Here is a 243870-nt window from a genome sequence, read left to right on the forward strand (position 1 = left end):
TTTTAACAAACTGATGAAAAAAGAAGGGGCAAAATGAACTCTTTGAGAAAAAAATATTTACACGGCTCATTTTGCCCACTATAGAATCAATCTAATAAAAAAGAAAAAAAAAAAAAACAAATTATTAGTGGTCTATTTTACCCCGTGTCCATCTTACCCATTACTATCTTCATTTCAGTCAATAAAATTATAAATTATTTTAGCGGACTTGTAATTTTGAAAATAAAATAAAAATAAATTTCGTTTGTAAAATATCGGTCATTGGTCACTTTCTACTGATGCCGCAAGCGGTGACTTATCCTAAATTGTTTGCATGTGAAAGTAGCGTGAAAAAAAAAAAACATTAAATTCTCATTAATCACATGACACCATTATAATTATTATTAACTTTTAATCAGAATAATTAAGTTCAATAATAAAAAAAAAAAAAAAAAAATCTGAATGACAGTTGACCCTATAAACCATCTTCAAAATTTCCCGCTTTTTTAACAGAAAAATTGTTATCTTTTTGGGCTCAAAAAACGACTGGACCAAAAATTTGTTTCACTGAAAAAATGCAGTTTTTATTTTTAAAATATTGTGATATCTTTTGAACTAATAAACCGATTTTGACATTTGAGGCTGTACTCAACGCAATTTATTACTCTATTACTTCAAAAAATTTTTTTGAAATGAATGAAACGTTTTTGACTCAATTCAAAAAAACAACTTTTTTGAAAATTTTTCGATAACGATATCTTTTGAACAAATGGTCCAATTTTGATGGTTGAGGTGTCATTTGACGTGGCTTGAAGAGTTCTAGAGCTGTATAGATTTTGGAATCAATTCATAGAGTAAGTTAGAAGTTATCCAAAAAAAACATTTTTCCAAAAATTTTATTTTTGAAATAACTCCGAACATATAGTTAATCTTTTCAGAAGTTATCGTATCTTCATACATACGTACATATGCACATACTCTCGAAATCATCTCGAAATTAGTCAAAATATTTGCCTAGGATCCCAAAACTTTGAGATCTATAAAAAATTGAGATTTCAAAAATCGTACCGAAGCCAATAACTCCTTTGTTTGAAAATTTTAAATTTTCGGCAGAAATTTTAAAATCGTAATGAAATGAATATTTAAAGTGAAGCGAAAATCGAACTGAAATAATTATAATCGCGAATGTAATGAAATATGTGTCACGGATTTAAAAGAGTAATAATTAATTTTTGATAAATTATCGCGACAATTGATTACAGAGATAAAAAATAAATGTATCAGTAGACTAATCAGCTGGATGTGTATTTATTTTAAAAAATGTGTAGCTGATGTGGATGGTGAAGTTGAGTGTAAAATAAAAATAATTTGGTTATCACATGGCAAACATGATGACCTCGATAAAATGAATTATCAGTAGATCGTCTAAATCAGCTCACCTATTATATTATATTGATCGTGAGTCTCAGTTATGATAAGACATTACCTTTATCTTTGCACTTGACAACGATTATGATTTAGGTGGTGGTTTATGTAAAAGCGTTAATCAGACTTGTAACTCGTTCATTGTGCTGAGAACTGCAGAATTTAGTGTATCGTTTATTTTAATTATATTAAGTATACATATATATATATATACTGTTTTTTAAAAATTCAAAAATGGTTACCCGACGGATTAATTTAAGTTCCTTAGTGTTTATAAGTTTCTTTATTGTTTCAAATGTCAATAAAGGTAATTTATTTTATTTATTACTTTTTTTAAGACTGTGATTTTTTTTTTGGTAATTGCAGTTTCGAAAAAAATATGAGACATTTAATGTACTGCAATTACGAAAAAATTTACGTTATTTTTTTATGGAAAAAAATTAAATCTACGATTCAAAATTAATTAGTTGATTAATATATTAATTAATTGGTAAGTTTAATTAAATTATTTTCCATAAATTTGTGTAAAACATATATTTTAATGATAAATATGTGAGAGAAAAAAAATAAGTTAACAGCCGGACAAATTTAATTTAAAAAAATTCGATTGCGAGTTACAAATTTTTACTTTAAATTGACATCAATTTTTCAAATATTGTTCGACATTAAATTTTCCATAATTAAAATTACGTCATGGTTTATTATATTTGTGAAAACAAAGATGACTCAATTTAATAAGTGTATATTTGCTGCCAATAAATTATATATATAATAATTTTTTAGGAATGTCATTGAAATGTTATCAATGTTCATCAGATAGTTCTGGTGATTGTTGGACTAACCCTCCAGATACTTATTTAAAGGACTGTGTTGAAGAAACTTCGACAGTTAATCCTTCAACTGAATCTACGACTTCATCATCTACTGAAACTTCAACTACAACTTCATCAACTACTCCATCAACAACGTCATCAACTACTGCATCAACTACTGCATCAACTACTTCATCAACTACTCCATCAACGACATCATCAACTACTCCATCGACAACGTCATCAACTACTTCATCAACTACTCCATCAACTACTTCATCAACAACTTCATCAACTACTCCATCGACAACGTCATCAACTACTTCATCAACTACTCCATCAACGACATCATCAACTACTACATCAACTACTTCATCAACTACTCCATCAACTACTTCATCAACAACTTCGTCAACTACTCCATCAACAACTTCATCAACAACTTCGTCAACTACTCCATCAACTACTTCATCAACAACTTCGTCAACTACTCCATCAACAACTTCATCAACAACTTCGTCAACTACTTCGTCAACTACTCCATCAACTACTTCATCAACAACTTCGTCAACTGATTCATCAACTACTTCATCAACAACTCCATCATCTACTATTACTTCAACTACTCCATCAAATACTACTACAACAGCAACTGATTCATCGAATGCTGATGAACAAAATCCAGCTGTAAGCAGAATTAGACGTCAAGCGAATCTTCGTGAGGATGATGTTTGGGAATGTTCGAAACAATTTTTCAAAGGTAAAATAAAATAATTACATATTAATTATAAATATATAACTAATACTATATATAGCAAATAAAAAAAAAATAAATACCATAAATTTTTACAGAAAATAATGTGGAAAAGATCAGCAGACAATGTGTGAAAAAAAACCAAAGTTCTTGTAATGGTAAAGAGGAAAATTCATGTTTTCTGTGCAGTGACAAAGATGGTTGCAATTCAGCTTCAAATATTGGAATTCAATTATTATCTATGATATTACCAATAGCTGTTGCACTTTTTTTAGCACGATAATTATACCGCGTTAACGAATGTAATATTTTTATAAAATATAATCTTGTTTCAACATCTAATCAGTTTTTTTTTAATATTTTACAGAACAAGAATTCCATAAGAATTTTTTTTTTTTTTTTTTTTTTTTTTTTTTTGAAAAACAATCAAACAGTTTTATGTAAATAATTTAAAATTATTTTGATTAAATAAAAATTTATAATAATTTAAGTTTGAAATATTTTTAATAAATGTATATTTATTTAAAATGAATTTTTTTTTACTTTCATCGGAAAATGAAAATTTTCAAAAAAAAACTTTTTCTATTACGGTAAAAGTTATTTATAAATCAATTAGTTAATTGTTATATATATATATTTTTTCAACAATTGTGGTCCATTTTATCCCAGTCTAGATTTTAATAAAAAAATTCAGATAACAAAAATTTTTTAAGAAAAAAAAAAAAATTTACTGAAAATTTTACATTGCCCGAAATTTTGTGGACTGATCTAAAAAATGTCCCGTTTTACCCCTGACTTTACAAAAAATATGTTGTGTTTTATTTTGTTTCGATCTCTATTTTTTTTTTTTCAATTATTGCATCGTTATAAATTATGAAAAAAATTCAATTTTTCTGATCAATTTTTGTAAATAAATTCCATGAATAGAAAGAAAAAAAAAATGGTGGCTCAGTCCGGGAATCGAACCCAGGTTTTTCTAAATCACTTCAACTGCTGTAAGTTTTTTGATAAAGTTTGAAAATCTTTTTCTTTTCTTTAAAATCTTTCAATAAAAATTCAAAAATTAAAAATACTGTAGTCGACGTCTAGTAATTTTTGAATAGTTTTCAAAATGATAAATTATAAAAAAAAAAATATTTAAAAAAAATGCACCCTCAGTTTATCAATTTTTCTAGATGTGCATATTTTTAGTTTTTTTTTTTTTTTGCAATTGATTTGTTCGAAAAAAATCAAAAAATTGTTAATTGTCTACTAACCAGGATATTAAAATTCATATCAAAGTTTGAAGACCTGAGTCTCGATTAGTTCATCAAAATGTTGAGGAATTAATTCGAAAAATCGTCAACAGAAAGTGTAATTACTGGTTATTAATAAATTCTCTTTTTTTCTGAGGTCAAAGAGGTCAAAACATATTTTCAATGATATCTTTGAGCTCTATGCTCTCACAGACAAAGGAAAGTTCTAAGACTGGCCCGTATGGGGTCAACCGGTTTTGCATTTTTTACATCTTCTCTATATCTATAGCCATAGAAATTAATATATTTAACATAAACTTTTAAAATGATTAATCAAATATGTGAAAGTGAAATAAATGAGCGTAAATGTATCGGATATCAGACAATTTATAAATTTCAAATAAATAAATTAATTAACATTTCATAAAATTAGACCCGTTAGAATTTTTCATGTTTGTACTTTATTATAATTTGCCCTCATGACAGCCATAAATTTTGAAATATTTTTAAAAAAATTTTTCAGAAAATTATTATATAAACCCTAAAAATCGCGGACTAAATTTGAAGTAAATTCAAAATGAATATGGAGTAAATGCGGATTTGAATCAAATTCACATTACTCCGCCGAAAAAATTTCTATTGACTCCATACGTAAATTTTTTTAAAACTCCAAAACTCGAGTGTCAAATCCAGACAAAAATAGAATTCAAATTCACTCCGACTTAACTCCCGATTTTTTTTTAATTTACTAAAATACTCCAAGCACCATAAAATAAAAAAACAATATAGTTCACACCTTTTTTTTTCAATTTTCATAATTAAATAATTAGAGTCTTATCATGTTATCAACAATAAAAATTAAATTAAATTCTTTCCGTCACTAAATAATTTTACTATTATTATTTATTTTTTTTTTTTTGTTCATTGTTTATCTTTGTCTCAATTATATTATTGTAAAACTTCTACCTACTTGTTTATGAATCGTGAGACATATTTCTACCGTAAATATTTTTCTCACTAATTACACTTTTCAAACAATGCTCATAAACCATAGTCTCGATTCTCATCAACTTATAATCATCTAGTCTGGTGTCAACGTCAATTGTTTCCGTCCTTCCAATTATCTTACTGTCAAGTGTCTTTTCCGCATTATATCAATATATATAGACACAAATATATATACATACATATACACATATATATATATATATATATATATATATATATATATATATATACATACATACAATAGAATAGTAAAATAAAGATGAGTAACGTAATATATATAATGTTGTATTTGTATCGTAACAATACCAACATATATATAAATATATATATTTGAAATGTCAGGTGAAATTTTTGTTGATATTTGCAAGTAAAGGGACCGATACAAGACCTAGAGTGTCATCTCCAGTGCGCAAGAGCATGCTCTGGATTTTACCAGGCCTATTATACACTAGTATATCTGTTCTATCATACAATATATATGTATATATATTGTAGACGTGAAGCTATGAGGCAAGGAGGGTCGTTCCAGCTCCTAGCTCGCGGCTGAATCGTGACGCACAAACGCGGTGTTGCCTCAGTCCTCAGTTCAACTCCATTCACCGTTGAATTAAGACCTGCCCGTTGTTACTCAGTTATTATTTCGACTAAAATAATATATATACTATCTAATAACTGTTATCACTATTTAATAATTTATTAAATTGATATTATTAATTCCAGTGATTATAAAATAAATTTATGAGAAAAAAAAAAAATTAATTATATATATTGTTTTATAAAAATCATATAATTTTGAAAAGTGAATTGTCAAATGGAATTTATTCATGTGAAGTGATTAATTATTTAAGATTTTAATTTGCAATGTACATAAGGTCATAAATCAAATATTTTAAACGCACTGATTAAAGGTAAATGTTTAAAAATTTTTTTTTTGGTTTTTTAATTATCGCGGTATTTAATGAAATTTTATGATCAGTTTCATTGAAAAAATTTTTTTTTATGAGTAAAATAGAAAAAAAAATTTTTTTTTTTTGATTGTTTGTAAATAATTTTCATACTTTTTTTTATGTAAATTTATATCAGAGATAAATTTATTTAATGATACAGTGAATCCTTTCACGATCACGATTTATTGACTCAGCAAAATTTGAATTTATGACATTTAGGTTTAGATCGCAATTATTTAAACCATCGTCTGATTTTAAATTAACACAAAAAAAAATTTCTTGATGCAAGAAATATTTTTTTATTTAAATTTCAATACAAAAATTTTTTTGAGGCGAGTAAAAATTTTTTACGATGCAATAATCAAAAGTATAAATTGTATGAATATTTTTAATTTTTCATGCTAATTAAATCTAGACCAATTAGTATTTTAATTAGCATATAGTTCTAGGACATTGCGATTTTACGGGATTCCATTTTACAAAAATACTTTTACTGGTTACATTGGAATTTATTATGTGAGATTTTTTTTGTTAACTAAACAAATAGATAATACTTAAGTCTATTTATTATCACTTGTACTAGAATACTTAGTGTTTACATTCATAATATTAGTTTTAATTTATTACGCTTTTAATTGGATCAGTTTTAAAGGGAAACTTGTTACCGATGTTACCAGCGGAAGTTTTTGTTAAATTAAATTTCAAAAGTCTTTATTATAAACTTTGGATAGCTCTGAGAGAATGAATAAAAATATTCAATTACTTTTTTAAATCCCGCGAAAAATAATAAAATTTTTAAAAATCTAATTTTTTAAAAAATTAAATTTCAAATTTTTTTGAACCAAAGCTGAAAATAATTTTGGAGTTTTATGAAAAATTCACAAAATTTAAGAAAACTTGAAAGTTGATCAGCTTGGAAATTTTTTTTTGAAAATTTCAAATTAGTTTTTTCCAAACTTAAAAATTCACTCCATTTTTTAAAAAAATCTTCACTAAATTTGAAAAAAATTTCTTCTAATTTTACCTCAGGTTATTTTGAATAATAATTTTAATTTTTTATTAAAAATTTAATGACTTTAAAAAATCTAAACCCAAATTTTGTGAAAGAATTTGACAAAAATTTTTGACATCAATAAATTAAAAAAAAATTGATGTCAAATTTTGAAAACAAATGGTACGAAATTTATGAAAAAAGAATTTGACAAGAATTTTTGACATCAATAAATTTAAAAAAAAATTGATGTCAAATTTTGAAAACAAATGGTACGAAATTTATGAAAAAAGAATTTGACAAGAATTTTTGACATCAATAAATTTAAAAAAAAAATTGATGTCAAATTTTGAAAACAAATGGTACGAAATTTATGAAAAAAGAATTTGACAAGAATTTTTGACATCAATAAATTTAAAAAAAAATTGATGTCAAATTTCGAAAACAAATGGTACGAAATTTATGAAAAAAAAAATATCAAAGTAGCAAACAACAGCAATAAATATATGTATACTTGGTATTTATAATGTATCTAGTTTTTTATTTTCGCAATACCCAAGATAATTAAGGAGCACGATACTTTGGCGGGAATAAAAAATTTATTTTTTATGTATAACATGCGGGCTCTACAAACCGGACGCTATGAAATCATACCGCATTATAGTCATGCATGATCGTGAGATATCTTGAGTACACACAGGATGAGTATAAGAAACAGATCCTGCTAACACGCTATATATTCATTTTTTAAAAAAACTTTATTCTACTCCATTCCTATTTATCTTCATATAAATATTTTTAATTCCACTAAATATTATATTTAAATTCAAAAATGAGACAATAGTAATCAGGAGGCGTTTCTGCAAATATTACATGGCAACTGGATCAGTATGTCACCCACGCTCATAAAAACAAAATGATATGATAATAGCAAGTTTATTACTTGTTATTCATAGCATGAAAAATTTATAAATGCGTTATAGAAACTAATAAATAGAACACTAATTATAAAACTTTAAAAAGTACTGTTAAAAATTTTACTGGAAATTAAAAGGAAATTATTTAGTTATTAAAAATTTCAAATTAGTCATAAATATAAAATATAAATAAACTTATTTAGAAACTCTGTTTTTACATAAAATTTAATTTCTAAGTGATAAATGTCATAAAAATTTAAATTACAATCTACTTTATTTTATTTCATTTAAATAATTGTTTTTTACCGCCCATAAATTAATTTCTAATAATATGAATTTTAAAGCCGGTCATTATTTTAAACCCCCGCATTTTAATTTCAAATTAATTTCAACTTCCCGCCATTAAAATTTAAAATTAAAAAAAAATAAGTTTTTGGTTTCAATCCAATTTTTGAAAGAGTTTTCATCAGATCTCGATAATTTTAGGTCCTAGGAAACTATTCTGACTATTTTTGGATGAACATATGTGTGTGTGTGCGTGTGTGTATGTGCGTAAGCTAATTTTTGTCATACGGTATCTTTGGAACGAATCAAGACTTAAAATCTGATAGATTTTGAAGTCGATCAGTCTAATTATTTATGAATTATATGAAAAATAAAAATTAAAAAATTTTTCTTTTCTTTCGTAAACCACTAGACGGATTTGTTTCAAAATTTAATCAAAGCCAAGTGTCAAAAAAATCCCTGAGCTCGAAAACAGCAGAAAATTTCGGGGTCGGCTTGCGGGATCACTTTTTTTTGAATTTTGTTCTAGGGAAAGGGGGGGAGTTTAAAATGGGCCCTTAAATTTTGGGGACCCTTTTCACCCCAAAATCACTCGAGGCTCTCAAAATTTACGCCCCCCTATTAGGGGAGAGCGGGGCAAAATGGACTGACATTTATATTACATATAAGCCCTCATTTCTTAAGGGGCCCATTTTACCCCCACCCTTCCCCTATTATTCCCAAGTCAACTAATTTCAGAACTGATTAATTTTGAAAACCCGAGTTTTAATTTAAAATTCTTTTTTTTTTGTATAATTAGTTTTTAAATACAAAAAATTCAATACCAAGATTTTAATAAACTCGCAATTATCAAAAAGTGATTAAGGTTTTTAAAAAAAAAAAACAGTACTGTTAAAAATTTTTTGAATTAAAATCCAATTCATTATCTTGATAATTGTATTTTAATTAAAAATTATGCCTTATTTTTTTAATTATATACAAATTGATGTAAGATATTGATGTAAGATAAATAAGTTTTATTAAATTCCCATGACAATTGTCCTTGAAAAAGTAGAAAAATTTTTAACAGTACTATTATATGTAATAATAAATATGTGACCTCTTGATACTATTATTTATTAAACGGGTGTGGTAAAATACATTTTAAAAAATGTTATTCTCACTGTAATCATAATACCCTTGACTCAATAATAGGACTGTCATTGTTGACTCACCTCGACTAAATTTTTATTGTTACCTTTTTTTCCTTAAAAATTGTGGCGTAGATATTAGTATCTCAGGTATGCATACAACACGAATATCATATATAAGAATAAAAAACTTTCTCGACATGCGGGACACAAGGTCAGATAAGAGTTAAAAGTTTAAGCCACAGGACGTCCAAGGTTTGGACCTCTGACTCACATGTCAGGTGCAACAAACCTGAGTTTAGATGAATACAAGAGACCAGACGAGATGAGACTCTATAATATTTAATTTTAAAATTAGTATGAGTTCGTATGTAAAAATTACAAGGATTAAATCCTTGCCTGCAGGCAATAAGCCGGTTCACTGACCGTATCTTCATCTTAACTTTGCTTCTCTTACTTACTTAAATTTTTTTATAATTTTATTTTATTATTATGCTTTACTGCTTACCTGTTTCAAACCATCTTCAAAAGATGAACGGCTTGAAACTTTTTTTTCTTTTTTTTTTTTTACCTTTCGAATGTCTGCGACCTGAACCAAAAATGAATTGGCTGCATGGTAACCCACATTGTAAATATTGTTGGTTATAATTCATCTTTTAATCATCATTTATTTTTATGAGTCATTTTCTTCTTGTTATTTTTTTTTGTTTTTGTTTAAATGCAGACTAGTGTAAGCAATAATTTACTCAAGTCATTTGTATGGAAATAATACTTTCATAATTGTATCGTAAATAATAAATTTTATGTGTACATTCAGTGTATTTTTTTTTTTTTTATGGGAAATTTGAATGAAAATTGTTTATGTGAATTTTTATAAATTTAATTGGTCGTTAATTAATTTTTACTCATTATCATTTATATGAACATTTGAATTTTAATTAATTGTCTGCTATTTTGTAATTGATGGAAAATTTTTGAATAAAAGTCAAATTTTGTACGAACATAGAAGCGAAAGTTATTTTGGGTTTAAAAAATTTGGCGCGAATTTTAATAAAATAAGTGTTAGTAAATTTAAATTTAAAAACTTCATTGTTCTATGACGTGTCAGTTTGGAATTTAAAAAAACGGTTAATCGTCAAAATGACGCAACATAATTTTTTCTCACGATCCAAAATCTCTATAACCATCAAAAAAATTTAAATCAATATTTAGTATTTGAAAATTTTGATTTTTGAATTGCAGATTTTAAATATGAAAAAAATGGCGCGCTTTTCTGCATATGTACTCAATGCAATTTTTTGAAACAATATATTTTAGTATTTACTAAATAAAATATTATACTCAATATACACTAACGTGATGTTTTCATTTTTACAAGTAGAAAGTTGTAATGTATTATATTGACACATGTCTTTTAAACAGTATTCTTATCAATGTATGCGTCAGATGTCATTATAGCTGTTGTTTAAAGTCATGACAATTTTTTTTTTATTCATATATATGTACATATATAAATATATAGACAAACCGAACCTTTTTTATTTTATAACTACCAATTTTACCGTGACGTAAAAGAGAGGAGGCAAAATGGGGTATCCAAAATTTCTTAAATTCAAATTTTTCCAAAAACTCCAAAATCATTTTTGCAAATAAAATTGATCGTTATTAAAATTTTTTTTTGTTAAACTTTCTCAAAAATCGAATTTTTCACTTTTTTGGGAAGTTCACATTTTGCCCGCAAAAATAAAATTTTTTCTTTAACGCGACTGAAAATTTTTTCGATTTCCTTTGAATATCATCATAAAAAAAGCGTGTATTTGAATCCTTAAAAACTTAGTATTCCCTAAGTACCCGTTACCCCCCCCCCCCCCCCCAATATATACATTTACCTGTATATAAATTATTTTTTCATGACGCATTCCAGGTTTCTCATGAAGCAAAACGTTCAATCGTATGGAAAATTTTTTCTTCATAGTTCATAACGATGTTTTCAGTTAGATATTTATATATCTATATATATGTATACAAACTAATACACATATATATTACATTAACGTATAGCATTGACAGTCGTTACCAAGATGTTAAACAACAATTTTCTCACAAACATTCTTGGATCGTATACATCTAAAAATAATAATAATAATAATGACGATGACGACGACGATGAGTCATTGAGTCTTCCAATTAATCAGAGCTCTTATGTGTGTATTGTGTAAAGACTACACTAAGGGGGGGCCTGTTTCATATCCGGTTTAATGTCTCATATCCAGTGTCTCACGTCATGCGAATAAACAAGTTCACGCGGAAGAAACTGCATGGAAAAAAAAAAGTTTTTATAAATCGGGATAATAACATAAAAATCCGCTTACACTTTCAATGAAACATAAAAATAATTGACGACTTATACATAAGTAAAGTTTTTTTTATTGCCTTACTTTTTATATTTTTCCAATTGAATTTATTTATTATTAATTAATATAAATAAAAATTAAATTATGATATACATATATGTACTAATTTAACGGCTGATTAAAGAGTTAAAATTACGCTCATAAAAACAGCATAAAAAAAATTTATAATCGGTTTATAAATCACTGAATATACGACGCAAATACTTGGAAAATAATAATTATGCAAAGATACACACGGAATTACGTCAGAGACACTTTTAAAATATTATTTTTATGCTTCGAGACGATTAAATAATGCAAATATTTAATGTTTACTTTGTTTTCCTCAAGATTTACATTTATTACATGACTGCATTATATTTTTTTAAATTTAAATTTAAAAAAAAAAATAATATTTTAAAACTGAATATAATATTTATAATATTGCTAAGAATGCTATGATGAAGAAGAATAATTATAGAATTCATTATCTTTTGCACACTGATAAAAATCGAATTTTCTTCCGAAATACGCTGCGTACTTGGCCTATTCGCACTTGAGTCAACTGAATTTCAATTGGTTCAAAAATATCGAAATTGAAACAAGTTTATAAGGACCCGGGTCAAAATATCTAGCCTCCATCTACACGGAGAGAAAATTATGGTAACAGTTACAATATATTATGGGAATGGTTCCCATACTGCATGGTAACCGGTTTTTTTGAAATTTTGATTATAGGAACGGCACCCATATATATTATGGTAATCATTCCTATAATTATGGGTATAATTCCCATATGGTATCGGAATAGTTCCTATGGAATTATGGTAATCGTTACTATGTACCTATGGTAATGGTTACTATAATATTATGGGAATAGTTACCATAATATTATGGTAACCATTACTATATACGCTTAGGAACCGTTACAATGTGGTTATAGGATTGGTTCCTATTTGCTTATGGGAACTATTCCTATGAGTATGGTAATCATTACCATGATTCTTTCACATGCGATATGGGAACTGTTACCATAATGATAGGAATCGTTTCCATACTTATGGAAACTTTCCCAGAAAGTATGGGTCTATATCCCATAATCCCAAGTAATCATTACCATAACGATATGGGATGATATTTCATAAACGTACTAGGAACAGTTACTATAATTTTTTCTCCATGTAGCCTTATCGAACCCAAATAAGCCTCAATCCAGCCTCTCTGAGTAAAAAAAGCATTTTAAGCCTCAAATGATGTTCAAAAAGTCTCAAAAGCCTCAAATGAACCTAGTCTCGACTATCTAACTTAAATTCGATTAGAATTATTTGAGGCTCTTTGATCACCATTTGAGGCTTATTGAGGCTTTTTGAATGTCATTTGAGGCTCAAAATGCTTTTTTTTTTCAGTGAGGCTGAATTGAGGCTTACTTGGGTTCGATGAGGCTCGATATTGTGACCCAGGGAGGATTGAATAAAAGACTTTACGGTTTTAGGCTTACTATAGAAATATTTCTGTCAAAAATGATGTATTTGATGAAATTAAATGTGAGATTACAGTAAAAAAAAGAGAGGGAGCTGAAGTTGTCTATGTATGTGATAAAAACAACTATGAATTTGAAAAAAGTACTGTTTTGAGTTAATAGTAATCATTGATTTCATTCATTCAATTTTGTGAATGTTGTTGATTTTATGCAGTTGTCTTAACTAACTTTTCCGACGTCAGCATTTCGGAAATTCCTACTGATAGCAAATATAGCAACAGCAAATAGCAAATATCAAATTTAATGACACTTATTTCAATAATCATAGGAAATAATGCTTTTCATTATTTTTAAATTATTAATCGCTTCAAATAATTAATATCAATAATCATTATGCATTCGTAGGTGACTTTATTTATTGATAATTTTTTATTAGTTTCATAAAATTGTTTAACGATTTAAAATTTTTTACGCGGATTCAAAATTAAATATCGTATCGTTTCGTGATAACAAAAGTTTATGAATAACTTTTATACGATGGAATTATTAAATTTTAATATTCTAGAACCTGGACAAAACTTTTTTCCGATAGCTAATATCAATAATTCATAAAATTATTCATTATTAATTTTTTTTTTATTCAAAAAATCAAATTTAAATTTTAAAAAATTGTTCTCAATAAAAAAAAAAATTTTTTTTTATAAAAATATAGAGTAAGGGAAAAAATTATAGTTCATAGAGATTACTGGGGTAAGTTGATCAGCTGAATAAAAATTTTTTTTTCGTTATCTCAATATTTTAAAAAAATCTGGAAAAAAATTCGTACACTTGTATTTGAATATTGTTTGAAAATATTTTTTGTAAAACACTTGAGTCTTATGATGAATTTAAAAATATTTTTTGATAAATAAATAGAAAAAAAAAAAAAAAAAAAAAAAAAAAAAAAAAAAAACAATTTGATGACGTCAGTCATTGAAATTTTTAATTCATTCATCACGAACATTGACATGGTCAATTAGTTTAATTGCACCCATAGTATCGTTAATGATACCATTAAGATCAGACAGTTGTACACTTGATTACTCACTTAATTAAAGTTAAGGACAAAAAAAAAAAATTTATTTTCGTCACTTTATATTTTATGACTCCTCACAGTTTGTATAATTATTATGATTATTGAAATAAATATTATCTCACTTGGTCACTCTAAAATAATTATTTAAACATTCCACAGAACGAGGTAATAGCTGATAAAAAAATTCTTCCGATGCCTCAGGTCAGGAAAGTCTAATTAACTCGAGCTCCTAGAATACCATAGTATAATATGAGTTTTATCTCTATATATATTTTACTAGGGAGAAAAAAAATTATGAGATCTTAACGTAAGCCAATTAAAACACCGCAATGAGGTCAGTGTACTCGTATATATATATATATATATATATATATATATATATATATATACATATTTATGTACATACTTGACTTGAATTTATTTTCATTGATGTTTTTTAAATAATAGAATAAATTTATAAAGAATTTTCATTCAATAAAAATTTATTGACTATAAGTTCAATAGATTTGTACCAGTAATTAAATTTCAAAGTGATCTAGTAATTTTTTAAAATTAATTGTTTGAGTTTTTTAATTATTTAAGAAAATTTAATTATTTTGACGTTTTTAATAATATAAATAAAAATTGCATGAAATTTCAAAATAAACTGAGAAAATAAATTTACTTTGTCATGAAAAATTTCAATTTTTCAAAAAATATTTTTTTTTCCAGTGAAGAAATTTAAAAAATTTTTTTGGAAATTTTTAGAAGTTACAAAAAAGTATGATTGTTTTTTTTTAAATATCTAAATAAATATTGAATTTATGAAAAATTTATAAGATATCTTTTTTGTAGAGCTTTAAATTCTCTACAAAAAAGATCTCTTACACTTTTTCAAAAAAATCAATATCTACGAAGATATTTCAAGTTTAAAATTCAAATGTAGAAATACAGAGTTCAAAATTTAAAGAATGAAATAAAAAAATTTTATTTCAAAACTTTTTGAGGTTTTTTCAACCTAGAGTACTAAAATAAAATTTTACCTTTCGTCAACGATAAATTTCAAAACTCAATGCTTGAAAAATTAAATAAATATCTTGTAAATGTTTTATAAATTGAACCCAGTATTAAATTACATGTTATTTTCTCAAGTTCGCTCCCTCTTAAAACAAATAAAAATTTATGTAAAGTAATCAAATATATTGGATATACGGATCCAATAAAAGTTTAAGGTGGAGCCGCTGCACTTATAACGCTCGATTAGTCACGAAACCGTGAAATAATTTATTAATCACACAGTGAAAATATAAAGGATAAATTTTATAATTCTTCACAAAGTGATCTACATTATACAGCAAAAAAAAAGGAAAAAAAAATTAAACTAAGCGTGGGAAGAGCATGTCTAGTCTGATTGCCTGAGAAAGAGTGCAAGATCTCGATGTTATATATTTATAAAGTAGAGGCCTTAACTACAATAATATGGCGTATATACATATATATGTATACATACATGCATACATACAAATAATATATATATGTATAGTGAATAGAGGAACCTTATCGTACTTAGAAACAATGCCCAACAACGGCTGCCACTCGACTGGTATTTCATGTCAGAGAATGGACTTCCGGTGGTGAATATATATATCGTATCATGCGACGATGTACTTTCCTCTGTACTTCTCTAGTTACATTCATTACAATCCAAACTGAGTTATCTTGCAATTAATGTGTACTATTTTATATTACCGAAATTAGATAATATTTACAAATCATATGATATGTCAACAGGTTTATTGTTATATACAGTACTACCTTAGTAAGTTACGACGATTTGGGACCGTCGTAATAGTTTAAGGGGCAATAAAAGTATTAGTCTCGATTGACCTGGAGCTAGGAAGGGTATGTAGGTGTGAGGGATCGTTAGTGTCTGTAAATTCAGGCAAAAAAATTTATCAGTAACATTTAATTTTTCATTTCTCGAAATCAATATAAATAATTATTATTTAATTTTACTGGCAATAATGAGTCAAATAAATTTTTTCTTAAATAAATAAATTTTTAACGATTGTTTTATTAGAAAAAAAATAATGATTAAGTAAATAATATTAGAAATTTTAAATATTCATTTGTTTTATGATTAATATTAAATCTGATATTAATTTAAAACTTAAGTAACGGCTGGATGGGTTATCTTAAAGTGTAATAATCTAAATTAACTCAAAATTTATCGATTGTATATTTTTTACAATTTTTGCATGTCCACATTACCCCTTAAAATCTCATGAAATGATCAGCTACTTTATAAAATGCAATAAACATACTCTCACACACACACTATGAAACTTAAATATAATATGAGGGTCTCAGGTAGTTCGAAAATTTTTTTTGGTGGTTTAGGGTTAAGCACGGGTTGTAAAAATGAGAAAATTCGTAATAGTGTAAGGTCGTAACTTACTAAGGTAGTACTGTAAATAAAATATATATTTTATATACTTAGGGGGTGGGTGGGCAAAATAGGCTCACTGAAGAAATAAGGGGCGTGTATTTGAATCTGGGGAATTTTTTTTTACTTCAATTTGAATTCAAATTTCTTGTCATGGAAAAATTTTTTGTCTGGCGCGTAAAATGGACCAGCCTTAAAAAGAGTAATAATGAATTTTTTTTTTATTGGAATAAAAATGAGTTGTAATTGCATATATTAATTCTAAGTGAAAAAAAAAATTTATTTGACAACTAAATGATTTTTGGGCATATTTTCAAATTTTATAAGTTTTGAATTCTAAGTTGGCAACTTTTAAAAATTTTTTTGAACTTTATAAAATTCAAAAAAAAAAATTGGAATGAGATTTATATTTGAATATATATATGTGACATATATATTGTTGGTATTTATATGCATAAAAAAGTAAATTAATATAATAAATAAAAAGATGTATCTATTTATTGATTTCAGTTTCCATACAATGAATAGTGCAACGTACACTTCTTCCTGTCCGACATTGCAGTCAAATCTGTCCCTTCACAGTTCGTCTTACTACAGCGAGTACGGTAACACAACACAACGAAGACGATTGTCATCAACAGGTGAAGCAGACACATCAGCCACGTCAAGTTACGAGGGAAGTGAAGGCAGTTCGGAGAATAACGATGAAAATCGGCTGGAACCAGTCACACAGCTTGAACGAGAACAACTTGAAACTTTCTTCCGTGGATTAAAATCACAGGTAATTATTTATTTATTCTTTGCTCCTTTTGGTCCAAGGGCTCGCTCACAAATATTTACTCGACAAAAACTATATCAATTTATTGCATTTATTTCAGAGAAATAAAAAAAAATAATTCAAGTAAAATTTAAAAAATCTTTTTTTTTAAATTCAAAAATTGGTCACTTTGAGTAACTTCAGTCTACAGGATAATTTGGACCCCGCATTAAAAAAAAAATTAACATTTTTTCTATTTACAAATTGAGTAATTTTGGATTTTATATCTGTGCTGTAAATAATTTACGGTGGAAAAATGGATTAAATTCACAGTGAATGTGGAGCGGATTACTTTTTATTCCAAATCGGAGTGAATACAGAATTAAATAAAATCCAAATCACTTCGCCGGAAAAACAAATTCCCTATTTACCCCTATGCAGAGTGATTTTTTTAAAATTCCATAACTCTGAAGTAAATTTTGATTTAAATAAAATCCGTGTCCACTTCGAATTCACCATTTTTGACAGTAAACTGTCCGGCTCAAAAAATTTGATGGAATTTTAGTCTAATAACTAGACTGTATTTGGGCTAATCGGTGTGTTTTTGAACTAGTTGATCTTTTTCAAAATTTGATCCGTTTTTGATCAAAAACAGGGTCGTAAAATAATAGACAGAAATAGTCTAATTTCGGTTTGGGTAAATGCAAAAATTGGCAGAATATTATGAGGAAAAAATCTGATTTTGATCTAGAGGCAACCAAAGCCAAAATAAAAATTATTGAAAACAAGTCTGAAAGTAATCTATACAAGGAATAGTACGAAAAAAAACTCGATTAAATTTCATGTTAATTAAATACAAATAAAAAGTAAAATTGGATAAAAATAATAAAAAATTTTTATTTTTAAAACAGATCAAATTTTTCAAATGATTACGATTTTTGGAAAAAAAAAAGAAATGGTTTTTAGCTGAACCATATTACCCAGTTTTTTTTATATACGATTTGAATATGAATTGATCAAAAAATTTTTTGTATAATTATTAATTAAAAATCTTACCAATGTAAAAATGATGCATGAAATTTTTTTGAATAAACAAATAATTTTTTTTTGACTTGTAAAAAAAAAATTCCATTGTATTCAAACTCACAAAAGTATGAAATTTCTTCAAACTATATTTTTGATAATTTAATACATATCTAATCTATATCTTATCTTATACATCCTCATATATTTATTTTTTATTCTCATATAAATTTATTTTATAAGAACATTAATTTTCATTTGATAAACTTTAGTGCAATCAATATTCATTTGTATACCAAATTAATTTACTGCTACACAATATCAACTTTCGTTATAAATAACGATTTTTTTTTTTTTACCGAGAACACGTCAATCAAACGGAGTTTCAAGAATTAATCACGTGTAGAATCAAGATCAATATTATTATGATAAAAAAAACATTTATTATCAACAGATATATATCAATGGTGTTAATAAATATCTTTTTTATTAGTAACACCCCCCCCCCCCTAGAGTGACATGAATAAACTTTACAAAATAACCATAGTAGTAACAAAATGATTAAAATGTGTTTTTTTTGTCTTATAGGTATTTGTTTGTGAATCTCTCGCAAATTTATATCTTGGAAGCGCAACTCAAAGTGAGCGATGGGATCTACGGTTTACTGGTATTCCAGTAGTGGTTTTAGATCTGGGTGAAACACGATCTCGTTCTAAACGACGTATACAAATTTTACTCGCTGAAAGAGGTACTTGTTTCACTTTATGGCGTGAAACTATCGACAATTTATCGTCTTACAAGGTAAAGTATTTTCCTCTCACTAAACAAATGTTAAATAATTATTTGTAAAGTGTAGAGTATTAAAAAGTTTTATTGAACTTTAATAGTATATTGTGTGACGAGGGATGAAACAAAATGATTTTAAACCAGGATGAAGTTGGCTGACATCCGAGTCAAAATACAAATCGGATTTAAGTCTCAAAGTTATCACTGAGGTTTTCGAGGATCAATTTTGAATTTTGGGATTGACAACAGTATAGAAAGTTATAGTTTAGTCCTCAAAATAGTAGTTACGACCCATTTTACCACTTTGAGGACTAAACTGAAATAACATAATCTGTATTAGAGCCTAAAAATACTCAAAACATACGAAAATAATTTTATGCCCATTTGAATCTCGAAAGTCATTCGATGTCTTATCTCCCCTCCCTTTTCTATTTAAAATTTTTCAAAGTCCGAAATAGAACTTTTAGTTCATTGAGGATTTGAGGTCTGAGTTATAATTTAAAATTGATAAATTATTCGCATTTAGACCTCATAGTTCTTATTGAGGATTTTGAATACTAGAAGAGTTACTTTTTTGGCGGGAAATAAAACATCAAAGGAATTGAAGCTTTTGAGGATTAAACTAGAATTTGTTTTTCGACTCGGACATCCCCAGTCGAAATCGTGTTTCATCCTGAGTTAGCGATATCAGACTGAAATTAGTTTTTTCGACTGGCTGTAGAGACACAAAAACTGAGAAAATTGCATGCAGTTGGTCAAATTTAGAAACTTTACATGTCGAGATTTTTGGAATCTTTTCGGAAGGATTTTTTTTTTAAAGTAACAGAATGTATAGTTTGATTTAAAATTAACAAACTGTTAAATTTATTTTTCAATAGGTATCTGGACCAGCTTTCCATACCATGTGTTTATCATCCGATCACACACGCTTAGCGGGATTAAGTTACGACAATTCAAAAGCTGCGAATGATCTTTGGCAGCACATCGAACGTCTTGTTTCTTGTCCAGAAAATATAAGTCTTTCAGTGCCCGGCAAAAAGAAAAAGAAACAGCCACCGGCTAAAAAATTTGTTTTACCAGCTAAAAGTAACATCAGTCAGCCTTGTCAGTTTCAACATATAACGAGTGTCGACGCCACTGATCGATCGCGATATTTTTCGCTGCAAACTCTTGTTCCAGCATTAAATCATCTTAAACATTCTATTGAACCGACTATTTAAGTTATTGATTAATTTATTATTAATTATTAATTATTAATTATGAATTACTCACAAGCCCAGAGATTTAATTATGAATTTGAATTTCAAATTTAAATGATAACTTTAAAGTTAAAATTTAAATAAAAAAACGTGCACAGCTTATGAAATATTAACACGTAATGTTATGGTAACAATTACTTGGAATTATGGGACATAACGCAAAATCTGGAAAAAGTTTCCATGGCTATGGGGACAATTCCTATAAATATAGTGAAAACTCTTATATCGTATGGTAATTGAATTCTGGTAATGATTACCGAGGGATGCCCATGGGAATTAACCCCATAGATCATGGTTATCGTTTCCGCAATATAAGTGAAATATTCCTATAATATTATGGTAATCGTTACTATACTGCAATGGTAAATATTACCATATATTATGGCTATGATTCTCATAATATACGGTAATCATTATCATACACTATGGTAATTATTAGTATGCATTATAATTATTACCATACATTATAGTAACTATTACTATACATTATGGGCATAATTATCATAATATTGTGGTAACTATTACCATAAAACTGTGGTAACTATAACCATACATTATGATAACTATAACCATACAATATGGTAACTATTACTATACTTTATGGTAACTATTACGATCCATTATAGTAACTATTACCATACACCATTGTAATTATTACTATACATTATGGTAACTACTACCAGACATTATGGTATCTCTTACTATACACTATGGGCATAATTACCATAATATTGTAGTAATTAATATCATACATTATGGTAACTATTAATATACATTATAGTAAATATTACCATACACCATGGTAACTATTACTATACATTATGGTAACTATTGCCATACATTATAGTAATTATTACCATGCATTATGGTAATTATTACTCGGATCGGTGCCATTCCTATAACCGACATTAAAAAAAGCCTGTTATCATACAACATGGTAATCACTCCCATAATATATTGTAATTGTTACCGTAAATTTTTCTCCGTGTAATTTTTTTACAAATTTATTCTATATGAAACTTGCATTCATTTTTTTGTACTCTTTTATATAAATTTACTTTTGAAATTCATTTTAAAACAGATAAATTTAAATAATATTCTTTGTAACGTAGTCTTCCATAAATTATCGAGTTTTCATTATAATATTTGAAATAATACAATAACATAATTATTGTTAACAGCAGACTCAATCATACGAACTGATTATATAATAAATTTTTTCTATGTTTACAATTTGAATATTTGAAAATAAATTATTAAGTCTGGGTTTTAACGAATTAATAATAATAGTAATTACGATTAAATAACAAGAATTACATTACAAAAACATACATATAAATATATATATTTTTTGTTTTGCGTAATTACGGTGTTATCTTACAAATTACAATTGTAGTGTAATGCTGTGCTTTCATGTGACAAATGTTAGCAATCTAGATATATGTAGTAGTATCTGTAATTAAAAATAATAATAATGCACAACATAATGAGACTATTCGGTAATTATACTCAAGTACTTCATTTATTTTTGGGTGTAAAAAATCAAAATATTAATATTTTTGAATTTTTTTTCTTTTACAGATTAATAAAAAAAAAAAATTGGACTCAAAAATTTGGTTTTTGAATATTTTCATAAAAATTTTTGAAATTATGATTTTTAAATTTTGTTTCTTTTTGTCACCAATTAGATAACGAATGCAACTATTCAGTGTTTCATTTTTAAAACCACAATTTTGAATTTTTCAAATTATCATTTTATAAAAAAAAAAAATTTTTGCTATTTTCTAATTTTGTATTTCAATGATCTAGTAATCAAAATTTGAAATTATAATGCAGTAAAAATTGATTTTTAGAAAATATTTATATTACACTGTAAAAAAAGCGGTGTTCAAAATGGATTTAATTTAACACCGCATGGTGTTAAAATGAAATAACATTGGTGTAAATGGTGTAATTTGGCGGTGTTAACTCGGTGTAAAAAATTTTATCTAGAGAAAATAAAAATTTTTCAACACCAAAAAATATTTTAACACCGGTAATGAATATTTACACTAGCGAGTGTTATTTTAACACCACTTTCAGTGTTCAAATTTAACACCACCGCCTGGACTTAGCCCTTTTTTTACAGTTTAACAATTCATAAAAAAAGTATTTTAAAAATTGAACACCAGGTAGATAATGAATAAAAAATTCGTTATCTAAATTGTAATATTTTCTACACCCAAAAATAGTCAGAGCAGTAAAGTATAATTATCATATTCATAATTAAATATGGTGCAAAATATGTATGTTATTAAAATTTAACTCATACATTTAGCAAGCGAATTGATGAACGTATCTGGGTCTCATATATCTATATATATATATTGGCACACTTGTGCTGTTGAATTGAATTACAGCAGACTGATGATATGTCTATATATTATTGTCTATAATTAATTAATTAATTAATATTACATCTCATTAGTAATTATTGAATATCATTATCATCATGGTCAATAATATTTAATATAATTTATTAACTTTTAAAATATTTATGCAGGAAAATTCATATATATGTATAGAAATATATATATATATATATATATATATATATATATATATATATATATATTTGCTGCGTAATTTTTTCCATTAAAAATAATTGATGACGCATAAAAAAAATAACGTTTTCCATTTATATGAATGAATGTTATTATCCATTAAAATGACATATATCTATAGATATATAAATAAAATATATTTATGATTAAAAATAATAAATTATAAATGTTAGAATGATGAAAAAAAATTTAAAGATTAACAAGTTTCTCTTCTTCACAGTAGATAATTGTTGAGTAATTTGTTCATCTATGACTGTGATATGAATATATTTTTGTCGTTATATTCTGTATGAAATCATACATATAAACATTATAGTAATAATAGTGTATAATCTGTAGATTGTAGTTCTTTAATTAGTTTATTTAATTATAACTTTATTGTTAATCTGTTAAAGTAATAAATAAATATATCAGAATATAATAATCACCCGTTTATTTTTAAAATTATTTTAAAAAATTTCATGAATTTTTATTTTAAATAAATCAAAAATTATTAATTTTTTTATCATGGAAAATTTATTTAGATCTGATGTCTAATCAGATCACCGTAAATTAAAGTTTTTAAATTTAAGATCTCAGTTTGTATCTAATCTCAGTAAAAAAAAAATCATAACTTCCCGAAAAAAAATTTTGAGGACACGCAAAATCCAGGAGCAATAAATTATTTGAATTTCACGCGGGAATTTAAAAAAAAATTTTTAAAAAATGACAAAAGTCGTAAGTGACGATCAAGAACAATTTTGTGTAAAAAAAAATTTTTACCAAATTTTTAGGATGACCCGTTTTACCCTTTCTCCCCTTATATGTATAAAATATTGATTATTTTATTTTAGTATAGCTTATGATACCTGCAAGAAGTATACCTGACAATTATTGATTTAACTAACGTTTAAACACTAGTATTTTGAAGCAGTTGCGTAAAATAATGACAATAATGTGGAAATAATATTAGACTAATGTAAAGTAATAAAAATAAAAATAAAGTGTGTAAATTAAAATATGAAATTATTTGATCGTCTAGCTCATGCACTAGGATTGAAGAAAAAAGAAGTTAATGTTTTAGTTGTCGGACTCAATAATAGTGGTAAGTCAACGGTGATAAATCAATTCAAACGCGAGGACGACAGGTGCATAGACATTGTGCCTACTGTTGGGTTTAATGTGGAAAAATTCGCATGTAAGTTTTGTGTAAAATCGTGTTGAGTGGACGATCTCATCATTGACCCAATTGTTTTCTTCTTTTATTATATTTTATTATACTTTTTTCCCTCTTACTCATTCAAATTAATCTGCGCTTCAGAAGCCCGAGTTCTGTTTTTAGATTTTTCACCCTTTGTTTCAGAAAACAAAAAAATTTAATCATAAAATAAATAATTAAATGTCAAGTACAGAATGAAAAACAAATTTAATTAAATATAAAAAATGTTAGTGGCCGCGGAAAAAAATTAATTTCATTTATTGTTGGCTATTAGATTTAATATAAAATATTTTTTTTTGTTTTCAGTTAAAAATGTCCACTTTACAGCATTCGATATGTCGGGGCATGACCGATATCGATCATTATGGGAGCATTATTACAAAGAATGTCAAGGAATTATTTTTATTATTGATAGTAGCGATAAATTACGACTTGTTGTTGTTAAAGAAGAGCTAGACATGTTACTTCAACATCCAGATATTGTTGGTAATTTATTACATTTTTTTTATTATTTAAATTAACTACACTGTAAAAAAAACCAGGGTAAGTCCAGGCAGTATAGGTGTTAAAATTTTCGGTGTTAAATTTTAACACCAAAAGCGATGCTAAAATAACAATGCCGCCGGTGTAAATATTCTTCACTGGTGTTAAGGAAGTTCGACCGAATCTAATGTAAAAGGGATTTTCCAACTTTAAGATTTGAAACTTAGTAAACATGTAAAGAAGTACTTTATCTATGTATTCTCAAAATTTGAATATGACCCACCGTCTAGTTTTTTAGAAAAAAAGATTTAAAAATGACGTTTTCAAAGTTCTTATACACAGGCTCTTATGGCGGACAAGCTTCCGTCATGACTTGTTCGATTATTTTCATTATTAACCTCCCAAGTTTAAGAAATAAAAAACCACATGCCATAAACTTGAATATTTTTGGAATATGATAAGATTTTAACAATACAGTGTTACCGTTGTAATTATTTAAATAATTCAAATTAAACTTTATTATTTAATCTCGTTCATCGACAGAGATACAAATTATTGAAGGTTTGGCAACGTCACGGAAGCAGCTGAGAGAAAAAACAAAGATAGAAATACATTAATAAGAGAGACGAGATTATAAATAAATTTTTCCCGCTTTAATTTGAATATCGATGTGTAAGAAGTTAGAGCGCGCTGTTGCCAAATCTTTTTATTAAATCATGAGTCAAAAATAACCAAGTCATTTCATTACTTTCTTTAATTAAATAACTAATAAATATTAATTTATGAATTCGTTATGTTATTATAAATTAAAATAATGAATTTTCATAACTATTAGGAGAATTTAGCAAACAAAAAAATTCAAACACTACTTTGACTCACTAGTATCGGTCGAACCTCCTTAAAAACATTTTTTTTTCTGATTTCTATACATGGAATTTTTTTTTATACTGATTACCAATATTTTAACACCGCCTACACTGGTGTTATTTCATTTTAACACCACTTGGTGTTAAAATGAGTCTATTTTTAACACTGCTCTTTTTACAGTGTACCCAATTTTTAATGAAAGTGCGTCAAATAATTTGTGTTTTTTTTTTAGGACGAAAAATTCCAATGTTATTTTTAGCAAACAAAATGGATTTGCCGGATTCATTAACAACTGTTAAACTTGTGGCGGCTCTTGGACTTGACAGAATTCATAATAAACCCTGGCACATACGAGCTACAAATGCCGTTACTGGAGAAGGATTACAATCAGCTATTGAATGGCTTACTGATCAAATTCGTGACATTTATATAAACAAAAAAAGATAATATAATTTGTATCTACTTTTGTAAATAATAATTAGTAAAGTGGAAGTTTGATTTATTAAAATAAATAATATTTGTAAGAATGTATGCCTTTTTTTTCAATCTAATTAATGATCACTATTTTTGAAATAATTTGAAAATAATCGTTAGAAATTTCTTTATATATTAACTCTGCGTGGTTTGCGGGAAATAATGGATTTAAAAAATGCACGAATCTTTATGCGGTCAACAAAATTTTGAACAGAAAGTTGAGCCGCCAAAAAATTATTATGCTGCATTAAAAAAAAAATTATACGCATAAAACTTATTGACAAATTAAGATGAAAATTATTTGTCTAAATTAGGAGTTATATAGTGTACTATAATTCTCCATAGAGAATCAAAAATTTTTAGAGGTTCACAATAATAATTGTAGTACAGCATAATAATCTTTTGATAACCCAACTTCCTGTTTAAAGTTTGGTCAACAGAATAATAAAAATTTGTACTTTTTTTGTCTCCATTTTTCTTCGTGTATAAAGACAGTTAATTCTGATTGATTTAAAAGTGATTTTGAAAATTTTATTAAACATTTATTAGAATAAATTAAAATATATAAGAAGAGGGCGGGTAAAACGAATCATCTAAAAAAACCGTTTAAAATTTTTTTTTAAGGAATTTTTGGAAAAAAATGTCAACAGTATCTACAGGGTCCATTTTGTCCGATTTAAATTTATTCGAAAAATTAAGAGATTTTTTTTTGCACTCTTTCTCTCTACTTCATAATTTTATTTATGATAAATTAAAATCTAATTAATTCGATTAGATCAAAATAGATAAAATTTTTCAAATTTCAGATTGACAACAATATTAACAGATCTATTTTAATTTCAATTAATATTAATAGATTTAGTGAAATTAACGTTAATCTTACGTCTAAAATTTGAAAATTTCTTATTTGTTTACAAAGTTTGACAGATGTAACAAAAAAAATATTCTTGTCATTCAAATATTTCAAATTTTCCCGCCATCAGCAGTAGCGCCTTCAACTCATTTACTGACGTCATATGACGTTAGTATTTACATATGTATAGTACACTTGTAGTCATCAATATCGATTGCAACGTTTTCTGTTGTATACGTGACAAGTGTCAGTCAGGTGGATTTTTTAAAAAAAGTGTACCACAGTTATAATGAGAAAAAAATATTTAAATATTATATTTTACATTACTATAACATTTATCATTGATGATTCACAATGTAATAATGATGAAATTAAAAAATATCCATTACTGATGCCCAATGTTCGGCCAAATGTTGTAAGTTACTTTTTTTAAAAATAATTATTTATATATTTAAATGCAATATTAAAAAATCTTTTTTCCCATAAAATAGATAAATTTTTTTAATCATTTATAGTTTACTTATTGTCATTCAAGTCATAAACTCATAAAATTTATTATATTAAAATATATACATTCGCGGAAAATAGATAAATTATGAAATAGATAAATTTTTGTTGAACTTAGTGGCTTTTATTTCGGTTCAAGGTTTTCAATATCTTTATATTTTACCACAAATATGAGTATAGGAAAATAGTAACATATATTTTATCAAGAACATTAGACTTTTTATTTATGAAGGACAATTTAATATTTAAAAATTATAATCAGCATTAAAATTATTGTTTATTTTTTATTAATTTCAAATTATCCGCAATTTTTTTTTTTTTTTTTTTTTTGCTTAAAAAAAAATAATTGTAGTCTATAAAAAGATCATAATTACATTTAAGTAGATCTTAAATTTTTTTGAAACTTTTTTAAAAAAATTCAAAATTTAAAATTAAATTAATAAATTATTGATATTTAATCTGTAGTAATAAATTTTAATTACGACTAAATTTTATGTGATAAAAATACCATTTAATCATTAATCAATCAATGACTGGTTTTTTATTTTATTTTTTTTTTCAATAAGTCAGTAATTAATTACCGTGTATACGAAACGAATATTTTTTATGATGATTTAAGAATTTATATAAGGATTTTTTTTTTTTGACTAGTATAGAATAATTTTTACGGTGATTAAGCTTGAAAAGAGGGTGAAAGAACCATTAAATTAACCATAAATTTTTTTTAAAATTCAAGACTAGTATTTTTAGTTTAAATAAATTATAATACTATTAGAAACAATAAATTCCCGTATGGGAATCTAGGTACCCAGAATTTTCTATGGGGATATAAACATCCATGGATTCTTATATAAATTCATACTTTCCTATATTGATTCCCATGGGTTCCTATGCAATCCCACACGAATTTTTTTTCATAGAAATGCGACTAAAAGTATCATTTTCATGAATTATAAAAAGTATATTAAGTTACAAGGGATGAAAAAATATAAATGCAGACCAGGGTGGTTATCTGACAGCCGAAGGCGTAATTTAACCATCCATGCCTGCATTCATGTTAAATCCTGCATCACATTTATTATTCATATTTTTCATAAAATCTGCTCGGAACTTTAAGTTTCAATTTCAAGTTTGAGGCCAGTCGGAATAAGTTTATTTTAGTTTAATAGCGTGGGAAGCTGATGACGTATGTTTAAATCACGAAGTACAATGAAGATAAATTTTATGTACTTATGAATAAAGCTGTCAGTTATTTTGACATTTAAAATGTAACTGACAACTCTGAAATTTATAATAAACAATTGACATGCCGATAAGATGGACATAAATATAAATTTATCTTTGGCGGGCTGAAATAAAAATTGCTTTCATCGTGATAATTTATTGAATTCGTGATTTAACATCTATAGTTACAGTTTGTCACGGCATTAGTCTGACATTCATTTATTTCAACTGATTAAACAAGCATTCAAGTTTAAGACTCAGAGCAGAAGTAATGAAAAATAATTTAATGCGATGACGTAATTAAAAGTTTACTACACTGAGAAAATAGTATATTGTGTGGTAAGGGATCGAATAAGACGGTTTCAGACGTGGGAGAAGTTGACTGTCCGAGCTGAAGACAAAAGCTGACATAACCCGAAGTCTAAAATCGTTTTTTTTCCCATGCCGCGCACAATATTTTTTGTATTACCTGAATTGGGAGCTTTAATGCCTAAAGTCAGTCGAAATTAGCTAATTTTCTTTATTGGAACTCGTATTATTTTTTAAATTTTCCGAATGTCTGTTAGTTTGGATGGTTGGTTATTAGAATGATGTAAATTTTTAGATGCTTACAATAAACAAATGGGATTCTGACAAATATGAAATGAAATCAGAAACTGAGTTTCTTTCCTAGAAAAGAAACTGATCAGTAGGGACGAGATTGTTGCCTTAATTTTGACATGAATGTTTCAAATGATAATATTGCAGCAAAAATATCGGTCTTATAGAAAAAATTTTTAAACAAAAGTTGTAGGAAATTTAATTTTCTAGAAAAAATGTCTCTTATAATTTTTTTATACGACCAATATTTTCACTGTAATTCCAAAATTAAGATTCATAATGAATGATTCAAATTTTTGTTAATTATGAAAATCTTAATTTTGAAATTACGGTGAAAATATTGATCGTATAAGAAAATCATAAGAGTCATTTTCTCTGTAAAATTAAATTTCCTACAATTTTTGTTTGAAAAATTTTTTTATACGATCAATATTTTCGTCGTAATATAAAAAATCTCACACCATTTATTAATAATTGTTAATTTAAAGTCAAAACTAAAATCCTGATCCTACTGATCAGTTTTTATTGCTAAATCACGGTCTAAAGTTGGTTTGTTTCGACTGACAAAACAGACATTGAAATTCACAGTTTTAATGCAGGTGGTATGAAAAATAGTGTATTATACACCATGGTAGAAAAGTAGAACATTTCAACCCACGTGTATAATAGTCTACCAGATTGAGACTTCTGACCTTCCTCTGTAGTGCGTATACGATTTTTCACCAGATCGCACCTAAAAGTTAGAATTCATGCCTCTGTTTGTGGAAAAATGGCGCATGCGCTAATTTTCATCTTTTATTATCTCATAAGAGAAAAGTATAACTTTCTACCCGCTATACAAGGCAGGAACAAACTTTCATTGTAAATATGGTGAAAAAATGTATGCATAGAAACTCATCACATTTACTGCTAAATAATAGTATTAAGATCATTGTAAAAATGATTAAAATCCAAATGAAATAAAGAGAGATATACATATGTATTTTTATATATTTCAGCCTGAACTATATCTGTGTACACCAGTGAAAATAAATTCATCCCATACATATTATATCGTTGGCTATGAACCAAATGCAACAATGGAGGTAGCGCATCATATATTAATATATGGCTGTAAAACACCCGGTACGTCAAAAGCCGTATGGAATTGTGGTGAAATGGCAGCGGCATCAAACAATAATGTCGAATTCAGTAACGTAGCAAGTCCCTGTGCTGACGGATCGGAAATTTTATACGCATGGGCACGTGATGCACCAACATTGAGATTACCAGATGGTGTAGGATTTAAAATTGGAAAAGATTCTCAAATAAAGTATTTAGTACTACAAGTACACTATGCCCATATAGATCATTTTAAAGATGGAGTAACTACCGATGATTCAGGTATTATATTACATTATACCTCAAAACCATTGCACAAACTTGCTGGTGTTTATTTACTTGGAACAATGGGAGTTATACCAGCAAAAAGTACTGAGTATATGGAAACAGCTTGTTTATTTATGGAGAATAAAGTATTACATCCATTTGCTTATCGTACGCACACTCACTCACTTGGTAAAGTAGTTGCGGGTTACGTTATCGACCGCGATAACAACTGGATTGAATTGGGAAAACGTGACCCATTAACACCCCAAATGTTTTATCCGATTAAAAATAATGTAACTATTACAAAAGGTGACATACTTGCTGCAAGATGTACTATGTCAAATTACCGTGATAGAGATACGCTTATTGGTGCTACTAATGAAGATGAAATGTGTAATTTTTACCTAATGTATTATGTTGATAATGATCAAACAGTTGACATGAAATGGTGTTTTACCCGTGGGCCACCGAGTTTTTATTGGAAAACGGCTAACCTTAAAAATATACCTGACCGTGAAGCCTCTATGCTATAAATTATTGTATTTTATTATTTATTTATTAATATTTATGCACAAAAACAAAATATTAGAGACTGAATACTGGCATTTTTTTAACAGCAATTACATCTAAATTTTTTAATGTAAATATCTTTATAATTATAAAAATAGTATATTGTGTAACAAGGGATGAAAACGATTTCAAACCAGAGTGAAGTTGGCTGACATCACCCGCAGTCTGAAATTGTGTTACATCTTGTTACACAGTATATTTTTAATGACTACCTGCATTGGAACTTAAAATTTTAGTGTCAGAAACATAATTTAAGATCAATGGTGTTATCAACTATTAGCGTAAGCGTAAATTGTCATTTGCAATTTGTAATTGAGCAGAAACTATGAATACTATTTATTATTTACACGTGTTTTTATAAAACTTAATCACAGTCAAAACTATCACTTACGTAACGAAAATTAATGATCTGAAATTACTATTAAAAAAAATGGCAATATCAGAGTTTAAACGGCGAAAGCCTTTAGTCAGTGGACAGAAGCTTTATTTGCTTGTTCCCGAGGGACAAAACAAATTCATTTCTGCCCGCTGGCAACAGGGATTCGAAATTTACGCGTTTGCTAATATTTATTAGCGGCAATGACCTAAAATTATTGTGTTTCGGATGGCTGTAGAGACACGGAAACTTGAAGTTTCGATGCTGGTATCATGAAAAAGAATTAGTCTATTACGCACCTAGAGAGAAAAATAGAACATTTCAACACGGGCGTGTAATTGCCTGCAATTACGCAGATTGAGACGTTCTATCACTATCCAAAAGTTCCCATAGAATCCACTAGAATGGGTCAAAAGCCGCTTAAAAACCACTACGTCTATAGGATCCTATGTCGCTTTTGATCCATTCTAGTGAATTCTATGAGAACTTTTGAATAGGGATCTTGCCCCGTGGTGTGTGAACTATTTTTCACCATATCTCCACCTAAAATTTTAAATTTTTGCCTTATTTAGAGGGAAGAAAGTCATTCTTTACTTTAATGTGAAAAAAATGATAAAAATGTGCGTATGCGCCATTTTTCCCACAAATAGAGGCAGGAATTTAAACTTCTGGTGCAGGTGAAAAATAGTATACACCACGGGGCAAGATAGGACGTTTCGATCTGTGTTTGCAGGAAATTACACACCCGTGTTGAAATGTCCTATTTTTCTCCCTAGGTGTGTAATATACTATTATTTTTTTTTTCGTATGAATATTAAACATAATTAATTAGCTTCTATTGAATGGTTCTGTGAGTAAGAAAAAGATTATAAATAATTTAAAAGATATTTGCAGTAAAATAATTATTTTGTTTATTTAAAATCTGGCCCTTAAAAAAAATGCTAACTAACGGGCTCTAATTTTAAAAATATGCGTTAATTATATGTGATAATTAATTTAATAACTTTTGGTATTTAAATTAACTATTTTAAACAAATGACCAAATGTACTTAAAATTGAGTACGTCAATATCAGATTGCAAATCATAAGTCAAATTTTTAAAGTTTAATTTAAATTATTGTTTTAATTTTTTTTATGATAAATATTTTAAAAATACCTCATAAAAAATTTTTTTTTTTTTTTTCATGAGTTATATTTATTTTATGCCATAGGAAAGTAAATATATAAGATGAAGGTTACTAATGTTGACGGAAGGAAACGATATGATGGCTAAGGGCGCTCATGGACCTTCCTTAATTTTAAGATAATTTATAAAGTAAATGTTGGTATTACACTAAACAAAAAAATATGTAGCGGTGCTACTTAGTGGTGTTATCCAACCGGTGTTAATGCGGAGTAAATTAACTCCGATTGGAATATGAGTGTGTGAGTATGTGTGTTTCAAGATCTAAAAAAACAGAAAGAGAAATTTGTAAGACGAAATTTTGTCTAAGGGAAAATTGGCGCTTTCTGTAGTGACGGATTTGAAATATAATAGCATATAAAAAGTAACACCCACATTTACTCTATAAAAGCCAAACAAAAAATCTCAGATAATTTACAGATAAGCAAAGTCAGTATTTACTGTTTAAAAATTCTATATGGGAATTCCCATGGACTATTATCGACTCCTATAGGTTCTCATGGATTTCAATCTAAACTTCTATGTAAAGATTTCAACCTAAAACATCTTTTCCATGAATTTTTATGGGATCCCATAGATTTTTATTTAAATCCTATAAACTTTTATAGATTCTAATCTGAACTACTATTTGTAAATGTCAGTATAGTACATTTTTCCATGGATTTTTATAGAATTCTATAGATTTTTATAAAACCCTATAAATTCCCATGGATTTTAATCTAGATTACTATCTGAAGATGTCAATATAGGAAATTTTTTCCATGGAATTTTATAGGATACTATAGATTTTTATAAAACCCCATAGATTCTTATAAATTCTAATGGGATAAATCTAAAATTCTTATGGATTTTAATCTAGATTACTATCCGAAGATGTCAATATAGAAAATTTTATCCATGGGTTTTTATAGGATCCTATAGATTTTTATAAAACCCCATGGATTCCTATACATTCTAATGAGATTAATTTAAAATTTTTATGGATTTTAATCTAGATTACTATTCGAAGCTGTCAATATAGAAAATTTTTTCCATAGGTTTTTATAGGATCCTACAGATTTTTATAAAACCCCATAGATTTTTATATATTCTAATGGGATTAATCTAAAATTCTAATGAATTTTAATCTAGATTACTATCTAAATATATACATAAATCATTTTTCCATGAGTCCTTATGACCCCATAAATTCTTATGGGTTTTCGATTGATTGCCGGCTCAAAAAATTTTTTCATAGATTTCAGTGAATTTTTATGAAATTCATGACTTTTCTTTACAGATTTTCACAGAAATTCATGAAAATTTATGGGCTCCCATGGGATTTTTCAGCCGATTTATAGCAATCCCCATAACGAATTTTTAGATAGTGATCTGTAAGAATGTTTTAACTGGCAATTTTTAATACAAAAATCTATAGCAGACATCCCGTAAAAATGAGTATAATATTCCCATGGGTAACCATAATTTATTTACCATCTGTGTACTATACTCATTTTTACGAAACTAATGACTATTATTTTTATAAAATGATAATAAAAATGTTATTTAAGTTGACAATTTAATATATTTATAAAAAAAAAATCCTTCCATGTTTACTTTAAGATTATAAAAAAATTTAAAAAGATATATGAAATTATGTTGAATATTATAGAATATATTTTTCGTTTGAAAAAAATAAAGAATCATATCTATCACATGAAAGTGGTAATGACAATTACGAAATAATAATAATTTAAAATTGTACTTAGAAAATTATCACGAAAATCGTTATACTATATGTGAATAAGAAGATATATAAAGAAAGCGGGTGAATATTTTTTTGTCTCAAATAATAAATGAAATAAATGAGTTGTATTTTTGTCTGTTCTATCAATCTATATATAAATATATATTGTATTATAATTAAATTAATATAATTATCTTTTCAAAGCAAATTAAATGGGCTATTATTTTTTCTACTTATTATTCATAATTAATTAAGATTCCCATGTAATTAAATAGAAAACTGGAAACTGAAGGTATGTAAAATTTATGATATTAATTTAATGACTATATTTTACTAGAACTCATATTATTATTTATTTAATAATTATGCGATAAAAATAATAATAATAGTGATAATTAATTTAATTATTTAATTGATTAAACAATAGAGACAAGGGGTTCAGGCAAACTGGGCCTTCAAAAAAAAATGTCAGTACTCATGGTGTCCATTTTCCCCCTATAAGGCCATTCAAAAAATATGAACACGTTTATGGGGGGGGGGGGGGTCTAAGAAAATATGAAGTTCGCGCATGATACTGGTTAGCAGACAATTAGCAATTTGCAAATTTTTCTTCTTCAAAAATTAAATTAAAAAAAAAAAATAAAAATATGCACTTATAGAAAATTGAAAAAACTACGTGTGCAATTTTTTAAAATATTTTTTTTTTTTTTAAATTTATCATTTTTAAAAAATTCCAAAGATTAGTAGACGTTAGCTAACTTCAGTATCGTAGAGATACTGGGAGATTTTTGTATATTTTCAGGGCCAAATATTTCATGAAAGAAATAGAGGATGTGAGGGTGAGTTAGACTTAATGAGGCACAAAATAATTATTTGCTTCTACGAAGAGAACAGTAATTTTTGAGCGATTCTATGGTTTAAGTACAATAAAGAAATAATACACGAAAAATAGTCAACCATAAACGTGAGCTCAATTTTTGACTCGAGTCGAAGGCAAAATCAATAACAATAATATTTAATTTACAAAAAAAAATATCCATGCAAAAAATTACTCACCACACCAAGAAATATCCAGAGCAGCAGGCAATTCTTTCAATTACTGTAAAAATAAAAAATAAAAATTAAGTAAACTAGAAAATTCGTCGATTTATTGCAAAATTTTCTCATATATTATTAGTTTTTTTTGTGTAAAAAAAAATTATTCACCTTGGCGGACGTTTTTCTCAACTTTCAGCAGCAGGAACCAGCAGTCCAAGATAATCACATAGAAGAAAAACAGTGCTTTTGTTTCCTTCACACTCTACTGCATTATTTTCGTCAACTGATTGGTATTTCGCTTCAGCTAATAAATATTCAAATAAAATTTTAACAAAAAGTAATTTTAAAGTACTTGAGAAACGTAAATAATTTTTGATACATTTTAGCTTCCGCTCATAAAAAAAGGCATGATCATGAGCTAAGATAATTCTGAACTAAAATTTTAAATGTCTTACCAAGACGGTCTATTCCTCTAGCAATTGATACTCGATAAAAACAATTTATTTATTTTCATCTCCAACAAGTGGTTTTGAATAATTCCATTACTCGAAACCTGTAATATGATAATTTATTTACTTAGATTTATATTTTTAAAAACTCGTCTTTACTTTTTCGCGGCAACATTAAATTAATTTAAAAAGAAAAAAAAATGAATTATAAATATTTGAATATTTCCTTTGATGATAAATGAAAACCAAAATTTTAATTATTTTGATATAGATTTTCGATTTAGTTTAATAAATTTAATTTCTTATATATATATATATATATATTTAAAATTACGGTAATTAAAAATTAGAAAACTAATTATTCACCTTATTTTAATTAAAAAACTAAAGACCTCAATGATATTGTAATTTTCTGATATATAAAACTGATCAGTAAAATCGTTGCTGCTGACAAAATCCATATTTTTTTTTAGAAAAATGATTATTTCCTAGAAGAATTGAGCTAATTGATCAGTTCCTTTCAATTATAGCAAATAATGAACTAAAAAATATAAATAAAAAAATTAATTAGTGATCTTAATTAAGCAATTTGATTTTCTTTACGATTTATTAGTAAAAAAAAATACATACCGAAAATTTTTTCAATGACTTTTTTTCTTCTTGAATTCTTCGATAATTGTGGCGAAAAAAAACTAGATCACAATAAATGTATGGCGCAAGTGCGACAAACTTGAAAATAATTTTTTAAGAGAAGTATGGAGTAGAAGTCACGAAATTTACGAAACTATAAACCGAATCACGCCTGCTTATAAATTATTATTTATGGTTTTTGGGTATTTAAAATACGGATAATTGCAAACGATTGAACTGAGGCCTGAACCCAGATGGAAATAATTTGGGAGTGAATTAACTTTTGGTAAAGATAGACACTTTCAGTTTGAGAGCAAAAAACAAAATTAGAAAATTACATGAGCCCACGACTCGAGTCAAAAGATAGATAAAAAATATTTGTAATTTGATGAAAAATTATATCATGCAGAAAGTCACTCACCACACCGAGAAATATCCAGACCAGCAGACAATTCTTTCAATTTCTATAACAAAAAACAAAATTAATAAGTTTTTTAAATAAAATAAAAAATTTAGATGATTTTTTTCATTGAAATAAAAAAAATTTACCTCGGCGGACGTATTACTGCGCTTCCAGCATCCGGAGTCAGCACAAAAGATTCATGATGATCGGAATCAATAAATTCATTTGACTCCAATTAAGCTCGCACTGAAGTTTATTTTCCTCTCAACGCATTTTTGTATCAACTGAAAATTTCATAAAAAATAAATAATAAGAGACAATTAATTAAATTCTGGTCCTGCTTAAAATTTTATTATCCTGAAGCTAGAAGACAATTAACAATTTTCAGTTTTTTTTTTTTTTCAATAAATAAATTACAAAAAAAAAAATGAATATACATGGATAGAAAGGTCAAAAAGCTATAGGTAGAATTTTTCGAAAAATTTTGTTGTTTATAATTTTTCGTGTTTAAAAAAAATAAAGAAATTATAAGACATTGGCTAACTTGAGTATCATAAAATATTTCGAACCATTGAAAATCATTTTTTTTTCAATTCGCTAGAATGTGATAATGAACATAAAATTTAAATTAATTACCGAAACATCAATGAAGAAAATGATGATGAACAATCGTTCGAGCAAGTAAATACTCAAGATTTCAAAAATATATTTTCAATATCAAATATCCAGTTATTCATATCAATGAATGGAAACAAACAAACTTGATGACTTTATAAATGCGTAAAGACATAAATTATTTACCATATACGTAAATAAACAAAGAAAAATAATTAAATTGTTAGTTTTTTCCTTAGACAAAGGGGTTAACAGTTTCCGTCAACTTCTCAACCGCCTTCTACTTGCGTCCGTTCGTTTAACGGCAACTTTCATAAGCTATGGCGCTGAGATCTAGTTTCACAATTTGAATTATTTTCTCAGCGGCCATTTTTATTACTAACAATTAAGGCTCAGTTACAAATAATCTATGTTTAGATTTTTTAAAAAATATTTCTAAGTAATTTTAGTACCAACGACTTGATAAACAATTATAATTTTTTAATTTATTTAACAAAATCATTATTTTTAAAAATCCAAGATTCATATTCAGTAAATTAAATTTTTTTATTCAAAATTACAAAAAAAATATTAATTCCGTTTTCAATTTATAATTTTGTCTGTCATGTAAATTTGCCTTATATTTGATAATGAGAGAAAATTTTATTACTAAATTTAATTGATTTCGAACAAAAATTATAAAACATCTAAAAAATTTCAAAAACTACTCACTTTGCCGCCATTTTACTGCTTTCTTGTCAGCGATGAGCACTTTCACATATTGATAAAATTTAGCTATAAAATTCACTGAATTCATAAAATTGATGCAACTGATTGATCACAAAACTCAAACTTTCACTCAAAAATAATAATTTTAATTGTTCTTAGACATTTAATTACTTTTATTCTTGCATTTAAATTTCAACAACGAACCTAGCGCACACTGATAAGAAAAAAAGCCAACACTGAATTTAATTAATTTAAAATCTCACATTTACTGACAGTCTTCATTTATTACCTAACATCAAGTTTCGTTCACTAAATAATTTATATAAACTAATTACAGACATAAAAATTGAATATTATCATAAATAAACGAATTAATTTACTGAGATTCAGTCGCGAACAACAACGACGCGATCAGCTCGGACATTGACTGAGCTTTGGGCTTGTGCGCATGTCCGTTCAAACCGACGCCATCGCAGCGTCTTAAACTTAGCGACAAAAATAATTATCTTTAAAAATTCTAAATCGGTATTAAATAAGCTGTATTTTTTTATTCAAACTCGAAAAAATTAATATTAGGTAAACAAATTTATGATAATTAAAGACAATTATTTTTGTTGCTAAGTTTAAGGCGCTGCGATGGCGTCGGTTGGAACGGACATGCGCACAAGCCCAAAGCTCAGTCAATGTCCGGGCTGATCGCGTCGTTGTTGCTCGCGTCTGACTCTCAGTAAATTAATTCGTTTATTTATGATAATATTCAATTCTTATGTCTGTAATTAGTTTATATAAATTATTTAGTGAACGAAACTTGATGTGAGGTAATAAATGAAGACTGTCAGTGAATGTGAGATTTTAAATTAATTAAATTCAGTGTTGGCTTTTTTTCTTATCAGTGTGCGCTAGGTTCGTTATTGAAATTTAAATGCAAGAATAAAAGTAATTAAATGTATAAGAATAATTAAAATTATAATTTTTGAGTGAAAGTTTGAGTTTTGTGGTAAATCAGTTGCATCAATTTTATGAATTCACTGAGTTTTATAGCTAAATTTTATCAATTTGTGAAAGTGCTCATCGCTGACAAGAAAGCAGTAAAATGGCGGCAAAGTGAGTAGTTTTTGAAATTTTTTAGATGTTTTATAATTTTTGTTCGAAATCAATTAAATTTAGTAATAAAATTTTCTCTCATTATCAAATATAAGGCAAATTTACATGACAGACAAAATTATAAATTGAAAACGGAATTAATATTTTTTTTGTAATTTTGAATAAAAAAATTTAATTTACTGAATATGAATCTTGGATTTTTAAAAATAATGATTTTGTTAAATAAATTAAAAAATTATAATTGTTTATCAAGTCGTTGGTACTAAAATTACTTAGAAATATTTTTTAAAAAATCTAAACATAGATTATTTGTAACTGAGCCTTAATTGTTAGTAATAAAAATGGCCGCTGAGAAAATAATTCAAATTGTGAAACTAGATCTCAGCGCCATAGCTTATGAAAGTTGCCGTTAAACGAACGGACGCAAGTAGAAGGCGGTTGAGAAGTTGACGGAAACTGTTAACCCCTTTGTCTTAGGAAAAAACTAACAATTTAATTATTTTTCTTTGTTTATTTACGTATATGGTAAATAATTTACGTCTTTACGCATTTATAAAGTCATCAAGTTTGTTTGTTTCCATTCATTGATATGAATAACTGGATATTTGATATTGAAAATATATTTTTGAAATCTTGAGTATTTACTTGCTCGAACGATTGTTCATCATCATTTTCTTCATTGATGTTTCGGTAATTAATTTAAATTTTATGTTCATTATCACATTCTAGCAAATTGAAAAAAAAAATTATTTTTAATGGTTCGAAATATTTTATGATACTCAAGTTAGCCAATGTCTTATAATTTTTTTATTTTTTTTAAACACGAAAAATTATAAACAACAAAATTTTTCAAAAAAATCTACCTATAGCTTTTTGACCTTTCTTTACATGCATATTTATTTTTTTTTTTGTAATTTATTTATTGAAAAAAAAAAAACTGAAAATTGTTAATTGTCTTCTAGCTTCAGGATAATAAAATTTTAAGCAGGACCAGAATTTAATTAATTGTCTCTTATTATTTATTTTTTATGAAATTTTCAGTTGATACAAAAATGCGTTGAGAGGAAAATAAACTTCAGTGCGAGCTTAATTGGAGTCAAATGAATTTATTGATTCCGATCATCATGAATCTTTTGTGCTGACTCCGGATGCTGGAAGCGCAGTAATACGTCCGCCGAGGTAAATTTTTTTTATTTCAATGAAAAAAATCATCTAAAAATTTTTATTTTATTTAAAAAACGTATTAATTTTGTTTTTTGTTATAGAAATTGAAAGAATTGTCTGCTGGTCTGGATATTTCTCGGTGTGGTGAGTGACTTTCTGCATGATATATTTTTTTTACCTAATTACAAATATTTTTTATTTATCTTTTGACTCGCATCATCGGCTTATATAATTTCCTAAAATAAAAAGAAATAACGATTTACATCATTATTTTTTTTCTTATTATTTATCGTTTGAAACTTGGCAATGGAAGGTACGAAATAACCATTTTCGAGCGTGTTGTGCTCACAATTATATTAACTACAGTACTTTCGAGCTCAAGAGTTCAAAACTAGCGGGAAATTTTAGGACTTTAGTCGGTTTTCCTTTTTTTTTTATCTAAATTGCAATAAATATATCAAATGGTTGTTTTGCAATATAATTATCATTCTGTCCTTCATAAAAATATATATAGTATTGAATAGATAATCCGGAAGTTTAGCAAAAAAATGATCACGACCCACTTGTCACGATGTCAATCGATGGAATGCTGGTCAGTCTTTGAAATTTCTTAGTCTAGTATTGAATCTTATTTTATACATACTCATATCCATCTATATATATATATATATATATACATATATGTATACGACAAATGAAATTGAGCGAAAACCGGTTAAACCTGTCGGTATCTTTGGCTATTCGTTAACAAAAATTATCAGTAGAAGTCACACGTGAATCGATCGTCATTCATATATTTGCACGAAGCAAAACATTTAACCTTAACAAGAATATAATAAATCATGGCGTTTGAAGACACTATATATACATATGTATTAGGGTGTTTCAAAATAAACATTTCTTTTTTTTTTAAAGTCTTATGGTGTTAAAAGTTAGTCGTAGCTATTAGAAAAATCCTCCCATAAGAGTAGCTTGAAAGCTCAATCCTGCTAAGAGCTCAATCAATATTAATTTTCTCATTTGAATTACGTGTAAAAATTTTTTTTGTTTTTTATACATAAAAGTATTTAAAAAAATTTTTTTTGAAAATCAAAGTACGTGGTCTTGTAGCAAATTAAATTCTCTAAAAAAAAGCCCTTGTTTTCTTCGTACAACTAACAGAAAAAAAGTTATGATGCTTGAAAAAATAGTGAATTGAAAAACTTAACGTAAAGATAATTTACGGATTTTATTACATGTACAAGTTTATATGATGAATCTATATGCTATGTATAATCAGTAAGGTTTTAAAAAGATTTCTGAAATCTTACTTATTTTCCGTAATAATTTCGAAAGAAAAATATTTTTTTTAAGAACTAAAAATTTTTTTCTTTCTGTATTTTTAATTTAAAAAAAAATTTCTGTTCTCAAAGTAAGGAAAATTTTTTCCATGTGTTCAAAAAATAAATTGACAGATAACATTAGTTCAGAAGAAAAAAACTAAATTTCTATTTAAAAAACTGTTTAATACAATGGAAACATGAAGTTTTACTATTTAATATAGTTTAAAGCTTCATAACTTTTTTTCTGTTAGCTCTCCGGAGAAAACAATCAGTAGCTTTTTTGTAGAGAATCTAATTTCCTACAGAACTGTGTGCTTCGATTTTCGAAAAAAAAATTTTTTAATACTTTTATTTTTAAAAAACAAAAAAAATTTTTTACATGCGATTTCAATGGGAAAATAAGTGTTCGTTGAGCTCTTAGTAGATTTGAGATTTCGAGCTGCTCTCTTGGGAGGATTTTTTTTCATACTTAAGACTAAATTTTGAGACCATAAGAAAAAATTTTTTTTTTTCTGAAACACCCTAATATGTATATATGTAAATAAACTAAAAAAAAAATGGCATTTATTTTATAAACTTTTGAAACTGTCATTCATAAATTGATAGCGATACTCTACATCGCTGGCGAAAGTAAAATTAGGTTGTATAGTGATTGTTACACTTAGTCGCGTAATCCTACGCGATTTTTAATATCTTTTTATAATTTCTCTTTCGTTCGATTGTATTATTTTTTATTATTAATGGACAAAAATTATTTATAGTTAAATATGTTAGCCATTTTTTAAAAATGTTTATTTGAAAGAAGATTTATTGAGTAAACGCGTCTCATTTTGTTGATACTTATAACTATATTTAAATATAAATTATCATGAGTTACGACTTGTGAGGAAATTATTTTTTTTATATATTTAAGAAAGTAAAAATAACTTTCCATTATTTATGTATGTAATATAATTTAAACACTTAGTGAGAATAATTAATTCTCTCTGTGTAATAGAAATATAATTACGCTGCATATAAATATGAGTAACTAATATTCATTAGTCGTTACAATTAAAATCAATTTTATCAGTAAGTACATTTAAGGTACAGAAAGATAAGTAATTAACCCTTGAATAGTTATTTTAAAAAATGTAAGATAGGGAAGAGGGGGAAAAGGGGTACCCCCTAATTTTTATAGAAAATTTTTTTTTTAAATGTTTTTCAAAAATTCCAAAATTACTTTTGTAAATATAATTGAGCATTATTTTGAATTTTTTTTTTTCACCGTTTTCGAAAAATATTTTTCTGATTCGGTAGCCGTATGAAAAAACAATATATGGTTAAAATATATAAAATCATATATGTTTGCAACAAAAAAATATATGATATATTATATTGTATATTATAAAAAATCAGATAGAGATTTTGGCCGATTTAATATAAAATTATATACAGTAGTAAATATATGTATTCCATATATGTAACATATCTTTTTTATATTAAGCTATATATATTTACATTTACCTTATAATATATTGTATTGATATATTTCCTTTCATATTAAAAAAATATAAAATTTATATATGGAATGAAATATATGGTAGCATATAATTTATATTATATATGGCACCATATATTTTCTTTGTTATATTTAAGCATATATTTTATTCGTATGTATAAATATATGGGTATATTATATATTCGCTTCAAATTAACTAATTTCGAGAATTTTATCTGCAATTTAAAGAGTATATTAAAATTTATATCTAATTTAATTGGAGTTCGTCATACAAATAAGAAACTTTTTTTTCCATACACAATATAAATATATATTTTTATATATGATCAGAATATATGTTTCCTATATGATAGAAATATGTATTTTTATGTATGATAAAAATATAGTTTTCGTATATGACAAGAATATATATTTTCATATATGATAAAAATATATTTTTTTCATATGATTGACATATATATTTTATGTGTGCTAAACATATATTTTTTAATATGTAAAGAAATATATCAGAAAATATAGTTAAATTGGTCACATATATTTTCTTACATTTATCATATATTTTTACATATATTTTGACTATATATGTTATTTTCATACAGTTAGAAAAAGATATTCCACTAAAAATTTCAAATTCGATATAAATGAACTTTTTGAACTAAAGCGTGTTCATATTTAATACTAAATATATAAAAATATTAGAAATTATAAGTTAAAAAAATAGCGAGTCCACATAACTGTATTATTGCCAAAATGTTAATTTTGCTTACTTTCAGCGCAAAGTGTTAAGTGGACTCTACTTTAGCCTAAAAATTTTTCACTCATACGTGTACATTTTTGAGGTATCGGTTGGTTTGGTCTGTACTCAATAATATAATTTACTTAAATCCTCACTCTCTAAACATAAATAAGTAAAATAACTGAATATTCACTTACTCTGAGTGCCAATCGAACCACTTTTTGAAATTAGTTCGGTTTGCACTTGGAGTTAGTGAATATTCACTCATTTTTACTAATTCATATTTAGAGAGTTTGTCACTTGCTCTTAGATCACTGAAGAGTAAAGTCCGATTCTAAATGATTACTTTTGTTCAATGACAATAAATAAAAAGTGTCATTTAGTATTACTAGGTTAGCGAATATTTTTGTCTATTCAAACTTTCTACTCTCTCGACCAAATTCAAGTAATGTCATACGTGCGCCGGTCTAAGAAATTATTTTTCATAGTTATAATCCGATACTTTTTCATGCAATGGATCGTGACCCGCACAATTCAGTTACCGATTATTAATAACGCTCTAGTATGTTCACATTAATATTCTTGGCATTGTTTAAAGTTTTTTTATTGGAAAACGAATATCAAAAATTTTTCCAAATTTCCTAAATATGTTTTTGTAAAAAATTGACGTATAGTTACTTTAAATTACTACTTTCATATTAACGCACAAAAGTGGAGAAAAAAAATATTTTTAATTGAAAATTACCCCACTCACTTCCGGTTCGCGTAACATGTCCCACATATTGTTAAAAAAAAATAATTGTAACAAGTTTGTCACGCACAAATAAATATTTTGTTTAACTTGCGGGGGGTCTGTGTCTTGGTGGTCCATTCCGCTCCATATTCTCATATCATTGTCATACTTTTTTTTTTTAATGAATACTTTAATTGATAAATTATTAAAACAATGTAGAAAATATTGCTGCCATGTTATCAATATTATTATTATTATTATTATTATTATTATTATTATTATTATTTTTATTAGCATTAGTATTAGTATTATTATTATTATTAGCATTAGTATTAGCATTAGTATTAGTATTATTATTAGTATTATTATTATTATTAGTATTAGTTTTATTATTAGTATTATTATTATTATTATTATTATTATTAGTATTAGTATTATTATTATTATTATTATTATTATTATTATTATTATTATTATTATTATTATTATTATTATTATTATTATTATTATTATTATTATTATTATTATTAGCATTAGTATTAGTATTATTATTATTATTATTAGTATTATTATTATTATTATTATTATGAGTAGTATTAGTATTATTATTATTATTAGCATTAGTGTTAGTATTATTATTATTATTATTATTATTATCATTATTATTATTATTATTATTAGTATTAGTATTAGTATTATTATTATTATTATTATTATTATTATTATTATTATTATTATTATTATTAGCATTAGTATTAGTATTATTATTATTATTAGCATTAGTGTTAGTATTATTATTAGTATTATTATTATTATTATTATTATTATTATTATTATTATTATTACTATTATTATTATTATTATTATTATTATTATTATTATTATTATTATTATTAGTATTAGTTTTATTATTATTATTATTATTATTATTAGTATTATTATTATTATTATTATTATTATTATTATTATTATTATTATTATTATTATTATTATTATTATTATTATTATTATTTTAATAGAAATCCTCACTTGAGTTTATAATTTCAAAAAATTCGCGGCAACAATAATTAAAAATCTATATACTCAATATATAAACAATGTAATGAGTTAGTGAACGATATTGGGTCTGCATATTAAAAAAATAATGTCTTTTAGTATAAGAAAACGATAAACAACCGGATGGCTCGAAAGTGAGACCTTGATCACGTACCACAGCCAACTCTCACAGGGTTAGAGGCTTGGCCTAAAACTTATTAAGTATCTTCTGTCATATATATGATTCTATTATTATTACAGTTACTCTTCGACAATTTTAATAGTATTTTAATCATCTTATATCATTACTCTAAATCAAATTTATTTCTCAATATTTCTCTAAATTAACATCCTTTTTGCATTCATGAAAATTTATTTCAGTAATTGAGTAGAATTCGGGGCAAAATGAAACACTTAATTACGGTAAAAAATGGGGTAAATTGGTCAGCCATTATCGGGCTAATTTCAAATTTTTTTTTTCTACAATTAGCTCATATTTGTCAGGATCAAATTTTCCTGATTAATTTCCAAAATTAGTGTAATTTTACCCCAATTGTCTGATGTAATTGTCAGGATTTATTTTTCTATTTATAATTAAAAAAAAAAAAAACATTAATTACAATTTTTTATCATAAGATATCTATTTATTTAAAATAAAATTTTTTTTAAAAAAGAAAACCGGTTGACCGTAATGCGGGTCATTCTTAGAACTTCCTACCACTTGTAAGCTCAAAGAGCTCAAATAAATTATTTGAATAACTTTTAAAACTGGATTGATTAATCACAAATTTTTTTTTTTCACAATTAAAAAATGACTTTTTTTCATTTGATTTAAATTCCCATAAATTTTTTCTATTCCCAAATACTCTAAAAAATTCAGTTAAAAATAGAAACTGCCTGAGTTCTGGGTTTGAAAAAAATTCAAATAAAATTTTTTGAATTTAATTTTTGTATAAAATTTAAAAATTTTCACAAATGTTTAAAAAGTGCATCCAAGTATGTGATGCACACGTGGGATAGAGGAAAGTCGTGATTGGTTGAACCAGCGGTATATCCAATCACCCCAGGCAAAAGGTAAAGAGACTGCAGACTTTATACCTCAGACCTGAGACTACTGAGTCTGTTAAGAAGTAAAGGCACAAATGCCGGCCGGCCGGCAGTTAGTCGTATATTCAGTTAGTTCAGTTCATCTCTGCGCTTTGAGCAACATACAGCAGAGCTTATATTTGCCGATAAATATATATATATACATATATACAATAAAATAATAACGATATCGTAAACCGCGTCGTTAATCGTCAGCAATTGGCATTCGTTTCGGTTACGTTTTTTATTCATATAATTCGTTTATTTATTTTATTACGTTATTTTATTTGCAATAATAAATCACTCATCTTTAAACCCATTGACCTAATACTACTCTTACTTCAATGAGTCAACATGACTTCACTTGAAATTTCACTTGAGAATTAAAGTTTTTTATTTATTGTTGTTTATTGTTTTATTACAAGCTACAGGAATATTTATCAGGTAAGTTTACATATTTATATATATATTTTTTTATTAATAATTATAACAAATTTTCTGTCATATATAATTTTTATTTAAAAAGGATTTTTTGGCGCAAAAATTTGTGCTTGTGTCAAGAATTTTTTTTTTTTTTAATTTCTCATGTAAAAAATTTATTGAGGAGAGTGAAAATTTTTAGATCAATTTAGCGGACAATTAATTTTTGGATTTTTTTTTTTCAACAAATCATTTGCAAAAAAAAAAATTCTAAAAAAATGCACATGTAGAAATTTAAAAAAACTACAAGTGCAATTTTTTAAAATATTTTTTTTTTTATAATTTATCGATTTAAAAAAATTCTAAACGTCAGACGTCGGCTAACTTATGAGTGTGAATTTAACAGACATCAGATAAATTTATAATTATAAATTTATAGAGTAAATAATTAAAAAAGTAATATTTACAAAAAATGCACTTATTAACTTTTCAATTTTTCAAATACGCATTTTTTAAAAATTTTATTTTATTAATTATTTACCCTGTTTATTAATACTTTTTAATTTGTCTGTCTGCTACATTCACACTCATGGCTAACTTCAGTATCATAAGAATTTTTGAGCCAAGAAATAAATATTTTTGAATTTATATTCGATCAAAAAACAATCCGGTAATTATTAATTATTTTCATATTTATTAATTACTAATTTTTATTTATTATCAATCAGTTTTTACTCTTTCCGTACAAAATTTTTTTTTTGCTCGGTTTTATTTCAAATGTTAGGGTAAATTTTATCAAAAAATTTTCTCTGTATCAATATATATATATATATATATATATATATATATATATATATATATATATATATATATATCAGAAAATAATACCAAGAAATTTTTTAATATTGTTAAAAATAAAAAAAAAAATTTATTAGAAATTTATTTAAATTTTAATGGAACAAATTCTTGCCATTTAAAAAAGTGCAATAAATCGAAGACAATTACACACACGGTAACTGGAATTCTTATCACGCGTAACACAACTGTAACGTCCATTTTTTTTTTTTTTTTTTTTTTTTTATATAAAGATTCTCCTATGGAATTCCATAGCAGGTAAGAGGGCGTACAGGTGGTTCGTCTTGCATACGTAATGGTTTTTAGCTAATATATAGGTCATGAATTTCGGACATCAATTTATCGTAAATTTTTTTTTTTCTCTTAATTTTTTTATTGCAAAAAATCTAATGAATAAAAAAATTTAAATAGGAATTATAAATGAGAATTAATTTAAATAAAATATATAAAAATTGAGCATGTGAGCGTACAAATAGAAATGTATGGTTGTCGTGAGAGTTAGATATGAGAGCATGAGACGAAACCATCCAGTATGGGGCCACGCTGTCTCGTGTAGTCTCCAAGAACAAGAACGGATTGGATCTTTTATCTCTTCTTATGTTGGATCTTGGATCAGAGATACTTTCAGGCTCGTGCTCGGAACTCACATCCCAAGTGCACCCAATAATTATTTTCTTATAAATTTTTTTTTACTTTCCATACTTTTTTTTTTCGCATAAACGCTACGCTATATCTATAACAATATTCCCATTATACATTTTATTATAATATATGACTTACAATTCACTTGTATCTCTGCAATTTACTTTTTTTTTTTTTTTTCTCAGCCCACCTGTATCGCTAATGGGCACAACGATGAGTTTCCGGGATATTGAATACATAAATTAAAAATATTACCAAAAAAAAAGTTGAGAAAACGAATTAAGGATTTAAAAAAAAAATAAATAAATAAACATTTACTTCCTTAAATTGAAAAAAAAAAAAAATTACGAGACATTTCTCATTACTCAATGGGACGCACACACGTTTAAATATTTAGTGAAAGTGGTCCATGATTTTTGAGTGTGGGAACAGTCGGCTTGAGCGCAAGTCGTGCCAATTACTTGATCATATAGCTCGTCGATCTTGATTTTCCGCGGGCCTCAAGCCTCAAGTCCAAGGGCATGTAAAATAATTGAATGGATAATTTTTCTTTCTTTCTCTTTATATATGTATATATAAATATTTATGGATGTGAGACTGAAACTGAAGGGGCTGAGAACGCGTTTTAAAAGAGAAGATCAACGCCCGCAGCGTCGTCTACCGTTACCACGTGCGCGGTATCATATGCGTATTGTAAGCTAATTTAATATCCATTATATCGTATAATTATTCTAATTCATTTGTATTATTAAATTTTTTTGTTTTAGTAATTTGCTACTTTCAATCGTTGGAATAATCAATTTAAATTTTCAGTTTTTGAAAGTTGTAATTTTTTAAAATGGGAAATTTTAATACCGGTAAAAATAATTCAAATTTAGTGGGACTTAACGAAATTAGATAAAAGTAGATATATATTTTTTATTTTAGATTTATGAGGATTCAAATTGATCTATATTTTTCAATTTTTTTTTTGTAAGGCTTTGAAATCATTGCAAAGTCGAAATTTTGATCTTTGGAGTTTAATAATTTGGTTTACTTGAGATCAAGATCTATATAGATCTATATGGATATAAATAATGAATTAGATAGATTTGCTAAACATAAAAAAAAATAGATCTGAAATTTACGTAGATCTATACAGATCTTAATTTTTTTTATTGAAATTTGTCTAAAAGTCGAAATTTGGATCTTTGGAGCAATAATTTGATTTCTTTGGGATAAAGATCTATATAGATCTTTATGGATCTAAGTAATGAATCAAATAGATAGATCTGCTTGACGTAAATAGGATTCAGATCTGAGATCTACTTAGATCCAGATAGATCTTAATTTTTTTTATCGAAATTTGTCTCAAAGTCGAAATTTGATTCTTTGAAGCAATAGTTTGATTTCTTTGGGATAAAGATCTATATAGATCTTTATGGATCTAAGTAATGAATCAAATAGATAGATCTGCTTGACGTAAATAGGATTCAGATCTGAGATTTACTTAGATCCAGATAGATCTTAATTTTTTTTATCGAGATTTGTCTGAAAGACGGAATTTTTATTTTTGGAGTTTAATTATTTGATTTTTTGGAATAAAGATCTTTATAGATCTCAATAATGAAATAAACAGAACTGTTTAATGCAAAAAATAATCTAGATTTGAAATTGAAATAAACACATGGAAAAATTACTATGATCATAGTCAAATTTATAATGATGACAGAAATTTGAATTTTGATAATTAATTATTCTTTTTATTAAAAACTGTAAAACATACCCATGTATACCCGTATAAAAAAATCGTTCCAAAAACGTTCCTGACAGTACACTTCCAAAATTGAGACAATTTTAAACTTTGACTTGAACATTTTTGGAATTTTAAATTAGTGTAGACTTTTTCGTGAGTTTATATTTTTTTTTGAAATTTTTTAATAAAAAAAAATTGATGTAAATTTTCATAATTACTTTTTTTTTAATTTCCGTCAAACTCAAAAAATTGTCAAATTTATTTTTGCTCAAAAAAAAAAGCGCGCAGAAAAAGTCTTCACCAGTTGAAAATTGTTGACTTTCTAATTTTTTCAAAGTTCCAAAAACGTTCAGCTCAAAGCTCAAAATTGTCCCAATTTCAGAAGTTTGCTGTCATGAACATTTTTGGAGCGACTTTTTTTTATGGGTATCAATGATAAAAATATAATGGTAAATTAATCGATAGACTTAGTGTCTAATGAAGTTAACAAGTCATAATCACGGGGCTTGAAGTGAAACCGTGCGACTTGGTGGTAAATTAATGTCCAAAGACTTTCTCGTAGTTGCTGCTTAGGTAGTCAATGCGATTTCGCGCTCGCACTTCAGTATATGATGACTTCTAGTGTAGTGTAGTGTAGTTTAGTGTAGTGTAGTAAAACTTGTTCTTTTCAAGATCGTGAAAGTATAGCTTGCAAGGTCATAATCGATAATTAAAATATATATTTATATAATTTTTAATTAACAAAAATTTATATTTATTTTTTTTTTTTATTAAAAATTATTATTTTTAATTAAATTTTTAGAAATTTATTTATTGGCAATTTTCGATAATTTTTATTTCAATTAAATTTATAAATTATTTAAATAATTTTTTATTATTACAGATATTGTAGAAGGATGTATCAGTCAAGATGTCTAACAATTTTATTATGCTGGACTATTTGTCGAAGTTATTCGCAGCCATTTGACGTTAAAATGAGTAAGTTTTTTTAATAATAAAAAAATATTATTGATATGATTGATAATAAGTTGAATAGAAGAGAGAAAAAGAAGAAAAAAGAAATGTTTAAATCTTGAGGAAAATGAAAATGGAAAACAAGCGTGATTTGATGTGTCGTTAACTTGAGAAGTAGATACACGCGTTCGTACATCCTCGTCGGGTCAGTAGGTCACACTCCACTTGGTGCTAAGAGACCTGGCGTTCGTCACACGTTCCCAGACTGTTACTAAATGTCTACACGTCGGATATCAAGCATCTACCAAAGTCAATGAATATGTCACGTTGTTTATACAATCATTATTGCTAGTCACATCATCATTCTAGTGTTAACAGAGTATGGAGAGACATTACAATTGTTGTACAAATTGTGTCGAGGCTATTTTATTCATTTAGTCATTAAATAATGTCTATTTTTATTGTTATCATTAATATTATCTGTCTTAGAATTGTTTTTCTCGAACAATCGAACAATTTTAATGCCTATAGTTTAATAATAAGCTTTATGAACTCTAAAGATCTGCGTAGATCTTTATAGATCTAAATTATTTTTTCCAATCAAAATTAAAATTATTGTTAAAATTATTGCATTATAATTTTTAGGATTTTTTAATTTTAGATTCAAATGACACCAATAAAACAAGAATATTTTCACCCCGGATGGATTATGACGAATGGACACCATTAGGTCGTGGAGATCCTTTGAAAAATGATCCAACATTCGATTACGTTCCTCCAGTTTTGGATCGTGTTCAATACTGGCTAGACACCCAATCCAGTACAGAGGCTTCTTCCAAACGCGACATTCTAATTTTGGGAGTAACAGCTAAAAAGACAAGTCCAAAAATACCTGATCACTACATGAAATTTGGTGACAGTCAAAAATTAACAAGAATTCAAGAGTCTCAGGACAATTATCGCAATGATTTTACGGGTAGCACAGGTGCAGAACCACCAAAATTAGTCCGAGCAACTAAATTTCGCCCAAACCTAAACGGCAATTCAATAGACTTCCGTAGTCAAAATCGAATGCAATCACTCCCAGCGAGTTATTATCCAAGCCCTTATTATACTGATAAGCCTAAGCCGTATACGATGATGATGCCACCGCCAATTACACATAAGTCTAAAATAAACCAGCAATTCGGTTCGCTAAATGACCAAGTCACTGTCGCTTTCAGACCAGGACATTTACGAATCCCTCAGAAAAATCCTCTGTCGACTTCCATAGCTTTCGATAAATCCAATTTGATTTATCAATCGAGTCAAACCATAGACCCTTGGACAGCGAATTTAGATTCATCATCATCATCAATAAACACTTGGATGAGCAACGAAAAGTTTGATGATCATTATGATCACCATGCATCAGCATCTTCAAACCATCAAGTCATCGTAGGGCAAAACGCGAACATTATTGTCGATGATAGCCAAAAAAATGAGCAGGTTGTCGTCGGTAAAAAAGAAATAGTACCGACAGATGATTCAAATTTACTTTTCGATAACAAAACTGTAACACCAGCTCACGTTGTCATGGCGAATACTTCTTCCTCATCAAATGACGACCAAAGTAGAGTTACAGTAACAGTCGTAATGCCCACAAATTACAAACCCAATAATACCGAAAAAACAAATGTAGAAACGAGTACAGTTTCCTTTACAACACCAACATTACCGACCACGACCCCAACAACCTCAACTCCCATCCAGACAACTCGAATACCCTGGCGCCCACCCAAAATTCCCCCTAAGGCATTCCCACGTCGACCAGGACTTTCTGAAATTTCTATGCCTCTCCAAAGTATCGCTAATCAGGACATGCCTCAGATGTCTTTACAAAAATTACCGAGTGTTCTAATGCAGGCGCCCAATTCGGCGAACCCCGGATCAATGTTTAATACGGATATTAAAAAACCACCGGGTAAATCACCATTGGCGTCAATTTTGAATAGTCAATACAATAAAATCCCAAGTAAAATTGAAATTCCAAAATCAACAACCGAATGGTTAACCTCAACAACGGAATCACCGATTATCACTTCAACTAGTGAATACACAAGCGATTCAGTTTCATTGGATGACAAACAACAACCGGTAGTAACAACAATTCACAAGCCGATGTATCTTATAATTCAAGGCCACTCGAAAGTGAAGACATACAAACCAACCGTTATGAAGCACAGCTTACCTGTTGATGATAATAATGATAATATTGTAGAGAGTACAATGAAAAAAAGGATGACAACGACAACAAGTCGATCTATATCGAAATTTGAACAGTTTGTTAATGACAATACGAGGGTTGCGCCAACGACATTACCACCGAATACTGACAATCATGAGGTGAAAGCTGCTAAGGAGAAACGAGTCGAACATGACAGTTTGCTCAGTCTTGTGGAGAGCGGCTTCAGTGCATTGACTGCACCACCAATACCATTCGATTCTTCAACAATTGATCAAGATAATAGCGACAGTACTTATGATGATGATGATGATGATTTGATGATTAATTGAACTTAATCGTTTTTATGATATTGTTTGAAGTGCTTAGAGGCTTTATTGCAATTAATTTTATTGGATGTGCCAGTGTCAGTATAACGTTTTATTTATTATGAATTATTATTTATTCGATTGTTATTTTTATTTTATTACGTAAATAATTTATTAACACTAGTCTTACGTATACGAGTTACCAAACATAGTTTAAAAAATATATATATTTATATACTTTATTTTTAAGTTTTATTATTTTGTGCCGTATTTGAAATTTTGTCTGTTCAAAAAACTCAGATTTTTTTTTTTTTTTTTTTTTTTTTTTTTTTTTTTTTTTTTTAAGTAGAATAAAGTTATGGTAATTATGCACAAGTACGGAATCATTTATTTTTTGCTGTTAAAAATAGAAAAATTTTTTGTATACTTAAAGCGCGACGCGCTGTAGTTAAATCACTCGCGTTGAATCATCCCTACACTCTATCTCATTTAAATGAGTTTAATTGTGTACTAGTACAAAGACGATTTATTGAAGAATAATTTTGACCCTGTAGTTATTAAGTCGGTTCATTATTCCATTGATTAATAATTAATTATTAATTAAAAAAAAATATTTGTTCTTAGACTAAAAATCTACGAGATCTGATTAAATTGACGTTAATTTGTTTTTTTTTTTAATTTTAGATCTACATTAGTATAGATCTTTTTAGATCTACTTAAACTCCAGTAGATCTTTAGATCCTAAAAATTTTTTTTATCAGGCCTCGGAATATTTTTTTACAGTTTGATAATTTGCCTTTTTTTATTTTGATCCACGTGGATCTCTACGAATTTCCATAGATCTAATAAAAAAAAAAATCCGTATCTTAGAATACAGGATTTAGATCTCCGTAGATCAAATTTATTTTTTTCTCAAAAATTGTACTTCTGCATAATTACAAAGATAATTTTTTTTTTTTATATTACGTAATTAGTTATAAGTAATTTATAATAAGTTTATTTATTTATATAATTATATATATATTTATAATAATTTATTCAAATGTGAGACATTTATAATTATAAATTTTTCTCTCATATAAACTTTGGACTCAAGCTTTAATCGCCCCCCCCCTTTTTCGTGCCTTAAATAATATATATATATATATATATATATATATATATATATATATATATATATATATATATATATATATATATATATATATATATATATATATATATATATATATATATATATATATATATATATATATATATATATATATTAAAAATTGAATTGTATAAAATCAAAATTCCTTAATAAGTTATAATCATAACAATTAGACTTTAATTATTAACAAAAAAAAAATCAAAATTTTTTTTCCATTAAAAAAAATTTTGTAATTTTTTATTATAATTAATTTTTAAGAATTAGCACTAAATTATTGTAAAAATTAAACTATTTATATAAATATTGTCCAATCAAAATAACAAAAAAATATTTGTTACATAAATCTGTAATAAAAAAATTGACAATTTGTAAAAAATATGTTTATTAAAAATTAATTTTATAAAATATTGTATAATAATTAATTGGAATTAAATATCGGGTTAAAGGCGTGACACGAACTTTCTTTTACGTTGGGAAAGTATCGTCCAGTCAGTAAGTTGGCATGAATCTTAATAACAACTATTTGGCACGCGACCTGATCCATTGTCACCTTCAGCATACAGATAAGTTTCTTACCCTTTCTATTATAACATAAATATAAATGTTTATAAATATTAGACTGATTCAAAAAATCTACTTTATTCTCGAAACCCTCTATTTGATAATTGTCAGTAAGCGAAACAAAATACCCGTCAAAAGATGAGCTCTTAATATTAATATTTAGAGGCCGCTTATCGCAATTTTTTATTTCCCATCTAAATAACATGGGAAAAAAAATTAAGTTTGGAATTTTATACCAATGGTTCATTGTACAGATAAGCTCAGGATATGATTTCGTAGGGAATTAAAAGCTCTACAAAAAAAGTCTCTTGTAATTTTTTGATAAAATCTTCTGTAGAAAAGTTATTGGAGCTTAAAGTCAAATTTCGAGTAAATTTCGAGATCTTTTTACTTTTCCGGCGAAACTATCAGACTTATCACAAAATGTCATAAAGACTTTTTTGTAGACAATTTTATTCCTGACAAATTACCTCTGATAAAGTTTTTCAAAATTCTGCATTGTTTTTTAGTTATATATATTTTAATGTCAAGCTCTTAAAAAAAGTAGTGTTCTGATCGATTTCAAGATCTTGTCATTAAAATGAATCAGTCTAATATATGTATATTTATATATATAGTACATATTCTTGATGGTTATTTTCTTCTGAAGAAAGGTAGCCGTACGGAAGAAATGGAGCCAGCGAATAAATTGTCAAAGCGAAATTTACCGGCAAAAAATATAAAATAGAAAAAAAATGTCATGAGACAGTGTGTGGCGACTTAGTCGCGACAATCTGGAACGTGATTGGCATGTCTACGGGAAATGCAGTTCCCATTGCCGTACCACGAATGAAACTAGAACGATAGAAAAACTAACCTAATATTGTGTCGTTACTGTTCAAGTTGTTGTTGTCGTTGTTGTTGTTATTGTTGTCGTTGAATAGGCCCCCACTTTAAATGAAAACCAAACGGAATTACTGATTACTTGGAAGTTACTTACTACAACTCGATAAATTTTTTATCTACTTGACAAACTTCTTTTTCATTTATTTTATTTTGCTATGTCCAAATTTAACGCGACTTTCTGATATAGTAATTCCAATAAATATATTTTTTTTCATTAACAAACTTGAGTATGATTTCTAGTAAAACAACTAAAGTCTGCATTTGAATTTTTTTAATTCAAAAATTTTTTAATAATTATAAAATTGACGATCAATTCGAATAATACGAGAAGATTCGAATAACTTCGAACTATTCAAAACATTTTAAATTATACGAAGTTTTGAATTATTTGCTATCACATATAATTCGAAAAGATTCAAATAATACGAGAAGATTCGAATAACTTCGAACTATTCGAAAAATTTTGAATTATACGAAGTTTTGAATTATTTGCAATTACATATAATTCGAAAAGATTCAAATAATACGAGAAGATTTGAATAGCTTCGAACTATTCGAAAAATTTTGAATTATACGAAGTTTTGAATTATTCGCAGTTACATATAATTCGAAAAGATTCAAATAATACGAGAAGATTCAAATAGCTTCGAACTATTCAAAAAATTTTGAATTATACGAAGTTTTGAATTATTTGCAATTACATATAATTCGAAAAGATTCGAATAATACGAAAAGATTAGAAAAGCTTCGAATTATTTGAAAAATTTCAAATTATACGAATCAAATACACTATTAATACTACTAATTAAAAAAAAATGCTTGCATGCTTTTACAAAAATACGATAATCATAAAAGAAATATTATTTTTATTTTAAATAATGTTTCAGAAAATTTTGGACAAAATAATGCATAAAAATACGTAATAATAATGAAAATATATAATATTATAATGATGCTATTAATTGTAGTATTTAAAAAATAATAACGAACACATACAAGAGGACTTAAAATTTGTCCGGCAGATTTTTCCAAAAATGTAACATACAATTCTATACCATAAGAATATCCTATAATATAGACACAATTTATTTAATTTTATTTCTATAAATTAGTACATTAGAAAATTTTCTTTTAATTTGCTTATAATAATTATTTTATTTATTTATTTATTGTCGGTTGACAAAATCGTTTTCGTGACCACCAAATTGCAGCAAGTGCAGCGGCTAAAAATCCAATTCCCGCTACGATTCCCATAGAAATAGCACGATTTCTTCGATAAGCTGGAACTTCTAATGTAAATTGTTCACTGGTTGATACATCATCAGAACTAGACATTGCCGATACTTCGAAAATGTAACTGCTTTCTTCTTCTAAGCTTTTAACTGCAAAAATTGTTATTATTTCAAATTTTTTGAGATTATTTTCGACATTAGTCATGAACTTGTCCCAGACAGAGAATGAACTTCGGAAATCACCCCCACTATCAATTATTTCTAGTTATCGTTAGTGCGCATACGCAAAGAAAGTGGGAGAATGTTTGGTACAGTCGGATTCCATTAATTCGGAACTTCCTCTCAATCTTGATCCCTACTACGAGCTACGCTGTCAATTATCCAATGCTATAGTCGGCCCAGAAAAATTTTTGGACTTTTCTCCACCATTATTCTTTCTTCCTTTATTATACTATGCGCATGCGCAAATCCAAATATTGTAGAGGAGAAATAATTGCAGTCGGACAAAATCCTAACCTTATTATGAGACGACTATACATATGTATGTGTTTGTGTATATTTATATATATCATTCATGTAGATATAACAGCGCATGCGTGTAGTTTACTTTTTAAAAGAGAAGGGGTATTTGATAAGTCGAAATTTCTGCTCTTTAACTAACTGTCCGAGTTAATGGAATTTGAGTGTACATAAAGCACAGAATGGGATTAAAAACCGAAAAAACCCGAAGTACATTCTCTTACTGAGAAAATTTTGCATATTTATTTCATACTTAAATAAAATGTGTCTGTAGTCTCAGCTCTACCGTGCAAATGTTCATCAGTTGTACCCCGAAACCATCTTACGACATAAAGTTTTATATCAGCATTCAATGGTGGGTCCCAGGTAACTAAATATCCTTCTGCAGTTACTTGAACTTTTAGATTTTTTGGAGGTTCTAAGCCTTCCTCTTTAGAAATAAATAAAAAAAAATATATATATATGTAGAACATCAACAGTATGTTATTAATTAAAATTTTTATTTAAATAACTTTACCTTGGGTGCTTTTAAATTCGGATGCTAAATTACGATTCAATGAGACTCCTGTCAATAAATATATGATATGTCAATGAAATATATTTGTTATATAAATTTAGTTAAGTCTGCAAAAGAATGAGCTTTTCTCCCACCATTTTTCTACTTTTCTAAGATTAAGTGCAAAGTCATGGACTTCATCATAGCCAAGTAGTGGGGGAAAAGCCCATTTTTTTGCAGACGACTATAATTAATTTTTGAATGGTATTAATAATAAGAACATTACCGGATTTGGTTTGTGTTAATACTCTAATAGATTTGCTGAACATGCCGTCACCGTGTTTATCTTGACTGAGTACCATGAATTCATATTCACGTCCTGGTGTGAGGTTAAGAATTGTCGCTTCAGTTATTTTCTTCGACGGAATTTTCATTGTCTTCCACTCAGTAGTATCAGTAGGTCTATACCTACACATATTAATAATATATTTTTCAAAAATAATATGACTTAATAATCAAGTAAAAAGTATTTCCGCTTTTGCACCCGCTCATGTACTCATTCAGAAAAATTTGAACTTCATAGAGAATATAAAAGACCTCTGATGTTTTTTAAATTTTGTCGCAGCAAAAATTAATAATATATAGGGTATATTCCCATATGTACCGTCGGAAACTGTTACAATGTGATTATAGGATGTATTTCTATTCGTTTATGGAAACTATTCCCATGAGTATGGTAACCATTACCGGAATTCAATAACTATACGATATAGGAACTTTTTCCATAATTTTAGAAATTGTTCAAACAGTTATGAAAACTTTTCCAGAAAACATGGATTATATCCCATAATGCCAAGTAATTATTACCATGGTATGGGATATTTCATAAACGTACTAGGTATGGTTACCATAATTTTCTCTCCGTCTAGTGAAATTGAGAGGAAATATAAATAAAAAACGACTTACCAGACAGCGTATTCCATTTTCGGTCTGACATATCCTGGAACCCAAGTGAGCGTGACCGAATCTTTACTTGTATTAGCATTAAGATTGTAAGGAGCACGTGGTGGTACATTTAAAACCATTAGTTCAGCATCTGCGACGACAGTAGCTGCTTCATTGCTAGCAGCGCACTGATAAAGTCCACGATCTTGTTCTTGAATCCTTTCGATCGTCAAATTTCCACCATTGAGAATAGCTCGATCCTGCGAGAGTGGTGTGCCGTCCTTCTGACCGAAGGTTGTGTTAGTACTTTCCCCCAATTTATTTATTCATTTATTTATTAACCCTTTAATGTTAGTTACCCACTTACTTAAACTCAGTAAAAGCTATACTTATTTAAATAATGCACCTTATGATCGTGGCAATTATTTATTTTATTTATAATACAACAGAGTCTGAGATAGAAAGCGACTAGAATGAATTATCTATAATAGATAACTAAATTTTATGCTACAAAGCACAAATAGAAGACCAAGTGTCTAACACTACCATTTTTTTTTCTTTTATTTTAAATTACGGAAAAATTTATATTGAACGGAAAACATACTTTAAACCAGACGATTGTGGGTGGTTGGGACTGATCACCATCTCGAGCATCGCAAGGTATTTCCAAACTTTCGCCAAGTTTTCTCATATACAAACGTTGTGGAGTCACTGTAAATATTGGCGGTCTCTGCACAACCTAAAATCAAATTTAAATAACATTTTGTTAATCATATACATTGAAAAAAATAATCAGTAGCTGCTACCGAAAAATAATCAGTAGCAGCTACCGATTATTTTTCAGTAGCCACTACCAATTATTTTTTGGTAGCCACTACCAATTATTTTTCGGTAGCCACTACCGATTAATTTTCGGTAACAGCTACCAATTATTTTGGTAACGCCTACTAATTATTCAGTAGTAGCTACCGATTGCCAACCGGTAGCTGCTACCGATTGTTTTTTTCAGTGTAGATTTGAATTCCATTTGCTTAGACAGTTAGTCTACTTGTCTATGCAGAGGAGCTGAAATTTTGATGAACTCTCTCTGAACTTAAGCCAATTAATTATGTTCCATTTTTCAGCAAATTTGCTGCATTTTACGACAAAATACCCTAATTTCGAAATAAACCCAGATCTACCAGTATATTTTTTATTTAGGACTTATTAATGTCTAATCACTAAAAATTCTAACAATATAGGCTTGCAATTAACCGATTGTCATACATTTTACTGTATAATTAACCTTCTTTGCCGTTACCTTGAGGGATTTCCCGACAAATACAACTTAACCTATAGATAGTCGCTAGGGTGCAAATGAGACACTATAAACTTCATGACGGCAGGAAGGTCAAATTAATTGTGGGATATAATAAAACTATCAATTAAATAGCACGTGGCCCAATAGGGGCGCCAGCCAAAAAGGGGAAGAAAAATTAACTGTAGTCTAGGACATGGATTTTTATCAAAAACTTACCACTGAAATTGAAGGACTGGGACCTTCGGTTCCAAGTTCATTGTAAGGAGTACAGCTGTAACTTCCGGAATGCGTTTCGTCGACTTTGCTAAAGTACAAGGATCCGTTTCTTCTGTAAAAAACACCTGGAACATTATAAGGATCAAACAAAAATCCATCTTTCTCCCATCGTAAATTAGTCAATGGCGGATTCGCCCGAAAATGACAATCTAAAAGTGCTGGTTTTCCATATGGTAAAAATACTTCTCTTGGAGCATAAATAACTTTCGCTTTATCTGAAATATGATGATAAATTTTTAAAAATTAATTAACTAATTTTAGATAAATAATTTGATTTGATTCTTTACATTGAACGTTGAGAAAAGCGGATGCCGATTGTTGGTCTCCGACATTATCAGTTACGACACAGGTATATTCGCCCAAATCACCAATCGCTGATGGTCTAATGATCAGTGTTCCGTTGTCATCAACAGAAGCACGATCTCTGAGATCCTGAATTTTTTTTTTTAAATTAGTAATAGCGTTTTTTCTACTCTAGAACTTGAATTTTGAAATAAAAGGGGAGTAAAATATACGATTTTACCTCAACTTCCGGAATCTCAATGTTATCTCGTAACCATGTTATAATCATGTTTGAATTTTTGGTAACACACTGAAACTCAACAGTTTCTCCTTCCATAACGGTTTTATTAACTGGTGGTATTGCCAATAAATTTTCACCTGAAACACCATCCGCCGACCGCGACAAACCTAAGTTAAACGTTTTAATAAGTCTGCCCTATTTCCAGTTAGTAATTTATTTACCATTTACTTATTTAATACATAATTTAAAATTTATTATTAATGTACACTAAAAAAATAGTACATTGTGTGACAAGGGATAGAACAAAACGGTTTTAGACAAAGGTAAAGTTAACTACCCAACATCATCTGAAGTTGGACATTGTGTTCTATCCTTTGCCACGCATTGTTTTTCATGATTAATTAAATTGATACTGAATTTTAATGTCTGAAGTCAGTCATTAGCTAATTTCTGACCGATAGCGCGGCAAAAATATTCTATATTTTAAATATACAAATTTGAGTAAAAAACCAATGGCTTAATTAGTTTAATAATTTTCTTCCCTAATTGGTCGGAAATTAGCTTCTTTTGACAGGTATTGAAACTCCCAGTTTTTAATACGAATGATATGAAAAATAGTATATAACACATTTAGGGTGTAAAGTAGGACATTCCAACCCATGTGTGTAATTTCAAACACGAATTGGGACGTTCTGTTGGATAATGTGGTATGTTTACTATTTTTCACCAGATGTAAACGTGAAAGTTTACATTTTTGTCTCTGTTCTGCAAAAAAAATGGAACATGCGCTAAAGTACTTTTTTTTGTTGAGCAGGGCAGGAAACTTTCAGGGTAGTTATGGTGAAAAATGAACTTTTTCAGTGTCTATAATATGACTTTTTATAAATTTGTTACTAATTAAATTAGTATATAGGAAAACTGTGAGCTGTTGACTACATACTGAAATAATAATCGGTAGCGGCTGCCAATAATCATCGGTAGCGGCTACTGAACAATAATCGGTAGCTGCTACCGATTTTTTTTTTTCAGTGCAGTAGTAAAATGAAAAATCAAAGTAAGTAGAGTAGTTAACACTTTTCGTAGAAAAATAATTTACTTCTTCTGTTCTCATTATTAAGATCTATACAGATCTTAGATAACAGCTAAAAACAAATTAAAATCATCAGACTGTAAAATTTAAAAAAAATATTCAGAGCCGAAAAAACTGAAAAAAAAAAAAAAATAAAAGATCGAAATAGATCTAAAAAAATCTACTAATATTGATGTACATCTAAAATTCGAAAAATTACAACTTCATCTAATCAGATCTAAATACGGTATTCAGATCTAATTTTTTTCATTAATCAGATCTACAAAATCTGTTCATAAAATCAATATGTGGGTTTAAAATTATGATCTCATCAATACATAAATTCCTTTTATAAATTTTATTGAAAAAAAAAAAAAATCTTACCTTCAATACTGAGAAAGAACCACGTGCCATTATTACGTGAACTAGGTGATCTATCAGGGAATATGACCTTGCACTCGTACCAACCTTGATCACTTTCCCTGATGTTGGTCAAGTTAATACTTCCCTGTCCATATTCATGAACAGGTCGATCACCCTCCAATAAGTGAATCCGACCGGCATAATCCTCAGCAATAGAGAGCACACTATTTGCCTGTTCATAACCCGGAACTTGGTACCAGGAAAATATAGTTCGACCCTGCAACGTTAGACGCATCATCAATTATCGCGAGTTAAAGTCCTCGCTCGTCCTCATCCGCGGCATGAAAGATTCGGTTCATCCGGTCCGTTTGTTGATTATCATCACCATTAACTCATATATATATATATATATATATATATATATATGGGCTAGTAACGTGTAAATTATTAAATAATTTAATTTAATAAACTCAATAAATAATAAATAATAACAGTGCATTTTTATTTTTATATTTGTTTAGTTTTTTTTTTAATTGACTGTATAGTTATTGAATAATTACGGATGTTTAAATTTTATTTGCATAAATAAAATATCAGAATCACCATTTGAATAGTTAATATATATCATTATTGTACCATCAATGTTAACTTGATCGTGTACTGTAGCATGTGTCTGCATTGCCGCATATGCTGATTAAACAAAATATAGCATGTCGTATACCGGTAATAATTTAATGCCTACTAATCGTCAATTACTAGGTAGTTTCCTGCATTCAAATTATTTTTACAATTGATGATTGTTAGATTTTTTTATTATATTCAAATACATTTTCAAATAGACCTTACAGTAATAGTGAAATTTTTATCTTTTTAAACTTCCCGCCATAAAAATTTTAAATTTAAAAAAAAAGACAAGTTATTGGTTTTGGTACGATTTTCGAAATTCGAGTTTTCATCAGATCTCGATCTTTTGAAGTCCGAGGAAATTATTCTGATTATTTTTTTATAGATGTTTGCGTGTATGTGAGTGTGTGTGTGTATGTAAACTTTTTTGTCGTACGGTATCTTTGGAACGAATCAACCGATTCGAGTGTTTTTGGTGGCAATCGAAAGAGCTAACCAGGAGTTAGAATGTGATAGATTTTGAAGTCGGTCGGTTGAGTAGATTACGAGTTATACTCAAAATAAAAATTTTCAAAAATTGTTTTTTTAGATTTTTTTCGTATAACTCATATACCACTTGTCCGATTTATCTAGAAATTCATCAAGTTCTAGATCTTGGTTAGCTCTTTCGATTGCCACCAAAACCGCTCGATTCGGTTGATTCGTTCCAAAGATATCATTGTACAAAAATTATTTTTGTTTTAGTAAAATGTGTCTTTTGTTGATGTAACAGTTTTTTGAGCTCAAAGAGCTCAAATTTTACTAGTAGTAATGTTTTCGAACTCAGGGAGCTCGAAAATAGTGAGGTTTGAGGTTTTAGGGTTGTTCCGTAGCGTTAACCGTTTTTCAAATTTTTCAAAAATATTGCTCATATTTTTAAAATAACCACGCACCCGAACAAATAGTCATATTATGAAATATACATATATATTCTTTATAATACCTTTTACACAGTAGTAATTGATATTTATTTAACGGTCACGTGGAGACAGAAGTATTTCATATATTTTTGAACTCTAAATTTTGAAAATATAATTACGGAAGTTTTAAACTCAAAATATCTTAGTAACTATTAAGTTTTTGAAAAATGTACAAGATACCTTTTTTGTAGAGAATTTAAAGAGCTACAAAAAAATTTCTTATGTTTTTTTTTCAAAACGGATTATTTACAGAGATATTTACAAAAAATCAACTACACTTTTTTTGAACCTATTGGTATCGATCTCAATATATATGTGTGATATATATATATAAATGTATATAAATGAACGAATACTTACTTCACGATTCCAGTGTAAAATATAAGGTATCGGTATTTCGTGAGGAAAATCTAGATGACAATTAAATACAACGTAATCACCAACAGCTGCTGTGAAATTGTTTGAATCTTTATCTTCATCTAACATTAATCCGTATCCCAGAGCTAGAGAAAATATATTAATAAAAAAATAATATTGTTACAGTATATAAACATATATTTTTATTTTAGATTATTGTCAAAAATTTCTATCAAACTTTTATTTTATATATTTCCAAAAAAAATATAGTTTAGCTCTTTATAGATCATTTTTATGACAAACCATTTATTTTTTTATTGAGATCTATAGTGATCTATGTAGATCATTAGCGAAAATAAGGCAAATCATCAAGATGCTAAAATTTTGAATTTTTAAAAAATTCTAAGACCTGATGAAAAAAATATAGATTTCAAAAATATATATTTTATCCCATATGAAAAAAATTTTTTACAAAATGATTCCAAATAAGTGAGATATATTAATCTTCTAAATTTTTGACAAATTTGAATTTTTGGAATATCGATAGTAAAAAATATCGTCGATTTGAAAATTTACTATATGAAATTCCCAAAAAGTATTTTCGCTACATTTTCCTTTGTTCAGAAAAAGTTCAAAAATTTTTATAATGAAAGGGAAAAATATAATAAATATATGAATTCAAAATTATCAAAAATTCCAAAAAATAAACTTGAAGTTATATGTCTCAAATTTACATTCTGCACATCGAGTTTTTTTGGAATCTTTCTTAAACCATTTTTTTAAAGCGCGTGATTCAAATTTGAAAAAATTTAATCTCATCGAATCTTGGAAACTCGGAATTATTTTTCTCGAATACGGAAACTTATATTGAACTGCATAGATCTATATAGATTCAAATTTATTTCTATAGATCAAAATCAAGTTACATAAGTCTATATTGATCTATTCTACTTTTTTCAAATTTATAATTAAGCTACTTTACTACTAATGAATTTTTGAAAATATTTTTTTATAAATTTTCATTAAAATTTATTTTCATACAATCATATTCCAAAAAAAATCTTTTAAATTTTATCTTACGACACTAAAATAAATTCAATGACAATAAATGTATATAGATATAAATATATAAATTTTGTTTTACCTGCGTAACAAAAAAAAATAGTAACTAATCCACGGTAGCATTTATTAGACTCTCGATTCATTTTAAGTGCCATTATAAATAAAGTCTATGACAAACTATTGTTATGTCACCGCAATTTTATTATTAATATTAATAAAAATATATATTGAACAATAACAAAGTCTCGGCACAAAAAGTACCGCACGAGCCGAGCACATTTGTCACCTTCACCTTCACTCATTAATTTCCACCATTAATTTTTAACACTCAAGCCATCATTTTTAAATTTACTTTGTATCCTTATTATTTATTTAATTTAAAAAAAAAAAAAAACAAAAAATTTTTTAAAAATTTGCAATTTCATATATTTTTATTTTTATCATAAATCAACACTTGACATCCTGATTGACAGTAAAAAATATCAGATACTATTTTGAGATGGCGGTTAAAATTTAAAATTTAATTCAACTGACGTTTACGATAACGATGAAAAATAAAACAAGTTGACACGTAGTTGTAACCGAGAGTGATCGAGAAGTAGAAGAGATAACCCAGTAATTGACAGAGCTTGTCCAGTACAGAAGTCGTTCTCGTTGAACGGATACATACTGAGAGTGAAGGTGGGGGAGTAAATTAATTCAACATTTATGGGCCTGTTCACCACATTGTTGTAATCACAGTACGACGCGCCCTTACAATACGATGTAATATGTATATGTATATATATGTATATGTATATGTATATGTATGTAGTAAAAGGCGCGGAAATCAGGTGTGCTTTTCAACAGAAATTTTTTATTTTCACGAACTAGATCAATTGTCACTGGGAAATTTTTATCACTTTATTGCTGATGCTCTCATTTACTATTGAAATCAAATATCAACAATGTATATGCAGAACAAATGAAATTTTTTCGCGCAAGAAATTTTTTTTTGCTCTGAGAAAATTTTTATTTTCAATTCTCGTAACATGAAAATTTTTTTTTAGGGGGGGGGGGGGAAGGTCATAAGGTCAGATTGCCAAAAAAAATTTATTGCCCATAGGCTTGGAAGACGAGCAAAAATTTTGGAATTTTTTTTTCTGTCGATTTTCTTATAATTATTTCGGAACCGTGCATGATAAACGAAATTGAAGTTCAGATCTGAAAACTAAAAACTTGAGGCTACAATTTTCTATTTTTATTTTTACTTTATGGCCATTTTTCACCGAGTTACAGCATGTTGAAAATCACCATAAATTTAGAATTTTTTTTTTATATCCCAATTAATTTATTTATTTGAGAAACCCCGTAAGTCATGTTTTTTTCGAAATTGCGTTTTTTGCATTTTTGGGTTCGTTGGATGTCCCCCCATAAGAAATAATATAAATATGCATCAAACCAGCGTTTAAAAAATAGTTAACGGGGTGTCAGAAATTTTACTTTATCAAAAAACCCCATAAGTCAATGACTTATGGGGTTTTTCAAACAAACATGCAGTTTTAGTTTTATAGAAATAATTTTTTTTTTTTTATTTAAAATTCGCACTTTTTTTGGGAAAAAAAAAAAAAAAAAAAGCTAAAATGCCTAAATTATTATTTTTTGTAATTTCTGAGTTTCAGAGTTTATATACATATTATATACTTCATTTTATCAGTCATATAAATTATTTAAGTGGAAAAAAATAAAAAAACAATAATTTTATAACTTTTTCTCCCGTTTGGTTGAGAAACCCCATAAGTCAATCAACTTCAAATAATTTTTTCAGTAGTTTCATTTAAAAAATTGAATTTTTCTTGTTTGAATATTTTCCAGACGCTAACATTATTCTCTTCAATTATTTATTTATTATTTCAATCTCAAATTTTTCCAAAAAAATATTTTTTGTGTTTCCTCAAAATTTTTTTTTCTTGACTTATGGGGTTTCTTAAACAAACGACTCAATTCTTGTGACCAGTATATATTCCAGAACAAGGGACAATGACTTATTGTTATAAAAAAATTTTTTTTTTCTCATAAATTACTATGGGGTAAAATGCGCTATTATAAAAAAAAGAACCACAAAAAATTTTTCGTCAAAATTTTGAAATGGTCAACTTACCTCATCTTTTACTAAATTTCTCCAACAATAATTTTGATATATTTTTTTTTTTTTTTTTTTTTTTCAAACAATTAGTTTTCATTTTCCGAACATTTCCATACTAGGTCTTCATTTTTCCCCGTTCTCCTTAATATCAAACTGTTGATAATTTTGAAAAATGACTTTTTTTACGAAATTAATAATTTTAAATGAATAATTTCATATTTTAAAATAAATATTATCTAATTAATTGTACTGCTGTCATATCAAACGGCAGTAATTCAAATTACAGCGTTTTGGGGTAATAACATAAAATGACTCATTCGCGAAAGACTACATTGGTTACTCCAGTTTAGTGATCTCATTTATTATAATATATATACACATATATATATATATATATACTTACCACGGAAATAATTTTCAAATAATTACTTTACATAAAATTACTTACTACTTAAAAAAATTAATTTTTACATCTGAGTAAAAATCAAAAAACCGCAATCCCAAAAAAAAAATTAGCGTCATTGGACGGGATAAAAAAATAAAAAATATAAATTTTTTGTTTAATATAAATGAATATTTTTTTATCTTGCCCAATAATGTAGCACGCAGCATTTACGTGGGTGACCTCAAATTACGTCACATCCGTCCCTATAACTGTATTAGCAGACTGCCCACAGCCCACAGCCTTGTCACGCTGTTGAGATAATAGATCCATTCGCATGGATCACGGACCAGGATTGGACGTGATTTAGACACTGAAATAAACCATTTACAACACAACATTCAGCTGTATTCATTTTATTCAATAGGGGATGCTCTTTTCATTCTTCCATCTTAGAGTTCTTTGATCTCGATTTATATTATCATTTATTCTTATTTATTTATTTTGCTTTATATTAATTATGATATATAGTTGGTATTGTTTATTAGATATTTCTTGACAATAAAAAGTGATAATTAATAATTATCATTAGTATTGTTATTGATTTTGTTTTTGAATTTTACAATAATTTAAGAAGTAGATCGAGGTCGGCAGGTTTGGTTGCAACCACTTACTTAGACCTTGGACACTATGCGGTCACGCGTTTCCGAAGAAGATTGAATTATCGAATTATGTCGTCTAGCGACTGACTATTGTATTTTATATTATATAAATATATATATATGAGTGAGAAAAAAGTAATTACTTAATTGAACGATTGTATGAATCAGACGACTGTTAAAATTTTTCTTGATTTTCAAAGATAATTGTCACAGAAATCTGATAAAATTTAATAATTTTACAAGACTATTAATTTGATGACGTAAATATATAATTTTTAATTAAAATACGATGTGGTTGTTTAGAAATGTGTTCTATGTGATTAATCAAGATATTGAGTTGGATTTTAATTTAAAAGATATAAAAAATACAGATTTTTTTTTTTAAAAAGCCTTAATTAGTTTTTGATAATTGCGCGAACTGAAGTCTTGACATGGAATTTTACTTATTTTAAAAAGAATTAAATGGAACATATATGTCATATATTGTCTTATAAGTCTGTCGATTAGGGATGAGTCATATATGGAGTATCCATTAACCATATATGAAGCATATATTAATCACATGAAGCATATATTGGCATATAGGAAGCAAATATGAATTATATATGTACCTAGGGACAGATATTAAGATATACGGGAATATATGACACATATATATGATTAGTTTACGGATCATATATATGCGTCATATATAGTCCTTATATGCTTTATATATAGACATATATGATTGATATATAGACTTATATGATTCATATGTGATGTTTATATGCTACATATATGGGCATATATTCTCCATGTATGATTAATATATGAAGCACATATAAATCGTACATGGAACATATATGATTAATATGTGGTCTTTGTATCCTTTATATATAGGAATATATGCTCTATATATGATCAATACACGAATCATGAACGTTCCATATGTGAATCATATAAAAAAATGAATCGAGCATATGCGGCCTAGTATGCTTCATATATGTCACATATGCCACATATATGATTTATAGATTGTCATATATGATCTATATATGATCAATATGCGGAGCATTAACGTTTCATATGTGAATCATATAAAAAAATGAATCGAACATATATGGTCTACATATGCTTCATATACAACCACATATGACTCATATATGATTCATAGATTGTCTTATATGATCTATATATGATCAATATGTGGAACATTAACGTTTCACATGTGAATCTTATAAAAAAATGAATTGTACATTCATGGTCTACATAGGCTTCATATACGGACATATATGACTCATATGTGATTCATAGATTGTCATACATGATCAATATATGGAGCATTAACGTTTTATATGTGAATCATATAAAAAAATGAATCGAACATATATGGTCTACATATGCTTCATATACGGACATATATGACTCATATATGATTGATAGACTGTCATATATGATCTATATATGATCAATATATGGAGCATTAGCGTTTCACATGTGAATCTTATAAAAAAATGAATCGAACATATATGGTCTACATATGCTTCATATACAGCCACATATGACTCATATATGATTCATAGATTGTCTTATATGATCTATATATGATCAATATGTGGAGCATTAACGTTTCACATGTGAATCATATAAAAAATGAATCGAACACATAGGTCTACATATGCTTCATATACGGACATATATGGTTCATATATGAATTATATATGACTGATTTATGGGATAAAATAATCCATATATGCTTTACAAATGATCAATTTTCACATATGATCATATATGATTAATTTATGTAAGGATGATAAGCAATAAATTCTCAAAAATGATATATTCGTAATTTAAACAGAAGTTAATAGAGACATTTTATTCATTTTATTTAAAAATAACAACTCGTCGTCGTCATTATAAATTTTAAAAATAAAATAAACTATTTAGTACTCGAACAGATAGAATACTGTCCAACAAAGGGAATAGTAATGAGTAATGATAATAAATGGGTAAAACAGCTCGTGTTTCGTATGCATCAAGCTGTGCATCAAATCGTTAAAATTACACCATTCATTGTGTTGGTTAAAATGAGTTATTATAGGATTATACAGCTTATTAAAGAATGTCATATGTACATTATTTTATATTATTAAGTTGATAACTGCGTTAAATATAAAATTTTATTTTTAATTTTTTTTATTATTTCCTTTTTAATAATAAATTGTCTACAATTTTTCCTAGTATATGGACTACTATGGGTCATAAAAAAGCACGTGGAATATTTAATAATTTCGATTAAAATGTTAAATTAAATTCTCAATGTATGTAGAAAAGACAGGCAGTAAACACAAGATAATTTTTTTTCTTTTTTTTTTTCTGTTTATGAGATACATAGTTTATGAAAAAATAATAAATATAATTAATTATGCAGATGATTGTGATTTAAATGACATTTTTTTTTAAATCTATTAATATAAATGTAAAATTATAAAATTATACAATATATAAAATAATATTACATTATTAATAAAATAATTAATTACAATAATTAAATTGTACTGAAACTTTTTTTTTAATTAAATTATTTTAATTTATAATTAATAAAAATAATAATATCGCGCTTACGGTCGCAAGGCCAGTGGATCCGTTCCCGACAGCCATGAGATTTTTTAAATTTTATTTTTCGAGTATTAATCAGGTTTTTTTTTTTTTAATTAATCAATTTAAATATCTACTCAAGAAAATAAGTCATACATAATTAATTCATGTAATTAAAATTACTGTTTATATATTTTACACAATTCAATTTTTTTTAGATAAAATTTGCACAATTTTGATAAAATAAAAAAAATGTAATTTTAAAAAATCCGGTCTTCACGACAAGATTATAGAGCACAACCTCTATTACTTCGCGTCCGAGGTGTGCAATAGTGAAGGGTAAAAATAATTGAATGGCTAAAAAAAAATTAATTAACATGTAAATATTAAAATTATGTAATTGCAAATTTTCTCGAGTAATTACACAGAGAAAAGAGTAGTGATAAAATTACAGTTTCAAATGTCAAAGTCCCTCGACTTTGAAACTTATGACGTTACAGTTTCACAAGTTTTTGAATTCAAATTTTGGGGTAAAAATTGTAAATTTGGTATCTATAACTGTAATTATTTTATTACAAGAAGTAATTTGAATTACTACGGTGTAAACTAGAATAATTGGAGTTTTTTTATACGAGGGTCCGGTTTTTTCGGTAAAAACTGTAATTTTTCTACCACTCTTTTTCCCGCGTAAAAATTCAAAATAATAAAACTAATAAACTTGCGCGTATCTCTCAAGGACGACACCAAATGGCTTTCAGGTACGGAAGTAGGTGGGTCAATGCACGAAATATGAGTTTCAGCGATATAATTAATTCAGCAACAAAAAATTTATGTAACTCATGCCGAAGAATACGCCACTGGCTAAAGTCAGCCTCGAAAAATTTTATATTAAAATACAGTCCTTTCTGATTGGTCAAAAGAGTGGTGTAATATATATTAAAACACTAATTTTTATGTTAAACCACTGAATTTTAGTGAAATGGGCGGAGTTTATCCCCACTCAATAATTCAAGCCAATTATCTATCACTTTTCTCTCTTATGACGTCACTTTGAATTTAGCTGGCTTATTAACACGATCAAAATCTCTAGACTGCGCATGCGCATTTAATTAATCAGCACGCGCATGTGCAGATCAAGGCAACGTCAGCTGAATTTTGTAACCTTACATATTTCTATTAATTGATGCGACATAACACCAAAGATTACTTTTTTTTATTGAGTTAAGTTTTTTTAACTGAATAGTACTAAACAAAGTATTCAATTTCCGGAAGTATTAATCTTTTTTAATAATAATTAAGTTAATTATTTTCATAACTCTGACTGCGGACGCTGACTTTAGACAATACGGCGTTTTTCTTCGTGCATTAATTACATAAGCTTGTATACATCTAGCAAAATCGAGTATAGTACCGATTCCACATGATGTATAAGACACTATTAAACTAAAAATAAAAAACAATTAATAATAATAATGATAATAATAAAAAAAATGTGATGGATGTTAGTTAATTTTTAAAGAGAGAGATAAATATTGTTGTAACGCTGAAAAATATTTTTAAAAATCGTTTACAACTGATTCACGATTCAACCATAATATTTTAAAATTGTGCATTTTATCTTGTTTATTTATTTAATTTTTTTCATTTTTTATTTAATATTTTCTTATAGCGCATATACTTATGCGTCAATTAAATAAAGCGCATACGCTTGATACGGTGACCAAAAGATTTAGCGATCCACGTGTGTCCTCTTGAGATCGTTGTATCTAACTATGATATATCTACAGTTTTACTTAAACTATAATTTGTCTACATAGACAATAGCGGGACGACACGAAAACAAAATAACAGCCGTACGGAGGCAGTTGACTGTCATTTGTATCTCATCTTGTCTTTAAATCATAAATAATCTCATCTCACTTTTTACTTATTTATTTAAATATCTTTCACTCTTATTTATTTTAAATTCTCACTTTCATAATTATTTATTTTTAACATTGTCCTTTTATTTGTCATTGTCGTCCCGACAATTTGCGCTTCAATTGACTTCAAGCTCAAACTAATTTTTTATGCCTGTTTTTTTAAAATTTAAATTTAAAATTACTTTTGCGCTTTTAAAACATTAATTGTTTAATTTATTTTCTTTAAATTACATACTCGTTATTTTTAAATATTTGAAAAATGGTACTCTAAATTTTTAAATAGGAAACTGTTTAAAAAAATTTTATTTTATTTGCGAAAAATAATCCGATCGCTTTGCAATTATTTATTTTATTATAATTTTACTATTTAATTTTTATAAATTATTATTATACAATTAAATTATTTATTTTAGGCACTAAGTGTATATGAAAAATTTTATTTACTACTTAAAAATTTTTACTGCCTTGCCTAATTTTTTAGACACAAGTATTTTAAATAAATAATTATAATTTTTCAGCTTTTAATTGGAGATCAGTTGCCGACATTTTTTTTGCTGAATGCATCGAACGCCTGGAATATTTTTTCGTATATAAATTTTTACTGCTGCCAACTAAAATTTATTTTCTACGGTTCTATTGCCTATGGAAATATTAAATATATAATTTGATTGCATAAAAAATAATTGCAGTTCTATTGCTTAGAAAAATAATTCATGATGTTCAATTGATTGCTATTTAATTGTGAACCCAGTCAATGAAATTCCTAATTAATGTAGACAAGCTTCTGATTTATTTGCTGAGAAAATCTTGTACTTGTTGAGGAGAAATGATCAACGTCAAGACCGATCACTTGATAAAAAAAACGCAGCTGGTCTGAAAAATATCAGAACCTCGGTAGTCTTGACAATAGCAACTGTAAAACTTGACAGAGTTTTCTATCAGAAATTAGTGAGCTGATCAGATGATTCCCTAAGTCGACTATGAGATTCAACCCAGTGTCTTATTATGGACCAGGCGAGTTATACTTTTGTCAAGACTACCGCGGTTCTCATATTTTACAGATCAATCGTCTTTTTTTTATCAAGTGATCGGTCTTTGTTGATCATTTCTCCTCAAGTACAAGATTTTCTCAGCAAAATCAGGAGCATCTACATTAATTAGGAATTTCTTTGATTGGGTTCACAATTAAATAGCAATCAATCAAACATCATGAATTGTTTTTCTGTAGGCAATAGAACTGCAATTATTTTTTTATGCAATTAAATTATATATTTATTTCCATAGGCAATAGAACCGTAAAAAATAAATTTTAGTTGGCAGCAGTAAGAATTCATGTACGACAAAATATTATAGGCATTCTATGCATTCAGCAAAAGCAATGCAGACAATTAACATCTTCCTTTAATTAAAAAAATTTTTAATTAAATAAAACAAAATGTGTTTCGCAAAGTATCGAGACCACGCAGACTAGTACAAATTTAATAATTATAATATTTTTAACTATTAATTTTTTTAAAATTATTTATTTTCCAATCATCATCATCATCATCATCATCATCATCATCATTTATGATACAACGGCAATGACCGACCAAAAATCGATCTTAAATAATTTTATTTATTTTAAAAAAAGACATTTACTCTCATAGCCATTAATCATCATCATCATCATCATCATCACCATCATTGCTACCGTCAACTTAATAATTATAATAATAATAATATTAATAGTAATAATAATAATCGCCTCGTCGTTGATTAATACGCTACAGCCTACATTAATTATGATTTACAATTATCAAATAATTAATTCAATTATTAGAATTACTTTAGAATATTGGTACTCTTTTGTGTCATCTTCACACCTTACTAATTATTTATTAATTATTATAAATAATATAATTACATTCTCACAATAATTATTTATAATTATAATTAACCCTTCTATTAATGAGCTTACATACAGCATTTACCGACAGCTTAATTACTGTCGATTTATAATTATTTATTAATTACTTATTTACGTAAAAGTATAGTTGAATCGTGAGTAGAGCCCTTACTAACCATTTTTATTATTTAATTACAATTATTGTTATATTTATTTATTTATTTATTCATTAATTTATTAATCATTTATTCATGTATGCATATTTATATATATATATTTTTTTTTTTTCATATATTTATACATAAATGTGTGTTTGTACTATAAAAAAAGTAAAAGATAGATAGATAAGTCGATGACAAATTTATAAATTACTTAAATTATAATTGAAACATTTAACAATTATTTTTATTTTATTTTTTTTATCTAAGGATTTTTATTGTTTATTTATTTTTATTTTTATTTTTTTAAAATTATATCGACTTGTATATAATATGGGATAGAACTAATTGAAAATGTGCCAGAGCTTAGGTTTTTTTTTACAGACATCAAGAATTTTCAAATCTTGGACGAATTATATTTTTTATATTCGTATTTTTTTTTTTTAATAGCATATATTTTTTCGATTGATGACAGTAGTTTTATTTTTATCAACATATATAAAATTTATCGGACTAAAAAATCAACGTACTAGTGTAAAATTTTCAAAAATTTTAATTAGTTAACTGATATATATATACATGAAAAAAAATATTTTCTAATTCAAACTCTTCTGACACTTGAGCTATTTTTATTTTGATAAAATTTTTTTATTGCGTTGATTTTGAATTGAAAAGAATTTTAGTTTATTTTTTAATTTTCAAATTTTTTTAAATTCAAATTTGCGCGCTCCGAAAATGGAAGTTACAATTTTAATAATTAATAAAACAATTTATAATTCATTTAGAATTTAAAAATTTTTTTGAATATTTTTGGCGCCAAAAATTTCAAAAAATCCTAATTATTTAAATGTAAGATAAAAAAAAAATTAATGTCTTAATAAAAAATTAATTAATTAATTTTTAAATTTTTTAGTCATTCAAATTTTCGCGCCCAGAAAGTATCGAAAATTACAATTCTTGTAATTAATAAAAAAATTTATTACTCGTAACCCAAAAGTTAATAAAATTTTTTTTGAATATTTTTGGCGCCAAAAATTTAAAAGACGTAATTATTCAAATCCAAGATTATAAATAAATGTCTTAATAAAAAATTTTATTTATTAATTTTCATATTTTTTTTATGAGCCATTTAAATTTTCGAAGTTCGAAAATTTAAATAAAAATTTTAATAATTCATTAAAAAATTTATAATTTATTCAGAATTTAAAAAATGTCTTTTTAATTTTTGGCGCCAAAAATTTTCAAAAACCCTAATTATTAATTGAAGTATAAAAAAAAATGAATACCCAAAAAAAAAAAATGTTTTTTTAATTCCTCATTTTCGGAGCGCACACGAGTGATAATTAAAAATTACAAAAATTATAAATTTTTAAATTGCAATTTTTAAAAAAATTAATAATAATTTTATCTGAATAAAATAGTCGAAGCGTACGAAGCGTTTGAATAATAAAAAAAATTTTTTTTGACTTAAAATATTTAAGGATATAATTTATTTATTAACGATGTCATTAAATCAACAGGGTAATAATATAATAATTATTTAAAATACATCGTGTATTTATTCATTCTCGTTTACGTTGCTTAAGAAAAAATTATTGTGCCGATAATATGTTGGGTTACTAGCGAAACCCTAAATAGGCAGTGCAGTACGAGAACTTGTGTTGAGTCCTTAAGCAATCTCGAGGCAAGCTTCGGCCTAATATCACGTTTCGAGTCCATTGCTCATCAAATTAATAACTTTTTCTCTTAGTTTTATTTTATTTAGTATTTCTTCTTTTACATACGTAATTATAATAATATAATTAAGTTAACTTCGTTAGGTGTACGCACGTATGAATTTTTACTCTTTTATTTCTTTGGCGTGTGTTTAATCCCACAGCCATTATGGATCCTTATTTGCGTTTAAATGTTAACGTTGAGCCGCCGAAAACACTTGGCACGCAATACAAAAAATTTATATATATTTTTTTTTTTTTTTTTATATTTATTATGTTATTACTAATATATCAAAAAGACCGCTACTTAATATCATATCACTATCTCACAATAAATTTAAGTGCAAATCGACTTTAGATTTAAGGAAAATAATTCATTATTCGTTAATGCAGCAAATTATTCAAATATTGACATTTTTTTATTTTATTTTTAGAAATTATCCGTTTAATTATTTTTTAAAGAATTCAAATTTTTAAATTAATTGAGAAATTATCATTATTAATTCTATACTCTATGGGGTTACCAATTTAATTTTTTTTAATTCTGGAAAGATCATTTTTTGAAAAAAAAAAAAAAAAAAAAAAAAAAAAAAAAAAAAAAATATTTATTTAAATAAATAAATTTTGAAAAATTATGAGTATTATCTAAAATGTCAAAAAAACCTACCCAGATTGCCCCGGGTAACCCAAAAACGGGGATGGTAACCCTATAATAGGTTATGGTGCGATAGTACCGCTAAGTTATGTCGGCCATCTAACGGAGATTTTAAATTCAAATTTCCGTTAGATGGGTAACATAACCTAGCGTTACTTTAAGGAGGTTCGACCGAATCTAATGTAAAAAGGATTTTCCAACTTTAAGATTTGAAACTTAGTATACATGTAAAGAAGTACTTTATCTATGAATTCTCAAAATTTGAATATGACCCACCGCCTAGTTTTTTAGAAAAAAAGATTAAAAAATGACGTTTTCAAAGTTCTTATACACAGGCTCTTATGGCGGACAAGCTTTCGTCATGACTTGTTCGATTATTTTCATTATTAACCTCCCAAGTTTAAGAAATAAAAAACCACATGCCATAAACATGAATATTTTTGGAATATGATAAGATTTTAACAATATAGTGTTACCGTTGTAATTATTTAAATAATTCAAGTTAAACTTTATTATTTAATTTCGTTTATCGACAGAGATACAAATTATTGAGGGTATGGCAACGTCGCGGAAGCAGCTGAGATAAAAAACAAAGATAGAAATACATTAATAAGAGAGACGAGATTATAAATAAATTTTTCCCGCTTTAATTTGAATATCGATGTGTAAGAAGTTAGAGCGCGCTGTTGCCAAATCTTTTTATTAAATCATGAGTCAAAAATAACCAAGTCATTTCATTACTTTCTTTAATTAAATAACTAATAAATATTAATTTATGAATTCGTTATGTTATTATAAATTAAAATAATGAGTTTTCATAACTATAAGAAGAATTTAGCAAACAAAAAAATTCAAACACTACTTTGACTCACTAGTCTCGGTCGAACCTCCTTAACATCATAGCAATGTTTTATTTAAATATTTAAATTACACAATAATTAATTTTCCAAATGAAAATTTAATATTTTTGAAAAAAAGAATTTAAAAAAAATAAATAACTATATTTGAAAACATAATTAAAAATAACAATAAAATATCTTAAGTCAATACTTTAGGTGTGTGAAGCATTTGAATATTAGCAACCTATTGTTAAATTCTACAGTAGCGAAAATTTTATTTTTCCATTTTAATAATGTCCGTTCTGACCGCTCAATATTATGATTAAACCAGCGTAATATTTAAAAATCACACCCTTCTTAAAAAAAAAACAAAATGTAATTTAAACTTTCATATTAATCAAACAATTGTTACTCAAAACAATCACTCTCATTATTGTTAATTATTTATCAGCACGCACTCTCCAACTGCGCACTTCGTTTCCGTCTCGCTTGTCTCTGTCGGAACTGATGAAACTCAGCCTTCATAGCCTGTACCCTTGCCTCTATCGAGTCCCTAGTGTACCTCGAAGGTTGATGATGTGCAGTAGTCGTGTGAACCTGATGAATCGGTAATTGAATATGGATATGATGAACTGGGGGTCGTTCTTCCCTGGTTGGTGTTGACGCTGAAGTCGGAGTCGGTGTGCAAGAAACCGGATCGAATTCGTAGTGACCATCAACGCTTCCGACATCGACTGCTGGATGACCATGTGGTATTTTTACCGGTTGGTCTTGAAGTTCAAGCCATCGTCCAAGTAGTGGCGGTGGCGGGGGTCGGTAAGGAGGTGGTCGCCATTCGGCGACAGTGCTGCCACTTCGTGAGCTCTGATTTTGCTGTGATGTATTTTTGCTACCGAAACCAGAACTACTGGATCTACTTTCTGGTGAGGTTTCTGATAAATGGAGATCTGGAGACGCTGCTAATTCTGGTGCTGACCGCGCATGTTTTGCGTGTCTTGGTGGCAATCTAGCACGTGGTCTTCCAGCTGTTTGAGGTGGCGATGATGTAGCCAGTGGATGAACGGGAATAAATCGCTGGGATTCAGCATGGATTGCTTTCAATGATGGCAACTCTTGACTGTAACGTTGATGGAGATTACGCAGTTGCTGATGATAACCTGGTGGTGTTGGGAAAGAACGTTCTACTGATGATGGCTGACGTACGGAACTTAAATCACTGAGGTACATTGTAGTTGTAGGACTCCATGGAACGGAAACTGGAGCGTTTGGAGAACTGGCAAAAAATCCTGGTGATATTGTGCAGATTGTTTGCATTGGCTGCATCAGAGGGTTACTGATACCGAGATATGCTGATGGAGGCATGCTGACTGATACTCCGCTACCGTCGGAACGCAGGCTCATTTGACTGGTCCCAACTAATGGTCGTCGCCATGATGACTTGAGTCGACTTGATTTTGGAAGAAATCCACCGTCGTCGCTACTGGATGCATCAAGTATACTATTGTTTGCTGAACTTATTACTGAATCTGCTATCACGAAACGGCCGTCTGCTGCTCGGGATATTTTGCTGAGTGGCCGACAGCGATAAGTATCCGGGCTATCGGCGGTCAGGATTTCACGGAGAAGATTCAAACCTGGTACTCGGCTTTTTCTAGCTCTATAGTTAAAAAAATTTTATATTATTAATAATTATAAATTTACTTTGACGATTTAACGAGACATTTATATAATAAAATCATTATTCTGACCTTTTATTCTAAATTATTTATTTTATTCCAAAGACATTTGTTTTTTTTTTTAATAGAATTTTCAAAAAATTGTTACATGTACCCGAGGTAAAAATATTTGGCCGAAAAAGTTATATTTTGCTGAAATCACGGAGACCATAGAATTTTATTGGAAGCCTTGGTGAATCTGAATTACGGTAAATTACAGTATTTTACAGTAAATTACGGTATTTTGCGGTAAATTACCGCATTTTACGGTAAATATACTATTCATTCGCCGTACAGTTATGGAAATATTGCGGTATTTATAGTAAAATTGCAATATTTTTCGGTAGAACTGCAGATTTACTACATAATTACCGCATTTTACTGTAAATTGTTATATTTTTCATCGAAAATTACCGTACTTCCTGGTAATTTACCGTCGTCTACCGTGATTTCGCAGATTACCGTAAAATTCGGTAAATTTCCGTTGCATAAAGTCAAAAGTTGGCCTAAAACAAGCCGAAATTTTAGTATTCTTAACAATCAGGCTGAAAATTAATCGATAAATTGAGTCGGCCTGTTTTTGGGTCTAATTATCGGCCATATTTCGGCCTTGTGTTCACTACCTGGTCTTTTTTTCGGCCGAGAAAAACTTTTATTATTATTCTGGCTTGAAATTTTTCTACCCGAAATTTTTCGACCGAATTTTTTCAGAATTTTATTTTAAAACTTGTATAAAAAAAAAATTATTCAAATATTTAATCATGCAAGAGCTTTAAATTAAAATTCTGAAAAAAAAAAAAATTAATTTAATGTAAAAAATTTTTTAAAAAATAATTAGCAAAATTTTATCGGAAATTTTTTCAAGAAAAAATTTTCTTTTACAGAATTATAATGATTATTACAATTTTCTGAAATAAAAATTGAAAATGTAATCATTTTATTCATAAATGTCTCATTATATCGTAAAATATTGACAAATACGTGCAACGACGTAATAATAAACACAAATGAACAATAACAACAATTATGTAAAGTTAAAAATAATTATAAAATACATAATTTTATTAAATGGGTAAATTTAATTATGCAGGCGGGGTTGCATGCACATGCGCATTCTTGTGCAAAATTGGCGGTGAAATGTGAGGGGATTTCAAAGTGATGGCAGTGAGTGGATTTTGTTTATTTTTTTTTTTTTTTAATCTCTCAAATGATCTTTTTTTTTTTAATTCCAATGTTATCATTCAATCATTTATTTTTTTTTTTAATTTATTATTTTTTAATAATTTTTTAAAATTTCGTGGTAGCAATCGTGGACTTTTTACAAGGTGCTTATTTTGTCACCTTTTTTCCTCCTTCGGGTCCGGCGCAGCAGGGAAAGATCGGGGAGAGAGAAGTTTTTGTAACACAACGATTACATTCACAAAAAAATAATTGTGATACTAATAATAATAATAATAATAATAATAATAATAATAATAATAATAATAATAATAATAATAATAATAATAATAGCAGTAATAATCAGAATAATAATATTAATAATGGCAGTAATAATAATAATTATAATAAACAGTATAATACTAAACGCTAAAATAATTATAAATTACATTATCTAGGCGGTGATATTAGGGAGCAAATAGATGTGATGTGATTTATATATTATTTTAATATTTATATATATTTTTGATACAGTGTATGAGTTTTTCATTGTGCTTCGCTTTATGAGGAAGGATAATATTTATTAACAATTATTATTATTTGAAAAAAAAAAAAAAAATTAATAGATTCGTAGGTTAGTAGAGTGAAAGCAGTTTAAATTCAAAATATATGTAACCAAAAATATTCTCATTTATATTTATTTTTATTTAATAGTGTGATATTTTTGACACATGGTTATTATAGATTTTTGATACGGATGATATTTATATAGGAAAAATATATGGAATGCATTATTTACATATATGTAAGTATATGTGCAAAATTGTGTTGAATATATATAATGTATAATATATTTGGCATTTAAAATTTTGTAAATGCAACGGCTATAGATCGATGATAATATAAATGGAGAAAAATATTAAGTAATTTTGACTAAATTTGAAAAAAAAATTACAATCTGACAAGCAATCTCGAAACGTTAAAAAAAATCAAAACTTGCGCAAAAATCAAAGTAAAAATTACAACATATTAATTAGAATAATAATTTCTGTTGATTATAAAAATCACTGCATTCAAAATATAATTTACTACACGGAGAGAAAATTATGGTAACAGTTACAATATACTATAGGAATGGTTCCCATAATGCATGGTAACCGGTTTTTTTGAAATGTTGATTATAGGAACGGCACCCATAAATATCATGGTAATCATTCCTATAATTATGGGTATAATTCCCATATGGTATCGAAATAGTTCCTATGGAATTATGGTAATCGTTACCATGTAATTATGGTAATGATTCCCATACATTATGGTAATCATTACCATGATATTATAGTAACCATTACCATAATACTATGGTAACGGTTACTATAATATCATGGTAATAATTTCCATACATTATGGGAATGATTACCATAATATTATGGTAACCATTACCACAATATGATGGTTATGTTGACAATAATATTATAGGAATAGTTACCATAATATATAGGGTTTATTCCCATATACATTTAGGAACCATTACAATGTGGTTATAGTATCGGTTACTATTTACTTATGGGAACTATTCCTATGAGTATGGTAATCATTACCATGATTCTTTCACATGCGATATGGAAACTGTAACCATAATGATAGGAATTGTTCCCATACTTATGGAAACTTTTCCCAGAAAGTATGGGTCTATATCCCATAATCCCAAGTAATCATTACCATAACGGTATGGGATGATATTTCATAAACGTACTAGGAACAGTTACCATAATTTTCTCTCCGTGTAATAATACTTTTTACTTTTTATAAGATTTAACTATGTTTATATGAATAAGTAAATATTTATTTTTTCCAAGCAAAAATTTAACGCAGCTTTATTGTAATTATTATGATAAGTGAAAATTACAATCTAGAAAGTAATAATTTAAATAAAATATTAATTTTCAACAAATCATCATTTTTCTTATGGATTGTAATTTTTTATTCGATAGCAAATTTTTCATTTTGATTGTAATTATTATTCAATTTTGACCTGCATTTTTCTCCGTGTATCTAAAATACATATTTAAAAATATATATAGTAAAAGTACCGTTTTTGGGTATTTTGTAGCTAGTTTCGACCACAAAAATTTCAACCAAAATAATTTTCAACATCCACAGACATAATTAATTTTTTGAATATAATCGAAGATACTTTTATCAATTTATACAATGGAACCCATATATTTTTATTTTCACGCGTATTAAAATTTTTTCAAAGTTATACGTCACTACTTTATAATTAAATTATTTACTGAAACTTTAAAATTCATTACATCTATAAAGTTCGAACCCGTGCTTTGCAAAGCAAAAAAAAATAATAATAATTTAAAAAAAAAAAGTTTTAAGTTTACCAAGTTTATATACGTACATAAAATACAGTATTGATATAAGGTGATTTTATTAGCAATGAAAAAAATTCAATTTCCTGCAAAATGATTCAGGGCATGACGAGTTTACCCGAGTAGTATAATTCCATCAATAATTTTATTGAAACTCGAGTAAAAAATTTTAAAAACTTGGACGTAAGTTTTAACAAAAACTCAATTGCACAAGATCTCATGAAATCTAATATAAATATATAACTTTTCAATATAAATTTAATTTCAAAGCAAAAGTGCTTTACATCATAAAAAAATAACTTTACCCCTAAATTTTTTGTGTCAAAAATTAAATTCAAAAATGTCTTTTGGAAAAAAATTTTTTAAAGATTTTTTTTTGTTTGCATAAATTTATAATTAATAATTAAAGGATTTTAAAAAAATAATTTATGAGAATATTTTTGGTTTACTATAAAATATCACAATTAATATATATGTACATATATATATTTTTTCGTGCACACAAGAAAATTTAAAAATAGCATAGAAAGCTTGTAAGATAAAATTAAAGAAATTTATAAAATTAAATAACGAATAGAACGAATATTTTTTTTTTTTATTTTAAATAAAACCGGAGCAATGCTGCTATTGCTGAATATTAATAAAATAAATATTGATTATCGAATTCTAATGAAGGACGCGATAGACTTTGAGTGGTATCGTGCAAACAAAAACGATAATAAAAAAAAAAAAAAAAAAAAAAAAAATTACAATATAGAATAAGAAAGAGCGACAATGAGAATCCGGATAGCGGCAGCAGCTGTGCACAGGAGAAACCGGGTACCTACTTTTATTTAGTGCGGTGTATGAGTGTATTTCATTTTTTATTGATCGTCTAAAATTGAGAAACTGAAACGAATAAAAATGAAGAATAGACAAATTAAGAGTTATAATTGTCAATTTATAAGACTCATATATATAGATATTTATATATTTTATGATATGTCGTCGCACAAGTGTCAAATCAACTAGTTTTATTGTATTGTAGTTTGAAAAATAATGCATAGGTAAAATGGTATTTTTAAATATTTCAGAGAAGATGGTGGTAAAATAAGAGTTTTTTTCGTTGTTTGGGTTGTAAAGTCTCTTATCACGTATGAAGAAGTAGTAAATTGTAAATTACGAATTGAAAATTTATATTAAAGGTCACGGAGTTCAATGATCCCTGGAATTTTGAACCAAAAATTTCTATATTTGAATATCGGAATTTTAAACTCGAAATATCTTGACAACTATTGAGTTTTCGAAAAAATTATAAGATACCTTTTTTGTAGAGAATTTAAAGAGCTACAAAAAAGAATTCTTGTAATTTTTCAAAAAACTCAATATTTACGGAGATATTTACAAAAAACCAATTAGACTATTTTTTTAAGATTCAAATTTTCGCGGGAAAATTTCAAACTTTATTTAGTAAATATAATTTTTGAAAAATTGTAATTTTTAATTGATTGTCAGTCAAAGTAAATTTATTTTTCAATAATTTCCCACAAAATTTAGTGCTCTGAAATTTAGTAAATATATCACTCAAAAATATGACGACAAAAAAAAATTTTTTTATTGAAAATTTTTGAGGGGTTCATTATACCCCAGTCTGTCCTATTTCGAATTGAAAATAAAATTTATCGAAACAAATAATAATTCGAATATTTGATAGTTAATTTAAAAAATTTTCTATTAGTAAATGACCCGCGTAAAATTTAAAAGCTTCAACCAAAACTATAACTTTTAAATTAACATTGACTAATTAGTTTTACTTGTTTACCTGTTAATTTGTAATCTGTAACTATTTTTCAGTGAAAATATTCTGATTTACTCGACTGTAAATCCAATAATCGCGTTATCGTAATTACCGTTCATTAACCATCGATTAATTACATTAAACAGCTTAAATACACGGTATTCACCCTATTTTACCACCATATTCGGTATTATAACAACTAGACGTAAAATAAATGTTTATACATCAATGCATATTTTGAATTTATAGTATATATATGAATTTCTATAGGTAACAACAACTAGTTTTTGCACAAGCTTGACACATAATTTTTAAAAAAATTTATAAAAAAAGGGAAAAGTGGTCGAAATTAACGTGTGTAATTAATATCGCGTTCCAGATGCCATAAGGGCGTATTTTAATGAAGGTATAAGGGCGTAGAAAATTTTTTTTGTTAGTAATTGATGTACTTTATGTTAAAAACATAAAAATAAAAATTTTGAAAATTTTTAACGCCCTTATGGTTCCCGATACTTAATTCGGGAATCATAAGGGCGTAAAAAAATTATTTTTCTGTAATTGAATATACATGTTAGAAGTTACAAAATGAAAAGATGAATTTTGAATTTTTTTTACGCCCTTATGGTTGGAAGTTGTACTGAGGACCATAAGGGCATATAAATTTTTTACATATTTTGATAGTTTTAAATAAATTATACATTGATTACAACAAAAATTAAAAAATTTCGTGCCCTTATGACTCTCGAAGTAGGTCCCGGAAACCATAAGGGCGAATTAATTTTTTTTCTCAATTTTGATACTTTTAGATAAATATTACATTCTTTACAAAAAAAATTTTCACGTCCTTAAGGTCCTTGAAGTAAGGCCCAGTAACCATAAGGGCATAATTTTTTTCTTGCAATCAATGTATTTTTCATTTAAAAGTTCAAAAATAAAAAAATGTGAATTTTGAATTTTTTATACGCCCTTATGGTTGAAAGTTGTACTGGGAACCATAAGGACGAATAAATTTTTTTATCAATTTTGATACATTTACATAAATAATACATTGATTACAAAAAAAAATTCACGTCCTTAAGGTTCCTGAAGTAGGTCCCGGAAACCATGAGGGCGCAAATTTTTTTTTTGTAATCGATGTAATTTTCCTTTAAAACTAAAAATAAAAAACCACAAATCAAAATTATTGTATGCGCCCTTATGGGTGAAAATCGTACCGGAAACCATAAGGGCGGGTAATTTTAACTGTTGATAAATTCAAATAAACAACACACCGATTATCATATAAAAAAAAATTTACGCCCTTATGGGTGTTACTCATCTCCAGGACCTTAAGGACCTAAAAAAATTCAAAAATTCATATTTATTTATATGTGTACTTAAAAAGCGTTCAAAAAAATATTCATACGCCCTTATTGACACCCGTAACTCGACATATATAAAATCACACAATTAACTGACCACATACTGCTTTATTATTTAAAAACGAAAAAATCTATGTACTCCCTAGGCCGCCGAGCGAAGATACACTCTGGGTACTGACTGGAGAACTAATGAGTCCTAGAGCTGTATTGCCTGTTTTGCTCATCTCACATCTCTATAGTCATGACAATCATCCTAAGTAGACAGTAGGTATCGGTGGTAGATTAGTAGGTCCTAGCAGAGGTAGTAACGTTGCAGAGCGGAGTGTTGAGGCGGTAGTTTATCATAATATTTTTTTTTTTTTTCGATAATTATTTGTCGACGAGTTGGCCGTTAGCGTCCGTTAATTAATTAAATAGATGAATAAATAAATAAATCAGTCAATAAATCAATGGTCGGTCAGAACTGATGGTCAATCGTAGTAATGTGGTGTGAGTTGGTTAATCTGCGGTCTAGGTTTACACTTTAATTGGTCTGGTTAGCGGAGATTGGGCTTACTGTTCCGCCTCTCTATGATAAACACGCTCTCGTAATCTCGATTATCAAGATGTAGTGCATGGTGGTCACGGTCACGATTCGAGGGTGCCTCGTGGACCTGCTCCGAGGTGACTGTCACGGGGGTTACTTGCGTAGGAAGTGGTGGTTGATGATGAGGTTGTGGTTGCGGGTTCAACGGGCTGCAACGGGTCAGCGTCGACACTGACTCGCCGCACGCGTTTAAGTTTGTCGACCTACAGAACATACAGAGGACAAGGAGATACCACTTACGTTATTTTGTGTTTAACGATTTTTTCATTTTATTTTTTATTTAATAACTGCACGGAAAAAAATTTTGTTTTGTTAATATAGCGATGAAAAATTTATTAACACTTTTTTTTTTTTTCAACTTTTATTAACTCTGTAATTAAATTATTTATATTTTTTTCATAGGCAGCAAATTAAACATAAAAAATTTTTTATTCGCTGGTATATTTTTTAATTAACTTTTGTTAATTAAAAAAATTTAATTACAATATTGCAGAGAAATGGTTTTATTTGTTTTTCATATTCAACTGTAACTAGGATATTATTTTGGGTTAATTATTTCGCGTTATTTATTATAAAAAAAACGTATCCTTATACGCTTTTTAGCTTTAGTCACAAATTTAAAACCAAGAGGGCGTAAAAGTTTTTTTTAGGGCAAATCATATTGTAAAGTTATTCTGGAGATAAAAATTTTGAAAATAAATTTTGAAAGCAAAAAGAATTCATAATTTGAGGAGGTTCAAGTGTTACTAAATGAAAATATGATTAAAATTATTTTTTTTAATTATAAAAATTATTTGTAGTTTATTTGCACACTTTTATTAATGTTTGATAAATTAAAACATTTAAAATACTCGTGTAGTAAAAATTTTAAATAAGACATGGCAACAGTGCTCTTTGATAGATACGTGAGGACATGTATGTGAACGAGCATAACCCTAAAATCAGGTGGGTAGCAAAAATTTAAATAATTTCCCTTCATTTGAAAATGGAGCGAAATATTTGTCTCGAAAATTGTCTTATTATATTTTATGTTTACTTGAAAATTGGAGTTTCTACCGAGGAGACTAAAAAAAAAAATTATTTATGTTTTTAAAATTGGCGCCATAAAACAGCTGTCTCAGGCAGCGTTGCCAGTCTAACCTCTATGTCGCCTCAACTTATTAACCACTAAAATAATTTTTTCAACTCAATTTTAACCATGACAATAATTTTTAAATAATTAATTTGACTCTACACATGCTTAACTTTCTTATATCAGTTTTTGAGAGCTCAAAGTTGAAAAAACTCATACATTGCTAGGGCATAGTGTTTCTGTCATAAAAGCCCATGTATAAGGATTTAAAAAACACGGTTTTTAATTATTTTTTTCTCAATTATACGGTAAATTCTCAAATAATTATAAAAGTATATTAAAAAAAAATATATATATATATATATATATATATATATATATATATATATATTATTATTTGAAATTTTTTATCATGTGAAATTAGTGTTTTTGTAGTTTTTGACAGGTATCTGCTCGAATGTGCTCGAAAGTGTTCCGAAAGTATCCGAAAGTGTTCCGAAAGACACTTCCCAGACACTTATAGGCGAGATGGCAGAAAACTGATAAATAACCAATTTCAAGTAGCAAAGTTTACAAGCATGAATATCACTGGACTTGTAATTTATCTTAAAAATTGTAAAATTTCAAATCTTAAAATTTTAATTTTCAATAACCTTCAGAAATGTGTGAACTTCCTTAAATTATATGCCCTTTTGGTTTTCAAATTTCTTTTTTAAATTTTAAACTATTAGTACCATTAGTACCATAAGCGCATAGTGATGTCCCAGCCAATAACATTGCGACCCATCTCATAAAACTTCTAAGGTAAGGTCGCATTCAGTAACCAGTCGAGGTTTAAAAAAAAAAAATAAATAAAAAACAATAATGAGCGAGAGTAATTTTTTATGCTTACCCCTGCTATTTAAAAAAATTGAATTACCAAAAAAAAAAAAAAAAAAAAAAAAAAAAAAAATAGTAACAATAATAATCTTTTGTTGAATAAATACGAGAGTTCAAGCGTGACAAGTGTTTTTAAATATAAATGTACAGGATAATACTTTTGTTAAGCTCTCATCGCTATAATAATAAAACAAAAAAAAAAAAAAAAAAAAAAAAAATTTGTTTTTTTCCGTACGAGTATTCTCAACGAGATATGTGTACGTGATGTTCTTTTTTGCTTGCATCTCTTCAGGATAATAATCACTGAAACGGAAGCAATCAAAAAAGATTCACTGTCACCAAAGCGATTACCCCAGTTCCTCTCACTAATTTATCTCTCATTTATCCTGTGCTCTGTACTATACCTACTTTATATATTTTTATAATAATAATAATAGTAATAACAATAATAATAATAATAATAATAATAATAATAGCAACAATGTATGTATATATAAAGTTGTGTTTTATTTTTAAATTTTGATTAAACTTTAATTAACCCTACAGAGCGAAGGATAATTAAATTCTCGGCAGTGGCTGAACCGTCCAGCCCGTTCTGGATATTATGTAGGCACATGGATGGCATAAAAATCGATCAACGATATAAAAAATAACCGCGAAATTTTTTATAAACTTTAGTTGTATTCCATAGAATTTTTTATTTTTTTTTTAACAATATCCAATAATGCTCAAAAAAAAAGTAACCGATGTGTTATTAAAATTTTTTGCACGTTTTTTAATAGTACGCGATGTAAAGCGTAATTATTTAGGTGATAATAATCCAGAATAGGCATCACTGCAGTCGTATTGTGGACTTTTGGATGCCGTTTAAATTATAATTTTAATGTTTATTATCATTTTTATATATACATGTATATTAGTCTGCGACTAATAAAATTGATGCTTTTTTTCGGTTGCATATAGAAATTACGTTGAGTGTAACATAAAAAAAATTGGGTACAAATTGGGCGCCAACTCAATTAAAAAACGCGCGCTCGCGTAAATAAAATTTCCCATTTAAATAACATGGGAAAATTTTTTTTTAACTGAAATTTTACAACTCGTTAATGGATCAATAAATTGAAATGACCATAACATATTTTTGTAGAGAATCGAACGCTCTACAAAAAAGGTCACTTATAATTTTTTGATAAATCTAACCATTCAAAAGTTATTTTTTTACGAAAATTTCAGTTTTTTTCCCAAATAATTAATTTGTAAAGCCTGTAATTTTTGAACTGAGATTAAAAATTATTAAATAACATATTTTGCTTGCAAAAAAAATGATCTACAAGAAAGGTCCTTTGACATTTTGCGATAAGACTGAAAGTTTTGCTGGAAAAGTCAAAAAAACGATAAATTTACCATAAATTTGAATTTAAGCTTAAATAACTTTTGAACGGTTAGATTTATCAAAAAATTATAAGAGACCTTTTTTGTAGAGCATTTAATTCTCTACAAAAATATGTCATGGTCGTTTCAATTTATTGATCCATCAACGAGTTATAAAATTTCAAAGTTAAAAAAATTTTCATGTTATTTGAATTGGAAATTTTATTTAAGCGCGCGTGCGTTTTGTAATTGAGTTGGCGCCCAACTCGTACCCAATTTTTTTTATGTTACATTCAACGTAATTTTCATATGCGACCGAAAAAAGTATCAATTTTATTTGGCAGTCTAATGTATATTAGGGTGGCGCCAAAAACTCTTTTTTAAAATTCACATGATCAATAATTTTTTATCAGTCAAAAATTTTGAAAATCAAACTTTGATATTCTTAAAATTATTTTACTTAAAGAAATTTTCAAATTTTAAGAGCAAAGGGTTTTTGAAATGCGTTAACAAAAACATCCACAGAAAAATAAAAAAAATTATTTTTTTCACGTCACCCCAATAAATAAATATATATGTATATATTTCGATGTATAATAATATAATTAAGTGATTACGTGCTAGTGTCTTAAACGTTAATAACAATGCGAGGGACGATCTGCGTGCACGAGGAACGTGAATAATAAAACCGAGTGCAGTGATTGATTCGTCCGTTATGTCAAGAGTATTTTCGAAGTGTTCTTTTTTTTAATTCAATTTTTTTTTCTTTTTTAATTAATCAATACACTACGTCGCACTCCAACCTCGTCCAAAATACCTCTGCTGCTGCGGTTAAATTCTGCCGGTCTAAGTATTAATCTAAGGCTCACTGTTTTCCGTAGATGAAAAGATTTATGACTTTTTTTATGATATTTACGTCTTTTTATCATTTAATAAATATGTATAAACATCGAATTAATCTCTGAATAACTTTTCATCTATCATTCAATAAAATACTCTATGCATATATATTATTTTTTTTTTTTTTTATAGTATATATTCATATGTATTCATATTTATAAAAAATCATTGACTCTATAAATTGATCGTGAGAGGTTTCATTTTATTACTGTGGTGCTTCGGTGGCCTATTGCTCGGGGACTTAAATGCTAAATCTTTCTATTCCAAATTAACTTATTAAAATTATTTGAATTGCATTTGTAATAATTTAATTTTTTTTTTTTTTTTTTTTGTATAAAAAATTTGATAATTCATTCAAATATTTAGTGATGTTTATTTGTAAGTATATTAATATAACTATTAAATTTATATAAAATATATCTTATGTAATTAATATATTAATTAATAAATAATTAAATTAAAGCATCGAATATATTTGAATGAATATTTATTTATTTATTTTTATACACAGAAAAAAATTTTATTCTTATTCAGAAAATTTTTTTGAAGACAAACGTTTTTGGGAACTGAGTCAAAATTTTCTGAGTCAAGAAAATTTCTCCTTTATCCGAGAGAATTAAAGTTTTCAAAAAGAATTTAGTGAATCAAGAATACGCGAACTTTTAGTCAAGATTTTTTTTCTGTGTACAAGTACACAGAATTTCTTGAAGCAAAGGATTTTAATTCGTTCCAAGAAATTTTTTGAATTTTAAATTGAAACCAGAAATTTTCTTGGGCTGAGAAAAAATTTATTGCGTCAAGATTTTTTTTTTCTATGTATACATTAGTGCATAAAAAAAAAAAAAAATTTATTAACAAGTGCAATTCTCAGTCTTAATTATTTTATAAAACATTTCCACAATCCCTAAGAAGGGTCGTGATTAAAAAATTATTAGTCATAAATCATTAAAATAAATTATTTTTTAAAAATAAAATACTATTTTTAATAAATAACTTACTTTTTCAAAGGCACTGTTCCCGGGGGCACTTGACCAGCCCCATTGCGAGCATCTGTGGGCCTGCAGGCTACCAGATTATATGCTGAAATCAGTTCTATAATTTTACCAAAAAAAAAAAAAAAAAAAAAAAAAATGTTTTTATTACCAAGACACAAAATAAATTTTTATGGTAATTATTTAACGTCACAACTGGCGTAGACAAATTTGCAGTAAAAATTTAGCTGCCATTTTTGTTATTTCTAGTATTCAGAAGTGCCGCCATCTATTGACTACTTTTTTAGGTTATTTTAGGTTAAAAAAAATGTTTATTATTCAATGAACTATTAAATTGCGCACCCGTATGAAAAAACAATATATGGTTAAAATATATAAAATCATATATTTGTAACAAAGAAATATATGATATATTATATTGTATATTATAAAACATCATATAGAGATTTTCGCCGATTTATTATAAAATTATATACAGTAGTAAATATATGTATTCCATATATGTAACTTATATGTTTTTTATATTAAGCTATATATATTTACAATTACCTTATAATATATTGTATTGATATATTTCCTTCTATGTTAAAAAAATATAAAATTTATATATGAAATGAAATATATGGTAGCATATAATTTATATTATATATGGTACCATATATTTTCTTTGTTATATTTAAGCATATATTTTATTCGTATGTATAAGTATATGGGTATATTATATATTCGCTTCAAATTAACTAATTTTGAAAATTTGAACTGCAATTTAAAGAGTATATTAAAATTTATATCTAATTTAATTGGAGTTCGTCATACGAATAAGAAACTTTTTTTTTTCTATACACAATATAAATATATGTTTATATATATGATCAGAATATATGTTTTGTATATGATAGAAATATATATTTTTATGTATGATAAAAATATAGTTTTCATATATGACAAGAATATATATTTTCATATATGATAAAAATATATTTTTTTCATATGATTGACATATATATTTTATGCATGCTAAACATATATTTTTTAATATGTAAAAAAATATATCAGAAAATATAGTTAAATTGGTCACATATATTTTCATATATTTATCATATATTTTTACATATATTTTGACCATATATGTTATTTTCATACGGGCACAGTTGAATTTTTCAACTTTATTCAAATAGTCATTGTATTTTTATGAAAGATTACGCTTTAATTTTTAAAATTTAGTCACCAAATCGATATTCATGTAAAATAAATAAATTTAATTATCTTTCCATGAAAATGATCCGTGAAAATTGATAAAATTTTAAAAGCCGTATTTCATAAATAATAAAATGAGTTTTGGATGTACAAGGGATGAAACTGTAGTTCAGTTAATCCGTCTTTGATATATAAATCAATATGTGCATTATTGATTTATACATAAAAGATATTTCATAGGTTAAGTACATAAATAATGTAATATGTCATACCTTAGGATGCTAAAAAATTTATAAAATAAAATCCTGATAAAAATGATCAATTGCCAGTCGCGATATTAAACTGTTACCATTTTTCTAAAAAATTCTGAAATATAACTACTGATAAAAATACCTTTTTCTTGTTTTCGTCGTTTCCGCTTATTACATATTTTAACAGCACATATACTGAGGATTATTGCGACAATGAAGAATAGTATACCACCTACAACTCCGGCAGTGATGGCCTTGTGCTTGACGCGAGCTGGCACAGGGAATTTCACCTCATCGCTCGAGCTGTGGGTCGTCGCCGAGTGTGCGAATACTCTAAAGTAATACGTTCTTCCACCGACAAGATTTTTAACTGTAACAATAAAATAACATGTTTAATCAAAGCTTCTTTTTTTTTTTTACCAACTCTACCGGATCCGAATTACAATAAATTGCTGTATTTTACCGCCAGTAGTTTTCCGTAATTTATGGCAAGTTACGGTAGAATAGGCTAATTACAGTACAATGCGGAAATTTATGGTAAAAAAGTGATTTACAGTAGAATCCGATAAGTTACGGCAATATACTACGACTTGTAACATTTTTACCAGAACATATTGCAATACTTCAATTTACGGTAAAATAACATAGGTTTGCAGTAAATCTGCAATTTTACCCTAAAACACCGCCAACTACCGTAAATTCCGGCAGTTTTCGCGAAATGCCGTATTTTACCATAAAATACCACAATTTGCGATTAAATATCAAACTTTCACTATAAAATACCGCAGTATTGCCCGAAATTTCCGGCGAATTATCATACTTTTACCGTCAAATACCGCGAAATCCCGTAATTTGCTATTGAATACCGCACTTTTACCGTCAAATACCACAATTTGTGATTAAATATTACACTTTTACCGTAAAATACCGCAAGGATGCCGAAATTTAACAGTGAATTACCATACTGTTACTGTAAAATACCACGATCGAGCTCAAAATTCCTTACTTTACGGTTAAATTCTGGAGTTTACCGTAATTCTCTAGAATTCCGTAAATTACGGTAACTACCGTATCTTAGGTAATTTTTAATACTTATAACTAAATTTTAAGGCAATTTATTTGCTACTAAATATATTTTGACATACAATCATTCAAAAATTGTAATTTTTCAAAAACTATATTTATTTTAACAAATAGAGTTCAAAATTTTCCCACCAAAAATTACAAGTCTTAAAAAAAAAAAGTATAATTTGTTTTTTGTAAATATCTCTGTAAATATTAAACTAACGAACAAAATGTAAGATATCTTTTTTGTAGAGCTTTAAATTCTCTACAAAAAAGGTGTCCTGTAGTTTTTTCTAAAATTCAATAGCTACTGAGATATTTTGAGTTTAAAGTTGCTAAGTCTTTCGGAGCTGCCTGACCGTTGAGATTTGAATTTATTTATTTAATAATTAAGAAAGTGATTAATCGATAATGATAACAATAAATTTACCAAGATAACTGGTTTCTTCAGGTCGAATTTGTCCTTTATTGAGAGTTCTGTAAGGCCCATCAGTTTTGTACTTGATGTCATAGTACTGAATAAGATGACTTTTCTCCAAAGGTTGCTGCCAAGTTATCAAAAAGCCGTTGCTTATTTCCGTGACAGTTAAATTTCTCGGAGGTCCAGGTCTTGGTCCAGCTGTAAATGGTAAAATTTTTATCTATTGTTCACAATTGCCTTAATTAATAAATAAATTATTTATCAAGCAAATAAAACAGTATTTTATGTTTAAAATCTTGACAGCTTATAGCTGCCATTTTTTATGCTGAGTAAAAAAGCAAAAGATATTCTTTACTATTTGAACAATAAAATATTTAACAAGCGACATTAGCAAGATATACGAGCACTCGGTTTTGTGTAATAACAAAAAAACGTTAACCAAACATTAAAATCCATCGGCGACAGCTGCGACTATTTCCTTGTTTTACGATCTATCAGTTTTAAAATTGACGACTGGATTAACGACAACACATGTCTACTTTATTTAACATATTCTTAATAATTTAATTATTTTACATCATTAAATTTAATTAAATTATTATTTTTTATGGCAACTTACCGTTTTGATCAGACGTAATCCCTCCAGTATTTATGGGGGTCGTTGCTGGAGGGGAGATGCCAACGTCTGATGAGAAAGATTTAAATTTGTGTCATTAAAAATGTATGTAACGTCAGATTTATGAATGAAATCCAGAGGTTAATGAATGAAATTTTTATTCTTTTTTTATTTTAAAAATTCTTTATAATAAAAACTAATATCTCTTGATCTTCAACAATAGATTTTTAAATAATTTATTTTATATATACATAGAATTTAGTCCGCTAAAGAATTATCTTTATTCCTACACGTCTGTGATGTGCATGAACTTGTCCCAAAGAGAGAATGAACTTCAGATCACCCCCACTAAGATCATTTCTTAACTGCGCATGCGCAGAAAAAAGTGGGAGGATTTCGTATACAGAATACCCAGAGTTGAAATAAAGTACGGAAATACCCGAGGTTCATTCTCTTGCGGCAATTTTGCATTTGAACAGAAGCGCATGCGCAGTAATGAATTAATTGTTGAAAAATGATGACAGAAAAGATCATTCTTTTGCGGACTTAAATTGAAATAAATTTGAATTTCAACCCTTCAGCACCTGCGCTATGAGTTTTTTTCGCAAGCTTGATTTAAGATGATTTTTAATGGAATGACCTAGTGAAATATTTTCTGTCTTTATGAAATTTAAGCTTTTCATGAAAATGAAATTTTTTAATTATTTTGAGGTTAGAAAATACTTATTGTAAAAAGCCATGAGACTTTCTCATCACGCAAGTAAAGTAAGGCGTAAAAATTTATACCATTCGGCTAAGTTCGGGTAGTTCCGATAATGTTCGGCATTCGCCACCATTTTTTTCAGCCGTTACATTTTTCCCTGCTTACAAACTTGAAAAATAAAAAACAAATGTGCATAATATAATTGCTCTATTAAAAGTTCTAAATTTTCGCTCGATTACGCATGCGCCGAAGCATGAGACTTTTTTCAGTCACGCGGGTGCTGAAGGGTTAAGTAAAATTTCCAATAATTATTAAGTTGAAGATAAAGAGAATATTAGTAATAAAGAATTTTCTTAAGTCAAAAAAAACCTCGTATTAATTTTGAAAATTTAATATAAATTTGTTGCCCCTGACGGCTCGAAATTACGGTAAATTACGGTAAAAATACCGATACCGTAATACAATTATTCCCAATTGGTCAGATTGATGTTTCGTTAATGATGACTGCATAATAACAGCTGAATAAGTTTACAAAATCACCGTAGTGATGATAACACGGTATTATTACCGCATTTGACGGTGATTCTGCAATACTTTTTTTACGGTATTATTTTTTTCTTATTATTTTAAATGGTATTTCTACTGTATTTTATGGTAGTTCTACTGTAAAATTACCGTAATTACGTGTCCGTCGGGGTGAAGAATTAATTTTACCGAGCGTTTTTATTGTTGTTATTTTACTCGTCATATTGTCGCTGATAGCATTTTTACCAACGACCTGAAATTCATATAAGGTCCCTGGTGATAAACTATTGATCGTCACTGATGTACTACCAGAAGGAGTAACTGGTATAGGAGTTCTCCAAGTTGGCGTGCCTGCTTCACGATACCTGTCATTCATCAATTTATTATTATTATTATCTTAATTAACATTAATAATAACATATCTTACTATTTTTTATGCGCTTCGCATTAATAAAAGTATTCAAATTATTTTTAGTCATAATTTACATAAATTAAAGCTATGATAATTTATCATCAATTAATTATGAATTTTAATCTACGATATTAAATTCACTAAAAAAATATTGCGAAAATGATTTATGGCGCATGCTCAATAAATACTCTGTTATGGTCGACTCGTCATAAGCCTGGTCTAGGATACAGGGTAAATTTTTTTTTAAATTTCAGTCTTCCCGTGCGTTTAGTTTTGTTCTCGACTACTCGTTATAAGCCTGTGTTTATTTTATATAATTTTAAACGTCAAATTTACGTTTTGTCACATGCGTCAGTGTCCCGATTTTTCTAGTGCTTATAGCGCTAAAATAAATACTTATCTTTTTACACAAATAATAATTGTAATGTAAAAAAATAATAATGACAAGGGTATTAATGAAAGTAATAATAATAATAATTTTTATTGATCAACATAATGCTCAATAAAACTTTTAAATTGTAACAGAAGCTTTAATTGTAATTAATTATTACAATTATCACCAATAAATAATATTTAACTTAATATTTATAAAATTATTATCCGCGAAAGATCGATAGTAAATTTTCATAATTAATTTATATATTTTGTTGCTATTGTTAGTTTATAATTTATGTAATTTTAACGGAGGCTTATAACGGGATGCCTGCTACGAAACTCAAAAAAGTGGTTATAGGTGCTGTTTGGACTCAGCTGCCGATTAAGGGGAGATACTTATGACGGGTAGTCGACTTTATGTATAAACAGGATTTAAATACAGAATAATTTAATAAACTGACTTCATAAGCATGTAAAATTAAAATAAAAAAAAAGTTAACAGGTTAGCAGTGACATCTCTCGGAAAAAATGTCAGTGACGCTTCGTAACCTTTAAAAAAAAATTTAATTAAATGCTGTATTAACCAAAGCTGTCTTCTGTGTATACATAATAGAGTGTTCTTTGAGAATTCTTTAAAAGAACTATTGTATATATCTAGCAGGAATGTCCAGACACCCGGGTGTTGGCAATCTCGCCTGCGGCTTGTATGTCAAGCCTTACACTTCGCGCTTTGTACTCATTCGCACTAGACATATAAAACACTATTATAAACATCAAATTATTGTTACCGTCTTATACTATGTTGAAAAAAAATGTTTATTTGTTTATTTATGGATCCATTTTACCCACCAAATTGTATAGTCTTGTTTATAGTCGGGCCCTCCAGAGTAACCTGGAAGCCAATGAAGCGTCACTGAAAACTGCGAAGCGGTACCAGTGACATTGTAAGGCGCATGTGGCTGAGATCCTTCGACGATTAATTGAGTCGATGAGACTATTACAGCGACTTCATTTGAAGCAACACATTGATAATAACCAAAATCATTTCGACGCAAGCCTTCTATTGTGAGATTGCCACCGACCATTTTCGCTCGATTGCGTTCCAAAGGCGTACCATTGCCCTGTTGTAAAGGTATGTTCTTAAATAAATATTTTATTCTTTTATATTCATGCACAGTAAAAAATATTGTGTATCTGTGTTAAGAATGGTCTGTGTTAAATCAACATATTTTACTATGTTACTTAAAAATTTTAAATCGCTCTACTATTCAACAATTTGAAAGCGTTATTTAGCATGAAAATTTAAATTATCAACATTTATTAAGTGTTACTTTAAAATTAACACAATGTTTTAAAAAGTCCATCGATACTTACGGAAAAATTATTAGAAAAATGGAAGTGAAATTTTATAAATGTCATTTTAATTTAAAAATTTTGATTACTAGTATTAAATTTACTATTTACTAAAAGATGTCTGTTATACAAATAAAAAATTTTAGTTGAAATTACTAATTATTTTTTGTAATGTTAATAGTGTATTACACACCTAGGAAGGAAAGAAAATTTCTGTATTTGTTTTTAGAAAGAATGGCGCATGCGCTAATTTTTATCATTTGTTCTCTCATTTAAGAAAAGAGCGACTTTGTTCCCTTTAAATAGGGCAAGAATTTAAATTTTCGGTGCAGGTATGGTAAAAAATAGTAGACATCACGAAGAAAGGCAGGAATTCCCAATCCACGGGTTTTCTGCCCTTCGAAGAGGCAATACACGCGAGTTGGAATGTACTTTTTTTCTCCCTAGGTGTATAATATACTATTTTCGCTAAATCACAATGTGTTTGTTTTACAAAAAAATAAATTGATCGACTTTTTACAACCGTTACGAAATATTACATGTTTTTTTTAGATCTTGACCCTAATAAAAACATTGAAAACTATCAAAAAATAGTTGAATGTCCAATAATGATTGTAATCACTATTGATAACCTTAAAATAATATATCAATGACATATACTGAATATATCAACGAAACAAAAATAAAATGTACAGTCTGCAAAAAACATGGACTTTTCTCCCACCATTTTTCTACAAGTCATTACTGCGCATGCACATTATTGCAAAGTCATGGATCATCATAGTGAAGTAACGGGAGAAAATTCCTATTTTTGCAGACTTAACCATAAAAATTAACATTTTTTGTGTTGCCATTGACATTTGAAAAGTGTTGAATTAACTTCTCGTATTACTCGAATTTCGTGTAGGAATTTTAACACAATATTTTTTACTGTAAATAGTACGTTTTAATAAAATGTAAGTTTATAGTAATACGGACCCTTTGCCATTGAATCGATGGTTTTTCAGTCCCGTCGGCTTCCTGAGCATCACAAGCCATTTCAACAGTTTCGCCAATTTTCCTTTGATACATTGGCTCAGGCTCTATTGTAAATACAGGAGGATTTCTTACTAAAACCTCCATAGGTCCTGATCCACCTTGCGTTCCATGAGCATTGTAAGGCGTACATGTGTACTTTCCCTGGTGATTTTCGTTAACGCGAGTAAAAAGTAGAGAACCATTATTCATTATTACGATATCCTTCGTCTGATAAGGTTCGAGAAGACGTTTATCTTTGGTCCATGTGACGTATTGTAGAGGAGGATTGGCTTTAATATAACATTGAACGACACCAGCCAATCGAAACGGTAAAAATTGGATTGTAGGCGTGAATGTTACCTTTGCAGGATCTTTATTGAAATATTTCAAAAAATAAAATAAAATGTTAGTATGCTTTATTATAATCACGACCAATGTTATGGTTCAATATTCAAATTTAAGAGTACGCGCGCTAACTCGTCTGCGCATAAGTTTCTTGCGATACTTGGAAGGTTTTCGTTACAGAGAGATTCAGAGAGATTCAGATTCGTGTTCCCATCAGAACATATAATACGTTTTTATAAAAACATTCTGGAGTGATAAATATTTATCCAGGTGGTTAGTGAGCAGAAAGCCACAGGGTTTACTTAGAACCAGAGGAATGAGAGGATAAACTTCATACTGCATTTACCTTTTCTACATAATTTATAAGCGCTTTCCACTGAGATAAAAAAAAAAACTTTCAGAAATTGTATTTTCTGCTTACAAAAAATCATGTTATTGAAAATTTTCAATCTAGTATATTTTTAGTGCAAAAACATGGAAATTTTGGGCAAAATTATTTTCTTCATTGAAAAAATCTAAATTTAGCTCAAGATGCGTTAATTTTTTTTTTTTCAGAGTGGAAATAAATTTCAATTTTCTTCTGTCAAAAAAATTATTTTTTAGTTTAGATATTAAATTAATAATGTGTTCTGGTGGATTAACTACTGAAAAAATATGTCATTTTTTTTGCAGAGTGTGGTAATGTCAGATGTTACATGTTTCTCTTCTACAGTACTTTTTTGAACGCGCCCATTCCTGGTGGATCTGAATTATGCTAAATTACCATCATTTACTACATTTTTGCCACCATTTACCGTAAGATACGATATTTCAGGCGAAGCTGCGGCATTTTACGACAATTATTGCGAGTGACAATAATGTACGGTAACTTATGGCGAATTTCACCAAAAATACAGTAAGTTGTTGTTATTTGCTGAATTTTGATTTTACTTTGCTGTAATATACCACAGACTTATTGGAATTTTTACTGTCATAAATTACTGTAATTTATCGTAATTCGGATCCATTAGGGATAGCATTCAATTAGTCTGCATAGAAACAAAAATACCCGAATCTGAATCTTTCACTACAAGAAGAAATTATTTTTGTTTGAAATGCTATCGTGCCATAGTAAAGCCGGGCCGTATTTGCCACATAACGGAAATTAAAATAAACTTATGCACAAATTATCATGCCCGGATGAAAAACCATATATGATAAATATATATGGAAAAATATATAATCAATATGGGACCATATAAGTGGCCAAAAACGATATATATTTTCTTATATATAATATACTAAGTTTTAATATAATTAATTATATACGTAAGTTTATAAATTAATACATGTATCATATATATTTATAATCATATACGTAGACTTATAAGTTAGCACATATATGTATTACATATATTGATAATTATATATGTAAATTTGTAAGCTAGCACACATATATATATATATAAATATATATATATATATATATATATATATATATATATATTCTGAACACAATGTTTGAATCTTATAACAGAGAGAGGAAGACAGAAAAGAATATATTTTATTTATTCTTACATATATGGGGAGACTTATATGCTTCTATATATCGAAAAATATACAAAAATTTATAAAGTTAAATACATGATACATATATCGTGGCATATAATGATGAATTATATATGTATTCTTATTTGTTTCCCTATATAAATAACATTTATTTTTAAATATATTAAAATTATAAGTTTTCAAATATATAAATAATATATTGAAGTTGTACGAAAATATATGAAATCATATAAGAGAAAACATATATAGAAATATAATAAAAGCGGCCAAAATCTATATATAGTTCTATATAAGATTTCATGTATTGTCACATATATATTTATATCTGTAACATATATTTTTTAATATATGTTTACCATATATGATATTTTCATGGGGGTGGCCATAGTAATTTTTGCATGTAATTATTTCAATTTCCGACAGATGGCCAACATGGTCCAGCTTTACTATGACATCAGAGAATTTCAAATTCAAACATGAGTAATTTTTCTGTGAAATCAAACTAAAGTCGTATAGGTTAGAAATACAGCCCGCAAAAGAATGACCTTTTTTCTCACTATTTAGCCATGATATAGTGCATATATTTGCATTAAGACGTATTCGCAGTAATTAGTCGATTATAAAAAAAATGGCGGGAGAAAATATAATTCTTTTGCAGGCTCTACTATAAAAATGGCAGCGATCGTAACAAATCCTGCGGAATGCTACTTAAAATAGTATTTCATGCAAATTAAATTTTCAAATGAAATCGCAGCTTATTAGTTTTTAAACACGTCAAAAGTAATAAATTCGTACATGACTTCTAGGTTAACAATAACGCACTAAGCTTAAATTTAAAATTAATATTGCAAAATATATCAATGGCAAAAGTTTATACTTTGTTCTCAACTTGACTCTCACAAACAAAAGGTAAACTTTTAAATACGTGCTCTTCATATTCTGAATAAATAGAGACGGTCTTTCATTCCATGTACCGTCGAAATCATTAAATTTATTGAAATTTATATTAATTTAAAAATGAACGATAATTAGAATCATAGGAATACACTTTTTGAATTTAAAATTACACTTTCCCGTAGTTTATTGCGTCACGACCATCGGAGCCTGAAGTATTCACAATAATGCTAAAATTTGTTCCTATTGAATGGTCGCTATGAATGTGAACATTTATATGGTCATAAAAATCTAAACTTTCTACAATAACTTGAATAGTAAAATTTATATAAAATTTTTTTTTTTTTTTAATAGAAAATTTCGCAGCATCGACACTTCGAAAGTTAAAAGAATATGAATTTTATATAAACTTTATTAAATAAAATAAAATAAAAATACTTACATTCGACATTAAGATAAGCAGTAGCGCTTTGGGGTTCACCGATTCCGTTGGTTACTTCGCAGAGGTAAAAACCCGAGTCATCGGCACTCACAGGGTTGATGACTAGACTTCCATCTTTACGTATCGACACTCTAGTGTCTAATTCAGATACTTCTGTCACTGGAGCTCCTTCCCGAAACCAACGGACTGTTACATTTCCGGGGAGAGCTTTTGCTTCGCAAGAAAATTGAGCCTTTTCACCCTCTAATTTTGTTTGGTTTGTTGGCGGCACAATTATTATTGCTCCTCCTATAATTCAATTTATCAACTTTAATCATCCATTAGCGTTTTATTAATAAATATCAGTAGAATTATTGAAAATTCAATAGCAATTTAAAATCTGGTGAATTTCAAAATAGCGGTCACGAGCGGACTTTCGGTGATAAATTGTATCACTCTTGGAAACGGGCAAATATAAGTCTAAGTATAGTAGTCATATATTTACTTGGTAATTGTAGGGTAAAGTAAATAATGTTTAATAATTGAAGATAAGTTTATTTACCGGCAATTACGACTCGAGCTGAATGGCTAATTTGGCCTTCTCCGTTTCTTGCGATACAAGTATAATCACCAATATCATCGTTCTTGATTGACGCTATTCGTAGCTCTGTGCCCTCGTTAAAAATTCCAATAGTACTCGAAGTCGCTACTGGATTGGCGTCCTTGTACCAAACTATTTCCGGTGTTGGTGTGCCCTCGGCTTGACAATTTAATATAATTGCATCGCCTAGATTAACGTAGATCATCTCTTCGGGAGTCATCGTAAATCTTGGTGGTGCTAACGAGATATAATTTTATTTATCGAAACTTTATTTTATAAATATTTTTGTAGTTTGCTGTTTCAATAAAAAATTATTTATTTATTTTTTCACTGCGAACTACACGGAGAGAAAATTATGGTAACAGTTACAATATATTATGGGAATGGTTCCCATACTGCATGGTAAGCGGTTTTTTTCAAATTTTGATTATAGGAACGGCACTCATATATATTATGGTAATCATTCCTATAATTATGGGTATAATTCCTATATGGTATCGGAATAGTTCCTATGGAATCATGGTAATCGTTACCATGTAATTATGGTAATAATTCCCATACATTATGGTAATCATTACCATGATGTTGTAGTAACCATTACCATAATATTATGGTAATCGGTACCATGTAATTATGGTAATAATTCCCATACATTATGGTAATCATTACCATGATATTGTAGTAACCATTATCATAATATTATGGTAATCGTTACCATGTAATTATGGTAATAATTCCCATACATTATGGTAATCATTACCATGATATTATAGTAACCATTACCATAATATTATGGTAACGGTTACCATAATATTATGGTAATAATTTCCATACATTATGGGAATGATTACCATAATATTATAGTAACCATTACCATAATATGATGGTTATGTTTACCATAATATTATAGGAATAGATACCATAATATATAGGGCTTATTCCCATATATACTTAGGAACCATTACAATGTGATTATAGGATTGGTTACTATTTGCTTATGGGAACTATTCCTATGAGTATGGTAATCATTACCATGATTCTTTCACATGCGATATGGGAACTGTTACCATAATGATAGGAATCGCTCCCATACTTATGGAAACTTTTCCCAGAAAGTATGGGTCTATATCCCATAATCCCAAGTAATCATTACCATAACGGTATGGGATGATATTTCATAAACGTACTAAGAACAGTTACCATAATTTTCTCTCCGTGTATAAACTAGAAAATTTTCGGTTTTTTCAGATGGAAATTTAGATACATTTATTGTACTTTTTCATTGAAAATTACATGCATTGCTGAAAATTTTTTACTTTTCAAAGATAATTGTCATGAAAATTGGAAAATATTTATTAATTTACATAAGTTCAATTTTTCACGTAACTGAAAATATTAAATTTGAATTTTTTATTGAAATACAGTGTGGCCATTTAAAAATATGTGTTCTATGTGATCACTAATGATCTTAAATGAATGATATTGAATTTATGTAAGAACCCATGTAGGGAACCATAAGTTTCTGAATCCCCGTATGAGAAATCCCCATAGGAAACTGTGAGTATCTAGATTCCCATTTTGACATGGTGCAGATTCCCATGGAAAATCGAGATTGAAATCTACAGGAAAATCTATACTAGATGGATTTGACATGGTGTGAAATCCCATAGGTAACCATTTGAGAATCTATATCGGGATCTATGCAGGATTCTTATAGGAAACCATATGGGAAATCCACATAAAAAGCTGTGAACACCTGGATTTCTATATGAATATTTTTGATAGGAATGTAGTCAGCCGGGCTTGTAATAATTTCTTAAAATAAAAATAGTAAATAATATTTAGAAAATTACCATGGACATCCAGATGAAACCATGTTCCATTTTTTGGACTATTAGGTGATCTGTTGAGGAAGACAACCTTACACTCGTACCATCCTTGGTCATTTTCTTGTATGTTGGTGAGATTGAGGCTCGCGATTCCATATGGGGAATTAGGACTGACTCGTGACACTCGTCCTTCATATCCCTCTCCACTGTGGGTTGGATACGACTCGTACCAAATGTATATTGGTATCTCCTGCCCCTTGCACCAACATCAACAGGCATCATAAACGAGGGATCGTGACAACATGTCAGTCAAGCTGGCACAAGTGAATCAACTACACGCCTATTATTATGCACATGTAACTCATTACTTATATTTGTAACTGCATACTCGTTGCGTATGTTAATATATTTATCTAACCACATAATGGTCACTTGTTTAGAAACGTACGCTTGCGCCAGCTTGCCATTTAATAATAAAAGTAATAATGAACAAATGGATGCAGCATGACAAGGGTGTGACTTCCGATTAATTGTCAGTTGCACCGGAAATCATCAACCCGCAATGAAAGCCTGTGTCAGCGGCCATCACGAAAAATATCAATAGCAATTCTCATGCCTCTATATATTTTAATATTTATAATATATTAAATACATACACAACCACTAAATGCTGATAATCACAAAAATTCATTTTTGGAAAACGAAATTATAATTTTTCAATACTAATTATAATTTTTCATTAAAAATTATTATTTATTCTAGGGTTTACTGTAATTATTTATTCTATGGTGAATTTTTTCACTATTGGAATAGAGAATTACAGAAAAAATATTGAAAACGGAAAATAATTTTAAATTTCCCGCTCAAAAATTATTTATCCGAAGGAAGTTTTTGCGCGAGACGAAAATTTAAAAAATGTAATTCGACTGCTTAAGAGGTAGTTCTAGAGGTGGGGGTGGCCTAAGTTTTCGGCTGACCAGCATCTGTATGCAAAACATTTCAGAAATCGCGTCATCCAGTAGATTTTTCATTTTCCATTTTTTTTTTCGTTGCATGAAAAATGTTTTTATTTTTAGCAATATATGAGCTTTTTTAAAAAATTTATTAAATTAAAGTTTTTTTTCTAAATTTGATTTTTGGTTTATTGTTGAGAGTAAAAATAATTGCGCGAACAAAAATTGCATTTACGAAAATTGAAATTTTTTAGATGAAACAAAAAAAAAAGTAATGAACCCGAGGTAGAAAATTTTGCATCATGTTAGGAAAAACTTTTATTTAATATTCAAATTTTTATGAAAAATTTATCATATTGAAAATAATTACTTCGCGTGAGAAAAAAACTCGTTCAAAAAATTTTCCAAAAAATTCATATCAGCAAACTTCCAAATTCAAGACAATTCTGGTCTTCGAGTTGATCATTTTTGAAATTTCAAACAAATTTTTCAAACTCTGAACCTCGTTTTTGAAATTTCTTATATTTCGTTTCAAAGTTCTTCGAAGCGGGAAAATTTTCAAGCCGAACTATTTTTGAATCAAAAATTCAGAAAAATGTTCCTGAAAAATATTCAGTTGAAATTTCTTTTTACTCTTGAACATTTTTCAAGTTCCAAAAATAATCAACTCAAAATTAAAAGTTGTCTCAAATTTCGAAGTTCATACTAACGAATTCTTCCGAAGCATTTTTCAAAAGAAATTTTTCAAAAAAAATTTTTTGCCCAGATCGTTATAAAAATTTGTAATAAAAACGAAATATTAAACTGTATCTAAAAAAAAAGTTTTCGAACTTTAAAAGTGAAGCTTTCAGTGGTTGTGTCATCGATATATTTATATATATATAGCGGCCACTATATAAAGACTACAAGAAATAATAATAAAGTATAAACATGCGATGTTTTATAGAATGTATTATAAATATGAGACATTTATTTGTTGTTATTTGTAAAGTAGTTATTAGTAAACAGAATTTACTTCAATAAAATCGATGCGCTTATTTAATTGCAGAATATTATTATTAACGCTATTTGAAAACGGACTAAATTAATACGATTGTTTGAATAAATAATTTAAAATAACCTCGAAAATTTTTCATTTAATCTTTTAACAGCCTAGTAATTTAACTATTGATTTTATATTATTAGCATAATAATAACGGCTCTTACAGCAGTAGTTGAAAACATTAATCGAAGCTTAAATCTCAGTATGTAAATTGTGAGATCAATAGATTAGAGTTTTTTTTCGTAATTAAAACAAAATTATTTTTCATTGTTTTCTTTAAAACTCGGATATTATTATATATTGTTGGGTTTAAAATTCATTGAATTCAGTTTACAGAGGGAGTATTTCAATTGTTACGCAATTCATAGAAGCGGTTTTAATATCATCGATTAATTAAGCTCTTCACAATTTATTTCTATTCATTTCTGCATATCTCCCTACCGAACAGATGAAATGCATTCCGGTACTTTTTTGTTAACATGACAGAAAAAATTCATGAAAATTTATCGAAAATTTTTTTTCAACACTAAAGAAATTCTATGATTTTTTACAAATGAAATTTCACTTTATCTCGCTCCCCTGATATATTTATATTTTATACCATGTTTTTCAAATTTCACTTTTTGAAAAAAAATTCTGCAGGCGAATTCATATATTTTAGATATGAATAAAATTTTGGCATAATTTGTTTTTTGTCGTTTTTTGAAAAATATGACGTTTCCTAAATTTTTTTCTTGACAGTTATTCATATGTTGTTTATACATTCGTAAATTCTTGAATTATTTGAAATTTTACGGAATAGTAAGTTTTCGAATCATTCGAAAATGTTTTTTGCAATGACATAAAATTGTGATATTTTTTCTAATAATTCAAATTTCTGTCAGAGGTAAATAGAATCTAGACACGAACCTGCGAAATAATTACTTTTGGTTACCTTAAAAAACTAAGCTCGATATTAAATAAAAATTGAATACTCGAAATCAAATCAGAATCTTTTCGATGCGAACCGGGTAATTTGAAAAGTTACGAATAATTCGAATTTATTGAATTCGGTTTTCGAATCGATTAGTTGTATTCAGTTAGATTCAGTTTGAACACTGCCCGGGTCAAAAATGAAACTTAATTCAGGCTCGCTGAAATTGCCGACGATTTTCCGATAAGATTTCGACTTAAATTAAATGTTTGTCAACTTTTAGAGCTTTTTTCATCTTAGCTTCAACTTATTCGTAATTTTCGATTTTATTTTTCAGTTATCCGTCTACTTCAAACATGGCTATAATTCGCCTTAATTTGGACTTTTTCAGCCAATTCAAGAAAAAACACCATTTTCTAGTGTAAAAGGTGTGTTTCTCGTTTTTACCTTAGTTTCCACTTTTTCACTTTGTAATTGAAGTCAAATAAGTCGAAACCAAGTCAATTTCGATTTGATTTTCACTTTTCCGTCTTGAAATTTATCAAAAAGGTCTAAAGCAAGTCAATTTCGATTTGATTTCCACTTTTCCGTCTTGAAATTCATCAAAAAGGTCTAAACCAAGTCAATTTCGATTTGATTTTCACTTTTCCGTCTTGAAATTTGTCAAAAAGGTCTAAACCAAGTCAATTTCAACTGGATTTTTATTTTCCCGTCTTAAATCGACTAAGTGAGCCAATCAAATCAAAACTAAAGCAAAAATCAATGTCCTCCATATTTCTGCAAAAAATTCGAGTTCGTCTTGTGAAAAACGGCTCTAACTTTCGACTTGGAAAACCAAATTTGAATCAAGTTTTATTTTTGACCATGACGCACAATCTCAATATAATAGACCTGAATAATTGTCGTAAAAAAATTTTGCAGATATCATGTTTTTGCAAATATGTCCATGTCCAAATTTCATATCTGACCTTATCAGATCTAACCTATTTTTCACGGTTGCTCGTAAAAATATAATGATTTTTCTGTGATTAATCACTTGAAAAAATGTATATGAAAGTAACATATACATCGTATCGAAAATAGTGCACTATCAGCGCGACAACCTTGAACATAAAATCCAGTTTAAATTTATATAAAATAAAAACTACAATAGTTTATAATAGTCAGCGATACTAAATGTTTTATCAAGATGATCGAATGTTCAATATATTGTAGCTATCTCTACTGTTTCTCATAAATTCTATTTGTAGCATGCCCTAGTTACAACGATCGAATTCAATATTAATCGGTCCTGGTGCTTTCTAAGCTCAATATGTATTACTCTCTCTTTCTACATATATATACATCCTTCTCACTCTCACTTGCACCCTTCCTATTCATCCCTTATCTTTTTCTCTTTCTCTCTCTACCCCACCCGCATATCGTGTCAGCTGCGTTATAATTTCATCAATAACGGAAATAACATTGCCGGCCACGAGATTATATGTTGTTGTAACCTATATGTAAATGTGATACAACAACATGAGTAGCAAGATATTAATCAATATGCGGCATAATGCATTTACAAGTTTATCAGGATGTTAATATTGTTTGTAACATTCATACAATCGTCCGTATTAATGAATTCATATTTACTCTGTTTCTATGTATTTATTGTCATTATTTTTTTTTTATATTCTGTTCGAGGTATTTTTCAAAGCACATTTTTAATTATTATAACACACATCGACGACTAAATATAGACGACATTAAGTAAATAGACTTTTGATTTAGGTCAGATGGTAGGTTAGAGTCTGCCGAGCGCACCACTCTCGTTGAGCGAATTTTTGTAATTTATAATTCATCCCTTAACGAATGGTTGTGGGCTTGCCAGTAGACTCATACCACTTACCGAATGGAAAAACTTTATTGTTCTGCCTTGTATATATACGAAATTTCAGTTAACTCATACTAATTATGGTTTTAAATCCCGCGGATATTTTTAATTATCTTTTGTAGTAAAATAATAATGCACGGAGAGAAAAAATAACTTTTAGAAATATTGCATTTTTTTTTTACCCAGTTAGAAATTTTGTGTATTTGTGTTAAAAAATTTGGTTAAATTTTTTGTTGATTTTCAACGCGAATCTGTTAATTCAACAGAAACCGTTTGTGTTATTTTACTTTAACTGATTTTTTATGTTAAATTATTAGAAAATCTGTAATGTAACACATTTCTGTGTTATTCGAAAATTAACACTAAATTTGTGGTGTTTAGCTAAACACTCCCGCGCGTTTCTTCATTACTATAACCAAGCAAAGCATTGCAGCAGCATTGTCTGCAAGCAAACTTGGATTATAATTGATTTACAATTAAATATAATCATAGATAACTTTAATATTTTTATCATCAGGTTCAATGATTTTTTATTCTCATTTTACGGGAGGATAATTCATAGCTTTGTTTTTTATAAAAATCACCGAAAATCGAACTAATTGTTTGCTAAATTGACAAAAGTTGTACTAAGGGTAGATCAGTATACTTGAGTTGGTTAGATTATGTGCTTATATTTATTAGTTAATTTTAACACGAAAAGTCTGTTAAATTTACCCAAATTTTCTGTCAAAATAACAGATTTTGTGTTAAATTATTTAACATAAAATTTGTGTTAAAGATCAACACAAACGCAATGTGTTGAATTAACACGAAAATTTGTGTAGACAACAGACGATTTGTTTTGAATTTAACACTAAATTTCTAACTGTGTAAAATTATACTGGAAGTTTTCAATCTAATATATTTTCAGTGAAAAAATTTCGAGATTTCATGAAAAAAATTATTTTGCAAAATTCGTAAATTTAAAAAATATGTGAGATAGGGTACCCCGGGGTAAAATGGGACAGCTTCTTTTTTTAAGGGTTCATTATCTGAATTATTATATTGATAATTAAAAAAAAACTGACTGAGGTAAAAAGAGTCGAATTTTTTTTTGCTGAAAATTTAAAATTGTCTAGATCAAACCCCAATTTTCTACGAATCGTAACTAAAGATTTTTGAATAAAAGAAAAAATTTTTCATTTTTGAAAATGTCTGATTTTGTTGCAAGTGTCCTTATATTTAATTCAAATTTCCAGTATGTAAAAATGCTTGAAAAATAAAAATATATCGACTGTAAAAAAACTAGCAAGTGTTGATCAGTAGCACTCGAGCTCGTGTCTCAAGCAGTTGTATTTCATATAATAATAAAATAATAAAGAATCTCAGCCAATTAACAGGGGGATAACGAGTTTCGGTGTTGATACTAGACTTTGATAAGCAGGTCGAGTAGCTTCTAGTCTTCCATCTCTTCACCTCAACTATGCACTTCTCAACTTCAGTTTTCCACTCATTGGCTGCTGTATATATTTCATATCTGCGGAGGGTGTCATCGAGAGCCGGCAACCCTGACACACTCGACTGCGGTTAAAGACTTCCGCCGAGATTTTTTATAACATCCACACATATATATACATATTTATGTACGACCCTTTGGTCCGTGTGGTTACGCTTGGCTCTTTCCTAAGCTACTTTGCTCTCGCACATTGAATCTTTTGTACTCTACCTAACTCTATTTCTCGTTCATACATATATGGTTTTTTTTTCTTTTTTTTGCTGGTATTTTATGTTTACGCGGTTCCAACGTCATCGCAACCACGACCTGAGCTTATACATGAGTCCGCGAGAGGTGCTCCTGTCCTATTTTTAAGCCATATAACTACAGGTTAACCGGCTAACGGGCAATCGATAACACCAGTGCAGTATCTCTCATACTCAATCCGTCTTACACTTATTTTTTTAATCTTCTATAGAAGAGAAGTAAGAATTTATGGTAACAATTACAAATGGTTCCCGTGATGCATGATACCTGTTTTTTTAAATGTCCTATCACCCATACATATTATGGTTACCATTCCTATAAATGTATGGGTATAATTTCTATATGGTATCGGAATAGTTTCTGTGGAGTTATGGTAATTATTACTGTATCATTATAGTAATTGTTCCTATAATAGTATGGTAATTATTCCCATATTATGTTATCTATTACTGTAATATTATGGTAATAATTATCATCATGTATGGTATTTATTATCATTATATGTATAGTAACCATTACTATAATATTGTAGTAATAATTTCCACAATGTATGGTAGCCATTGCTATAATATTATAGTAATTTTTACCATCATGTATGGTATTTATTATCATTATGCACGGTAGCCATTGCTATAATATTGTAGTAATTATTACCATAATGTATGGTAGCCATTACTGTAGTGTTATGGTAATTATTACCATAATTTATGGTAATTATTACCATAATTTATGGTAATTATTACCATAATATATAGTAACCATTACTATAATATTATAGTAATTTTTACCATCATGTATGGTATTTATTATCATTATGCACGGTAGCCATTGCTATAATATTGTAGTAATTATTACCATAATGTATGGTAGCCATTACTATAGTGTTATGGTAATTATTACCATAACACTATAGTAATTATTACCATAATCTATGGTAATTATTACCATAATTTATGGTAATTATTACCATAACACTATAGTAATGGCTACCATACATTATGGTAATTTTTACCATCATGTATGGTATTTATTATCATTGTGTATGGTAGCCATTGCTATAATATTGTAGTAATTATTACCATCATGTATGGTAGCTATTACTATAGTGTTATGGTAATTAGTACCGTAATATATGGTAACCATTAATATAATATTATGGTAATTTTTACCATCACCCATGGTATTTATTATCATTATGTATGGTAGCCATTACTATAGTGTCATGGTAATTATTACCATAATATATGGTAACCATTACTATCATATTATGGTAATTTTTACCATCATGTATGGTATTTATTATCACTATGTATGGTAGCCATTGCTATAATATTGTAGTAATCATTATCATAATCTTATGGTAATAATTACTATACATTATTGTAATAATTACCATACCTGGTAATTGGGAATAGTTCCCATATGCAATATAGGAACCTTTAGAATGTGGTTATAGGATTTGTCTCTATTTGACTACGGGAACTATGCTCATGGGTATGGTAATCATTACAATAATTTTATTACCCTGTTGCCATAGTAATGGGAACTTTTTCTAGAGTATGGAACTATATCTCATAGTTCCAAGTAATTATAACCATAAATGTATGGGACATTTTAAATTATTTAAATTTCTCTCCGTGTACTATTATTATCAGTTTTAAAAATATTTCCAAGCCTCAATTCAAATTTACTCCCTTTATTTTTTTACCTCCATTTACTTCCGTTCATTCTCTGAACACTAACAGCTCATCTAAAAATTTTAAATTTAATATTCTCACTCATTCGACTAGAAAAATCATAATTTCACCATAAAAACACAGAATTTAATTTTAAATAAAAATTTTAATACTGATGCACTTTATGATCTTGACTTGATAGCTTAGATAGTAAAAAGATCCCAATATTAGAATATATATTACTTTTGTCTAGCTCTTTCATCCACATATATATTTTGTTTTTTTTTTTTTTTAATTTTATAGAGTACTCCAATTAGACAGTCTAGTTGGCATATTCGTTGAAAATTAATTGCAACAGCTAACTCAAACTCAGCCGGTATACAACGTCATACATATATACATATATATGTTTGATACGTTTAGAAGAGATACATCGGCGGAATTTTATGCGGGCTGCCTCTTTCATCCACAAATGCTTGACCCAAACCACCGAAAACCACCGATGCGCAAATAAAATTCATTCCTGTGTTTGCCCGGTGGCCATTGCAACTGCAATATATATATATATATATATATATATATATATATATATATATATATATATATATATATATATATATATATATATATATATATATATATATATATATATATATATATATATATATATATATATATATGTACGCGAAAAGCGGATGTGCGCGATGCTGCGATCCACTTTTAACCCCTGACCCGATGTCTATATATATGTATGTTTATATGTGAATGTATATATACTTTATCCCTAGCATTACTTTTACAACACGTTCACCACCCACAATAACCCAACCCTTTTTACGGTTTTCTCTCAGCAAAGTTCTCTAGTTACCCAATACTCAAAGTGCACGGCTTACTAACAGCTAGATCTCCAAATTACACGAGATTGAAAGAACAACCGATGTGGATGACCAATAAATGTTGTTTTTTTTTAACGAAACCTCAATTATGAATTTTTTTTTTTACATTTTTATTCTAAATTAAATGCGCGCACATAAAAAATTTCTAAATCTCTTACTAATTTTTTTTTTCTTCCTTGTAATTGTAATTTATATGAATATAATTTTATTCCCGCGAAAATTTAAAAAAACCGCCTAAATTATAACTGCAATTAAAATTTTTTTTTTTTTTTAATTTTAAAATTCTATCTGATATATATATTCCAAAAAGCAAAATTAAAAATGAGAAATTTTTAAAATAACTAAAAAAAAAAAAAAAGAGCTCGAGTCCATAATTAATTTTAGCGTTAAAATAATGTCTACTTAAAAGCAATTAATTTAAATAAATAATAAGCCGATAATTTTTAGCAATAAATATAAATCATGCAAAATACCATCCAGATACCAGAGAGACAGAGGCATAGTTCAATTTTTTTTTTTTTAATTATATTATTAATAATTAATTAACTTTAATTACAACAATTAAATTTCAATCCAAGTGGATTTTTTTTTGTCTTGTCAAAATTATGTTAGCAGTAAAAAAAAAAGTTATATAGAACGATTTTTTAATGAAGATAAAATTTAATGACCAGACCGGAAGTAATAATAATATAATATAAAAATATGAATACGCGCAATAGTGACCGTAAAAAATTTAACTAAATTAAAAGTAAGATTCGAGAGTAAAAAATTATAAAAATTCTGAAGTCAAAAAAAAAAAAAAAAACTTAGTAATCGGATTAATTTTTTCTAATAAATTATTGTTAGTATAAAAAATATAAAAAATGAAAAGGAATGATATGTAATGATATATAATTTAAATTTACTAAACGATAAAAGACGCGCTCTGCCCTCTTTGTTCTACTTTGCAAAATAAAAAATAATTATTCAGAAAAAAAAAATTATTTAATTGAAATTAAGTAATAAATTATTTAGCGAATATTTGCCGACATAAGAGATTTGTTTACTATATTTATAAAAATAAGCTAAATATGAAGCTCTAGTGGTAAATATTTGTCAACAAATATATGAAATAAAAATCAATAACGATTAAATAGAGTATAAATAAATATAAATTCGAGCTTCACAATTATTGCATTATTCCAACGACGTTACAAATTTTATTGATGGGGTTTCGTTCAACACTCGCTTCTGATTGTTTGCAATTGATTTATTTATTAGTTTATATTGTGACGATAAATTCGCTGGTTGGCTATATTTTACTGAGTTATTTTATTGAGGATTGTATAGTTTGATTTAATTAATAATTAATATCAGATGCGGATGTATAATAGTAATGAACGAAACCCCCATATTTAACTCACGAATAGAGAGCAGAGAGGTTGATCGTCCGATATCGTACCGTGTCGCCTACCTTCTTCTCCCATTGGAGAACATAGGGCACTGGATGCTCACCGGGAAACTCAACATGGCAATTGAAGACAACACTTTCACCCAAAATAGCTGTTATATGAACTGCATCCTGATGACAGAGACCTGAAAATATTTTTTTTTACTGTTATCATCTACAATAGTATAAATATATCAAAATATATACATTGATAATTATAGAACGTCATTTAGAAGTCGGGATGCCGGTAAAATTCTTCAATCACCCTATTGAGTAGATTTTGTACATGCTATTGTATAATTTGCGTTTTCAGGCCGGGAAATTTAAAGAAATATGGAATTTATCAGTAATTGGGGTTAATTTTGAATTTTTCAAAAATGGTAGGGTTAACGTGACAAAGAACTCGCATTTCTTCAAAAATTCAGTTTTGCTAAGCGTATTTCATTATATTTTGCTCTTTCAAGTCTTGAAATTTAAGCAAATATGAAATTCATGACGAATTTGGTAAATTTTGAATTTTCAAAAAATAAAGAAAGAATATTTCTTCATGGATTCGGTTCTGCTGATCGTTTTTTATTATATTTTGCTCTTTAAAGCCTTGAAATTTGAGGAAATACGGAAGTTCTAAATAAAGTGGGTTAATTTTGAATTTTGAACTTTTAAAAAATTTTTTGTAGGGTCAATGTGATTAAGAACTTGTATTTCTTCATAGTTTCGGTTTTGGTAAGAATATTTTATTTTATTTTGCCCTTCCAAGCCTTAAAGTTTAAAAAAATACGGAATTTATGAGTAATTTCGGTTAATTTCGAATTTTGAACTTTTCAAAAATTTGTGTAAGGCTAATATGATAAAGAACATATATTCTTTAATAGATTGGGTTCCACTAAGTGTATTGACTTGTTTCTTGCTTTTTCACGCCTGAAAACTCAAGGAAATCAGAAATTTCTGAGCGATTCGGGGTAGTTTCGAAATTTAAACTTTTTCAAAAATTTTTATAGGGTTAATATAATAAAGAACTTGTATTTCGGTGTAGATCGAGTTCTACTGAGCATTTTTCATTATATTGCGCCTTTTCAAAGCTCAAAATTCAAAAAAATACGGAATTTATGATAAATTTGGGTCAACTTCGAATTTTGAACTTTCCAAAAATTTTTTTATGGCTACTATGATAACAAACTTGTATTTCATCATAGTTTCGATTCTGCCGGAAATAATTTATCATACTTTACCCTTTCAAGCCTTAAAATTTTAGAAAATACGGAATTTCCGAAAATTCAGAGCAATTTTGAATTTTAAACTTTTTCAAAAATATTTCCTAAGACTAATATGATACAAAAAGTGTATTTCTTTACAGATTACATTCCGCTACGTGTATTTTATCATAGTTTGCCCTTTGACGCCATTAATTTCAAAAAAACAGAAATTAGAGGTGATCAGCGGAAATTTGACTTGAAACTTTTTCCAAAAATTTTTTATAGATCCAATATCTTTTTAAGCCTTCAAATACATCGAAGAAAGAAATTATAAGCAATATAGTAAAGCATAACTTTTTTTTTCTGTTTCGCAACTTTTCTTTTTTTAAAAATTTTGAATTCAAAATCTATAATTCATATGTTTGGTCAAATATTATGAAAAAGGAAAAAAAAACGTATGCTATATCATTGCATACTAGAGGCTAAACTCATAAATAATTTTTTTGTATAGAGAGCAGCATTTTCTATAAAAATGTATAAAAGCTAATTTATTCATAACCCGTTAAAAAAATAGAATTATTTAAAACTGATAAATAATTCCCACGGAATTAAAACTAAAAAAAAAATTACAGAGAAATGCTTAATGAAAAACAATGTTTTTTTCTTTTTTCGTACAAATTGCAAGAAATGTGCTAGAAGCCTTGACTTTCCCACAGTGTTTTTAAAACATTTATGCGGGAATGACAGGAAGAAAGGAAATATATTCAGTAGAGGGAATGAAGAATAGTGAGAATAGATAATTAAAACTGCTGTTATATTTCGACAAATTCTCACGCAGCTCTAAGGTATTAAATTAGCACGAGGTAATTAAATAATTACACAAGAGAAAGAGAAAGAGTAAATAGTTGATGAACAAGTAGGAAAGAGGAATACATAATTTATTGAATTCCAGTAAAAGAAAAGTTGTGAATTTTGTGATTTTTCCAGCAGAACAAATAAAATAACGAGTTCTACAATCAATGGTGTATTGATACTGTATATATTGGTAAGTAATTACAAAGTACCTGGTGTAATGAGTAGAACAACCCCAAGTAGTAACGTTCCAACGAGCATTTCCGTAAATTGTCGGAAGCCTCTGCACCTTCGTAACCTTCTTCTCTCCATCTCCTCGTTCTCTTGATCCACATTCTCAATTACACTAGTGCCGCTTCTCAAATTGTTAAATGATGCTTCCAGACTCTCTTGACGATAGTTTCCCTGTTTCAGACTCACCAACTTGTCTTTAACAAGACATGGCCACGCAATGCTGCTGTCTTGCGCCCTCAACTGACGTTTACCACGTGTTTTGCCGATCCCAAGACAGGTGGGCTGGCCGGAAGTGAAGCCTGCTGTTGTCCAGGGAATCGATCTTAAATTTTATAAGTATTTTATTATACCAGTGAACTATCATTTTTCATTTTGCTTTTAGGGTTTCATTTATACTTCATTGATAATTATAATATAATAATAATGTTGATACTACTTTTGATTCAACCCAAGTCAAAAATCAACTAGTTTAGTCTAAAAAGCCTCAATTCCTTTAATGTTTTATCTGCCGTCCAGAAAGTAACTCTACTTTAGTACTCAAAATCCTCAACAAATCAAAAGTTATATTTCGGGCTTTGGAAAATTTTAGATAATAGAAAAAGGGAGGGGAAGAATACGTCGAATGAGACTTTTGAATTTCAAATGTGGATAAAATTCCAGAATGTTTTAAGGCTTTAATTCAAATTGTTATTCCAGTTTAGTCCTCAAAGTGGTAAAATTCATCTTCACTTTTGAAAACTAAACTCGGATAACTTTCTATACTGTTGTCAATCTCAAAATTTGAAATTGATCATCGAAAACCTCATTGAGAACTTCTACACTGTGAAAAATTTCCAACAAATTTTACTATGGGTGCATTGTAACCTGGACCATAAGAAAACTGGTACAAAATTTACAAGTATCCCATAGTAAACGGTATGCGCAGATAACACGATTGGGACCTATGCGCATACGTTTACTATGGGACACTTGTAAATTTTGTACCAGTTTTCTTATGGTCCGGTGTTACAATGCACCCATAGTAAAATGTAATGGGAATTTTTCACAGTGTAGACTTAAATCGGAATTTGTTTTTTGACTCGGGAAGTGATTTTAACAGATGTCTATTGATCTAATTTAACATTGCGGTTCATGAGAAAATTTTTTAACTACAAGTAAATTTTGGAATAATTCGAGTCATTAAATTCGAAATTCGAACTATTCGCACATTTCTACAATAATATAACCATTCTATAGACAACTTTTAAATTTAGCATCGAAAAGTGACATGACTATCTATTGTATTGATTTCGAGTATATATAAACATTAGAATAATTTATCGCTCTTATCATTGCGCAAAATGTTCAGTCTCATAGCAAGAAGATAACCATACATGCAAGGGCTGTCTTGTTTTCCAACAATTACTGTCAATAGTACAAATATCGACCAAACATATATTAGATTAGTTACTATCCGCTATTTTCAAGTTAACTAACGTTGTTCGAGTTATCATAAATACGTCAATTGTAAATAGTAAATAAAAAAAAAAAAAAAACGGGTTGCTATTAATTGATATAATTATGTCTGATGACCTGTTCGTTATTCCGTTACATCCAATCCATTAAAGCATTTTTTCATTCATTCGTTAATAAATAAATTAATTAAAATGTTCTTTGATGTGCTAATCATATTATTGCGAACACTTTAATTAACTGAAAACTTTTAACGAGTTAATTGTACGGTTACAAATGTGAATAGCAATTGACTGAAAAAAAGTTCAATACAATTTCAAGCTGATTGATAAATACCGATGTAATTTGGAAATATTTCCAATTATGACATTTTTCATTGGTGATATATTTTAATAAAAAGCATTTTAAAATTCGTATAAAAAAATTTGAAAAACAGTTGACCCGGAGAAATCCCATACCGAAATTTCCCGCCGTTTTCAAACTCAGGGAACTGAGTCTCGATTTTCTATATAATTTTTATAGAATTTCTTAGGTGGCGATCCTGTTGAAAATTAAGGGTTCCGTGGGATGTTTGGAGGTCTCGGAGGTATCCGCATGAAACTACCATATATGATAAATATATATGGAAAAATATATAATCAATATGGGACCATATAAGTAGCTAAAAACGACATATATTTTCTTATATATAATATACTAAATTTTAATATAATTAATTATATACGTAAGTTTATAAGTCAATACATGTATTATATATATTTATAATCATATATGTAAACTTATAAGTTAGCACATATATGTATTACATATATTGATAATTATATATGTAAATTTGTAAGCTAGCACATATATATATATATATATTCTGAACACGATGTTTGAATCTTATGACAGAGAGAGGAAGACAGAAAAGAATATATTTTATTTATTCTTACATATATGGGGAGACTTATATGCTTCTATATATCGAAAAATATACAAAAATTTATAAAGTTAAATACATGATACATATATCGTGGCATATAATAGAGAATTATATATATATTCTTATTTGTTTCCATATATAAATAACATTTATTTTTAAATATATTAAAATTATAAGTTTTCAAATATATAAATAATATATTGAGGTTATACGAAAATATATGAAATTATATAAGAGAAAACATATATAGAAATATAATAAAAGCGGCCAAAATCTATATATAGTTCTATATAAGATTTCATGTATCATCACCTATATATTTATATCTGTAACATATATTTTTTAATATATGTTTACCATATATGATATTTTCATGCGGGTACCTGATTGAGAAACCTAATTTGAAATAATTCAAACACGATCAGAAATAATTCAAAGTTGGCAAAATTGACTACCTATAAATACATACTTTGGCATGGATTAAATCATTCCAAATTAGATTTTTGAATCAGGGGTGTCAAAAAGTCTTTTACAGAAGTTTTAACACAATGTTTTCCATTAAAATATATTACAGAGAAATATCATCAATGAAAAATGCCGTAATTTAAAATATTTCCGAATTGCATCGGTGTTTCATAATAAGTTTAAAAATGCATTAATTTTTTTTCAAGCAATTGCTATTCACGTTTGCAATCGTACAATCAACTCGTTAAAATTTTTCAGTTAATTGATGTGTTCGCAATAATATTATTGACACATCGAAGAAAATTTCAATCAATTTATATATTAATAAATGAAAAAATATTTTATTGGATTAAAAGTCACGGAATATCAAACAGGTTATGCATTTTTTTTTTTCAAAATTTTTAGACCGAATTTTTTTCACACGATAAAGTAATTTTTAACAAATTTTTTAATAATGTAAGAGTCAATATTTGGTTGAAAAATGATTAGTATAATTGTATTTGGTAGGGATAAAAAAAAGGTTAAGTAAACTTAAACAACGAGGAAGATATAAAAGTGCATTTACCAGAAAGATTTATGTACGTACTAGAATTTTATTTAAAATGAAATTACCTCTCGTCATCGAGAGAATAAACTTCCGCAGAACATTCATTCTCTAAGGGCTGTAAAAATTTTTGAGAACTTTTAGTTCTTCTGGATGTCGTTTTAATAAGCCGCCGGTGGAGGTCCGTGGCCTGTAGCCCTCCTCCGCCCTCCATTCCCCAGCTCCCATAGTACCTGAACAAACAATAATCAATTTTTATTGGTAAAAGCCAAATATATATGAAATATTGTTGCAAATTTAAATTTATAGTGTTATCAGACTTTTTTAATAAATATTTCTACGGTTTTTTAAAATAAACTTCAGAATATTTTTAAAATTTTCCGAAATGTACACAGAGAGAAAATTATGGTAACAGTTATAATATATTATGGGAATGGTTCCCATAATGCATGGTAACCGTTTTTTTTGAAATTTTGATTATAGGAACGACACCCATATATATTATGGTAATCATTCCTATAATTATGGGTATAATTCCCATATGGTATCGGAATAGTTCCTATGGAATTATGGTAATCGTTACCATATAACTATGATAATGGTTACCATAATATTATAGTAATGGTGACCATAATATCATGGTAATGGTTAACATGATATTATAGTAACCATTACTATATATTATGGTAATGGTTACCATAATATTATAGTAACGATTACCATAATATTTTGACAATGGTGACCATAATATTATGGTAATGGTTAACATGATATTATAGTAACCATTACTATACATTATGGTAATGATTACCATAATATTATGGTAATGGTTACCATAATACTTAGAAATTATAATAAATTTTTTTTGTAATAAGCGTTTTTTTGTATACTTAAAATTTTGTAACATTTTGTATTATACAAAGAAAAAAAAGGCTTCTTACAAAAAAATTATTATAATTTCTAAATATTATGGGAATTATTACCATGGTATTATAGTCACCATTCCCATACTATTATAGTAACTATTCCCATAATATTATGATAATCGTTACCATAATATTATGGTAATCGTTACCATAATTTCATGGTAATAATTTCCATACATTATGGGAATGATTACCATAATATGATGGTTATGTTTACAATAATATTATAGGAATAGTTACCATAATATATAAGGCTTATTCCCATATACACTTAGGAACCATTACAATGTGATTATAGGATTGGTTACTATTTGCTTATGGGAACTATTCCTATGAGTATGGTAATCATTACCATGATTCTTTCACATGCGATATGGAAACTGTTACCATAATGATAGAAATTGTTTCCATACTTATGGAAACTTTTCCCCGAAAGTATGGGTCTATATCCCATAATCCCAAGTAATCATTACCATAACGGTATGGGATATTTCATAAACATACTAGGAACAGTTACCATAATTTTCTCTCCGTGTAGAGATGGAATCTAAATATTTAAATTTTCAAAGTTTTGAGTATTTAATCTTGATTTTTTTGTTATAAATTCAAAAATAATTTACCCCTGCCGTTTCGCCGCCACCACCGCTGTCCGTCTCGTCTATATATTTGGTTGGCGCCAACGTAAAATAGTGTTTAGCCTCCACAAATTTCAAAAGTAAGCATTACCTGTAACAAAAAGTCAGTCGATTATTTATAAGTGAATATTTCAACCACTCATAGATTAAAAAAAAATATATATAATATTATTCAAAATTTATAACAATAAATTGAGTTATTCAAACTCAATTTCATTAAATGAATATAATTCCTTCATAAACTATACGTAATTAAAACAAATATTTTTGGTAAATTAAGTTAAAATTGGAAATTATTCCTTTATTGACTAATCGTGTTACCATGAAATATATATACTGATACACAATTATCCACTTCTGTTGCAATCTATACCTCATTTCAATTGCGATTAAAAAAAAGGAAAAATTTTAATTTTTTAAAATAATGAAGGCAATTAATTAATAGTAAGTCGTCCGAAAAATATCATGTTAACATTCATATACATATATATATATCTGCAGAATAAAATGGACGATAAAAAAAAAGTTTATAATATATTGTATCCTTAACTAATGAAAAAAGAACATGAAATAAAAATAGTAGAGATACTCGGAAAAATTGTACTATGTAGGAACAGACTCAACTAATTGGTCCATGTCACACGCCCATACCCTCAAACGATCCTAAATATCCTCAGTAATTGATCATGTAGATATATATATACCGACCAATATATGTATAGTACAATACATACATAGATATATGTTACTATGGATTGTCAATATAAATTGGATGTTTCCGATTGTAAACTTTTTTCCAAATACAGTTTTTCCTGAATTTTCTGTCCCAAAGGAAATAATCAAGGCATATATTAATTAATCATGAAATTACACTTTTTTATAAAATATGAGTAAATAATTAATCAGATTTGAGTCAACCAATTTTTTTCATTAATGATTGTTCTAAATATACAAATTAAATTTTTCTGTAATCTCCATTTTTGAATACTTCAATAACAACTTGGTAGCAAACTGACGTCAAATTCGGACCAGTTTGGTATCAACTGTTGTCGCAAATGAACGTCAAATGTCTTGCAAAAATGGCCAAAATTTTGTCTACCGAAAACCAACTGACAGCAACTTTTTGCTGCCAAAATGACGTCGACTGACGAAAATATTGCCATCAATCTGCTTCAATTTGACAACGAATTTGGGAAATCTAAAATTTGCAGTAAAATTGACGTTAAATACATAGCAACTTTTGCTTCGCAGCTCCGATTTGAGGGGTTGGTGCTTTAAAACACAACAGTTGGTACAAACGGCTAAAAAAGACATCTAATTATTCGAGTATAGTGACGTCAGGCATATAAAATGTATTTTACAGCACATGGTTGATACAGTACGGATATTAAATAATCAAAGTACTGGTTACTTATTTATCATCCAATTAAACTTTTCATCAAACTATCAAAATCAGTTAGCAGCTGGTTTAAATTTTAATTAAATGTCAGTTCAACCCTTGCTGCAGAAATGTTACAGATTATTTTTTCATAGTATTTCATTTTATACATATAGTTTAAAATTAATATAAGACGCGAGGTGTGAGATTGACGTACAAGCCGTAGGCGATTATGTCAACACACGAGTGACTCATATTCATCTGGACTAAATATATACATGCATACAACAATTTTCGTGAAAATTATGACGAATAACTCGCAGCATGTCCACAGATTAATTGCAATGATCTTCATTAAAAATTAAAGAGGCTGTAACTGACTTTGACAGTTTGATGAAAAGTTTAATAGGATGTTAAGTCAGTAACTGACAGTTTGTCTATTCTATGCACCGATTGTGGTTTTTTGCGAATTGCATGATAGCTGTTTAAGCTACAAGTCAGAAAAGTATCAAATTATGAAATAGGATTTACTTCCAGAATCAACTATAGGCGACTTTTGGAAATGTCATATCAAATTCATCATTTTTTTGACATAGTTTACAATATTCCATACAATCAAAATTTTCAAAGTTGAATTTTGGAAAAATCATCTAAAACGCAAGATTTCCTCAAAACTTTGTTAAGTTACTGCAGTTGTTATACTAATCTCATATTTATTGACATTCCAAGATTACGTAAAATTCGGTATTAGAGGTGTTCATCATGTTATGGTAATAATTACTTGGAATTATGGGATATACGCCCTAATTTCTGGAAAAAGTTTTCTTAACTCACGGAAATGGTTCCAATAGTCACATAGAAATAGATCCCATATCCACATTAGAACGGTTCCTATCATATAGTGTAACTGACCATAAATTTCTCATCCTGTAATGTATGGCATCGAAACCAATCATATTACATACTTTTATTTTAGTAAAATACACGTATATATCGTAAAATAATACTATGGTATAGTTACGACCAAGAATTAGCCACTTCTCAACCGCCATTTATCGTTCCAAAATTGAATTTGCAAAGCACGTATTCCATAAAATATATTTTATGTGCACATGACGTCATTATACTCTTTTATGATTACATATCCTTATTACCATCTATGCGGAACATAATATTTTAAGGCGCCATCTATTGGCCTGTTAGAGACATCCTCTAAGGATGTGTTACAACAACATTTTTATATGAAAACCGTGATATATATCTACTGTAAAGGGATATAAGAAACTCATTTATTGGCATACTCGTCTGCGAATTTTGACACTTCGCATTTTATACTCATATGTGCTGTTATATTATTTATAATGATTTTCACTGTACTAACCTAAAATTTATCATATTTATAGATATAACAGCATAGAATTCATGCATATTTCTAAACAGTGGAAAAGTAAATAAATAACAATAAAAATTTTCTGGATTCATTTTATATCTATTGATATGATGGCATGAATCCAACTTTGATTTGTCTCATAAAATTAAAGTGATCAGTCTCAAAAAGCAGCAAATTCATCGGGCACTGAATAAGTGGATAATAGATGGTTCAAAACTGAATGTTAACAAATGAAAGGACCCTTTTTAGGGTGTAAAGGCGAGGTTGTGTCTCCCCATTGTATGCAACCTGTTCACCAGTATAGGGAACTGGTGCCACGAGGGTCTCCTCCAAGCCCACTTTGGCCAGGGTTCATTTCCTGAGATGGTTGAAGTGTCATGGCCCACAGAGGTAGTCCCTACTCGTGGTAACTGTGGTTAGATACCATGCACAATGAGGATTTTTGATCATACCTTCAATAAATGTCCATTTTCAGTCAGTTGATTATATTATTCGATTAGAATGTCATCTGGAGGAAAGGAGCAACGTGTATACCCAAAAGGGTGAGTAAGCCTTCAAACGGAGGTGGACTGATTCCGTTACACTAATGAATTATTTACATAATTTGATAACATGAAACAATATTATCTAATAAATAAATCAAAGTTTGTTACCTTGAAACATGGAAGTTAATTGACCAAAACAATAATATACACATTGGAGATTTAGAAATGCTAGACAAATGGACAACGTTTATTGAGCATCATAGAACTTAGTATATTTCCTGAGAGAAATTCGGGCATACAGAGAGAAAGACAATGCAGTGTCTCACGTATTCCAGAAACGAACAGAGTATTGCAAGCGGAATTTACTTTGTATGGTAGCGTGAAGCTGGTTATATAGCTGGTATATACTACTAGTTAAGTATAGTAAGGAAAGCCTACTCTACAACCTCTACAACTACATAATACTAGTACAAATATACAGACTAGTACCAGTACCTAACTACTATATTCTTGTCCGCAATATTGCGGCTGCTGGATGTACGACTAAGTTTCCTCGTCTCAGTATGCGCAATTATTTGTCTCTCCGTATACATAAAGTACAATATAATTTAGTATGGTGTATATATATATGCATATATGTACACATAGTTGGGTAACGCTTGTTCACTTTTACAAATCTATACCTTCTTATTGTCTTAACTTTTAAACTACTTTGTACATCTATGTTTAATCACTGCATTTGATAATTATTAATTGTTCTTTAGAAATACAGAGCGAGTCATTAAATTAATTATGTAAATTTTTTTTTAATTTCATTGATAAATTTGTCTTCAATTAATGATAATTTATAAATTAAGTAATTTAGAGCTTAGTCTCGTAATTATTTAAAATTATCCGCACAACTTAATTGTGAAGCAATGATGTGTTTTATTAACGCTTACTCGGTCACAGCTGATTCACTTATGTAAAAAACATATTTATACACGTTCAAATATACTTAATTAGAACGAAATTTGTATCATTTGAAAGACAATTAGCTGATGAACAAAACGAACACAATTTTGAGTCGATTCCTTAATAATAATGAGTGGAAAAATTGGAAAATTGTGAAAAAAACCTGAATGCCCGTCTTATTTACGGATGTCACTAAACACCATAATTTCAAAAATATACAATCTATTGATCAATCTTTTTTTATCCATGAGTACTTAAGATAAGAACCTTTTTGAAAATCACTATCGAAATGTATTTTGTTTGATTAGAATTCATAGAAATTTGAAACGTGCATTTCATGAAAAACATGCTTTTGAATAGATGAACTGATTTGAGTTTTTGAGGTGAGGTTTGAAGCGGCTTATTAATTCCATCAATCTCTGAAAAATTGAGTATAATCGCTTTAGTATATTCTGAGATATTTCAAAAATGTTTTTTTTCGAATTAGGCATGTTTTCGACGGATTGATTTTAAAATCTATCAGCTCTAAAATTTTATGTCGAATGCGACCTAAACGTCAAAATCGGTTTATTTGTTCAAGAGAAACCATTGTCGAAAGAATTTTGAAAAATTGTTTTTTTTTTTCTAATAAACCCTAAATTGTTAAACTAATTAATAACATTTTTTTTTTTCTAACGTTAATTTTAAAAAAACTGCGTCAGGCGATTTTCAGATTTTTGTATTGTTATCATTATTAACGAAGTTTCAGAAGTTTTTCTTTTTCATTGTACTTATATATTATCATTATGAACATTTTTTTTTTAAATTCCGCTCAAAAATAGCAAAACTACTAAGAAGTTGGGAAAAGTTGAGCGAATTAAAACAAATAAGCTAAATTTTGCTCAAGTTATATAGAAACAATGCAACAATCAAAATTATGAAAAGGTAGTTTTCTAACTGGGGCATTGTACTGAATAATAATTACATCATTTTATAACTATTAAAAACTTTTCATCAAGATTAAATAATTTCAAAGCCAAGATATTTAAATTACTGCTTATTTCTTTTGTTAAATTTTATTTAAAATTCTCTTTGAATTCTACAGACTGATGCAGTATAACCAAAATCATAGTTTCTCGTTGCTTTAGAACCTTTCCGTTTTGTAAAGTGGTCACGCAAGGATTGACAAATTTGTTTACCCTCGCACAATATTTGCTATAGGAAACTAGTGTTGCGTTATTTGTCAACGTCAGTCAATTTGACAACCAAATGAATGCAGTGAAATAACAAAAAAAATTATTTGTTAAATTTCAAAGCGGAAAAAATGAGATTTATGTAACTCCATTTTTTAACGGACTAATTAATAAAGTTTAAATACAAGTAAAAAAAATATGTGCCTTTGAAAAGTTTATTACATGATTATTTAGAGTAGTCGACTCGTAAATCAAACAAGAGGATTAATGAATACATTTTCAATATTAATCGAAAATGTTTAATCTATAAATAAATAAGTTAAAGATTAAACTCTGTTATGCAATACAACTTTAAAGAGTTTAAGCTTCTTAACCAGTTATTAATTCTACTTAAGATTTAGGAAACAATGTTTATATTATCAAGTAATAACTATTAATCCTACGTATATGCTACGAAAGTGTACATATTAAATATTTTGTCAAATCAGTTCCGTCAATTGTGAGAAAAAAATTTTTTCTGTTTAGTCAAGACATTTTTGAAAAAAATGTTCTAAATTTTAAGTCTTTTCTGGTGTACAAAAATTCGATTCAAAAAGGTTCGATTTGTAGAACTTCTAATTTAGGACTGATTAGAACTTTTTTGTAAATTTTAGGATTTTAATAGTTATGAACATGGTTGATTTGAAACTTTACGTAAAGAAATTTTATGCTAGATGGGGTGAACGTTATCGAACCATAATTTTCAAAACTTACACGGAAAATAAGGATTTCTGAAGCAAAATATTCTTACTCGCCCAAAAAAAATTTTTACCTGTCTCAAGAAATTTTCTGTTTTTATTGCATAGTGCATTTTATTTGCGCCAAGATATCCTTTTTTTCTATGTATTTGACTACATTTTTTCCTCATTCAGGAAAAATTAAAAAATCTCTGAAATTTCTATTGGGAAGGAAAAATGTAAAACGTTTTCAGTTTTGACTCGAAATTTGGCCACATGTAATTCTGAATCAACTGCATTGTTTATTTTTAAAAAATTATAAGCAGTGATAAGTCATTTTTCAAGGTACTCCAATCCGCCTGACATTTCATGAACAAAAAAAAATTCTCCAAAAAAATGGTTCATGAAAAAACTCCAAAAACATTCAAAACAAGTCATTTCTATTTATTTTATACACAAAAACATGTTTAGAATGGAATTTCTTCAAAAACCGAATGTAAGAAAATTCATACAAAAGTAAAAAGATTCGTTATTGTTCTATATTTCGAATTTTGAAATTCACTATAAAAATTTTTTTTGAAAAATTCTAATACAGAGATATAATCAAAATTTTCATCAATTTTTTTTTTTTCATCTAAATGAAATATTTATAAAAATCAATTTTGAATATATATATATATATATATATATATATATATATATATATATATATGTGATTCTACTTCAATAATTAATTTAAAATTACATGAATCGAGCTCTAGATTTTTCTATTTTTCGAAATCTGGTTACGATTTCAAAAATTGAAAATTCTCTCATTAACAATTTTTTTTTACTACACAGTAAAAAAAAAGATTTCTTGGTACAAAAAAATGTTTTCTTGTCAAGAAAATTGTTATTTCCAATTCATGATGCAAATAATATTTTGAGTCAAGTAAAAATATTTTTAAGGCCAGTAAAAATTTATTGAGTCAAAATCCTTTTTTTTCTACATATTATTCAAAATTATTCACAGGCCGAAATGGAGCTTCGCTGCATATTTACCTAAATTTTTAATATTTGGCTCTATATATCTAACAGTAATTAAAGGCCTCATGACTATTCAATGTCGACAGAATGATATGTCAATAAAAAATTAGCTAGTCATTTTCCACGTCATCGGATTACGGATGTTACTATGGAAGCAAAATTTATTGATAAAAAAATTTTGGCTGTAACCATAAGTACCGTAAATACTCAAATTTAAAATATGATAAAGCCATTAAACAGGTATACAGTAGTTGGTTTAGAGCACTTGCGCCCTCATAAAAACTCTAACCCTGACTAACCTGACCTATGTCCGGGTGAAGGCGTTGCAGACAAGACTATGTAAACTACTAACGGCGTGCCAAACCGAAACGAGGCCATGTGCAGCATCTAACCAACACTTCTTTCATTCTTCAAAAAAATATTCAAAAATGACTCTTACAAAACAGGTATACAAACCTGATGAATTTGAGTTCTAGTCACCGTTCTTGATGTATTATATCTACACCTGTAGTTTTTAGGCTCTGTCACTCTCTTTTACTACCGTTATTTTTTTTTTTTTTTGTCAACTGTTATGCCTCTTTCCTAACAATAATAAGGTGAGATGATTCAGGGATCGGGCGGGGCAAGGATCACCCTGGGATTAAGGACTTTGAAGCTAGGATTCAAGCGTTTGCACGCCTGCGTGTCTTGTTTTTTCTTTTTTTTTTTTTCTACTTGTAAACTAGTACATTGTAAAAATTTGAACTTAAATAATAAAATGGGATACAGGTGACTGGGGTTGGGGGTATGAACTTCAACTTAATGCCTTCGCTAGGACATTTTTGATAATTGTTGTAGTTTTTTTTAAATTATTCGTCAAATTTTTTACTGTTTCCAATAAAATAATTTGCTCAAAATTTAAAACAAATTTTCGTATTTTAACTTCCTGTCATTTTATCGCGACACATCAAAATTATGTCGAAATAAATTCAACAATCACTTATTTATTTTTATATTTTTTTTTTTCAATCACTTGATCACTTTTAATTACAAATATTTAATTGGTACTACTGAATGATTAATTATTTAATTAACGCGCTCTCACTTTGTTAATTAATGCAATTTTATTATGTGTATATTTAATAATTTTATACAAATGAATATGAGCGTTTTAAGGGTGAATTGATAAATTTGTTATCAAGTATATTAAGGTTAGATAAAAATTCACTGAACGAGAAAATACGAGACTAGACAGACTTGTAACGTTTAGCCAACGAGTGCATGCAGCGCCATGACAGTGTGGTCGCGGTGTTTCGCACCCCCTTTCAACCCCTGTCTTTATGTACCACTACACCCCAACAAGCCAGATGGGGGTGGTCGATCCCCCCCACTATCATCTTCTCCAGCCACGGCGAATTTCTGCCAACACTCTCTCTCTTTCTATTCAACCCCCGTTACAGACGCGCGCGACTTTCACCCCCACCATGAGAACATATTGATCGGTTTGAGGGCGGCTGCCAGGAATGTATCATCTTCTCATAGATCCTGATACAATTATTATTTTTAATATCGGTAACATAAATATTAAATACACTTCATATTTCGATTTTTAGTCAATTAAAAAAAATATTAAAATTGTCGATTAATTTTTTGAATTATTAAAAAATTTTATGAAAAATAAAAAAATAAAATTTCTCGAGAGATAAAATTGATTGAGTTAAAGCAGTAAAGTGGAATAAAGTTTTAAGTGATGACATATATATAAATAAAATATTTTTTTTACAAACAATTTCTAGTTCATAGTTTACTTTTATTGAATGTAGAAGAGTCTGCGCGTGCTCATCAAACTCGTAAAATGAAATGAACCATACACTAACGAAACTATTGAAATGCAAATAACGTTCATTGATGTGTTAGTATTACATTCAGTCTCGGTTCATATATATATATAGCTATGTTGGAACATATTTATATATAATTTATTAAAAAATACTATAGTAATCGCGCTACGTGCATTCAATTCATCATTACAGATTATTTTATTCATAAATTTATTGACGATACACAGTTAGAAATTTTGTGTATTTGTGTTAAAAAATTTGGTTAAATTTTTTGTGTTGATTTTCAACACAGAAATCTGTTAATTCAACACAAACCGTTTGTGTTATTTTACTTTAACTGATTTTTTATGTTAAATGATTAGAAAATCTGTAATGTAACACATTTCTGTGTTATTCGAAAATTAACACTAAATTTGTGTTGTTTAGCTAAACATTCCCGCGCGTTTCTTCATTACTATAACCAAGCAAAGCATTGCAGCAGCATTGTCTGCAAGGAAACTTGGATTATAATTGATTTACAATTAAATATAATCATAGATAACTTTAATATTTTTATCATCAGGTTCAATGATTTTTTATTCTCATTTTACGGGAGGATAATTCATAGCTTTGTTTTTTATAAAAATCACCGAAAATCGAACTAATTGTTTGCTAAATTGACAAAAGTTGTACTAAGGGTAGATCAGTATACTTGAGTTGGTTAAATTATGTGCTTATATTTATTAGTTAATTTTAAGACGAAAAGTCGGTTAAATTTACCCAAATTTTCTGTCAAAATAACAGATTTTGTGTTCAATTATTTAACATAAAATTTGTGTTAAAGATCAACACTAACGCAATGTGTTGAATTAACACGAAAATTTGTGTGGACCTACAGACGATTTGTTTTGAATTTCACACAAAATTTCTAACTCTGTCTAAAAACTATAAAATTTTTTATTTTAAACTTATGGTTTTATATTTTTATTATTTAATTTAATTTTGTAAAGTGCAAACTTAATAATGAGACAGAAACTATTTAAATTTTTATGATTCATAGTATTTATTTGCTGAAAACATAGGATTTCTTTACTGATGTCTAAACGTAAGAAAAGAAATATTAGTTGTTACAATTGGAATGAGTTTTATGCGATGGAAAATTTTCATTTGAAATTAATTAATTTTGCAGCAAATTTGTTTTATAGTACAACACGGAATAAAACGAAGTTGCTGTATAATGAATTGTAAATTTCAAATTTGTCGTCACTTAGCGAATATTGAAATATTTCCTTCGTATAATTTGTAATAAGAGTTTATGAACAGCAATATTACAAAAAATTTGTATCGTGGATTGAAAAATATGGAATGAGATATTTTAGATGTACCAAAAAAAAATGTAGTATAAATATATGACTCATAAAATTAATTGAAATTTGAATTTAGCGTCATATATCTACACTGCAAAAATTTTTTGAACATGGATTAAATCCTGAGTAAATGCATGGAATGAAATTCACGAATTATTTGGATCTTTTGAATCTTCGAGACGAATTGTTTGATTCGATTCGTCTCGAATAATTCAAAGTTTCGAGTGTTCGCACACCTAAAATTTTTGTTAATGAAAAGACTACAGCAAAAGGCACGTGTGTTAAATAGTTTAGGAAAAGCAGTTTTCCCTTTGTTTCTAAGTAAACGAAATCTTTTGTTAGATGTGGCAATTGTGAGTAGTATCGTTTGTATACCACGAAGCATAAAGGCCTCGCCGATTAATTTCCATTTTGCGATTCGTTCGTTTAATTCATGACGCGAGTAAACGCGCACGCCTCACCGCGTCTATTCTTCACAATGTACATGAAATCTTCTCCCTCGCGTCATCCTTTATCTGGCGCCATGCACACGCTGTTTCGGATCTCATTCCACTGTGTACTGGCTTTTGGCCTCTATATTTTATCTCTTTCTTACTCTTTGCCGTCTTCGAAATATATATCAAGCTTTCCAGATATACAAGCTTTACGTATACTTTTTTATGCATTATATGCTTTCGTTTAAATGCAGTACTGATGTTTCTCAACAGTCAAAATCAACTATTTCACTTAGATTTGGATTTATATTTATATCTTATATTTTTTCCCTTTTCATGCTTAACAATGTTATGTACAGTCGAGCAATTTTAAATGTATTGTACTCAAAGCGTATCTTAAATACATCTATGAGGGTCAGTCAAAATTGGGGGTGAGAAAATATTAAAGAAAAATTTTTAAACTATCCATAATTTTAGGAACAGAAACTTTTTCTAAACAGTAATTTTTCATACTTATTTTCAGATCTTATCATAGCAAAAAAAAAATCCTCTTCATAATTCATTTTTTGAAGATTTTTCTGATACTTGAAAAAGAATGAGCATCCTTGGACCTACGCCAAAAAATATGCACCTGCTATATTAAATTAGTCGACAATCTACCCGTGAAAAAAAACATCGTTCCAAAAAGGTTCAATATGTGGAACTTATAAATTTGGGGCAGCTTAGAACTTCAAGTTTAACTTTTTTATAACTTTTAGGATTTTGATAGTAGAAAATTTCGGAGATTTAGAACTTTACGTAGAGGAGTTTTAAAAGGGGTTTGAACTTTTTTCTCTATTACGCTCAAGTGGACGAACAGTACTATCCTTGTTGCACTTGCACGGTAAATGGAAACTGTAACCCCATTTTTTCTGAACAAATGAAATTTTTGGAAAATGAAAACGAGGATTACTAGATTATGGATTAATGCATCGAGCCTCGTTCGAAATTTTGTGTTTAGGGGTGTTTTTTGAAAGAAAGCTTAGAATTTCCTTTCAATTATAGTATATTCACATAAAAACACAACATAAAATAATAAATTAATCTTAGTGTCCAAATATATATGAACTTGTGAAAAACTTTGAAAGCGGACAAACTGCAAGAAGCAAATTTATGTATTTAATAGTATTGACGGAATATAACCAAAAAAAGGAAGTGAGAAAAACGAAACGTACAAGAGATCAGTGTGGAAGGAGTGACGATAAACATTTCTCTTGCGGGATGAACAAAATCAAATTCTCTAGGTAAACATCGAGTGTTATGCATTTATGTAACGTTATTCGGTATGTATGGATGTATAGCCAAGACATTTTGAATTCCGTTCTGTGACGTCGTGAGAATAGTATGAGAGGCAATATTTTATTCAAGACTCGAACAAACTTTATATATATATATATATATATATATATATATATATATATATATATATATATATATTCTGTCGGCTGTATATTTCGTATTTATAAGTATTTTGAATAAAAGACAAGAATTTACAAAGTTATTTGATAATAGTTATATATTACTTCAAAAGTCATATATACCTGTGTTATGAAAATTGAATTCCGGTAAGAATTTGAATTTTTATTATAAGAATTATTTTTACCCTTAAAGTCTCAATAAAGTTTTTTTCATAACTTAGTAATCGCTGCCTTTTAGCTGGTAATACTGCAGTGACAGAAATGAAGCCCTCTGTCATTAAATTTAAGAAATATTTAACACTTTTTGAAAAAAAGAAACAGACAAGTTTGGAAATTTCTAACCCTTCGCTGTCAAAGTAATGAAGACTTCCCTGTTTATTATATTACTGAATGAAAACAACCTACGAGTTGCAATGACGTCCCGATCTAACTGACGTCAACACATACATGAATCAGAATTCTGTTATTTCTAAGTAGTATATGATAGTTATTGTAGTGAATGTGAAAAATTGCGATCCTTTCTGCCTAAAAAGGCGGTTGAAATGCCGTCGAAAATTTTAATCTACATGCGGACAATACGAAATTACGTAGACGAATGGACACAGGATGACAATGAAAAATCTCATTTTTATATCTGGGTCCAAAAATTTGATCTGTTTTAAACCAAATAAAAATTTAGGTCTATTCAATTTGACTCTTTATTATGTACCTGAAAATTGGAACGTTTTTTGCGCAACGAAACGAAAAAATTTGTGATTTGGCTGCTGAAAGGTAACTTAAGTAATAATTGGGGGTGACTACAACTTTTGGCTGATGTACGAAACATTTAAGAAATCAAGATCTAGATTTTTTTATTTTCATTTCTTTTTTGCAAAAACATGCAATGCAGCAAATACATGTATTTTTGTTTCGTGAAAAACGTTGCGATCTTCAAGTACATTTGTTATTTGTATCCAGTTAACATGGGAAATTTGATCGAGTTTTGCCCATACTGTTCCTTATTTAGACTATTTTCAAACTTTTCAATACTTTTTATCAAAATCAGACTTTTTCTCATAATCTATTGCCTTCTTTTGTTTTTATCCAGACCAAAATCAGACTATTACTGCCTATTACTTTTAACGTCTTTAGATCAAAAACAGCTTAAAATTTTTATCAAATCTAAAAACAGACCAGTAAGTCCAAATATGATCTAATTCGACTCAAATTAGATCAAATTTTTCGACCCGAGTATAACTCATCAGTCTCTACTCAAAACATCTCTTATCCAAATAAAATATCTCAAAAATTTTCGTATAATAAAATAATTTTTGAAGACATTCAAAATTTTGAAAATCACAAAAATAGATTGTTTTAAAATAAAAATTTATATGCGATACGAGATTTTGACCAAATACCTTCAAAATATATGTACGATGTTTTTGAAAACATATTTATTATGTAAATAGTGAATATACACTGTTTTCACTACTTAAAATTTGAGAGTGCAGTATTCAAAAATGCTGTTATTAGCCCTACACATTTGAATAGTTGTGAAATTTCAGTTCAACAGTATATAATATCACATTATCTAATTGAATTTACCGAGTACGTATATATATATTATATGAAAAATAAAAAGCTTTACATTGCATGCTGAGCATCATTCTGCGATAACGGGTTTCGTCGACGACTCGACTACAGGGGGTACATATATGCAATGCTGTACTATACAATATATAATACCTACGGCAACTGAAATTGCATAGAGAGAAAAGGGTTGCTCGAGTTTTCACTTTAATTTCCGCTAGCACGCATATATGAATACATAGGCATACATATATATGTAATGTATAAAGCATTATGCTATGCAGACATTTTGCTTATATATGTAGGTTTATGTTTATATTTATATATTTATGTGCATTGATATATATACATATACAAACTATTAATTTTAAAGTAGTTTATAATGTGCTGGCATACAACATTGAAAATTCGAATTTCATTGGCCAAAAATTTTCTATTTATTCGTGAAATTGATTATTTTTATGATAATAAAAATATCTTGTGAAAACAGTCACCATGGCCAAGAAATAAGTAGATTTACTGTTCGAACTTGATAACTATCAAGGCGTGGGTTCGAATCCCAGTGTAAGCCGAAAAAATTGCTTTTGAGATTCGGCCCGCCACTGACCTTTATAACCCCAAATTCTCAACGTGCCACTCCCAAAAATCTATAGTCGCTAATGACCCCGGCAGTCAAAAAGCGAATTTAAATAAATGAATGTAATGAGTATTGCAGTAATCACTAAGATTAAAAAAAATTCAGATTAAGTATTAATTAAATTTCGAGATCGACTGAAACTTTTCGATGTTTAGGAAAGCTTTGAAATTTTTTCAACAGAAAATAAATTTATTCATTTTAATTATTTCAACCATACTCCTCTTTCTGAGTACAATCTTGAGAGTATTGTTTCAGAAGTCTCATGCTCACTTTAATAATGTTTATTCTTGAAAGTTTGTTGTTAGGATAGACCACGGTTGAAACAAAAACTTTAAAATAGAATAATTTTATTTAACAAGTCGCATATTTATCCCAACAATAAATTTTTCTAATTAAAGGTTCTTATTCTTTATTTAAAAAAAAAAAAAAATTCATACCTTGCAACTAATAAAATATAAATTTCATAAAAATAAAATCAATTATTATTTATGAGTAATTTCTGTTACTGACGCTTATGTTAATTTTTGACATTAAAATGATGACAAGATGACGTAATTAAAATGATAATAAAATTTCTATATTAAAAACATACATATACACATATGTATATATATATTTTCCCACGGAATGAAATAGGATGAGGTCAACCTATGAAAACTGGGTGGTTAGGTCAACTGTAAAATATATAGTTATAAAGGTAGAAGGTACGATGAGAGCATATATACGCGGAGTGTGATGCAGTGACGTTGCGGCGTGACGTCATGAGGCTGTGAACACAGCTGATGACGTCAGTTGAGTGCGGAGAAGCTCAATACAGGTGAAAAGTTGAGATCCACCCCGATTTATATCATTTTTTTTGTGTTCGAGTGAAGGAAAATAGAACAGAATATTGTACTTTTGTTAAAAAAAAAAAAAAAAAAAAAAAAAAAAAAAAAAAAATACATTTGACAGCCAGAATGAAAAGATATATTCACCCAAAAAATCATATTTATGAACCTACCCATGAAAAATGAAATTATCAGACCTATTTAATGAAGATTTATTAATAATGTCTTCATCGATGCTTTAAATAAATAGGAATATTTTAGTATATATAGCATGATAGAGCTAATTAAGTCGCAGACAAAAAAGAGCAATAACGTTGACGAGACTCATTGTCCGTAAAATGATTGCTGTCCTCATTCTTTCTCTAACCCTGATTTTTTTGGCCGTACTGCACTTTTTTATACCGCGATTACATCTTCTAAAAATCGATACTGCATTCATTTGCATGTATATTCATACGTCGAAAAAAACTTCGATATTTATTTTTTTACTTCTGTTCACTAAAAATTTGCTATTTACGGTGCAAAAAAAAAAAAAAACAAAAATAATAATAATATGTAAAAATATAAGCTCTTATTTCCAAGTTTCAGGTGAAGCATATTGCATTTTTTGATTTTATATTTAAATAACGTCGGAAACATTTTCTGAGTGATATTTTAGCTCATATATTTCGTGAAAATGAAATGCTACTGAAATGAACTATGCATGACTATTTCAACGTTTTAGACTTTTAAAATTTATTTTACGTGAAAATTTCACTCAATATAAAAATCAAATGATTGAGTTTAAAAAAAAATTTTTTTCGAGTTAATTTTTTTATGGATTTATCGTCCCTTAGAAAAACGAAAACGAATTTATTTTAAATAAAAAAAAATCCAATTCAACATAAAGTGAATCAAAACATTTGAACAAGTATATTATTGTAGATGGTAAAAAAACAATGCCCATGTAAAATAAACTTTTTTTTTTCACACGGTATTAAATTATTCCAGTCAATTAAAAATCTCGACGGTTATAGCAAACAAATATAACATATGAAATCACAACTTGACAATTTTTTTTTTTTTGTTTTTATAAGAGTTGTAAATTTTCCACTTCGTTTACTTCTAAAGTTTTTTAGGGGCGTGGATGATTTGACTGTAATATAGGAGCCTGAATGCAATTTTCCACATAAAATGAACTTTGGAAGCCCATAACTTTGAAATTATGATCTGGGCAAATTGAGTTATAGAACTATTTTTTTTTTTTTTGCAAGAAATTTAATGCCCGCGAAATCATACTTTATTTATTTTTATGCAATTAGTTTTTCGTGAAATATAAACTTAAATTTCATGGGAAAAAATATTTCCCACGTTATTTGAATGGAAAAAAAATGCGATGAACTACCCGAAAGCTATGGATTAAAAGCTCACATTTTCACTGAATTTTTTCCAGCATAAATATAACCAAGTTTCAGTACATGGAAATAAAACCGCGTATCGATTTTTTTAACACTATTAAATATTTTCAGCAAAAAATCTGTTTTTGCAAATCGAAAAATTCTAATTTATCTAAAAAAATTTTTTTTGCTCCACAAAATATCGTCTGCTAAATAATGGAACCTTATATTCCAATCAGATTTGAAATTTCGGTTCGAAACTTAGAATTATGTTGAGAATAAAAGCGATTTTGAAAAAAAAAATTTCGAAAAGATATATTGAAAAAAAGAAAACAAATAGCATAATAATATAGGAAAGCTTCTTTCCGTAAAGTTATAGACCATTGAAAATTTATTCAATGATTTTTTTTTTCCAGAAATTCATACCATGCAATCAGCTTGAGTTGAAAAGTTTCAAACTTACATAGAAGCTCTCTTTCAATACTTTAAAAAACAGTAAAAAAAAATTAGCCACATAAAAAATGGCCGTTTAAAAAAGTTTCAGAAATGCTTCCTACATAAACATAATTCAGGAATCAAACATAAAAGTATCAATAATTTTACTTTTCAAAAAAAAATGCTTTGTTTCTACATGGAAAAAAAACGTCTCAAGATTTAATTATGATTACTGTGTGGAGAGTCACCCGGAACCATTTAATGAATTTGATAGCTTTTACTTTCAGAATATGTATAATGAATAGCTATTTCATAAGTAAAAGATACAAACGTTTAGTAATTATCCGAGCCGAACAATTTGATCTGATTTTAGTCTAACTAGACTGTATTTGAATTAATTGGTCTGTATTTCAATTAGTTTTTTATCTAAAATCGAATTTGAAAAAGTGATTTGTTCTGGATGAAAACAAAAGAAGGAACAATACACTGTAGAAATTTCCAACAAATTTTACTATGGGCGTATTGTAACACCGGACCATAAGAAAACTGATACAAAATTTACAAGTATCTCATAGTAAACGATATGCGCAGACGACACAATTGGGACCTATGCGCATACGTTTACTATGGGACACTTGTAAATTTTGTATCAGTTTTCTTATGGTCTGGGGTTACAATGCACCCATAGTAAAATTTAATGGGAATTTTTCACAGTGTATATTAGCAAAAAAGTTGAATATTTTGATCTAGAGGCAACCAAAATCAGACTAAAAACTATTGAAAACAGAATTTAAATCTGAAAATAGTCTGAACAAGAAATAGTATCGGCTTTTCATTTAAAAAAGTTCATGTACTTGAAGGTCGGAACGTTTTTTGCAGAACGAAAATATGAAAATGAAATGAAAAGTAAAAAATCAACTGGATCTTGATTTCTAAAATGTTTTGCATAGAAACTCAAGTATGCCAACAACGAACAATTTCGGCCATCCTCAACTACCCCTTAAGTCATCTTTAAGCTGTCAAATTACATAAATTTTGTTAATTTTTACTGCGTGAAAAACATCCTGATTTTCAGGTACATAGCAGATCAAATTTTCCAACCCGGATTTTGAATTAATGACAGCACATTTTATTTATGGAGTAGCAATTTTTTCCTTTTGTCAAAAGTTCAAACTATTGAAATCCTTTAGTAGTTTTAGGTTACTTTCCATACAGTAATTTTTGCTTATTTTTTTACAGAAACAGTTAACACTATTTGAAAAAATTTGAATGAGTTTTAGTAAAGGTAAACTTTTTAAAAGTTGTTCTGAGATGTCCTTATCAGTCTTTGTCAAATAGTTTCAAAAGCAGAATGGGTAGTGTTTAGTGGTACGTAAATGATGCGACAAGCGAAGCGTGTGGAGAATCGAGTTTTGGTCGCGTTTGTAGAATGCTAGGATTAACCAAAGTGAACTATATATTGAGTAAACTTTACTAGTAGTGTGATTCGTAAGATAGAATAGAAAATAGAGAACAAGAAGAGTTTCAAAATGACTTTGGTAACAAGAATGCTGCATTCTCGATACAGGAATACTATCCTCTAGACACAAAAGCCCCGGATTAAAAATAAACGAGTAATCGCTACTGTATAGAAATTAGAAACGCCCGCAACCAATAAATTTAACGAATAAACTATTTTAAATTCTCAATAAAAAAAAAACAACGGATGCATAAAATTTTAAAGAATTCGAAAAAAATTACCGTTAATTCCTTTGCTTTGAATAAACGAGAAATTCTTATTTATATAAAAAGTTTATTTTAAAACTTTTTTTCATAGAACTATAATTTTCTATATTAAGACTGAAAACACAAACATTTGGTTAAGCTGAAAATATTTTTAGAATTTTACCATACCTATTTTTCCTAGCCATTGCGTCAACTGACTGCCCTACCCCCAACCCTAATAACTTTGCGGTTAGAACTGTGTCTTATTACGCTGTACTGCATTTGCATGCCACAGTCGTATTGCCTTGGCCCAGAAAAAAAACCGCAGAAAACTTGGCCGCCAGAGAAAGTCGGTTTACTCATGAGTAACCCTTGCTTACCAATAAAGCTTTAATATTAAGCCTCCCAAGCCAATATCGAAACCTAGCCTACAAAATTGCAAGCTTGTGGTGTATTTACTTTTCCACATAACCTCAATTTTTTAATAAACAGTTTCTACATATAAGGTTTCAATATTATCATTATTTTTTTTCAAACTGCGCTACTTTTACAATCGTTAGTTTCTCGTTTTTTCTAGAGTTGATCTTTTACTTCTAGAAACCTCTAAAAATTTATCAATCTCATTCATTTTTTGAGAATTCTTTGAAGGTGAAAATAAAAAAAACTGTACTTCGGGTCAAAAAATAAATTATAAGGTTATTTAGCGCCCTTCTCATATATACATATACATATACATATATATTATATATATATATATAGGTTGAAGTAAAGTAAGACCGTGAGCATCAGTCAGAAAGTGAACACGAGTCAGCCCCGGGGGGTTGGGGCGCGGCCGCGTTTGCTCTATCGACCGCCGAGGATCCACGAGGGATGTCGAGCTCGTCCGAGAGGCGACCGTGTCTCTATATTCGCCTATTTGAGGCTGGTAACCTCTACTCTGAAAGAGAGCACAGAGATATAATGTTAAGAAATAGAAGAGCAGAATAAGAAGCAAAATGAACTAAAAGTAAACTAGAAAAAAAAGATATGGGAGACAGAAAAAAATAACAAGGATGTCTTGTCTTCTGCGACTACTCTGTCAAGAAAACTTTTTCCTTTTACCCACTCGTTTTGAGCATTTAACAACACTATTTAATCTTACAATACTACGAGCTCAAAGCTTTGTATGCCATCTGCTATCTGATTTAAAAGTTTATTTTATTTTAATTAATAAAAATATGTAAGCCATTTGTTTTTCTGAAATCACGTCGAGAGAAAAGGAAAAAATAAAAATTTTAGGTTCAGTTGAAGCTTACATCTCATCAACCATTAAACAAAGTAGTACAGGCACAAAAGAGATGCACCGGCATTGTTTCGCGTGTTGTTTTCACTTTTTATCTTGCGCTATGTACTTTTATATATAGCAAACAGACTACGATGTACCGCTTTTAAGAGTCAAGTCGCAGTGAGTTAGAGTCAAGAGTATACAGCAAGTTGTCGTTCTGATTTATCTTCACGGACTCTTCGTCGTCTGTTCTACGCTAACTAAATATTAACATTTAACGCGGTAACATTCATTTTTATGCACCTGAAGATTGAAAAGTTTTACGCGTAATTAAGATTGAGATTTATGTGATTCGACTAAGGGGTAGTTCCGGAAAAAGGGGTGGCCTAAAATTTTCGGTTGACATACCAGTATCTATACACGGAGAGAAAATTATGGTAACTGTTCCTAGTACGTTTATGAAATATCATCCTATACCGTTATGGTAATGATTACTTGGGATTATGGGATATAGGCCCTTACTTTCTGGGAAAAGTTTCCACAAGTATGGGAACGATTCCTATCATTATGGTAACAGTTTCCATATCGCATGTGAAAGAATCATGGTAATGATTACCATACTCATAGGAGTAGTTCCCACCAGTAAATAGTAACCGATCCTATAACCACATTGTAATAGTTCCTAAGTGTATATGGGAATAAGCCTTATATATTATGGTAACTATTTCTATAATATTATTGTAAACATAACCATCATATTATGGTAATGGTTACCATAATATTATGGTAATCATTCCCATATTGATGGAAATTATTACCATGATATTATGGTAACCGTTACCATAATATTATGGTTATGATTACCATAATATTATGGTAATGATTACCATAATATTATGGTAACGAATACCATAACATTATGGGAATAGTTACCATAATAGTATAGGAATGGTTACCATAATATTATGGTAATGGTTACCATAATATTATGGTAATTATTACCATAATATTATGGTAATTATTACCATAATAGTATGTTTATGGTTACCATAATATTATGGTTATGGTTACCATAATGTATGGGAATTATTACCATAATGTATGGGAATTATTACCATAATTACATGGTAACGATTACCATAATTCCATAGGAACTATTCCGATACCATATAGGAATTATACCCATAATTATAGGAATGATTACCATAATATATATGGGTACTGTTCCTATTATCAAAATTTCAAAAAAACCGGTTACCATGCAGTATGGGAACCATTCCCATAACATATTGTAACTGTTACCATAATTTTCTCTCCGTGTATGCGAAATATTTTGAAAATCTAGTCATCTGGTGGATTTTTTACTTTCAAATTTTTTTTTCGTCCCGAGAAAAACGTTTTATTTTTATCAATAGTTATACAAAAATAAAACTTTGTCTGCTTTTTACGGTAAAAATCCAAGTGTTGAGGTGGATTAATAAAAGAAATCCGTTCTAAAAAGATTCCACAAAAGTTTGACATGTTGAAGTACTAAATTTGAGACAGCTTAAAACTTGAAGTTTAACTTTCAAGATTGTAATGGTGAAAAATATTAGTTATTTAGAACTTTGCGTGGATGAGATTTAAGTCAGATGACAATAATTTCGAACCATAATTCTTAAGGCGTATTTTTGTTATATTTTTTTCTCATTCAAAGTTCAAAAATCTATAATTTGAAATATAATGAAGGGAAAATGTAGCAAATATACGTTTTCAGAGTTGTTTTAAAAACATTTTCATGTAATTCAAAACTAGACACAGAAAAAAATATTTCTTGGCATAAGAAATTTTTTTTCGCCCCAAAATAATTTTAGTTTCCAATTTATATTACAAGAATTTCTTAGGGAAGGTTAAAATTTTTTGCCTCAAGAAATCCTTCTTTTCTGTGCACATAAAATTCGACTACTAAATTTTTCACTATGAAAATCTTGAAAGCCCGAAAAAAATTTCAACTTTAAATTGTGATCCGCCTCAAATTTTGAAGTTACATCGAAATTTTTTCGAAAAATTTTTTTTTACCGGATATATATTACTATAACTATTCATTACATTTTTTATCCTCCAACGGTTGGAACCATTTTTAGTGAAACATTAATGATAAAATTTAATTTGCTGATTTGTTTAATAAATGGCAAAAAAATATTTCATTTAGTAATTTGAAAACATAAGTTTAGAATCAACAAAAATTTAATTTCGCGCAAAAGTGTAATGCAATAGCTTCCCATCCACTTTGAATTGTTCGCGCGCTTGGTAATGTTTATGGAAAATTGTATGGAGTGAGCATATGAAACACTTTAATTGTGTCTATCACAAAAATAGCAGTAGTAAATTGTAGTGATGTTGCATTTCATTCATAGCTTCAACAAATTATTTTTTAATTTATTTATGTTTTTTGAATTTTACTTTGATAAATAAAAATGGATTGCGCCTCTAAAACAATTTTTTGCTAAAAATTACCCGGCAATTCCGAGTAATCTCGGGACAAGATAAATTGTTACTCTTTTGTTCAAATGTCACCCACTCGTTGAGTAAAATATATTTTATTGAATTTTTTTTTTTTTAACCAGAAAAAAGCGAAGTTCTCACAAAAATGTATACTTTTTTGCATTCGATATTCCAGGATTATTCTAGACTGCACTATTACTTTTATTAGAAAATTCTATCCGTACTAAGTTCATGATTTTGGTTCCATAGATTTGCAGATTATTAAATATTCGAAGAAATTAAGAAAATAAATTATTTTTCAAGTTTTCAAAATGTTTAAAAATATAGAACATCCCTTCCTGTATGAAAAAAACATATATGGTCAAAATGTATGTAAAAATATATGATAAATATCAGAAAATATATCTGGCGAATTTAACTAAATTTTCTGATATATTTTTTTTTATATTAAAAAATATAATATTCATCATATACGAGTCCGTATATGTTTAGCATATATAAAATATATATGTCAGTCATATACATAAAAATATATATTTCTATCATATACAAAACATATATTCTGATCATATATAAAAACATATATTTACATTGTGTATGGAAAAAAAAAGTTTCTTATTCGTATGACGAACTCCAATTAAATTTGATATAAATTTTAATATACTCTTTAAATTGCAGTTCAAATTTTCAAAATTAGTTCATTTGAAGCGAATATATAATATATCCATATACTTATAAATACGAATAAAATATATGCTTAAATTTAACAAAAAAAATATATGGTACCATATATAATATAAATTATATGCTATCATATATTTCATTTCATATAAAAATTTTATATTTTTTGAATATAAAAGGAAATATATCAATACAATATATTATAAGGTAAATGTAAATATATATAGCTTAATATAAAAAACATATAAGTTACATATATAGAATACATATATTTACTACCATATATAATTTTATATTAAATCGGCGAAAATCTCTATATGATTTTTTACAATATACAATATAATATATCATATATTTTTTTGTTGCATATATGATCTTATATATTTTAACCATATATTGTTTCTTCATACGTCACACTTAGAAACGAATCTAAAAATAGTCAAAATAACTTAAGGACTCAAAAAATTTGGCATCCATTGAAAAGTTGATTTTCAAAAATCGAATACAAATCAATACTGATTTTTAAAATTTTCAATCTTTTTTTTTAGCGGGAATTAAAAAAATATTTGAATATAACTTTGTACAACTGAAAAGATGTATAGTATAAAAAAAAACGATTTAGCCCCAAGCGTATACTCAAGTTGCTTTTTGAAAAATCTCAAGAGACTCATACGCTTATACATCTAACACTGTGTCTACTCTCATCAAGTACTTGGTGCTTAAGGAAAAGAAAGAATGAATCTAAAACAGGGGAAAGTAAAAAAAATAATAATAATAAATCTATACAATGCGATACACTACACTAGTAAGATCTTTACATACAGAGTAATACTATCCTATATACTCCGAAAAATTGCCAGACGATGTCGAGTACACGTTTTACTCAGTCGGTACTCAAGTAACGCCGACGTCTTCTTGTAAATACATTTTTCACCCTTTTTATGTTACTACTCGTCGTATAACATAGGGTGCGGATACAGCTGAGACCCTGCACTTATATAACAATCATTTTGTCGAGTGTAGCTTTAATAAAATGTCTTGTACTGACACTGTTAATAACTCATAAACGACAGTGCTTGTCTGTGATAAAGAGTACGTAAAAACACGAGAGGATGTTATATGAACCATGAACATCGAAAAAAATTTTATCTATTTATGGATTAAAGCTATTATATATATTCATTCGTACACCAAAAGTACAGATTCTATTGACTGATGACTAATCACCAATGTACTAATTTCGAAATTATGCTTTTTACTCTGGTCAATAATACCAAATTTGACTCTTTTACTAAATTTAAGCCAACTAAGCCAAAAGCAAATCAAGAATGTATGAAAAACACTTTTTTGACTTGATTTTAGCTAATTTTACCTGCTTAGTATCCATTCAAATCACAAAAGTCAAATTTGCTATTTTTTGACCAGGGTATAAAAATTTGACAATATTCGGAACAGTTCCAAAAAAATCATCGGTTCATTCTGAAACCAAATCAGTTCCAAAACCTCCGTATAATCGGGACAATAATCATGAGAGATTTTTGAACTAATAATATTTTGAGCAGCAAGAATGATTTCCTTCGTTTGTTGATTTATAAAAGATATCATGAAAAATTTGAAAAATAACTATTTTTAATATTTAAAAGTCTAATAGTCCGACTGGTTTGGACATTAATTATACTTTTTGGTTTTAGCAGCTTTAACTGTCACTTTTGACAGCTAAATTAGTTCCTCTGTTCAAAAATAATTTTGAACGGAAATTTGAAATTTGGTGCGTTTTTTAGAAACAATAAAATTTTCAAATTCGCAGTCCAGAAGAAAATTTTGGATTTCCTTTTGGATTGCGAAAAATAATTCTGGGCCAAGTCATCCTTTTCTCTGTGTACTGTAGATTTTTTTTTTTTTTTTTTTTTTTTTTTTTTTTTTTTGTCTATTAAATCCAAGTATCAGTTTTCATATATAAAGGATGAGACCCTTCCCACGGTAATGCATACTTTTACATAAGACACCCTTTGTTTTATTATAGTCACACAGGATATTATTGAATGTGGGAAAATAAAAATATCAAGGACAAGTCAGTTGCCTGTAAAGAACTTGACTATGAGTACAAAAAATTTAAAAAAACTATATTTTCTTTTTCGAAAGTAAACAAAAAATTATTATTATTATTATACATTAATATATAATAATTTATAATAACGTAGTATTGAACGACAACCTTGACCTTGTCTTCAATTATGAGACTATTAAGGATAAAAGAAAGGTTATAGTGAGAGCCCGTGGTAGTTCGCATCGAGGTCGTCTACCTGATAAGTTTACGCACCGTGACGTTCACACACATCTAACAATTCTGCGTAGACATGTCACGGTAAAAAGATCAACCTATACATTTTATGTTACTTTTTAATTATTCATGAGTTCCAGATGTTGTTCCTTTTTTTTTTCTTTTTGATAAATTAAAATTCTAGCAAAACATTTTTAGTTTTCAACAGATTTAATTTATTAAATTCGGTAAAATGTTCTCATATTCCCTGGTGGAAATTTTTCGGACTTCTGTCTTAAAAAATCTTTGGAATTCTGAAAAAGTCTTTAGAACTCTAGAACTGAGTTTTTAAGACAGAAGTCCGAAAAATTTCCACCAGGGTTGACATGTATATTTTTTTACACAGAAAAGAATTTTTTGGCGCCAATTCTTACTCGACCTAAGAAAATTTGACTTGTTCTTCTTAAGACGAAAAATTTTTCCTAACCTTGAAAACATTTTTATTTTAAATTCATATTGCAAAATATTTCTTGCGTCAAAAAAAATTTTTTTTTTTTTATGATTTGCGTTGATGTCTCAAAAAAAAAAATTAGGTTACCACAAATCATATCCAAATACGAAATCTGAAATCTGATCTTTTATTTTATTTTTGCAAAAAATATGCCGTGGTCAATAACCGTTATATTAAAAGTTATATATAATTATTATATTTTTTAAAGACGAAGAAACATAAAATTAATAAATAATTAACAAAAAAAACAATAATAGATATTGAGTGCACAGTATCTATGTATATATAATTGTAAAAAGTTAAAAAGGTGGTTACAGTCACGTTCGATTTTCGATTCTCACGTGATGGTGTACATGTTGCGGGCATTAACTGCAGCTGTCGTTCACATTACTGCAAACGACGGAACAGAGAACAACCAAGTCATCACATTATGCACATGTGCTTTGCATAAATACGTCTGTCTTCGAATCAATTTTAGTCTATGATAGTGATAACGCAATAGCAATAATTATTTCATTTTTTAAATTAATTTATTCAAGTAATTAACTTGTCAACCTCTTGTTTACTCGGTCGGAAAAATTTAATCCACTTTTTGTCTGACTAGGCTATATTTGGACTAATTGCTCTGTATATAGACTAGTTCATCTGTATTTGAATTTTTATGAAAATTTGAAACTGTTTTTGATCTAAAGACGGTCTAATACAGACTAAAAATAATAGACACAAAAAATCAGATTCTGATCAAAAAGCGGCCAAAACCAGACTAAAAAAGTGCCACCCGGCCATACCCGGAATAGAAAATTATATTTCTTGTTTGAATCAATTTTTAAAAAATAGTGTTTCGATCAATTTCAAGATCTTGACATTAAAATAAAAATAATTTGAAAACAATGCGGAATTTTGAAAAACTTTATCAGAGGTAATTTGTAGAAAATAAAATTGTCTACAAAAAAGATTCTATAACATTTTGTGATAAGTTTGATAGTTTCGCCGGAAAAGTTAAAAAATCTCGAAATTTACTGCAAATTTGACTTCAAGCTCCAATAACTTTTGAACAGATGAATTTATCAAAAAATTATAAGAGACTTTTTTTGTAGAGCGTTCAATTCCCTACAAAATGATATCCTCAGCTTATCAATACAATGAGCTATTGTTGCTGATATAAAATTCCAAACTTAAATTTTTTTTCCATGTTATTTAAATGAAAAATAGAAAATTCCGAGAAAAAAAAATAGTCGATTTTTTTGAACCAGTCTCATATACATACGTACATATATATAGAAACTTTTGAACTGACAGAATTTTCTCGACAAAATAAAACATACTACAGTGAAATTCGTTGAAAATTGCAATATGAGACTGCAGAGAGCCTCTACAACAACTATACTTCTAAAAGATGTCTAATCATTGAAAACAAGTCTGAAAATAGTATAAATAATGAATAGTATGAAAAAGACTCGACTCAATTTCACATATTAATTGAAAATACAAATAAAAGTAAATTTGAATAGTAATCACTTAAAATTTTACTTGATTTCAATCAGATCAAATATTTCGAGCCAGGTAATAAAGTTTAAGGATTTTCAAAACAACTGAAGGTATACATATGTTTATATTTATAAGGAGAGAGAGAGAGAGAAATCTCATGAATTCGCGTTGAGATCGTCGTGTTTTCCTAAGCAATCGTCTTGTCTCACGATCTTGTAGTTGTTGTTTACCTAAATTAGCGAGTTGTTTACTAGAGATACACAACTGTCTTTTCCTCCATTTCACTTGTCTCTTCAACCATCATCACTTTATATTTCCAGCACATATATATTTATTTATTTATTTACATACACAACCTCATTACTGAATAATATTATAATTTATTTAATAAGTAAACAAATTTATCAATTTTGATTGACGATCACTTGTCTCACATCTTAACGGTTTATTTTTGATAAAAACTCGAGTTTCATACCGTGGCTAAAATATATTTTAAAAACTTTTCTCATCAGCTTAATTTTTCTTAATAAATTTAACTCGACTTTTTTAAAAGAATTGTAATTAACTAAAATTTAACTGCAGATTATGCGCGAAATTTAAAAATAATTTTTTTTTTTTTTTTTTTTTGTAACTTTTTTTTAATTAAAAAGTGTAAGGTATAGTTTGACGGTTGACTGGATCGCGACGTAGTGGTTCACCTTGAAAACCCTCTTTAGAATGTTTGCGAATTTATATTTCATGCGGTGGTGAATTTACAAAATTTTATTTTATATTTATTTTATTAGAAGCAAATTTTCGATCTTCAAAGATCAGTTTCACTGAAGATTCTTTGGATTCTTCGAAATTTCAATGTCAAAGAAGTAATAGTTCGTTTTTGTCGAGAGTAAACTTTATTATCGTTTACACATTGAGATGGATGCATACTTGCCGTGAAATACTACAGTGTCTCTTTGATATATTATTGTACATATATATAATGTGCGAATGCCTCAGTGCGCACACAAATTTCAAACGAATAGTGAAAGCAATAGACATTTGATTTTATTTTCAAATAATTAAATTCAATATTTTACTAGACTAAATTTTTTTAACTTCGCGCCAAGGAGTTTTTAAATTTTTGAATGGACATTTTCGAAATTTTTGTCTAAAAACAGATTTTCGGAGACTTTATTTTCAATATTATGAATATTCAAATTTTCGAATCCATTAAAAATTAAATTTAAATTCAAATCAATAAAAATTTTAAACAGGAGGGGGGGGGGCAAATAGGGAAATTTGAATTTACAAAAGTGATTTTAAAATGTTAAGAAAAATATTTTTTGGACTACCCCGTTTCGCCCCCTCTCTTCCTGTAAAATTGAATCACAATAAAATAGAAAATAATAATTTAAAAAAAAAAAATTAAATGGAAACTAAATTTTGTTCCGAAAAAAAACTACTGAATCATCAAAAACAGTTTACCGTAGCTTCATATTGTTTATTAGTTCTATTCATGAGGGAAAATATTATCATAAATTTAAGCGTCTGCAAAAGAGTCAGTTAGTCTATTTAATATTGATTTAAAGAGGTAAATTTTGAAGAAAATTGATAAAAAAAACAAGAGTCTGCATTACTGAGGAATATTTGCATAATTGCACAATTCGAACGCGAAAACGTTGAGAATTCTGTACTCTCACTTAAAAATCCTTTGCCAATCCCATCACGTTAAATCGTATTCATAATATCTATATATATTCATATATATATTGCACTACAATGATATAACATCTACACAATTACATAAAAATAATATTTGAATTAAGAAATTTACCGTTTTTGGGTCATCGAACTTTGATATTAATAAAAAAATAAATTAAAATTTATAATTTCATTGAGTCTAGTATTTCAGTTAATGTAAATTTATATAAACATGATATATTTTACAGCAGAGGGTAAAAGTATATATCATAGGACACTCATTACTTAGTATTCGTTATATATTCTTGTTATAAAAGAATATAAGAAGATAAAAATAGTGTAAGTATAATTCGTAGTATCTTTTAAGTATGGTCGTAATCACCTGGTCAGTATGGCACACAGGTAAATTGTATTGGAAGAAGCCAATACTACGGGTAGTATAAGTATAGTATTATCCTCGAGGTCTTAACCGCACCCTGAGTATAGAGAAGCCGTTCGGGAAAGTCAACTAACCACGTTCCATCCCCTCCATGTATATAATAAAACTCCGAACCACACTCTTACTACTCTCATCTCTGATGCTTCTACTATACACCTCTCAACCATAACCGTACACTATACGTATGCCAGGTATAGTAATATGTATGTGAAGAAAGAAAAAAAACTCACACGCTATCTGTCCGTGGACTAGACCGCTACTACTGTACACAAAATCTCTATGCGCGCTTCAAAAGCACCGACGTTTGATCAAAGCATATATACATATATATGTATATGTACATGTACATGTACTCTTGTACCGTATCGACATGAAAAGAATACAAGTAAAGAAATTACACAAAATAAAAGTTCCTGTGTAAAACTTTTAGTTAATCACTTTTGAAATTTTGAAAATATTTTTAAGTAGAAGAAATTTTGGGAACATTTTTTTGAATTGTTTAAGCAAAAGTAATTCGACTTGAAAATTTTTCTGTACAAAGAAATTTTTCTTGTTTGAAATGTTATGGTGTCATAGTAAAACTGGTCCATGTTTGGTACCGAAGGAAAATTGTATCACAAATTATTGTAACCATGGTAATTATTCCATGTGTTTTTTTCAATTTCTGCAGGTGGCCAAAATGGTCCGGCTTGACTAAGAAATCATATAATTTCAAACGAGAATAATTTCTCTCTATACTTTTGAATTTTTTTAAAGTTCCAAAAATGATCAACTAAAAATTCAGAATTATCTCCAATTCGAAAATTTGCTATGAACTTTTTTGGGACAAATTTTTTAAATATCTCGATACGATTATTTTTCACAAAGTTACAGCCTTGCAAAAATCACTAAAAAATTTCTAAAATTTTTCTGTTCCTTTATTTTTTGGCATGAGTGTAAATAATGATAATTTCCCAAAAAAAAAAAAAAAAAAAAAAAAAAAAAAAAAGTGTATTTTTTTCAAAAATAATTGTTCAGGTATAAATATATACCACACCCTTATTTGTGTGATGTCCGTACAGAAAATTTAAAAGGTTTTTGTAATACCCGCGTACATAATGTGCAGCCTGGGAGGATAAGCCTTGAGACTAATTGGTAGGCTTCAAAATCACGAGGGAATCGTTTGTGTATTTTTTTTTTTTTTCTATCTTTTTTGTTTCACTTTTCGCTTATTCTCTTTTCTTCTCTAGTGAGACGGGGGTGTATTTGGGTGACAGAAAAGAGACAGAGTGACTCGAAAAAAAGGTTATAGTTTTGAAAGCTGTATGGAAGCTGATGCTTATAAAGATTGTAGATGCCGACAGGAAATTCACTTGGAAGCCGGAATACCGTCGCCACAAATTGCGATCCATTCAGAATTACTTTAAAGTCGCGCTGAGAAAAGTTTTTTCATCGAGTGCTTTTCTTCTTGACAGACCGCTTTCTATTCGATAAAATTTACTCGATTTCAATATTTTTTTTACTACTTTGTTCTTTATCTTTCGTTATTTTTTTAAATATTTAATTTATATTGAAATACGTTTATACGAAAAGTATTTAAATATATATAAGTATTCTTATATATATATATATATATTAAAAAACTAAATTTTTTAAATTTAAATAAATACATGGAGCATTTGGAAATAAATGACTTTAGCATAGAATGGAGAAAAAGTTATTACGTAAAATGTTTGAAAAACTTTTTATGCAAAATTTAACTATTTATTATTTATGAAAATTTAAATTAACATTGTAATTATTCTCGTTAATTATTTCATGAAAGCTTGAAAATAAATGCATGGAGAAAAATGAAATACTTATAAAATTTAAATAGACTAAACTGAATTTGGAATAATGAAAAAATATAAAATAAAAACTATTAAGACAAGTAAATCTGAATGTTCGCAAATTCGGCTTGAGGAAAAGCCATTTAGTTTATGTCTAATACAATAAAACAGTTTATTAAACTTAGCAGTCAAAAAATACTTTTGATTTAAAGTTCTTCGGAGTTTCAATGGCGCCCCGTCAAAAAATTTGATCTGGTTTTAGTTAACTAGATTTTAATTGGACTTATTGGTCTGTTTTTGAATTTTTATAAAAATTTTGAATGTTTTTGATCTAAAGATGACCCAAAACAGACTAATAACGAAAATAGGCAGTAAAAGTTTGATTTTGGTATTGATAAAACAAAAGAAGGCGATATATTATAAGGAACAAGTGTGATTTTGATGTAGAAACGACCAAAACTAGACTATAAATATTGAAAACAAGTCTAAAAAGGAACAGTACGGCCAAAACTCGATTAAATTTCACGTGTTCTAAATTTCACTTAAATCTAAGTAAAGTAAAATTGAATAGAAATAACTTTGAATTTTTTTTTGATCATTATAGTCTAACTAGACTGTTTTTGGAATAATTGGTCTGTTTTTGAACTATTTGATCGTTCTCTGAATTTTTACTAAAATTTTAAGCTGTTTTTGATCTAACGACGTTCAAAAACAGACTCAAAAAGTGGTTTTGGTCTGGATATTAATTAAAGACAATATACTATGAGAAAAAAGTGTGATTTTGATTTACGGACGACCAAAGCCTGACTTAATAATTATTGGAAACAAGCCTACATAAGGAATAGTACCGGCAAAACTTGATTAAATTTCACGTGTTACTTAAATCTAAGAAAAGTTAAATTGAATAGGAATAACTTTGAATTTTTTTTTGATCATTATAGTCTAACTGGACTGTTTTTGGAATAATTGGTCTGTTTTTGATCTATTTGATCGTTCTTTGAATTTTTACTATAATTTTAAGCTGTTTTTGATCTAACGACGTTCAAAAACAGACTCAAAAAGTGGTTTTGGTCCGGATATTAATAAAAGACAATATACTATGAGAAAAAAGCGTGTTTTTGATTTACGGACGACCAAAGCCTGACTTAAAAATTAATGGAAACAAATTTGAAAATAGTCTAAATAAGGAATAGTATCGGCAAAACTCGATCAAATTTCACATGTTAATCAAAACTACAAAAAAATGTTAAATTGAATGAAAGTAACTTAAAATTTTTATTTTATTTAAAACAGATGAAATTTTACGACCCCGGTATACTCTACATTTTCTTAAAGTATTGTCTAGCATCTATCCTGTTCATATTATTTTCAAATTATTGTTACACTTTCGAAATTTTAGAAATGCGTATCAAGTAAGTTAATGAGGAAAATTGAATGTTAATTACGTATAAATAATTAAGACAAAAAAAAACTAATGATTTAGATTTTACAAGTGTCAACTCTGCGCACCACGTTTTGACCGAGAGCATGTACTCCAAGGAATCCAAAATCAGTATCAGACGAGTAGAGACGTGTTGTACGTGACTACAATATATAAGTAGTAATAAATAGCAGTAGCAGTCTCTTTTACATTATTATTATTTTATTTTGCCGACTTTATTATTTTAAATGTATGAAAAGTACTGCAGATACTTTTAACATTTTCGAGTGATTAAAATTTGCTGCAGTCTATAAGTCTGCTCATAAATAATAAAAATTATGTTTAATAATTTGATGTCTATTGTCTGATGTGCATTCGTGCCCGAAAAAAATAAAAAACGTTTAACAAAAATTACTTTACGACCGAGCGAACGCTAAACGGTAAAAAAAATCTAGTGATTGCTTATTCTTGTCCTTCTGTAAAAAACTACCTGCAACTTTTTACTAAAATTTGTCCGGCGAAATCAAAAAGAATTTTTTAGCTTTACTCGACAAGAAAAAAAATTATTAAACCGAAAAAAAAAAAACTAAATAAATTTTGTTATAGAGAGACTATAAATAATAATCAACAGATTTTTTATAAAATAATAATAATTACGGTCATTATTACACGAGCGGAATGTTTATTTAAAATATAATAATTATTTTAATTGATGCAATGACTTTGTTATGTTTAAATAATTATTTTTACTAATTTTTTTAAAATTAATGATAATAACATTCCTATCGGATTCTCTAGGATTTAAATTCTATCTAAATAAGTCTTTTGAAAAAGTACTAGAATGTCTCTAGAATTTCTCTAGGATATCTCTAGGATTTATCTAGGTTTCTCTAGAATATCTCGAGGATTTATCTAGGTTTCTCTAGGATTTCTCTAGGATTTCTCAAAGGTTTCTAAAAAAATTTAGTAATTTTTTATGAATTTTTCCCAAAAAAAAAATAAAAAAAATTTTTTGGTGCGTCAATTTTTACTCCTCCCGAGAATTTTTTTTAACAATAAATTATAAAAAAAAAATATTTAAAAAAATTGCACCTGTAGTTTTTAAAATTTTCTACAAGTGCATATTTTTAGTTTTTATTTTTTTCTAATTTATTTGTTAAAAAAAAATTCCGAAAATTACTAATTGTCTGCTAACTTTAGGGTTAAATCTATACATCACTTATGACAACCCCGTTTACCCCCCCCCCCCCCCCTCGCCCTTATAATATACTAATAGAATATGTAAAAAATTTAAATTAAGATTCCACTATTTAAAATTCTGTTGAAATTAATCAGGACTGGTGCAATGCTTTTGAGTTAAGTAACAATGACGGGTTGACTTAGCCCACAAATAATATGAATATTCATCAGTTTGTTCCTGTATGTCCTCGAATTTAGTTTCCCGTTGGTTATCTACGTCTGCTCTACCACTTTCGAGTACACTTGAGAAGAACAAGAGTCTCATGAAATGTTTAAAGCATCAGTCAGTCATATTGTCATTGTTAAAAGTGATACTAGTATAATATGTACGTCTATCATTATTTTGTTTTGTTATCCTTATCCTTAAATTTTATTGTTACTTCAACTATCCATAAAATTAATCTCTTACCCCAAAAGTAAAATTTACACAGAAAATTTTTTCTGTTTACTGTCAGTATTTTTTATGATCCTTAAGTTAGGAGTGATCCTTTAATTAGCAGACGAGAAACTTTGGATTTTTTTTTCAACAAATTGATTACAGAAAAAAAATAAACTAAAAATATGCACATGTAGGAAATTAAAAACACTATAAGTGCAATTTTTTAAAATATTTTTTTTTTTATAATTCATCATTTCAAATGACTTCCAAAAATTATTAAACGTCAGTTTATTAAGGTATCACGTATTTTTTAAAATTCCACTGAATTTTTACTTTAAAAACAGCAAATAAATTATAAGTATTCATCATTCAAAAATAAAATTATGTGAATAAATAATTTTAAAAAAATAAATTCCGCGGGTATTTAAGTCATGTAATAAATTACTTTAATAGTAATTTTTTTACTTTTAAAAAAAATAGAAATAAAAACCATTAACTATTTCTTTTTTCTTTCAAGTCATGAACAGAAAGTGAATACATGAAAGGATTACGTTGAATAAAAAATGAAAAATAAAGAAAAAAACCGAGTGAGCTTTAAAAAAAATGAGTTAAAATGATGGGTAAAAAATATAAAGGAATCATTTGTCAAATAGTCAATGGATATTTTATAAAAATGGACGCTATTGTTGTATCTAGTGATTTAAGACTATTTTATATATTTTTTATAAAACATATATACATTTATATATATATATTTATCATTTAAAAAAAAAGTTAATGGTTTTTATTTTGAGTGTGAATGTAGCAGACATCAGACAAATTTTAAATTATAAATTAATAGAATAAATAATTAAAAAAATAACATTTATAAAAAATGCACTTATCAATTTCAAAATTTTTTAAATGTGCATTTTTTTTAAATTGTAATTTTTTAATTATTTGCTTTATTTATTTATAATTTTAAATTTGTCTAATGTCTGCTACATCCACACTCATAGCAATCATTATTAAAAAAAATTAAAAAAAAGCCAATTAAATATAAATAAAATGAAATTTAAAAAAAATGCACATTTGTAGAATTTAAAAACCAGTATGTGCATTTTTTTAAATTTAATTTTATTAATTATTTGCTCTATTTATTTATAATTTTCAAATTTGATGTCTGCTACATTTACACTCAGCTGCCAATTATTAATTTTAAAAATTAAAAAAAAGTCAATTAAATATAAATAAAATAAAATTTAAAAAAAATGCACATTTATAAAATTTTAAAATCTATATGTGCATTTTTTTTATTTTTCCATTTTTAATTTTCAATTCATATATTTTTAATTTTAAATTTGTCTCATGTGCATTCACTCATATTATTTTATAGCTTTTATTGCATCGTTTTATTTTTCATTTCATGTAATATATATGAGAATTCGGGAATGTTAAGAGAAATTGATCTGTACAGTATATTTTACATATATAAATATATATATACATATAAGGGAGCCACTTACAAAGGATAGAGTTCAATGCACTTGTACTCTCGCGTGTAATCAACCTGTGAACCCTCGCTAATTTTTTTTTTTCCATTACAAATAATTATTGATTTATATAAAAAAAAAAAAAAATATATATATATATATATATATACATATGACTTACCATAATAAATATATGAAAGTCAAATAATTTGTTTTTACGTCCAGGATAACAAAAATAATAAATTAAATCCTCAAAATCGATCACTTCCACTGAGTAAATAAAAAAAAAATAAAAACCAAAATAAATTATAAATAATTAAACATAACGCACTTTCACTTTCACTTAAAAATCGATTTATTTTTTAAAAAATCGACTGAGCGTCTGAATTAAGATGAGAAAAATAGCAGCTCCGATGCTCGGATGCCAGTTGTAACCTTCGTAAAAATATTACGGGTTAGTATTTAAAATAAAGAGAATTAGTTCGAGGCGCGAGAGTTAAAAATTTGAAAATTATATTAAGCGCGGCAATTGTTTATTTTTAAAAATAAATTTTCGAGTTAAGAAACTTGCGCGTTGTAAATTTACTTAATTGGCGTCACTACGGAGTAAGTTGACGCTCGAGATCCTACCGGGTACTGCAGGGTGCTGCAGAATATTTTAGATTCAAGCCGGACTATCGAACGCACCTCTATGCGACAACCAATCAACGCTTTGCCGCGCTTAAGTTCTCCAATAGTCCGCTGTGGTGCTGCCAAAGGCGTAGAAGCTACAAAACCACGCGGCTTAAGCTATGAAAATTATGATATTTTAAATAGCAGATTAAATATTTGTTGACTTTTTTTTTTTATACTAAAAATTACTCGTGAGAAGAAAAAAAAGTTTTATTTGCAGGTAAAAGTTTAGTAGATTTTTAAGGATAATCGTACTGGTAATTTAATAAAATGTATTTACTTAAGGATGGAAGGGTTAAATGGGCTAGGGGGTGGGGGAAAATTTTATGAAAAAAGTTTTTTTTTAATATTTTTTTTGTACTCAAAAATTACTTTTGCAAATATAATTGAGCATTATTTTGAATTTTTTTATTGAACTTTTTCAAAAATCAAAAGTAAGTCGAAAATTTTTATGACTTGGTTTATGATAAAAACTATTAAAATTTTTTTTTCTTCTTTCGCATTTAATAATTATATGAAATGTAATTTTTTTTTAAGGCAACAACTTCTAATTAATATCAAAAAAATTTTTTTTTTTCATTTTTTTAGAAGGTAACCCATTTTGCCCGCGAAAAATGAAAAAATTTTTTTTACTCACTTTAAATATCATATCGCATAAGAAAAAAGTTTAACCCCCCCCCCTCTTCCTTTACATTAATATCGAATCGCAGACATAATTAAAAAAATGAAAGTATAATTTTAAATTAAAATACAATGTGACTATTTAAAAATATATGTTCTGTGATTAATCAAGACATTGAATTAGAATTTAATTCAAAAAATTTTTTAAATACGGACTTTTTTTAAATTTAATTAGTTTTATAACTGCGAGTTTATTAAAGTCTTACTGGGTAATTCCTACACTGTGAAAAATTTCCAACAAATTTTACTATGGGCGCATTGTAACACCGGACCATAAGAAAACTGGTACAAAATTTACAAGTGTCCCATAGTAAATAGTATGCGCAGATAACACGATTGGGACCTATGCGCATACGTTTACTATGGGACGTAAATTTTGTACCAGTTTCCTTATGGTCCGGGGTTACAATGCACCCATAGTAAAATTTAATAGGAATTTTTCACAGCGTAGCCTCATCGAACCCAAGCAAACCTCAGTCTAGCCTCACTGAACAAAAAAAGCATTTCGAGAGCCTCAAATAATAGTAATCGAATTTAAATTACATAGTCGAGCATCATATTGACCCATTGAGACTCAAAATGCATTTTTTACTCAGTGAGGCTGGATTGAGGCTTACTTGGGTTTGATGAGGCTCGATATTATAACCCGGGGTGCACTGTTAAAAATTTTAGGACTCGGTGTGAAAAATACACTCAATATGTTAAATTAACACTGAGGATTTTTCACACCATTATTTCACACCACACGGCCGTGTAAAATTATCACGGGCCATTTTTACATAAAAATTTTTTTCATGGGAAAATCAATTAAAGTATTAATAAATTGCTTTTCATTAAACTATACTATGATGTTGGTTATAATTTGTTTACTTTGTAGTGTTAAATTTACCAGTGAAGTAACGTATTCGATAATTTGAGTTTCGGACAGAGGAGATTTCTAACAGCCGGTGCCATACCAGACGTCCAAGTTAAGTGTTCTGAAAGGTTAACCGTAGTTGAACGAGTTTAACCGTAAGTTAGGGCTGAATTTTACCAACCGCCACAAACCTTGCTTAGTTTAATGATCTTTTGCTTATTGCTTTTCTCACACATCAGTAGCAGACCCTCTATAATCTACTACTCATAACCATAATAATGAAAATCAAAATATGCAATCGTATTAAATTTTCAAAAAATAACACGAAATTTCGATTTACTTTTAAAACTTTTATAAAGAATGTGTTAACGAAAATAATATGAAAAAATACTTGTAAAAAGTCTTACTGCAGTAATCTCATCTGAGAAAGTTTTATGGGATAAAGTTTTACTAAAAAATCCGACTGGAAAAATTTTATCTGAAGAACGAATTTGACACGAAAGTCTCACTAAGATAATCCTTTTTAAATAATGGCGCCAATTGACTATAATAAGTTTTGCAAAGTCATAAGTCATTCTTTTGCCGTCTACCCTATGATTAATAATTAATAATTAAATGTATTTTTGGTAATTAAAAAAATCTCAACAATCAACTTTTAGAAAAATCGTTTTGAATTTTTTTATTTTCATTATGGAGCCGTTAATAAAATACGTTCAAACTTATAGGGGTGGGGGTATCACTTACTGTGACGGGGGGTGGGGGTCTAAAGAAAGTGACGTTTGCTCATCAAGAAATTTTGAAAATTTTTCTCAGTTTTTTTAAGTTTTAATTTTTTTTGTTCCCATGGAAAGTCATTCGTTTCATACTTTTGTATATATAAATATAGAAATTTGCGCTATTAATTGCCATAAATCATGGATAGGGGGAGGGTATCATTCGTGACGCAATAGGAGGGGGGGGGAAGTAAAATTTTGCGTGACGTATTTTATGAACGGCCACTATGTTCCCGCGTGGAAAAATATGTGATATATATAACATATATGCGTGCAAAAAAATATGTCATAGATTTTTTATATATACATATATTTTAGTGCGGACATTTATTCTATAAAAAACATGTTTTATAATTATACCGAAAGTACTGGAAAACTCGAGAGATAACGAAATTTCTCACAAGCTAGCAGATGAAAAATAAAAATATAATTATTTGCACATGCTGGTAATTAAACTTTTCCCTGATTTGAGTATAACATGTACGTGTATTTACAAAGTTTGTAAATATATACACTTGTAATTACTCTTTCCCTTTTTTCTACATAAAAAAAAATATTTGAATAAGTATAAAACATAGCGAGCTCTTTGTACTCAACATGCGCAATAATATATTATTAGTTATAAGTTAATAAATCTTTGATATTGCATAATTTATCCATTAGACCACTAATGAAATGCTATTCCAACGTTAAATATATATTGCCGCTGCGTCGCGCGATTTAAGGATGAGATTTCCCATAAATTAAGAATTATGTATGCGTTGAAAATTTTATAATTTGTGTTATAAATAAATAATGAAAAAAGTATTTTCGAGCGGAAAAAATATAATTAAATTAACAGGAAATGGAGAAAGGAAATTGTCTGCATTTATCTGCTTGCGAACTTAATTTTACATGTTGATATTTTTTATATGAACATCCGAAATTATGATTTCATTGCTTTCCAATGACATAAAATCAATTTTAAATGTTAGCAGGATAGACCGGGGTATAATGGACCCCGTGGGCATGGCGGGCTTATTCAAAAATTGCCAAAAACAAAATTTTTTTTTTTTGTCATCTTTTCATGAGTTTTGATATATGGACCGAGTTTTAGAGCAATATGAGATACATGGGGTACGATGGACAATGAAAAAAATTTTAAAATAAAAAAAATTACTTTATAAATGACAATGTCGAATTTTCGCGGCATTTGCCATGAAAATTATATAGGCCTGATAATGTCATATTTTTGAGATACGACTCCCCAATTAATAGTCAAAATATTTTAATTATTATAGAAAAGAATCAAATTTGAAAAATTCAGACTTTAATCATTAGAAAATATCATTCCACTACTTTATTTATTACCCTGTTTAAAAATATGGATCGAAAATAATTAAAAATGATGAAATTCGAATTCTTTTCAATAATTAAAATTTTTTTTGTTTATATATATATATATATATATATATATATATATATATATATATATATATATATATATATATATACAGTGCGCATGGAATGACTGCTTCTTAATTCTTCTCAATTAGTATTTTTAACCAGGGTAAGCATCAAACAGAAAAAAATTAAATACCAACTACAGACAGTCGCCTTTTTTGACTTTTTTCACTATTTATTAGATAAAATCCTCTGAATATTTAATTTTTAGGGTAAACAAAATTTTAAAAGATTCGTAACAAAAGATATTTTGAAAAAAGGACATGCAGATATTTAACAACAAAAAAGAAAAAAATCTGTCAGTTTTCAGAGGGTGGGTCATGTCCCAGAAGAGAATTTTTTTAAAAATTATGATGAATATATTCAAGATAAATCAAAATGATTTGAAATTCCCGGTACTTGAAAGCCGCAAAAAATAATTAGACAGGGTGGTCATCGTTCCCCAGTCTCCTCTGCTATATATACTGATATATGTATATAAAACTGCCTTTGGCCCCGAAAATCTATACTAGAAATTCTGAAATACTTTATATTGCTTTTCAGAATAACTTCGTCTACGAATACCGGCTAATTAGAAGTTCGCAAGTTAGCCCTTAGGGATCTTCAGAATGTGCTGCTCATAAATATATGTATATATATTTACTTGCTTACACATGTCGCAATATGTCACTAAATTATGAAAATCAACCTCGGTAATATATTAATATTAATATTGGATTTCCTGATATATATATATGATATATAATATCGAAAATAACATTTTAACTTCCATACAAGTTTAATGAAAGTACTAGCAATGGAAATGACTGATAGCTCATGTTTGATGTGGCCGATCGATAGACTCATAAGCTTCTTTAGCAGAACTTTGAGAGGATTTACAAACATCTGGGTCAAAATTGTTAAGTTTAAAGGTCTCGGTTGGAAATTTGCATATCGCTTATTCGTAAGCGTGTCGTGTATTTAGGATTGTCTGAGTACGCGGAAATTCTTGAATAAACACGGAATATTTAATTTTATATAATATTATAATATCTTGCAGTGTGTGTTTAGTTTTATTTACTTACAAATTAATATTCAATTGCTTTTTTTTAATGTTCCCTCATGAATATAATACTTTTTAGTATACATTTAAGATGTATACCAATTGCTGTTAGTGCCTTTTAGGGTACTGAAGTATATTTACTTTGTTTTTACATTTGTTCCTTTTAATACATTGCAGATACCGAAGCTTTTGAGACGCAATTAATGTACCGAAGTAACTAGAGAATAAATAAATGCTAATTTAACAAAGCGAAGATTAGAATTGAATCCAATTTATGATGAATAGAACTTATAGACATGAATTTTTTGTACTTTTATTATTAGACTTTAAAAATCTGGTCATTTCTTGCTTAATCGAGAGGTAGCAGAAAGAAAACTTCACTTGGGTGGTAGCCTGAGACATTTGAAATCAAAAACTAGTGGAGGTCAACAACGCTGATCTAGAGCTAGAGTTAGAGCATTTCCGAATGCACCTAGACTCAAAAATATACTCGAAATTTTTTATTTTTATTGATAATTTATTAATTATTATCATTAATTGCGCGGTAAATTCAAAAATCTGAAAAATAAATAATTAGAAACTGGAGAAAAATTTTAAATCGTATGACAAAATAAAATGGCGGCAGAATATAATTGAAAAATATTTAAAAAATTAAAAAAAAAAACACTTGAGTGTTTGAACAAACCTTGGTGAGGAAATAATGCGCAGAAGGGTGTCCTAATACACTTGGAGATTTGAATTAAATTGCTCCAAGTGCATTTCAGCTAAAAAACGTCACTTGACTGCTATTTCCCACCAGGCGATGCCAGATGATTTTGCTCAGGAACTTGGAAAACATCAGCATCAACCATCAGCAACACTGCACTAGCACTGAACACTCGACACTCACTACACCACAGACACTTTGCACAATTTGAATTTAATAAACACTACACATTTTAATTATACAATTATTATAAGCAATAAATTTTATAGATAATTTCGCGAGTTAACAGCAACACTGCGTTTCAATTTAAACGTAACAAAGCATCTGGACTACAACTGCCATTTTCGATGATACTGACTGCCGCTATCGAACCGTCAGCTGATACAAAGCAATCGATTTTGCGATTCATTGACTCCCCCTACTTTAGCAAAAATTTGAACGCCGACTACAGCGCCGCGCAGTGGCGCTAACTTGGCGCGAAATTTCAAAATTTTATCAGAATCTATTTGCATCAATAGTTCTATTAATTAAAGAAAAAATATACTAAAAATTTATAATTTTTATCAATTATTCTTAGTGTTTGCACGGTAAATTTGAATAGTTGAAAAATAAATTATTAAAACTAGAGAAAAATTAAAAGTCTCACATAAAAATAAAATGGCGGCAGAATATAATAGAAAAATGAAAAAAAAAACACTTGAGTGTTTGAACAAACCTTGGTGAGGAAATAATGCGCAGAAGGGTGTCCTAATACACTTGGAGATTTGAATTAAATTGCTCCAAGTGTATTTCAGCTAAAAAACGTCACTTGACTGCTATTTCCCACCAGACGATGCCAGATGATTTTGATCAGGAACTTGGAAAACATCAGCATCAGCCATCAGCAATACTTTACACTAGCACTGAACACTCATCACTTGACGACATCACAGATACTTTGCACAATTCACATTTCAAAAACACCACAATTAAACAATATTAATTAATTAAACAATAAATATGAGCAACACATTTTATGGATAAATACACGACTTAACTGCAATACTGTGTTTTAATTCAAACGTAAAGAAGGATCTGGACTACTACTGCCGTTGTTGCTGATACTCTGCCGCTATCGAACCGTCAGTTAATACAAAGCAATCGATTTTGCGATTCATCGACTGCCCCCACTTTAGTAAAATGAACGTTGAATACAACGACGCGCAGTGGCGCCACTCTAGTGCGAAATTTCAAAATTGAAATGAGATAATTTTATTATAAATAAATTATGCGAATAATTACATTAATTGCGTGCAGATTCGGAAATGCTCTAGCTCTTGCTTTATGATAACACATGACTAGAGCTAGAACTAGAGCACTTCTGAATCACCCTGGAGTTACTGATTTTTTTTTTGAAATTTTCAACTTTTTCATAGAGCGCCATCTTTAAAAAAATATTTTGAACTAATAATCAGAAGTCACATGGTAACTCGAGAAGTCTCGATAGTCGGGCTCATTCATCATGAAGACTAAAAAACAAATTCAAAAATTAGACACTAGATGTCAGTACGTTTTCTGTTAAAAACTAATGATTTATTTTTCATTTTAAAATTAAATTTGCTGACAAACTACAATTTTATTTTATTTAGAATCTCAAATAAATTAAATATTATAATTCTTTGAATTCAAGCACTAAATAATTATAAAAAAATTAATTTAAATATCTTCCAATACATTGAAAATCGGAACTACAAAAAAGTACAAATTTAAATTCAAAATATTCCCTAAATTCAAGTTCCAATAATTTTTCCATTTATTTAAATTAAACTAAACAATTAATTGCCATTAACCCAATTGCTAATTTAAATTTCCCAAAAAGCAAAATTCTTTTTCTACTGTCCGAAAAAAAATTATAATTCAATTCAAAATGGCGTCAGCTGAATTTTTTTATCCTCAATATAAAACTAATGAAATATTTAATAATAAAAATAAACAAGTAAGCCAATTTAAAATTTCAATAATTGCAAATGAAAGATCAATTACAGTTAAATAATTACTCTTATCACTTTATCAATACCCCAATGCATGCGCAAATTATTCAGTAATTTTTTTTTATACATACACAAAAATTTTTTATCGCGCATGCGCATTTGAATTTCTACGAAGTAAAACTTTCCCAAGCAGTCTCGGGTGTTTTCGTACTAGTCCGTATCGCCTGTCATGACTTAACTCGTCATGCAGAAGGAGTTTTTAGCATCTCTCCCATTTACTATTACATTTTGTTATATTTAGTGATGTAGTATTAATCAGTTACTACCAAAACAATAGTAAAGTTCATTACAAGTGTAAAGAAAAATCCGTCTTTTTAAAAACAATAGTAAAAATAATAATAAAAACATATCAATGAGTCGATAAATTAAAAATAAAAATATATATAACCATAGTTTATTGTTCCGTCTCTAAAGATCATCATCGATTGTCCAAGTTTTCGTGTCCTCGCCTTGGCCTGTCCATAGTGCGTTCACTCAAAAATATTTTCATTAATTTTTAAATATTTTGTTTAATACCGACTAGTTTTTTAAAAATTTATCAACTCACTTAAATTGATTACTAAGTGCAGGAATCTAAAAATTATTTAAAATAATAATAATAATAATAATAAATCAATATAATAAAGTTAATCATCAATGCATTAGTCATCAAAGTTTAAAATATTTCTTTCCGTCTTCAAGTTAAAGATATAAATTAAAATGCAACGAACTGTAATACATACATATAAAAGTTATATCAGTACAATGACGATAGTGATGTTATTTTTCCTGTCCTTCTTGGCGGTAAGTAAATGATAATTTTAATTATTTGATCCTGTATGAGTCCGAATTTATGATACTGAAGTTTGCCGACGTCAAATAGTTGGATTTTTGAAAAAATGAATTATAAAATAAAATTTAAAAATTGCGCGCACTGATTTTTTAATTATCCAAGTACGCAATTTTTTTATTTTTTATTATATTTTATTTATTTATTCAAAAATTTAAAAACTTCTGTCAAATTTACACTTCCCTGAAGTTAGACAAAAAATTTCTGTTTTTTTTTACAAATTAATTAAAAAAAAAAAGGCACATGTAGAAAATTAAAAAAAGGACAAGTGCAATTTTTTAAAATATTTTTTTTTTTATAATTTATCGTCTAAAAAAAAATTTTAAAATTTCAAGAAGTAAGCTAACTTCAGTATCATCAGTCCTGAAGTTTGACAATAAACAATTTTCAAATTTTTATCAACAAATAAATTAAAAAAAAAAAAAAATGAAAAAATGCACATGTAGAAAATTAAAAAGACTTTATGTGCAATTTTTTTATATATTTTATTTTTTCATATTTTGTCATTTCAAATAAATCCCAAAAATTATTTGACAGCTAACTTCAGTATTATACAATAATAATAATAATATTAATTCTATTAAATTGATTACTTTTTATAACAGGATTTTAATTCCTTTCTTTTCTTTACGCAGATAAAAAAAATGATTCATTTAATTTACCACACCCACATTAATTTATAAAAATTATATTGGGTATTTGATTAATACATAAACGTTTTATTTGTTAATTTAAGTCGTCTGATATGATCCTTTGAAGGCCTATTAAAGACGTTGTTGGCCTTATTAAATTTAATTATACGTCGTCGACTAGACGGTCTTCCTTGTATTTGATTCGAGGCTTCGCGTGCTTCAAACACTTTAGCTATTTTATTGTAAATATATATAAATATATATATATGTATATGTCGATCCGGAGGCCGAAAGATGGTACGTCCAAGGCGGCCTTGATAAATGACTAATACGATATAGCGAATATCTATAGACGTTTGTAAAAAAACACAACAGCATGGGTCAAAAAATATTTTGTTTATTTTTTTATAATCTGATATATATATATATAGACTGTGATATATATTTAAGATTTATGTTAAGGGTTCGTTGGATTAGATGCATTCTAGCCGAGAATTCGGAGTAGATAAAATTTTTTATTTATATTTATGACCATGAATTTATAATGGTTAGTATACAGGGGATAGCTCCAACTGATTAATAAATTTGAATATATTTTGTCGAGGAGATTCAGTGAACTGTCAAGTTTGAATTCTTTTACAAGATAAAATTTAAAGCTGAAATTATTGTAGGACTGAGCGAAGGAGAAACGGTAAAAAATATCTTGTAATTTTTTTTTTTTTTTTTTTGGTAAAAGATTACCTGAGATAGTTCAAATTTTTGGGTCCAAGGTAACACTTAACTTAAATTGGTCCTGGTAGATTAAAAAAAATGATTTTCAAAATGACAGCTTTATTTTATTTTGCTGATAGAATCACTTTCGATGCACAAATATTTCAAATATTTAAATAATTACTTTTTCTGGATCGTTAAATTGAATAATAACAAGTATACGTCAATAAGATAATATATAGATAAAGAAAATGTAAATATATATGAGTGATAATGCCAATAAGTATTGGAATAAGTAATTGTTATCAGTCTACCCTTCAATAAAAATTACAGATAAATTTTTTGGCGGATGCTCCTAAATTTGACCATGAGCTTTTCCTTTATCCTTCAAATAATAAATCTTGAAATTAACAGGCAATAAACGATTTTTAGATTTTTTTTTTCAACAAATTAACGACAAAAATTAAAAATATGCACATGTAGAAAATTTAAAAAACCATATGTGCAATTTTTTCAAATATTGTTTTTTTTTATAAATTATCGTTTTGAAATAAATCCAAAAATTATTAGACGGATAACTTCTAATAATTATCATGATCTTGTTGACAGACATTTATAAATTTTTGGATCGTTTTTTCAACAAATTGACTACAAAAAAAAGAAAAACTAAAAATATGCACATGTAGAAAATTTAAAAATCTATAAGTGCAATTTTTTGAAAAAAATTTTTTGTTATAATTTATTGCTTCTGAAAAAATTCAAAAATTATTAGACGTCAGCTAACTTCAGTATCATTAATTATCATCCTAGAATCCCGTATAAAAAAATCAAAAAAGTTTGATATGTGGAACTTCTAAACTTAAGACAGATTAGAACTTCGAGTAGAACTTTTTTCATGGACCTGAAGATCGGAACCATTTTTTGGGCAACGAAAACGAAAACGAAAACGTATATAATTTTACTAATTAAAGTTGTAAGGGTTCGTCCCAGAGGGTGGGGGCCTGTTTTTGGCTGACATATTAGCACCTATACGAAACATTTTAGAAATCTGGATCTAGTAGATTTTTTTTTTTCATTTTGTTTTTTTATTTTCATTTCGCAAAAAACGTTTCAATCTTCAGGTCCATTTTTTTCAAACTTGTAATTTTGATCGTAAAAAAAAAGTTTTAGGAATTTATATGAGTGAATTTTGAGTAAAAAAAGAACGTTTTTTAAAGATATATTTACTATAGTTTACTCTCGTTCCAAAAAAATTCCCTTGAGAAACCAATTGTCCCATGAGAATCTAAAACCGTATATAAAAAATTCCAAATTATAAGTTTTGAACTTTTTCGGAATAAAGGTAAAGTGTCACGTCACTAATTCTAAAAGGACATATTATTATACGTCTTTTTAGGTTTAGGAAACTTTATAAATTCAAAAGGGCGGATAAATAAATTCAAAATTACAAAAGTTCCAGTCAAAGTTCTAACTGTTTTAGTTTAGTAATTTCACATATCGAACTTTTTTTGAATCTTTTTGAACGAATTTTTTTTTACTCGGGATAATATAATATTATACTATATTTAATCTTTAGTTAAAGAGTAAAGTACAGTTAGCAGAAAGTAGGAGAGTAAGTTGGCCGACTTAAATACATCTTAATTTTTTTTTTATTTCTCTTTTAGTTAAAAATTCGGCATAACATAATGATATATGACATATTTAAATAAAGAGAAAACTGGAGGCTAATATAAAATAAAAATCCATACATTTATTTTGTATTGATAGTTTTATACCCTCAGAATTAGTTGCAACCTTAAATGGCCGAGTTTCAGAACATTTACTTTAGAAGCCGGCAAAATTATAATTAATTATAAAATAAATTTATTGTTTTTATGAAATTTAATTTGAGTTTTAAACAAAGATATCGTAATTGTTGAATCAATGTATTTTATAATTATAAGTAATGAGTAATAATAAATATGAAAAAAATTTCTAAATATAAGTAGTGATTTTTTTTATCAAAGCTAATAATTTTTTATTAGAAATTTTTATTTTTCTATTGACTAACTCCGGCTATTAGTAATCGTTTAACTTTTTTTTTTTTTTTTTTAGAAAATTAAATTAATAAAAATATTTTATATATTTTTTAAAAATTTTTTCATAAATTTTTAATATTTTTTAAAGTCAGTGGAGATTTTTAATGACAAATTACTGATAAGTAGACTGATAAAATAAAGTAGATTGTATATAAATAAATTTAAAATTTGTCATTAATAAATTCTGTCAATAATTAATAGGTCATTTTTTTTTAAACCTAATAGTTGTCGAATTTTCATTTACTTAAAATTTAAAAAATAAAAATGCTTTTTTTTTTTTTTTTTTTTTCAAATAATTACAATAAACATTTAGTGTAACAAATTTAAAATTTTCCAGAGAATAAAATTTTAATTAAATGGTAACTACGTAAAATATTTTCGCCACGTAAAACGTAAACAATTTCATACGCCAAATTTTATTTCCGCTCAAACTTAAACATCTTGTTTTATATGAAGTAAATAATTTATTCTAAAAAAAAATAAAAAAAAAAAAAAAGCAATAATTCTAAAAATATTAAGAAACTTTTTCTACAATTAATTTAATTATTTATTTAAAAAACTTGAAATTATTCAAATAATTATCTGCATTACTTATCATATAATTAGTATTAAAATATTTTATTTTATTTTTTTTTTTATATTATGGAAAATAGCTGACGTAGACATGAATAATTTCAAAGGAATGTCTTACATGAAAGCTATACTATACTAAAATTCTATGATCGCTTTATATATATATATATATATATATATATATATATATATATATATATATAAGAATAATAATAATAATAATTATCATAAGACTTAATGATGATAATAAAATAATAACGATTTAATTGAATCTATAGATATAATTACTAAAGTATATTTATGTCATATCATATCGTGTCATACATATATGTGACTAATATATATTATAAGACAGAGGTATAACTTGTTTTTTTTTTAACGAATAACAATAATAATTTAAGGCAGTACAAGTGGTTTTAAAATTTTTTTATATTAATAGATAATGATAAAAAAAAATTCAATTAAATTTCCGAAGAGCTACAGAAAAAATAGATTTGAGAGAACGTCTGCAATTTTTCATGTAGTTTGCCATGTTAGCTCTTTATTAATCGCGTAATGCGCGTGGCGCCAATTTTAAATTTTTTAAATAAAACTTACGAAAAAATTCAATGATGTTTCGAAGCCTTTTAAAAATTTTAGCGCCATTAATGAGTGTAAAAATATTTTAGAAAAATATTAAAAGTTTAATATTTGAGACAGAGTATGAGAAGACGAAGTCGTACCGCCTGGTACGAGAGCCTGAATTTTTGAATCCGCGGTGTTGTCATGTTATGTTCCCGCCACTAATTCTGTCTAAATTGAATCGCATGTTCTTTTTAATTTTTGTAAAATAAATTTATGTTAAAAAAAAGTTTATAAAGTTTGAAATCGTTCCGAAAAACCACATAATGTACAAAGGGTTAAATACATGAGATTCAAATTTCGTTAAATTCTGAACTATTATTCTAAAATCTATAGCTAGTATATATATTTATAGTAGACTACGCATCATAAGCCTGGTCCAGGGAACAGGGAAAATTTTAAAATTTCAGTCTTCCCGCGCGTTTAGTTTTGTTCTCGACTACTCGTTATAAGCCTGTGTTTATTTTATATAATTTTAAACGTTCATATTTACGTTTTGTCACATGCGTCAGTGTCCCGATTTTTCTAGTGCTTATAGCGCTAAAATAAATACTTATCTTTTTACACAAATAATAATTGTAATGTAAAAAATAATAATGACAAGGGTATTAATGAAAGTAATAATAATAATAATTGTTATTGATCAACATAATGCTCAATAAAACTTTTAAATTGTAACAGAAGCTTTAATTGTAATTAATCATTACAATTATCACCAATAAATAATATTTAACTTAATATTTATAAAATTATTATCCGCGAAAGATCGATAGTAAATTTTCATAATTAATTTATATATTTTGTTGCTATTGTTAGTTTATAATTTATGTAATTTTAACGGAGGCTCATAACGGGATGTCTGCTACGAAACTCAAAAAAGTGGTTAAGTGGGGCTGTTTGGACTCAGTACCTGCCGATTAAGGGGAGAGACTTATCACTAGTCGACTGTATTATCAAGTTGCAGTAAAAGTATGACTCAATATTGATAATGTAATTTTTTCTTTTCATTTCCAGGTTACTCACGCCGAGGAAGGGCATTGTATTTGGTATGGACAGTGTAATCAGAATCTTATGGGTCATGTACAAAATTGTAATTACACAGGAGAAGCTAAACCATTAACCGGGGGTGGTTTAGAAATACTCGCCCGACATTGTCCCCATATGATAAAGAATGGCCAAGATGTTAAGACTTGCTGTGATACAAGTCAACTTGAAACCTTTGATACAAATATCAAATTGGCGTCAGTTTTCTTAAATAGATGTCCAAGTTGTTTAGACAATTTAGTCAAACATCTTTGTGAATTCACATGCAGTCCATATCAGAGTTCATTTATGAATGCCACCAAGATTGAAACAAATCCAGAAACTAATAAAAGTAAGAATTTCATTCTGTATTGATTATTCATGAGCTCATTAATAAAACAATAACATTCCATTAATATTAATATTAAGCGAATTTATTGCGATCTCGTGTTCAGAAGGATGAATTACACGGCCATTAAATCTCTTTGTTGATAAAAAAGAAGCAATTTATTTAAATCTTGATAAGTTATGAGTAATGACAATAGATTTAAACTCAAATCTAAATTTGTCGTGATTTCAAATAGATAAATTTTTTCATTATTATTTCAAATGAACGTTAATTGCTGACAATTTAAAATGCCTGCTGGTAAATTAACGCCTGACGAGAGTTGTAAGATAACGGACTGTATGACGTGTTGATAATTAGTTAAATTCTTTTTAAAAACATTCCCAAGCGAAGTAACTATAATGTTAAGTCAGGTTGCTTATTTAACAATAAGTAACTAAATGACAGCTAAAAGCTGTATTTTAGTCATATTTCAGTTATTTAATAGATAAATTTAAAAGTTATCTGTTGCAAGACATGTTTTAAATAATTTTAATTTTTCTTGAAACTCTATCTTATGTAATAAAGATAGTCATCAAGAAAACAAAAATTCTTGTATATTAAGTGGTATATTATGTATCTAGAGAGGAAAGCAAGACATTGCAATCGCGTAATATTGTGACCCGGGTCTGGGTGTGCATGCAAATTTTTTTCACACCAGAATGGAGGTTTGATCAAAGTAAAAATTTGAAAAATTTAATCGCGATCTCAGGTTATAAATAAAGTAGAATTTTATAGTTTTTGAAAATAAATTAGAGCAATAATAGAATGCTAAAAGCAAAATTTTTCATTAGTTGAACCATTGCGTAAAAACTGTTGCGATTTTCAAGGATGATTGTCATGGAAATGTAATAAAACTTATTTGTTTTGCATAGTGATGTAAAGCAGAGAAATTATCTAACAATCGCCAGACAATTGACGTCAATTGTCCAGCAAAAAATTGACCAATGATCATTTTTTAAATTTAATATCTGATGTCTTCTGACTTAATTTTGCACAGAAAATTATTTTATAAAAAATTGACCGAAAAATTTTTTCCTGTCATCTCGTATCTAAGTTGAAGATAAGAGAAATTTTTTATGAATTCTTTTGAATAAGTAATCAGACATGTTGAGAGATACTACTTGCAGTTTACTTACAATTAAAAGTACTTGTACATTTAATAGTATCCAGTAATTGTTTTTAAAAAATAGATTAAAAAGTTGACCGAATCATTTTTGACATCAATTAGTTAACATAGAATGGCGGTCATTTTGCATCACTAATTTTACATGAATATCGATTTTTTCACATAATTTAAAAAGTTAAAGTCGGATTTTAACTCAAAATATTTTAAATAGAATACTAACTTAAAAAAAAAAAAAAACTTAATTAGTTTTCGAGAATTACGAGTTTTAAAATCTTGCTATGAAATTTTTCGTATTTAAAAAAACTCAACTTCAAAATTAATTGGCCTATGGGCAATAAAAAAATGAATAATTTAAATGATATTAAATAAAATATGTGATGTTAATTTTTATGACATTTATTATTTGGAAATTTAAAGATATGTAAAAATAAAACACTTAAACAAGTTTTTGTATCTCACATTTATGGCCAATTTTAGCTTGATGATTTCGAGTAATTTCCTGTAAATCACCGGTCAATAACTTGAGTAATTGCCTTTTAAGCAGAAGCGCTTCAATTTAAAATCAAATTCTAAAATTAACTTAAAAGCATCGCAATCTCAATTAAAAATTATCTTTAACAAGATAACTTTCAAGTATCATAAAGTCATCTTATCATTTAAATCAATTTTATACTTCTTCATTCATTAAAATAAAGTATTAAATGTCCAAAAATGGAGCCGTGGCCACAAATGCTACTTCTACTCTACAAAGTCTTGAACTTTAATATCAGTTTCACATTCGTTACAATGTATTCAAATGCGTCGTTTTTGAAGTTTGTATATATCTAAAACACCCAAGTAGTACATAATATACTCAGTATAATAATGCGAATAATGAAAATTTATGAATAACGACAAAACCAATCATTATTATGTTGCCTCAACAATTTAGACTATTCATAAAATTTATCAAGATAAAAAAAAATTAAGCAATCTTTCCTATAAATATTATGAATCAATTATAGATAAGACACTATCGATTCCACAACTGAAACTATTTATTTACAAAAATAAAAAAAAATGTTTAGACTTCGTCATTATCTTCCCATTACAAAATACCGCTTGTTGTAATTAAACTTATTTAAAATTTTCTTATCAATACTTCTTATAAAAAAAAAAAAAAAAAAAAAAGTTTATAATAAATATACATCTTCGCTAATATGACCTTCTAACTAAAGTAGTGTGTAAAAAACCTAATTAATTATTAATAGTCTCTTATATGTCATGTAGAATCGGTACTATACTCGATTTTGCTAGATGTATACAAGCTTATGTAATTAATGCACGAAGAAAAACGCCGTAATGTCTAACATCAGCGTCCGCAGTCAGAGTTATGAAAATAATTAACTTAATTATTATTAAAAAAGATTAATACTTCCGGAAATTGAATACTTTGTTTAGTACTATTCAGTTAAAAAAACTTAACTCAATAAAAAAAAGTAATCTTTGGTGTTATGTCGCATCAATTAATAGAGATATGTAAGGTTACAAAATTCAGCTGACGTTGCCTTGATCTGCACATGCGCGTGCTGATTAATTAAATACGCATGCGCAGTCTAGAGATTTTGATCGTGTTAATAAGCCAGCTAAATTCAAAGTGACGTCATAAGAGAGAAAAGTGATAGATAATTGGCTTGAATTATTGAGTGGGGATAAACTCCGCCCATTTCACTAAAATTCAGTGGTTTAATATAAAAATTAATGTTTTAATATATATTACACCACTCTTTTGACCAATCAGAAAGGACTGTATTTTAATATAAAATTTTTCGAGGCTAACTTTAGCCAGTCAGCGGCGTATTTTTCGTGATGAGTTATCTCAGGGTAGTCTTGAGCTCCTTAATTATTTAATTTAAAAATAAAGTACCAATTAATTAATGCGTAATTTAAAAAAATAAATTGATAAACTTTGCAGCGTATGTCAATGCCGTCGACTTATTTATTACAAATAAATACTTGCAAGGAACATTTACATCATGTAGTAAAGTATCTGTCCCAAGTCTTGGACAACTAGCATTAGATTTAATGTGCGGACATTGGGGAGCAAGTAAATGCACACCTCAAAAATGGTTTACTTACATGGGTGATGCAGCAACTAATCTCTATGTGCCTTTTCAAATAAATTACAATGCAACTGACACTAAATATGGTCCATATACTCCATTGGATCCTGAAGTTACTCCTTGTAGCCAAGCTCTCAATGTAAATAATTTATTATATTTTTTTTTCATCATTTTTTTAGATGAGTGTTAATGTAGCAGACATCAGACAAATTTAAAATTATTAATAAATAGAGTAAATAATTAATAAAATTAAATTTAAAAAAAATGCACATTTATAAAATTTCAAAATTAATAAGTGCATTTTTTATAAATATTATTTTTTTCATTATTTATAATTTTAAATTTGTCTAATATCTGCTGCATTCATACTCATTTTTCCAGAAATAAAAATTAACGAATTTTTTAACAGGAACATTCTCCAGCATGTAGTTGCGTTGATTGCGAATCAAGTTGTCCTGTACCACCACCAGCTCCGCCATTACCAAAACCATTTACACTTATCGGCTATGACGGAATAGCCGTTATTATGACAATTATTTTTATCGGTGGATCAACATTATTTTTAATGTCTGTTATTTGCTTTAGTAATCGAAAACAAATAGGTAAGAAAAAAAATTCTTTTTCTTTATCTTATAAAATTATTTTATTTCGTATACTGTAAAAAATTTGCTAATTAAATGCGACCCGGATTTAATTTTAATAAAAAAAAAAAACGTGAATTAAAATACGGGAAGTAAAAATTGTCTAAAATAAATTATTTATTTCCGATTTTTTTTTAAATTTCAAAACGGATGGAGTAAATTTTGAATAAAAATTAAATTTCGATTTTTTACAGTGTATGTATTTATTAAATTAATTTCTAATCTAGAAATTTGGTGAGATTTTTAATTAATTATTTGAATACTTAAATTATGATGTCCAAAAAATAAGACAATATGGACAGTTTTTATAGTTTTATTTAATAATATATTTCCTATCTGATACTCATATTTTTTCCCTGGCAGTGGTTCATAACAACGTTTACATTTTTTATTTTTAACCCTCAACGGTCAGTTTCTACTAGACTCCAGCGTCTTAAGTCAGTTTTAAAAATAAAACTAGTAAATATTTTTGCAATTGATTTTAAAAAATATTTAAAAATTTTTCGAGAAACTTGCAAAAATTTTTATCACAAATTTCAATTTTTACTTGAAGACAAAAATTTCACATAAAATTTGAAAAAAATTTTTAATTTTCACAAGTATATTTTTAGAATTCAAATTCAAATTTTCCCGCTAAAATTTGAAAGTTTGAAGTGTGAATGGTTTTTTGTAAATATCTCTGAAAATATTGAGTTTTTAGAAAAATTACACAGAATCTTTTTTGTCGAGCATAAAATTCTCTATAAAAAAGTTATCTTGTAGTTTTTTCAAAAATTGAATATTTACTGAGATATTTTGAGTTTAAAATCATCTGGGGTCTTCTGGATCACGCGACCACTGAGGATTAAAAATAATTTCATTATTGTGGTAATTGGTACCATTTAAGTGATTAATTAAATATTGTTTTAATTAATGTCATGTAGCCTCAAATTTCATTTAAAATTAAATACAGATCTTTTTTATTTATTTCTGTTATTAATTATTATTAAGGTTGTGGAAGTTTTTCAATAAATAACTCTATATTTATTTTGTTTTTTACGGATAAAAATATCATTTTAGATGGAAATGTTATTTGTGTTCTATTTAAATTCATAAAACATAAGTTTAAAAATAGATATAGAATATACATATATCTAAAAACATCAGAAATAAAATTTTTTATTTTCATTCACGAGTACTGAGTTTTAATATTTTTTTATTTTTAACTCAAAAAAAAAAAAAAAAAAAAAAAAAAAAAAAATTATTGACTAACGACAGGATGTACAATTTTAGCAGGAAATTTAATACATAAAATTTTTAATTCATTTCTTATCTATAAACTATTTCTTCACTTCACCTAAGCAGCAACTTATTCATTTATTATAAAAAATTTATATCAAATATTTATCACGCTACCTCATTAATTGTTAAAATATCGCATTGTAAAAAATAATAAGATATAAAAAAAAAAATAAACAATTTTATCAACAATTAAATTTCTTACTAAAAAAAGTTACATTTTACTAAGCTCAATAATTTACTCATTACAAGCAAAGCGTTAATTATCAAAACAAAAAAAAAAAAAACGATTGAATTTACAAGGAAAAAAATGGAGATAAAAAATTCGCGAGTTTTTATTATACTGTCGACGAAATTTGAAACAGGAAGTCGCCAAAAAATTATTATGCTGTACTATAATTATTGTGAGTTTCTAAAAATTTTTTATTGTCTACTATGTCTCCTAATTTAGATAAATAATTTTCATTACAGCTTGCCAAGAAATTTTACTATAATTTTTTGGTGACTTAATTTCCTGTTTTAAGTTTGGTCAAAATGCATCAGTTGCCTACAGTAATTTTTCGTACATTATAAATTCTTACTGCTGTTGCCTACTAAAATTTATTCTACGGATCTATTGCCTATGGAAGTATTAAATATGTAATTTGATTGCATAAAAAAATAATTTCAGTTCTATTGCCTACGGAGAAATAATTCATGATGTTCAATTGATTGCTATTTAATTGTGAACCCAGTCAAAGAAATTCCTAATTAATGTAGACAAGCTTCTAATTTATTTGCTGAGAAAATCTTGTACTTGTTGAGGAGAAATGATCAACGTTAAAAACCGATCACTTGATAAAAACAACGCAGCTGGTCTGAAAAATATCAGAACCTCGGTAGTCTTGACAATAGCAACTGTAAAACTTGACAGAGTTTTCTATCAGAAATTAGTGAGCTGATCAGGTGATTCCCTAAGTCGACTATGAGATTCAACCCAGTGTCTTATTATGGACCGGGCGAGTTATACTTTTGTCAAGACTACCACGGTTCTCATATTTTACAGATCAATCGTCTTTTTTTTATCAAGTGATCGGTCTTTGTTGATCATTTCTCCTCAAGTACAAGATTTTCTCAGCAAAATCAGGAGCATCTACATTAATTAGGCATTTCTTTGATTGGGTACACAATTAAATAGCAATCAATCAAACATCATGAATTGTTTTTCTGTAGGCAATAGAACTGCAATTATTTTTTTATGCAATTAAATTATATATTTATTTCCGTAGGCAATAGAACCGTAAAAAATAAATTTTAGTAGAAAACTGAGCAGTAAGAAATAATGTACGAAAAAAAATTCCTGCCCAGTTTAATAAAAATTCATAAATATTTTTCTCTTTTTCTCCTAGTAAATAATCAAAGCTCGCTTATAAATTAACACCTAAATAATTATATTTTTTTCCGTCTGATAGAAATAAAAATATGAATAAATGAATTATTATTACTACTAGTATTACTATTATAATTATTACTATTTGATAAAAAAAACCGGTAACTTATTCCGCGATTAAAATGATTATTGCATATAGTTGCACGAGGAGAGGAAGTAGGGAGACAGGTTGGTAGACGTCTAGCTGCAGGGCTTCATCACCCAGGAGATGTTGCACGAATTGCTTTAGCAGCTGATCAAGAAGACAGCCCACTACAATCTAAACGTTCCAGTACGTTTTTTCTTCCGTGACTATAATAAAATTCTGTTTACTTCGTCTTTAATTACAGCTTTTATTCTTCTCCTGTCTCTTATTATTATTATTATTATTATTATTATCAAACATATACCTAAATCTACTACTATTCCTTCTCTATTAGTGTTACATAATTTTAATTTCTAATAATAAGACAACATCAAAAATCATTGATGTTTATTTGACTGCTTTATTATTAATTTTTTTTTTTTTTTGCATGCCATGCGTATCATTTTTTATTACATAATTTATTGCTTGTAATTCTTAAGCTGATTTCTGTCTACTAATTTTTTTTTATTTGTTAATGCACATTTATTATTTGTTTTGTTGTTTTATTCACGTACTCCGATAGTATAAAATTTTTTCTACGTCCACGTATTGATATGTCGCTATTTTTTTTTTTTTATGTTAATCTAGGCTTTATGTAATAACGTTGACGAGCTTCATAATTCGTTGTTTTACGATAATTTTAATTATAAATATTGTTATTTTTTTTGTTAACAAAATATTTTTTTTTCTTTGTATTAAAATATTTTTTTTTTAGGTGTAGTATCTGCTGATGATTTACCTAATGGATTAGATGACCAACAATCGACGATAATTGAACGTCTTGGTGCTAATACTGATAAATTTTTACAAGAATTTTTCTGTAAATGGGGAACTGGTGAGTTATCATTTTTTTTATATGACTAAATTTTCTAGGAAAATCAGAGGACTGTTGTCTTTTAGTGATGCAAAAAAATTTAGTATCTAATTTCGAAGTATTTAAAAATTTCAATGGCGACAATTTTTTTTTCTCGGAACTTGTTCAATAATTGCAGGGAGGTAAAATAAGATGCCTGTTAAAAGATGAGATCTTAATATTAATATTTAGTCAAATTTATAGTATATTTTGAGATTTTTTTACTTTTCCGCCGAAACTATCAGACTTATCACAAAATCTCATAAGATCTTTTTTGTAGACAATTTTATTCCTGACAAATTTCTTCTGATAAAGTTTTTCAAAATTCCGCATTGTTTTCGAGTTATTTCCATTTTAATGTCAAGCTTTTAAAAAAAGCCTTGTTCTGATCGATTTCAAGATCTTGAAATTAAAATGAAAATAACTTGAAAACAATGCGGAATTTTGAAAAACTTTATCAGAGGTAATTTGTCAGGAATAAAATTGTCTACAAAAAAAGGTCTTATGTCATTTTGTGATAAGTCTGATAGTTTCGGCGGAAAAGTAAAAAGATCTCGAAATTTACTCGAAATTTGACTTCAAGCTCCAATAACTTTTCAACAGATGAATTTATCAAAAAATTATAAGAGACTTTTTTTTTACAAAAACATTTCCTTATTCTTTTAAAAAATACCAATTAATTCAAACAATAAAACCCTGAAATTTTTTTTCAGTTTGTGCAAAACAACCATGGACAGTATTACTCTGCGGTTTCATAACCGTCGTAGCCTTGGGTACCGGCATAACTTGCATGCAAATGACAACAGACCCCGTGGAATTATGGGCCTCCCCATTGTCGCGTTCCCGTATCGAACGCACATATTTCGACAGCCACTTCGAGCCGTTTTATCGTATTGAGCAGCTGATAATAACTCCAGTAAATCTTCCCAAAATAATCCATAACACAACCAACGGGCCAATAATATTCGGGCCCGTCTTCGACGCAAACTTCTTGCGGTCCGTTCATTCCCTGCAAGAAGCCATAAAAAACATAACCACAAAAAATAATTACACTTTAGCAGATATTTGTTTCGCGCCATTAACCAATGACTTCACCGGTCCACCAACGGTAGACAAGTGTACTATCCAAAGTATTTGGGGTTATTGGAAAGACAACGTAGCAGAGTTCAACAAATCATCAATAGAAGACGGATATCTTGAAAATTATCTCGACCACTTTCAAAAGTGCGTTGGAAATCCAACAAATCCCGAGTGTCTGGCGTCTTATGGTGGTCCCGTACTGCCAGCAGTCGCACTAGGAGGATTTTTATCTCAAGGCCAATCACTTCGCGACCCAGCATATCACAACGCAACAGCTCTCGTTGTTTCAATCCTCGTAAACAATTATCACAACAAAACAAAACTAATTCCCGCCATGGAATGGGAGGAATCGTTCATTAACTTTATGAAGGACTGGGTCAAAAATAAGAAACCATCAAATATGGACATTGCGTTCACCTCCGAAAGGTCTATTGAAGACGAACTAAAACGCGAATCCCAGTCAGACATTTCAACAATTCTCGTATCCTACATCATCATGTTCGCGTACATCGCAATATCCTTAGGCCAGATGCGATCATGTGAGCGATTACTGGTCGATTCAAAAATAACTCTCGGACTAGGAGGAGTATTTATAGTCTTAGCCTCAGTTGTTTGCTCCGTCGGCATATTCGGATTCATCGGATTACCAGCAACGCTGATTATTATTGAAGTGATTCCATTCCTGGTGCTCGCTGTTGGTGTCGACAACGTCTTCATACTGGTACAGACCCACCAAAGAGAAGGAAGACGTCCGAATGAGTCGATACCTGAGCACATCGGGCGCACACTTGGTCAAGTCGGGCCCAGTATGTTGCTGACCAGCGTATCAGAAAGCTGCTGCTTCTTCTTGGGCGGGCTCTCAGATATGCCTGCCGTCAAAGCCTTCGCTCTCTACGCTGGTATGGCGTTGCTGATAGACTTCATTTTGCAAATAACCTGTTTTGTAAGTTTGCTAACTCTAGACACCGTACGACAAAGCGCTAATAGATTCGACGTGTGCTGCTGGATGCGCGGCTCCAAGAAAGACAACTCCGAGGAAGTTGTCGATGGAATTTTGTATAAAATATTTAAAATAGTCTACGTGCCATTGCTACTAAAAAAATACGTCCGCGCTGGAATAATGGTTATATTTTTCGGGTGGCTGTGCACCAGCATTGCGGTGGTGCCGCACATTGAAATTGGACTTGATCAGGAACTGTCGATGCCCGAGGACAGTTTTGTTCTTAAATATTTCAAATATTTAAATGAATATTTATCTGTTGGCCCGCCAGTTTATTTTGTTGTGACGGGTGGGTTAAATTACTCAAGGACTTTTGATCAAAATTTAGTTTGCGGGGGAACATATTGTAACTCTGACTCGGTGATAACTCAAATATTTTCGGCAGCACAGCAGCCCAATGTTACGTACATCGCAACGCCGGCGTCGTCATGGCTGGATGATTACATCGACTGGACCCAAGCATCTGATTGCTGTAAATACTTCAAGTCCAATGACTCATTTTGCCCGCATCAAAATAGCGGATGTCTATCCTGTGATATTGGTTCTAATAAATATGGCAGACCGGACTCTACGGAGTTTAAAAAATATGTATCGTATTTCTTGGAGGACAATCCGGATGAAGGCTGCGCTAAAGCTGGACATGCTGCGTATGGACAGGGGGTAAATTATGTTATGGACAAAAGCAGCAAATTGTCGGAAGTTAAGGCGACATATTTTATGGCTTATCATTCAATTTTGAAGACGTCCGAAGATTATTACGAGTCGATGAAAGCGGCGAGGAAAATTGCCGCTAATATTTCTGAGATGTTGAACGATAATCTGAGGAAAGTTAGTATTACGGAAAGGGTTGATGTGTTTCCGTACAGTGTTTTCTATGTTTTTTACGAGCAGTATTTGACAATGTGGCCGGACACGCTTAAAAGTATTGGAATTTCATTAGTTGCTATTTTCATTGTCACGTTCTTACTTATGGGCTTGGATATTTTCTCATCGATTGTTGTTATCATTACGATAACTATGATACTGGTTAATATTGGAGGGCTGATGTACTGGTGGCATATTACGTTAAACGCTGTGTCACTTGTGAATCTTGTTATGGTAATTGTTTAAATATTTAAGTATTCTAAGAGGGAAAAGGGGTCTGAGATATGAAAAAAAGAGCATATTTTTGTGATTTTTTTTTCAGAGTATGTTCTTTTTTAACATTCTTAAAATTTGTGACACTATTAAGCATCATTTTAAGAATATTCTGTGAAATTTTTATTGAAAAATATTGAAAAATAAGCCAGTGGTGGTGGGGAGAGACAAGTCACTTTAAAAAAAAAGACTCTAAGCCGTAGGTAGAATAACTTAGGACTGCCTCATCTGAAATAAAAAAACCAAAAAGATTTCTTTAGTAAATAAGTTTGATGGATTTGAACGGAGGATTTTTTTTTTCAATGACTACTTATTTTTTAATTAAACAAAAAGAGGAATTTTTGGTAAAAATCAGAGTTTTTTGATTGCACTTTTACCAAAAATTCAAAAATGAATATTTTGTTTATTCCTTCGTTCAAATTCATCAAACTTATGTACTAAAGAAATCTTTTTGGTTTTTTTATTTCCGATGAGGCAATGAGTTATCCTGCCTACGGCCTAGAGACTTCTTTTTAAGACGATTCGTCTCTCCCTACTACCACTGGCTTATTTATCAATATTTTTCAATGAAAATTTCATAGAATATTCTTAAAGTGATGCTTAATAGTGTCACAAATTAAAAAAATTTTAATAAAGAACGTACTCTGAAAGAAAAATGAAAATATTCTCTTTTTTTTTTGTATCTCAGACCCCTTTCCTCCCTCAATTTATTATTTTACTGTTGGTAATTATATTTTATTTAATTATCTAGGCTGTGGGAATTTCCGTTGAGTTTTGTAGCCATCTTGTTCACTCGTTTTCAACTTCGGTTAAAGAAACCAGGATTGAAAGAGTTGAAGATGCGGTTACGAACATGGGAAGTTCGATATTCAGTGGAATTACGCTTACTAAATTTGGCGGTATTATTGTCCTTGGCTTTGCTAAAAGCCAGATCTTTAAGGTAATTTAAATATATTAAATTAATTTATTATTGAGAAAATATTTTTGAAAATTTTATTTTTACTCATATAGATTTAGGGCGTCAATTTTATTTATAAAAAAAAAATAATTCAAAAAATTTTTTGAAGTTCAAAATTCACTTTCAATTTTTTTCATTCAATAGAAAAAAATTATCCTCCAATATTTTTTTTTCTTACGTAATTTAAAATTTTCACTTACAATTAATTTATCATCATTAAAAAAATTTTTTGTTTTAAAATTAATTTTAAAAAATCGTAATTAATAATCATATTAATTTTTTCTTTTAGGTATTTTACTTTAGAATGTACTTGGGAATTGTTCTGTTTGGAGCAGCTCACGGTCTAATATTTCTGCCTGTATTACTTAGTTATATTGGTAAGTAATTAAATTAAAAAAAAAAAAAAAAAAATGAATACCTACACATTTAATTTAATTTAATTTATTTATGTTATTATCTAGCGCTTTATTTTAAACTCAATTTTATTTTAAAATTTACTTTAACATTTACAAAATTAAAAGAAAAAAAAATAAAACAATTCCACCGATTGTTAAAACGCTACGAGCTTTAGTTATATTTGTCAACAAAAAAAAACTTTATTACACTTATAATTTATTTACAATTTATCACATTTATATTTAATTACATTAATCGTATTAATAAGTAAATGTAAATCGCATGTTAATAAATTTAATTAATTAATGAGCATGTGCCTGTTGAAAAAAAAAGTTAACTAAAAATATTAAATAGTCATTAAAAATGATGAATGTTTTGATTTAAAATAAATAATGATAATAACAAAAAAAAAGTGCAAAATTGGATTGAAAAAATGATGAGGAAAAAAACATGGCGTTTCCAGGTTCGCCTATGAATCGAGAGAAGTTGGCAAATCATCGGAAAACGGTCACAGGAAATTTGGATAACGTTCAAGAAACTTCACTCAATCACCGAGTAAGCAAAACAAATACATCTACTGCACAATTTAGCGAATCATATAAACCGCTTGATTATGATTGATAGGTATGCACTTCATTTGTCATCATCATTTATTATTTTACATTTTTTTCAGCACTTTAATCATTATTATTATTATTATTAACTTGTAACAAGTGGTTATAGTTTTCACTAATATTGCATCAGTCATTTTGCTGTAATCACTTTCACTTATTTATATTTTTAGAAATGTTTATTATTTGGTAGTTGTTTTTGTGCACATAATTGCTTTTTTTGTTGGCCACTGCGTTTAAGCAATCAGTGGAGCGATTAAAATGTGACTTTTGAATGGTTTGATAAGATTTGTTAATTAAAATATTAAAAAAATTTTTTTGAATTTTAAAATTTAGTTTAAAAGTGCGCGAAAATATCCAAATCAAAATTTAAACATTTCGTTCAAATTCAAACTTAAATTTAAAAAAAAAAAGTTTCTAAATTTAAAATTTTGTTTAAAAGCGCGCGAAAATTTTTCAAATCAGAATTTAGATATTTAAAATTTGGTTAAAATTTTAAATATTGAATTTTTCAATCATTTTTTTTTTAATTGAAAATTTTTTTTAAAAGCGCGCGAATAATTTTCCAATCGAACTTTAAGTATTTGGTTCAAATTAAAAAAAAAAATTATTGTATAATTTTTTTGAAATTTCAAATTTTTGTTTTAAAAGCGCGCCAAAAATATTCGAGTCGAAATTTGAATAAATGATTCAAATTCAAACTATGAAATTTTTTTAAAAATCTCCAAATAATTTAGAAATTTATGAATAATTCAAAAATTTTAATGATGAAATTTAAATATTAAATTCGCTTCACTATAAATAATTCATGTATTTAAATTCTGTTCCTATTTCTTCTAAATATTTATATTTTTTAATCAACAAATCAATCAGCTTCAATTTTTTTAAAATTAGATGCTTCAATATAATTTGAAATAAATAAAATAATTTTGCACCATAAAAATTTAATTAGCAGTGTAACTAATAACTAATAATTGTGTTTTTTATTTAATCGTTATGAATAGTTATTATAAAAAATAAATTTTCTAGACGTGATGTCAGGTAAGAGAAAGCGACGGTCTCGCATCACCAACACGAGCATCAACAACAACCGCAACAATAACGACAGCAACGAGATCCCAGATGATCAACTCGTTGATTCCGCAACTCCTCTTATCCAGAATGCTCCCAGCATCTCAATCACTTCCTACGCCAGTATAAATCAATCTAATTAACATTACCTAAAAATTTAAATATAAAACAACAACAACAAAATAACAAATAAATTTATATTTTTTACTTGGGACTTTATCTATTTATTAATAATTATTACAAATATACATAATTAATATCATTATCATTAAAAATAATTAACATGCATTTTTAACAGTAAATTTATCCAACAAAATTTTTTTTTTTATTTTATTGGCGTAGACAAAACAAAATTTAAGGTGTAAATTTTTTTTTTGTTTTGTTAATTATAATAAAATAGTAATTATAAATAATACATATGATATAATTTATATTAAAATGATTTTTTAAAAATTACAAGTCAAAATTTTTTTTTTTCTATTCAATTTACAATAAATTTTTTTATACTAGAATTACAATTATTCTAATAAATAATATATGTATATATATATATATATATATATATATATATATATATATATATATATATATATATATATATATATATGAGACTGTGCCAAATAAAATCGATATTTTATTTTCGATCTCATACGAAAATTACGTTGAATGTAACAAAAAAAAATTGGGTACCAAGTTGGGCTCAGCTCAATTACAAAACGCGCACGCGTTTAAATAAAATTTCCTATTTAAATAACATGGAAAATTTTTTTAACTTTGAAATTTTATAACTCGTTGATGGATCAATAAATTGAAACGATCATGACATATTTTTGCAGAGAATTGAATGCTCTACAAAAAAGGTCTCTTATAATTTTTTGATAAATCTAACCGTTGAAAAGTTATTTAAGCTTAAATTCAAATTTATGGTAAATTTATCGTTTTTTTGACTTTTCCAGCAAAACTTTCAGTCTTATCGCAAAATGTCAAAGGACCTTTCTTGTAGATCATTTTTTTTGCAAGCAAAATATGTTATTTAATAATTTTTAATCTTAGTTCAAAAATTACAGGACTTACAAATTTATTATCTGGGAAAAAAACTGAAATTTTCGTAAAAAAGTAACTTTTGAACGATTAGATTTATCAAAAAATTATAAGAGACCTTTTTTGTAGATCATTCAATTCTCTACAAAAATATGGTATGGTCATTTCAATTTATTGATCCATTAATGAGTTATAAAATTTCAGTTAAAAAAAAATTTTCCCATGTTATTTAAATGGGAAATTTTATTTACGCGCGCGCGCGTTTTGTAATTGAGCTGAGCCCAACTTGTACCCATTTTTTTTTATGTTACACTCAACGGAATTTTCATATGCAACCGAAAAAAAATATCAATTTTATTTGGCAATCTAATATATATATATATATACATATATATATAATTATAACGAATTGGTGTGGGTGTGACGGCTTAATAAAAATTATTATTTTTTTTTATTAAAAGTTTATGCAAGTACATATATATAATAATTAAGTATTGAATGATAAATAAATATATATGATAAATAATATTGTAAAGCTTTATATAATTTGTTGAAAAGTATTCATATTAATATAAACTAATTGGAAATTGATGTTTGCTATAAATTCAAATGTTGATATTTTTTAAAATGAATCAATTATTTATTTGAATTTAAAATAAATTATAAACTATTTAAAATGTACTAATTAATTATGTATATAATTATTTTATAATTATGTAATTAAAAATTTTTTATAGTTTATAAAATATTTAAAATTCATGATTAAAAAAAATCAACTTTTGAATTTATAATTTTTGAATTTTGAAAAAAATAAAATTTATTAATTAATTATATAAATTTACCGTACGTTGAAAAGAATCTTTTTGTACAATACAATATAACAATCCGATTAAATATAATATTGTATACATGTGAGTATTTATATATATATATATATAAATATATATATAAAAAAAAATTAAGAGAATTTATGGACAGCGCGTTTGATGAATTCCTTTTTTTAAAATTAAATTAAAAATATTGATAATATTGTAAGCAATTAATACGTAATTAATTAAAAATAAACAATAAACTTTCTGGAAAATTAAATTTTCATTGAAAGTAATTCTGTATTACAATTGCAATTAAGTAATTTTTTTATAATTAACTGAATATTTAGAATTTACAAAATAACTAAAATTCATATGATTAATTATCAGTAACAATAAAAAAAAATTTTTTTTTCTCACATATGACTGAGTGTTAATTTTAAAAAATTAGTAATTGAACTGAATATAATTGCATGCGTGTATAGTGTGTCGTTTTATGTATGAATTTAATTGCGTAAATGTTTTGGCAATGGTTGATTTATAATTATAATTAATTGATAAGTATAATTAATAACATAACAATTATAATTATAATATTAATGATAATTGTAATAATTGATATGTAACAAATAAATAAACTTTTAAAATAAGAAAGTAAATATTGTATGTGAAACCCGAATGTTTAATGAGTAAATAAAATTTTATTAATTAAATATTATTGCTCCTGAGATTTATTACAGTTATTTTAATGTCATTATTTTATATATTTCCTATAAAAAAAATTCATATGGGAATCCAGCCTAAACCTCCATAGAAATCCAGCATAGGTTTTGATACAGATTCTCGCATGGGTTCCTATAGGAATTTACACGACAAATTTATATGGGAAACTAGTGTAGATTTTTATGATGATTTCCCATGGGAATCTGCACCATATCAAATTCCATATGGGAATCCAGCCTAGATTCTTACATAGCATTTTCGGATGAATTCCTATGGGAATCCAGGTACTCAAAATTTACATGAGTTTCCATGGGAATCCAAGTACTCACAGTTTCTTATAGAGATCTCCCTTATGGGAATCTAGGTACACATGATTTTCTGTATGGATTCTCATATGGTTTCCTATAGAAATCTCAATGTAGACTCTCGGATGTTTTCCTATGGGAATCTACTCCATGTCAAATCTATATGGAAATTTATCATGAGTTCCACTGTGGATTTTTACGATAATTTTCCATAAGAATCTGCACCATGTCATCAAATCCATATGGGAATCTTGTATAACACAAACACCATAAAAATCATATGTGTTTTCATAAATTTTCTTGGAGTACGATACTTTTGTCGCTTCCTAATTTACTGTTTTATTAAAATTATTTTTAATTTCTATAAAGATGCGATGCTTTTCGAGTTAATTAATAAACCAATGGCTGATTACAAATTCTGATATAAAGAGCATCAAACAATCAATCAATTTCTTGTTAAAAAACATCCTTCCAGTAAAATATTTATATTTTTAATTTATGTATACGTATCAATAGACGACAGACATAAAAATCCAGATACTCAAAGTCTATACCCATACTTTCCTATATGTGCTCCCATGCAATTCCACATGAATTTTTTTTATAGGTTAAGTATATTTATATAAATATCTAGTTTCTTTACTTTAATTAATGTACAATTTTTTTATCATGTATTTAGTTATAGATTTAATTAACATAATTCTTGTAGAGGCCCGAAAAGATGAACAGCAGGACAAGTTTCATCGGGATTTCCCAAAAATTGTGCGTACAATTCTTGAAAACGTGCAAGAGTTAATCCACCTCGTCTTCTATCATCATCCTAGTAAATAAAATTATTGATATTAGAAAATTAAGATCTAGAGCATTTCCAAGTGCACCCACAAAAGAATTTTAATAAAATTATTAAATATCAATTTTGAAATTTCGCGCCAAGACGGCGCCACTGCGCGTCACTATACTAAAGTGGGGGAAGTAGATGAATCGCAAAATCGATTGCTTTGTATTAACTGACGGTTCGATAGCGACAGAGTATCAGCAACAACGGCAGTAGTAGTCCAGATCCTTCTTTACGTTTGAATTAAAACACAGTATTGCAGTTAAGTCGTGTATTTATCCATAAAATGTGTTGCTCATATTTATTGTTTAATTAAATTGTGGTGTTTTTGAAATGTGAATTGTGCAAAGTGTCTGTGGTGTAGTGAGTGTTGAGTGTTCAGTGCTAGTGTAAAGTGTTGCTGATGACTGATGCTGATGTCTTCCAAGTTCCTGAGCAAAATCATCTGGCATCGTCTGGTGGGAAATAGCAGTCAAGTGACGTTTTTTAGCTGTAATACACTTGGAGCAATTTAATTCAAATCTCCAAGTGTATTAGGACACCCTTCTGCATATTATTTCCTCACCAAGGTTTGTTCAAACACTCAAGTGTTTTTTTTTTTTTTCATTTTTCTATTGTATTCTGCCGCCATTTTATTTTTATGTGAGACTTTTAATTTTTCTCTAGTTTTATTAATTTATTTTTCAACTATTCAAATTTACCGTGCAAACACTAAGAATAATTGATAAAATTATAGATTTCTAGTATATTTTTTGTTTAATTAATAGAACTATTCATACGAATAGATTCTGATAAAATTTTGAAATTTCGCGCCAAGTTAGCGCTATTGCGTGGCGCTGTAGTCGACGTTTAAATTTTTGCTAAAGTGGGGGGGACGATCGATGAATCGCAAAATCGATTGCTGTGTATCAACTGACGGTTCGATAGCGGCAGTCAGTATCATCGAAAATGGCGTAGTAGTCGATCGTTTGTTACGTTTGAATTGTAACGCCATTGCAGTGGCGTCGTATAATTATTCACAAAATGTGTTGCTTATAGTTGTTGTTTAATTAAATTGTGCAGTGTTTATAAAATGAAAATTGTGCAAAGTGTTTGTGGTGTAATGAGTGTTGAGTATTGAGTGTAGTGTGAAGTGTTGCTGATGGCTGATGCTGATGTCTTCCAAATTCCTGAGCAAAATCATCTGACATCGTCTGGTGGGAAATAGCAGTCAAGTGACGTTTTTTAGCTGCAATACACTTGGAGCAATTTAAATCAAATCTCCAGGTGTATTAGGACACCCTTCTGCGCATTATTTCTTCACCAAGGTTCGTTCAAACACTCAAGTGTTTTTTTTTTTAATTTTTACATATTTTTTTCTCATATATTTTGCCACCATTTTATTTTGACATACAATTTTTAATTTTTCTCCAATTTTGAATAATTTATTTTTTTAATATTCAAATTTACCGCGCAAGCATTAAGAATAATTAACAAATTATTTATAAAAATAAAAAATTTTGAATATATTTTTTAGTCAAATTAATAAAATTATTGACACATATAGATTTAAATAAAATTATTAAATTTCAATTTTGAAATTTCGCGCCAAGTTGGCGCCACTACGCGTCGCTGTATTCGACGTTCAAATTTTTGCTAAAGTGGCAGAGGGGGCATTCGATGAATCGTAAAATCGATTGCTTGGTATCAACTGACGGTTCGATAGCGACAGTTAGTATCATCGAAAATGGCAGTTGTAGTCCAGATGCTTTGTTACGTTTAAATTGAAACACAGTATTGCTGTTAATTCGCGAAATTATCTATAAAATGTATTGCTTATAATAATTGTTTAATTAAAATGTGTAGTGTTTATTAAATTCAAATTGTGCAAAGTGTCTGTGGTGTAGTGAGTGTTGAGTGATCAGTGCTAGTGCAGTGTTGCTGATGGTTGATGCTGATGTCTTCCAAGTTTCTGAGCAAAATCATCTGGCATCGTCTGGTGGGAAATAGCAGTCAAGTGACGTTTGTTTAGCTGCAATGCACTTGGAGCAATTTAATTCAAATCTCCAAGTGTATTAGGACACCCTTCTGCGCATTATTTCCTCACCAAGGTTTGTTCAAACACTCAAGTGTTTTTTTTAATATTTTAAATATTTTTTTATCATCTTCTGCCGCCATTTTATTTTGTCATACGATTTTTAATTTTCTCTAGTTTTTAATTATTTATTCTTTAAATATTTGAATTTACCGTGAAACTAATGAGAATAATTAATAAATTATTAATAAACATAAAAACTTTCAAGTACATTTTTTAGTCTTAGTTTTTCCACGGCGAGAAAAATTTTGAATTTAAAATTTAGATTTTTAATCGTGCCGAATTAGATCTTTAAAAATAATAATTATTTTCTTCCCCTGCGAAGAAGAAATTTTCTTCCGGAACAAAATGATTAATTTTCAAATTTTCTAACTCGTCTTTTTTAATTTCCCGCCATGAAAATTTCAAATTTTCAAAAAAAGGGTAGCTATTGGTTTCACCAGATTTTCGAAAATTGAGTTTTCATCAGATGTCGTCATTTTGAGGTCCTAGGAAGCTCTTTTGATTATTTCCGGGTGGACATCCGCGCGCGCGCGCTCACGGAGCTCAAAAACAGCGAAAAGTTTTCGAATTGAAGGTTTTAAGATTTTTTTAGTTGTGATTTGCGTAAATCTTTTTAGATCCAAATAATTAACAATATATTTATTAACTCACGGTTAAAAGACTTTGATAGGCTTCATTTAGAGCATCGATGCTATCCAAAGGAATACGTGACGCGCAATTGTATCGGTATTCTTCAGCGGCAATCAATCCATCCTCTGCAAATATATTTTTATACAGAATATATATATTAATATAAATAAGTGAAAAAAAATACCCAAAGTATTTTTAAAAAGTTTTTTAAGATGAATTTTGTCTGGTCATAATTAGCTGACATATTTTGTCACCTCCAAATCCAAAAAAAAAAAAATATTAACAAATGTAATTAATTATCAGCTTGTCATCCAGTTTGTTATGTTATAATTATAACCACAACTTCAAAAGTTAATTTACTGGCGCGAAAAATAATTCAAATTCAAAATCATCATTCATTTTAAATTTAAATTAAGTGACTTAATTTTATTATTTATAAATTTATGACTCATCAAGTATCGAGCTCATACTTTTAAATACAATATCATGATAAATATTAATACTTTAATTAACACATTTAATTATTTGGAATTTTTTTTTAATTAATTACATATTATATAAAAATATGTACAAAAAATTACGCAAAATTAATTAGAAATTTAAAAATAAATTTCCTTTTTTTTTATAAAAAAATAAATAAATGATTAGAAATTGATGATAAATAATTTTGATGATTATAATTACCATTAATATCAACTAATTTAAAGTGGCTGTCAATAAATAATTTCATAGCTTGAGGAAAATCACGATAAGGTCGACCCATACAACTTTTCTGTACAGCTTCTTTGAATTCTTCTACGGTCACAACTCCATCCTGACAGTTAATAAAACAGTAATTTAAATATTAATTAATTAATTCATTAATTAATCAATGTGTCTATTAGTAAGGGTAGCAAGACAGTAAAATTACTAAGGAATAATTAAATGAAATTAAAAATGGTTAATACTTTATTGAAATCTGCAAGTTCTGCGATTTCTTCCCAAAGTGATAACATGATATGAAGATTTTCTTGATAACGGTTGTAATTAAAGTCACCTTTGCCCTCCATTAATGTCATTTTTAATGCCATGCACTCAAAATCATGTTGGTTTAGTACTCCATTGTTATCGATATCTAAAAAAATATTTATTTTTAAAATTGTCTCATATCTGGGGCATTGACACTCATTTTTCATACTTTTAATAATTTTCAAAAAAATCATCATATATTTTTACGTCTATTGAAATTAAAAACAAATAAATCTTCCTATTTCATAACAAAATTTTTTACTGAAACATAAAAATTTTTACAGCTATTCCGCTATTGCTCTCGTTACCCTACTTAAATATTTATCACAAAAATAAAAATAATAATCATAATGCCTACATTATGAATGTTTACTGCTCAGATGCCTACTAAAATTTATTTTTTACGGTTCTATTGCCTACGGAAATAAATATATAATTTAATTGCATAAAAAAATAATTGCAGTTCTAGTGCCTACAAAAAAATAATTCATGATGTTCAATTGATTGCTATTTAATTGTGAACCCAATCAAAGAAATACCTAATTAATGTAGATGCTCCTGATTTTCCTGAGAAAATCTTGTACTTGAGGAGAAATGATCAACAAAGACTGATCACTTGATAAAAAAAAGACGATTGATCTGTAAAATATGAGAACCGTGGTAGTCTTGACAAAAGTATAACTCGCCCGGTCCATAATAAGACACTGGGTTGAATCTCATAGTCGACTTAGGGAATCACCTGATCAGCTCACTAATTTCTGATAGAAAACTCTATCAAGTTTTACAGTTTCTATTGTCAAGACTACCGAGGTTCTGATATTTTTCAGACCAGCTGCGTTTTTTTTATCAAGTGATCGGTCTTTAACGTTGATCATTTCTCCTCAACAAGTACAAGATTTTCTCAGCAAATAAATCAGAAGCTTGTCTACATTAATTAGGAATTTCTTTGATTGGGTTCACAATTAAATAGCAATCAATTGAACATCATGAATTATTTCTCCGTAGGCAATAGAACTGCAATTATTTTTTTATGCAATTAAATTACATATTTAATACTTCCATAGGCAATAGAACCGTAGAATAAATTTCAGTAGGCAACAGCAGTAAGAAATTATAATGTACGAAAAAATATTTTAGGCGCTTGATATATTAATCAAAAATAATGCAGGCAATTGATGCCTTCCCAAAATAAATTATTAAATCAAAAACTTACCATACAAAGCCCGAACAACGAAGCTCACTCGGTTGTCCCAACTGTATGCCATTTTAAACAAAAGTAATTGTTTCTAAAATTTTTCTTTACTTTATCACCCTCTTTTTTTACCAAAAAAATTACAACAAGCCGTAGCAATTAATCATCAACAATTGCCATCAGTGGTCAATAAAATAGAAGAAATAAAAAATCAGAAGAGCGAACAAAATAAATAAATAAGAAACCGTCGGAGAAAATAGAAGATGATGATGTGAACTCTACTCACGAAGACTTAGGAGTGATCTAAGTTTAGACTGATTTAGATTCAAAGGCCGTGTCCGTTTAGTGTTTAAGTATAATAGAACGTACAGGAAGAAAATATATATATATATATATATATATATATATATAACATATGTTTATTTGTATTTGTACCATTAAATATAATAAAAATATTGTTATAAATTGGAGAAGCGCTAGACAATTATTTACGTATTTCCTATTCCTGTATCCTACATACATATATATATACTCATATATTAGTTAAGAAATAATAATAATAACAATCGTGTTAAAATACAAGTATGTATATTTGTTGCCAATATTTGCCAATTATTTCTGATGCTTACAGAATACAGGATGACCTCGCCAATAAGACATTTCGCGTTTTGTTTCTAAATTCAACGGAGGTCGTGTTTTATGCCTGCATATATTTATATATATGTATATGTATGTATTGATAATAATAAAAATTAAACGAGCGACTGGTTGCTTGTTAATGTTAAATTTCATTTTAATTATTATCTATTTTATTTTATTTAAATTTATTATCCACTTCCTCTTTAGTAGTCGCGACTCTCGTAACGAACCTAAATATATATTTTTGTATTCGCAAACTCATCATTGCAAAAACATTACAGCCGTTTGCGTGTCTGTACATTAATAAACAATTGTAATAAAAAATAAAATACTCGAGAAATTTTATTTTTAAAAATTTACGAGTAAATTTTAAAAATTGGCGGGGATTTAAAAAAAAAGGTTGTGATTATTAAGAAAATAATAAAAGATATATTTAAATATGAAAAATTAATCTTTAATAATAATTATAATTGTTATTAATTATAAATAGCGTTGAGCAATAAATAAGACAAAACAATATTTTACAATGAACGATTATTTAAATTTAAATTAACAATTTTATTTTAGGTACTGATTACTATTATTATTTATTATTAGTGTTAATGAGGTAAAGTTGTAACTTTTTTAAAAATATTTTTATCCACTGGGATTACTTGTGTTCTCACGTAAATATGTCCGTACAAATTTGTAAATATCCGGTTCAGCTGTAAACAAGTAATTATTATTAAATCATAATCTATTAATATTATTAAGACACAAATATTTATTTATATCATTTATTATTTTTATAAATGATAAATTTTATTAAAAATTTTTAATTTTTTTATTTTACTGATATATTAATTAATTATAAACATCTTTTTTTTTTTTTAGGGAAAAAGGGTCCGATGCAGAAAAAAGAATTAGTGTGAATATAATGATACTGAAGTTTGCCGACGTTTAATAATTTTTGAAATTGATTTAAAAAGATAAATTATAAAAAAAAAATATTTTTAAAAATTACACTTGTAGTTTTTTAAATTTTCTACATGTGCATATTTTTCATTTTTTTTTTTTTGTAATTAATTTGTTGAAAAAAAAAATTCAAAAATTGTTAACTGTTTGCTAACTTTAGAATCATGTGAATGTAGCAGACATCAAATTTAAAATTATTAATAAATAGAGAAATAATTAATAAAATAAAATTTTGAAAAAATGGGAATTTAGAAAATTAAAAAATTAATAAGTGCATTTTTTATAAATATTTTTTTTTTAATTATTTAACCTATTTATTTATAGTTTTAAAGTTGTTTGATGTCTGCTACATTCACACTCATGAAAAAAATAATGTTTTTGTGATTTTTTTTTCAGAGTACGTTCTTTTTTAAAATTTTTAAAATTTGTGACACTATTAAGCATCACTTTAAGAATATTCTATGAAATTTTCATTGAAAAATATTGAAAAATAAGCCAGTGGTAGTAGGGAGAGACGAATCGTCTTAAAAAGAAGTCTCTAGGCCGTAGGCAGGATAACTCATTGCCTCATCGGAAATAAAAAAACCAAAAAGATTTCTTTAGTACATAAGTTTGATGAATTTGAACGAAGGAATAAACAAAATATTCATTTTTGAATTTTTGGTAAAAGTGCAATCAAAAAACTCTGATTTCTACCAAAAATTCCTCTTTTTGTTTAATTAAAAAATAAGTAGTCATTGAAAAAAAAAATCCTCCGTTCAAATCCATCAAACTTATGTACTAAAGAAATCTTTTTGGTTTTTTTATTTCAGATGAGGCAGTCCTAAGTTCTTCTACCTACGGCCTAGAGTCTTTTTTTTAAAGTGACTCGTCTCTCCCCACCACCACTGGCTTATTTTTCAATATTTTTCAATGAAAATTTCACAGAATATTCTTGAAATGATGCTCAATAGTGTCACAAATTTTAAGAATTTTCAAAACGAACGTACTCTAAAAAAAAATCACAAAAATATTCTCTTTTTTTGTATTTTAGACCCCTTTCCCTTTTTAATAAAAAACACACATAAAAATAAAACATACCAAATATTTTTTTATCCATTATCAGTACATGAATCCCTCGACAAATTTTAGTAAATGATTCTTTATCAGGAATTCTTTTCGATGGATAAAATTTCATAAGATATCCTTTCAATATTTTAGCCGTATCAAATCGTAATTTTTTTTTCTCACAAGCGCTATCTAACTTTTCATTACTATCACTTTCATCGGCTTTATTTTTTTTACTCTTATTATTTTTATCAGACATCGGCCTCAGTAACGACGACGAAGACGAAGAAGCCGATGTTATAGACAAATTATCATTTTTGCTCCGTTTATTTGGCCGTTTTATTTCAGTCGTTTCAGAAGACATAGGTGAAGAATTTGAACGTTTGGTTTTTTTGTTTCTATTGGCTTTATCATTCATCACGTCACCGTTAATTATTTTTTTACTATCGCTACTTAATGATTTTAAATTGTCTTCCATTATCAAAACCTCGGAATCATTTGACGAAGTGACACTGGAATTTTGGTTACTTTTGTCATCCGAATTTTTTTTTTCATCGGAATTTTTTTTTACTACCATATATTTTAGTAGAGAATTTTCTTCTTGATTTATTTTTTTTTTCGTCGGTCGTTTCTTCGCCGCACTTTCATTATTTTTTTTTTTATTTTTAAAATCCTCTTGTAAATTTAATTCAAAATTATTTTTATCATTTTTCTTATCAATTATTTTACTAGAATTAAAATTTAATTTACAATTACTTGAATCATCACTCAAAAAATCAACTGATTTTTTATCGATTATTTTTAAATGTTTATTTTTAATTTCATCATGTGAATTATTGTAAATTAATTTTTTCAAATTTTTTAACTCGCTATCTTCTATATCTTCTTCTTCTTTTTTTTCTTTTACTTTATCACCGATTGCTCCGTTGGAAATTTCATTTTTAAATATATTTTTATTGTATTTTTTCTCATGGTCTTCTTCTATTTTTAATTCTAGTGCACTTTTGAATGTCGCTCTTGAAATATTTTTAATTGACAGATTGTTCATTAAATTTTTATCGTTTTTTTTATTTTTATTTTCCATTTCAATTAATTCTGTACAAGTGACAAATCCGCCGTAATGATTTGGCATTTTGGTTGGTTTATTTAAAGTATCGAAACTTTCGTGTAAGATTTTATTGTTTTCACACTGACGAATTGCCGTAACCTATCAAAAATTAATTAATTAATTTTTTTACTATTAATTTAAATTTAAATTCTTAGCGGGAACATGGTACCGAAGTCCAGGAAATTTTAAACTCAAAAAATCTCAGTAACTATGAGGTTTTTTAAAAAAATATAAAAGAGCTTTTTTGTAGAGAATTTAAAACTCTACAAAAAAGGTCTCTTATCATTTTTCAAAAAACTCAATATTTACAGAGATATTAGCAGAAAATTAATCATGCTTAATTTGAAATTTTGAATAAGTTGTAATTTTAATATGACGCGGCAAATTTTATTTTTTTGGCTCACCTTCAAGTAGTTTAAAATTTTTAAATAATAACATGAGTGATTGTTATTATTATTAATAATAATAATTTATTATTACATTAAATTTAAAATTTTAGCGGGAAAATGGTATCGAAGTACAGGAAATTTTAAACTCAAAATATCTCAGTAACTATCAAGTTTTTGAAAAAACCACACGATACCTTTTTTGTAGAGAATTCAAAACTCTACAAAAAAGGGCTCTTACAATTTTTCAAACAACTCCATATTTACCGAGATATTAGCAGAAAACTAATCATACAACTTGTAATTTTCACTAAATAGTAATTTGGCTCGCATGCAAACGAATTTTAAATCAAAATTTATTTTTAAGCTCCCAAGAGGGGTCCTAATTTTTTTCCCCCTAATTCCCGCTCACGAGAAAAAAAATCGCGTTCACTACCCGGTAAAATTCTCACTCATGTCTCATAAATTCCAACCATAGAAATTACAAAAAAAAAAAAAAAAAAAAAATGCAATTACTCTATAAATTATTATTAGAAAAAGACCATTAGTTACTGCCAGTAAACGAATATTTGTAGTAACTAACAGCTGTAATTATTAAATAATTTAATTGATAATAAATTAAAATGATGATTGATAAATGATAAAATAATCATCAACTAATGAATCAATTAACATTAATAAGTAACAAATTGCATAAATGATTTATTAATCAATGTAATTAAAATATTTAAAATTAACCGAGTGTTAATAAGCATTAAATAAAATACCTCATTTGATATATTGAGCTTATATTTATTGGCCAATTTCGTCTGACATAAAATTTGGTATTCCAATTCGCGGGCTATATCATCAACATTTGTCTCTGTTAAGTCAGCAATTAATTCAAAATCTTGGCAAGATTTTAAATTCTTAAACAATGCATCTTTTAATTGTGACAGACAATATTCACGAACTTGAACTGTCAATCCTTTGACCTTACGGTCAGTACTTTCGGCAGCTTTGACACGTGATTTTTTAGCGTCAATTTTATTTTGCTGTCTTATCTAAAAAAAAAAAAAAGTTTCAAATCATAAAATTATTTCTTAAAATTATTATTATTTTAATTACTTTATCATGAACGTCATTGTCGCCACGTCGGAGAGCAAATTGTTGGTCAATAATAGCTTTTGCTTCACGTTTTTCTCTAGCCTCTAAAGCGTCTCTAGAAATTTCACTACCGCCGTCATCTTCACTGTAATTAAGACAATTAATTTTTGATAACTTTCTTAACGAATCTGAATTACGGTAAGTTACGGTATTTACTGTAAATTTTCGTAATTTGCCGCAAAATAACGAATTTTTACGACAAATTTGCCGCAGGCCCGCGGTAATTTATGGCAATACACAGAAACGCAGGTAATTTACGTCAAATTATAGTAAAATTGCGGTAATTTACCTAAGCGGAGGTATTTTTTTACCATAAATACAGTACAATACTTCACTCTACGGTACAATGGCGCATTTTAACTTTAAAATACCGCAAGATTACCATTAATTTACGGTAAATTACCATACCTTTACTGTAAAATACCGTATATTGCCGAAAAATACCGTAGTATTCCAATAAATTTACCGTATTTTGCGGCAATTTACGGTATTCTACAGTATATTGTGGTATTTTACGGCAAAATACAGCAATTTTGCAATAGATTTGCACGTTTATGGTGAAATACTGAATTCTTATCCCACTTATACCATAAAATACCGCAGGATCGTCTCAAATTCATGGTAAATTACCGCAACTTTGCCGTAAAATACCGTATTTTGCGGTAATTCTTTCGAATACCGTCATCTACTATAATTCAGATCCGCTGGGGGTTCATTTAAATTAAATTATTTAAATAAATAAATAAAAACATACTAATCATATTTTGAAAGTGCAATACTGTCATGATCATATGATCCTTTTCTTTTATGTGATCGTGACTGACATAAATCAAATTCGGCAATTCTTTGTTTCACATCTTTTTCATCCTTACAAACATCACACCGATCTTTACATTGCGGTGGCAGATCACCAAAATATTGTGAAAATCTTGCATGTCGACATCTAAAACAATTTTTATTTTTTTTTTAATTTTAATTTAAAAATCCAACAAATTTTAACCCTCGACGGTCACAAAAAAGTTTGTAATATTTTTTAACAAAATTTTCTTGCAAATTAATGAACTTTGACTGAGTCAATTCAAAATTTTACTAAAATTACATTCATTTTAAAAAATTATGTTTAAATTTTTCCCGCGAAATTTTAAAAAATAAAAAAGTGTGATTGGTTTTTTGTAAATATCTTTTAAAATATTGAGTTTTTTGAAAAATTGTAAGAGACCTTTTTTGTAGAGATTTAAATTCTCTACAAAAAAGTTATTATATATTTTTTTCAAAAACTTGATAGTTACTGAGATATTTTGAGTTTAAAATTTCTTGGACTCCTGTACCATGTGACCATCAAGAATTAATAAATTTATTTAAAAAAAAAAAAAAAAAATATATAATTACTTAGGTTCAAGGCAGTAAGAAACTAGAGTTTCAAAGTTTTTAAACCGATGTTTAGCCACATCGATATTTTTTTCATGATCAGCATTTTTCAATAAAAATGATATCGCACGAAGTTCTTCATTACTGTAATAAATACGACAGAATGCTGGCTTGCCATCACGACCAGCTCGACCAGATTCCTGATAGTAAGCGGCAATACTTTGTGGAATTGTCCAGTGAATAACAAACCTATAAATAAAATGTATTTATTTTTATTTATTTGACAGCGTGACAATGATCTTAGAAGCAGTTATTTGTAATTGTAACTCAGTGGTCTATTATTCTATTATTCTAGATTTATTATTCGACTCAGACCTGACTGATCCCTTGTCTACTCCCATTCCAAAGCTGCAGGTTGCTGCAATAACTGGCACTTCGCCAGAGGTCCATTTATCTTGAATTTCAGTTCGGCTGCTGCTTTTTAAACCTGGTTTTATTTTTTTTTTCAACAAAAATATAATTAATAGTTGGATTCAAAAATAAATTATTAAAGCGAAAGCTTCAAAATATTTTTTTTTTTAATTTAAATAATTTGGTAATTAATAAGTTACTTTGACTGACGATAAAAAAAAATTTTTTTTAAATTACAAGTAAAAAAGTCTTTGAATTTATAAAAATATATATATGTACATATATACAGATTGAAGAAATTTATAAACATTAAAGTGGTTACGCAATAAAAAAAAATAATAAATGCTGAGGTCATCAACTTATGATTTATTTTCATTCTAATCTATTTTTAAAATATAAATATAATACTGTTAATTTTTTTTTTAACTGACATTTAAATTTATTTTTAAAATGAGCTACTAGTTTATATATTTTTTTTTTTTCAATCATATTTGTGAAAATATGATGATACTTAAATTAGCTGTCCAATAATTTTTTGATTTTTCTAAAAGTGATAAATTATAAAAAAAAAAATATTTTGAAAAATTGCACTTAAAATTTTTTAAATTTTCTACATGTGCATATTTTTAGTTTTTTTTTTTTGTAAATGATTTCGTTGAAAAAAAAGAACCCGAAAATTTTTGTCTGCTAATATCAGGAATGATACTAAAGTTAGTCGACGTCTAATAATTTTGGATTTGTTTAAAAACGACAAATTTAAAAATTTTAATATTTCAGAAAATTGCATTTATAGTTTTTTAAATTTTCTACATGTGCATTTTTTTAGTTTTTTTTTTTTTTACTTAATTGAATAGAAAAAAAAAATTCAAAAATTTTTAATTGTCCTCTAATTTTAGAATGATACATCAGGATCATAAAATATTTACCTCCGTGATAAGCCAACGTAGGAATTCCCGCAGCAGTTAATTTTTCGGCAATTATTTCGGTAGCCTCTTTTTTACGACAGTAAATAATCCCACAATTTTTATTATTACCCGACATTGAGGTGTCATCGAATGACCCAAGAGCTTCAAAAATATAATTTATCAAATGATCAAGTGGGTTTGATATCGCGTCTACAAACCATACGTCATAAAAAAGATTTTCCCGAAATACTGGAGCGGAAAATATCAGTGGATTTTTCATGCTCAAGCTTGAAAAAATATCTTGTACAATCTGCAATTAAATAATTAATTAAATTTCCATGACAATTGTCCTTGAAAATCTATAAAATTTATAAAAGTATATAATTTATGTCTTCGTATAAATGATTGAATAATTGAAATAATTATTGGTACCAACTTCTTTAGCAGCAGTAGCAGTAAGTGCAATTATCGGTACATCAGGACATTTTATTCTCAATACATTTAATTTTCTATACGTAGGTCGGAAGTCATGTCCCCATTGACTTAGACAATGAGCCTCGTCAATTACAAAGTACGATATTGTTTTTAATTTATACATATTTTCTAGCAAATGCTAATTATAAAAATTTATCAATTAATTAATAAATAAAATAATAGAAAATAAATTTATGAGTGAATGTAGCAGATATAAGACAATTTATAAATTTTAAATAATTAAAACATCAAAATTTTAAATTTTTAAAAGTGTTAATACACAGTTAGAAATTTTGTGTACTTGTGTTAAAAAATTTGGTTAAATTTTTTGTGTTGATTTTCAACGCGAATCTGTTAATTTAACACAAACCGTTTGTGTTATTTTACTTTAACTGATTTTTTATGTTAAATGATCAGAAAATCTGTAATGTAACACATTTCTGTGTTATTCGAAAATTAACACTAAATTTGTGTTGTTTAGCTAAACACTCCCGCGCGTTTCTTCATTACTATAACCAAGCAAAGCATTGTAGCAGCATTGTCTGCAAGGAAACTTGGATTATAATTGATTTACAATTAAATATAATCATAGATAACTTTAATATTTTTATCATCAGGTTCAATGATTTTTTATTCTCATTTTACGGGAGGATAATTCATAGCTTTGTTTTTTATAAAAATCACCGAAAATCGAACTAATTGTTTGCTAAATTGACAAAAGTTGTACTAAGGGTAGATCAGTATACTTGAGTTGGTTAGATTATGTGCTTATATTTATTAGTTAATTTTAACACGAAAAGTCTGTTAAATTTACCCAAATTTTCTGTCAAAATAACAGATTTTGTGTTAAATTATTTAACATAAAATTTGTGTTAAAGATCAACTCAAACGCAATGTATTGAATTAACACGAAAATTTGTGTAGACCAACAGACGATTTGTTTTGAATTTAACACTAAATTTCTAACTGTGTAGTTAATGACACCATTGGTCTTAAATTTATTTGTTTCTGACTGACTACTGATACTGAAACTTAAAGTTCCATGCAGGTAATCATGAAAAATTGTGTGTAACTCAAAATAAATCAGAATTTCATACTGCGGGTGATGTCAGCCAACTTCACCCTGGTCTAAAATCGTTTTGTTTCATCCCTTGTAACACAATATACTATTATTTAATAAAAAATTTAAATAATTGACAACTGTCAGTTACATTACACTCATAATAAATTTAAATTATTAATTGAAAATAAATATATTTATAAATACTTGAAAGTGCGTTTGATCACACATCTCAGGTGTGATATATAATAATTTAATTGTTGGTTTTTTACTCGCTATATCTTTCATAATTGCAGACTTTTCTTTAGTACTAGTTTTTGAATTTAACGCATGTGCTTTTATTCCTTTAGAATTTAAAAAATCTATTTGATTCTAAAATAATAAAATAATGTTTTAATTATTAATTGACATTTATTAATTTTTATAATAATTAGTAATTATAAATTTACTTTAACAAGAGCTAGAAGAGGTGAAATAACTAGTGCTACGGAATTTTCTTTTAATGTTGCTGGCAATTGAAAACATAATGACTTTCCAGCACCAGTTGGCATACAAACATAAACGTCATTTTTTCCTAAAATAATTAATTGTTAATATTTGTAAGTTAATTATGTCAATTAAAACTATGGAATTATTTTTATTTTTGTGATTAATATTTAAAGTTAAAGGTTAAAGCATACTGTCATTGATAGCTGATGTCGCACGTGCTTGTAAATCACTTTTGAAATTATCATATTTGAATTTTTTTTGTAAAGCTTGTTGTAATAACATTTTATATATTTATTGTTTCAAATATATATAGATTATTATGTGGCTCAATGTTTAATTTTAAGTAACACACATTACACAAAACGTAAACATAGACACGAAAGAGCACAGCTGATTTGAATGCGCGAAAGTTTACGCGGGAATTTTCAAATTTATTAATTTTATAAAAAGTTCCAAACTGTTATATCAGAAAGTCTAAACTGTTATGAGTGTGAATATAGCAGACATCAGATAAATTTATAATTATTAATAAATAAAGTAAATAATTAATAAAATTAAATTTTTAAAAAACGCGCGTTCGAAAAATTTTTAAATTAATAAGTGCATTTTTTAAAAATTATTTACTCTATTTATTAATAATTTAAAATTTTTCTGATGTCTGCTACATTCATACCCATAAACTGTTATATTTAAAAAGTCTAAACTGCTATATTTTGTTCAACATGTTGAATATTTTATTCAGGAAGTTCAATATTATAAAGACGCACCATTTTATTGATCAATTACAATAATTCCTCCTAATTAACTTATCAATGGATAATCAAACTAGTAACGGTTCGATAATAAATATATTATGAGAAATCTACTTCTATGTCAGCTGCCGAATGGCCTTTTTTTGACTAGTTGATGTGTATTTACAATTTCATAAAAATTTTGAGCTGTTTTCTATCTAAGGACGATCAAAAACAGACATATTAATTAAAATAATTGGCAGTAGAAGTCTGATTTTGATCTAGAGGAAAATAATTATAATTACAATTTTTTCAAATTTAAAAACATTAATTTGCATTAAGTAAAGAAATTGAAGTGATTTCAATTGTTAGTAATTTAAAATTAAAAAATTCAATAATTTAAAAAACTTTGTGTTAAAAATTTTTAATTTAAAAAATTCCCCGTAATAATTTTTAACCAAAAATGAATATCATGGATGGAAATGTGTAAGACTTGCAATTACTATTTCTGCCAGTATTTTTGCAATTAACAACATAACAACTATTTGTTCTTATTTTTTAACACTGCTTTCATTTAACTATTCACAAGACAAGTGCGATTTAACGCGTATTTCATCCACTGCGGGCGCTACAATCGATTCGATTTTCCCCACCCTATACTCCGCGCCCTGCCGATAGCCTCCATACTGCATACTCTCATGTTACATTAATCTGCACTGCATTAACCGATGCATTGAATTTTGTCAACAGAGTTAGTGTAATTCCCTCACAAAAACCACAAGAACGACTAGTATTGAACTGACAAAAAGAATAATACTTTTACTAGAATGCAAGTATCAATTTCTTTTTTCTTCTATATCGTAATCATTACTTGTTTTGTTTCGTTTGTTTAGCACAACATATGTTTATGTTACTTCAAACATCACCCTAACATTCTAAATGTTTAAAGCGGGGTATGAGTTGTGTCATAGTTGTCAAAAACCACTGGTGAACGAAGAAAATTTGTTTACACTGCGTAAACGGATAGTAATCGCCACAGCAGGATGTAGTCTTCTTGGTGGTGCTATCGGTGCTGCGGCATTACCTTTGTTAGGTTTTGGATCTGGTGGAATAGCGGCTGGATCATTTGCCGCAGCATGGCAAACGCCTTTAACAGTTTCTGGATCATTATTTGCAATACTGCAATCATTGGGTGCAACTGGTATGGGTATTCTCTTGTTTGGAGCTACTGGTAGTGTTGCTGGTGGAGTGGGTGCTCTTGGAATATTAGCGACAATTGCTTCTAAAATTGGTTGGTGCACAAATGATCATGTGGCAGTAATATATCATAACGAGTTAACCAATATGTAATGAATAAGATGTAAAAAATAATATAATAAAAATATTGCAGCAAATAATTATAAGCCAAAAAACTGATTTCATCTGTAAAAAAATGTGTCAAGTATACATCTATCGCAGTGAAAATTTTTGAAATCAAAATAATCACCAAGTACCTAAGCGGCACATGAAAGACTATTTTCGTTAAATTAAAGTCAACTATTGATATTTGTTAATTTCTTGTTCAATAAAATTAAATAAAAGTAATGAAATAAAAAAAAATTTTTAATATACATTTTTAAAATGAACTAAAAAGGATAAAATAATTTTTCTAAGCCTCATGAAGATTTAAAACTTCATACAGATTCCGTACTTATTCTTACAGATAGTCCTGAAAATTTGAAATTGTGAATTGTTAATAGCTATGAAAATACTTGTAAGATTTAAAACAAAAACATGCGACACATGTAACAGATAATTGATGCATTATAGTTCAACTAACAATTTTATTGCACTGCAAATGATATGTACGAATGTGTAAGTTTTCTCATTGATAGCTTCTTTCTATACTTCTTATATAGTTATGCATTGTGTGCACCTCACATTTTTCGTTTTAAATCTTAAAAGTATTTTCGTAGTTATTAAAAATTCAAATTTTTATTCAGTTATACGGCTTTAGTATAAGTTCTTGGTAAAATAATATCGAATGAAAGTTATTAATTTTTTAGTTAATATTACGAAAAATTCTAAAAGCTCAATCGGTTCACTCATTCAAAAGTTACAGAATATTTACATACATATACTCGCACATCATCTCGAAGTTAGTTAGGATAGCTTCCTAGGATCTCAAAACGTCAAGATCTGTTGAAAATTCGATTTCGAAAATTGGACCGGAACCAAAGATCCCTTTTTTTTGAAAATTTTTAATTTTCTTAGCGGGAAATTCAAAAACTGTATAATTGTCTGCTCCAATAGCGTATTATCAAAAAATTTCTAAGGTAATAATGATTTCAATTAATAGGTCATCGTAAGATCAATTAAGGTCACGTCATTTTTTTATTACGTCACTTCCGGTACTTGATAATTTCATAATTTTAATAAAAGACCCTAAAATATTTGGTTTTACTTAAGACCATTCGATCTTCCGGGATTCTGGACCAAAAACTTTACCCGCGAATTCAAATTACGCGCCTTTTTTAAATATCTCAACTATCGATAATCGCTTACAAAGATGGCATCATTACCGAGTAATTTAACATCTACACAACACAATGACAGTTAATTTTTAAAAAAGCTCTTCTAATCTCCACGTTTTAGTCTAGATCAGATATAGATTTATAAATTAATAACAAATTTTTAAATATTCAAATATAAATAATTTAAATAAATATAACAATAATGTCAGCAGATAATTTATCATTTGTATCGATGCTCGTAGACATGGGATTCTCCAAATCTCGCTCGTAAGTTCATTTAACCCTAAATAACATCAATTATAAATATATTCAAATTATAACCTCATATTCATTTGATTCCAATTGAAAACAAAAATTCATTTGTTGTTTTTTTTTAGCGAGAAAGCTCTCAATGCTACCGGAAACGTTGGAGTCCAACCTGCTATGGACTGGTAATTTATTTATTTATTTTTTTTTTTTTGTTTAATAACGATAATAAAAAAAATTTTTTCCAAAGGTTATTTTCGAACCCCGAAGATGAAATTTCTGAAACGGGAACAAATCCAGCTGACAATAGTCAGCCAACACCAGAAGCATCTTCGTCGGGAGCACAAAGTAATTCTAAGACTGAACCCGCCACTGAAAACCAGGAAGCGAAATCACTTAAATGCGACGTGTAAATATTTTTTTGATATTGAGATGAATTTTTTTTTGACAGTCAGATTTTTATTGATATTTATTGGCTACAGATGTGGGAAATTATTCAAATCCTCACTAGAAGTTGAATATCACGCGACAAAGTCTGGTCATGACAGTTTCTCGGAGAGTCTTGAAGAAAAAAAACCGCTTACTGAAGAGGAAAAGAAAGAAAAGTTGAGGCAACTGGAGGAAAAAATGCGACAGAAGCGAAAAGAAAGGGAGGAAATGGAAAAACAAGAGATGGTTGTTAAAGAAAAGATGAGAATTAAGTCGGGAAAAGAAATGGCTGAAGCGAGGAAAAAGTATTTTAATTTTTTTTTTTTTTATGTATTTACATTTAATTTAGTAAATTTTAGTAAATTTGATCGCTTAAATATTAAATATTTTTTTGAAAAAAAATCGAAAAAATAGTTGACTCTGTGGACCAACTCCAAAATTTTCCGCTGTTTTGAAACTCAAAATATTTTTGGTAATTTTTTGAGGTCAAAAAATATATATAATTTGTTGAAAAAAAGTAATTTTTTGTCCGACGATATTTTTGGAAGAAGAAATTTAAATTTTATCAAAATCAGAAACAAATCAGTCGAGTGATTTATGAGCTATGTAACAAAAACTTAAAAAAAAAATGTTTTTTTGATTTTTATTTTGAGTATAACTTGTAAACTACTTTACACACACACGCGCGCGGGCGGACGTCCGTTTCAAAATAGAATAATTTCCTAGGACTTCAAAACTTCAAGATCTGATGAAAACTCGATTTTTGAAAATCGGACTGAAATTAATAACTTCTCTTTTTTTGGAAATTTCCATGGCGGGAAATTTAAAAATATTTAGTAATTTTTATTTTTCGTATAACTTGTAAACTACTTAACTAATCGACTTCAAAATCTAATCAGTTCTAAATCATACTGAAGTCTTTCGATTACCGCGAAATTCAAACTCGGACAAAAAAATTTTACTTACAAACCCACATGCACATACGCGCGCGAACGTCCACCTGAAAATAATCAGAATAATTTCCTAGGACTTCAAAACCTCGAGATCTGATGAAAACTCAAACCAAAATTAATAACTTCCTTTCTTTTATGAAAATTTAAAATTTTTTTAGCGGGAAGTTTAAAATTTTTTTTTTGTCGTTACTCAAAAATGACTCAGTTTAATTTAAAAATATTTAAAAAAAATGATTAGTTTTTAGTTTTATAAAAAATTTGAGTTGAGAAAAATATCAAATAATTAATTAATAATAATGATAATTTATTTAAAATAGAATGGAAGAGTTGGAAATGAAAAAATTAATAGAACAGCGTAAACGTGAAAAAGAAGAGGACAGACTCGCCCGTCAAGCGATAAGAGAAAAAATAGAAGCTGACAAAGCGGCTCGTCGCGCAAAAGCAGCCGCTGATTTTGGAAATCTAGTTCCTGCTCCTGCTCCGGCTCCAGTTCCTGTAGCAGCTCCAGCTCCGGCACCCGCAGCTCCTAAACGCGAATACACCGAAACTAGACTGCAAATCCGACTGACCAACGGTGATACGCTCACCCAAACCTTCGGAGCCAAGGAGCAGCTGTCCGCCGTCCGACTCTACATCGAAATAAACCGAACAGATCCCCCAGGTCCATTCAATTTATTGACCAGCTTTCCAAGGAAAATTTTCTCCGGTGACGACTATGACGCACCACTAGACGTTCTTGGTAATTTATTATTTATCTTCCGCTGACGTAATTGAGATTAAAAAATAATTTATTAGTCTAGATTTTAGTACTAAAGTCCATTTATTTTTTTTCAGGTCTTGTACCATCAGCTGTCGTAATTGTTCAGAAGAAAGTCGAGTGATAATTATTTTTTTTATAATTACGATACGATAATTTTAATAATAATTATAATAATAATGATAATGAAAATAATAATGATTATGTTGGGGAGTTGCAGTTTTGTAAGTAATTACTTTTTAAACAAATTTTTTTTAGTGACGTTTAAATATAAAACTGCATGGTTTATTATAAATAAGTGCGCCAGTGACATTTATACATAATATTTAAGTCATAGTAATTTTCTATGATGATTTTAAATGGATTAACATTCAAATTAATAAATCCAAAGATGGCATATATTTATTTTATTTATTTTTTTTATTGATATACTCCAGTCAACTACCCGCCATAAGCCTGCCCATAAATCTCTCTCCTTAATCGGCAGGTACTGAGTCCAAACAGCACCACTTAACCACTTTTTTGAGTTTCGTAGCAGACATCCCGTTATAAGCCTCCGTTAAAATTACATAAATTATAAACTAACAATAGCAACAAAATATATAAATTAATTATGAAAATTTACTATCGATCTTTCGCGGATAATAATTTTATAAATATTAAGTTAAATATTATTTATTGGTGATAATTGTAATGATTAATTACAATTAAAGCTTTTGTTACAATTTAAAAGTTTTATTGAGCATTATGTTGATCAATAACAATTATTATTATTATTACTTTCATTAATACCCTTGTCATTATTATTTTTTACATTACAATTATTATTTGTGTAAAAAGATAAGTATTTATTTTAGCGCTATAAGCACTAGAAAAATCGGGACACTGGCGCATGTGACAAAACGTAAATATGACGTTTAAAATGATATAAAATAAACACAGGCTTATAACGAGTAGTCGAGAACAAAATTAAACGCGCGGGAAGACTGAAATTTTAAAAAAAATTTACCCTGTTCTAGACCAGGCTCATAACGGATAGTCGACTGTATTCAAAAATTTTCTTTATAATCTCAGGCTTGAAATTTTATTTTACGATTTTTTTAAAAAAAGTCTCAAAAATTGAAAAGTAACTATGAAATTTTTTTGAGATTTTTTGAGGACGTTGACTTTAATTGGATTTCATTTTACGTGAAATTTAATGGACTTAAAAATCTATTTGTTAAATTAAGTAAAAAAAAATTTCAAAAAAAAAATTTTTGAATTCCTGATCCTTATTCATGTGAATACAAATTTTTTTATCCCATCACAATCCAATTCAAAGTCATAATTTTTTATGATGATTTTTTTTTTGTTTTATCAAAAAGTGATTTCATATGATGGACATTCAAAATTAATGTCAAGTAGTTGTGACATAATTTTTACACTTGAAAACTTTATCATACAAAAATAAGTCGAAAAGTAATGAAAGTTATTAATCCATGTTTGCAATTGAAATAACTGGGGCTCGATTGAGATAAGATTTAATCAGTCGATAGTCCGTTAAATTGTATAAATTCATAAATATGGACTTTTAAAAAATATAAAATTCATATTTTTAATTCATTTTAATAAAAAATACCAGCCGTCGATTTCTTTAAAATTCATAATTTTCCTAATTATGATATATATCCCAGATATTTATTGAGCGAATTAATTTAGTAAAATTTTATCCCTTAATGCTCAATATTCAAACTTTTTTCCAAAAATTTAATCTCATTTTTATCATAAATTCAAATTTAAAAAAAATAAAAAATGACTATAAAAAAATAGAAAATTTCTTTTTGTATAAAAATATGTGACTTTGTTCTATTTTTAATTTTTGAACTAAATTTTGTTGCAAATTATTTGAAAATAAATTTACTTTGACATAGAATTGATAAAAAATTTGAAATTTCAAAAAAAATTTAATTATTTAAAAAAAAAAGATCAAAATTTTAGCTCAGAAATTTGAAAATTGAAAAGTTATCGGTTTTTTATAAATATCTCTGAAAATATCGAGTTTTTCGAAAAAATGTAAGATACCTTTATTGTAGAGCTTCAAATTCTCTACAAAAAAGGTATCTTTCAATTTTTCAAAAAACTCAATAGTTCCTGAGATATTTTGAGTTTAAAATTGTCTAGGGTCTCGTGAATTCCACGGGATTTTTAAGAGTTCATTTAAATTATAAATAATTATGGAAAATTCTGCTATTAAATTAATAACTAAACCATTATGGCACTATACAAAGTTGGCACTGCTCCCGGATAAATAACTTTCTTTTTCCGAGCACAATTTGTTGGATAATGGGCAATATTATCACAATCAACAAGATTAAATTGTTTATCCATACAAATCCGTATTTCAAATAAATAGCTCTCTTTGGTTTTCTGAAAAAGTAATGAACAAAATTATTATTTAACAAGTAGATAAATAATTAAGGTATGCGAATTGTTTAAACTCCAAAATTATTCATGCTTTCGAATTATTCGACAATTTTTGAATAGTTTTAAAATTTTCTTTTGAACCGCTTGAAATTTTAATATTTTTTATAACAATTCAAATTTCTGTCCGAGGTAAATAGAGCAGAGACACTAAGGTGGTCTCAGACGCTTCATTAAAAGCTTTTTTTTTAATGAAAAAAATACGTGGGTAATTTTTTCTTTTTAAGTAAAAGAGAACATTTCGATACAATGGCGGTTTTTTTTAAATATCTCATGAAATATGCAGATTAAAGGAAAAAGTCATAGGAACAATTTTGTAGGAAATTAAATTCTTGACAAAAAAGGTCATATTCATTTTTTTTATAAAATGTATATTTATGAAGATATTTTAAAAAAACTTTTTCAGATCTTATTCTTATAATGCTCAACTCAAGATCTAAAAAAGTTTTTTTTAAAATATCTTCATAAATATACATTTTATAAAAAAAATGAATATGACCTTTTTTGTCAAGAATTTAATTTCCTATAAAATTGTTCCTATGACTTTTTTCGTTAATCTGCATATTTCATGAGATATTTGAAAAAAACCGCCATTGTATCGAAAAATGAACTTTGATCTGAGGCACGTGTTCTTTTTACTTAAAAAAAAAAAAAACAAATTCCCCACATATTTTTTCATTTAAAAAAAGCTTTTTATGGGGAGTCTACGAAAATTTAATTTTTAACAACCACCCCAAGAGACGAATTTCCAAAAAAATTATTTTTGATTACTCCAAAATCTAAACTCACGAATAATTTGAAAATTTTCTGACTATTTGATTTTATCAAATTATTCAATAATTCGATTTAAATCGATTCGCATACCCGAAGAAATAAACTTACAGAATTAGTAACGCATTCAACTTGGCAATGTTTGCCCAAAACTTTAGCGACTCCATTCAAAATATCTTTTACTAAATACTCTTGTCCTGGGAAAATATTTGCTTTAGCCAGGACATGTTTCATGTCATATTGATCCAACAACTCGAGACCTTTTTTAAAATATTTAATTTCATTATTAATTTCGGGAATCACTACAGCACAAGTGCCGTGTTTTTCCCACTCGTGTCTCCAGAACGAGTAGGGTTGAGTTCCATTTTCAACGTCAATCCATTTGGTTTCAAGATCCTTTTGAATTGGCGCCAATTGTTGAAAATCAAAATGCATTGACGGGTTACAATACGCTGGACCCTCTTTGTGGAACTGCGTTGGCCATATTCCGTGAATCGTCCACTCTTCGTCACGTGGCAAATTGCATGTATGATTCATTGAATTTTCTTTCCATGTGTAACAAACAGTCTCAGGCCAGTGCTGAGTGAATATTAATAGATCAAAGTCATTCGATCCAATGAGTTTTTGTAATCTTGGTTTAATTTTTCGCCTCAAAATTCGTCTAAAATTTATTTTATTTTTCTTTAAATTAAAATTAAAAAAAAAAATTTTATTTATAAAAATTTTTATTTTTTATCTCTGACTCAACGGTAGATTTTTTTTTTATAAATAAACTATAGATTAAATATCGATAAAAAATCAATTAAATTTTTTTTTCATCAATTAATTAAAAAATTAACAGAATAATAATAAATTTTTAAAAATCAGAAATTGAAAAATTTAAATAAAAAACAATTTTAAAAATTATACATAAAAAAAAAAAAAATAAATTTTAAAAATTCGAAAATTCAGCTTAAATTTGTTCAAATTAATAATTACTAATTTTTTTTTTTTTTAATGGAAAGTAATTTTCATATCAAAATTCACAGAAAAAATTTTTCTTTATAAAAATTACAAGTGATTAAAAAATGTTTAGTTTTTATTTTATGTCTGACTCAACAGTAAAAATAATTTTTTTTTTTATAAATAAACTATAGATTAAATATCAATAAAAAATCAGTTAAAATTTTTTTAATCAATTAATTAAAAAATTAACAGAATAATAATAAATTTTTAAAAATCAGAAATTTTAAAATTTAAATAAAAATCAATTTTTAAAATTATACATAAAAAAAAAATCAATTTTAAAAATTCGAAATTTCAGCTTAAATTTGTTTAAATTAATAATTACTAATTATTTTTTTTTTTTTTAATGGAAAGTAATTTTCATATCAAAATTCAAAGAAAAAATTTTTCTTTATAAAAATTGCAAGTGATTAAAAAAATGTTTAGTTTTTATTTTATGTCTGACTCAACAGTAAAAATAATTTTTTTTTTTTATAAATAAACTACAGATTAAATAATAATAAAAAATTAATTAACAATTTTTTAATCAATTAATTAAAGTCTGTAGATTAGTAATACATTTTTTTTTTAAAATCAGAAATCAATTTTTTTTTTTTTTAAATTCAATTGTAAAAATTATAAATCCCTCAGTAAAAATTTTATTATAATTATTTACAAACAATATTTTTTTTTTAATGACAATCAGTTCCCTTGTTCCGACCATAAAAAAACTAAAAATACCCCAAGATATTTTTAAAATAAAAAAAAAATTTATTTCTATAAGAAATGGCTAAGCCATGAAATAAAAAAAAATTACATACCCATCAGTAATTAATAAAATACTCAAAAAAATAAAAACAAATATAATTTTCATAATTTATTTATTTAAAAAAAAAAAACTAGATGCACAATAGCTTAGATCCAAATGCTTTGAAGTAACCAGCATCAGGATAAACTTGTAATGGAGTACAATCCCCTCTACTTCTATTTGTTAACTATAACGGCCTCGCATTCACGTGTACAATAAGTACAATAAGTGCAATAACTCCCTACTCCACAAGACACTTAACTTTTATTTGTAGAGATGGAATTTTGTATTCTTAACTTTTTTACCTGAATCTCACCTGGTAAAACTAAACTGTTCTGTTTACTTTCCACGTCAATTCTTAACTCTGTTTTAATTCTTTACATTTAATTTCGAAGCTCAAAAAATTTTTTAAGAATAAAAAAAAATATTTATAAATTTTTTATTCTTTTTTTTTATTCATTAAATAAACAATCGGTTTTTTACGCGGGCAATTTGTTGGGTAATTAAATATATCATTACAATTTATTAATTTAAATTTTCTATTAAAACATATTTTCACTTCTGATAAATAAAATTCTTGAGTTTTCTGAAAAAAAAAAAAATTTAATTTTTTTAATTGTTTTTTCGATTAAAAAAAAAAAAAAAAAAATATATATATATATATATATATATATATATATATATATATATATATAGAGAGAGAGAGAGAGAGGAAGGGCGATCGAAAACGGGTGGGCAAAATGGACCTTATGGAATTTTTTAAAATTTTGAAATTAATAACTGCATTTTTTATAAATATTTTTTTTTTATTATTTACTGTATTTATTTATAATTTAAAATTTTTCTGGTGTCTGTTACATTCATACTCATTTTTTCATGTTATAACTTTTGTAAAATTTTAAGTATCTCAGTTTTTTCAAAATTTTTAATAAAAAAAAATTTTGCCAAAATTGTTCCGTGGACCCGATGTATTTTTGGTAACAAAAAATATATGCCTCTTTTTCGTTACACAGAAAAAATTAGTAATGAAATTATAATCCGGAACCTGGGTCAATATAAAAAATTTTTTTCTCCAAAAAATCCTTCTAGTCTGTATACTGACTGTAGGTTACTTGTCATTAATTTTTTTAGGGGGTTCATTTTGCCCACTTTGGGAACATTTTTTTTTTTATGACAACTGGAAATTTTTTTCGATTCTTTCAAATAGAATTCAAAAGAAACTTCATCGTATTAAAATGCGCAAAAATCCATTATTTTTTTAGCGGTCCCATTTTGCCCCTCCCCTAAATGAATAAAATAAATTAATTTACTTACTATATTGTAAGCACAAGTAATCGAAACATTCTTTCCCAGTTTTTTATTGATGATATTAAAAAACGCCTGTACATTATATTTTTTTCCGGGAGTAATTCGAGTTTTTGAAAGCAAACTCGTGATATTGTACGCATCTGCTAACTCGAGTGATTTTTTAAAATATTTAAATTCATCGTTTATTTCATGAATCCCGATACCGCATGTTCCGTGTTTGTTCCACTCGTGTTGCCAAAGAGAATCAGGTTTTGATCCGGAGTAAACGTTGGTCCACTTGGTCTTTAGCTCCGTTTGTATGGGGGATAATTTGTCGGAATCAAATTCCAGAGTCTTGTTACAGAATGTAGGGCCTTTGCTGTGTTTGGCCACTGGCCACAGACCGTGGATCGACCATTCTTGATCATCAGGTAAAGAGCAATCACTTATGTTTGATTTTTTTTTCCATATGAAACAAGCGGTTGGCGGCCAGTGTTGTGATAAAATTAATAAGTCGACTTTGTTCGATACTTTTGGTTTAGTTATTGGCTTTTGCTTACCATCTTGTGCGCTGTCAGGTCAAGTAATAGTAAATATTAGTTCTTTTTTTATTTATTTGTATAATTACGCGCGAAATTCAATGGAGTTTGAAATTTTGAAAAAGAGTCCTATGGCTCGACAGTTTGAATCCATGTAATTTTTTTTTTAAATTTGATTCAATGCGCACTTGGGGTCTGCATTTTTATTTACTCTTTTATATATATATATATATATATATATATATATATATATATATTTAGAAAATAATTTTTTTTTATTGAAAAAACAAAAGAAAAAGTGACGTTTCTATAAAAATATATGTAACTTTGGTAAATTTTGATATTTTTAATTAAATTTTGAGGTAAATTATTTGAAAATTAATGTACTTTGATATATGAACGATTAAAAATTTTTAATTTTCAAAAAATTTATTTATTTGAGAAAATAAAGTTCAAAATTTTATTGCAGAAACGTCAAATTTATAAAAAATAAAAGTGTGATTAGTTTTTTGTCAATATCTCTGTAAATATTGAGTTATTGAAAAAATTGTAAGATACCTTTTTTGTAGAGCGTTAAATTTCCTACAAAAAATGTATCTTATACTTTTTCGAAAAACGTGATAGTTACTGAGATATTTTGAGTTTAAAATTTCCAAAATTTTCTATAAAAATATATGTAACTTTGGTGAATTTTGAAATTTTGAAGTAAATTTTGAGGAAAATTATTTGAGAATAATTGCACTCTGATATACAATCAACTAAAAGTTTGAATTTTTTGAAAAATATATTTATTTAAGAAAATAAAGTTCAAATTTTTCCCGCGAAATTTTAAAAGATTAAAAAAAGTGTGACTAGTTTTTTGTCAATATCTTTGTAAATATTGAGTTATTGGAAAAGTTATAAAAAACCTTTTTTGTAGAGCTTTAAATTTCCTACAAAAAATGTATCTTATACTTTTTCGAAAAACTTGATAGTTACTGAGATATTTTGAGTTTCAAATTTTCAAAATTAGGTAGAGAAAAGAAGTTTAAAATTGTCTGGGAATTTTTTGGGCTCCGTGTGACCTTTAAGGATTTTATTAATTTGACTATTAAATAAATATATGACCGTAAAAAATAAAATTTTAACTGATGAACTGACGATTAATTATAAATTAATTACATACTTTCCAGTAGAAAACAAAAAAATTGACAGTAAATAAAATATCACAAAATATTTCATATCTCTATAAAAATTTTTCTTTTGCCAAAAGAAATCCAACCGACAACTAAACAAAGATCTAAAAAATTTTACTTATTGATTATTTTTTTATTACTTAACAGAACATTAAACTTCAACTGATTTTCTGTGATAACATTTTATTGCCAATCTAATAAATTTCATTTTATTTTTACACGCCTATTAATGGCTCATATTTAATATAAAATCAATTATCAAAATTACATCAAGTATAAAAAGTTTTTAATAAGTCTATACTGCAAAAAAAAAAACTGATTATTTAAATTTTTAAATATTTTATTTAAAGATTATAAACAGTTAGTAATTAATTATATCATTAAATACATACTATATAACTGATAAAAAGTATTTGGTATCAAATATCTCATCATATAGATCGTATATCAGTTTTAAATTGATATTGTTTTATAATTAATATTATACTAAGTACTTTTATAGATCTTATTACATTTTTACCGTAATTTTATAATCAATAAACATTTTATTGATATTTAAATTCAACTACAGTCGACTACCCGGCATAAGCCTCTTGCTTTTTTTTTTTTTAAATAAATAATTTATTTGAATTTACAAAGAATAAATTTCCTTGAAATCGAGATATTCAATTTTATTCTCTAAATCCAAAATCTCTGGACAACTAAGTGGATAGAGGTCATTTTGAATGCAATCAGTCAGATTGAATGATTTATCAAAACATATGGACACTTGCGATAAAAAATAATACGGCTAAAAAAAAGTATATTTTTAAATAAAATAAAAAAAATTAAATAATTAATTTAAATAAACTTACAAGATCAGCGTGACAGTTGATTTTAATTTTTTTCCCTATTTTTTTAGCAACAGCCTCCACAATATATTTGTGCGTATAATTATTTCCCGGATGTATATTTGCTTGGTCAAGTATTTTAGTCATATTATATTTGTCATAAAGTTCAAGTGTTTTTTTAAAATATTTATATTGAGAATTCAATTTATCAATTGTGATGCCACAAGTCCCATGTTTAGACCACTCGTAGTCCCAAAATGATTCTGGTTCTGAATTGTTCATTACATTTCTCCATTTGGTCATTAGATCAATTTTCATTGGTGCTAATTCAGTAGAATTATATTTTATTGAACAGTTACAAAATGAAGGAGACCAATCTGTATATGAAGAAGGCCATAGGCCGTGTATTGTCCATTGTTTATCATCCCGTATATTGCATCCTGATTTTGGATTCATTTTTTGTGCTACAATGCATACTACCGGTGGCCATGATACACTTAACATTAGTGAGTCAAATTTATTTGGTCTAATGGCATTCGATACATTTTTACGCTTGCATGGATTTGCTCTTCTACCTTTTTTTCTATAAAATTCAAATTCAAATTTATATATATATTTTAGGGTGGTCGTTAAAAATTAAATTTTCTCAGGCGCATAAAAAGCTTCTTTTAAATGAAAAAATATGTGGGGAATTTGGTTTTTTTTTTTTTAAGTAAAACGAACACGTGCCTCAGATCAAAGTTCATTTTTCGATACAATGGCGGTTTTTTTTAAATATCTCATGAAATATGCGGATTAACGAAAAAAGTCATGAGAACAATTTTATAGGAAATTAAATTCTTGACAAAAAAGGTCATATTCATTTTTTTTATAAAATGTATATTTATGAAGATATTTTAAAAAAACTTTTTTCGATCTTATTCTTATAATGCTCAACTCCAGATCTAAAAAAGTTTTTTTAAAATATCTTCATAAATATACATTTTATAAAAAAAATGAATATGACCTTTTTTGTCAAGAATTTAATTTCCTACAAAATTGTTCCTATGACTTTTTTCGTTAATCCGCATATTTCATGAGATATTTGGAAAAAACCGCAATTGTATCGAAAAATGAACTTTGATCGTCCTAAGTCACGTGTCCTTTTTATTAAAAAGAAAAAAACCAAATTCCCCATGTATTTTTTCACTAAAAGGAGACTTTTTATGGACGCCTGAGAAAATTTAATTTTTAATGACCACTCTAATATATACATTAAAGGTGTCCGAATAGTTTGAACTTATACGAATTATTCGTAAGTATTCGGATTATTTAAAATTTTAATATTTAAACTTAAAAATATATATATATATATATATATATATATATATATATATATATATATATATATTTATGACATACCCATTGACACTTGATACTAAAATTATTGAAAATAGAATAAAAATAAATATATTATACTCCATTATTTATTAAAAATTAAGTCGTTTGATCGTTTCGAAAAATGAGTACGAACTAAAGAATAAGTATACAAATTTTTTTTATATATTTTTTTTTGGAAGATTAAATTATAAATATGGAAGTACGGAGCTGTGAATGAACTAAGAGCAGTTAATTTAGTCTGTAAATAAATATAAAGTATCCGCCTTTAATTTTTTCTATTACTGTCATAACAATAGAAACCTCGAATTAAGTTGTTGAGGTCATGAGAAAAATTTCAAAAGTAAACAATATTTATATTTGATGATTTTATTGTTTATATATGTATAATAATTATATTAATATTAATAATAGGTTTCATTTGTATGAAATTGTCTTTTACAAAGTTTTATATTTTATATTTATTGCGCACTTTTATCTCTTTTTTTTGCACTTCATTTTACTTTCCGTAACTTTTCTTCTTTTTGTATATTAATTTTTATATTTTATTAACAAAATTTTCGTCAAAGTTTGGATACGTAATTGGCTTCTTGAGGGGACAATTTGTTAAATAATGACTTATTCCGTCACAATTAATTAAATTGAATGATGTATCGAAACATGTGTAGATCGAATATATATAATGTTTTTTGTTTTTCTGAAAAAAAAAAAGGATCGATTTTTACTACATTACAAAATTAAATTGGTAAATCTTAAATCTATATTACAATTAATTAATTACTGATAATTAATAATTAATATTGACGTCAATTATTTATATTTTTCGTTAATTGAACGGCAGTTTTTAAATTAACAGTTCGAAAAATTAATTTTTTTTTGCAAGATTAGTTTTAAAATCAAGACTTAATTTAAAATTATAGCTTATCTATTATCAAAGATATGACAAATAAAAAATTAAATTTTCTATAATAGTATATTATACACCTAGGACGGAAAGTAAAATATTTCTCCCATGGTGTGTAATGTACTATTATTCATTTTTATATAAATCTGATATTAATCAAATTTCTAAACTTTAAATAATGCAGACGGAAAAAAATAAATATTACTGGTTACTGTTTTACGCAGTAATCGACAAAAAATATAGGGAAAAATTTATTTTAATATGACTGATTCATATTAGAACAGAAGTAAGTCATTGCTTCACATGTACTATTACTTTTCAAACAGTAACCAGTGCTGATGCCATAAGGGCATATCCCGAGAAAAACACCCTTGAAAAGGCATAAGAGCGTATAAAAAAATTTTTTCCAGGAATCGACGTAGTTATGCCTGAAACGGGCAGAAATGAAAAAAAAATTTTTGGTACGCCCTTATGACATCTGTAACGCGATATGACTGGTTAATGTCAACTTTTAAACGGTAACCCTAAAAATATGCGCAATTTTGCTACTCTCTAAATATGCATTAGTGAAATAAGTGAATATCCACTAATCCAGTCCCAATCGTACCCCTCGCGGTTTTGAATCACCCTGGAAACACCCTGGGAGTGGAAACACAGTGGAATCATGGTGGTTACAGGGTGGGTTTGTGCCATTTTATCACCCTGTATACACGGTGTTTCCATGATGATTACACGGTGTACTCACCGTGATTACGTGGAATCATGGTAATAACATGATAAAAACCCCACCGTGTAACCGCCGTGGATCCACCGTATTTCCACTCCCAGGGTGTTTCCAGGGTGATTCAAAGCCTCGAGAAACTACTTTTTGGAATTACTGGTTTAATTTGCACTCTGAATTAATGAATATTCACTTATTTTCACTTATTCACGTTTAGAGAGTATTAGAAAACTCGGTTTCTTTACTTTTGACAAACGAATTATATCTATTACATGAATATAACTATTTTCATGAAAAAGACATGATTCAATGATATTATAAACCATATTTATATTGAAACTCCACATAACTAATATTTTAACATAAGGATGTCAAACAAAATTTTATTGATTTTAAATTCGATCAGCAGTCTGTCAGACCAGGGTTACCGTTTAAAGGTTAAAATAGTCCTCGTTCATAGTTCAAGAGTAAACAAACCTCAGCACACTTTTTGTTAACAATTGCTATGTAGAATGCAAGAACATACTATTTAGTGACAGGAATAGTTTCTTAGATCTCGTAGTTCTCATTAACATCCAAAACAGTGCTCAGTCATGTTTTTACATTAACTACTACTAAATTCATATGTTTCTCAAATATCAAGAATAGTAAAGACAATTTAGTAATAGTTCATGTCAAAACAAATATCCCCATATTTATTTAAAAATTTACAAGTATTTAAATTGACCCATTAATCAAATGGTATTAACCATAAAAAATTAAAACTTACTCGGTCACGAGAGCACAAAATTCTAGCCCGTTTACCCAAACCGCTTTCCACAGCATTCAAAAGTCCTTGAGCGGTATAATTATTTCCTGGGGTAATATTGACCTCATTCAAAATACGCTTCATGTTATATTTGTCATACAATTCAATTGATTTATTGAAATATTTAAATTGATCTTTTATCTGGTCAACTGTGACACCGCAAGTGCCATATTTTTCCCAACTTGCTTGCCATATTTTACCAGCATTATTCTGATCGTCCACGGTTTTCCATTTGGCTTCAAGATCATTTTTAATCGAATCTATTGCTTCGGGATCGAATAATAGTGAACGATTACAAAAATGAGGGCCTTTAGTGCCATTTATTTGCGGCATTAATCCCAATAGACTCCATTGTTTATCTTTTGGCACCGAGCATGTGTTATTTCTATAACTTGCCTTCCATTCAAAGCACGCGGTATCCAACCACCGTTGGTTCAAAACAATAACGTCGATTTTACTTCTTAGTGGAAGAATTTTTGGCAATGGTCTAGGGTTTAATTCATCTGATTGTCTATGGCAAATAATAATAATTCTATTATTTAAATTGTAATTTTGTAATTTTTTTTAAAAATTAGTACATACCCTCCGGCAACGAACAGAATTAATGCCAGCAAAAAAACACTTAGTAATACTTTCATTTTTAAGTTAACCTCCAATATAATTAATTCAAAAAAACTGATTAATCGATCGGTTCTATTTTGTGGTTATACTAATGAGGTTTTTTAAACTATGAGGGCTTATATAGCAGAAAATTGATGATAATTTAGAACAGATAAACGAGATTTGGGCATTGATTGAAATTTTTTCATTCTTTTTAGGTTAATGATGTTTTTTGGAGTTTTCTGAGCGTTAATTGATAATTTATCGGAATTAATGGTCTAGTTTAGTTTTTTATCTTAAATTATTGCATAAATTAGTGGTGTTGTTATTGAATATTTTTCTTAATTTTAACTCTGACATTAATTAATTATTTCAAAATATTTTTATTATTTATCAGTGAGGCGTTAATGGGAATATTTATTTTTTAATCAATTGGATTAAGAACAAAAATCATTTTTTATTTACACATATATTTTTCAAATTTCAATGCTATTTTTTATGCCAAAATTATTTTTCATTTTTTTTTAAATAAAAATTTGAAAAAATGATTGATTTTGTTCTTATAATTTGTGTGTCATTAATTTATTGCTAACTCATTAACCGTGCGGCTGTCGTAAAAAATGTATCAATACTTTTTTGTAGCTCTTTAAATTCTCTACAAAAAAGTACTGATTAACTTTTTTTCTAAATTTAATAGTTTACAAAATAAAACCAATTAGTTAAAATGAAAAAATTATTCATATCGCAAATGTCAATTGACATTAAACTATTAATAACTCATTAATCGTGTGGCTGACGTAAAAAATGTATCAATACTTTTTTGTAGCTCTTTAAATTTTCTACAAAAAAGTACTGATTGGCATTTTACTAAAAATCATTTTTCATTGCCCTGGCATTAAATATTGTATAATTTTTTTATTTTCAAAATACACCTTAAAAATTAAAATAAATTACTAAAAATTATTTTTTATAATACATTTTTTTATTGAAAAATATTTAATTAATGAATCTATTTTCATCTATTCTATTTCCAATAAATCAGTCCATAATAATTCAATATAATTTACATTAACTTTAAAAAAAAAATATTTATCAACATATTTATCACTACATTATAAAATAATAATATTTTCATATATTTATTCAATACTTAAACGATTTTTAATAAGTCTTCCAAAGAGATGTAAGGCACGAAATGTTTTATTAGGCCGCAATCGCTGTCTTAATAAATAAAACGCAATCGTTTTAAATAAAATTAAAATTCCAACAAGTGCTGCAAAGTCAACCCAAAAAACACAATTTTCCATTCCTAAAAACATAAAAAAACATCTATGTAACTCATGCCGAAGAATACGCCGCTAACTGGCTAAAGTCAGCCTCGAAAAATTTTATATTAAAATACAGTCCTTTCTGATTGGTCAAAAGAGTGGTGTAATATATATTAAAACACTAATTTTTATATTAAACCACTGAATTTTAGTGAAATGGACGGGGTTTATCCCCAGTTAATAATACAAGCCAATTATCTATCACTTTTCTCTCTTATGACGTCACTTTGAATTTAGCTGGTTTATTAACACGACCAAAATCTCTAGACTGCACATGCGCATTTAATTAATCTGCACGCGCATGTGCAGATCAAGGCAACGTCAGCTGAATTTTGTAACCTTACATATCTCTATTAATTGATGCGACATAACACCAAAGATTACTTTTTTTTATTGAGTTAAGTTTTTTTAACTGAATAGTACTAAACAAAGTATTCAATTTCCGGAAGTATTAATTTTTTTTAATAATAATTAAGTTAATTATTTTCATAACTCTGACTGCGGACGCTGACTTTAGACAATACGGCGTTTTTCTTCGTGCATTAATTACATAAGCTTGTATACATCTAGCAAAATCGAGTATAGTACCGATTCCACATGATGTATAAGATACTATTTAGTAATTAAATTTTACCCATAGCTCGTAGTAATTCACGCGGCACACGATAATGACAATAATCTTCCTCCCGAGGACACGGTAATTTCTCGCGATTGTATCCATAAGTTGAAATTATAAGAGCTTCAAGACCATATCTTATGTAACTTGAATACATAACAAGTGTACGATAAATTGGTAGAGGATCGGGACTTCCTAATCCTTGAACTGCAACCAGCATCAGCGGGACCGTTATCGCTGGTCCGACAAACATTCCATTCTGTCAATTACCACAAATTAATTAGCTACGTTCTTATATTAACTCTTGTTTATTATCATAGTAATTATCATAAATAATAATGATAATTAGTTAATTAAGTATTATTTATACCACAATGCTGAGTGTGCTGGCTATCGCAAATCCCATACTTTCAGCGATAAACGCACATACAAAACACGTGCTGAAGAACATTGCGAGTCTATAAAGTTCTAATGGTTGTCCTGATATTAGATAAACCATTGATAGATATATTGAGCTTAATATCAGCTGAAACAATAATATATATTTAAATATATGAAAATATAGTCCCGTAAGTTTGTATGCAAGTATTTAGTCATTGACGTCATCAAAAAATGGATAAAATTACCATGACTGTACAACTGTGGGTAAAATTACCAGGCAATTTTACCCAGTGGTTATTTTGCCTGGAAATATTTCCGGTTTATTCATGCGGGAAAATAAATTGAACGAAAATTGGGATAGGGTTGAGCGATAAATCGGTAACAGAATTTACCCTGGTTAAAAACTCCGATTGAAATCTCAGTAGTTGTACAGTCGTATAATTTTTTATGGGTTATGTTATAACTTATGGATTTTATTAATTGATTACCATAGACGAACCTGTGCAGGAATTGTCGCCATTGTCAAGGCACTAAAATAGGGGCTGAGATTGTACCATCTGTTAAAATGCTCGCGTTTGACTAATTGTACTTGTGTAGGGTCTGAAAAAAATGTAATCAAGTTAAGAGTTAGTATTTTAAAAATTTTTAAATATTATATGGCGTTGCAGTGCCAGATCATGTTGGCCATCTGTTGGAAATTGAAATAAACACATGCAGAAATTAGTATGATCTCAGTAAAATTTACAATGGTTACAGTAATTTTTGGATTCGTTTATTTAAATTTTCGACAGGTGGCCGACATCCGACACTACTATCCCTGATAACACGAGTTGATCGTGAAAAAGTTGGTCATTCATTAGTTTCCGACCAACTTGACGACAAGTTTTCGATAACTTTAGCTTTTGCAACTGTTGGCTACAAGTTACCGCCAACTTTCTCAGAAAGTTGGCACCAGTATGGAGCCGCAACTGGAATGCAAGTTTCTGAGGAAATGGAAGAGAAACATACCGTCAACTTATGATTGCCAATTTTTGGAAGCAACTTTTGCCACCAACTTTCTCAGAAAATGTCTATCAACTATTGGAGGTGCCAACTGTTGGCGGTCAACTTGGTGTCCAGTTGCGGCTGCAAGTTTCTCGTCAGTTTCTCGCCAACTTGGCTATCAGGGATGACACCATAGCATTTCAAACAAGAATAATTTCTCCGTGGATAAATAATATAAACTTACAGTGTAATAATATCGGTAACATTGGAACATACAGTAATACGATAAGGCAGGCTAGACAAAAACCGAAATTAAACAGTGTCTTGGAACCATCATTTCCGGTACCAAGAAATAGCCCACCGATTACTAATCCCAGAAATATATGTAGTGATATTTTTAAATACATATAGTTCTGTTATAAAAAAAAAATATTAACATTTATTTTATTGATTAATTTTAAAAAATTCTAAAAAATCATAAACTTACACGATCACGATAATGCTGTAGCATCATACGCTTAAATAACGTAATGAACTGCAATTTCCATGAGGCTTTCATTTTCTTTTGTTTTAAAAATTCATAATTATTATATGGATTTTTTTTTTTTTCTATCGGTTGCAGTGGAAATTTTTTTTCTACTGTTTTTACCATTTTATCTACAAACCCCTCGCCATATTCCCCACTGGACACTTCAATTACTAAAAAACAAAAAAATACTTCAATAACTGAAAATTTTTGATAAAAAAAATTTCAACAAAACTCGGGTCTAAAAATAATTTGATTTTGGCGCGATTTTTAAAATTCAAAAGAAAGCGCCAAAATCAAATTAATAAAATCAAAAATTCTGTCGTTATTTTTTTGACCTGGGAAAAAAATTACGTACCGAAGTCAGCAGGATTGTAATGTTTAGGACATTCAATTCCTACGTCCTCAAAATAAGGAACAAGGTCGTCGACGGATCCTCTATAAACACATTGTCCGTCAGCGACGACGTAAACGTGATGAAATTTTGAAAAAATACTTGCACTGGGAGTATGAATTGAACAAACTACTGTTCTTCCTCCTTGTGCGACCCTCTGTAATAAATCTATACACTGCATTGATGACATTTCATCTAAACCTCTACGAAAAAATAATTAATTTTAATTGCTAGTTTAATTAGAAATTTCATTAAATTGTCTTTAAGCTAAGTTTTCAACTATTCATGCTCATTTTTTTTTTATTAACCCTCTGTAACTTCCATAAGAATCAGACGTTACTGTGTGAAATTAAGTGCAATGACCCGGGAAAAAAAATTTGTTCAAAAATTTTGACTCAACTTAGAGTCTGAGTCAATTTTTAGCCACAAATTATAAAGAAAAATAAATAAATAGGTCACAAGTGCCATTTTTGGCCAATTTTTGAGACTTAGAAATTTTAAATAAAATAATTTGTAAAATACGCAATGACATAGTTCATTTTTTAAATTTATTCGAAGGTACTTTTTAAAAAATGACACTTTATTATTAAAGTGTCATTTTTTAAAAATACTTTTTCATTAATTAAAATGAAGTATTAAACAAAAAATGGAGCAGTGGCCACATCTGGTACTTGGACCCTATTAAGAGCTTTTTTTTAAGTGAAAATTATCTTGGCTTCTAGACAATCTTTAATTAAATTAAAAATAATATTTACGTAGTGGGTTCATCTAAAAAAATAACCGGTGGATTATTAATGAGTTCCAATGCAATAGATAATCTTTTTCTTTCACCGCCAGATAATTTTTCAGAGATTGTGTTTTTAGCATTGTTCAGTCTTAATGTTTCTAATATTTCTTCTACCTGAAAAATTTAATTTTTAGTTAAAAAAAAAATAACTTGAGGTAAGAGACCCAGTACCCGATTACTTCATGTATTTCTAAATATTTAGTAAAATTTAGTAAATATAAATATTCAAATACATGAAATGATTGAATACTAGTTCCCTAATCAGGTACTAGGTCTTTTATCTTACTGTAAAAAATTTTCGAAGTGAACGTTAAGTAAATGCACAGTGAATCCGCAGTAAACGCGGAGTGAAAAATTTTTTATTTATTTAATTTTTATTTAACTTTAACCGGAAGTGACGAAGTAGATTTGGATTAAAATAGAATTCATATTTACTCTGGATTCACTCCCGATTTTTTTACAGTATATGTATATATATAATTAATGCGTGTTAACGAAAGTCAAGAACAATTAAATAAATTTCACTTAAAAAGTGAAAGTAAATGTATAGAAACTAGATTAATTATTTAAACTTAATTAATCTAATGCAAGAGTAATTAAATAACAAAATAATAAAAATAAGCTTACAATAGAGTTTCTCGTGCATTCAGTAACATTATTAGCAAGTTTAAGATCAGCAGCAAAGTGCATGGATTCAATGACTGTTAACTTTGGCTGTATAAGGTCTTCTTGCATAATGTAACAGGACATCTTCTTGAATTCGCGTAACTCGCGTGGTTGACCGTTGATCGTAATAAGTCCTCCGATTTCTAGACATCTTAAAAACGAATATATCATTAAAAATAACTAAGTCTCAACAACAATACTTATAATCATAATCATTATAAATTATTCATATTTTACTTATTTATTTATTTATTTTTTTAAATTAAATACTTATTAATAATGTAACCTTGATATTGAAATAAATATATAGGACATAATAATACAGTCGACTACCCGTTATAAGCCTGGTCTAGGACAGGGTAAATTTTTTTTTAAATTTCAGTCTTCCCGCGCGTTTAGTTTTGTTCTCGACTACTCGTTATAAGCCTGTGTTTATTTTATATAATTTTAAACGTCATATTTACGTTTTGTCACATGCGCCAGTGTCCCGATTTTTCTAGTGCTTATAGCTCTAAAATAAATACTTATCTTTTTACACAAATAATAATTGTAATGTAAAAAATAATAATGACAAGGGTATTAATGAAAGTAATAATAATAATAATTGTTATTGATCAACATAATGCTCAATAAAACTTTTAAATTGTAACAGAAGCTTTAATTGTAATTAATCATTACAATTTTCACCATTAAATAATATTTAACTTAATATTTATGAAATTATTATCCGCGAAAGATCGATAGTAAATTTTCATAATTAATTTAGATATTTTGTTGCTATTGTTAGTTTATAATTTATATAATTTTAACGGAGGCTTATAACGGGATGTCTGCTACGAAACTCAAAAAAGTGGTTAAGTGGTGCTGTTTGGACTCAGTACCTGCCGATTAAGGGGAGAGACTTATTAGGGTAGTCGACTGTATTATTATATAAAATAATAATATTAATAGGTATTTAATTGGCAGAAATAAAATTAAGATAATAAATATAAAAAAATTATATTATAGTTAAATATAAAAAAAGTGAGACATATAACTTGTGAATAAACGAATGAGTTCGCACTGTTTAATTAATAAGTATTGCTGACGTCATTGATTGAGGTCAAGGGTGAAATTGCTTTTAGTATTGAGGATCATTAGTAGTTTACTTTTTCATGTAATATTTTTTTACACTTACTAGTGGCACTTGAGTGCAAGATGCTTGTCACTCTTGATCGTTAGACAATTGTAATGAAAAAAAACGTTGATAAAATATTGTAGACACATATTTACGTTGTTAATGCTAATGATATTGATTTAATCTCTTGAATTAATGGTTACTTAGTGTAAAGGTGGATATTGGTGGCTATTATTCATGATTAGATGGTTCGTTGCCTTTTTTCTGACATTTTTATGGAGGACATAATTTATTTACTTACTTATAACCGGCGAGGACATTTAAGAGCGTTGATTTCCCAGCTCCTGATGGCCCGAGAATTGCTGTGAGCTCACCCGACCGAAATTGACCACTGACTCCTCGTAAAATTAATTTTTTACCTAAAAATTATTATTTTTATTCATTTATTTGTAACCAACTTTTTTACACTTCAATTTTTTATTTAAAAGAAGTATCTTATAAATAAATATCTCATATATTTTATAAAATATTTGCTATCTTAGTTCCAGTTTTCAAAAATACATTTTTTTTTATTTTAAATTTTTTTTACGAGTGATATTTTAGTAAATGTTATAATTAGACCTCAGACAAGTCATTAAAAAAAAAAATTTAATTTTTTTAAATTTTAAAGTCCATGAAAAATTTCAAAATTCAAATATTTGAAAATGGCGCCATTTTTAATTTTAGTAAAAATTTGAAATTTTAAATAAAATTAAAATTTTTTAAATCGATACAAATTTAAAATAATAAATTTTAAAAAATTTTGAACTGAGACCAGTTACAAAAATTCAAATTTTGATCACCTAATATATATATTTTTTTATATTTAATAATGAACTATCCGCAAAAGTTAACAATATTTTTTTTATCATTCGATACCGATATCATTATTTATTATTACTAACAATGAAAGTGAAAGAATGAAAAGCATTTGACATAAATATTTATTTATATTCTTATCACATCCTTGACATGTTATTTTCCATTGCAATTCCGGTCCCCTGAGACACCCACGTTTTCTGTACGTGTCTTTACTTAAATGTACTCATGCACATACTAATAAATAAAATTCAAGAAATAAATAAAAACAGACGTCAATCAATTTAGATCGACAGTAATTTTTAAAAACATGAAAGAGTTTAAAAACTTCCAAATTCAAGGTTCCGTTTTTTTTTTTTATTTTTACTGACCTTGCTAATTCAGTTTCATATATTTTTGGTATAAATTTGCATATACATTCCATTCATTAAGAATGAAAATAAAGAAATTAGTATATATATATATATATATATATATATATATATATATATATATATATATATATATATATATATATGTATATATAATCTGTTGATATATAATTTTAAAAGTAAAGAAGATAAGGGTACACGGAAGCTAGGTCAAAAGTTTAAATTCTATTGACGTAATATATATATGTATATATATATATTTTTTTTTTTTTATTAATAATAGCAAAAATAACAAATAAATCAAAATGACATTTGGTAACTGGAATGCATGTAAATTTATTGCAAAAATAATTTTGGACTTAAAAAAAATCAGTAAAATAAAAATAAAAAAAAACTATATATTTATATGTTTATGTAAATATATATAAGTTTATCTGAACAGCTCTAATGTTTTTTTTTGACATAAAAAAGTTAGACGTTTCTGTAAAAAAAAAAAATTTAAGAAATAAACAAAAAAATTCTCAATTTTTCTAATTGAAAATTTCCATTTTTCGATATACAATTTTTTTGCGCACTTTCGAACTTTATTGTGATAATTATACGAAAAGCAAGATTATAAAAAGTTATTGACCGATTGAAAACAATAAAAAATATAATAGTGACATTTTTATGACAAGAAACCAGTCGGGTTACTTTGAACTTTTATTTAAATAATTTTAAAATAATATGTAGTTAAAATTTGTTTATTAGTTCCATGTTTATAGACAGAAATTGACTGTCTAGTCATTAAAAAAAATTGGGTATAAAAAAGTGATGCAAATTATTGAAGATTTTTTTTTTAATTTTGAATTATCGGTTTTTAAAATTCAATTTTGATTATTTAGAAATTTGATCGAGGAAATGCTACAAAAATAAGTAATCAATGGTACAAATTGATGAAATGTGGTCGCTAACGATATGACAAGTATTATATTTATATTCCACATATATATAAACCCAGAGAAAAGTGAGACACTGGGGTAAAGTAAGACATCATTTGTAAGATAAGAAATTTTTTTTTCTTGTTATGACTAGTAATATTTTTTTTTTTTTAAAGTGAGGCAAGTTAATCAGTTTGGACAAAGTCAATTTTAAATTTTAAATAAAAAAAACAATTTATTTCTTACGGAAAATTTAAAATTTCCCGCATTTTTTAAGCTGACCAACCTGCCCCTTTTTACAAACTATAATTTAAAAATTTTTAACAAAAATTGATTTTCGTTTCGTTTAAAAAATCGTGTCATTTTTCCTGGGTACTCATACATCCACATATATGTATATATAAATATAAATATATCACTTTTTAAACCCACAGTATTTTTAGAATCTACTCGAGATTAAAACATAAAAAAATTTTGAAAATTGCGCGAAAAAATTTTTACAAAATTAAAAAAAAATATATAACAGATAAAAATAATTATATATATATAAGAAATAATGATTTATTGAAGTGAACTCATATATATTTATGTACATAAATATAAATATATGTAACCAGTTACTGAAAGTATCATCTTACCTATCATAGATTTAATTAAAATATATATTTATATATATGTTAAAGTGCTAGGACTTGAATAATTAAAGTTATGAATTTTTATATATTTTATTAGCATAACAAATCTTAAATGATTGATTGCGGTGATTAATAAATATTACGTTGACTTATATTATTATTGAATTATTATTTAAAATAATTTTTTTATTAAAAATATACCTTAGTTTAGATACTTATATATATATTTTTTATTTATTGGAACACAATTTATTTCCATTTAGACGAATAATTTGAATTTTAAATCTTTCATACACGTGTTGCATCAATATTCAAGGTCATTATGTAATATATATTAATTATCAATTTTTTATTCGCTCAATTTTAATAAAACACTATTCAAAAATTTTTATTTCTATTTAAATATTTAAAATTTTTAAAACTCCGAATACCAAATCTTAAAAAAAATTAAATAATTACTTCGTCAGTAATTGGTAAATTTTTTTTTAATTGATCCTAAAAAATTTTTCAAAATTATCATTCGATTAAAACCAAAAAAAAAATTTTCAAAATAAAATAATTACCAGGTGCCAATCAAAAAAAAAAAAATTTACTTGATTCGAAAATTAGCTGATGTCTAATAATTTTTGGATTTTCTTCAAACCGATAAATTATAAAAAAAAAATATTTTAAAAAAATTACACCTGTAGATTTTTTAATTTTCTACATGTGCATTTTTCAATTTTTTCTTTTATTTGTAATTTAATTGGTGAAAAGAAAATTCAAAAATTTCAAATTGCCTGCTAACCAAAATCATAAATCAACAGATAATTAATGACTTTCGGATTTTTTTTTTTCAAAAAATCAGACAAAAAAAAAAAACTAAAAAATTGCACATGTAGAAAAATGAAAAAACCATAAGTGCAATTTTTTAAAATTTATAATTTTGACAAAAATCCAAAATTTGTCTGCTAATTTCAGTATCACAACATCGTGATCTTGAATTTAACAGACAATAACTTTCGGATTTTTTTTTTTAACAAATTAGACAAAAAAAAAAAAAAACTAAAAAAATGCACATGTAGAAAAATAAAAAAACTACAGGTGCCATTTTTCCAAATATTTTTTTTTTGTAATTTATAACTTTGATAAAAATTCAAAAATCATTAGGCCAATAAATTTCTCGAAAAAATCAAAATAATCAAGTTTCTTTATTTTTTTTCACCAAAAAAAAAAAAATTTTAGTATCAATCTGTCAATTTTTGACCTCAACTTTAAAAATAGAAATTTTTCCTCCAGTAAATTAACTGCCAGTTAATCCAAAAAAATTAATAAGATATTTATTTAAATTATCGCGGGTCAACTACCGAATCTTCTACAGGAATTTATAAAAAAAAAAAGAAGTTACTAAACAAATTTTTTAATAAAAATAAAAAAAAGAGGTGTTGAGTAAGCCACTGACCTTTTCTACCCGTAGGTACTGAATACGTAAGATCGCAGAACTCGATATCGACCGGAGGCATCCTAGTCGCGTGTCCAAAAGGTACGATACATACATTAGCCTCCAGACCTTTAGATGTTTCATCCATTGCAATCTTAAACTTCCGTGCTCGTTAATTTATTTACAATTTTATTATTCTCCTTCCTCATTAATTGCACCTCATAATCCGCAATCTCGCATAGTCTTCTTTCCTTAAAAAAAAAAAATTACTCCATAAATATGTAATATTTACCACAACTTTTTTTACAATTAATTACAGATCGATATTACTTATATTAATTTTTTTTTTTTCATCGTTAATATCAAGGCTTAATTGTAAAAAATATTTTAAATATCACGTTTGTATATTTAATTATATGTCACTTATTTTTCATTTTTTTTTTCAAACGAATTAAGTAATTAATTTTTTTTTTAATTAATTAATAATTTAATTAGAAAAAAAAAATTTAATAAAAATAATTTACCTTAATTTGTCACATTAAAAATAAGATTAATTTAAATAAAATATCGAGTGATTGAAAAAAAAAAAAAAAAAAAAAAAAACAGACCACGGTAATAAAATTAAATTGCGAGCGATAAATTGTGCCGACGACCCGATGACAATGCACGAGTTTATTGTGTAGTGTTAATATTTTTTATTATTATTGTTATTATATATGTGGAGGAGTAAACTGTAAGCGGCGCGAACTGTTGGAGTAGACTGAGACCGCGAATTGTTATACACTCCCTACGCGCCCGTTCGGCTAAGCCTGCGGTTTAGAATTGTAGTCACTGCGCAGTCGGAGCTTTTACTCTCTGTACTTTTCTGGAAATAATATTTTTAGGTACTGGATTTTGTCATATTTTTTTTTTTTTAATTATTAAGAATAGGATTTTTATTAATTTTTTAAAATTATTTTTCAGGGTTGATTTTTTAAATTTTCGCGGGTAAAAATTTCAAATTTGTAGGGGTGGATAAAAAATTAATTATCACAATAAATTTATAAAATCACAATATATATATATATATATATATATATATATATATATATATATATATATATATATATATATATATATATATATATATATATATATATATATACATGAAAAAAGTATTGTTCTGATCGATTTCAAAAGCTTGACATTAAAAGGTAAATAACTAGAAAACAATGCGAAATTTTAAAAAACTTCATCAGAGGTCATTTGTTCAGAATAAAATTGTCTACAAAAAAAGTCTCTTATATTTTTTTTAAAAATCCATCTGTTCAAAAGTTATTGAAGCTTGAAGTCAAATTTCTAGTAAATTTCGAGATCTTTTTACTTTTCCAGCGAAACTATCAGACTTATGACAAAATGTCATAGAACCTTTTTTGTAGACAATTTTATCCCCGACAAATTACATCTGATAAAGTTTTTCAAAATTTCGCAATGTTTTCTAGTTATTTCCATTTTTATGTCAAGCTTTTGAAATCGATCAGAACACCATTTTTTTCTTTTTTGGAGCTTGTCATTAAAATGTAAATAACTAGAAAACTATGGGGAATTTGGAAAAACTTTATCAGAAATAATTTGTAGCGTATAAAATTTTCTACAAAAAAGATCTTATGACATTTTTTGATAAGTCTAATAGATTCGACGAAAAAGTAAAAAGATCTTGAAATTTACGATAAATTTCTCAGTGCAAGTCATTTTTGAATAATTAAATAAATATAATAAAAACCAAAACCAAATTTTCAAAAGTTTTTATTGAGACAACTCGTAAACTACTTTACCGATTGATTTTAAAACAAAATAACGACTGATAAACTCCTTCAATTGCCTAAGACTAATTTAAATATTCAAATTAGCCGCGCATTTAAAAAAGTCTTTGATAAAATTTAAAAAAACTATCTCACCTGATCTCATATCAATCATCCGAAAGTACTCGTCAATATTTGATCTTGACCGTCTTAACACACAAACATCTTAAAAATATAATAAATAATTTACTGCGTCAGTCTAAAATTTTTTTTTATACCCGGTCCATTTTTCAAATTAATCGTCTTCTAAATGAATTTTGTTTGCCCCTGAAATAAATTAAGTCAATAACATTTTAAGAGATAAATTTATTTCTATTTTCGAGGACATTTTATGCAAACACTTTATATAATTAATTACTAATTTATTTTCATTAATACATTATACTATAGCCCACAAAGTAGGACAATGTTCAAGTGTAAAGTTTGTATTTTAGATAAATCAATATGTCAAAGATTAAATAAATATTAAAATGATCAACTTATTTATTTATTTTATAAATGCATAATTTTTCCGTTAATCACTATCATCATTATTATTATTTTTTTTTTATTATTACCCTAGCGGTTCTGAATTATGGTAATTACCGTAATTAGATGTAATTTAGGGCATTTGGACGCATTAGGTAAATTACGGCTTTTACGTGAAAAGCATGGTATTTTTTCCGTAAGTTTGTGATGAAAGAATGGAAATTTACAGCGAAATTGCGACAAGTCTGTAGTATTTTACTGTAAAGTCAAGTATTGCACCGTATCCTAGTGGAAATTTTTCGAAATTTTCTTCAAAAAACTTAGTTCTAAAGTTCTAAAGACTTCGTCAGTTTTTCAGAGAAAATTCTGAAAAATTTCCACCAAGGTAAATTTGTAAAAATGAAAAAACATACGATGCTTACGACAATTCTGGAAATTATGGTTTTATTGCCATATTTTACCATAATTTGCCGTAAAATACCATGAATTACCTTTATTGCTGTAAATTGCCTAAAAATCCAGTAAATTTGCTGTAGAAACTCGTATTTTGCGGTAAGCTACGGCCTAATGGGTTAAATTACGGTACTTACCGTAATTTGAATCCACCAGGATATTATTATTATTACTATCATAAGTAGGATTATTATTATTACCCTGGAAGATCCAAATTACAGCAATTACCGTAAATAGGTGTAGTTTATGGCATTTGAAAGAATTGCAGTAAATTACGGGATTCCACTGTGAAAGTACAGCAATTTACGGCAACGGCGCGGAATTTTTACCGTAAATTTGCAGGGGTACGTTATTTCACCGAAAATTCATGTATTGCACCATGAAAATGCCTCGAATTAGGGTAAATTATTGTATTTTACCGTAAGTTGCCATATTTTGCGGTAAATTATGATGTAATTGGCCGAATTACGGTAGTTACCGTAATTAGGATCAGCCAGGGTATTATTATTACCCTAGCAGATCGGAATTACATAAATTACCGTAAATAAGCGTAATTTACGGTATTTGAAAGGATTGCAGTAAATTACGAGATTTTACTGTAAAAGTACAGTAATTTACGGCAACGGCGCGGAATTTTTACTGTAAATTTGCGGGGAGTACGTTATTTTACCGAAAAGTCATGTATTGCACCATGAAAATGCCTCGAATTAGGGTAAATTATTGTATTTTACCGTAAGTTGCCGTATTTCGCGGTAAATTACGATTTAATTGGGTAACTTACGGTAGTTGCGGTAATTAGGATCAGCCAGAGTATTATTATTATGATCATTATTATTACTATCATAAGTAGGATTATTATTATTACCCTGGCAGATCCAAATTACGACAATTACCGTAAATAGACGTAATTTACGGTATTTGAAAAAATTGCAGTAAATTACGGGAGTTTACTGTGAAAGTACAGCAATTTATGGCAACGGTGCGGAATTTTTACTGTAAATTTGCGGGGATTACGTTACTTTACCGTAAAGTCATGTATTGCACCATGAAAATGTCTCAAATTAGGATTAATTGCTGAATTTTACCGTAAGTTGCCGTATTTTGTGGTAAATTACGGTAGTTATTGTAATTAGGATCAGCCAGGGTATTATAATTTTTTTTTATTATTTCAATTTTTGTAAAGGTAAATAATGAAAGAAGAAAATTTGTTTCTCTTCTAATCTACATTTTAAAAAAAATTTATGATTTATAATTTATGACAAGCGAAACATAAATAATAATAATACATTAGGCTCGAATTCGCGAAGGTAAAGTAAAAGAGAAATAAACGAAAAAAATATAACTCACAGATCAACGGTTAGGTCGTTAAATAATAATTTAAGGCGTGCACCTAACCCAAGTTTCGTTATATTTTCTAAGGAATTCAAAGTTTAAATTTAATTTTTATTACTAAATTGTTAGTTCGGTTCATCGATCAGCCAATTATTTACCGAGTTAAATATATTTATGCCAGTAAATGTAGCGAATAGAAATGAAGTATTTCAGTGATAGTAAAAAGATATTAAATTGTGTTGTTTAAAATGATAGAGTGGAATACAACAGATAAGTATCCTTCTAAGAATGCAACAGATGCTGATGCTGATTTATTCTGACAGACTTATCTATAGAGATTGTTAACATATATTGCCAGCGGCGATAGATATTATACTTATATATATACATATAGTTTAAAAAAAAATCTATTACGTTTTAAGAATTTTCTTCATTTCAATACAGTAAATAAATTCATAAATAAATAAGAGTATGTGCGTGTGTGTGTGTGTGTTATTTTTTTTCCTTGTTATGAGATCGCATGAAACTGATTATTTCAGAATTGTAATTGTTATTTATAATTTTCTTTTTTTTTTTATTGCCATTACGTCATTTAATTAATTAAAAATTCATATATTATATATCCGGTGCATACGGATATTTATAAAAAAAAAAAAAATCAAATTACAATATTTGAATATTTATTAATGATTTTTTTTTTAAGTTAATTTTTTTTTTTGCGAAATTAATTCTATACTTGGATGAGATACTTTGAACTTTGTAAATTTTATTAAGAATTATTGATGACCCGGGTTGAAAAATTTCATGTTTCAAATAAAATACAAATTTTAAGTTATTTCTATTTAATTTTAATTTTTATTTGTATTTAATTAACATGTGAAATTTGATTAATTTTCTGCCGTACTATTTTAATCAAAATCGAATTTTTTTTAAAAATATTTTGCCTTCTTTTGTTTTTATCCAGACCAGGACCAGACTTTTACTGCCTATTACTTTAACGTCTTAGATAAAAAAAACAGCTTAAAATTTTTATAAAATTTAAAAACAGACCAATAAGTTTAAATATGATCTAATTCGACTCAAATCAGATCAAATTTTTTTACCCAAGAATTAGCTTTTATTCTGAGTGCAATTAAACAGGAAATGAATACCATGTAAAAAAAAAAGTGTTAAATTTCAATACCGAAGCAGTGTAAATATTCTTTATCGATGTTAAAAAAATTTCCCGGTGTTAATACGATAATGACAGTTGAAAGTAATTTAAATTTTTTCCCAGTGGGGGCACTGTCTGAAAATACCCTTAACCCTATAACCTCTAAAAAATGATCTAACCTTAAATTTTCTTTCAAAAAATTCGATTTTCGTTAACCCAAAATTTAAAAAGATTTTCACACCAGTCAAAATTAAAAAAAGAATTTC

General features: G+C 27.5%; 16 protein-coding genes across 32 annotated transcripts; 8 read left to right on the forward strand and 8 right to left on the reverse strand.

Moving 5' to 3' along the window:
• Positions 1-1427: 1427 nt before the first annotated feature.
• On the forward strand, positions 1428-3312 carry LOC103573624 (uncharacterized protein DDB_G0271670-like). The gene is made up of 3 exons (XM_014444726.2): positions 1428-1711; positions 2188-2976; positions 3069-3312. The coding sequence occupies exons 1-3, from the start codon at positions 1639-1641 to the stop codon at positions 3251-3253; spliced, it is 1047 nt and encodes a 348-aa protein (XP_014300212.2). The 5' UTR covers positions 1428-1638; the 3' UTR covers positions 3254-3312.
• Positions 3313-5753: 2441 nt separating this feature from the next.
• Positions 5754-23220, forward strand: LOC103573622 (uncharacterized). 2 transcript variants are annotated; one of them, XM_008552780.3, is made up of 4 exons: positions 5754-6121; positions 17367-17637; positions 19225-19437; positions 20301-23220. In XM_008552780.3, exons 2-4 carry the CDS (start codon positions 17377-17379, stop codon positions 20640-20642), a joined length of 816 nt encoding a protein of 271 aa, XP_008551002.1. In that variant the 5' UTR covers positions 5754-6121; positions 17367-17376; the 3' UTR covers positions 20643-23220. The 2 variants fall into 2 exon arrangements, with proteins under 2 accessions (XP_008551002.1, XP_008551003.1); XM_008552781.3 differs by lacking the exon at positions 5754-6121 and adding an exon at positions 11603-11897.
• A 1010-nt stretch (positions 23221-24230) lies between these two features.
• LOC103573621 (ADP-ribosylation factor-like protein 6) lies at positions 24231-26296 on the forward strand. 3 transcript variants are annotated; one of them, XM_014444727.2, is made up of 3 exons: positions 24231-24461; positions 24789-24968; positions 26065-26296. In XM_014444727.2, exons 1-3 carry the CDS (start codon positions 24284-24286, stop codon positions 26277-26279), a joined length of 573 nt encoding a protein of 190 aa, XP_014300213.1. In that variant the 5' UTR covers positions 24231-24283; the 3' UTR covers positions 26280-26296. The 3 variants fall into 3 exon arrangements, with proteins under 3 accessions (XP_014300213.1, XP_008551000.1, XP_008551001.1); XM_008552778.3 differs by having other exon boundaries at positions 24231-24438; positions 24757-24968; XM_008552779.3 differs by having other exon boundaries at positions 24231-24368.
• A 1067-nt stretch (positions 26297-27363) lies between these two features.
• Positions 27364-34868, forward strand: LOC103573620 (peptidylglycine alpha-hydroxylating monooxygenase). The gene is made up of 2 exons (XM_008552777.3): positions 27364-27574; positions 30489-34868. Exons 1-2 carry the CDS (start codon positions 27449-27451, stop codon positions 31389-31391), a joined length of 1029 nt encoding a protein of 342 aa, XP_008550999.1. The 5' UTR covers positions 27364-27448; the 3' UTR covers positions 31392-34868.
• Positions 34869-47307: 12439 nt separating this feature from the next.
• On the forward strand, positions 47308-54651 carry LOC103573628 (uncharacterized). 2 transcript variants are annotated; one of them, XM_008552787.2, is made up of 3 exons: positions 47308-47681; positions 51773-51867; positions 52505-54651. In XM_008552787.2, exons 2-3 carry the CDS (start codon positions 51786-51788, stop codon positions 54397-54399), a joined length of 1977 nt encoding a protein of 658 aa, XP_008551009.1. In that variant the 5' UTR covers positions 47308-47681; positions 51773-51785; the 3' UTR covers positions 54400-54651. The 2 variants fall into 2 exon arrangements, with proteins under 2 accessions (XP_008551009.1, XP_008551010.1); XM_008552788.2 differs by lacking the exon at positions 47308-47681 and adding an exon at positions 51495-51584.
• A 3314-nt stretch (positions 54652-57965) lies between these two features.
• LOC103573630 (protein borderless) lies at positions 57966-67315 on the reverse strand. Of its 3 annotated transcripts, none has more exons than XM_008552791.2 (12): positions 66782-67315; positions 65641-65783; positions 63719-63974; positions 62266-62402; positions 62030-62174; positions 61683-61957; positions 60771-60905; positions 60188-60450; positions 59508-59689; positions 59243-59290; positions 58979-59155; positions 57966-58356 (listed from the first exon to the last, which is right to left on the reverse strand). In XM_008552791.2, exons 1-12 carry the CDS (start codon positions 66852-66854, stop codon positions 58133-58135), a joined length of 2058 nt encoding a protein of 685 aa, XP_008551013.1. In that variant the 5' UTR covers positions 66855-67315; the 3' UTR covers positions 57966-58132. The 3 variants fall into 3 exon arrangements, with proteins under 3 accessions (XP_008551013.1, XP_008551012.1, XP_008551011.1); XM_008552790.2 differs by having other exon boundaries at positions 60188-60447; positions 62266-62432; XM_008552789.2 differs by having other exon boundaries at positions 62266-62432.
• An 11455-nt stretch (positions 67316-78770) lies between these two features.
• Positions 78771-167190, reverse strand: LOC103573632 (protein turtle). Of its 6 annotated transcripts, none has more exons than XM_053742076.1 (16): positions 167143-167190; positions 125128-125233; positions 123650-123814; positions 120174-120517; positions 117929-118062; positions 107415-107640; positions 105523-105798; positions 104982-105269; positions 101714-102123; positions 100232-100503; positions 98746-98960; positions 97371-97436; positions 96761-96949; positions 95408-95635; positions 93824-93917; positions 78771-81279 (listed from the first exon to the last, which is right to left on the reverse strand). In XM_053742076.1, the coding sequence occupies exons 3-16, from the start codon at positions 123793-123795 to the stop codon at positions 80070-80072; spliced, it is 4098 nt and encodes a 1365-aa protein (XP_053598051.1). In that variant the 5' UTR covers positions 123796-123814; positions 125128-125233; positions 167143-167190; the 3' UTR covers positions 78771-80069. The 6 variants fall into 6 exon arrangements, with proteins under 6 accessions (XP_053598051.1, XP_053598055.1, XP_053598052.1 ...); XM_053742080.1 differs by lacking the exon at positions 167143-167190 and adding an exon at positions 161172-161607 and having other exon boundaries at positions 117941-118062; XM_053742077.1 differs by lacking the exon at positions 167143-167190 and adding an exon at positions 161172-161607 and having other exon boundaries at positions 107415-107646; positions 117941-118062.
• Positions 167191-169331: 2141 nt separating this feature from the next.
• On the forward strand, positions 169332-190061 carry LOC103573633 (NPC intracellular cholesterol transporter 1). Of its 4 annotated transcripts, none has more exons than XM_014444720.2 (11): positions 169332-169976; positions 175652-176012; positions 179129-179415; positions 179686-179878; positions 182764-182895; positions 183464-183583; positions 184315-186779; positions 187570-187758; positions 188066-188153; positions 188636-188727; positions 189813-189905. In XM_014444720.2, the coding sequence occupies exons 1-11, from the start codon at positions 169893-169895 to the stop codon at positions 189816-189818; spliced, it is 4017 nt and encodes a 1338-aa protein (XP_014300206.2). In that variant the 5' UTR covers positions 169332-169892; the 3' UTR covers positions 189819-189905. The 4 variants fall into 4 exon arrangements, with proteins under 4 accessions (XP_014300206.2, XP_014300205.2, XP_014300204.2 ...); XM_014444719.2 differs by having other exon boundaries at positions 188636-188796; positions 189813-189900; XM_014444718.2 differs by lacking the exon at positions 188636-188727 and having other exon boundaries at positions 189813-190061.
• Positions 190062-190449: 388 nt separating this feature from the next.
• Positions 190450-198791, reverse strand: LOC103573634 (sarcoplasmic calcium-binding protein 1). The gene is made up of 5 exons (XM_008552800.2): positions 198496-198791; positions 197222-197388; positions 196959-197088; positions 196296-196399; positions 190450-193552 (listed from the first exon to the last, which is right to left on the reverse strand). The coding sequence occupies exons 1-5, from the start codon at positions 198545-198547 to the stop codon at positions 193424-193426; spliced, it is 582 nt and encodes a 193-aa protein (XP_008551022.1). The 5' UTR covers positions 198548-198791; the 3' UTR covers positions 190450-193423.
• Positions 198792-199608: 817 nt separating this feature from the next.
• On the reverse strand, positions 199609-208840 carry LOC103573650 (ATP-dependent DNA helicase Q5). Its single transcript, XM_053742083.1, has 12 exons — positions 208653-208840; positions 208422-208546; positions 208180-208344; positions 206875-207051; positions 206460-206748; positions 205498-205609; positions 205144-205371; positions 204509-204697; positions 203716-203839; positions 203376-203651; positions 201148-202321; positions 199609-199817 (listed from the first exon to the last, which is right to left on the reverse strand). The coding sequence occupies exons 1-12, from the start codon at positions 208741-208743 to the stop codon at positions 199750-199752; spliced, it is 3018 nt and encodes a 1005-aa protein (XP_053598058.1). The 5' UTR covers positions 208744-208840; the 3' UTR covers positions 199609-199749.
• Positions 208841-209870: 1030 nt separating this feature from the next.
• Positions 209871-210589, forward strand: LOC103573635 (uncharacterized). Its single transcript, XM_008552801.3, has 2 exons — positions 209871-210021; positions 210086-210589. Exon 2 carries the CDS (start codon positions 210132-210134, stop codon positions 210540-210542), a length of 411 nt encoding a protein of 136 aa, XP_008551023.2. The 5' UTR covers positions 209871-210021; positions 210086-210131; the 3' UTR covers positions 210543-210589.
• A 1181-nt stretch (positions 210590-211770) lies between these two features.
• On the forward strand, positions 211771-214836 carry LOC103573636 (UBX domain-containing protein 1). Its single transcript, XM_008552802.2, has 6 exons — positions 211771-211972; positions 212083-212136; positions 212202-212360; positions 212434-212685; positions 213651-214072; positions 214168-214836. The coding sequence occupies exons 1-6, from the start codon at positions 211908-211910 to the stop codon at positions 214212-214214; spliced, it is 999 nt and encodes a 332-aa protein (XP_008551024.1). The 5' UTR covers positions 211771-211907; the 3' UTR covers positions 214215-214836.
• A 1234-nt stretch (positions 214837-216070) lies between these two features.
• LOC103573637 (ribonuclease Oy) lies at positions 216071-219308 on the reverse strand. Its single transcript, XM_008552803.2, has 3 exons — positions 219127-219308; positions 217433-217982; positions 216071-216496 (listed from the first exon to the last, which is right to left on the reverse strand). The coding sequence occupies exons 1-3, from the start codon at positions 219177-219179 to the stop codon at positions 216332-216334; spliced, it is 768 nt and encodes a 255-aa protein (XP_008551025.1). The 5' UTR covers positions 219180-219308; the 3' UTR covers positions 216071-216331.
• Positions 219309-222552: 3244 nt separating this feature from the next.
• On the reverse strand, positions 222553-224421 carry LOC103573651 (ribonuclease Oy-like). Its single transcript, XM_014444707.2, has 3 exons — positions 224346-224421; positions 222969-223527; positions 222553-222904 (listed from the first exon to the last, which is right to left on the reverse strand). Exons 1-3 carry the CDS (start codon positions 224405-224407, stop codon positions 222746-222748), a joined length of 780 nt encoding a protein of 259 aa, XP_014300193.2. The 5' UTR covers positions 224408-224421; the 3' UTR covers positions 222553-222745.
• Positions 224422-224672: 251 nt separating this feature from the next.
• Positions 224673-227478, reverse strand: LOC103573638 (ribonuclease Oy). Of its 2 annotated transcripts, none has more exons than XM_008552804.3 (3): positions 227337-227478; positions 226716-227286; positions 224673-225018 (listed from the first exon to the last, which is right to left on the reverse strand). In XM_008552804.3, exons 1-3 carry the CDS (start codon positions 227390-227392, stop codon positions 224860-224862), a joined length of 786 nt encoding a protein of 261 aa, XP_008551026.1. In that variant the 5' UTR covers positions 227393-227478; the 3' UTR covers positions 224673-224859. The 2 variants fall into 2 exon arrangements, with proteins under 2 accessions (XP_008551026.1, XP_008551028.1); XM_008552806.3 differs by having other exon boundaries at positions 226716-227265; positions 227337-227476.
• Positions 227479-228387: 909 nt separating this feature from the next.
• LOC103573639 (ATP-binding cassette sub-family G member 1) lies at positions 228388-239108 on the reverse strand. 2 transcript variants are annotated; one of them, XM_053742085.1, is made up of 12 exons: positions 238882-239108; positions 238379-238603; positions 234455-234572; positions 232998-233187; positions 232339-232484; positions 231548-231786; positions 231151-231362; positions 230908-231076; positions 230179-230279; positions 229669-229824; positions 229317-229557; positions 228388-228663 (listed from the first exon to the last, which is right to left on the reverse strand). In XM_053742085.1, the coding sequence occupies exons 2-12, from the start codon at positions 238503-238505 to the stop codon at positions 228494-228496; spliced, it is 1869 nt and encodes a 622-aa protein (XP_053598060.1). In that variant the 5' UTR covers positions 238506-238603; positions 238882-239108; the 3' UTR covers positions 228388-228493. The 2 variants fall into 2 exon arrangements, with proteins under 2 accessions (XP_053598060.1, XP_008551029.1); XM_008552807.3 differs by having other exon boundaries at positions 238379-238608.
• Positions 239109-243870: the final 4762 nt, after the last annotated feature.

This window comes from Microplitis demolitor, chromosome 9 (assembly GCF_026212275.2).
Source record: "Microplitis demolitor isolate Queensland-Clemson2020A chromosome 9, iyMicDemo2.1a, whole genome shotgun sequence".
Taxonomy (NCBI): Eukaryota; Metazoa; Arthropoda; class Insecta; order Hymenoptera; family Braconidae; genus Microplitis; species Microplitis demolitor.

Excerpts from the sequence above, each read along its gene's own strand:
- LOC103573630 (XM_008552789.2), bottom strand. The coding sequence starts at position 66,854 with ATGGCACTTAAAATGAATCGAGAGTCTAATAAATGCTACCGTGGATTA. Across the intron at positions 65,784-66,781 it reads TATTTTTTTTTGTTACGCAG|CTCTGGGATACGGATTAATG; the intron begins GTAAAACAAAAT and ends TATTTTCTCTAG. Across the intron at positions 58,357-58,978 it reads TACAGACACATTTTATTTAA|TTAAAAGCTTAGAAGAAGAA; the intron begins GTATGAAATAAA and ends CAATTTTTGCAG.
- LOC103573621 (XM_008552778.3), top strand. The coding sequence starts at position 24,284 with ATGAAATTATTTGATCGTCTAGCTCATGCACTAGGATTGAAGAAAAAA. Across the intron at positions 24,439-24,756 it reads GACATTGTGCCTACTGTTGG|ATTTAATATAAAATATTTTT; the intron begins GTTTAATGTGGA and ends GTTGGCTATTAG. Across the intron at positions 24,969-26,064 it reads TCAACATCCAGATATTGTTG|GACGAAAAATTCCAATGTTA; the intron begins GTAATTTATTAC and ends TTTTTTTTTTAG.
- LOC103573633 (XM_014444718.2), top strand. The coding sequence starts at position 169,893 with ATGCAACGAACTGTAATACATACATATAAAAGTTATATCAGTACAATG. Across the intron at positions 176,013-179,128 it reads AAATCCAGAAACTAATAAAA|CGTATGTCAATGCCGTCGAC; the intron begins GTAAGAATTTCA and ends TAAACTTTGCAG. Across the intron at positions 186,780-187,569 it reads CACTTGTGAATCTTGTTATG|GCTGTGGGAATTTCCGTTGA; the intron begins GTAATTGTTTAA and ends TTAATTATCTAG.
- LOC103573636 (XM_008552802.2), top strand. The coding sequence starts at position 211,908 with ATGTCAGCAGATAATTTATCATTTGTATCGATGCTCGTAGACATGGGA. Across the intron at positions 211,973-212,082 it reads GGATTCTCCAAATCTCGCTC|CGAGAAAGCTCTCAATGCTA; the intron begins GTAAGTTCATTT and ends GTTTTTTTTTAG. Across the intron at positions 212,361-212,433 it reads AAATCACTTAAATGCGACGT|ATGTGGGAAATTATTCAAAT; the intron begins GTAAATATTTTT and ends TATTGGCTACAG.
- LOC103573651 (XM_014444707.2), bottom strand. The coding sequence starts at position 224,407 with ATGGAGTATAATATATTTATTTTTATTCTATTTTCAATAATTTTAGTA. Across the intron at positions 223,528-224,345 it reads TTAGTATCAAGTGTCAATGG|AAAAAAAGGTAGAAGAGCAA; the intron begins GTATGTCATAAA and ends TGAATTTTATAG. Across the intron at positions 222,905-222,968 it reads TCAACTGTCACGCTGATCTT|CCGTATTATTTTTTATCGCA; the intron begins GTAAGTTTATTT and ends ACTTTTTTTTAG.
- LOC103573637 (XM_008552803.2), bottom strand. The coding sequence starts at position 219,179 with ATGAAAATTATATTTGTTTTTATTTTTTTGAGTATTTTATTAATTACT. Across the intron at positions 217,983-219,126 it reads ATTTTATTAATTACTGATGG|ACGAATTTTGAGGCGAAAAA; the intron begins GTATGTAATTTT and ends AATAAATTTTAG. Across the intron at positions 216,497-217,432 it reads TTGAATGCGTTACTAATTCT|AAAACCAAAGAGAGCTATTT; the intron begins GTAAGTTTATTT and ends TTACTTTTTCAG.
- LOC103573624 (XM_014444726.2), top strand. The coding sequence starts at position 1,639 with ATGGTTACCCGACGGATTAATTTAAGTTCCTTAGTGTTTATAAGTTTC. Across the intron at positions 1,712-2,187 it reads TGTTTCAAATGTCAATAAAG|GAATGTCATTGAAATGTTAT; the intron begins GTAATTTATTTT and ends ATAATTTTTTAG. Across the intron at positions 2,977-3,068 it reads TTCGAAACAATTTTTCAAAG|AAAATAATGTGGAAAAGATC; the intron begins GTAAAATAAAAT and ends AAATTTTTACAG.
- LOC103573635 (XM_008552801.3), top strand. The coding sequence starts at position 210,132 with ATGTTTAAAGCGGGGTATGAGTTGTGTCATAGTTGTCAAAAACCACTG.
- LOC103573622 (XM_008552780.3), top strand. The coding sequence starts at position 17,377 with ATGAATAGTGCAACGTACACTTCTTCCTGTCCGACATTGCAGTCAAAT. Across the intron at positions 17,638-19,224 it reads TCCGTGGATTAAAATCACAG|GTATTTGTTTGTGAATCTCT; the intron begins GTAATTATTTAT and ends TTTGTCTTATAG. Across the intron at positions 19,438-20,300 it reads ACAATTTATCGTCTTACAAG|GTATCTGGACCAGCTTTCCA; the intron begins GTAAAGTATTTT and ends ATTTTTCAATAG.
- LOC103573634 (XM_008552800.2), bottom strand. The coding sequence starts at position 198,547 with ATGGCATACAGTTGGGACAACCGAGTGAGCTTCGTTGTTCGGGCTTTG. Across the intron at positions 197,389-198,495 it reads CGTTGTTCGGGCTTTGTATG|ATATCGATAACAATGGAGTA; the intron begins GTAAGTTTTTGA and ends ATATTTTTTTAG. Across the intron at positions 197,089-197,221 it reads AACTTGCAGATTTCAATAAA|GATGGAGTTGTGACCGTAGA; the intron begins GTATTAACCATT and ends ATTAACTGTCAG.
- LOC103573632 (XM_053742076.1), bottom strand. The coding sequence starts at position 123,795 with ATGGAGGGCGGAGGAGGGCTACAGGCCACGGACCTCCACCGGCGGCTT. Across the intron at positions 118,063-120,173 it reads TGTTCTACTCATTACACCAG|GTCTCTGTCATCAGGATGCA; the intron begins GTACTTTGTAAT and ends AAATATTTTCAG. Across the intron at positions 102,124-104,981 it reads TGCTTATCTTAATGTCGAAT|ATCCTGCAAAGGTAACATTC; the intron begins GTAAGTATTTTT and ends ATTTCAATAAAG.
- LOC103573620 (XM_008552777.3), top strand. The coding sequence starts at position 27,449 with ATGAGAAAAAAATATTTAAATATTATATTTTACATTACTATAACATTT. Across the intron at positions 27,575-30,488 it reads CCAATGTTCGGCCAAATGTT|CCTGAACTATATCTGTGTAC; the intron begins GTAAGTTACTTT and ends TATATATTTCAG.
- LOC103573650 (XM_053742083.1), bottom strand. The coding sequence starts at position 208,743 with ATGTTATTACAACAAGCTTTACAAAAAAAATTCAAATATGATAATTTC. Across the intron at positions 205,610-206,459 it reads TACGTTGGCTTATCACGGAG|GTTTAAAAAGCAGCAGCCGA; the intron begins GTAAATATTTTA and ends AAATAAAACCAG. Across the intron at positions 203,652-203,715 it reads ACAATGACGTTCATGATAAA|ATAAGACAGCAAAATAAAAT; the intron begins GTAATTAAAATA and ends TTTTTTTTTTAG.
- LOC103573638 (XM_008552804.3), bottom strand. The coding sequence starts at position 227,392 with ATGAAAGTATTACTAAGTGTTTTTTTGCTGGCATTAATTCTGTTCGTT. Across the intron at positions 227,287-227,336 it reads ATTCTGTTCGTTGCCGGAGG|AATTATTATTATTTGCCATA; the intron begins GTATGTACTAAT and ends TTTAAATAATAG. Across the intron at positions 225,019-226,715 it reads TTTTGTGCTCTCGTGACCGA|AAAAACAAAAAACATTATAT; the intron begins GTAAGTTTTAAT and ends TTTTTTTTTCAG.
- LOC103573639 (XM_053742085.1), bottom strand. The coding sequence starts at position 238,505 with ATGGATGAAACATCTAAAGGTCTGGAGGCTAATGTATGTATCGTACCT. Across the intron at positions 231,787-232,338 it reads TTTTTAGATGAACCCACTAC|AGGTTTAGATGAAATGTCAT; the intron begins GTAAATATTATT and ends ATTTTTTCGTAG. Across the intron at positions 231,363-231,547 it reads TTACAATCCTGCTGACTTCG|TAATTGAAGTGTCCAGTGGG; the intron begins GTACGTAATTTT and ends TTTGTTTTTTAG.
- LOC103573628 (XM_008552787.2), top strand. The coding sequence starts at position 51,786 with ATGTATCAGTCAAGATGTCTAACAATTTTATTATGCTGGACTATTTGT. Across the intron at positions 51,868-52,504 it reads GCCATTTGACGTTAAAATGA|ATTCAAATGACACCAATAAA; the intron begins GTAAGTTTTTTT and ends TTTTAATTTTAG.